General features: G+C 35.5%; 2 protein-coding genes and 1 pseudogene across 3 annotated transcripts; 1 reads left to right on the top strand and 2 right to left on the bottom strand.

The window, feature by feature from the left end:
- Window positions 1-10,852: 10,852 nt before the first annotated feature.
- LOC118857642 lies at window positions 10,853-30,206 on the bottom strand. The gene is made up of 7 exons (XM_036768245.1): window positions 30,110-30,206; window positions 27,817-27,983; window positions 23,520-23,609; window positions 18,805-18,851; window positions 13,223-13,386; window positions 11,728-11,838; window positions 10,853-11,086 (listed from the first exon to the last, which is right to left on the bottom strand). Exons 2-7 carry the CDS (start codon window positions 27,939-27,941, stop codon window positions 10,991-10,993), a joined length of 633 nt encoding a protein of 210 aa, XP_036624140.1. The 5' UTR covers window positions 27,942-27,983; window positions 30,110-30,206; the 3' UTR covers window positions 10,853-10,990.
- Window positions 30,207-60,168: 29,962 nt separating this feature from the next.
- LOC118855941 (pleckstrin homology domain interacting protein) lies at window positions 60,169-248,283 on the bottom strand. Of its 2 annotated transcripts, none has more exons than XM_036765983.1 (40): window positions 247,730-248,283; window positions 247,563-247,621; window positions 247,382-247,411; window positions 247,115-247,174; window positions 230,132-230,282; window positions 229,923-230,021; window positions 205,998-206,158; window positions 182,331-182,552; window positions 180,697-180,797; window positions 174,665-174,735; window positions 173,262-173,362; window positions 173,133-173,173; window positions 171,993-172,091; window positions 170,603-170,756; window positions 169,558-169,692; window positions 154,386-154,514; window positions 151,557-151,782; window positions 140,376-140,513; window positions 139,021-139,204; window positions 136,006-136,123; window positions 115,180-115,320; window positions 111,081-111,157; window positions 109,057-109,288; window positions 101,387-101,506; window positions 98,424-98,531; window positions 97,555-97,679; window positions 97,361-97,443; window positions 93,161-93,272; window positions 92,888-92,949; window positions 89,633-89,788; window positions 87,112-87,232; window positions 84,884-85,009; window positions 81,533-81,602; window positions 79,290-79,340; window positions 78,447-78,596; window positions 74,460-74,612; window positions 73,131-73,294; window positions 72,418-72,680; window positions 65,493-65,672; window positions 60,169-63,080 (listed from the first exon to the last, which is right to left on the bottom strand). In XM_036765983.1, exons 1-40 carry the CDS (start codon window positions 247,767-247,769, stop codon window positions 62,425-62,427), a joined length of 5,469 nt encoding a protein of 1,822 aa, XP_036621878.1. In that variant the 5' UTR covers window positions 247,770-248,283; the 3' UTR covers window positions 60,169-62,424. The 2 variants fall into 2 exon arrangements, with proteins under 2 accessions (XP_036621878.1, XP_036621879.1); XM_036765984.1 differs by having other exon boundaries at window positions 60,169-63,077.
- On the top strand, window positions 199,369-200,592 carry LOC118855942 (annotated as a pseudogene).
- Window positions 248,284-285,409: the final 37,126 nt, after the last annotated feature.

Below are 285,409 nucleotides of genomic sequence, written 5' to 3'. Positions count from 1 at the left end.
CATTAATTTTCAGTGCAATATCATAAATTAATCTACCTCACTTTATTACAACTGCAGTTTTACATTTAAATGTGGTTTCAGCTTCAGCACTACGGACCAAAACTGCCAAAACTATATACTTTATGAAATATTAAATGAACTTTAAAATAACTGGATATTAGTTAAAAACTAAGTAACTTCATTTTTAAAAGTAATTTATTGATAAAATTTTGTAAAACTGAAAATGTGGAACACCACTATGCACTATTGAGTGTAAATTTCATGTTCAAGTGATACCCAGTACTGCCTCAGGGAGCTTATAATTTTTTTAAAATGTCAACCAGAGTTGGGCTAATACAGCAACTACAAAAGTAAATAGAAGGTAAGGTTGGAGTCAGGCTTGAAGAATAGAGAAAATGAGCCTGGTCTTAAGAGGTACAACTTTAGCTTTAGTTATAGGAAGAAAGTGATGCAGTATGGTTAGCAAATGATCATTACAAAAATATGACACTAAGTTTTTTCAGTTTTGGGGGGATGATACTACATTTGGGAAACCTTAAAACAATCTTGACCAGACTGAAGGATGAGCTGGGATGGAATAAGAGAACAAAAAAAAGACCATTTGAAGTTTGTATTCTATATAAATGACTGATAAGTAGTGATTTTAGCTATAAAATGCAGTAAATAATTTGAAGGAGAAAGGAAAAAAGTTTATTGTAAGTTTTTTTAGAGTAAAGATAATGCCTTATTCTTGAATCTTACTCAGCATTTATGTCATGTTTTGAAGAACCATAACTACTAATAGGGTTTTGGCCTGTCATGGCATTAATAGCTGTGGGTCCAGACTTCATGAGGGATACAATACTCCATCCTCTTACCAGGATCTAAGAAAGTTAGAAACAAGGATCTCCTTCAGCCACTTTGGTTTTAACACTCTGGGAACTTCCCTTTCAAGCCAAAGTCACATATGTGAGCTATATGCCCACACACAGGGAAGGCCATGGAGGACTGGGAAATTGTATACCTGTCTCACTCCCTATCTACACATTCCAACTGGCTTAAGCAGACTATAAACCTCCCTACCTAGCAGTTCTTTTCTATGGGTATATCAAGATTTTTCATCTTCAAAGTGCACTAGGCACTCATGAACCATAAAAATTCAATTAAAATCATTTTAATATTTAAAGTTTTAAAAACATATAATACTAGAATAAAAAGAATATAAAACAAAAATTCCAAAATCTGTAATTGAAGAAAGCATTCTGCCAGCAGTTCAACCTCCAAGAAACATTTCTTAAACCTTTGTCCCACCAAGCCACAAGGCCTGCAAAGCACCAAGTAAAGGTAAACCAAGGCAGAGGATATACTATAGCTAACCAGTGACAAGGGCCCCAGAAGCCATCCCAAACTCCCACTAAATCCCACCTGCTTTAGTGACACAGTTCCAATAATTTTCTGGAAGACCTTTAATCACCATTAAAATAATCTCATAGCAACTCTAAAAACTAGAGACCAAACTTAAATTTTTTAAAATACCTAAAATGATATAAACAATCTTTTAAAAATAGAAAGATAATGTCAGGAACAATTCATTAAAGTCTTCCAGGATAAAGCGTGAGCTCCCCGCCGAGTCCCTCCAAAAACCTATAAAAAATGGCTCTGAACCAATTCTAGAACCGCAGAACCCACAAAACAGCAGAGGGAAGCAGGGCTCCAGCCCAGGACAGCCTGGATGGTCTCTGGGTGAGGGCAGAGCCCAGCGTGAGCGGCACAGACCAACCAGACCAGGAGCTGGGCAGAGCGTGCCCTAGCACCCTGAATCAGTGAGCTGCAGCAATTACCAGACTTCTCAACCCACAAACACCAAAGACTGCGGAGAAGGTTAGTGGGAAAAGCTGCGGGAGTGGAAGGAGTTCGCGGTTCGGGCAGCAGAGGTGGGGCAGCTACAGAAGTACAGCTGCAGTTGCTTCTGGCCCCAGGCCCACCTGGTAGGGGGAATTAAGTGGTGGATCAGAGCAGGAGTGAAGAGCCTGCTGAAAATCTAAGTCCAGTCCGAGTTGGGGGTTCTTGGGGAAGGAGGAGTGCTGGTGTGGCAGAGGTGGCGCATCCCCCCAAGCGTGGAACATAGTTCTCTTAACTCCACAAGCAGTCATACCCTGCTGAAAAACTCAAGGGTCAGGTTAGTTGGCTGGGAATATGGCCAGGCAGTGAAAACGCACCCAGATTCAGTCTCAGACTTTGGATTCTTTCTTTGGTGACAAAGAAGACCAAAACATACAGACAGAAGAGGTTAACAAAGTCAAAGAGCTTACAACAAAAGCCTCCAAGAAAAACATGAACTGGTCCCAGGCCATGGAAGAGCTCAAAAAGGATTTGGAGAAGCAGGTTAGAGAAGTAGAGGAAAAATTGGGAAGAGAAATGAGAAGGATGTGAGAAAACCATGAAAAACAAGTCAATGACTTGCTAAAGGGGACCCAAAAAAATACTGAAAAATACACTGAAGAAAACAACACCTTAAAAAACAGACTAACTCAAATGGCAAAAGAGCTCCAAAAAGGCAATGAGGAGAAGAATGCCTTGAAAGGCAGAATTAGTGAAATGGATAAAGAGGTCCAAAAGACCACTGAAGAAAATACTACCTTAAAAATGAGATTGGAGCAAGTGGAAGCTAGTGACTTGATGAGAAATCAAGATATTATAAAACAGAACCAAAAGAATGAAAAAATGGAAGACAATGTGAAATATCTCCTTGGAAAAACCACTGACCTAGAAAATAGATCCAGGAGAGATAATTTAAAAATTATTGGGCTACCTGAAAGCCATGATCAAAAAAAGAGCCTAGATATCATCTTTCAAGAAATTATCAAGGAGAACTGCCCTGATATTCTAGAGCCACAGGGCAAAATAGAAATTGAAAGAATCCATCGATCGCCTCCTCAAATAGATTCCAAAAAGAAATCTCCTAGGAATATTGTCACCAAATTCCAGAGCTCCCAGATCAAGGAGAAAATAGTGCAAGCAGCCAGAAAGAAACAATTTGAGTATTGTGGAAACACAATCAGAATAACCCAAGATCTGGCAGCTTCTACATTAAGAGATCGAAGGGCTTGGAATACGATATGCTGGAGGTCAGTGGAGCTAGGATTAAAACCAAGAATCACCTACCCAGCAAAACTAAGTATCATGCTCCAAGGCAAAATATGGACTTTCAATAAAATAGCAGACTTTCAAGCTTTCTCAGTGAAAAGACCAGACCTGAATAGAAAATTTGACTTTCAAACACAAGAATCAAGAGAAGCATGAAAAGGTAATCAAGAAAAAGAACAAGAAAAAGAAATTGCAAGGGACTTACTAAAGTTGAACTGTTTTGTTTACATTCCTACATGGAAAGATGATGTCTATGATTCATGACACCTCAATATCATAGTAGCTGAAAGGAATATGCATATATATATGTGTATATATATGTTTATGTGTATATATATATATATTTATAAGTGAGTGTGCATATATGTATATATGTATGTGTATATATATATATAGAGAGAGAGAGCGGACACAGGGTGAGTTGAAGATGAAGGGAAGATATCTGAAAGAAATAAAATCAAATTAAGGGATGAGAGAGGAATATATCGAGAGGGAGATAGGGAGAGATAGAATGGAATGGATTATCTCGCATAAAGGTAGCAAGAGGAAGCAGTTCTGTGGGAGGAGGGGAGAGGGCAGGTGAGGGGGGAATGAGTGAATCTTGCTCTCATCAGATTTGGCCTGAGGAGGAAATACCATACATACTCAATTGGGTATCTTACCCCACAGGAAAGAAGAGGGAAGAAGATAAAAAGGGGGGGGATGATGGAGTGGAGGACAGATGGGGGTGGAGGTAATCAAAAACAAACATTTTCAAAAGGGGACAGGGTCAAGGGAAAAAATTCAATAAAGGGGGATGGGTTGGGAAGGAGCAAAATATAGTTAGTCTTTCACAACATGAGAATTGTGGAAGGGTTATACATAATGATACACATGTGGCCTATGCTGAATTGCTTGACTTCTTAGGGAGGGTGGGTGGGAAGAGAACAGGGGAGAGAATTTGGAACTCAAAGTTTTAAAAACAGATGTTCAAAAACAAAAAAAAGTTTTTGCATGCAACTAGAAAATAAGATACACAGGCAATGGGGCATAGAAATTTATCTTGGCCTACAAGAAAGGAAGGGAAAAGGGGATGGGAGGGGAGTGGGGTGACAGAAGAGAGGGCTGACTGGGGAAAAGGGCAACCAGAATATACGCTATGTTGGAGTGGGGGGGAGGGTAGAAATGAGGAGAAAATTTGTAATTCAAACTCTTGTGAAAATCAATGCTGAAAACTAAATATATTAAATAAATAAATTCAAATCATAAAAAAATGCACAATAAAACATGCAGTTTAAAAAAAAAAGTCTTCCAGGATAAAGTAATCATGATGGCCAGCAATAGCACCGAGAACATCAGGTCCACCAAATAGATGATATGTCCATGAATCCACACCATTTCCCCAAGTTCCATCAGTGCTGAGGGAGCAAAAACCTTGAGACCTGGGTGAACGTGAACAGATGACGGAATAAGGAAGAGCTGGAGAGTGTCAGCTGGAACTATATCCAAGAGAAGTCCATTCCAATCGGTCAAATCTTGAAGGGTGGGTCTAAGAAACTTCTGGAGTAAAGAGTGCTTCCTCCTTACTGGACTTGCATTGATTTGTGAAAGACAAAAAGATTGAACACCCAACCCTAATAATCAGAGGTATGATGAAAAGTAGTTGCTTTAAGAGAGACTATTCCACCACTCCAAGGTGCCAGCTGCCTAAGGGTGGTATAGACAATAGAAAACCCAGCAATTATGACAACAAGCTTAATCCTAAACCTTTTTGGTAAAATGGACACCCTAGTTAGAAGCATAGTCACACTCATAGATACAAACCCAGGCCACTTGGGCATGTATTAGGCTCTGCCTGCATTAGTGGCTAAGCTCCTGTTTCTACTGCCTTCTCCCTTTTCTGAAGAATCCAAGCCCTGCGTTAGCGCTAGCCTGGGGCTGAGCCTTACCTACCATCAGCATGGAAAGATGGGTACTAAAGGCATGCCTGTATGCCAAGAATGGTGATGGTGGTAGTGGTAGTACAGAGGAAAAGCAAGTAGTGGAGAGGTATGTTGGACTTCTCAAACACACACCTGCCATCTTAGATGGGCTTTGTATGGCCTAAAAAACACCTAGTTAGCAAATGCAGTGTGCTCTCTCCTATATCTCTTCTTGTCACAGCCACACACCTAGCAGAAGCCTTTCATACTTTGAATCTGACCTTGCTGATGACTAAAACTCTAAGATTATTTAGGATCTCTTGCTAAATCCAAAATCCTTTTCTCAGGCTTCATTCTTAAACTCTGCAGTTTTTGATACTACTGACCATCCCCTCTTCCTGGGTATTCTTTCCTCCCTTGGTTTCTTTTAAGTCTCAGCTCATGTGCTACCTTTTATGGGAAGCTTTTCCTATTTCCCCCATCTGTCCCTCAGATTATCAGACGTATTATGAATATATGTATCTCTTTACATGTTATATCCTCTTCCCCCTCCTAACAGTGTACACACTTTGAGGCTGGGGCCTGTTCTGTCTTTGTGTAGCTAGTATAGTTGCCTTGAACATATAATTGTAACTAAATAAATGGTTGTTGAATTGGAAACTACCAGATGAGCTACAGGTGTGAGCTTTTTGCAAACTTCCTCCCACCGGTGTTGTAGGGTTTCTGTCTCTCCCTCTCTACTTTTCTGTTCCAAACTGAGAACATTTTTTCTGCCTTTTGCCCTAGTGTAAAAATGTCTAGTTATGATGCTTTGCACACAGTAAATGCTTAACAAGCACACACATTTCATCATTTTCTTTTCTTCTTTGGAAAACATAGAATTTAGAGCTAGAAAGGGATATAGACATCACAGAAGTCACAGAACTTGAGAGTTGGAAGCAGGGGTGTGCTCATGCCCCTGGAGTCAACTAGAAACTGGCTCATGAGAGCCAATTGTGAGATTTTCAGAGTGAGGATTTACACTTGGAAGTCAGCAAATGCTACAAATCAGGGCTTGATGTTTTGTTTAGACTCAAGAAAGTGATAGCGAAAATGTTAATAATGCATATTAAACTTAGAAGTGTGTCCTTCATACTTTTTTTCATATAGCCAGTTGTTAAACATTTATCAGCATATCCCTGGTTGGAAGACCCCTTTAGTCCAATTCATACCCAGAAAGAATACCTAACAAGCAGTCATTCAGCCACTACTTGAAGACTCCTAGAAAGGGATAAGCTAACACCTTTTGAAATAGTCTGTCACCCCTTTTGAACAGCTCTAATTATTAGGAAGTTTTTCCTAACATCAAATCTAAGTTTGTCACTGTGCAAATTCCATCCATTGCTCCTAGTTTTGCTCTCTGGGGACAAAAAACCAAATCCAATCTCCACGTGAAAGCCTGTCATGCCCTAGTACCATGTCTTTTTCTCTCACTAAACAGTCCCATTTCTTTCCAATGATTGTCATGTGACATGTATTCAAGGCCCTTCAGCCTTCTAAATGTCTTCCTCGAACACCATCCCCCATCCTTAATTCACCACTTCTTTATGCCTGTCCACCTCTACCCCAGCCTCACCCCCAAGTTCCCACTCCAATTCTACCAGTCCCTTCCCCTGTGCCCTCTGAAATACTTTCCCCATAATTAACACATTGCTATTCATCTTAAACCTTTCTTTCTCAATCTTCCACCTTAGCTCCCTCAAAGAGACATGGCTCCTCCTTGCTGCCTTTGATTACCCAGTACTGGCTACACTTTGTCTAATCCAACCTAACTTGTTCTTTTAGAGGATTCCAGATACTTTTTGCTTTCCTTTGCCACTTCAGATCCACTTCACACTCTCCTCTAAGGTTCACACTATCCAAATTTGTTACCCAATTCAGATCCCAATGGCTTTCATCCTATAGAACACCAAGATATTCATCTTTCTTTCTCAATAAGTTCAGTGCCTTAAGGGCACAGTATTTCCAACTCAACTCCTGCCCGTATGTTAGAAAATTTCATCATACATATGTAACAACAGTGTTACTAGCAGCTGCTGTGGAGGTGTAAGACCAACAACACCAGCACACAGGAGGGCTGCTAGCATAGGTTCTTTGATTTGCTTTTCTAAGGAAAGCAACTTTAAGGGGTTTACAATTTCACTTTAATTAAACATACATATCATTCACTTAGTTCAGGGGGGAAAGTCAGCATCCTGAACTTCAGAGAAAATACAAGCAGAAAAAAATAACACAAATCAACAGACAAGCTTCTAACCTTCTGACCATAGTAATACATACAGTTACCAGAGAGTGAAGCACCTTTTCAAAGCTGGGGGTGGGGCTCCTTAACGGCTACCCAGAATCATCTCCACATGATCCAATGAAGGAGCCCCAAACAAAATGCTAACCTCAGAATACACACACTCACACGCACATCCACTTCTTCAGGGTGAGGGTGCTTCACACCTTTTTAGGGTTTCACACCTCTCCTGACCTAACTAGCAAAAAGATTTGGGCCTTCCTACTAATAAAGGCAAGACTCAATGACTCAATCAAAGGCACTTGATTGCCTTAGTGCTGAGAAACACTCCAAAAGACAACAAAAGTCCCACTTTGTTTGCCCTTACAACATATTGAGACTTCCTCAAATCCCCTAACTTTCTGCCTCGATCTACTTAGTTGTCAAGATATCCTTCCATTCTACCTCAAGTACACACAGAGATGGGCATACCCTTGAGGTTACTACCACCCACAAGTATGCCATGCACTGGTTCATTAATTCTAATATTCCTTCATCTGATAAGTGATCTGAATTTTATCCCATCTTTCACTGCCTATCCCCTATTCATTGAATGTTCTGCTTCTCTCACCTCTGTCTCTTAGTTTCTCTGGCTTCAAGATTTATCTCAAGACCTTCCTGGTGTCTTTAGTTCCTAATTCCTTCCCCTTTCAAATTACTTACGACAGGTCTGAATGTATTTTGTATGTACTATTACTTAGATATTATCTGACCCATTCACATGTTTGGTCTTTGAGATTAAGGGGCAATTTTTTGCCTGCTCTTGTACCCCCAGTTAGCATAATGTCTGGCATATAGTAAGCACTTAGACTTATTGACTGACTCTTCAGCTTATTAATGTTCTTCTTAACAGTGGTAAAGGAGGACTGTCACCTTATTCTTGGAAACTGCATCTTTCTCTTAATGCATCCAGAGACTGAATTAGCATTTTAACTGCTTCATCACACTGCCGATTCATGTTAAGCTTACAGTCCACTTACATGCCCCAGACCTTTTTCACACCAGTTATTGTTGAATCATGATATTCCCATCCTCTTCTTATGAAGTTAAATTTTTGAAACCAAATGAAACTTTTTATATTTACCCCTACTGCGTTTCACACTATTAGATTCAACCCAGTACTTTAGACTGACAAGATCTTTTTGGATTTTGAGTCCACTGCCTAATATGTCTCCTGGCTTTGTGTCATCTGCAAATTTGGTGATTGTATTAAACAGTATAGGTCTAACATAGATCCTTAAGGTATCCCACTGATGGCTTTCTGCCAGGCTGACATTAAACTCTTTGAATTTGGTCATCCAACCAGTTCTAAATCAATCTATTGATACTATTTTCTAGTCTACATCTCTCTATCTTCTCAAAAATTGTATGAGACACACAATAGTTTTGCTTAGACCTAGGTACACAGTATCTACAGCATTCTCTGACCTGTTCTTGATGTTTAACCTTTTCTTTAATAAAATGTTTTAGGATTTTCTTGGGAATTTTTTATTGTTCCTTTTTTTTTTGAGGGGGAGAAGGCAGGGCAATTGGGGTTAAGTGACTTGCCCAAGGTCACACAGCTAGTACATGTGTCAAGTGTCTGAGCCTGGATTTGAACTCAGGTCATCCTGGCTCCAAGGCCGGTGCTCTACTCACTGCGCCATCTAGCTGCCCCCTTTTCTTGGGAATTTAAGTCTGGAAAAGGAAATGGCAAACCACTCCATTATCTTTGCCAAGAAGACCCCAAATGATATCACAAAAAGTCAGACATGATTGAAGTGACAACAAAAAGGAATTTAAGTCAAGTTTACTAACCTATAGTTTCCAGACTCTGTTGTCTTTGTTTTGAAAATCAGGACAACATTTGCCTTTCTCCAGTTCTGTGGTACTTCTTTTCTTCATGGAAGACCATCTAGGCCAACTCAGTCACTTTCTTTTGGAGGAAACTAAGGCCCCAAAAAGGTTATGTTTTGCCTGAGCCTCCAGAGTACAGATTAGAAGTCAGGTACCCTAATTCTTATTCCAGTGCTCTTTCTACAATACTATGGACATTTGTCGAATGAAGAAAGTAATTATCCCAAGAAATAAATATGTATGTGATTAGGGACTTGGTCACTAGAATAAAGATACAAATGGCTGCATTTTGTAACTAACTAAAAATCAAAAGTTAGGGAAGCCTGGAGGCAGAATAGTAGAAGTCTCCATAACAATGAGGAAGTTTTATTGAGAGGAAGGAAGAATATGGATCAAAGAGCTTTCAGATCATTTTCCCCACCCAGACATATACATGAAAGTTCCTCAACAGAATTAATATAATTAATGGTAATGCTACCTTAGAAGATGGTAGTGAAGAATGCTAGGAAACGCACAATATAACTTTTGCCAGAAATAAAAACATGGGTACTATAAACATGAATACCATTGGATGTGAAAGTATCCCAAGCAGAATACTTTGAAAATCACTGTTCTAAGAGCCATTTACTTTGGTTACCCTATCGTTTTGATCCATTATTTCAGAAAAACTTGATCCATTCTTCACTTTATGCCCTTGTCCTTAACCACATCATCTTGACAGTGTCACCAGCAGCCTTGACCCAGCATATAAATACACACATGTATATATGAGAAGTTATTAAATGACAATGATAAAAAAAGACTAAGCAAAGAAAGAAAAGATATTTCTCCACCTCCCCCAATTATGGAATTGTAATCCAATCAGTTCCTGCAAGTGGCACATTTCTTCTACTCCTTGGTTGCTTCATTTACTTCACCAGCCTTAACATTCTGGACCAGGGTCCCTCCCTAGCCACCAGTCCCTTGTGTGTGTTCCCTCCTCCACTGCATTTGAAGGTTAATTCCTTGAGGTCAAGAACTGTCTTGCTTTAGTACAGTACGTGGCAATACTGTAAGTACTTAATAAGTGAATGCTTTTTCAAATTCATTCATCCATGAGCTTGTTTTAGATTCAAACAAAATTGCATAGTATCCTTTCCACATCATCATTGATTATCTGAAGATATGAAGGGGGGCATTTTTGCCCATTTTTCTTAATCATTCCTTGCTACTCGGGTACCTCCTAGTGTCCTCTGCTAGAATACATCCTGGTCCAGGGTGACTACCATCCACTATTCCTTGGCACTGAAACAGCTTTAGCTAGGGGCAGCTATGTAATATAGTAGATAGGATACTAGACTTGAGAATCATGATGACTGGAATTCAGATCCTGCCTCAGACGCTCACTAGCTCTGTGGTCCCAAACAAGTCACTAACTTCTTGCAGCTTCAAGTTCCTCAGCTGTGAGATGGAAATAATAATAATAGCACCTACCTCACAAGGTTGTTATGAGGATCAATAGAGATGATACAGGTAAATGCTTTGAAAACCTTAAAACATTATATAAATGGTAGTTAGCTCTTTACCCTTATAGCTAGGGAAAAGAGCTATGCTTAATTATGCAGGAAACTGGTTTGCTTCATTAACATGAATAAAAATTGACCAATATAAAAGGATAACACTTAGGACGTCATGTTTAAAAAGTGTTCATTTATTTATTTCAGAAAAATAAGCTGTATCAGCTGTACCTTGGTTTCCAATTGTCACAATAAAGGAAAAATTTAGATGTGGGATTGTACAACAAATCCAGTTATTGATTAAAATAGATTTAATCATGAGGATAGATTTGTTTTAGCCATGGCTGCATAACGTATTTGGCCCCATCGTACTCGCTGAAGTAGACTTTCAAGTCAGGATGGAATACCTAAAAATCATTTTCCATATTAGTTCATAAACACAATTTTAGAGAACACTTTTTTTTCCAAACTTTTTTTTTTACAATAGATAAGATGACTAAAGGAAGAAATTAAAGAACAACAAAAATAGAAAATTCCATGTCATCCTCATTTGAGGATGTCAGGTGTGATATGATAACTGTGAATTCATGATCTGTGCCATTGATGGAGGCTCATTAGAGAGAGGTGCTAAGGGATTTCATGGCGCTAAGGAGAGTTATTGCTGAGCCAGCCTTATTGTGTTGCAAGATCAGCATTAATGTCTCTCGTTTCTCAAAATGGATGAAGCTCTGGAGGCATGAGCCTTCTAGGGTTTTGTTGTTCTTGTCACCTCTCAGAAAGCAGCATGCCATTGTCATTCTTTTCAGAAAAGTTCTTACAATGAGAGATTTAATACAGACCTAAAATGTAGCATAGACATGCCACATAAGGTTGTAGTTTACTATTATTAGAATTTAATGCTACATGCTGAAATTTGCACTATTTACACAGTTTGCCTTTTACATATATATATATATGTATGTATATATTTAATAGATCAATACATATTTTAACTTTATGATAAATAAACCCTGGAGAAAGAAACAGCTTGTAATTTAAGATACTTTACCTCATATCCCATAACAACTTTTAGGTTTTCCTCAGGAACATAGGCTGTAGATATACCAATCCTATTGGACTTACTGACTAGAATTCGATAATGGGGAGATTTTCTTAAATACTGTGAAAGAGAGAAATGGGAAAATAAGTTAATAAGGATATGTATGAAAATTAATATGTTGCTAATTTTAGAAAAGTAGTATCTAAAATGATTACTACAACATTGCTACTATACAATAACTGTAAATACTATAATAAACTATAAATATGTAATAAACTAAATATTATTATAAAAACTAAAAATACTGTAAATAACATTGCTTCTATAAAAATTATATGTTTGCTGTACCAGGTTACTTCTGACTTAGTAAGGCCTAATTTGTAGTGTCAAGATGTCAGTTAGATATACCTCTATAGCAAAACTAAATGACTTTAAGATTTCAAAGACATAGTATGTAACAAAAAGTTTATATTTCTTAATCTGAGCCACAGTTTCACTCAGATAGAGGTACTAAAAGCGAGACCATGATGAGGCACTGGGGAGTAAAAGCTACAACTGTGCTTTGAATAATTTAGAGCCTAGTTATCAAAACTAATTATTTATCATTGGACAACTAGGTGGTGAAGTGGATAAGAGTGCTGGGCCTGGAGTCAGGAAGACTCACCTTCCCAAGTTCAAATCTAGCCTCAGAAACTTACTGTTTGCCTCAGTTTCCTCATCTGTAAAATGAGCTGAAGAAGGAAATGGCAAACCACTCCAGTATTTTTGCCAAGAAAACCCCAAGTGGGGTCACAAAAGAGTTGGACACAACTGAAATAATTGAACCATAACAATTATTTATCATAATTTGTAGTCTAAAAGGGTACACCACAAAAAATCCATAAAACTGTTTATTCAAGTTTAATTCTTTGAATAGTTTCTCTAAGATATAAAAGTAATAAAAGCAATAACCCAGTTTTTGCATTCTTACAAATGTATAAATGACCCATCATTGCTTTGTATCCATTCATTGGCAAGAGAAACAATGTGAACATGTGGCTTTCTAGGATTTAGAAATAACTTGTTTCAATTGGTACTAAGGCAAATTTGTGGTGTTTGGTGGTAGTCTTTACAACATACTACATAGCCTCTCTGCTATATATTTTCATGAATAATTTTAACTCAAAAAATTTGCAAAGAATTATAATTAAATTGTAGTGGTAAGAGCATGGACTTGGAGTCAGAAAATCTGAATTCAAGGCTTAGCTCTTCCAATTCACTTATTAACCTCCTCTTGGCCTTTATCTTCTCTGTAAAATGTACAGGTTAGTTAAAATTATTTCTAAAAGTCTCTTCTAGCTCTTAATAATCCATGAGTCTTTAATAAGATATTCTTTCTAATTTAAATATTTAAAAGCTGAACTCATGTATGACAATTTCTACATGCCTGGATAAATGAAGATGCCTCTGAATCCAAGTGAATTATTTGTACTAATATTTTTATAAAAATTAAATGTTTTCTAACCTGTTTCTCAGGAGGATATTTCTGTTTTAGCCACTCTTCTGGAGCTCTGGCTTCTACATCCCAACCAGTAATTACTCCTGAATAGCCAAGTTGCTTGTGCATTATCACCATTCCCACTTTAAACTGAATAGATTCTGGCCTTGGACTTCGAATTCGAGTTGGTTCTATCATAGCAATGATAAAAATATTAAGCAACAAAACCATTTGAGTACAGCAGTTTCAAGATTTATCTGTGTATCAAGTATTTACCATCAGCAAAAAGCAGTCTTAACTAATGGACTCCAAACTAAAAAGAACAATTTAGCTACCCATGCTGAAAGAGAAAAGTAAAGCATGAGTGACAGACTAGCTTCAGCTACATACACCCCCAAGCCTTTATAAGGTTAATATTTGGCTCATTTGAAATGTCTTAATATCCCTCTTTAGTGGTACTAATATGTAGAAGAGTCTTAATAACAGAAGGTGCTAGTTTAAGCAACCCATAAATAATTAATCCCCAAGTTAAAAAAAAAAGGTGAAAGGATGAGTTACAATAGCATAAGAAATTCACATATGGAAGTAAATGCCCCCAAAAATATGTGGACTACATAACAAGTCATTTAAACCTGTCTGCCTCACTTTCCTTATCTGTAAAATAAGCTGCAGAAGGAAATGGCAAACCACTCCGGTATCTTTACCAAGAAAACCTCAAAGTGGGGTTATGGAAAGTTAGACACAACTGAAATGACTCAGCAACTAGGAATAAGAAAACTAGTTCCGGATACAGCTTACTATATTCCTCACCAGATCTCCCTGTTCTTTTTTTTTCTAATTTTAGAAAATACATTTAACATTTTATTTTGTCCCCAATTACATGAAAAACAACTTTAACATTCATTTAAAAATTTTTTGGTTCAAAATTCTCCTTTTCCCTTCCTTACCCTTTCCCCATCATTGAGAAGGCAAGCAATTTGGTATAGGTTATGCAAGTGCAGTCCTGGGAAACACTTCCATATTAGTCATGTTGTGAAAGAAAACAGACCAAAAAAAAACCCCAAGAAAAATAAAAAGTATGCTTCAATCTGCGTTCCGACTCCATCAGTCCTTTTTCTAGATACCTAGCATTTTTCATCAGAAGTCCTTTGGCATTGTCTTGGATCACTGAATTGCTGAGAATAGCTAAGTCATTCACAGTTGATCATTGTACAATATTGCTGTTACTGTGTACAGTGTTCTCCTGGTTCTGCTTATTTAAGTTTGCATCAATTCATGTAAATCTTTTCAGGTTTTTCTGACAGCATCCTGGTCATCATTTTTATAGCACAATAGTATTACATTACAATCATATACAACAACTTGTTCAGCCATTCCCCAATTGATGGACATCCTCTCCATTTCCAGTTTTTTGCAACCATTAAAGGAGCTACTATAAATATTTTTGTACATATAACTCCTTTTCCTTTTTGTTTTGTTTTTTTTAATCTCTTTTGTATACAGACATAGTATTGGTAATCTTTGGTCAAATGGTTTTATAGCCCTTCAGGCATAGTTCCAAATTGCCCTACAAAATGGTTGAATTAGTATACAACTTCACCAACAGTGCACTAGTGTCTCAATTTTCCCACATCCACTCCAACATTAGTTATTTCCTTTTCTGTTATATTAGCCAATTTGATACTGTGGGGCGGTGACTCAGAGTTGTTTTAATTTGCATTGCTTTAATCAATAGTGATTTAGAGCATCTTTTCATATAATTATAGATCGCTTTGATTACTTTGTCTGAAAATTGACTGTTCATATCCCTTGACTATTTGTCAATTGAGGAATGGCTCTTATTTTTATACATTTGACTCAGTTCTCTATATGGTTGAGAAATGAAGTCTTTATCAGTGAAACTTAGTTAAAATTTTTTCACAATTATGATTACTGTGTATTTCCCTCCATCCTATTTCATTCTCCCTCCTGTTTATCCTCCTCTCTCCTTTCACCCTATCCATCCTCAAAAGTGTTTTGCTTCTCTTTTATCTATCCAACCCACCCTCCTATCATCTTCCCCCTTCTCTTATTCCTTTTCCCACCTACTTTCCTGTAGGGTAAGACAGATGTCTATAGCCAACTGAGTGTGTATGTTACTCCCTCTTTGAGCCAATTCTGAAGAGAGTAAGGTTCACTCACACCCACCCACCTCCTCTATCTTCCCCTCCACTGTAGAAGCTCTTTTGTGCCTCTTTATGAGAGAAAATTTTTCCCATTCCATCACTCCCTTTCCCCTTCTCCCAATGCATTCATCTTTCTCATCTCTAATTTTTTTTAGATAATCATCCCATTATATTCAACTCATGCTCATGCCCTCTATGTATACTCCTCCTAACTGCCCTAGTCATAAAAATGTTTTTAGAGTTACAAATATCGTTTTCCCATATAGGAATGAAAACAGTTTAACTTTATTGAAACCCTTATGATTTCTCTTTCCTGTTTACCTTTTTGCGCTTCTCTTGAGTTTTGCATTAGAAAGTCAACATTTCTATTTAGCTCTGATCTTTTCATGAGGAATACTTGAAAATCTTCTGTTTCATTGAATTTCCACTATTCCCCCTGAAGAATTATACTCAGCTTTGCTGGATAAGTGATTCTTAGTTGTAATCCTAGCTCTTTTGCCCTCTGGAATATCATATTCCAAGCCCTCTAATCCTTTAAGGCTGCAAAATCTTGTGTTATCCTGATTGTGGCTCCATGATATTTTAATTGTTCTTTTTTGCTGCTTGCAGTATTTTCTCCTTGATCTGAAAGGTCTGAAATTTGGCTATAATTTTCCTGTGACTTTTCATTTTGGCTTCTCTTTCAGGAGATGATCAGTGGATTCTTTCATTTTCTATTTTTCCCTCTGACTCTTGAATATCAAGGCCGTTTTCCTTAATAATTTCTTGAAAGATGATATCTAGCCTCTTTTTTTGAACATGGCTTTCAGGTAGTCCAGTAATTTTTAAATTGTCTCTTTTATATCTGTTTTCCAGGTCAGTTGTTTTTCCAATGCGATATTTTACATTTTCGTCTATTTTTTCATTTTTAAATTTTTTATCCTTTCTTGATGTCTCATTAACTTCTGCTTTCCCAATTCTAATTTTTAAGTTCTTTTCTTCAGTGAATTTTTGTGCCTCTTTTACCATTTGGCCTGTTCTGTTTTTTAAGGTGTTATTTTCTTCCATATTTTTTGTGCCTCCTTTACCAAGCTGTTGACACTTTTTTCATGACTTTCTTGCATTACTCTCATTTCTCTTCTCAATTTTTCCTCTAAGTCTCTTACTTGATTTTTACAATCCTTTTTGAGCTCTTCCACAACCTGAGACCAATTCATGTTTTTATTTCTTTGGATGCAGCAGTTTTGACTTTGTTGTCTTCTTCTGGGTGTGTGTTTTGATCTTCCTTGTCACCATAGTAACTCTCTATACAGTTATCTCTTCCACATCATGACTTTTCCCACTGCAGTTTCAATATATCACAGGTAACCATAAGAAATTAAATGGGAATTTGGGGGGAGTTTTGCAGAAGCCACAGATGACTCATGAAGGCCAGCAGACAACACAGAGCCTGTGACCAAATACTTAACCCAAATTTTACAATAAAATACTGTAAACACCCCATAAAAGAAAACAAAAAATTCAGACTTCTTCTCTGGTACAAAGGGAGGGCAAAAAAAAATTTTTACATGGATTTTCCAGATCATGGGGGTACTAAGCCTGTAACCCCTGTGATACAGAAGGGATATCTGTAGTTAGAATTTTTCTGTTATTTGCTCATTTTTCCAGCCTATTTCTTGACTTTTACTCTTTTAAAGTGGGGCTCTGCTTTCTAGGGTAGAGGGCGCATTTTCCCAAGCTTCAGGGGTTTTGTGCAGCTATTTTCAGATCTAGGTCTGGGAGTCTGTAAGCTTTCACTTCTTCCAAAATGGTATGATTAAGGAGAGGTATGTTTACTACTCTGCTGGCGTGTGCTCTGGTCTGTGAGTGACCATAAACGTGCCGACCACAGTCCCCATTCCCCTGCAGCCACAAGCACTGGTGTGCTAGTGCTCCTCCTGACCCCGGGACTGTGACCAAGACCCAAGCTATGAGCAATGCAACAAAGGCATCCTCCCAGTGCTAGCAGACGGATCCCTGTGATCTCCTGACCAGCGATCCAACCCCCTTAACGTCTGTGGGCTGGGAGTTCTGGAAGCAGCTGCTGGTTTAGTCGCTCCCAAGACCTACTCTTAGTTTGCTAAGGCCTAATCTGTGCTGGCGCAGCTTGCACTGACTTGTGTTCCCCTCAAGACCTCTCCTGCCGACCTTCCAAATTGTCTTACCTTGTCCTTTTGTGGGTTCTGTTGCTCCAGAATTTGTTGGGAGGCATTATTTTAAATGTATTTGGAGGAAACTGGAGAGAGCTAGGGATTTTCTCTGCCATCTTGGCTCCACCCCCTTTTCCCTATTCCTAAAAAAAAATCCCTGATCCCCTCCCATAGGCATCCCATCCCAGGTCATATCCTTTCCAGTAAGGGTTTTGTTTGCCATTGTTACTGTTTTTTAAAGATTAGTCTCAAAAAAAACGAGCCTGTCCTTCCAATTTGGTTATTATCCTCACCATCTTCTCCCTCCGCCACAGCTCTTTGAGTTAGAAGAGAAACAAGAAGGGTTGTTAATGATGATAGGAAGAGGTGAAGTTTTCAAAGGTGGGTTTTATTTAGTATTAGAGGTCTGGTCTTATTTATCCAAGAAGGCAGGAGTGGAGTTTGTAGCCCTAGAAGGAGGTCATTTGCAGACTTCATAAGGACTTGTGGACCAAGGAGGGGAAACTATTCTTGTAGTATGGTGAAACATCATAACTTCAGGAGATAAATTATTGTAAGCTTTGCTACATCCCAGCTAAAGTGTCTCAAATTAAGGACAGTTCTGTTAAGGGACAATGTAAAGTAATTCAAGTAGTGCGCTCAAATGTCTTTAGTACATAAAGTCATTACTAGGCTATTACAACTTTAAATTATTCTATCCTAAATGTGAAATATTTCTAAAGATCTATGTACATTATCCTTCATATGTTCTATGTCACTATTGATGTTAGTTATTCTCTGTTCCACAGATAACTGAGCACAAACCATTCTACACTTTACATTCAAAGGCCATTCTTTAGTTTTTACTGTGGTCATTATATGCATCTGTATCCTGATAAATTTAACAACTTACGAGGCTGCTGTTTAGAAATTAGTGTTTTCATTACAGGTATTCCTTTTTAAAACCTGCTCTTAAAATGTGTACAGTAATGAGTTTTAGAGTTTTGCAAAGATGGCTTTTAGATATCTTTTGCTTTGATGATGAATCATATCTATTATAATCCCAATGAGAAAAATTGAGGCAACAATCCAAAATAAATAACCCCCGCCCAAGTAAATACAATGTAATCAAGAGGGGAAAAATGTTTCACTTCATGCTCAATTTAGCACCAACTGTACAAAACATTTTGTACTGCAGTAAGGATTGAAATATGTTTAATTTCCTGTTTTTCCTGTTGATCATGAAGAGAGAGGATATAGAATTTTTTTAATGCCAATTTTCTGACTGGCCCAATACCTGCAAAGTAAGCATGGATATATTCTTCATCTTCATTGTACCAGTTCCTGGAATGAAAAAGATGTAGACTCATTTATTATAAGGATAAAAACAAACCAGTACGAATATGCAATTGATTTAAAAGTAAGCTTATTTAAAAGAGACTATGGAAAGCAACATAAAATGCATTATGGATACTCAATGACTTATACTATTCCTAATGTAGAGTTTATCATTCCCAGCCCTAACTATTCTCAGTCTTCAAGATTAAGTTCAGATATTCAATTGCTGAATGTAGAATTTTAGGATGAAATTATCTATAGACCATCTCCATGGTCATTCTAATAAAAAAAAAGGTTGCTTGTAGCTTTTATGTCTATAAAAGGGAAAGATACTTCATGAACTATTTCTTGATGGTGATTCACATTATCCAGTTTCTGAATTAAACTCCAAAAATTTCAGAAACTGAGTAGCTCTGCAAGCATACCATTGATGAGATATGATGAATGGCAGAAGCTTACAGACTTCAAGAACTTCTCGTATCTCTTCTGGCAGAGAAAGCAGAAACATAGTAATAACCAGACACACAGAGATGGGAAGAGCTGCAATGAAGTTATATTAGCGATTGAAGTGTATGTGGGCACATAGGGTGCTTCCTGTTAGAGGGCAGAACTGTGGCATTCAGGGGGTATGCATGGAATCAGCAACCTTGAACCCATTCATAAAACCCATTTTCCACTGGAGAAAATGCCAGAGTATATATACTGTAGCTCCCATCACAACTCCTGTGGCAATTGTATTGTTTCTTTAGAAACCCCACTTAATAAGCGAAGGGCATGTGAACATAAGGGCAGCTAGGTGGCACAGTGGATAGAGTGCCAGTCCTGGAGTCAGGAAGATTCATTTTCCTGAGTTCAAATCTGGCCTCAAACATTTACCAGCTCTGTGATCCTGGGCAAGTCACTTAACCCTGTTTGCCTCAGTTTCTTCATCTGTAAAGTGAGCTAGAGAAGGAGATGGCAAACCACTCCAGTATCTTTGCCAAGAAAACCTCAAAGTGGAGTCACAAAGAGTTGGACACAAATGAAATGACTGAACAACATGAACATAGGAGGAAGCTTTTAAGATTCTGAAGATGAAGAGTCTTTTAAAAATTATAATTTTAACTGATACTGTCCCAGCTAGAATACCAAAACCATAACATTTCTAACCAGCAGAAAAATACTGTTAACTAAGAGATACCTGAAGGAAGGTAGAAACAAATTCTCATTTTTAACTTGAGCTATATGTATTTAGAAAACATGCCCTCTGCTTTACCCAGCTCCTTGACACACAAACCATGAGCAGCTGCTATTTCTCTGGCTGTTTTATAGAAATTAAATACTACTCTCTGGAAAATGGTATTGAGTAAGTCAATATTTACACAAATTCTGATTAGTTAAAATGGAACTTTTGGTATTAAAAAATAGACTGACATCTGAAAAAGAATTCACCATGAAAAGACTTAAATGAGTGGTGCATAGTGAACAAAGTGAGCCAAAAGTACAGTATCAACAATGATTAAACAATGTAGTAAATGAAGAAGACAAGAAAAGGTAAGAAAGCTCCAGTTAAACAGAATGGATTAAGGCAGTATGAAATTGTTTAAAAATACACATCCTTCCTTTTAACATACCAAACTACAAAAGGAGAAAGTGGTTGCAATTAAGTAATTTTAATTATTTTGGGGAAAATGTGCTTACCCAGGAAAGCATTTAGATATTTGTTGGGATGTGTGTATACCCACATGTAGCTACATACACACACACACATTTTCTTCTGACAAAACCAGGAAGGGATAGGTTTGAGATGTGTGTGTATATGTATGTGTGTGTATGTATATGTGTGTGTATACAGACACATTTTGTTTTGACACAGCAGACACATCCCAAGAAAGTAGATTTAAAGATATATATGTATGTATACACTAATATATACATTTTGTTTTTATATAGCATATACACATACATACACGTGTGTACGTATGTATGTGTAATTTTAAGCCACTACTAAAGGAACCCTATTCTGATAACAATATGATCGAGGCATGGAGGTGCTGACCCAGTGTCCTCAAAGGCTGTGTAACTGAGCTCAAGTTCTAGTTGGTCTTGTGAAACTAACAAGATTTCAAATACAAGTCAGGAAATGAAAAAGCCTGTTGTTGTTTGAGCACCCAGCTTGGCTAAATTCCTAGAGGTACGCTCCCAAATGGAGACAGAGTGAGGAGTTTTTCAGCCCCAGCAATAATCAAAGACCATCAACTGCTAAGTTGGGGAGATGTTATCTGTGTGGGTGAAAAGAATGTGAATGAAATGGAAGTATCGAAATATTCAAATTGATATAGTACAAATTATATAAATATAACCCAAAATCTGGCTTATATAATACCTGAATATAACCTACGATTACTTATATTACTTTAATGATGGCAGGGAAATGGCATACCATAGAGGGAAACTAAAACCAGAATAATGAAATTTAAAGAGGCCAGTTAAGTTTTTTTTTTAATCAACTTGAAATCATTAATTTTCATGGAACCATTTTGTATAACCATTTTTTAGTGTTATCCATATGTTTCCTTTTAACAGTAGTTGTTCAGCCTCTAAGATCTGGGGGCAACCTGTATTTAGAATACAAAATATAACACAGTGAACAGTTTAGCCATAGTGACTGATCTCAAGATGTCAGTTTATATTGTTATCCTATTGACACTTCATTCTCTTCTTTTTTGCCTTTCATGGCCCCAGAGAGCAGAATGATTATTACTGGGTGAAAGTTGCCAGAAGCAGATGTTAGCTTCCTAACAAGTAGAAAGATTTCATTACCATAAGAGGTCTTCAAAAGTAGAGTGGACTAATTGAAGAGGTTAATAGGTTCCCACTCGCGGGTGGTCTTCTACTAGAGACTTTACAGAGAGAATGTAGAAAGAATTCCTTTTCGGGTGTAGGTGGGACTATATAAACTTCAAGATTCTCTTCCATCTCTTGAAATTCTTTGACTCATTTTTACATTCCTTTCTCCAGGTAAGCCTCTAAACAGGTTTCAGAATAGCTTATGAGAAACTAAGTTTCAGAATAACTGATGAAAAAGGGTGTTTAAGGCCCCTGAATGGTTACTTGTTGAACTGTGTGACTCAGCTGATTGATTGGTTGACAAACCAATGTAAATCTATTTGTATTAATGCTAGCAAATATGATCTACAAATTTTGAAAAAAGTCAAATGCCTATTATTTCCAAAATTTTCTTTTCTCTTTACTTAGGTATTCAATTCAACAAATATTTACTAAATACCTGTTGTTGTGGTTGTTGTTGTTTGTACAAGGCTAAGCACTGGAGATACAAAGATGCCAAATGACAGTATGTACCCTCAAGAAGCTTACAATCTACATGGAAAACACAATGTATACATACATAAACCACAGAATCACCAAATCTCAGAACTGGAAGGAACTGCAGAGAGTTAACCTTCGAATAGGTTATTACTATTTTTTTTTTCAGTTTTAAATCCTATGACAGTGTCATGGGGTAAAGGAAAGATCTAGATCCAGGGGTGGGGATACTTCAAGTTTGGATTCAGTCAAAGGGCTGAACTTAAGGACCTAGAGGGCCACAGGTTCCCCACCCCTGAGTCTAGGAGAAGCTGAGAAAGAAAAAAAAAACACTTTCAGCCGGGGAGTAAGATGAAGAGAGACAAGAGAGGCCTTCAAGGAAGAAGTGGCGCCTGAACTGAGGCTTAAAGGAAAAAAGATTCATTCAGACTTAGAACCCAACTCTTCTCTTTTCTCTTTTTGTCAATTAGCAAACTCCTCTTTGCCCTCAATTATAAAATGGGGCAAGATCTACTTCCATGGGCGATACTTCTAACTACTGAGTGAGGAATTCAAAATTAGGCTTTCAAATTTCAAATTCTAATTAGTTGAATAGGCTGACTTCTTTGCCCTTACTTATACAAAACAAGTCTAGGGTCAGGCACAATCCTTATTCAACTTATAAAATTTGTGCTGTTACTTTCCTCAAAGGTCCCTATTCTATTCTACTATTTTCATTTGAGACCTATGGTATTGGGGCAGGGGTGTGAGGGGTACCGTACAATGATATCCGCTTTGCCCCAGTTGTAAAAAGAGGAGTTTATTATTTTTGCCATACCCTTTATCACTACCACTAACATAGCTGTCCTTAAACCAAATGGTGAAAATTCAATTTTTTTTAAAGAATTTGAGAATTTTCTGTGTTTAAAGCACTGTGCTGATGGAGCTATGATATGAACAAAGATGGTTGAGACATGATTCCTATTTTTATGGAACTTACAGCCTAGAAGAGAAGACTTGTAATCACTATGATATCAAGTACAATATGAAAATGCATTAACAGTTACAAAATGCTATGAAGATGACCTTATTTACTATCTTAATCAAGAATAAGTACCTCTATTTTTAATATGCTACATTATTTACTTTAGTCTGCATTAAGCCTATGCTACATAGTTGAATGTTCAAAGTTATGGAAAAGAGACAAGAAAAGAATTTTCCCAGCATTCTCATTTTTATACTAACTCTCTTAGGCAAAATAATTGTCTTTTGATCACAAGGTTCAAGAAAGTATATGTTTGAGGAAGGCAGTCATCAGTTTGAAATAGTATTCTGTAATTATTTTCATTTTTATCTCAGAACAAGCTTATTAGCATAATTATGCCCTACCTCTTCTTTACCATCTGGGGCTTTAAATATCTGGTCCGTGCATTCTGACCCAGGTATGACCATCTAAAATTGTTCCAGTAGCCAATTAACCTGAAACAAAAATATTGTTTTAAGTTAGCATATAGTTGCAAAAGTAGGCATAGTAAAGAAAAAAAACTTTTGCAGGTTTTATGGAGTTAATGATTTCTTAAGTTAATGAAGTTACACATAGGGAGTGGGAGCAGTCCATGAGTTGGAATAAAATGAATGCTATTTTGACTCAAAAATTTCTTTTTGCCTATTGAACAGAGGGAAGAAATTATTCAGGACAAGTGTCGTCCATAAGGGTAGGGACAGCCTTATCTAAACTTTCTATCTTTCCTACACACAGTAATTTCCTTCCTAAATGTTTAAATAAGCACATAATTTTTTTAAATCTATAAAACAAAAAATATATAGCCAACATGAAAAGAAAATTCAATAAACTGATTGTTTAAAAGGGGGGGGTTCCCAAAGATTAAATCCTAACATTCAAAATCTATGAGGAATTTGTGTCCATTTATAAGAGAAACATTCTGTCTACAATGGATATGAACAGTTTATGGAAGAGGGGGTACAAGCTGTAAATAATAACACAAAATATTCAATCACAAGTAGGAAAATATAAATTAAAACAACTTGGCAATATCACTGCCTAGTCATTATATTGGCAAAAGTAATTAAAAGTGCCAAAACAATCCTAGACAGACTATAGGGAAACAGGTACATTCATACTGCCATGAAAATCAAAAATTGGTATAGTTTTTTTGGATAGCAAATTGACAGTAAAGAATGAGAATTACTATATGAAACTGATCAGACCTTTTGACCTAGTTGTCCATTACTAGGAAATGTACTCTAAGGATGTCTAGTTTTAATTACCTATAAAAAACATTTTCAACTATTATCTATGTAGAAAACTGGAAGCACATGCCCAACAACTGAAGAATGGCTGAATAAATATATGTAAGAGAAAAGTACATGGAAAGACAAAATCCTAAAAAGTAAAGAGCAGAACTAAGAGAACAGTATACACAAAAAAGTATAACTATAGAAATGTGAATGGACTAACATTGAAAGGAGACATTCAGTTGAACAAAAAAATCTGTGTACATAGGATAAATACAAAATTTAGGTAATATACGTAGCATAAGACAAAAACACAAAGAAAAATTGATAAACTTTTCAAATTATTTGCGAGCTAAAACATGTTTATTATAGTTTTGAACATATATTCATAATGAGGTTTTGCTATGTTAATAATAAAATTAGTTTTCTTAAAACTTAAGCAGAGCTAAAACATGGTGAAGTATATGGTCAACATATGCAGGTATATGTAAAACCTGTGCAGGTTTTCTTCAAGGAACACCGTGCAGCTGGTACTTTCAGACAAACTATTAAAATTGAAACCTATTGCTACAATAGCCTGAAAAGGTGTGGTAGACTACTGGTTCCTTGGTTAGGTATATGCTCTGTATGCAAGTTTTTTTAAATAACATACAGAAATGATATGTGCAAAATAGGATTTAGTCAGGAAAAAAGCGGTGGTATCTGCAATGTTAAATTCTGCTGCATCATTTTGCCATAAATATTTGAATGCAATATTAGATATTCTTAATAAAAGATGATTTTTAGGAAAAAAAATCTAGGTTACATGCCTATAACTTTTGTCTCCAAAGAGAAAAGGCAGGGGCTATTTGAAAAATCTGAATTATGGCACAGCTCTAGTGTGTTCACATGTATAAGAGGGAATACAGCTTAAACTGTGCCCTGTCCTATCCAAGTAAGGTCTTGGGTACTTGTGGATATTTGTTTCATCAGAGAATTAAAACTTTTGTCCTTTTTAAAAGATTTCCTGCATTTCTCTGAGTTACATCTTAGAGACAATTTTTTTTTCTGTAAAGGAACCTATATCTAACATTATTATGCTAATGGAAAAAGAGGACTCATTGTAAAAGAATTATAACTTAAAAGATGACTTTTCTGAATGATTTTCCAAATAATTTCTAGGTAAAACACACATCTACTGGGCCAATAATGCACCTCTGAAATTCAGTGTTCACTGCTTTCCTGCTTTCTATGTGGATCAAAACAATTACATAATTCCAACTATGCCATTCCTGTCTTCCAACAGTATAGAAGAACCTAAAAGTCTTGTGTATCTGTGTTTGGATTTGAAATGTGTTTTTGTAGTTAGATTGCAACACAATTATATGAAGTTCTAGAATATGGCCACGATGTTTCAAAAAAAATGAATTCATGTCTTAAAGATCAAGATCAGGACAACCTAGAAAATGGCAAAGTTTCTTTTATCCTACTTCCCTGCCCAACTGTACTTGGTTCATAATTCCATGATGAGTATTCATGTTGTTTCTTAAATTGACATTAAGTATTGGCAACTAAGAGGAGTAGTTTTCATTGCAAATCCTCTAGAATCATGGTTAACCATTGTGTTAATTAGATTTCTTAAAAATTTCTTCAAAATTGTTTGCTTTTACAAAGATGACGTTACGTTAGAAATTGTTTTCCTGATTCTGCTCACGTCACTCTGAATCAGCTCATGTGTCTTCTCAATTTTCTCTGAAATAATTTCACATCATTTCTTATAGCACAGTAGTATCCTATTACATTCATATGTCATAATTTAGTTCAGTGTGACCTATGAAAAGTCCAAGAGAAATAATTTCTGGGTAGTTAGCAATCATTTTATTAATTATGGCTAGCAAATAACTGATAAAATGTGGTCAGTGGCACTTTCAGAAACCAAAGACAAGTCATGGGGCCCACTCAATGCTTATATACCCTTGGAGAGTTAAGTGTTCCTGGCAGAAGTCAGCTCTAATTGGTTAACAATTAATGAGAGAATGTTCATTATAATGACAGGTGGGCTTATTCTAATGAGGGGCTAGGAGACATGACTCTGATCCTGTCACTCTTGGATAAAGAAACTATCTCTGACCACCTGACTCCAGCAACCTAGGCAAAATCCACCTAGTCTTGTCAGAGTAGAACACAATGGAACAGAATTCACCTAAATTAGATTCTCCTTGTAAAGTGTTCTAGTTGCATGGGGAAGAAGTATGTACCCAGAGGATGTGGACAATCTCACCTATCAGTAATGTCCTTCACAGGGACTGGGCTTTGAATGAGGAAATAAAAAGGGAAAAACCCTGGATCTCCCCAATGTTAATTGGTTATTAATATAAGAGAAAAGTAATTTCTCTCATCGTTGATTCCCCAATTGATCAGTACCCCTTTAGTTTCTAGGTTTTGTAAAAAGGCCTATAATATTTTTGTACATATAGGACCTAATCTTTCTTTGATTTCTTTGGGGTATAGGCCTAGCAATGGTATCTCTGGGTCAAAGGACAATATCTTAAACTCTTCCCCCATGTGAGTTACTCTGGTTTTTTCTTAAAAGATATTAAGACTTTCTTCAAAACTTGGTTAGCTCAGAAGACTGAAGGTTCAAACCGTTGATATCACTTCCTCATAACCTCAGTATAAAGTAGCCATGAAAAACTCCAGGGACACTCCAAGGTTTGGTTGGTGGATCACAATGGGTAATTTAGAGGCAAGGGAGGTTTGCTAAGCTGAATGAACTTGATGTGTCCTCGGTTCCTATCCTTAATGAATATCTTTCCACTATGGCTAAGTAATTTTTTAATTAGCTGTTTAATGACATATGAATGTTTCACTTTGTTCCAATATTGAACCTAAATTACCCTCAGTCCATCCAGGGTTAGAGCAGGTATGCACAATAAAACTAGTACACTAACTATGCTTTGCTGAGGGCTATTTCTGGATGATTTTTTAGTTACAAAAAGATCTTGTTACCATCTGAATACTACTTTAGGTTAGATGTTTGGCTGTTAAATATAGTATGACGCTCCAAAGTAAATGTAACACTAAAAGTTAATTACATTCCTGGAACATACAAATTGTGTGTTATTTTCCCTTTCAGAAAGATAAAGTCTTCCTTTGGTAAGATAGTTACATTTTCTTTTGGGATATCTTGGGAAACCTCTCTACTACTGTGTAAAGTATACGCTTTCATTTTCAAAGTTAATGATATTTTACTGGGGAAATAAATGCCAGTGTACTGATCAAGAGGGAATAATGGCAGCCCATAAATATTTCTTGCCAAGTAAATTGCAAGACAACCTTTTTAAAGTCGATTTGAGAGTTGGCTACAAATAACATGTACAGAAAATGGGTGGGTATTTTTCTAAGTATTAAAGAAAAAGCCTAATGATAAAAAGATAATAAGGAATCCTACCTCTCTACTATTTGAAGGCTTTGAGTAGAATCAGCTCTACACCACTGAGAAAGCAAGTACTGAGCTGGAAATGCAGCTACAAGGACACAGAGTTGTATAATCATAATAGCATTAATGGTAGGCATCTCAACAGTGATACTTCCTCCAAGTTTCTCTTCTTTGCCAGCCTGTCAAAGAAAAAGATGAAAAGTTGTTTACCAGTCCATACTGTCCAACTTTCAATCCATTAGTATTCGTAGCTGAAATATTCAACATTTTCCCAGTCACTAGCTACACCTAAATACTCATTGTATTCCCTCAACCAAAACTAAATTCAAGGCATGTAATGGTTTTTTCTATGTTAGCATCTGAAAGATGTCTAATTAGAAAAGGGTACTCCCCAGACCATTAGTGAGATTGAGGGAATCTTACCCTTTCCCACCCAATCCACAGCTTCACCTTTTATGGTTTATGGCTGTGAACACCTAACTTGGCTCAAATGAAATCATATACCTCAGATTTATACATATGGTAGATGAGTTACATGCATATACCCTGAAATATTCATGAGGGCTATAGGGTGTACTGGAAAGAGCTCTGGATTTATGATCAGAAGACCAGGACTGAAATTCAGGCTCTATGATTTACTTTCTGTTCGACCTAGGGACAAGTCATTTAACCTCTCTCTAAGGTTTCATCATATGTAAAAAGAGGATAGATGATCTCTAAGATCCCATCCAATTCTAATTTCCACGATCCTACTTACAAAAAGTTATGTGTACTTTAAGAAAAATGTTTCAGTAGCAACAGTGTAAGTCCCTTTTACAGAGAAGAGATAAAGAGTGCTACAGAAACCACCACAAGAAGAGAAAGGTAACTTCTTCCAGGACCTGGAAAAGACTAAGTCCTGTAATCCCTAAGCCTACTAATGATGTTGAATATTATCTTGAATATATAATGGAATCCTAGAATTTCAGAACTGAAAAGGAACTCTAGTCCAGTTACACCTGGACAAGAATCCCCTTTACAGCACCTTCAACATGTCATCAGCTAGCATCCACTCAAAGATCCCCAGTAAGGAAAAACTCATTACCTCCCAAGGTGGTCAATTTGGGATAGCTCCAATTACTGGAAAACTTTTTCCTTACACCAAACCTAATTTTGTCTCTGCAACTTTCACCCATGTCAAAAGGTACATGCTAATGGGGAAGACAACATGTAAATAATTAGGTACATTATACAGAATAGAAGGTAATCTGAAAGGACAAGCATTAGCAGCCAAAGCAGTGAAGGAGACTGCGAAAGGCTTCTTGGAGAAGATGGGAGTTGAGCTTAAAGGAAACCAGAAAATAAACAGTGCAGATGAGGAAGAACATTCCAGTCATAGGGGATTTTACACACACACACACACACACACACACACACACACACTTCAGCTTCCTTTTAGGAACTATCTTCCCGACTGATTTGTGATTCACTCCAACCCCATCCTCCCAGCCCCTACTCCCTAGATTTGCTGACAGCCTTGTTTCTATCTCCCTTCCCCACTCTCCACCCTCGCCCCCCCAACTACCTGGTCCTTCCAGACAGTAGGTGCTCTTTGCAGAGCCCGTTCGGAAAAAGCCCGGGTCTCCAAGAGCAGGTGGGAAGAGAGGAGCCTATGGTAATTAGAGACCGCCTCCCCGCTTCTGGACCCCCAGGAACCTCCCTTCTGGCGCCTGACACCCAAGAAGATCTCTTAAGGGGCTCTCTTTCAGCCTCAAATGCGTGCCAGTCTTCTTTCGGGAAGAGAAGACGGGTCAACTGACTCCAGCCTAGGGGCTGACCTGGAGGTGCCGCGTACGCCCGGCAATCTGATTCTAGAGAGCTGGGGTCGGGTGGGGTGGGGATGATAATTCTATGCGTAGCCTCGCTTAGCTGCCCTCTCTCTCCCTCTCCATATCCACCCCTTCCCAAAGTTTGTCTGCCCCGAAGCAGAGGAGAACGTGTGGCTCCAGAGCGGCGCTCTAACCTCGAGTTCCCAACACTTAGGGGAACAGAGTACCCAATGTTACAAATGGAGCTAACATGTAAAGCGCTTTGCAAACCTTAAAGCGCTATGTAGATGCTAGCTGTAATTATTTTTACTGCTAATTACAAAATCAGAAAAGTTGAAGCTGAAAGGGAACCTCTGTAGAGGGGACACACACACACACACACACACACACACGCCCCACAAAACAAACTCCTCATTTTGGAGATGAGGAAACTGATTCCTAGGGAAGATATTTGCCCAAGATCACAGGACTGGTCAAGTGACAAAGTTCAAACTTACGTCTTTCGGCCCCAAATCCCTCACTCTTGCCTTAAAACCTCAGGCGGTTCCACTTATGACTGATTCTTTCCTCCCGGGGCTGAGACATGGCCCCTATAACGCCTCAACCTGGTTTTATGCTTCTAAAAAATCCGGGTGAAGTTCCCTGGGAGTTCCCGGGGCTGGATTTGCAAATGAAAAAGCCCCACAGTTTACTTCAGCTCTAAAATCGAAAAGCAAATCTATCTATAGGGTAGATAAGCGGGAGTGGGGGCTGAGGGCTGCTGTAATTAGAACCTTTAGATTCTCGTCCTGCCAACAGTTCCGGCAAACAGCGAGGACCCAGCTGCACCTGTAGTCATAGAGAAAAATGGAAGGGTTGGGTTGTGTGTTTTCAGCTGCAGAGTTGTGGTAGAAATATACAAATCATACCAACTTGTTTCTTCATTTTCTGCAGCTGGTTATTTAAAAGCCTGCTGTTTGAAAGACAGAAACTATTTACTCTTCTCCCTGAACTTGAAAATTTGAGCCGAGGAAGCCTTCCAGAAGGCCTCGGGTTCAAGTGCTGCTTCTGTCATACACTGGCCTCCTGAGTGTTCAATAAACTTTACTTCGAAGGGTCCCAGGCCACTCTATTAATACGTTAAGTTGCAGAGGAATTGCTGATATGGCTTTGTGGCTGGACGGATGTCCCACATCGGGAGTTCCCTACCCGACTGAAATCACGGGTCTAAGTTCCCTCCATCTCACCTCCTCCTAAGAACTTTGCCTGGTATTCGAGAGAGCAGTTTCCCTTGTCCTACCAATTGTGGGGTAGGAAGAAGTGATGTATGCCTCCTTCCCCTCCCCTAAAAGGAATGTACCAAAATGTTTAAGAGCATATATTTAGAGCTCAAAGGGACCTTTAAAGGTTAATTGCCCATTTTTAGCCTCAAATTAGGAGATGGATTTCTAAATACGTAATTTCCTTTGCAATAGAGTCTACAAAAACCAGGAATGAGGAAGGGTAGTCCAAAAACTGTCCCTCGGTCCCTTCAGGTTTTATAAGTAGCATTCCTATGTGTCAATTCCTCAAGGCCAAGAGAGAGATTTTCTTCATAAAGCAATCCAATTCATTCACAGCAATAGACACTGAAGACTTTCTATTATGATCTATTCTGTAACTGAACTGGACTACTCTCCTCTGAGGAAATGCCTTTACTTTGACCACTCTTTATCCCTGTACTTTAACTATTTAGCCTTTCTTCCAACAGGCTACTTGTCACAGGGCCTTGGCCTACCCTGCCCCCTTAACAGGCTTGCCTCTTAGATAAGCTTCCTCCAACTCAGTGTTCCAAACATCTTTCTAAAATTGAATCTCCACCTGGAGCATTCCTTCCATCAGCACTGGGCCTTCATACTTCTAAATTAGCATGCATTTATTAAATGCTTAATATATGCCCTGCAATGGGGATACAAAGGCAAAAAATGGTCTCTACTCTGAAGGAGTAAGGGAGTGAAGGGAAACATGTAAATAACTAGATACACAAAAACTATATACGGTGTAAATGGAAAGTAATCTCAGAAGAAACGGACGAGCAGTAGGGGAGACTGAGGAAGGCCTCTGTGGAAGGTAGAACTTGAGCTGAGTCTTTGGGGGCGTCAGGAGTCAGAACCTTCCAAGAATAGAAGACAGCCATTTGGAAAGCACAGAAAAGGGAGATGGAGAGTGTTGGGGTTTAGTTTCTGCCCACCCAGGGATGCCAAAAACTGTTTTGGTTTCATGATGTGTTGTGGTGGAACTGTCTCAAAGAATTCAGTGAGGCCACCTCTAATCTAAGTATAGGCATTGTTTGAGGCTGATACATCTCATGAAGTGGGGTAAGTTCCAAGAGGAACCAGCAATTTCAGTGAAAGCAAGCTGGATTTTTATAGGGTAAAGATGCAATTATATAACAGAAATTATGAATATTAAAAAGGCAAGAGGGGTTTGTTAAGGGATTGGGTAATAGGAGAGGAGTCCCAGCCTCAGTGGAACTGTGCATTCAATTACCCACAATGCACACAGAAAAACCCATTGTGGGGGGTACATATGTATGGTAATGATATTAAAATAAGCCTCTCTACATCATAAGTTTACTCTAGGTCAATTCTTTACTGTTACTGCACAGGTGGCCTACTTAGGGAAAGCCCCTTCTATTGTTTTGGGGTACACATCCTGCTTGGGCATCCTTGTGCTGCTGCTTTCTGATTGGCTGAGTATTGTGATTCTGTCTAAGGCTAGATGGATGTGGTTGTAATTGGGTGCTTGGACACACCTGCTGTTTCTGTGGAAAGTATAAGGAACAGGTGTGGGAGCAGTAGCTAGCTAGAGGCAGTGGCTGGGATCCTATCACATGGACATGCCTGTTGTTCTGTGAGAAATACGAGTTCATGGACACACCTCTTGTTCTAGTGAGCAGTGAGGCATATATGAAGAAGTTAGGATATTGACTTTGGTGGGGGAGTAGCTAGGTAGGTGCGGTGGGCCTGCTGTTCAGTGGGGCCTATAAAGAAGTTAAAATATTGGGACTGGGAGGAGCTTTATTAGGATTCCGTCAGAGAGTACTGTTCAAGGAATCATAAACAAGCCAGTGTGGCTGGATCACAGAGTGCAGGGATAGGAATAAAATATAATAAACCCAGAAAGGTGTGGTGGCATGGCTATCAAGGGCTTTAAATACTAATGAGAATTTGTATTTGATCCTGAAAGTAATAGGGACCCACTAAAGATTATTGAGCATGGAGTTGACATGGGCAGACTTATGATTTAGAAAATTTGTTATAGCAGGTTAGTGGAACACGGCTTGGACTGAAGAGAGAGACATGAAATAGGGTATGAGAAAGGAACATATATATATACATATATATATATATGATGTTGTAAAGGTAGAAATGACAAAATTTGGTAACAAAGTGGATGTGTGGGGTGAGTGGGAATGAGGAGTCAGAGATGACAGCAAGGTTTCTGGCCTGTGTGACTGGAAGCATAATGGTGTCCCTAAATGTAATAGAGAGGTTTGGAAGAGGAAGATTAAAGAGGGGGATGAGTAAGAGGGATGATTAGTTCTGTTTTGGACGTCATCATTCTAATTAGACCATTTCTCTTTGGTATTTGTATCTGCAATGCCTGACACATAGTAGATGCTTGATAAATTATTATTGATTGATTGTAGGCTAATTTAAGGGAGTTCTAATCAAACTTTGACCCCAGGTCTATAACTGGCAAATATGTATCTCCTATTCCCCTGAACCCTAGGACTTAGATTCAATACCTGCCTTAGCAAAACCCCTTTTCCTTGCTACTTCTTGAATTTTCAACATTCTCTTAAGACTCCTCCCTTCCAAGTTCCTATCTTCCTCTGCCCACCCCTGCTCTATTAGCTGATCCCTTCATCCTAGATCTCAGTCACTGTACTTTCATATTCTGGTTCTCCCTGATATCTAACTTTCTCCTTTCTCCAACATCACTTACTATCGTCTAGAATTCAGGGTGTTCCTTCTGTCTCCTTCCCTTCCCCCTTTAAATACCCCAACTTCCAAGGTCAACCAACTCAGTTCCCATGAACTCCATCTTCATTTTACCTCACCCAACCCCCAGGAGTAGTCATAACTTGTATCTCCATCACCATTTAAGCAGTTCAACCTGTCACTCAGAGCTCAGGGGACCCTTTCCCACAAAAGCTCTGATTTTACAGTGAGTGGGTTCAGTCCCAGGAGAGCCTGATTTCTAAAGAGAGAAGACCAAGCTTTGTTTGTATTCTATGGCTCATTAAATACCACCCCAGAGCAGAACTCAAGAGAAAATCTCTAAGACAAAATTTAGGTTTGGTTCCTGTCAATGGTCTCTCCAAAAGAACCTCTTCTAGAAAAGTTAATCAATGTACAAAGTAGCAAATATCAAGGTAAAAGACAGCTATTTATTGTTTTGGGGGAGGGGCAATTGGGGTTAAGTGATTTGCCCAGGGTCACACAGCTAGTGCGTGTCTGAGGGCTGATTTGAACTCAGGTCCTCCTGACTCCAGGGCCTGTGCTCTACTCACTGCGCCACCTAGCTGCCCCTGACTCAGTTTTCAAAGTGATCTTTCAGAATCCTAGGTCTAACCGTGTGTGTGTGTGTGTGTGTGTGTGTGTGTGTGTGTGTGTGTGTGTCTCACTTAATAAACTTCAATGGCTCTCTGATTCAGGATATAAAATATTGTTTGGATTTTAGCATCCTTCATAAACCGGTCCCTTCCTACATTTCCAGTCTTCTAAGAACCTTATTTGCCTCACTTTTTGATACAGTGGTGCTGGCCTCGTTGCTGTTCCTTCGCATATTACACTATATCTCCTAATGTCACACATTCACAAGGGCTGTCCCATTATGCCCAGAATGTTCTTCTTCTTTGTCTCAACCATCATTGGTTTCCATCAAGTCTCAATTAAAATCCTGCCTTCTGCAAGAAGTTTTTCCTTATACCTCCTTAGTGCTAGTGCCTTCCCCCTGAGCTTATCTCCAATTTATCTTGTATGTAGTTTGTTGGTACATGTTTTCCCATTGTCGCCCCCTTACCTTGTGAATTCCCTGAGGAAAGGGATTTTGTCTTTCTTTATATCCTCATTGCTTATCACAGTGGCTGGCACTTAGTAGGTGCTTAATATGTGCTTATTGCATTTAACAAAGCCTGACTTGACTACTCCCCCTTTTACATTTGAGCATTTTTGCTGATTGAAAAGGGCAAAGGCCCTTTATGCAAATTGTGGCTTACATAGGAAAAAATACCAAGAAAGGAGTCTGCAGAAACACTACATTTAGTCAGGGCAACAAGTGGCCAAGTTCCATGTTTTCTAGCTGTTCATTTGAATATTACTAACAAGAAAACTTTAGAGTTAATAAACCCCCAAACTGTTTTGCGATTACTGAACAAACATACATTGCCTGGTTATTGCTTAGCCACTAGAAATGAAGATTTGGTAAGTTATTGGTTGTTGTCAGTCAGAGTGATGTTTCTAAGAGATCACATCCCTGAACCAGGAAGGTTGGTTTAGGAAGGACCATAGAATCTAGTGAAAGAGAGAGCCTACTTTTTTGGACTGCTACCTAGAAGAATGAGTTGGTGGAACCTGTCTTCCCTGTTATCTGTTGCCCGGAATGTGAAAACCTCTAAAAGCAGAGTCAAGTTCTGCAAATCCCAGGCTAAGGGTATCTTGCCCTTTCTGAAAGAGTACAGCACTACCCCAGCAAGGAAAAAGTTTATCCCAGCTCAGAAGCAGAGGAAAAGCCCAGCCCAGATTAGCATTAAGGCAAGCAATTCCAGAGTTGTGAATTTCCTTGGTTGCTTGTGTTCCCTCACTATCTTAGTACCTTCAGTTTGAGCCCACTTGATCCAATGGCTACTATCTGCAATAATGGAAGAGTGTGCCCTAGCTTTATGGGGAAATGTTATATAATTAATTACTGTTCCTGCTTTGCCTTTTGAGTAAATTGCTTTATTAAGAGTTAATTGAATCAGCTGGTTGATTTGTTAATGAGATACACTAGTGGAAGCTCAAGAGCTACAGCACTAAGAAAGTATCTACTCATAACATTAGAATCTTGAGAGTATCTGTAGCAGCTGCCTCTCAGAGGATCCAACTTACTAGCATAAGTGCATGGTTTGGGGGAAGAACCCGCAAGAGAGAGAAAAGAAAAAGAGATATAAGGTACCACACACTACACATAGATTGTGAAACAATATCTCTTTACTCATACTGTCCTATGAGATAAAGGCTACCAGAGGACTTTGTGGGACTGCTAAACAAGCATTTTACTTCCACCTCAGATGTGTATCCATGATCCATATCTTCTGACCAGCCTTCTGGTCATTCCTTCTGACCAGGAATGCACAAATCAAATTCCTGTTGGTGGTTGTTGGTCATATTTTGCTCTGAGAAGGCTCACAGTTGCAGGAAGCACCCCCTGCAGTGAGACAGAAAGGTAAGTTGCTACTTATTGGAGACATGAGTAACCTTAGTAACCTTGCTTCTGGATGCGGGGTTTGCGTCAAGTGGGAAGCTCAAACTTGGCAGAAAGATGGCACCAGTAGGTTTCAGTGCTCATCCAGTTGCTTTGCTGAGAAGCCAGTATTCCCAAGACATTCCGAAGTTTCAGTGTTTGTGTAAGTATTAAATGAATGGGAGAAAAAAAAACATTAAGTGCTTATTATGTGTCTGGCCTTGGAGATGCAAAAATAAGCAAACAAGACAATCCCTGTCCTCGACAAAATTATATCATGATGAGAAGAGACAACATTTAATCAACCTCAAATTGGGAATGGGACAAGGGTATGCCCCTATTGGCGTGGTTTAGAAATGGCCATGAAGTGGCATAGGAGCCTGGTTCTGAGCAAAATGAGGTGAAATTTTACCCATCAGTGCTCAGGATCCCAGGCGTGGGAGTTCAAGTTCCAGTAGTGGAAGGAGGTAGAGGCCGGAGAGCAGGCAGCATGGATTAGAAGTGGCATGGTGGCTTGGATCCAAACAAACTAAAATGAAAATTCACGTCATAGCCCAGGGTCTCAGGTATTGTATGTACCAAGAGTTTAATATTCCACTGCTACGGTAAGATGGAAAGAGAAATAACTCATTAGCATTTGATATATGCATACTCAACCCTATTACCTCTCCATGAGTGAAATGGTGTATGTCTCTCCCATTGTGTTAAAGAGACCAGAGGGTTGTTGTTCAGTCATTTTCCAGTCATGTTGGACTCTTGGTGATCCCATTTAAGCTTTTCTTGGAAAGGATACTGGGGTGGTTTGCCATTTTCCTTCTCCAGCTCATATTATGGATGAGGAAACTGAGATAAACAGGGTTAAATGACTTGCCCAGGGCCACACAGCTAGTCAGTGTCTGAAGCTAAATCTGAACTCAAGAAGATGAGCCTTCCTGATTCCAGAACTATCTATCCACTGTGCCACCTAGCCACCCTCACCAGAGAGTTAGTTGGTAGTTAAGGGTAGCAATATCTGATGAGGTAGGAAAGGGGAGAGGTGGCATTTGTTTGAAAGTGCATGCTTATAAGTGTTTAATGCCTGGTTCATTTCCTGGTTATTTACTTTGCAAATCTGTTTTAATTAAATGTCTTTTGCCATGAATTCATGTGTAACCTGGGTTGCTCTGGTAAAAGAAGTTATGTCAGTTGAGGCTTAGAATTTGATTCTGTATAAACAATTGCTCCTAACAGAACCTAAATCTGGGTGTTACTGAGACAGGAGCCCATTGATGGTCTTCAGGCAGTGCACTCCACCTGAGTGACCTTGAATAAGTAATTTATCCTCCCTTATTCTCAGCTTCCTCATATAAAGGGAGGGGGATTGGAGTAGATGGTCTCTGAAGATTCATCTAGTTCTTACACATGATGATTCACTACCATGGAGTCTTAAAGTTGTTATTTTGTCTCATTGTTTGCACTGAAACTCAGGCTTATGCATCAGTCTCCACTGTTCAATTATCTCCATGGCTGATAACTCAACTTAAAACATTTATTAAGGACTCATTGAACCCAAGTGCTCCAGTAACAGTGTCTTCATTCTCCTGGGAAGATGCAATGTGTACATAGAGAGAGAAAAAAACATTTAAGCTCAGAGGAAGACCTCTTACACCTTGGTTGGGGGAGGGGATGAGGGTTAGAGGAGAAGGTGTCACCTGAGTTGTTTCTTGAATAAAAGTAGGGATTCCAAGGGGTGCTGGTACAGCTAGAGTGCAGGGAAAGGAGATAGCATGTCAGAAGGTGGGGAGGTATAAAGGGTTGTGTGCAGAAAGACTTGGAGATAAGGAGCTGGATGCTGTTTGGGGAACAGGTAGCAGGCCACTTTTGCCTAGGACACAATGCACAAAGAGAAGTAATATGAAATAAATAGGTATATTGGAGCCAGAATGTGGAGGGTACTAAATGCCAAACTCAGGAGCTGGAATTTTATCTTAGAAGCAATAGAAAGCTTTCAAAAGGCCATTGAATTTAGCAATTTGAAGATCATTGGTAACTTCAGAGCAGATTCAGGTTAATGAAAGAGTCAGAAGCCAGCTTTCAAGGAATTGAGAAATGAATGGAATGGGAAGACATAGTGACAAGGAGGTAGATGACTTTTTCTAGGAGTTCAGCTTTGACAAGTGGAGCATGGTGACTTGAGAATGTGCCTCAAGAAGGAAGGTTCTTAAGGATGGGAGGGAACTGGCCATATATTTAGACAGGGATGGACTCAATCAAGAAATATTGAAAATGAAAGAGTGAGAGAAAGTGGCCAAAAGCTTGTAACTTGGAGGAGACAGGAGAGGATAGAATCAAGATTGGAACAAAGGCAGAAAGGGAAATGATATAGAGGGGCACTGAAGTGTGGAATGGGGAAGAAGAGAGCTCACGAAAGATGGTCACTATTTTCTCAGTCCTCATTCTGGGCAGCTTTGACATTCTGAACCTCCTGCTGAATACTCTTCTCTTTTGGCTTTTGTGACACTTTTCTTCCTACTTGTTTAATGGCTCCTCAATTTCCTTATCTGTATCTGCTTCCAGTCCACTAAATGTGGATACTCCCCAGTTCTGGGTCCCTATTGTCTCCTCTTTCTAGACACTCTTTCCAAAAGTGAGCTCATCAGCTCCATGGATTCAATATCCCAAAGTAGATGACATTGAAATCTCTACATCTAGTACAAATATCTCTCCTGAGTTCCTGTCCCAAATCACCAAATGCTGACTAGATATCTCCAAGTAGATGTTACATAGGAACCTCAGATTCAATATACATAAAATATAACTCATATTTTCCCTTAAATCCATACCTTTTTTAAACTTCCCCAATATCTTGAAGATTGACCCATCCTTTCAGTCCTCCAGGTTTGAGGCCACAGCATCATCTTTGACTTATCCTCATCATCCTAATATTGAATTAGTTGTCAAGTCTTGTCATTTCTATCTCTACAACTTCTCTTATATCTGTGTCCTTACCTTTGCTCACTTAGCTCTCTGCTGTAGTTTTAAAAATATAGAAAATTAGTCATTAATGACTTGGAAGTAATTCCTGAACCAGCTGTAGTCAAACTTGTTCAAGCGAAGATCAAAATTAATACAAATCTATAAAAAGAATGAATTGAAAAAAGACATGGTAGAGAATTAAAAGAACTACAGAATGACTTATTTAAACAGATTATGGATGCTGAAAAATCCCAATTATAATAATTTCATATAGGAGTCTACATGATGTAAATTAATCACCATGATAAGGAGTACTAAAGACTTTAGTGGTTAACCATTTTAGAGGCAAATACATGATTTCCTTGATAAGTAGAAAGATAAGGCAGGAAAAGGTAACACCAACATCAGATCATAGATTTAGTGCCTTAGATTTCATCTCAACCAAACCACTTGTTTTAAAGATCACAAAATTGAGGTCTAAAGAATTTAAGCAATTTGTCTAAAGTCACATAGGTAGCAAGTGACAGAGGTTGGATATAAAGTCAGGTCCTTTGACTGCAAAGCCGGAAATTTTTTCACTGCAGTATTGTATCACAATATAGCAAGAAACAATGGAGGGGGAAAAATTAAAGCTTGGCAAGGGAGCCAGCTAAGGCAAAGCTTTCAAGGATGTTTAAGGATTTCCTCTAGACGATGAGGTCCCTGGATGCTCCTGTCTATGGATAACATTGTGCTGGTTGCATTAAGCTTCAGAACCTCACAGGGTCTCCTAAAGGAAATCCATAATCTGACAAAAGCATTTGGCCTAACTGCCCACACACACAAAAAAAATCCAAGTGAACGAAGGATGCCTACAGTCTAGAGCCAGGGGTGGAGAACCTGTGGCTTCAAGGCCACATGTGGCCCTTTAGGTCCTCAAGTGCTGCCCTTTGACTTAATCCAAACTTCACAGAACAAATCCCCTTAACAAAAAGATTTGTTCTGTAAAACTTGGACTCAGTGAAAAAGCCACTCCGGAGGACCTAAAAGGCCACATGTGGCCTTGAGGCCGCAGGTTCCTCACCCCTGGCTAGACTCTGATATGAAGTTAAATGGACTTGTAAAGCTCATCCATCAGTATATGAGAGGTGTTCCAAAAGTCTTAGTCCAATTTTAAGCTATTAAAAATTAAAGCTGTATATGATAAAACTATTAAATCTACATATATTTGTAGAAACACCATAAGTGTAAAATGAGCTGGGCCCAGATTAGAATGGAAAGAAGATAACAGGCTTGAATTGCCTTTGGAAAATTGCAATTTTTTAAAAATAGATTTTTGTTGGTATCTTTTATTTATATATCATGTAAATTTCCCCCATATCCCTCCCTTTATTAGAGAGCCATCCCTTAGAACAAACAAAAAATTTTAACGAAAAAGAGAAAATACTGTTGATTTTTATGGGTTTATTTTGTAGGCGGCAACTTTCCTGAAGCTATTAATTGCCCCAAGCAGTATCTTTCTATGCTCTCTTGGGAATTCAGAAGCTCTTTTGCCTCATCGAGTGCTAATTCAGTTTTTTTTCCGTTTACAATATTTATTCAAAAATGTTTGGATTCATTTAGATAGTCTGGAGATTATCTTACCTTCTGTTATCAATATCTTCCCTGTTGATTTATTTGCTAGTGCTCAAAGCTTTTAACTGAGTTCTCTTCACCTTGGGAGCTTTAGTAATTTTAGTTTTTTTAAAAAAGGCTTTTTTACTTATATTTCTCTATTAATCATTTTCTGACTCTTCTCCCTTTGATGCTGGATCCCTCAAAGCTCTCAGCCTCCACTTATCCTGAGGAATTTACTTTTCACTACCCTCAGTCTCTGCCCCAAGTGATTTGTTGTTGGGCAGAATCCTACAGCCCAGTGTACCTCCTCCCCACCCCCACTCCCACATGCTGGTACCCTGCCCCTGTTTCTTATGTTCTTTAATTCTCTAGCTGAGTGATGCTGTATTACAGCATGCTGCCACCCCCAGCAGAGCATACCTCTACTTTCCCATACCTATACATTCTTTGCAAAAGAGGCAGAGGGAGGAATAGTTTGAGGTCTGCTGTTTGTGGCCACACACTGGTGAGGGGAGAGCAGGGTCAGAGAGTCTTGGAAGAAACTACAGGAGCAGCAAGAAAATTGCCTAGTAACCATTTCACCATTCTGCCAGAACATGGAGACTGGTAGAGGAGGGAGTACTGAGTCAGCTCCTTAGGGATTATACTTCTTCATTATTAATTCATCAGGTTGTTATCTCGTTAGATTTCTTGGTATTTTGGCCGGTGGAGAAAGCCACAAGTCCTTCACCTCTTGTACTTAATTCCTATACTGAGAAATTTTTGAAAGTTTGTGAGAATTGGAGAAAATGCCTAATTCTCCATTTTGTTGGTTACATTATCCTCATCTATCAGGCCCTCACGTTCTCAAATAGTATATTTTTAATTTGCACACGGCTTTCCTTTCAAGGAACTCATGATTCATGTACTTGATATTTCATTTCTCAAAATTCTCATCAAAGAAGGGAATGAAGAGGTCAAAGAGGCTAAAACAGCTAGTTCCAGGTTCTATTTGACAGTGTCCACCATCACTGAGTGAGACTCTATAAATTTAGGTTCTGTACAGTACAGCAAGGTCATCTTCTTACTCAAAAGCTTGTCCATGATGCTGATTTCGGTATCTTGCTCTATAGTATTTTCATATGAAGTCCAAGACAAGTCATGCAAGCAGTTTGAAGGCATCAAGTTCTTCTATAAATATTTTAGAATATATAGGGACTTTCCCAGGGTAATAAGCCCAGTAAGGGAGTCTCTGGTTCAAAAGGTATAGACACTTTAGTCATTTTATTTGCGTAGTTCCTAATTGCTTTCCAAAATGGTTAAATTGCTTCACAGCTCCACCAATGATGTATTAATGTGCCTATTATTCCACAATCTCTCCAATATGAACTATTGTCATTTTTGGTCAGGTTTGCCAATTTACAGAGTGTAAGGTGAAACCTGAGGGGTTTTTTAATTTGTATTTCTCTTATAGCGGTTTAGAGCATTCTTTTATGGGGTTCTGAATACAAGTCTCCTTTTAAGAATTGTTTATTGATATCTTCTGACCACTTACCAATTGGCAAATGGCAATCAGCTTTAGATAGATGTACACACACCCACATATATGTATGAATGTGAGTACATATATATGTATATAAGTACATACACACACACACACACGTGTTTGTGTGTGTGTGTGTGTGTGTATTCTCCTGTGAATCCATCAGGACCGGGAGTTTTTTTCCTTTTTTAGTTCTTTAACGCCTAGACATAACTGTCTTTCTGAGTTGGATTATTTAAGATATCTGTCTGGTCTTCTGATAGTTTAGGTATTTTATGTTTTTAAAGATAATCTTCCATTTCTTTTGTGTTCTCAGTTTTGATAGCATATAAATGTGTTCTGTTCATTCTTTTTATTGCATCTGGTTTTGCTTTGATTTCACCTTATCATTTACTACTCCATTTTATTGATTTGCTTTCCTGCTTTCTTTTTTTTTAATTGAGTTAGCTAAGGATTTATCAATTCTATTAGTCTTTTTAAAAAAAACAGCTTTTAGTTTTACTTATCATTTCTATGGGGTTTTGTTTCCAGTTTTATTTCTTCTCTAATTTTTAATATCTCCATGCTAATTTTAGGTGTGCTTATTTGTTGGCTTTCTATTTTTTATGTATGTTTAATTCATTAATCCTTTTTTTCTGATTTGTTAATGTGTTTGTAAGAATATTATTTTCGGGGACAGCTAGGTGGTGCAGTGAGTAGAGCACCAGCCCTGGAGTTGGGAGGACCTGAGTTCGAATCTGGCCTCAGACACTTGTACACTTACTAGCTGTGTGACCTTGGGCAAGTCACTTAGCCAATCGCCCTGCCTTTCCCCCCTCAAAAAAAAAAAAAAAGATTGGGAACTCATTTTGGGGCAGCTAGGTGGCGCCGTGAGTAGAGCACCAGCCCTGGAGTCCTGAGGACCTGAGTTCAAATCTGGCCTCAGACACTTGACACATGTACTAGCTGTGTGACCTTGGGCAAGTCACTTAACCCCAATTGCCCTGCCAAAAACCAAAAAGAAAAAAAAAAAGAATATTATTTTCCCTGTAAGGATTTCGTTAGCTATGTCACAGAAATTTTGGTAAATTGTTTCATTATTATGATTTTCATAGTTAGTAATTGTTTCTATGATTTGTTCTTTGATCCACTCATCATTTAAGATTTCATCATTAAGTCTCCATTGGGGTCTGTAGTTTTTGTTTGTAGTCCCTGAATCAATTGCTATTTTAATTGTGTTGTGGTCTGTAAAGGATGTCTTAACTATTTATACCCTTTTACATTTATTTGCAATATCTCTGTGCCCTATTACATGGTCAACTTTTGTAAAAATTCCATGTGATAATGAGAAGTACATATGTTCTCTTGCTGTGACATTTAGAAGATGTTTTAAGTCTTATAATTCTGATTTCTCTAGCAATTTTTTGCACATTTTTCCTTTTGTTTATCTTTATGTTAAACTTGTCCAAAACTGAGAGATGGATATTGAAGTCTCCTGTCATTGTTATGTTACTGTCTATGTCTTCCTGTAGCTCAGATGTTTACTTTGTGAAATTGGATGCTAAGGCCTTTGGAACACGTAAGTTTATTACTGATATTGGTTTGTTGTCTATGGTGCCTTTCAAACTAATATCTATTTTTAGTTCATCCCTTTTAATTTTTAAAATTTTTTTTATCAGTTAGCATTACTACAACCCTTGTTTTTTTGGATTCACTTGGTGAGTAGTGAATTTTTTCCATCCCCTCAGTTTTACTTTATGTATATCTTTGGTTTTTTAAACATGTTTCTTGTAAGCAACAGATTGTAAGATTGTGTTTCCTTATCCAATCTGTCCTTCATTTTCACTTTAGTGGATCATTTAACCCATTCATATTTAAAGTTATGAAAGTTAAGTTTACATTTTCTTCCATCTGTATCCAATATTATATTTTTGAAGTCATGACAATTTTCCTCTTCTGCTGTAAACACAGTACTATGTTCCTTCAGTCGCTTTATCTTAATTGTTCTTGAAATAGCCTTGTCCGCACTGGAATATCCTCCTTCCACTTGTTGCCCCCTTTCCCTTTGAAGTTTCACTTATTAGTTCCTTTTTCTTTTCTGTTTTTATCTGGTTATATAATTCTTCACACACACACACACACACACACACATTTTTCCTATCTCAGTCAAGTAGATTCCCTCTTCCTCTCCTCCCCTTCAACTACTCCTATTCATTGGTTTTTGAAATTTCATTGTTTCGTCTCTTTTCAAAAAAATTTTCTCTCACTTTCTTCATCATCCGTCCCCTTTTTCTTTCTACTCTAGAGCCTCATTCTCTGATTCATGATCCCTAAAACTATCTGGACTCTCTCTTTTCTCCATATTCTTCATGCAATCAAAGGTTTCCAAGGTATCCATCTTAGACTCTCCCCAATAGGTGTTTTCTACTACTGCCTTGTAGACCTTGCCCCATGGATTACTCTTTTTCTTTGTACCTCAACCCTAGAAAAGCATCAATTACTACAGTTGTCAGAGAAAACACTGCTGCATTGTAGGACCCTTCCCCCACCACACCCCTGATTATGTAGCCCACCGCTGATCTATGCCCTCACCTGGTTACATTTCTACCCCAGTTTGCATCAAAAATCTCACCCCTATGTTCATGTTCTCCCACTTCCCCAGGTGTCAGTTGTCCCCAGGAGTTCCGACTATTCCTATACCCCAGGTAGGATGAGTAGATTTTTAAAACATCAAATCCCTCAGGCCACACCCAGAACAAGATTCCTATCTTTTTTCACAGGCTCTCACATTACTCATAGGGGCATTTAGCAGTGGAACCTCCTCCCACCACAGAAATAAGAGCCCTCCTCTTTTAAATCCTTCCCTTGTCCTCATCCACTCTCTAGTAGGCTCTCTCTTTCTCAGACCACAGATGTCACCTTCCCCTCATTGTTAGCTACTGGCACATCAAACTTTCTTTTCTCCTGCACCCCTTCTGCCTTTCATGTATCTTCCCATGTTGAAATGTAGTCTTGCCAAAACAAAACCAAAAAAAACCCATTGATTTTCTGTAGGCAGGATGTCACCAGGTTCTGTCTATAATACTTCCTATATGCCTCTTTACTGTTACCTCTACCAGATTTCACCTTTCACCCCTGTCTCCTTGTATGTATTTATAAAGAAGTTCCTTTCTGGTCTCTCTGCTGTCATCCTGTTGTTGCTTTGGCTGCTGAATGTATTCCGTCCACTAATATTTCTGTTGTTTGGGGTGTTTGAGAAGCAAATAATCCCTTCAGTTCTGGTTTTCTTTCTAAAAATGTTTAAACATCTCTTTATTATTCTCTTTTATATGTCTACACACACACATACATACATATATATATATATATAACATATATTATATACATATATGTTATATACACACACATATATATAGTTAAGCTCAGATTTGTAGGTATGTCATCATGAACTGTATCCTGAGCTCTACTGCTCTTCAGAATATATTATTCCATTTCCTCTTATATATTTTCTGGTGGGTATAGAATAGTCTTGTGTTCTTTGAATTTCTCTTCCTTTGTATTTGAAGGTTTTTCTCCTGCTTGCTTGTAGAACTTGTTTCTGAAATGAATTGTTAAATTTAACCACTGTGTTTCTTGGAGTTTGCAGCTTTGGGTTTTTTTTTTTTCGGGAAGTGATCTGTGGATTTTTTTCAATTGGCATTTCATTTTTTAGGTTCAGAAGATCTAGGCAGCTCTCTTCTATTTTTTGTTCTGTTATGTTCTTTTCAGAGATCTATGGTCCTTAGGTTTCTCTATATATCCTGTTTAAGAGACCAGTGTGTTTTGTTTGCATAGGGAGCATATTTTCCTTTAATATTATTGTTTTGGGGGGACAGAGCCAAGATGGCCCTTTGAAAGGAGGGAGCTTTCTCACAAATTCTGTCAGATACCTCTAAAAAAGTGAATCTGACCAGATTTGAGAGAGTTAGAAACCACTAGTAGACTGAGTGGGGCAGGAATGCTGGGCGCTCAAAACAGCAGCAGACCACACCAAATGAGAGCAGCAGTGGAACCCAGTCAGCGAGCCATGCTGGGAGAGCACTGTGCGTGAAAAATGCAGGAGCAGGAACAGGCCCAAGGCTAAAGTACGGGCTATGGTGGCAATCCCCAGGCCTCTCAGCCCAGGACCAAAGTCTGTTGGAGCTACGGGAGACACCAGCACAGAGCGTGCAGCCTGGACCCCAGCTACTCCTGAGGCCTCCAACCCACAGTCTAAGGGTTTGAAACTTGCCTTCTTGAGCTTCTAGGAGCAATGATGACCAGGTAAAGCAGTTCTCATACCTCCCTTCCTCACCCAGATAATACTCCCTCAGGAGAAACCCTGAAATAGAGGAGCCAGAAGTGAGGCTTCAGCAGCCTTTTAACTCAGGAAGTTGGGGAGAGGAACCTTCTTGTGGTGGTGGAAGGTAACTAGGGTAGGAAAAGAGGCATCCCAACAGGCCCCACCTCAGCAGAACAGCGGAAGTTCCTGAGCCCCAGGGGGGTGGAGTCAGCAAATGTCAGCACCAGGACCCCTGATGTGCCTTTGCACAGCCAGGGAAAGTGGGACACACCAGTACAGACAAAGGCTGACACCACTCATGCTGTAGCCAGCCCTAGAGGAAGAGGAGACTTCCAGCAGACCACCCTTCCCCCACACATCATGAAACCAGATGCCACAGCACACAAAGCCAGTGAGCAGGCCCACAGTTCCCAGCACAAGAAATGTGGGACAGAGCCCCCTGAGCCCCAGAAGCAGAGACCCACTTTAGAAGCCAGGGGAAAAAAAAAAACAAAAACAAACACCATGAAAAAATAGACCAGAAAACCAAAGATGATTTATTCCTATTATGGAGATAGAGAAGATCAAAATACCAATTCAGAAGAGGACAGCATTGACACTATACCCACATCTAAAACCTCAAATGGGAATGTGAACTGGTCTCCAGCCCAAAAAGCATTCCTGGAAGAACACAAGGAGGACTTTAAAAACCAAATTAGAAAGGTAAAAGAAAAAATGGAAAAAAAATTCACTGATGAGAACAAATCTTTAAAAAGTAAAATTGGCGAAATGGTTAAGGAGGTTCAGAATATAACTGGAGAGAATGTCTCATTGAAAAGTAAAATTAATCAAATGGAAAAGGATTTACAGAGGCTAAATTAAGACAACAAGTAGAAGCTAATGACTCTATGAGACATTAAGAACCAGTCAAACAAAATCTAAACAATGAAAAAATAGAAGAAAATGTGAAATATCTGATTGGAAAAAAAAACACCTGACCTGGAAAATAGATACAGGAGAGACAGTCTAAGAATTATTGATCTACCTGAAAGTCATGCTGAAAAAAAGAGCCTGGACAGTATCTTGCAAGAAACCCTTAATGAAAATTGCCTGGACATCCTAGAACCAGAGGGTAAAATAGTCATCCAAAGAATCCACCGATCACCCCCTGACAGAGATCCCAAATTGAAAACTCCAAGGAATATTGTAGCCAAATTCCAGAATTATCAGGTCAAGGAGAAAATACTGCAAGCAGCCAGAAAGAAACAGTTCAAATATTGTGGAACTACAGTCAGGCTCATGCAGGATCTTGCAGCTTCTACAACAAAAGAAAGGAGGAATTGGAATATGATATTCCAAAAGGCGAAAGAGCTTGGACTACAAACAAGGATCAACAACCAAGCAAAACTGGGCATGATTTTTTCTGGCAAGGAGATGGATATTCAATGAAATAAGGGAATTCCACACCTTCCTGATGAAAAGGCCAGAGGTCAATGGAAAATTTGATCTTTAAATACAAAACTCAAGAGACAAATAAAAAGGTAAACAGAGGGAAAAACTATTTAATTCAATAATGGAAAATTGTTTACATCCTTATATAGGATAACATTGATTTGTATATGTTACATATATGTCAATCTTGAGAATGGTACAGTTATTATGACAATAGAAAGGGATATACATAGATTGAAGGTGTCAATATAAAGTAACTGATGTGATGATAAAAGCATAATTAAGGGGTGCAAAGGACTTGTTCTGGGAGAGGTAAGGAGGAGGTAGAAAAGGGTAAATTATGCCACATGAAGAGGCACAAAAACAGAGGGAAACAAGGGAGGGAGAAAAGCAGTGTTTGAGTTTACTCTCATCTGATTTTGTTCAAGGAGGGAATAACATACTCTAATAAGTATAGAAATCAAATTTGTCCTACAGGCAGTAGGAGAGGAATGGGGAGAGAAAAGGGGGGCACGGATAGAAGGGAGGGAAGAAGAAGCAAGAGGAAAAGGGTAAGATAAGGGAGGGGTGTCATTAGGGAGGGAAAATTGAGGGAGACAGTGGTCAAAAGCAAAATTCTTTTGAGGAGTGAAAGGGAGAAGGGAGCAATAAAAGTATAAATGAGGGGGAAATAGGATGGAGAAAAAGATGCAAATAGTAATCATAACTGTGAATGTGAATGGGATGAACTCTCACATAAAACAGAGGCAGACAGCAGAATGGGTTAAAAACTATAATCCTACAATATGTTGTTTACAAGAAACACATTTGAAATAGAGGGATACACACAGGGTAAAGGTAAAAGGCTGGAATAGAATATATTATGCTTCAGCTAAAGTAAAAAAAAGTAGGGGTACCAATCCTAATCTCAGACAAAGCAAAAGCAAAGATAGATCTAATTAAAAGAGATAAGGAAGGGCACTATATTCTGCTAAAAGACACGATTGACAATGAAGCAATATCATTACTTAACATATATGCACCAAGTGGTATAGCATACAAATTCTTAGAGAAGTTACAAGAATTACAGGAAGAAATAGACAGCAAAACTATACTAGTAGGGGACCTTAACCTTCCCTTCTCTGAACTTGGTAAATCTAACCTCAAAATAAATAAGAAAGAAGTTAAGGAGGTGAACAGAATTTTAGAAAAGGCAGATATGATAGACCTTGGAGAAAACTGAATGGGGATAAAAAAGAATAAATCTTGTTCTCAGCAGTACATAGCACATATTCAAAAATTGACCACGTACTAGAGCATAAAAACCTCACAATCCAGTGTAGAAAGGCAGAAGTAGTCAGTGCATCCTTTTCAGATATGATGCAATTAAACTTATTTGTAATAAAGGACCGTGGAAAGATAAACAAAAAAAATTAATTGGAAACAAAATAATCTAATCCTAAAGAATGAGTGGGTCAAAGAACAAATCATAGACACAATAACTTCATTCAAGAGAAAGACAATAATGAGACAACATACCAAAACTTATGGCATGCAGCAAAAGCAGTTCTTAGGGGAAGTTTTATATCTCTAAATGCTTACATAAAAAAAATAGAGAAAAGGGAGATCAATGAATTGGGTATGCAACTTAAAAAGCTAGAAATAGAACAAACTGAAAATCCTCAATTAAATACCAAACTAGACACACTGAAAACCAAAGGGAGATTAATAAAATCGAAATCAAGAAAACTATTGAACTAATAAATAAAATTAAGAGTTGGTTTCATGAAAAACCCAATAAAATTGATAACATTTTGGTCTATTTGATTTTAAAAAAAGAAGAAAACCAAATTACCAGTACCAAAAATGAAAAGGGTGAATTCACCTCCAATGAAGAGGAAATTAAAACAATAATTAGGAATTACTTTGCCCAGTTATATGCCCATAAATGTGACAACCTGAGGGAAATGGATGAATATTTACAAAAATATAAATTGCCCAGGTTAACAGAAGAGGAAGTAAGATATCTAAATAAGCCCATCTCAGAAAAAGAAATTGAGCAAGCCATCAATGAGCTCCCTAGGAAAAAATTTCCAAGGCCAGATGGTTTTACATGTAAATTCTATCAAACATTTAAAGAACAATTAATTCCCATACTTTATAGACTATTTGGGAAAATAGGCAAAGAAGGAGTCATACCAAATTCTTTTTATGACACAAATATGGTGCTAATACCTAAACCAGGAAGAGTAAAAACAGAGAAAGAAAATTATAGACCTATTTCCCTAATGAATATTGATGCAAAAATTTTAAATAAAATATTAGCAAAGAGATTGTAGCAACTTATCACGAGAATAATATACTATGACCAGGAAGGATTTATTCCAGGAGTGCAAGGCTGGTTCAATATTAGGAAAACTATCAGCATAATTGATCATATCAACAACAAAACTAGCAGAAACCATGTGATTATCTCAATAGATGCAGAAAAAGCTAGAAAGCATAGGAATAAATGGAGTCTTCCTTAAAATTATAAGTAGCATCTACCTAAAACCTCCAACAAGCATTATATGTAATGGGGATAAGCTAGATTCATTCCCAATAAGATCAGGAGTGAAACAAGGATGTCCATTATCACCTCTATTATTCAATTTGGTACTAGAAGTGTTAGCTTTAGCATTAAGAGAAGAAAAAGAAATTGAAGGAATTAGAGTAGGCAAAGAAGAAACTAAGTTATCACTCTTTGCAGATGATAATTTACTTAGAGAATCCTAGAAAATCAAGTAAAAAACTACTTGAAATAATAAATAACTTTAGCAAAGTTGCTGGATATAAAATAAACCCACACAAATCCTCAGCATTCCCATATATTGCTAACAAAGCCCAACAGCAAGAGAAAGAAAGAGAAATTCCATTTAAAGTTACTGTAGACACTATAAAATATTTGGGAGTTTACCTGCCAAGACAAACCCAGGGCCTATATCAACATAATTATGAAACATTTTTCACACAAATAAAGTCAGATCTAAATAAATGGAAAAACATCAGTTGCTCATGGTTAGGCCGAGAAATGACAATTTTACCTAAATTAATTTACTTATTCAGTGCCATACCAATCAAACTACCAAAAATTATTTTACAGAGCTGGATAAAATAATAAAAAAATTCATCTGGAAGATCAAAAGGTCCAAAAGGTTTCTTAACTTAATTTGCCTCAGTTTCCTCAACTATAAAATGGGGATAAGAAAAAGTATTGCCTCCCAGGGATCGAATGAGATATTTGTAAAGTGCTTAGCATAGTGCCTGGCACAGTAGGTTCTATATAAATGCTTCCCCTCCAAAAATTGTTATTTACCTTTTTTGATAATTTTTGCCAATCTAATGGCTGGGACTCAGAGTTGATTTTATATGACTTTCTTTAATAACTAGTGACTTAAAGCATCGGAAAAATGTTTGATGTTAGATTCCTTTCTTTTAAAATTGCCTGTTCATAGTCTTTGATCATTTATCCAGTGGGGAATGAATTCTTATTGATTTGAACCCGTTTCTTATACATCTTAGACCTTTATCAGAAAAAAGCTTACTATTAAAGTTTTATTTCCCCAATTACCTGTTTTTCTTTTAATTGCAATTGCATTGATTTTATACAAAAACTTTAAAGTTTTATGTAATTAAAATTGTCCATTTTGTCTCCATTAACTTCTCTGTTTTGTTTAAGATGTCAACCCCTAAATCAGGCTGATTTCTAGTTTTCCTCCAAAGTTTTTGTTGAGTCTCTACCACATTAACAGGGGTCTTTGGGTTTGTTGAATGCAATTCTACAATGTTGATCTGCTTCTGTATGCTGTGTACCTGATTGGCCTCTCACCAGGACCAAATAATTTTGATAATTACTGCTTTGCTGTATAGTTTGAGCTCTGATACTAAGCCCCCTGTGCTCTCATCCTCTCCCACCCTTTTAAAAATTATTTCTCTTGGGATTCTTGACCTGTTAGTCCACCAGATGAGTTTGTTATACTTTCTTTTAGTTCTCTTTCCTGTTACGTTGCTAGCAGTTCTAGTGTTATGTTAATGGAGATCTTTGCTTCATCATCCCTGTTCTTTTTAGGAAGATATCCAAATTTTCTCCATCATATGAAGCATTTGCTCTGGGTTTTAGGTAGATACTATTTGCCATTTTAAAGAGAAGTCATTTACTCCTATGTTCTCTAAAGTTTTTAAGAGCAACAAGTTTTGAACTTTGTCAAAAGCTTTTTCAACATATAATCATGTACCTTTTATTATTTTTGTTAGCCAGATGGCCTATTATGTTTATTTTTCTTTATATTGAACCAACCATACATTCCCAGCATACATCCAACCTGGTTATAGTGTATTATCTTTTATGTTGCTCTTTTTTTTTGTGGTCTTAGGAGAAGAATGAAATGGGGTTAGACTGAGGAAATAAAGAGGAGGGGGGGAATTCACTATGTCACATGGGGAGGAAGATGCATGAGTTAAAAAGTTAAAGTGTATACAAACAAGGAAGATCTGGGCAGATGTAGCTTTCCATGAACTTCGCTTTTATCTAAACTGAAGAAGGCTGAACACATTCTCTGTGTGTGTGTGTCTCTCATACACAGTGTAGTGAAGAACTACATTAAACTCTAAGAGGAAAATAGTTGGGGACAAAGAGAGAGAAGAAAAATAGAGGGGTAAGTATGAAGGAGGAATTAAAGAAAAATAAAGAGTAAAAAACTGTGATTGGGGGTGAGACATGAGGAAAAGAAGAATGGAAATACCATTTGTGGACTGTGTTAGGCAAACTCTTATTTCATCACCTTCTTTGCAAAGAGAGTAGTGGGACAAAAGAGTGAAAAATAAGAGAGGTCAGGATGGAGAGGGAGATACAAAATTACAAATCATAACTGTGAATGGAACAAACTCATTCATAGCACAGAAAAGGATAGCAGATGGATTAGAAAGCAGAATGAAACAAGCTGACTTCAATAAATATACTTGAAACATAAAGACAGAGTTAAAATGAGGAGTTGAAGCATAACCTATATTGAACTAGAAAGTTTTTTGTTGACTCTAGGGTTAAGTACACCATCATATGATCTGAAAAAATAATTTTGCTTTTTCTTTACCTCTACTTATTCTCTTGATTTACTTTTCTTGTGTTACTGATTTGGGCAGCATTACTAGTAAGTAGTAATACGTCAAACAGAAGTGTGACAACGGACATACTTGCTTCACCCATAATTTTATTGGAAAGCATTCTGGTTTTCATTACATATAATGGGAACTCTTGGTTTCAGATATTTGCTATTATAATCATTTTAAGGAAAGGACCATTACTTGTGTAGGTTTTTTTTTTTAAGACATAAATGTTCTATCTTGTTAAAAAAAAAAAGTCCTGCATGTATTGGTAGACTCATGATTTTTAAAAATTAATATGGTTTAATTTTCCCAATATCAAAGCAACCCTGCATAACTGGTATAAATCAAACCTGGACCTAGTATTTAATCTTCGGTGTTATTTTACCTTTTACTAATATTGCATCGATGTTCATTAGGGATATTAATCTAATTTCATTTTTCTGTCTTAACTGTCCCTGAACAAGAACATATCTGTGTCATAAGATGAATTTGGTAGAATCGTTTTTCATTATCTCTGTAGTCTATGTAATATTGGAATTAGCAAAAATATTCTTTGAACTTGAATCTATTTGGTTCTGGAGTTTTCTTTTCAAGTTCATTTATGGTTCATTTAGTTTTTTCCTCTGAAATCAGGTTGTTTAAATTCTGTAATTTTTTGTTGGGAGTATATCTTTGTAAATTTTTTATTTAAGTTGCTGGATTTTTGGGATATAGTTGGGCAAAACTTCTAAAAAGCAGTTTAATAGAGTTAAAGAGGGAAATTATATTTTGCTTTAAGATAAAAATGAACTGATTTCAATACTTAACATATATGCATTGGATGACATACCTTCTAAATACTGAAAGGAAAAACTAAATTAATTACAAAGGGATAAAACTAATAATATAGGTCCCCAGTGCACCCCTATCATCCTTAGATAAATCTAACAAAAAAAGACCTAAATAAAATTTTAGAAAAATTAAATATGATAGACCTCTGCCAATTATGAAATGGAAATTGAAAGGAGTATACATATTTCACTACTATGCTGCTACTATTCTCTACCGTTCACTACTATAAAAATTGATCAACTCTTGGGGACATAAAAACCTAACAAACAAATGGAGAAAAGCAGAAATATTAGGTACATCCTTTACTGACCACAGTGCAACAAAAATTACATAAAGGACCACTGAAAACCAAATAAACTGGAGATTAAATGAGTAAAGAACTAATTAGTTAAAGAATAAATTTTAAAAAGATGATAATTTCATTTAAGACAATGAAAATAGTGAGACAGCATACATGCAGAGCAGTCCTTAGGAAAATTTATGTCTTCAAACTTTATTTTTAAACAAAAGGGAGAAAAAAACATCAATTCATTGGGAATGCAAACAAAATACTAGGGGGAAAAAAACTGAAGACCTAATTAAACACTAAAATAGAAATCCTGAAAATAAAGATTTGCAAAATTGAAAATAAAACATTGAATTAAGAAATAAGACTAGGAGCTCTTTAAAAAAAATAGAAAAACCATTAGTTGATTTGATTATGCTGTAAGTTCATGCACTCTTACATAACTACAATGGGTTAAATGATTTTAAAAATCTAAATACCAGGAATAAACAACACTTGGTCTGTACATATGTAAACACTGAAAGTATCTAGAACTGACCACATTCTAGGATGTGCAACTATAGAGAAAAGATATGTAGAAAAGCCATTACTGTGGGGGGAGGTGTGGTATATAATGAGGGCTGAACTTAAAGTCAGAAAAGACTTAAGTTCTTATCTCCCTTATGTACTTACTAGCTCAGTAACTTACCTCTTTGGGTCCTCACCTGTAAAATGAGGGGATTGGACTCTGTGGCTTCAAAAATGTCTTCCAGTTCTAAATCTATGATCCTAAGGTCTTCAGCAACCACAACAGTACCACAAACAGTACCAACAGTGCCATATGTAATTCAGTGATCTCTCTGTAAATGTATTAGATTTAGAACTCCAGTCTCTTTGCTATATGTAAATGACTGAGTGCCCAGCTCCGGATGATCCATCTCTACTTGCTGTAAATGAAATTTACTTAGTCATCTATATCATATCGGTAATAACAGCCAAATAAATAGTACTCTACACTGCAACTCACTATCAACCTTGATATATCGTGGGCTTGAAATCTGGTAAGAAGTTGAAGTACTAAAATATGTAGGATGACAAATATGTCAAATATAGTACATGTAGTGAAAATGTAGAACACAAACATTTAAGAAATTTAGTTGTGGTGATGGAAGGAAGTTTGTTACAAAACATTCTATTTTTTTTTTTTGGCTCATCTATCAGCAGCTATACAGAATGTCCTCTCTTAATCCTTTGAAATCAGTGAGCCCTTTCTAAAAGCACAGTTAATAGACTGGAAAGCGGTCAATCTGCTTGACTCTAGGCACCCAGTGAACGACCTGGACCAATAACCTCTCCGCCCATTTCTTTAAGTAAACTAGTGATAGGAACTGACCAAGAACTGACAAGGAAACTGTGAAAATGAGCAAGATCATAGTTGTGAAGTAATAACAACAGTTGACATTTAGATAGCTTTGTTTTTTCTCAGTTGAGTAGTATTTATCAAGCACTTTGCCAAACCCTAGGGGTGCAAAGAAAGGCAAGACAGTTGTCAAGGAGCTCACAGTCTAAGATACACACACATGATCTTACCTAATCATCACAACTCTTGTGACAGAGGCAGCCTATAATAAAGGGCCACGTAACTCTGCACGTCATTTAACCTGCTGGTGCCCTGGGAGGCTAAGATTATGTTGGCAATTTAATATTGTCCAGAATTCCTCACAAAGATGAAATCAAAGATTCAGACCCAAAACAACAAAAACATAAATCCTGTGATGTATTAATGATACAAACACAAAAACGCAATTAAAAACTTATGCTTAGACCTCACATGCTCATTATTTCTTTATATTAAACTTGTTATACATATGTAATTTTCTTTAAAATGGAGATGTGGATAATTTATGAAGGCTTTAACCACTTGTCAAAATGAATCTTTTCTAGGAAAATAGCAACAAAAACATCTTTAGACATCTCTGCTGTTTCATTATTTATATATAAATTTTATGATAGCATTTTCCATTATATAACTTTAAGGTCCACAAAGTACTTTTATCTTGATCCTCACGACAGTCCTTTGAAGTAGGTAGTATTTTTTCCATTTTACAAATGAGGAAACCAAGGCCCACAAAGGCACTAATACCCCAGGGTCACAGAGTTCACAAGTATATGAGATGGGATTCAAATCCTGAATCCAATACACTGTTACACAAATCCTACAAAAACAAAAAAAAGAACTTTTTTTCCCTCATATCCTTTATTTTATGCTTTTCCAGAATGTTCTTCCTAATGGATAGCTTTGACCATGTCAAAAAACTTTTAGGGACTGTTGCCCACAGGTTGTTGTCCACTGTGCAATAATCTTTTCAGCTTTATTTCACATTCTCATATTTCACAATTCATGTTGCATTCTAGTTTCAGCCAAATCGTATTACAGGCTACAACCCAATTTTGTTCTATAATCTCCTATCTCCATGCATTTGTACAGCCTGCTCCTATACACAGAACTTGCGCACTCAACATTTCAGCCTCTTGCCATTTTTCTTAAACCCAGTCATACCCAGTGCCACCTCTGGACGGAGCTTTCACTATTTCTGCCAGCTGAAAGCAATTTCTTGCTTGTTTACTTCCTTCCCCTCCCCCAAGTATCCCATTTATAACTAAGGAGAATATCGCAGAAGGACACTCCTTAATGCAACTTTCTTTCACCAATGAAATCACAGTTTGGGTTGAAAATACATATACCAAGAAAAAGCTTCCTGAAGGACACTCATTTTTCATCTTTGAATTTTTGGCAGTGCCTTACATAGTAAATTTTACACACACACACACACACACACACACACACACACACACACACACACGTACGTTCTTGAAGTCTGGATTCAGTTAAAGGGCCACACTCAAGGACCTAGACAGCCACATGTAGCTTCGAGGCTGCAGGTTCCCCACCCCTGGTTTTACAGTGTCGAAATTCAGGTCTCACTAGACAATTTAACGTATGCAGGAAATTCACTATTTAGTGACTAGTAGCAACACAGTGAATTGTGGACTTTAAATTCAGATTCCCATAAAAAGCATGACAATTTGTGATCTAAGTCTGACCATTAGATAGACAGATATCAAATGAAACCTAATGAGGATATCCACATTCTTGGGAATTTTCACATTAAACAAATACTTTAACACTCAATACATTGGACTTCTCCAGCAGAATTAAAATTAAGCCTAAAATGGACTTTTAATATTAATGTCAGAAAGGCAGTTAAATAGAAAGAAGAGGCACTACTAAATAACTTAGAAAAACAAGTTTTCTATTTATTTAAAAATAGGTTTGTAGTTACTACATTGCAGTGACAGGAATTCTTACACATACATTCTAGTTTGTATAAAAGGATTCAAAGAATTATGCATCAAAACTAACATAGAAAGTGTCCACATAACAGTAAAGAAAGGTCCAATCAGTATGTACAAAAAGAAAGGGCACTGTTATCCTGTTGTGATACTGCAGGTTATAACAACATGATGTTCCAGGTTTCTGGAAGAAAAAAACTGGATAAAGCTAAAGAATTATCTTGTTTTGAAACTGTATGGTATTTATTACATACAACAGATTTAACATTGTATTCTGTACAAAATAAGTGTATTTTAAATCTGAAAATGTGTCAGTTTTCAAAATTAACCCTCTAGGTCACTTTCTTAAAATTGAGCTACATTCTACACATGTCTAAATATCTTAAGTGACAGGATTTATATTTTTTCTAAAAGATCTTTAATAAGATCCCTGTCTTGGTTTTCAGTTTTAATATGGTCCAAAAATGTAACTTTTATTTGTCTCATACTCTACAGCATACCATACTGGTAAATCAACATGCACAACCTTACACAGAACATAGCATGTATGTGCACGTGCCTTATATGCATGTATACAAGGTGGACATTGATATACCATTCAAAACCTAATCTCTTAGTTCTTTAAATGTAGAAATTCATTGTACAATATCACCACCCACCATCATGTATTTGGTTTGTGCCATATAAGGTTAATTTCCTGATGTATTTATCTGCATCAAAAATAATTACAAAGAGCTATCAGCTATCAAAACCAAACCCTAAAACTATATAGCTCAGACCATTTTTAACTCTTGTATGTTTATTGCAGTGTGTACAAGTTTATCTCTGGAGCTCCAAAATTGGTACTTGTTGCTTTCAGACATTATTTTACCTGTTTTATGATAATAAGTAAAATTAACTTTCTTCACTGGGAGTGCTTAGAAGTTTTAGTATAGTTAATAGTTAACAATTCTTCTCAAAGCAAGTTAAAGATTATAGAATTTAAATGACCTGAAAATGAAACGAAAGCCAAAAAACCCCAAATTTTGAATGTTTATTTAAAAAACAAAACAAAAAAAGGTCAGATAAGGAATATGCAACCTTGGTAGAAATAATATTCAGATTTGGGGCCATTCCTAGAGCGTAAAGTCCTTTCCTTGCTACAATGTGCATAAACGTTAGAATATGTAGAGAAACTAAACAGAAAATGCATAGCCCTTTAATCAATTGAGTATCTCAGTCCCCCCAACTAATTATAAAAAAACTGCAAGGTAATATGAAAAATACAAAATATAAATTAAAAATTACTTAAACATTAAATTTCAATAGGTAGTAAACAGAAAATAAGACTGTTTCCAGCTGAAGTTTGAGCGGGTATGAGCAAAGTATATATATATATCATGGAATGTTGTTAGAATTGAAGTGACTGCAAAGCTTGGATGTACTAATTTAGTCTACATATGACAATCTTTAAAAAAAATGTTGACATCCAACAAGCTAAAATTGGTACTTGAATACATTTGTACAGTAACAGTGTATAGACTGGTCTACTGCACCATACAGACAAGTAACATTCTAAAACTTAACATACATGCGGCATGAGGGTCCTTTTGTCAGTCAGTAATATATCTTACATAATTCATTTCCTAGTAATACTAAATTCAGTCAATCCCATTTTTTAAAGTATGCCAAAACCCAATCCCAAATTGTACAAATAAAAATGTATACAAATATTTCATACAGCCACTCAAATCACATTTAAAGAGGAAGACAATTTGTAAAGATATAACTACGTCATAATATAATTGACAATCAAACATTATTCTTTTCAGTTGCAGTGTAACTGGATCCTTAAATCAGTGGAAATAATTCTAATAAAACTCTTGCCTCAGTTCATACTTACAGACAGAAAATAGTCTAAAACCACAATATCGGAGCTGAATGGATTTAGATTAATGAAGCTACAAATCTACTGCGCCAGGGTTATGAGGCCATAATTAGATTTAATGTTTAAACTGCATGTTTGCAACATTTATGTATTTTGTAAAAAAAAAAAAAAAACAAAAACAAAACCACTTTGGGACAAATTTTTGTGAGTTACATTTTAGGTAACTGAAAATACGGATGGCTTTTATACATTACATGCACGTAAAAAGTCATAGTTTATAAAAATTATTCCAACAAATGAGGTTGTTTTATTGCTCATGTAGAACAACTGTGTGTGTGTGTGTGTGTGTGTGTGTGTGTGTGTGTGTGTGAGACCACACAAAGAGTTGGTATCAGTGTCTCAGGACATTTTCCTAAACAGAAAACACACAAAAGAAGGTAAGGACTTAAAGCTTTTGAACTAAACCTTTGCAACACAGTGAAGCTAAATTATAAAAATATAAAATTTAAATATATCTTGTTTTACTAATAAAAATTTAAAAGTGTTTCAATTAAAAAGAACCTGACCCAAATAATTCATGATTCATTAAGAAACCAGTGTCTATTACTTACTAGTAAAACTGTAAGCTTAAGGTCATAAATATACAGTGTTTGCAGAACAGAAATTTGTGCTGCAGAGAAGACCTTAAATACTTCTTTGCTCAAGAGTTAGTCATCCCACACACTGTACTAGAAGAAGTGTTTTACTCTCCAAGATGGTATATGGGTCCTTCTCATGAATTCATAGCTTTATACTGTACACACCATAAAAATATATATGTATATCTGTATATATTTTTACAGAAGATGAATGCTATTGTTTTTAACACAATGCAGATAACATCAGGAAATTACATATCTGATATTGATTGCCTTCAAAAGCAATGAGATCTTTTAAATTAATCATTGTTAAAGGTCAAACACACACTTCATTATTTTTAATAGTATAACTGAAAGACTGCATTTTACTGTACAACCAAGCAAGCCTTCCACCTTCTGCATTATGAATGGTTTAGCCACTGAACTGTAACTGAATAGTTAAATAACCGTTAGAAAAAAATAAATATACAAAGAAACCTGCAAAGTTTTCAAATTAGTTTTTTCCCCAAAATGTAAAATCATAGCAACCCAGTCAAAATTTGGAAAATGGTTTACTTAATTTTACATGAGGATTTTTGCACAAATCTAAGCATAAACTTAACCTAAAAAGTACAAATGTATCAACTACCATTTTTCTTCAGAACAATTAAATGATAGCTAATATTTAACATTACCAGAATGTATAAAAATTACTATGCAATTTAATTTGGCAACATTCAATTTAAAGACCTTTATTCTTCTACAGCTGGGTTATGATAATACATTGTTTCCTAATCCCATTTCAAAAATGTAGTATCTGAAAATTTTGGTTACATTTTTGTACCATACCAGTCCTCAGAAAATACTACATCCTTTAAATTTTTCTTGTAATGGACAACATTTTTTTTGAACAGAAACGATATTTTAAGTTGGTTTTTAAGGTATAAAATAACTAAATGTACCATAAACAAATAAATAACTGCTTTCCTTTTCCATAGCAGTACATATAGCAATACATTCCCCTAAGTCATATAGTTATCATTTACAATAGACAACTTAATTTTACTAAAGATGCAAAAAAAAAAAAATAGAATACAAGGCACAATCATTAAATGGAATTTTTCTTTAGGGTGTATATTGACTTTATCAGCGTGATAAGGATGCCGTAAAAAGTGCAGAAAAAACACAATGTGCAATGAGACCACTGTATAAAACATGATTGCATAAAAAGTGATTTGGCCTATTTTAACCTTTATAATTGAAAATAACCAATCTTCCTCTTAAAATTAAACTATAAAGTATGACATTTTGAAATTATTTTTATTCTAGTGCTATTTAAAAAATCCTGAAAAGAATTTTACCTGGGTAATATTGTATACGCATGTGTTTGTATATATATTTTTATATGTCCATCTATCAATATATACACATACACACACACATTTCTTTGTAAGTCATTTTAGCCTAGTAAATGTCTAAAGTTGTAGAAATATTAATCCAGATCAAGTAAACAGCAAATCCCATACCTTTCCTGTAACTTCCTTGAATCCTTTAACCACTTATTTTGTCTAAAACATCTCTGTCAAAGGACTCCCACCAGTGCATTATTTTGAAGTACCAAAAGGATAAATCTTAGCACAATTTTAAGTAACTTGCTAATCAGAATGATATACAGCCTTTTTCATTGTTGAAAATTGTATGCTGTATGGAGAGTCAAAAATAGGCTTCCTGCTGCACTGATGCTCAGTCTTTGGCACAATAAACAGAGATTTAGTGATTGATACAAGAATCAAGGTCTGAAAAATTAGACACCAGTCAAAACTTTTTCCAATGTGGATATATATATATATATATTTTTTTTACAAGAACTTTTTTTTTCTAGGTTTGGCAGAAATGGGATGAAGCAAAAAGCCTGTTCTAAGCTTTTGTAGATGAATTTTCCATCATTACTTAAATTAAAAATAAGCAAAGTTTGGTAATTTTATATGTATCTTTACTGGAAACACAATTCTTAATTTACTGCCACTCTTTGCAACATTCTGTCTTCCTAGGAGACAAGACTTCTATAATCAATAGAAATGTACCTTGCTTGGTCAAAAATAAACATACATTGTAGCATGAAAAGTTATGTCACTAGGAATATGGTGCACCTCCACAGTGCAAGCAGATCTTTCTCTTTCATAAATAAACAAGGAATTGCTCCCCCTCTACCCTCTGAATTGTGAATAAAATGACTGTTGAAATGTATAACCTATTTGAGGGCAATAAATAGCAAACATTTAAAATATATATTTCTTTAAAGAAGTGTTCTTTAAGTTTCCTTTTTTTCCTTTTCCTTTTTCCTTTTTTTTTTTTTTTTGCAAATTCTTTCAAATTATAACATTCTCTAATCCATAATAGCAGCAAGGAAGAAGACTTGGTTCTACTTATTCCTTAACTGTACCTGCTTTATATCATTTAAAGTAAAATGTTTTGATACATGTTACCAACCAATTAAATTAGCTTTTGCTTTTTCAGTCAACTTTCGGACTCGTCCTCTGCTAGATGTTCCAAAAGTCAAAGAGGTGTCTTCAAATAATAGCTGCCTTTGTTCTTCTTCAGAGTCATCTTCATTGTAAAACGCTGTCCTTCGACCCTGGTTTCTAGTTCTCATGTGAGGCTCAGAGCCCTTCAGTTCCTCAGACCCTTCATCCTCATCCATAGGTTCATCTGTCTTTTTTCTACTACTTCTTCTTAGAATCTTAACACTTGAAGGAACCATAAGGTCTGACTCTGGCTTCTGTGCCTTTGTCTTTCTTTTGGGCTTTCTGCCCCCACGGCCCTTTTTTTGCAACAAATCTTCTTTTACAACATTAGTTTCAGAAAGAAAACTGCATGCTGAAGAAGCTGTAGTTACTTCATCATTAGTCACATCTCTGATGGTTTGTACTATGTTTTGCTCTGAATTTTCCTGTTTCATACACTGTAGTTTTTTCGGCTTTCTGCCTCTTTTCTTGTGCACAACTTCATTGCTGCTTATATTCACCTCTACCTTAGGTTTCCTTCCAGGGCCTCTCTTTACAACAAGTTTTGATGGCTGACCTCCATGCCCATTTACTTGGATGCTTCCTGATGCCAAAGCATTATTCTTGCAATCTGCTAAGACAGCACAAGGATAGAATATTATTACAGTATGCAGAGGAGATGAATATGTGTTTTTGTTAACTCTCATAATGCACAATAAACTCATTATTTTACTTCTTCCAAATATAAAAACATAACCCTGCCAAAGACCTTTTTATTATTACTGTTGCTATAGAAAAAAAAGTCATAGGATGCTAATATGATTTGCCTAAAATCACATAGCCAGTCAGCAATAGAGATGAGACTAAGAAATCAGATTTCATGACAGGCTAATTTTTTTTTTCATATCACTGTACCGGATTTTATTAACTCCTATACACTGGCTCCAATACTCTCATTGATAACAAATATCAAGTGGAGGTCTGGGATAAGATCATATGTAATATTGCGTCAATGTTTTCTTATACTGCGCCATAAATTACCACATACTGACAATGGACTTTCTCTCCAATACGCCTTTTATAAAGGAGCTACAAAAAACTACTGCTAGAATAGTAAAATAATTCAGTTAACAATTCTATAAGGATATGACAACAGTTTTAACACTCCTAATATAATAACAGAGTTGAATGCAAGAACAATGCTTTAGGATGACAACAACAAAGTTAAATGGTGATTTTGCATAGCACAGAGAAGTTCCTCTCTGTTAATAAAACTCTATAGTTCTTTTTCCTAATAGTTTAGTGATTTCAAGTAAATTCTTTCACTTATTTTGGTAATAAAGAATAGACTTTACAATCAAGGTAAAAATCTTATATTAAATTCCACATCTCAATTATCTTGGTGTAAAGAATACTCTCTTAACATGAACACAATGCTAGAATCCATATTTAGTTTGTAGGATCCGGACGTGAAACACAACACAGTGCCCAGGTTTCTCCAGTGTAGAAAGAAAAGAGAGATACATGACTCACAAACTATTCTTACCCATTTGTTCCCACCAGCTATTGATTTTTCTGTGTTTAATTTTGACAAGTGGTTAATGAAATTTTTATGGGCCATTTGCTAAGGTAGAAATTTCCTTGACACACAGAATACTTCTTTATAAATGAAGTGTGCACCTTCATTAAGCCTTTCTTTTTCCTTCTCATACACCCTCAATGAAAATTCCCTTAAATTTTTATAGCACTCTGTATTTCTCCTTTGTATCAATATGACTTTTCATGATGTAAAGTTGTTGGTATACCTGTATTTTTATGCCATAAGCTCCTTAAGAAAATGGCTTGTGTTGTATATGATGTATAGCATAGCATGTATCAGGCACTTAATAAATGTTTCTTGAAAGGAAATAGTGTTCAAAATAATATAATACCCATAGCTCTATTAAAAAGAGAAATAGACTAGTTAAGTGATTTTCTTCAAGGTCACACATAGTGTAAGACCTATAATTAATACCCTCATTTTCTGACTTTGAATGTAGGGGACTAACTATGGTTTGGAGTTGACAAAGAGAGGCTCTCCACATTCCTAGATGGAATTCTGAACACATTTCCCTCTAAAGCATTGTTATGCATAGGCGTAAATACTAGAAGTACAATGGAGATATATTATAGGTTAAACTGGCTTTTTGTGTGGGCTGACCTGGAAATCAAGCCACTACACCTAATTATATCTGGGGGAAAATGTATTCAGAATGCCAAACTACCCACTATAGAACATTTAGAATACAATTCATTTTTAAGTTGGAAGCAGCCTATAATATCAATGTTAAAGAACTAATTACTCACTAAATAATATGCTTCAGGCAACTGGCCAACTTTACTGTGGTCATTTTTTGACTGCACCATTTCCAAACTGAAAATTAAATGTGCTAGGCTATAGAGTTAGTTATGTTATAGTGGTACAGACATTAATATTTAAACATGCAGATATCATTCGGAGTTCGGAATTTTGAAAGTGAGAAGAAACACAGGTAAAACAAAGACATAGGTAAAACAAAGGATTTAACTATTAAAAAGGTGAAGATAGTTTAGACAAGGAATGAAAGAAGAAAGCAGGTAAAGGGCACATGAATAACTCAGGATATATTTGTTGATCTTCTGAAGTCAGTTTTAACATGTTCAGTATTGTTTTAACAACCAACCACTTTATTGAATCTCCTCTGCATAGTCTGTGCAAAAAAAAAAGCCTGTATCCCAACGAGCTTGGAAATACATCCTTTAAGTTCAGAAGAAACCTGCCAATTCTTTCAACAGAACAAGAAAATAAGAAGTTTCAAAAGCATTACATAATTGAATCAGTTTGTTACTACATAGATCCCTAGATTTGTTTTGGTTCAAACCATATCTTTAAACTTGTCAGCTTCCCACAGGAAAGATCTAACAAAACGGGCAGTCTAAAGGTTGGGTGTTAGTCTTAACAGCAGAACCAGGATTATTAATGAATTCTAGCACACCTTAAAATACACCTGAAAAGTTAACAACATACCTTGCTGAACTGGAGTGGGTGACTTGGTAAGAGTGGATGATTTCATTTTACGTTTGACTGGCTTTTCCTTTTCCATATTTTCCCTTGCAGAGTTATTCCTAGTGCTGTGACTAAAATTAGATTGAGTAGGGCTTGAAAGAGTATTTACATTTTTGGAATGTTTTGCAGAATTCTCCAGTACTAAAAAAAGAACAGAACAGGATCTTGTAAGCCAAAATTCACTGAAATTTATCATTGGAAGTACTTTAATTCCCATTCTCTCACCCATTAGGAAAAAGGGTGTGACTGCCTCGAACGGGTAGCTGGTTTAGTAAGGTTCAAAAAATTTGGGCTAATACAATTTTCAACTTTAAACGCTCAATTTTAAAAGAGGAGATGAGGACTCAGAAATGGAAATCATTTATAGTTCCTGCTTCCTTTCCTTTATGAGAAACTGTTCCAGCACATTTTGATTAATCTAGGTTGATAGAACACTATAGATAGAACACTGGGACACTATAATCATTATTTATACATGCTGTTGATGAACTTTATTAAAGTTGTGTTCTAATAGCACATTACAGTGTAGATACAATCCTGTGTTACTAAAGGCAATGCTAGCTACTGCAACTTATAGCAAGCGCTACAAACTGCTAAGGACTTTTGGTGTGTGGGTCCGGTGCCAATGTGCTATTTTCTTTTTTTTTTTTAATTTAGTATTTTATTTTTCTCTAGTTACATGTAAAAACAATTTTAACATTCATTTCTAAAACTCTGAGTTCCAAATTCTCTCCCTTCCTCCCTCATTGAGAAAGCAAGCAATTTGCTATATAGATTATACATGTAGTCATGCAAAACACTTCCATAACAGTCATGTTGTGAAAAACTAATTGTATTTCCGTCCTATTTCTCTCACTCCTGCCCCCTGCCCCCACACCTTATTTATTCTATTGTCTCTTCTTTCACCCTGTCCCTCCCAATGTGTTATTTTCAAGGCGGCTAGGTGGCTCAGTGGATAGAGCATTGGGCCTAGAGTTTACAGGACTTGATTTCAAATGCACCCTCAGACACTTATTAGCTGTGTGAACTTGGGCAAATCGCTTAACTCCTTTTTGTCTCAACTTCCTTACCTATAAAATGAGGATAATAATAGCACCTATCTTGCAGGCTTGTAAGGATCAAATGAAATAACTGTAAAGTGCTTAGCACAGTGCCTGGCTCCCAGTAAGCTCTATATACATTATAGCTATCATTATTATTACTTATTATTTTTGGTCTAAGAACTAGCCTCACTAATTTCTGGGAGGCTCATCAAGCAAGCAAAAAACATTTATTAAATGAATGTTGCTCAATTTCAAAGAAGCAGCAAGAGAAAATACTTTCCCTCCCTCCTCTGCAAAACTATGTGTTTTGAGGAGAAGATCCCAATTATAAAATGTATCGATTGGACTTGCTGCTTTTTTTCCTCTTCTTTTTAAAAAATCTTTGTTATGAGAGACAGAGCTCTGGAACACGGCGGGGGAACAGTACATATGGAAATTTAGGTGATGTAAAACAAAAGATGTCATATATGCCAGGGACAGATAGTGCCAGGGATAAAAAGACACAAGGCAAAGAATCTCCATCATCAAGAAACTTACACTGTATTTGGTAAAATAACATGTAAACATATAAATAAACACTAACAGTTGGAAAGGAATCATGTAGGAAGTGGCACTTTAGGTTGAGTTTTGAAGGAAGCTAGAGTATTCTAAGAAACAGAAATGAGGAGGGAATAATTCCAAGAATGGATGACATTGTGTAAAGCACAGAGATTTAGAAGATGCAATTTCATGTGTGAGGAACAGCAAGTAAACCAGTTTGGTGGGAGTACAGGACATGTTCAGGCCAGATTCCAAAAGGTAGAAAAAGTGAGAGATCTGATGCAATAGGATGGATTTCAAGTCAAGAAAGCCTTAGTTTAAATTCTTCCTCCAGATCTGTGTTAAAAAAGACACAACCTCTCTAAGCCTCAGTTTCCACATCTGTTAAACAAGGATAGTAAATTTGTTGCATCTGCTTCATATTTGTGAAATAAAAATCAGATTGAGTGGAATGCTGAAATAGTGAAGCCCCCTCAGTGTGGGACAAGACCTTACCTCTCCTACCATCCACCCTCACCCTGCACCCCATTCTATATTTTTAGAAACTGCTTTGCTGAGAAAGTAGAGATAAGAAATCACATCGGTAGACAGACACCTGCAAGGTCCGTTTATCTAGCTTTTACTCCCTTTTTGCTAAATACTAGTCCCTGGCCTCACGCCTGTCTTTTTGTTCTTTGCTATCTCTTGCTGGGAAAAGATCCCGCATTTGGAATGTGAGCTCCAAACCTAGTCAAGGGGAAGAGGAGCTGGTAGGGGGTGGGGGAACTCTGTGAAGGTCTATCTAACTTGCTTTGAGATGCATGCCACCACGCCCTGCCCCTCCCCGCCCCCCACTTGCTGAGGTGTGTGTCCTTTCTCATGAGAAAGTAATAAACTCCTTTTTGCCTTTTCTCAAGAACAATCTCTGTATATTTTTATTGTGAGTAGTGGTCTCTGACCCGCACAAGATAATGCATATAAAGTACTTTGCAAACTTTAAAGGGCGATATAAATGCCTGTTATTATTAACAAAAATGATAGCAATTTTTATAGTAATTTATGCAAAAAAGATATTGAGACAAGACTTGGTGAGAGGCAAAGAGAGAAAGAAAAGTCCAAGGTTACTTTAAACCTTAAATGATTGAATTATAGAATCAAAGTTCACCTCTGGTCAGGTTAAGGTCAAACTGTCCACTTCTTATGTATGATAAATATTATTAGTTCTATTATGACTGTCATTTTTATTTGCGTAGTCTGGAAGAAAGGCTTGGGCTGAAATGAATAAGATGGGGTGATTCTAATAAAACAAAATATACCTGTGTAAGGAGAAATAAAAAGGGGCAATTACCTCATACAAATGAGACAATAAAGAAAAAATTGATACAGAAGAAGCTAGTAGGGGGAGGATGGGTAGTGATAAATTTGGGAGTCATCAGGCTACTTGAAATTATGAAAAATGGTGTTTCATCTAGGAAGTAAATCTTAGGCTTTTTTGCCATAGGGAAACCCACAGGAAAATATTCCAATATTTTTACAATATAACGAATATTTTACCGTCCCAAACATTAATCAACAAATGCGAAAGAACACATTTTCTATTCCAGTTGAACTACTTTTAAAAAAAGCAGAGGATTCTGGGAAGATGGTAGAGTAGATCAGAAAATTTTCAGCTCTCCAAATTTCCTCTACGGTAAAAGAACACTGCTCTAGAAGGAATGTAGAGCAGTGGAAATAAACAAGTCAGGGTAAAGTAGCTGTGCTCATAAGACAATCTAAGAAGACCCCAGGAAAGACTGGACTTCCAGGGGGCAGAGAGGGGCGGAGGTTTGGCCTAAGTGAAATGAAAACACCTCCAGGCCAACTCTGTGGAATTAACCAACAACAAGCCCTGGTGGCAGCTTCAGCCTTAGAAACTTTGATCTCCTGGACTATGTGGGGCTGTGATGGCTGAGGAGAAGATTGAAGAACCTTCCACTGTAAAGGGATGCCAAACAGAGATGTGCTGTGGGGAGAAGGAGCTAGCACACACTTGGTGAGTGCAGTAGCACAGAGTTGGGGTCCCTGATTTCAGTTCCAGGGAAGAGAAGACAGATGTAGTTTACAGCCACTGCAGGGAGTAAGATCACTGTAATCCAGGGTTCTAGCTATGATTTAGGAGTAGAGAGGAAAGCCCAAGGTTGAGCCCTGGGACAGACCTCAGAAAACGACAGTAAGAAGAACCTGAGGGTTGGAGCATTACTCCCATATCTTAGGACTAGAACTTAATCACACTAATAGCTGCAAAAATAAATAAGACAAAAAAATAAAAATGACCAAGTAAAGGAGAAAGAACCCAAGCATAGATCTAGCTACTATGGAGACAGAGAAGATGTGGGTTCATATACCGAAGAAGATAATGGAGCTAAAAAAGCCACCCTGTTTTCAATGAGAAATGATGAATGGTCCCAAGCACAAAAAGATTTCTTAAAAGAATTTAAAAAGGACTTTAAAAATCAGATAGGCGAGATTGAGGAAAAATCAGGGAAAAACCATAAGAGCAATCCAAGGAAATCAAGAAAATTATGAAAATAAAGTCAGCCACTTGAAATAAGAGAACCAAAAACTTAAGGAATTCCCTGAAAACTAGAATTGGGCAAAGGGAAGCTAATGTCATTCTAAGACATAATAAAATCAAAAGAATGAAAAAACAGAAGTATGAAACATCTCATCAGCAAAACTGATCTGCAGAACAGATCAAGAAGAAATAATATAACAGTCGTACTGCCTGAAAATTATGATGAAGAAAAGAATCTTGATATAATATTACATGAAATTATCAAGGAAAACTGCCCTGAAGTTCTAGAACAAGAAGGCAGAGCAGAAGCAGAAAAAAAATCTACTGATACCTGAAAGAGATCCAGGAGGAAAACTTACAATATCCTAGCCAAATTAAGTGGAAAAATTGGAAGCAACAAGAAAAAAACAATTTAAATATTGTGGAGTACAATAAGGATTACACAAGACCTAGAAGCTACTATGTTGAAGAAATGTAGGTCTTAGAATACTATATTTTTGTAGAGCAAAAGAAGTGGGGTTTTGACCAACGGTAACTTACTCAGCAAAGTATAATCCTGAATAATAATTAAAAAAAGGACATTTAATGAACTGAAAGACTTTCAGGTATTTATGACAAAAGCAGAAGAACCTAAGGGAAAATTCGACATGTAACATCCAGGAGAAATATAAAGTAAATATTAAAGACCAATTATAAGGCAATCAATAAGGGCAAACTGTTTACTTCTTATATATGATAAATATTATCAGTTCTATTATGACTGTCATTTTTATTTCGGTAGTCTGAAAGAAAGGCTTGGGCTGATAGGTATTATGGGGTGATTCTAAAAACAAAATAAAACTGCGTAAGGGGAAATAAAAAAGGAGTAATTATATCATACAAATGAGACAATAAAGAAAAAGTAGATACAGAAGAAGCTAGTGGGGGAAGAGTAGGTAGTGCTAAAATCTTACTCTCATCAGGAATGGGTCAAAGAGATAACAATATATACGTATATGTATATATGTATACACACACACACAAAATCCAGAAGGATATAAAAGTCTTCTATATTCAGGAAGAAGAGGAAAAAGGATAGGATGGAGGAAAGGATAAGGGAGGAATTCTTGGAGGGGTGGACAGGTTAAGGAATTAGCAGGTAGAAGTAAAACAGAGGAGTAATAGGAATAAGGTGAGGACAGTGAGGAAAAATAGGAAAGAAGAAAATATACAAGTAATTATAGTTAAGAATATGAATGGGATGAATTTACCCATAAAATGGAAACTGATAAAAAAAATTAAAAAATAAAAAATGGAAATTGATAGCAGATTAAAAATTTGAATTCAACAATATGCTGCTTTCAGCATGAAATGAGAGATACAAACACAAAATAAAGGTCAGCAGTAGAATTTATTATATATAAAAGCAGGGGGAGTAATCATGATTTCAGAAAAAGTTAGAGCTAAAATAGATTTAATCGGAAGAGAAAAATATGGAACTATACTATGTGTCAGGCATATTGTTCAATATTATTTTAGACTACTTTAAAATAACTAGGCAGTATAAAACACCTGAAAGTGTACCTACCAAAAGCGACATAGGAACTATATGAATATAAACATAAAACACTTTTTATACAAATAAGGTTAGATCTAAATAACTGAAGTATTATTTACCATTTATGGGTAGGTAAAGCCAATATAAAGCCAAAACATAACAATTATACCTAACTAATCTATTTATGTAATGCCATCCCAATTAAATTACTAAAAATTTTCTTGCTGAATTAGAAGAAAAAATAAGAAATGTTAATTTGGAAGAACAAAAGGTCAGGAAATTAAAAAAAAAAAAAACTATGGAAAAAAAGATATAAAGCAGGTTCAATAGTATCAGACCTTAAACCATATTATAAGGTGAGAGCACTGTTGAAATGTGAAATAGACAATTTTGATTATTTTAAATTAAAATTTTCTTCTATCAATAAAACTCATGCAGCCAAGAAAGAAGGTAGGCAGAAAATTGGGGGAAAATTTTTATAGACAATCTCTCAGACTGAATTGGAATATTTCTGTGGTGTAGGAAATGATGAGCTGGTTGATTCAGAAAAATGTGGATAGGCTTGAACTTAGGAAAGAAGATACTCTCCACTTTCAAAGAAACAGATGACAAGTAGAAATAAGCACAGTATGGTCTTACATGTGTGTATGAGTGTACATGTATATATTAATAAGATATTTATGTATAATATGTATGTATCTCTTCAATTAATTTTAGCCTTTGAAGGGGAGGGATAAAGTAAAAAGTGCACAGAAGAGAACAAAAGAAACCTACAAAGAAGCAAAGAAAAGCTGGACAGTTTTGAAAACAATATGTAGTATTTCTTATATAGGTTTTCTTAAAATGGAAATCTATTGCTTTATATTGAATCTTCTCTTATGTTCTGCTATGTACATGACAATTTTTTTCCTTTTCTTATTTTGTACTTAAGTTTAAAATAAATTTAAAAACTTTAAAGAAAAAAAAAAAGGAATGACTTTAGGCTTCATAAAGTACAGGCTAGTTGTGTTTATGAACCTAAACCTTAAAGAAAAAAAAAGGTTTAGAAAAACCAGAAAACTCAAGCACAAAGTCCTCTGAAGAGGCTTATTGAAATCTATGTAAATGTAATATATTTTATTCTACAAGGTATCAAGAGTAAAGAAAGAACTTTGATAATTTAGACATAAGTTCACAGGGACATCATTTTACCAAAGAATATTAAACTAAGAAATTATGAATGACTTGACTCACTTGTTTTCCCAGGTATCACAGAAACATTAGGTTTTGAAATTGAAGGTTTGCTTCCTGAAGAAGTAGATGGTTGCTCAGTTATAGTCAGGTCAGTAAGTCCTCTGTTGCTTCTAGTTCGTACCACAGAATTGGACTCAATACTTTTTCCATTCATCTGAGCAGTATTGTGTCTTGGGGCTATTGTTCTTGAAGATGTAGAAAATGGAGAGGTAGAAATATCTGCCTTCAGGAGAGGTTTTAATAACCTTTTTTTCCTTTCAGGGCTGCAAATTAAAAAAATGAGGCTTGTAATACACATGGTCATTTGTAGTTACATGAGGATCCACACACAAGTTTTATAATACTGTGGGATTCAAAATTGTGTGTACTGTAAGGAAATGTTAAATGTGATATTTGTAGTGAATTTTAAGTAGTAGTGAGCCTCTGATAAGTGAATCTTCAGTGAAAGATCACTGTAAATGCTATAGTTACATGTGACAGAAAAAGCATGATGCCTTCACTATCCTAGAAATACTGTTTTATTGTATGTCTAGCAGTTATCTGAATCTAAGCACTTACACTAGTATAGCTTTAGCTAAAAGTTTAAAAATCCTCCACATCATAGAAAGTTGCATGTCAAATATACCATTCTGCAATATAGGGAATAGTAAAAGAAGCATTAAAAAAAAAAAACACATCCATCATTTCATGCTTTAAAAAAAAACAACTAGTACCTTGATGCAGTGCTACTGGAAATAGAGCTGCTCCTGTTTCTTTTCTTCCTCTTTTTGGTTATTGTATTTCTTTTATGGAAACGAAGAGCAGATTTATAATCTGATAAAACTGAACTAATGTGTTCCTCAAAGAAAGCAGACAGACGCAAACTCATACTATAAATCTATAAATAAAAGGAATTGTGTCAGTATTTTAAAAATTACTTACAATAGTAAATTTTCTTTTCAGTGAAATAATGATATAGAATCGCATATTTTTTTCATTAGCAAATTTTTAATAAAAAAACAAACACTTATTTACTCTAAGATATTTTCAATTAAATATGTATATTTGTTAGATTTATGTCCTAAATAAAAGGAGAAAAGCATTTATTAAGCATCCACTATGTGTCAGACACTCCGCTAAGTGTTTTACAAATATTATCTCATTTTATTTTCACAGCCATTCCAGGAGGTAGGCTGCTATTATCTCCATTTTATAGTTAAGGAAAATGAGGGAGACAGAGGTTAAATTATTTGTCCAGGGTCATACAACTAGTTAGTGCCCTGAGGATGGAATCAAACTAAGGTTTCCCAAACTCCAAGTCCTATACTCTAACCACTGCACCACATAGCTGTCTCCTAAATGTAAAGTCTTTAGTGAAGATTCTGTTTTTTATCTTTTGTTTTTTGTGCAGTACCTATAATCTTGAACTCTAGATCTAAGTCTCATTATTCAGAATATGTGTATTGCATATAATCCATAAGGGTCCCCACACTACCTTCTTCATTGCTGACTTTATTAGCCATAGCTTCACTTAGTATACAATAGGATGGTTTCCATGTACTGAGATCCACTGATCTTCTACCTCACTTCTAGAGTCCACCCCCCTTTTTTGGTATCACCAAAACCAGGTAAATATTTAGTATTTTACATTTACAAATTTACATTTACACATTACCCACATAAATACTCTTCCATTAAATAATACAGTTGATCATATGGTATTTTTTTAAAGAGACAAATTAGTTTAAGAAAATTATTTACTCCACTTGCAAATCAAGATTCAAACTACTACTAATCAACTGCACTAACTTTTTTTCCCAGAAAATGTCTTTCTTCAGATAAACATTTCATTTTCATAGATAGCACAAACTAAGGCATGAGAGTTCATATTCAATTTTATTTATGAACAAATATTTAAGTTACTTTTGCAGATTACAAAACGTTTCAATATTGTTTTAAAATTTACATAGCCTGCTATAAACACTTAGTTGTTTACATTTAAAGTAAAGATGGTAATACAAGCAGAAAAGTTACACATTTGGGAAAGAAATTTAATTGCATACCCTTGATCTCTTGCTTGGTGTGTAAGCTTTGGAATTGCTGAAAATAAGTCTTACATCTTTACACAATTCCATTGGTGACTCGTAATTCCCAGCTTCCAAAGTTTCCCTAACTGTAGCAAAATCCATTGGAGTATCAATAATGTCTCTGTAATCCTACAGGGAAAAAAAAATATTTTAAGGCTATAAATCAATGTTCCTCAAAGTTAGAAGGGCCCATGTAAGTTCTAAGAGAGCCATAGAGACTAGCCCTGTTAGTAGTCAGCCTCCCGAGTTCTCCAATGTCCACCCCCCCAAAAATATTTTCTTAGGTGGCATCTGCCTCTATATTTACCTCTCCCTATTCCCAGTAATCACAATTTAATCCAGTGCCTACATCTTCCCAGTATCATATATACTACTGTAGGCCTTTAGTCTTACTATAGCTCATCTGTTATAAAACAAAATAAAAAATGCCAACACCCACGATGGTTATTTCCTTTTTAACATTATAATGATCTAAAAGTTAACAAAAAGAGGGTACATGGTAAGAAAGTTTTGGGATCATCATGTATATACCATAGTTATGACAAGTAAAACAATATATCAAAATAAATGTCATTTGTAATTTGCAAAAGTTTTAAACTATATGATATAATTATAAGTTACACCATAAACACGAGGCAACATGTGAAATGCAGTTGCATTATACTTATTCAGGTCATATTTTTAGCAACCTTAACTTACTGTTATGATATACTGAAATAATGAAAATAAAAATACTGTTGGATTTAATACGAATAACTTTATTCTAAAACATTTTACATATTATGTTAATCTAATTTCAGTCACACAAAAACACTAAGAAATGGGTATTACTGACATTATTATCATGAATGAGTATACAAGTTCAAAAGTGAAAACCCATGGACCACACAACCACTGCAGGAAGAATTAAAATCCAAGTTGGGCAACACTCTATCCACTATGCCATGCTGCCCCTGAAAAAGGCATGTGATGGGCAGGACAAAAAACAAATTCTAAGTGTTTCTGAACTGATAAAATTGTTGTGGAAAATAATTCAGAATTATACTAAAAAAAATTCACTAAGCTGTACATACCTTTTGACTTTTGATAGTATTACTAGGCAAATAATCCAAGGAGGCCAACAATATAATGGGCAAAGTTCTACTTATACAAAAATACTTATTTCAGCACTTTCTGTATTATCAATGAACTGGAAAAGTGGGTGCCCACTGATTAGAGAACATCTGAGGAAACTGTGGCATATGAATATAATAGAATATTGCACTGAAAGAAACAGTGAATATGAAGAATCAGAGAAAGATGGGTACACTTGTATGAAATAGTGTGGAACAAAGTAGGAAGAACAATTTACACAGAGACCATGGTAACTATACTAGAAGACACATCAGAGGAGTGATAGTCAAGCATGCTTTCTGCCTCTTGGCAGACAGGTGTGGAATGAGGCGTACATTTTTAGACATGGCTAATGTGTTGATTCTGTTTTGCTTATTTATTACAAGAGACAGTTCTAATGATAGTAAAGTTGAAATACTGGGAAATGACAGCAACATTAAAACAAAACAAAATAAAGCCAAAGGATCAATTTTCAAAGGGACTTTGATGCCAGAATACTCCTAAATATCATTCTAGGAAAAACTAAGCCAGCCTCTAGGACTACTGAAAACTGTAAAAATCATGGCAATAGACACTTTCAACACCAAGTTGAAGGAGGACAGAAGGATAAGCTTAGCAAAGTGGGACCATTTAGACTAGGGATAAAGTCCTTGATACCTCATAGCCAATGTACAGCACATGAACTCTTATAACCATATAATAAAATTCTTTATGATTAAATACTAAATTACATTTTGTATTTTAAGACAGCAAAGAAAAATATAAAATGAAGTATAATTATAAAGTAATGAGATTAACTTTTTTTTTTAACAAATGAGCTAGACCTAAGTTAAAGATTTTGGAAAGCTATATACTTATTCCTGGCAAAATATTTTTTGAATTTCCTTCAGAGGCAGTATACCAACCACAAAAGAAAACCAGTCACCTATATAGCTATACTTTTGAACAGAAATTTGTCAGCTTGATAGTTCCCACTATTTATCAGACCTAGTTATAAATGACTTTTAGGGTCATTTCCAAATATCAAACTTATCCTCAAAAGATAACAATTTTCTGTAACTGAGAATTTTTTTTAAAAGAATATGAATAATAGAAAATTTTTCTCTGCCACCACCACTTCCCAATAACTCCCTTATGCCCCAAAAGAACTGTCCATTATAGCAAAACACAGGCCATTTTCAAAATAATAGCTTCACAAATGTGTTAGTAGAAATTTTAGAATATATCAATTTGAAGGCAGTAACACTCATTTGGATATATATGTTCTGTTAAGATTGATAAATTAATAATTTTATGGTTATAACGTAGATTTCAGAATTTTTTAAATAAAAAGTAAAAATTTAAGAAGATGACTTGGCAACAGTTTTTATTTGTAAAATTAATTTGCATTACTTAACGAGTGATGGATTAGTGGAATACTTACTGTTTTATCACCACATTAAATCTGGTAAATTTGTTTAATGCAATAGTTAAATAAAACATATCTGTTGATAGCCAATTAAATTTAAGGTGATAGAAACAAAGATTTAGAGCTTTTTGGAAGTTTAGAGATCTTCTATTCTAAGCAACCTCTTTATAGAGGAAGAAATTGAGGGATCAGAGTTAAATGACTTGCTCAAGGTCACACAAATACTACATAGCAGAACTGGGGTTTGAAACCAAAGACCTGTGTCTCCAAGTTTAGTGTTGTCCTTCCCTTTGACACCTCTGTTAACCTACTCTTAGAAAAATCTGCTAGGTTTCAAATATTCCTAAATCTACTCCCCAAATTAATGGCCAATATCAGAAGAGAGAAGTAAGCAGAACCAAGAGAAAAGTATGTAACAATGACAATAACAGTACAAATAAAAACACCTCAAAATGCAACTAAACTGATTTTAGTCCTAGAGAACAGAAGGTGAAACATCTTCCTCCCTCTTGTACTGCAGATATGGAATGTTATATAAATTAATCTGAACATCAGGTGGTTGTGTTGTTTTTGCTTAAATATTTTCTTATAAGAGAAGTCAGAATGTGTGAGTGGGGAAAGAATATAGGTATAAAAACAAAAATTGTTGATGTATTTGCTGTATAATCAATATTGTAGTCATAACTTATTAATTCTCACCTCTTAATGCTAGACTTTTGACCATTTTAGACTTTTAAGTACCTCCAGCAATAAGTTTCAGAGAAAAAGACAAAAATTGAAATTAAAACATATTAATTTCATTATTTAACAATTCTGACAAAAATTTTGTTGGAGAGTGGATGAAAGTATGTATGTTTTCATATTATCACAAATAAATGAGCTGAGTATATGCTTATGAGTTGAGTATATATTTACCACTTTATCTGCTTGGAAAAAAAAAAGCTGTTATAACAGTTCAATTGCTTGTCTGGGTATGATTTAATATAGATTTATAATTGACAAAAATACTATTTCATAAACTCTACTACTGTTAAAATGTTCCGTTTTCTATTATTTCTCATTTCACACCAAATATAGACCAGCACCTAACAGTGTTTGCTTCAACTAAAGGAATGAAATAAATTGCCTTAAGTTAAACTTGGCTTATCAAGTTATATTTCGTAGAGTCAAAAAGAAAGATGTGAAATGTGGGTTTCCTCAACTGCTTCACAATATATTCCATGGGTTTATCTAAATTTACAATGATATAAATGCTTTATTAAATACTAAATGGCCTTTCAATAATGACAGTTTATATTTCATACCAAAGAAGCCAAAATATCATTTATGAAATGGTTTAAGAATGAAACTCCATCTTCATAAAAACATGGCCTAACTATAGTTCTTGAATATAACTTCATCTTCAACAAACATTATATTGAAAAACAAAACACAGCACTCACTGGATATTCAAGGAGATCCACTGGCTGGCGGAATGGTTCAGAATCTTCACACTGAAATATGAGGTTTAATAATTCTTGGCACTGATTCCTCCAGGCCTGGGTATCATATGACTGAGCTCTATTGCGTAAACGTCTTCTGGGCTGGTGGTCCTAAAATCACAATTCAAATACATTCACTCAATACAATTTTATAGTTTTAAAAACTTGTCTAGAATAATAAAACTATACTTAAATCATGATACAAAATTTGGGCATTTCAAACTGAATGTTCCATAGGCACCTAAAAACTCAACTTATCCATACTAGAATACAAATTAAAAAAAAAACATTTTGATAATTACATTTCAATGTAATCAAGTTTTCTTATAATCGTAATGCATTTTTAAAAACACATTTACATATATTATTCTATGAATGGGTACATAGGCTTGACCAGACTGCCAAAGGGGCTCATGATACAAAAAAGTGTTAAGAACTACTGCTCTAAGGCTACATCTCATCTATCTGATGTATCTTTAACTATCTCTCCACCATTTAGAAAGGGAGCACTGTCAGGGTAGGAGCTATTTTGCTTTTCTTTTTTGTCCCCAAAGCTTGGTCGGGATTAAGTGCTCAAATAATATTTGTCAATTGATATTTACCCCCACCCTTTATAAAACATATTTTATAAGATAAATCTGACCTTATAGCAAAAATATATAATCTTTTCGAAGATTCATTAATGCTTTTTAAAAAAAAGATGGTTTTTAATGTTATTCATTTTATGTACAAGTATATTTCCTTCTCTGGGTAAGAGATTGATGATAAAAATCAGTGCAATAAAACAATAAAAAAATAAATTACCTTCCTTTTACGGGTAGAAGTTCCTGGCATATCAGCATCTTTCTCTTCTTCCTTTGAAGTAAGAATTTATGAGTTTCATAAAACACCGGGAAATAATGTTTCATATCTTACTCTGTACATTATATTTAACTATGTAGTTCCCTTCCCTCCCCCACTTACTTTGGAATGCCTTGAAAATACCAGCTTATCTGAAAATTATGAAACCAAGCTGACTAGGGCCACTACGAATTTGTTATATAATATCAACTGGATTCTCACTGTAGCAAGGGCAAGCCTTTTACACTTCTCTAATTTAAATGTTATCCCACATAATATAGCAGCTATTCCTAACCTTTTCATCCTCCCTTCAGCCTCCTATAGCTCCTCCTTTGTTCTATCCTCTAAACTGAGGACCTTGTCTCAGACCAAAAAAACTGGTGTTACTCAACAAGAGCTCCCTCTTCTCTCCCCTTCATTTTTATCTTATATCACCACATATCATCTCCTACTCTCTTATTTCCTTCACCTCTGTTTCACATGAAGAGGTAGGTCCGTTTTGCCAAGGTAAACCCCTCAACACGTACTCTTGATCTTAATTCATTCCCTGCTACCTACAAAAATGTTCAGGTCTCTCCCATTCTTAAACCTCACTTAATCCATCAAACTTGTGGCTCAACTCCCTGAGATGCTATCTGTATTAGGTGATTTCACCTCTTCTCCTTTTCACTCACTTTTAAATATTCTGCAGTACAGGCTCATCATTGAACTGAAACTGCTCTCTCCAAAGTTACTGAGCTTTATGTTACCAAATTTATGGCCTTCTCTCAATCCCCACTTCTCTTGACCTATCTAATACATTAGACACTACTACCCTCTTCTTCTTAATAATCTTTTGTTTAGGTTTTCATGACACTGCTCTCTGCTGGTTCACTTCTTCCCTGACTGCTAATTTTCTTCTTTCTGGTTTTTTGTTTGGGTTAACGCTCAGTGTATCCCAAGGCTCTATCCTGAGGGCCCTCTTCTCTCTTTTCCTCTATATTACTGTGCTTGTTAATCTCATCAGTTCCCATGGATTCAATTGTCATATCTATGTAAATGATACCCAGATCTGTATATCTAGCCATCTTTTCTTCTGAGCTTGTCTTACAACATTCAACTTCATTTAGACACCCTGAATTTACAAGTTCTATAGTCATCCAAAACTCAACATGTCCAAAACAATTCATTCATCCTCTCCTCACTTCTCAATTTCCCGTTACTACTGTGGGCACCATCATCTCTTAGTCATCTAGACTTGGAACTCGGTTTTATTCTTTAACTCATTCATTCATCCCATATCTCTAATCTGTTGTCAACTCTCGTCTTTACCTTGACAATATCTTCTCTCCACATCCACACCAATCTTACTCGTATAATTCTTCTTGCTTGGACTCTTTTAATAGCATTCTAATTGGTCTACCTCCTGCAAGTCACTTTTTATTCCAAATTCACCCTTCACTTAGCTGCTTTTCCTAAATTACAGGTCTGGGAATGTCACTCTCATATTCAATAAACTCCAGTGGTTCCCTATTATCTCTAGGATCAAATATAAAATACTGGTGTACTTTTTAAAAGGTCTTCTTAACTTAACCCCCTCCTAGCTCTCCAATATTCTTACATTTGACTCTTCTGGCACTCTACAGCAACCACACTGGCCCAGTTGCCAGTTTTTCACACAACACTTCTCTTCTTAACTCCATACATTTGCAATGGCCATCCCCCATGCCTGGAATGCTCTCCCTTCTTACCTTTGCTTTCTCTGGCTTCCTTTAGGACAATTCGAACAATACCTTCTGCAGGAAGCTTTTCTTGGTCTCTCCCACTGCTAGTTCCTGCCCCAAGATTACCTTCTATTTATTCTGTTCATATATTTTATGTACTGTTCTATAGATATATTTTATCCCACACTAGAATGATCACACTACTTTTATCTTTCTTAATCTTAATCTAATCTCCAGCACTTAGCACACTGCTATTAGGACCTAAAAAAAGTTAATAAATGCTTATTTACCACAATATTGACATTTCTGTTCATTAATAAGTTTGTATCTAGTTTAAGGGTTTTATACATAATTATTACCAACTCAAATGAACACAACATACTAATCAAATTCTTCTAAAAAATGAGGATACTAGATCAAAAATATTTTTATCCCAAATGATTAATAACTCACTAAAATATATGTGTCTATTACTCTAATAATAACGATAAAATCTTAAATTACCTCTGAATCAGACAGGACTTTCTTCTTCATTGTATTGTAGAGTGGAATTATGTTATAGCAAGTCTGATCTCTATATAATAAGAAATGTTAGTATAAAGGCTCGTAATATCAAATTAAAAAAAAAAGAAAATATAACTGAATGTTAAGACCTATAATAATTTTTTAAGATGCACTTACTATATTATTTAAACATATCAAAAATTTGGGAGATTACAGAACGCCAGAAATCATTTGAAAATTTGCCCACAACAGACAAACATATAAATAACTAAGCTCTTTTACCTTGACATTCAAGACCCCCCCAATTTCAACCAAATCTACCTTTCCAAATTTATTTCTTACTTAAATTCTCTCAACTCCAGTTAAGACTTACGTTCCCCTGAATATACTATAAGCATTGAAATCTGAGCCTTTAGCTCTTGTCATTCCTTCCTTCCCAGAATGCCCCCCTCCACCACACAAATCCCATCCACCTTTCAAGAATTAGTTCAGATCCTTAGAAACATTACCTGACCACTCTACAATTATCATTCCCTTAAATATTTAACTTTCTTATGTAGACTTTAAGCTTCCTGAGACTCAGAAACATGTTGTTTTCTTTGTATACTACCTACCACCTTAGTAAATAACTAGTTCTAAAACTTGAGAAGACTGATGTTGAGGTGAGCTCCCTCAACTATTCTCCTTGTCATTCTATTTTTATTATTATTATTATTTGCTTGGTAACTTCACCTCCTCCAGTAACTTAATCCATCACACTCTTATTCAGATATCTTTCTTTAGTAGCCATCACACATGTTTAACTTCTTTCTACCTAGATGTCTTGTGAATACTTTGAACTGAATACATTTAAGATATAATTCTTCATCTCTCCTGCCAATTCATTCTCTCCTGACTGCAATTTCTCTTAATGGAATCATCATTTTCCTAGTTAACCAGATTCAGAGTTTTAGAGTCCTCCCTGACTCTACCCTCTATCACATCCCCCAATATCTAGACATAAAGTCAAATAAATTCCACTTCTGAAATATCTCTTGTATGTATCTTGCAAAATAAATTTTAACTCTTCATTTGGAAACTGTAACCTTCATCTTCTAGTTTTATATTTCATTAATCACCTATTCAAACCCTAAATTCCAGTGCTGTGCTTTCTCTAGTTTTGCTCTTAATGGTCTCTCAAACGAGAATGCCATTGCTCTTTCATAATCCTTCCCACTGGACAAGACAGCTTAAATGTTTTCATTTCCACTGAATGTTCCTTAATACCTCCAGCTAGAGGATTTTTTCACCACAAAACTCCTGAGGTCTCTCACATGACATTTAGCACATGCTGTCTTGGAACATAGACATTATTTCTTTGTTAGCTCTTAAGTTCTTGGGATACTGATTTTATCTCTCAAATACTAATTTTTCTCTGCCAAGGCATTTAGCACAGTGCCCAGGTGCAATAAATACTTATTGAATAGAGTAATACTTGTTCAATAAGTGAAAAATGAACAAGTTTTTTAGATAAAGAAATTATCTAAAATCTTTAAAACTGTCTTCACAGAAGCTGAGTTGGAAGGGACCCCGCAGCAGTCATCCAGTTCAACTTAAACAAAATATAGTAAATGTAACAAGTGGTCATCTAGATTTTGAGTAAAGAACTTTGGTGAGGGGTGGAAGTGGGGGAATCTACTAGTTTCCAAGGCAGTCCATTCCATTCTTGAACGGTTTAAATTAACAAAAAGTTTTTCTGTATCTCAAACCTTATTTGCTATTTTCTCCCCACAGTTCCTAGGTTTGACCCTTCTGGAAAAGTGCAGGATAACATAAACCCTCTTCGACATGACAGCCCTTCAAAAAGACTTAACCCATGCCTCTTTCCCATTCTTTCCCTCTCCAAGCTATACATGTCCAGTTCCTTCAAATTTTGGAATACTCTTTGACTCTACCCTCTATCACATCCTCCAATATATAGACACAAAGTCCTGTTCATTCTACTTGTCATTCTATCCAATTCTGATCAGATCATACATTTGAAGTATTGTCCTCAGGACAAGGAAGGATATCGATAAACTTGGAACATTTCAGATTAGGACAATGAAGCTGGTGAAGGGCCTTGAGACAATACCATGAAGATCATTTGAAAAAAACTAGGAAAGTTTAGCCTGCAAAAAAAGAACACTTAAGTGATAGATTACAGTGGTCTTCAAGTATTTGAAAGACTGCCATGTGAAAGAGCAATCAGGTAAACTGGGCTAATGTTTTTTGGAAACTTTTCCAACCAATTATAGCTACCCCAAATTGACATGTGCTCCCCCCTCTAGAAGTCATAAATCCAAGAATAAGTGATTCTTACTCAGTTGTAGGTTGGCCAGCCTCTGAATCAGTATGTCAAGAACCTGTGATTCTGTCTATATGGATTAAATACAAACTCCTCTGTTTAGTTTTAAAGTCCTACAAAACCTGGCCCTACCCTTTCTTTCCAGTTTCACCGGATGTTATTGCCACCCCCCCCCCCCCGCCGACTCTATAATCTAGACAAATTGGCCTTCTCTCTGCTTCTCAGAAAACACTATTTCCTGTCTCTGTATCTTTGCATTGGCCACCCCATATACCTCAAACATTCTCCTTCCTTCCTTTTACCTTCTAAGTTCTCATTCTCCCTTCAAGATGCAATTCAAGCACCACTTTCTGCATACCTCTCCTATTTCCTCTAACTACTAGTCCCACCCCTCAACTACTTTATAATTAACTGCTTGTATATACCAATTTTACATTTATGCTGGTACTTGTCTCCCCCATTAAAATGTGAATTCCTTACAAACAGGGATAGCTTCATTCTTTCTAATTGTTTTCTCACAACCTAGCATCATGCACACAGTAAGCACTTAATACTTGTTGTATTATCTCATTTATATCCAAAAAGAGGACACTAGGGAAATTATGTTAAAATGGTAGGGAATGGAAAAGGTGTGGTCTGTGACAGCATTCTAGAATGCTTAATTTATAACTCTAAAAGGCTAATTTTCATCTGGTATATTAGGCCTATACTTGTATTTATTAACTAAATACATACTGCATGTACTATGTGTGGGGAATACAAATATTAATGTCATTGGTGATGATCCCTTATAATTAAGATTACATAATAACCCTGTATGTACTTTTCTTCATAAGAAGGTATTTTGAGTTGGACAGCATGTCTTTAAGGTTCACTCCAGGTCTAAATGTATGACTGATCCTGTGTGCTCCCTACCTTGAGTTATATAACAGTCTTTATATTAATAATGGCCCTACTTTATATTATTTAATATTGACAATTATTGGCACAATAGAATTAATAAAAAATCACATTAATGAACTTACTTTATAAAGTGTAGAAGAAGATCAGTGACAAATTTGGCAGATTTCACAATAGGGCTTCCAGGCTCATTAAAGGTACGTGTATTATGTTCTATATATCGAACTTCCCACATCAGTGATGAAACCCGCCTTTGGAAGAAAAATACAAGAAATAACTCATTTTTAAAATGTACATAGAAATTAAAATCATATCTTACCATGTTTGCCTCTAAACTTAAAACTATAAAAGATAAAATCATATAAATCCAATAACCATTACTTATTTTACTATTATGATATGCAGATGAAACTATTAAATAGCTGAACAATGATAGGTTGCCTGTCGGATATGAATGAAGTGAACCATGATTTTACTACGAAACCCAACTGAAGAAGAATTATGCTCTGAATACTAAAACAAATGTTAATGGAGAATTACTTCTAATGTCTCAAATTCTATGACTTAAATACAACTCTACATTGAGTCTCTAGAGATTTGTTCAGGGAATATTCCTTAACACATATCCAGTAGAAGGAACAGAAATAAATAAACCTTTACAAACCAAACACCCAGAAAGCTTTCCCCTCTCTTTCCCCCTCAAAAACAGACGTCTAGCAACCATAATCACATGGAACATAGTCACACACCAGAAGCAAAGAAAAAATGTTTATGGATGGCAAATAGTCATTGAAGAAAAAAACCTATACATTTTACCATTTATCAGAGATAAGGCCAAATACAGGCTCCTGAACCCCAACAAGTTTATATAAAAGTAAGAAGCTGGACATACTGACAAGAGGAATGAGGTGAAGACCTGAGGAAGTAGTTGGAAGATAAAAGAGGAACTACTTTTAAAAAATTATAAAAGTACAGTAGCCCTAGGGCCACTGAGCATAGAAGAAATGAATTCTAACACATCTTACTAACCCGATGGCATCACTATATTTGTTGCATAGTATAATACTAAGTATTTTATAATAAAGACCCTATACCTTTAAGAGAATGTTAAATTATAATTCTATACAATATGCATATCTTTCAAAATTTCATTTTAAAGTCACTTCTCGAACTCAGAATGCAGTGTTCCACAGAAACAATGTTATAAGTGGTGGATGGGTTTCCAACCTAGTACACAAAAACTTATTTTACCTTTTTGGGGGGAGTTTTTTAAAGCATCTCAAATTAGACCTCAGGAATGCACTTTTCATCATACAAAAATAATTCTAAATGATGCATTGCTTCTAAAATACTACTAGTATTCTACTTAGAATTCTTACAACTTTCACATGACACTGGGGCAAGATACGAAGTAATGATGGAGCTTTGGGAACAAGGACCAAAAACCAATGGTGAGAGTCCAGGATGACAGTGGAATATGCAACATAAAAGGGGAAGGGGAGTGAAATCTCCAGAGGAAATGAAAAAAGAAAGAGAAGTGAGAGGTTCAGCACTGTTGGTTTGTAAAGACACAAGTGCAAATAGCTCTTTATATTCTCTTTTCAAAAAGTAAAGAAATACACAAAAGTTGTTGAAATTTTTAAAAAAATTCCTAGGTTAAAAGAAAAACAAAGGAATTATAAGCATGTAAAAGTCTACCAAAACTATAAAAACCAAAGAGATTTAAGATGAAAATGGAAAATGAGGTTTCTTCATATTAAATATTTATTTTTCTGATCTGAATATACATCTATATCTACACATATACACCCACATATACAGTTATAAATAAATATTCCAGGCAATATATCTTTAGGAAAAACGTACAAATTATTTAAACTTAGAATGTTAGGGGTGGAGGGGTCTATGAATATTTGAAACAAAAACTGCTAGCTATAAAAGTTTTGCATGATTTTCTAAAACTTCTGAATATTTTTAAATGTTTGTAGTATCAAAAACATAAGGATACAGGAGAATTACTTTTTCATCAGTACTCAAGATTGTATGACTAAAGCAAACACATATTTTTGGAAATGCTGCTCCTTTTAAAAGTCAATTAAAAAACTTTTACTTTTAATGTGAAATTCTGCTCTCTCTCTTCCCCTAAGAAAACTCTGTATTGAGTTTTCTATTATACAATATGGGATAATTAAGAAAAGTGAGCATCAAATCAAATTAGGAAATAATAAAAGTATGGTACTCAAAAATTTTCCAAAGAACATGCCCAATTAAAAAGACCACTTAGTAATAATACTGCCCTCCCCTTTCCCCTGCTACACCTTCTGCAGTAAAAATTATATAACTTAGTTCTAACCTGTAAAACCTGCTTTCCAGTCTTTGTTTAATTGTACTGAGATCAGTAGGATATGCTACTACAGTGCAATACATGGGATATGCTTGTAGATCCACAGGGGCCACAAATGCAGAAGCAATATCTAAATCAAAGAAGGAAAAAAAATTTACGTATTATATTTTTTTAAAAAAAAACATGTTTAAACTAAGATCTTATGAGTTTTCAAAACCATCTTACCTCTAGTCCTACTATATACTAGTGACAAAAATCACACAGCTAAATTTATGTAAAGAGAAACTTTTTATTACTACTATATTAATATTTTTAAATTAACTCTTAAGGGCTACACTCTTTGATTCATTATGGTTAACAACCTAAGATTAAAGACCTCTCCGCCCCCTTTTGGGTGGTAGTAGGAGCCAGGATCCAGATCTGTAAATTCATCAATGTAGTGAACCAACAGTATGAAAACTTCTTCTACCAATGTGGTAGTTCAACGATTCATCTGCAACTTAAAGAGTCCCAGAGTTCTTGTGCACTAAGATGTTAAGTGACTTGCTCATGGTCAGACAGACAAAATGTGACTAAAGCAGAACTTGATCCCAAGTGTAATGGCAATCCAATTTTGCTTGCCATTACACCCAGTCTTCCTAACTCCAAAACCATTACTATCAGAACATTTCTACATTATAAGTGTCCATTGCCATACATTACCATAAATTTAACACATAGAGGCTGCTGAATTTGTACCTTCAACAATTTAAAAAAGTTTTGCGAAGCTCACTCCTACATGAAATTCTAAATGTTTTATCATCATTATCATCCTATAATGTCACTTTATTCTGACATTCCATACTTTACAGCAAGACGGAATCACTGGAACAACACTGATATTTAAAAAATGGGCTTGTTTTAGGGGAAGCTTGAAGCCATTAAAAGCATTGTTAAATTTTCCTGTTCTTCATTATCCACTTGCAGCATGGAAAACCATGGTCTACAAATAACTGAAGTTGCAGGTCACTCAAAAAGAGATGTAAAGACACAAAGTAGATATGAATAGGTTTGGAGCTGTTTCCTACCAAGAATTACACATGAGAAGCTGTGTAAGATATTATCCAACAAATAAAATCTGCAAAGTTATATAAGAAAAGTCTGTAACAAGAGAAAATAGCACAGAAAATCACCACTTTCTTTTGAACCTATTACAGATAATGAATGAAAACGATGAATCATTCAATAATAATGAAAAACTTTCCTAATACATGAAGGCAAATTTGCAGTCATCACAGGCACACAGGTTTGCAGTCAGAAGGGACCTTCAAGATCAAAATCTAACCCCATCATTTGATTTTTACCTCCAATGAATAAGATGGCCTTCTTTTAAACCTCAGAATAATTTCCCCAACATACTCCATCACTGAATTCTTTCTCATAACAATGAAAAAATACTTTTTTAGAGAACTTAAATAAGAAAAACCCACAAATAATAATAATAATATAAGCAGCATTCCACATTAATATAGTCTTCCAACTCTATATAGGAGGAAATAATCTTTCAGGACTAAGACTGATAAACAGCAATATATCTGAGTTTGGTCATTTTTTTTTTTTTGCTGTAAAAAAAAAAACAAAAAACCTAATCGGTTCCTACTCTTCAAGGGGAATGGTCAAGAAGGTGTTGAGTATAAGTAGACTGCCACATATTATCAATGAAATATCGTACAGAAGAAACTTACAGCAAGTTTTAAGGGAGCAGACACAAACCAACATGGGCTTTGTGTACTGAAGTTGTCTGGCGGCAAAACTGGCCCTCTGTAGAGTTATTATTACACAACTGTGAACCAATCCTGGTATGTCAGGTTCAGTCTTTTAACTCAATTCTAGATCTCTATTTTTGCATACACTGTCAAAAATCATTTTGAAGATTTTATACATACTCATATGGAAAAAAGGTAAGTTTCTGTTCATAAAATAAAAATATTTCAGAAAAATCAAATCCCACCAAATTTCCTTATGTTATCAATTCAATGTAATAAATTTTTTTTTTCCCTTAACAAACTGGATTACGTGCAAAGGAGACTGCTAACAGGCCTCAAAAATCACATCACATATGATTTGGTTAGGCAGTTATGAATAATTAGCCTGGGAAAAAGTGGATTGGAGGAATAAGGACACTTGATCAGTATTCCTGACCAAATGAAAGGTTTCTACATAAAAACAAATTACACTTTTTGTATTATTCTATTTGGAAGAACTAGGATTAATCAGTGGAAATTGTAGGAAGGCAGATACACTTCAATAGAAGGAAAAACTTTCTTAAGGACCAACGTTGCCAAATGAAGAAATGAGTCACCTCATCAGGTAGTGCATTCTATGTCACTGTGGGTGTTAAGTAGACATTGGATAGCTACCTGAAGGAGACATTATAGAGGTATAAAAGCATCTACCAAGGACCTAAGGTCCACTATGTCTAATTTTCAGTTTTATTTCTGTTCAAGTTTTTTATTTGTGCATTGTTTGTTTCCTCTTTTTTGAGTCTTACCTAGTGTCATGAGCTGGTTTATTCCTGTGATAATTCGTTCACATTCCTCATCCCTGGGATTAGAACCCCATTCTCCATCCAGAGGTTTATAGATCAATGTTCTACATTCAACATCGGTTAAAGGAACACTTGTTCCTAGCTCTTCAGGAAATACAGCTGAAATGTATCAAAAAGAAAGTTTAAGAAAAATAATCTTTAGGAAAATTAATGAAAATGCATACAAATTCCTTAACTTCACAGTTTTAGTTTAAAATTCCTTGAAAAGAAATTACAATATCAATGATAGTTTCATTAATACAAAATATCTTTTATACTCTAAAACATCCATAATTGAAAATAATGCTGTAATAGTTAAATGCAAGAGTATATTTTAAGAAAAATGATACTGCTTTTAGAAACATCACATTAGAATTTTAAAACTTGTCAGTTTAAAAATGTTAAAAGTCATCAGTTTTACATTATTTCCTGATTAAATTAAATTCCTCCTCAAAAGGAGGTTAGTGGGGAGTGGGCACTATTTCAACTTGCTATATGAAGGTCTTGAATAAGATGAGAGTCACCAATTCTACTTTAATGAAAAACCATCAGGCCTTACCACCTGCCCTGCACCTGCCTCCTAAAATCCGCCTACTCTTATTATAACTACAAAGCCTCAGTGCACCCCAGCATGATTATCTGGCATACTGACTTAACATAGGAACCCCCGAGCCTTGCTCTCTGCTTTTCCACTAAATCCTTAAGATTTATGTACCTTTATGTCTGCTGTGCACCTAAGCTTTTATATGTTGTCTCCTCCAATTAGAGTATGAGCTCCTTGGGAGTAGGGATTGTCCCTTTTTTTCCTATTTGTACCTCTAACACTTAGCCCAATGCTTGGCACATAGTGCTTAATAAATGCTTTTTCATTCATTCAATCATTCATATTATTGAACAAATTATTGTTCTGGTTCTATTCACTCTAAAATCAGTTCATACAAGTCATAGGATTTTCTGAAATCCTTATTTCTTATAGATGAATAATATTCTATCATATTCATGAATTATTCAGTCCTTCCCCAATTGATGACTACTTTTTTAGTTTCTATTTCTTTGCTGTAACAAAAAGTACTATAAATATTTCTCCACTTTGCCTCTGCTGCTCCACTTTTCAACTCCGCTGAACAAGATGTCCCTCCCAGGTTAAATGCATCACTTCTCATTTTACCACCTGATGCTAATTCAAACCTTGATTGACAGCACCTCCTTCAGCCTCCTATCCCCTATGACTGGACGACTGGACAGTGGAGTACTGAACTCCTTGATGCCTTCTTTTATAGAGGGTAGAAAATGTACTCAGATCACCCCACTTTGCATCTGCTACTCTGCCTGGTTTCAACTCTAAAGAACAAGATACCCCCATGCCGAGTACCCCCTTGGTTTTTTCTCCTCACCCCTACTTTCTTACCTCCTTTTATATGTTGATTCCTTTTGACTGTAAGCTCCATAAGGACAGGGGCTGTCTTTTTTATCAATTGTATCTCAGTGCCTGGCACATAGTAGATGCTTAGTATTAAATGTTTACTGATTGGATATTGGTTTTTTGCTCTGAGATATAAGCTGGGTCAAGGGATACATAGGTTTTGGTGACTTTTTGAACATAATTCCATACTGCTTTGCAGAATATTTGGCCCATTTCATAACTTCACCAATCATGCATTAATGTACCTGTTTTCTTACAAATCCTTTCATAATTACTATTTTTTGGGGGGGGGAGGGTGTCATCTTTGCCAGTCTGACGAACTTCAGAGTTTCTTTTATTTTCATTTTCCCTTATTAGTGATTTGGAGCATTTTTCCATACGGCTGTTGATAGCTCTCATCCTTTAGAGAACTGCCCCTTCTCGCCCCTACCCCCCTCCCTCTCCCTCCTCCCTACACATGGAGAATCATACACTTACATATGGGTGCTCTGCCCAAAGGAAAATAAATTTCTAGAAACAGGACTCTGTTAAACCAGGCTTTGATAAAACCCATTTGGAGCTACCTGACTGTGCCTTAAACCGAAATACTCTGGCTCTCACTGATTGTCCAGTAATGGTCCCCAATCCAACCCTCAGTTGATCACTGTTTGGGTTTTGTTGGTTCAAAGCGAGTGTAAATAGCAACTGTTTCTGTCCTGGCCAGAAACCCTGAGGATCCTTCCCCTCTCAGATTGATATTTTTTTTCTTTGAGTAGCTACAATAGGCCATTTTTTCCCTTATTTCTTACCAAGCCTTAATCACTTAATGGTTTTTGCCTCAGACAAAATGAGACCTGGGAAAAACCTTAGCTTAAAAAGGCCAAAGTCTCCCACTGCATCAGGGGCCATCTCCAGTCATCCTGATGTACGTCGTGCCACTGGACTCAGATGGTTCTGGAGGAGAGAGTGAGGCTGGTGACTTACAAGCTCTGCCTCACTCAAATCCAATTCACTTGCAAGTCAAGACATCACCTTCCTGATGTCATTGGTCTTCAAGAATGAAGGACAAAAAAAAAAACAAAAAACAAACAAACAAACAAAAAAAACAAAAACAAAAACAAAGAAGGCCTAGGAAAATTCTAAGTACTGTAGAAGAGCTCTGGAGAACAACTCTGCCTGCTATCACCTCAGGATGATGTGATGCTGGTAGTAAAATCTGTGGTCAGATAAGTCAAGAGTTCTCTCCCTCTCCACTCCACCCCTGCCTCCTTTTTTTGTTTTGCCTTATGCCTGCTTGAATCCTTAGGCATCTAGCTTTTGGCCGCAAGCAATTTTAGGCCAGTAGTGACATAAATTGTGCAAACTAGCTAAGTGGCTTCAGCTCAATTCCTGATATGTACATTACGAAAGAATATGTCTTGAATTTTTTTGGTAACAGAAGAAATGCTATTCTCTTTTTAATTATCTATTTTTTAAAATGACAATTAAATTGTTTTTATTGAATTCAGAATACTTCAAAATGGCTTAATTTTTAAAAAAAGTAGCATAACAGTGAAAATGAAAATTATTGATCAACAAATTTATGAATTAAAAACTTACATTTTCCTATTTCAATTTACATGAACATTTCATAATGGACACTGTGCTTTTTAAATATCTTTTTTTCAATTACTTTTTTGGATGAAACATTCACAATTTTTTCAAATAGTGCTTATTTAATAAAGATGATTACTATTAACTCAAAATCTCTTTTCTACTATTAAGTTAATTCATCCTACTTTACAGTTACACATAGCATAATCTACAGATACACATACCATTATTAGGAATAAGTTCCATATCCCAAGGACTCATCTTTTCCGTGTCTCCATTATCCCAGCTTAAAAAAAGATATAATACACATGTTAAAATTTAAAATAAAATAACAGCTGAATGAATAAAATATACAATTTGTCATAAAAAAGTTTAAAACAGCTTCACTATTTTAAGAGGTTGAATCATATACTCAATAGTTTGGTTATTAGAAAGGAAAATTTTGAAGGTTATTAGGTGAAACAAACAAAAAAACTCTGACCAGATAAGATATTTACCAGACATTGTAACACTGAAATAAACTGTCAGGATATTCGGGCTGAAGAGGCTCCTGGCTTTCAATAGTTCCAAACCACCAAGCATCATCTATGACTGACCTGAAACGGTCACCTGGATAAGAAACGAACAGGAAATACATTACTAAGAAATGGCATGTTATAATCCATTTTTAGTAAATACATTTTAAAGATTTAAATTATTAGTTGTTTGTCCAACTGTCTATTGTAAATATCAAATTGGATGTTCCCAGAGACTCACCATGTCAAAACCATAATTCATTATTTTCCTCCCCAAAACTCATTGCTTCTTTAAATGTTCTTATTTCCATCAAAGGTACAGCCCATTCTTCTAGTTTTCCCGGTTTGTAACTTTGGCACTGGGGCAACTAGATGGCACAGTGGAGAGAGCTCCAGACTTTTGAGTCAGGAAGACTCATCTTCCTGAGTTCAAATCTGATCTCAGACACTCACTAGTTGTGTGACCCTGGGCAAGTCACTTAACATTGCTTCAGTTTTCTCATCTGTAAAATGAGCTGGAGAAGGAAATAGCAAACCATGCCAGTATCTTTGTCAAAAAAAAAACAAACAAAAAAAAACCCAAATGGTGTCAAAAAGTCAGGTAATACTGAACAACAAAAAGGGGCAAAACTTTGGCATTATCTATATCCTCCACTCTTACACTCCATTATCCCACCTATCCAATGACATGCCAAATCTTACTGTTTCTAGTTCCCTATCTCTCACCATGATCTTAGTTCAGGCCCTCACCACCTTTCACCTAAATTACTGCAACTATCTCTCCTAATTAGTTTCTCTACCTCAAGTCTCTCTTCATTCCAGTCTACACATTGCTACCAAAGTAATTTTTGTTAAAAGGAGAACAGATCATACCACTGAATTAACAAATGGCTTCCAAAGTGGGGTATAGAAAGGTGTTAAGATTTATGGGAATGAGAGGAATCCTTGGAGGAGGGGGTGGGTGGGTTAAGTAATAGGAGGGCAAGATATGAGGTAGAAGTAAAGCAGAGGAGTCAGGAGGGATAGGAAATAAGACACATACAAACATAAAAACAAAGATCAGGAGTAGAATTTGTTAGGGAAAGTACGTATGTATGTATGTGTGTATATATTATCTATATATAAATATATTTGAGCTTAATTGTAGTCTTTGACCAGGGGGCAGGGGGGAATAACTACACAGCAGAGAACAAAAGAAAACTTACAAGGAAGAAAGATGGACAGCTCTCAACATAAGGCATAGTATTTATTATATAGGCTTTCTTGAAATGAAAATTTATTGAATCCTCTCATGTTCTGCTGTGCATATGACATGCTTTTTTTTTCCTTTTCTTATTTTGTATTTAAGTTTAGATATTTAAGTTTGTAATAGGTTTCTTTTTCTTTTCTTAAAGTTTTAGTATTTAGGTATAAAATTTTTTTAAAAATCTAAAAAAACAACAAAACAAAATCCAAACGGCTCATAAACTCCTTTTAAAACAGTTTTTAAAGCCCTTCACAACCTGGCCCCAATCAATGTATTCAAGACATTTTTATTCCCTCTCCTGTCATGCTACTGTATCTTTGCAATGGCCACCCTCAATGCCTGAAATATACTCTGTGCTCATCCCTGCCCCTTCCTATCTTTTTAGGCTATATTACTTCCTTCTGCTCCCCACCTAAACCTACTTAGGGTTCCCTGCACAAAACATTCCCTCATTTGCAACCATGGTTTGTATAGCCTGCCTCCCAAGACTGAAATGTTATTCCTCCTTACATTCACTTTTTGTAATCTTTAATTCCCTTCAATTCACTTCTGGAAGCCTTCCAATCAGTGAAGTCACTTTGTATTCATCTTGCATATGTTTTACATTATCTATGTTCACTGTATCCTCCAACAGAATGCAATTTCTTTACTTGCAGTACAAAGTACTGTCTTAACTTTGTCTTTATAGCCCCATTGTCTATCATGGTGCTTCACACACAGCAGGCATTAATATATATGCTTGTTAACTGATCATGTCTCCTAAATATTTTATCTAGGCAAAAATTTCCTAGTTCCTCAAATGATTTGGATATAGCATAGTCTTTAGACCTCTCACTATTTTATGTCCTTTTCTAAAGATGAGCTGTGGTCTACTAAGTAGGGTAATACAAGACAATCCACTAGGATTGGGGAGGAAATCCACTAAAACTTCTAAATCAGTAACATGCCAAAAAACACACTTCACCTATTCCCAAGTTCACATTTTTTGTCAGCAATACTATAAGACAGAAACAATGATAATTTAATCAGATCTTATATAAAAATAATCAAAAAAGTGTGAAATTATTAGAAATATCACCTGAAGTATGGTTTTACAGATTAACTGCTGTTAATGATGAACCTTATTTTAAGTGCATATTGTGATTTAATATATTATTAGTGAATGATAATATGGAGAAATTGTGCTCATATCTCTAAAAACTAAGCTTCTACTAGCAGAAGTAATGTATCACTTGCAAAGATGGAAACTGAGTTTCAACAAACACCTAGCATAACTGGTAACAGAAACTGAAAATTGTATATAATACTTAAGCCCAGCCAATGATGTATTTATTCAATTATATTTATATCTTTCAGATGTAGTAACCTTTTTATATCTCAAAGTCATTAAAACCAAGTATCAAAATAAACTGTATTTACAAAGCCAACTTTCAAACCACTCTATAAAAGTAGTAAACCAAGGGTTTGTTTGGGTTTTTTGGGGGGAGGTGGGGGGGTGAGGGGAAGGTATGTTCATTCGTGCTGCTCTCAGTAAAAAGTACTGCAAATAGTATTTACTTATATAGACCCAAATGTAGACTTCAGGCTTATTACTTATTAGGTCCAAAGGTAAAGCTTTATTCTGACTAAATTTCACCTACTAGATTTGGCCCTTTCACTCTGACCTGTTAAGAGCTTTTAGGCTGATGATCTTATCCTATTGTTGGCCACTTCTCAGTTTCAACCACAGATTTCATAAGAATAGCATCTATGATATCACCAACAAATCAACAAGCATTTATTAAGCCAGGTATCTCAGCATCTAAGTCACTGATAAAAATTCTGAGAAAAGAACAAGAATAAGGACAAATCTTTGGGCCAATACACTAGAGACCAACTTTCAGATATGAACATGTCAATCATGCAAGTCTGGATCCTGGAATTCAACTAATTATGAATCCTCCCCACCCCTTTAACTCTCAAATTTAAAAATAATTTAAAATTAGAACTACTAACAATGATGGATAACAGCACATATATATTGGCAAAGAATTTCCAATAACGTACCTTGAAATAAAATGATGGTGTTAAATTACATGACCATGCTACCATGATTGGAGATGCCTTCTCATTACTGGAACATCCCTCTGGGGCTATGGTAGAACTCTTTTTTAAAGAAGATTCCATGCCAGCCATCTTTCCTCTCCTGGCTCTATTTGTGATTCTCCAGATTTTGTCACCCTAGTCCCTGCTTTTCAATTCCCTTTTTCATGTGTTGTCTTCCCCCATTAGAATGGAACCCCACTGAAGGCAGGGGCTGCTTTTCCTTTTGTATTTGTATCTCTAATAGCTCAGCACAATGCCTAGCATGTAATAGCACCTAATAAATGCTTGCTGACTTTACTTATGAGGTCCTTTCCAGCTCTTAGATTTAGTTATGAAGTGAACTGTATAAATCCTCACTCAGCACAAGAAAATAATCAGCAGTACACAAAATACTTATTGGCTATATGTTAAGTCCTTAAAGAAAGGAAAAAAAAACTAAAACAACAACTGATTTTTAACAAATGTAAGCAGTATTTCTGATACAAAAAAGGACATCAAAGAAGAATTTTCTATTCAGCAAGTGATATTTTTATTTAATTTGTATACTGTTAGTGAATAAAGACTTCTCTTAAAAAATTACAGATATTTTATTTTTACATCAATCACTTCAAAATATACCATGCCTGCAAATGTAAAGATTTATGTAAAAAAGGTAAGCTAAGCAAAAAAAGAGTCAATAAAGATGCAATCTCTGGCAGAGATGCCAACATTATGGCAACATCAACTCTCTATCTGGGAAAAAGTAAACGTTTCATCATCTGTTCTCTGAGATCCAGGAAATAAGCTGACTTTTGAGGTCATTTTGTGTATGTGTAACAGTTCACATTTTCACAAACTAATTATGTACCTACCTATATTCCATCGTCTATATTTTGCATCATCAAATTGTTGCCGCAAGACTAGAAAATCTATAACATCTGGCATATCATGGTACCTAATATGAAAAATACAACAAAAACAAAACATGAATAAGTTGATTAAAGCCAATAATTTAAATATATTTCTTAAAGTTTTGAAAACTTTTGCCTCTCTGAATGTTTCTTACTTCATTGTAAAGGCTCCTCCAGTTAGTTTACCAGTATCAGGATCCAGAAAAGCAAGTTTAAGGCAGCACAGTGTAGGCAAACCCACTTCATATTTTATGCCAACTATTTTCATTAATTCTTGCTCCTAGGGGAGACAGAAAGAAATAAAAAAACACCATGCTTTTAATTTAAATGTTTTATTTAAAGTTTAGTATTTTGTAACTTTATTATAAAAAAATCTAGTGAAATAAGGATACAGTGAATTTCTTGAATTACTTCTTTTTTGGGGAGAGGAAGGGTTGGATTTGTGATTTCATTAGTCTAGGGAACTTCTGGTGAAGAGATTACCTCCACCAAATCAGATCAACAACTATTCTGCCTCTTTTAGTATTACAGAGTTCTTTGGGGGTACTTAAGATAGACTTGGTAGGGTCATATAGTCTCTGTCAGAGAAGGGTTTTTATCCTAGGACATCCAACCTTCAACTGTATCCAATATGCCATGCTGACTCTCAAAATGTGTTTTTCTAGTAAAAATTAAGATCAGAATGTCATATTTATTTCACATACAGTGTTAAAGTTGTTAGATATAAACTGTCCACAAATAATCCTAATACATTATATATCAGACATAAATTACACCAGTCAATAAATTAGATCAGTATTTTACTGCAACATCAAGATAATGTATTAACTTTTTTAATAACTCTTAAAAGAAAAAATTCTATTTACTCTTAAAGTTTCAAGACAAAAAACAGTGCTATTTATTTTTGAAGACAAGATCATAAGGTATTATAAAAAGGTTTCTTCTGACTAATAATCCTGAATTAAAAAAAAACTTTTAAAAACAATTAAATTAAAAAAAGATGTCATGATAAAAAATATAGTACCCTCAATTCCATTTTATGCCATGGCTGTTTTTTTGGATTAATGCTATATATTTTATTTTTTCGGGCCATTTCAACATATGCTTCATGTCCTTGTCGGAAATAGTAAACCTAAGAAAAAAAATAACAAAATGAATCACATCACAGTTGCAAAATACAAATGTACCACTTTTGACTCAAAATGCAAAACCCACTAGTGTCATGTTGCAGATCTTAAGCTACAAGAGTAAATTACTCCATGAGTGAACTGTTAAATTTCAATTGGTTATTATACTGATACTATTTAACTACAGCCACAGTAGTCAATCAGTCCAAAAATTTTAAGATGCACTAATTATGTGCTTGACATTGTGCTAAGTGTGCAGAACACAAAGGCCCTGGGGGAGGGTGTGTGTGTGGCAGGAGCAATTGACTAGATACATATAAGATAAACACAGAGTAGATATAAAGTAATCTCAGAAAGGAAGAAACTTGCAGCTGAGAGGACAGCAAAAGGGGTAGGAGCTGAATCTTGGAAAGATAAAGATAGAAATATTTATTATTACAAATTAGAAAGCCAAATAGAAAAAAAGAACTCTCAATACATGTTCTCACACATTAGGTAGGTCTCTTAAGAAGCTAAAAGTTGCTGATTACAGGAAATTTCCAATATATTTTATAAAAACCTACAAGTCAAATATGAAAAATCTGTCAAAATAATTTAAATACAACAAAACCATGTTATCCTGAAACTCATACATAAAAAACTGAAAGGTAGTGATGAATCATGGTTAGAGTCAGGTAGATCAGGTTCAAGTTCCAACTCTGACAAATACTGAGTGTATGACCCTGGGTAAGATTTAATGCCCAGACTCTCTATGATTCTAGCTAGAACAGAAAGTCTGATCTGTATTAGTAGAGAAGTTTCCACATTAGGAGTCTCTTATACAATAATGAAATCACAAAACTGGACCATAAGTAATGATTAACAACAAAAAAATTTGTTTGGTCCTGTGGTTTCTTCTATTTTCTCTTCTCCCTCTATACTATTTCACTTGGTTTCATCAGCTCCCAAGGATGTCACATGGATACCATAAACTCTACACCAAAACTGAACTCATCTTTCTCTTCAAACCCTCTTCCTAACTTTCCTGTTTCTATCAAGGGTACTACCCAGTCACCCAACCTAGGTGTCATCTTCAACTTTTCACTCTCTCTCACTCTCCATATCCAATTAGCTTCCAACTAGTGTTATTCCTACCTTCGCAACATCTCTCAAATAAGCCCTCTCCTCTGCTCTGACATTGCTGCCATGTAACATCCATATCGCCTCAAGCCTAAACTACTGTGATAATTTGCCTGTTGGTCTTCTTTCCTCTAGTCTCTCTTTTCCAGTCCATGCTTCACTTGGGTGTCAAACTGATTTGCCAAAAGATATTTATATCCCCCTTAGCCCTACTCAGTAACTCCAATGGCTCCTTATCACCAGTAGGATCAAATATAAAATCTTTTGTTTGGCTTTTAAAGACCATCATAACCTGGCCTCCTCCTATCTTTCCAGATTTCCTACATCTTACTCCCCAGTATATAATCTTGAGATCCAATGACATCCTTATGTTCCTCTCACAAGACATTCCATCTCCCAAATCCTTCCATTTTTACTGGCTGTACCCCAAGCCAGGAACTCTCTCCCATCTCATCTTTGTGCCTCCTGGCTTCCTTTAAGTCTCAGTTAAAGTCTCATCTGGAAAAAGCCCTTCTTAGTCTTCTTTAATCTTAGTTCTTGTCAACTGAGATTATCTCCAGTATATCCAGTATCTGTCTTATTTCTACATAGTTATTTGTATGTTGTCTCTCCATTAGACTATGAACTTCTGAGCACAGTACCTGACAAACAGTAAGTACTTAAAAATACTTGCTGACTTAATGATTCGTTTTTACTAAGTAAAAAAGATGAAGTAATTTTAAAATTCATTAATTTTTAGAGTATTACTAAAAAAATAATAAGAATTCAAAACAGTATGTTTCTCAAACCCAGAGTATTACCGAGAATAAAGTATTCCTTTAACTTTAGGATGTTGAAATGAATTCTTTAAAGAATTAGGTTCAAGATATTCTTACTATCTGTGAGGCTTAAAATGAATAACAGTTTATTTAAAAAAACTTTTTTTTTATCATCCATTAAATTAGCTTAAGACACATACTGAATTTGAAAATGATGTAATTTTTGGAGGAAACTATTATGGTAAGGTTTCTCATTTTAAGCTGGCCTCCACTCCCACCCCCACCCCCAAAAGGAAGTAGTATTATAACTGTAAATTTTTCCAAAATGTAGGTGGTTTCCCTTTTTCAGAGATTCATCCAATTTGATAGTGAATCAGGAATCTATTAATCAATTCCAAAACAATTAGAATGTTTTGCAGTCTAAAAATTGGGATATGACACTATTGCTGTTAAAATCAAAGTAGCCGAATTTTTACAAGATGGATTCATAGAACAATTTAACACATTTGATAAATATGCCTTGAAATATAGTACTGGACAATTATTAATAGTTTTAATTTGCAGTATATTGACTAAATTATAAAAAGTATGGGCACATAAACCTATTATCACCTCTACGAACTAAAATAATAAATTATATTTTAATATGCCAATCTACTTGAATCTACTGATTTAAGTTATAGAAAAAAAATAAAATTCTACCAAAAGCTTTCCACTTCTCTTGTGGAAAATTTCCTTTTAAATATGTAAACACTTTTAAGCAATGTTTCTAAACAAAGAATAATCAATGGAATATTCTACGTAATATAAATATATACATACATCTCTCTCTAAATATGTATATATATGTATACACACACACACTCTAAAAATACTGGCAGTACAAGATTTTTCTAATATAATTACGAGTTACTAGAACTTGGCATTAAAATCAACTGTAAAAAAGACAAAAAATGAAGGTCAATTTTTAAATTGAAAGATACCTCATCTCCCATTTGCGGTACAAATGGACATCTGCGAGGAACAGTATCTGTAATCCATACTGAAGGCAACCATTCTTCTAACGTTAAACCATTTTCAGTCAATTCTCCAACAGCCAATCTCTAGAGATTGTTCACAAAATTTGAAAGTGAGTAGGATCACCATAAACAGGTAATTATACACAAAATATGTAGTGAAACTTTATGAAAAAAGAAACATCAACTCCTTAATATAAAAGGCATGCCCCTGACACCAAAAAATACTCAAAAACAGGGATATTTAAAACGAAGCAAACTCTCCCCCTCAAGAATACATTTTATTTAAACTGCATAATTATTTACAAACTGGTTTCTTGGAAATTTAAAAAAAAAAGTTACTTAACCCCAATTGCCCTCCCTCAAAACAAACAAGCAAACACCTACACTACTCAAGGCATTATCTTAATTTTAAGAAAATTTTATGTATTTTTTAAAAAATTAGAATTTTTTTATTACTAAATGAATTTATTCCATCTATCCAAATGCTAATTTAAAAAAGGAAATACAATTAAGGTACTCTATCTGTAGTTTAGCATTTTAACAATGTTGGGATTGCATGGAAAAATACTAGAGAATCTTAGGAAGGAACCGTGGTATTCATACATTAGAACTTTCTACTCCATGCAACAATCCTTCCATAGTATACCTAACAATTAGTTATCTGTTTGAAAAGAAATCATCACCAATCAAGACCATTCAATTTTGTAACAGCTCTAGCCAAAACCTGTCTATCTGCACTGGTTTCGGTTCTGCTTTCTGAAGCAAGTAACAAATCTACTCAGTGTAGTAGCCATAGTATATCTCCATTTAATCTCTATTTCGCTAAGTTAAATATGGACATCTTCTCATATGATATGGTTTCTAGATCCTTAAATCACCCCTCTGAATGTATCTCATTTGTAGGCCAGAATTGTATAAAATATTGTACATGTAGCCTGAAGAGTAGAGAGAGAATAAAGGGACTATGAGATGTTTACAGAGATAAAAGAATCTAGCTCTAATCTAATTTTCCAGAATTTTTTTAACCACTGCAGTAATGAAGAAGACAGAGTTGATATTAAGGCCCCTTCTTGATCTAAATCTACAATACACAATGCTGAGAATACAATACTTATTCCCTAGAGAAATATTGAAGTTTTAAAATTGCATTAAAATACTACAAACCATTTTTTAAAAAATAGGATATGAGATGAATCAGTTGTCTTGATTAAACAAGCATTTAGGGGCAGTTAGGTGGTGCACTGAGCACAGTACCGGCCCTGGAGTCAGGTTCCTGAGTACAAATTCCACCTTAGACACTTGACACACAAATACCCTCCAACTACCCTAATATTAAGAAAGGTCTCATGAGTTATAAATATCAAAAGTCTCATGAATTTTCTTTTCTGTTTACCTTTTTGTGCTTCTCTTGAGTCTTGTATTTTGAAAGACAACTTTTCTATTTAGCTCTGGTCTTTTCATCAAGAATGCTTGAAAGTCCTCTGTTTCATTGAATATCCTTTTTTCCCCTAAAGGATTATACTCAGTTTTTCTGGGTAGGTAAGTCTTGGTTTTAATCCTAGCTCCTTTGTCCTCTAGAATATCATATCCCAAGCCCTCTAATACCTTAATGTAGAAGCTGCTAAATCTTGTGTTATCCTGGCTTTGTTTCCACAATACTCGAATTATTTCTTTCTGGCTGCCTGCATATTTTCTCCTTGACCTGGGTACTCTGGAATTTAGCTACAATATTCCTAGGAGTATTCCTTTTGGGATCTCCTTCAGGAGGTGATCACTGCATTCTTTCAATTTCTATTTTTCTCTCTGGTTCTAGAGTATAAAGGCAGTTTTCCCTTGACAATTTCTTGAAAGATGATGTCTAGGCTCTTTTTTTGATCATGGCTTTCAGGTAGTCCAATAATTTTTAAATTATCTCTCCTGGACCTATTTTCCAAGTGAGTTGTTTTACCAGAGATATTTCATATTGTCGTCTATTTTTTCATTCTTTTGGTTTTGTTTTATAATTTCTTGATTTCTCAAGTCATTAACTTCCATTTGCTCCACTGTAATTTTTAAGGAATTATTTTCTTCAGTGAGCTTTTGGACCTCCTTTTCCATTTGGCCAATTCTGCTTTTAAGGCATTCTTCTCCTCATTGGCTTTTTGGAGCTCTTTTGCCATTTGGGTTAGTCTATTTTTAAAGGTGTTATTTTCTTCAGCATTTTTTTTGAGTCTCCTTTAGCAAGCTGCTGACTCATTTTCAGGATTTTCTTGCATCACTCTCATTTCTCTTCAAAAATTTTCCTCTCCTTCTCTTACTTGATTTTCCAAATCCTTTTTGAGCTCTTCCATGGCCTGAGACCAATTCATATTTTTCTTGGAGACTTTGGATATAGAAGCTTTGACTTTGTTGTCTTCTTCTGGTTGTATGTTTTGATCTTCCTTGTCACCAAAGTAAGATTTTATAGTCTGATTTTTTTCTGCTGTTTGCTCATTTTCCCAAGCAATTACTTGGTTTTTTAGCTCTTTGTCAAGGTAGGACTCTGTTTCCAGGTGGGTTGAGGGAGTGTGTATTGTTCCAAGCTTCAGGGGTTTTGCACAGCTCTTTTCAGAGATACTTCTAGGGACCTGTAAATTTTCAGGTGTTCCTTGTGGTATGATCAAAGAAGAGGTGTTTACTCCTCTCCTGGCCTGTGAGTTACCTCAAGCGCTCGTTTCTGCCCTGGAACTGTGAGGCAGATTCCCTCCTCACCTTTGCCACAAAGCTAGCCATGCCAGAGCTCCTCCTCGCCCCAGGACCACCACCTAGGACTGTGACCCAGATCAAAGTACAGGCAAACCAAGAGAATCCTGCCTCAGTGCCAGCAAATAGATCCCTATAATCTTCCTCTGATCAGCTGCTTGATCCCCTCACCGTCTGTGGGCTGAAAGCTCTGGAAGCAGCCATTGCTGCTGTCACTGCCCCAGGGCTGGGGCCAGAGAACATTCCTCTGTTATCAAGGCCCTCAGACCTTTCCTACTGACCTTCTAAGTTGTCTTTGGCATTTTGGGGTTGAGAAGTCTAGAAACTGCCACAGTTGGCAATGATTCAGTCCCCTGAGGCCCGCTCCAGCCCTTCTGTGCCAGCATGGCCCACGCAGGACTGCACTCTTCTCTTAGACTGGTACAACAGACCTTTCCTGTTGACCTTCCAGGTTGTCTTGGCCTGGACATTTGTTTACTCTGTCATTTTGTGGGTTCTGCCGCTCTAAGAATTTATTTAGTGTCATTTTTACAGGTATTTGTAGGGGTTTGAGGGAGAGCTCAAGCAATCCCTGCTTTTACGCAATAGTTTGTTCATTTGATTCCGGTTTATGAAGACCATTCTTGCTGATAGAGAAGATGGTGACAAAATAGCAGCTGAATAGTTCTACTTTCATTTTGTGATGTCGTCTGGTAACATCTTTGCGGTCATTTTTGTGTTTTGCCTTCCTTTGTATACCCAGTTCTTAGCACAGTCCCTTGCTCATAGCGGGTGATTAATAAATCACATTGCTCAGTATCTAGAATGTAGTTCTTTGAACCTGCCATGTGTGGTTTTCACTGTCTCTCTTTTTATCGTGGTTTTCATCTTTTTATTTGCTATTTTTGTTCTGCCTTTTCTGGAGAGGCAATGAGCTAACCTTAAAACTAAGAAACCAAGGTTCAGGTCCCACCCTGACATATATACTCTCTATGTCACCTCTGGAATGTCATTTCAGTATTGAAGTCAATTCCTGAAGTACAATCCCAGGCCTAGTCTCTCTTTCCCAACCCCCTTACTAATTGAAAGAAATAAAGACATTTAACCACCAATGACAATCAAATGTCATGATTTGAAGTCTGCAAATGAAGATGAGGGGGGAAAAATAGAATACTTTTAAAGTTAGTTCAAAGGCCACATAGCAAGAATTAAAGTATGGACCCTCTTCTAATACTATAATGTTTAACACAACAACAAATATTTTCCAAATGATCTGTCACAACGTTGTTGGTCAGGTCTGGATCATGCCAATCTGTTCAAGTTTGAAACCTGTTCAAGTACAAAGCACGAACTCCTGTTTTGTTGATCAAAGCCCTTCATAATGTAGTACCCTCACCCCCTTTATCCCATTCACACCTTTCCAGTTTTTTTACACCTTACTACCCCCACATGTAATGTTCAATCCAGTGATACTGATGTCCTTGCTATTCCTCACACAAGACACTTATCTTTCAGTCTTAGTCAAACTGAGACCTGTTAAAGATCTCAGCTTGAAAAGGTCAAGGTCCCTATTGCATCCTGGGCCATCTCTGTTTGTCCTGATCCATATCTGGCCACTGGACCTAGATGGTTCTGGAGAAGAAGTGAGGCTGGTGACTTTGCACAGCTCTCCCTCACTTAAATCCAATTCACTTGCATGTCATGGCATCAATTCCCTGAGGTCATGGTTCTTTTGGGGAATGATGGACAAAGAACAGCAAGCAGCAAGCAGCAGCAGCAGCAGCATCTTTCAGCTCCAGGCATTTTCTCTGACTAGTGCCCATGTCTCAAATGCTTCCTGTCCTCATGCGGCTTCTATCAAGTCCCAAGTAAAACCCCATCTTCTACAGGAAGTTGTTCTCTACTCTTATTTATGGTGGCTACCCTTTTTAAATTATTTCCAATTTTTCCCATGTATAGTTTGTACATACTTGTTTCTTACATTAGATTATGAGTTTTTTTTAGGGTAGGGACTGTTTTTTGCCTCTTTTTATATCTCCAGTGCTTAGTACAGTATCTGGCACATAGCAGCCTCTTAATAAATGTTTACTGACTGACTTTCTGAAAGTGGAATGAAATCAGAACTTATTAAATGAATTTTGGCAAAAACACCTGCATTGGCGGTAGGAGTTGAGAAATGTGTATAATAATTTAGTATGCGCAGTCAATTGAATGTTTCTTCAATTTATAACTATGCATTTTTGAGATTGAACTTCTTTAGCTATGAAGGAAATATGGGCATGTTTGTAGGCAGAAGGGAAGCAGCCAGCAGAGACAGGGAGTGATCGAAGACTAATGAGAGTGTAAATGATAGATGAGCAATCAACTGGAGAATATGGGATGGAATGGGATCACTTTTACTTGGAGAAGGGTTTATTTGCCTTGGTAAGGAAAAGAGATATCTCTTCATGTGATCCAAAAATGAAGAAGATAGTGGCATGAAGTATCTGGGTGATGTGAGATGGAAAGTAGGGACCTCTGTGAATGGTCTCAAATTTTTCACAGAAATGAGGCAATATTCTCAGCTGAAAGGGTGGGAACTGTGGAAGGTATGACGAAAGGCTGGGAAAGAATTATGGGGTTATAGTAAGCCAATGAGAAAGGAAAAGGATCACCTGGCTAAAGTGAAGGCCCATTTTAGATTATGAAGCAAACCTGTAGTGGACTGGTCTCAGAAGAGTTTTGTGATTTTCTCTAGTTCTGTTCAATAGCACATTTGCAGGAACACAGGCAGCAAATGGTTGTAGTAATCTAAAGCTGAGGTTTGTCAGTTCAAGATCTCTGATACATTAGAGGGGCAAAGGACTTGAGGACAGGGTGGATTTGAATTGGTTAACCTAAGGGTCAATATGGGGACGAGAAGACAGTATAGTCAGTGTAGGAGTAATGGCTAACAAAACTTGGGTGTAGAAGAATTGGGAGATTTTGGTGAAGACGAAAATCAGGATTTGGAGTTGTGAGAAAGAGGGAGCGGTGGAATGACAATAGTTAATGATCAGAGAAAAGAATTTCAGAGATCATGAAATGGATGCAGAACACCTGTAGGTGATAGAGAGACCATCGAACATCAGAGATAATAGTGATGGTGGGATAGAACCCTTCTACAAGTAAAAGTGATCCCATTCCATCCTATAGTCTCCAGTTGATTGCCCAGCTATCACTGACACTCTCTCATTAATCTTCAATCGCTCCCTGTCTACTGGCTGCTTCCCTAGTGCTTACAAACATGCCCATGTCTCCTTCATAGCTGAAAACATTCAATCTCAAAAAGATGTTTCAAAAATTAGTAACATATACACTGAAATCCCCTAGTACAAAGGACAGAAGATGGGGAGGAGAGAAATACTGTATGCCAGGCACTGAACTTACTTACAGAATAAAGAAGAGGGAGAGGGGTCAATAAATACCTACTAGAATTCTGATATGGACTAAATTAATCTCAAAGGAGGAAATTACTGAGTGATGCTGGTAGAGGGAGAGCCTGGTAGTAGCAATGGGGAATAAACAGAAACCTACAATTGCAAAAGATGAAATGATCACATGACAAGAACTAGAAAAAAAAATAACAAGAAAATCAACATAGAGGCAAAAAAGGACAAGACTCTCAAGGGAAATGGTAAAAATAAGTGGGAATGAACATGGACTAGTAGTGGTAAGACTCAAAACTATTACTACAAAGCAATAAATCTCAAAATAAAAAAAAAAGGTTAAGAAATAGAAAAATTAATTAGCAAAACCGATTAGCTATGTAACATACACAAGTATATTTAGTATTCAGTAAGTAGAAGGATGCCAGCTACAGGTTTTTGACAAAAATTGCTGGGAAAATTGTACAGCAGTATGAAGAAATTAGATTTAGATTAATACTTTATACCAAGAAAAGCTCCAAATGGATGTAGCAACCAAGATATAAAAGGTTTTTACATATATATATATATATATCTCATAAAAAAATTAAAAATCACACAGAAAAAGGATGAAAGATAAAAATGGATAGTTTTTATTATATAAAACTAAAGTTATTTTACAAACAAAATCTAATAAATCTGTGATTAAAGGCAAATAATTAAATGGGGGAAAAATCTTTTTATCAAGTTTCTCTGATAAAGATTGCATTCCCCAAGTTATATAAGGAACAGATTCAAATTTATACGAAAAAGAGCCATTCCCAACTTCCTAAATGTCCTAAACATATGAAGAGGCAATTTTCAAGAGAATGATAATGTTAATAGCCAGCCTCTATACAGTGCTTTAAGGATTAAGAGGTTTACAAATATTCTAATTTTGGTGCTATCATTTCCCTCATTGTACAGATGAGGAAAGTGAAGCAGAGAGAGGTTAAGTTATTTGCAGAGTTAACAAAGCTGTTAAGTATCTACGGCTGGATTGGAACACTCAGATTTTCCTGACTCCAGGTCTAGGACTCTATTCACAGTGCCACCTAACTGCCTCAGGATATCCATAGACATGGAAAAAAAAATGCTTTAAACCACTACTAATTAGAGAAATGAAAATTAAACCAAATAGGAAAATACCATTAATATCATAAAAATGACAGCTAGATAGTGAAATTGATAGTGCTGGACCTGAAATCAGAAATGTCTTAATTCAAATTCTGTCTCAGACACTTAAAAGCAATGTGACCAATCAAGTCACTTACACTCTGCCTGCCTCAGTTTCCTCATTTATTAAAACGGGCATAAAAGCACCTATCTCTCAAGGTTGTTCTGAGGATCCAAAGAGAATATTTGTAAAGGGCTCTGCAAATCATAAAGCCACTTCATAAATATGAGCTATTAATTTTTTTTAAAAAAATAAGCCTTCTATAAAAATTATGTTTCTTTAGAAATATAATGAAAATATCACATCATTTTGATGCTTAATATGGTACCAACCTTTTGCTTCCTCTCTTTGGGCTTCTTTTTCTTTGGTGATGTTGGTCCATCTTTTTCTTCATTTCCTTTCTTCCTTTCTTTTTTAATTTGCTTTTGCTTCTGTTTTTCAGATTCTTCTTCATCCTCTGAACTGCTTTCTGCTTTCTTTAGTTTATGTTTAGGAACTTTCTTTGGTGGCTGCAGGTTAATTCCTGCATCAGCTGTCCAATCAGAATAATCACTAGAATAATCACTACAAATGTGGACAAAAAAAAAATTCTTAAGCCTGCTTCTTTGATACTAAAATAATGAATGAAAAGTAAAGTAATGAGAGAAAAACAAAACAGAATTACTGGAGTCACTAAAATATTGCTATTATTTCCAACACATCAACTTCTGAGCACTTTCTAAAATACTATGCTTACCTAAACATTGCTAATTACCATGCACAATGAGAAAAAACTGAAATTTCCCTTTCATAAAGGTTCATAAAGAAATGACCTAAGGGATAATTAATAGTACTTATAATCAACATTTTTTAAATTCTGAAAATATATAAGCCCCCTAAATGAGTTAAAAAGCATCACCATTTTGAAGTATTTTTTCTAACAGCGACAACTTTTTAAACATCTTTAATTTTTCTCTCTTTGATATTAAGGAATGGAATCAGTAGGCTTCTATGCAATGAATATGTCCTAATAGCATACTGGTGTCATACTGATGTCATCAAAGAAATGTATAAGGCAAAAAAGGTTGGTTGGTCACGCACAAGAGAGATAACTAATGGATAAACCTTGGGTATGTGTATTAATGCTATCCCTCCCAATACTAAGATATGGGCCCCTAATATGTGGGGGCACCCTTCTTAGTGGACTTCCAGGAGGATATGGACGACAGATAAATAGAATAGTCAAATTTACATAGTTTGTGACCTACACTGTTGGCAGGAATATACGCCAATGAGACCACAGATCCACTCTGAATATCTCCTACTTATGAGAAATAGAGTATTATGGAGCTTTACAATGTTTATTCAGGCAGTATGTAAACACACATATTGAATAAATGTAGAACATTACAGGAGTAAAAGAATATATTGCTCTCGAGTTATAGAAGCGTCTGCCTTTGGTCAATGATTTAGGAGTTAAATAGTTTCGTAACTATGAAGGTGCTACTACCCCCTAAGCCACAGGACATTCAAAAGCCCCTGCTACCATGGGAGGTACCACTGTGGAATATTCATGGTGTTAACATTAGCTGAAAGGCCAAGAACTAGTATATTAGCTGATCTTTTTGAAGTAGAGAGAGGACTATGATACAGTAGTACACTTGGGTAATTAAAGTCCTCATCATTCTCATATTACACCCTCTCTGCCAGGCTTACAATTGGCTTTCTTGAACATCTCATCTATTTTCTCTATCTAAGTGACGTAGCTATCAGGGACAATACTACTTTTGTTTTTAATGTCACTGAATCTCACCCATGTTCTACACTCTATTCTTCACACTCTAGTTCTTGCACAAATACATCTTAGTATACAGTCCTAAAAAGGTATAATGAATTTTTAAATTTTCTTTTGTTCTGAACTGAAACACCAAATAAAGTAAGCAATTCCACATACAAACTAGACCAGGATTGCGAATGAAACAGCAAATTTCTAAATAAAATATATTGAATTCACTATGTAACTTTGGGCTTTCTTTCTGTTCTCTTCTGTGCTTTTTTATGACCCTCTTTTTTCTTCCTTAAAAATTTTTTTTGACAACCCTATCCCTAACCCCCTTCTATCTCTCAGCTTACTTACAGCAAAGATGCTGATCTATAGTGGTGAAGGAAGTTTCCATCCCGACTTCCTCCTACCCAATAAAATTACAGGTTTGGACTAATCTATTGGCACTTGGCCTCTGGCCTCATCTTTTTTTTGTGTGTGTGAGTTTTACCTTTCCAGAGTCATGTTCCAGTCGTGAGTCCCATCCAATCAAAGTTCCATTAATACTTATAACTGACAGTAAAGCTTTATAAAAATAAGAGTCCAGTCATTTACCTTGAACTGCCATCACTGTGCCATGCTCTCTCTTCATCTTCTGATGTTCCACCACTGACAGCAACTATTTCACCTTCCTAATTAGGAGATATTTAATATATTTTTATTGCATATCTCTGCAAAAATTATCAGTAAAATCTAGAGATATTATTTTTATTAATATTTGACATAAATTATAGGTCTTATTCTCATAATAAGCATAACTTCTGAATCATCCTAAAGTTCAGAGAGTTATAAATATAAATACAAAATTCCTGGTACTATTATTTTCAAAGGACTAGAAAGATGTGTAGAGATGTTTTATTTTTGATTCTCATCAAACTTATTTTAGAAAAAAATCTTTCATAAATTAGTAATATTTTGTGGTCAATTATTAAATGTAACCGTCACTTTTCTTTACCTGGTGAGAGGGCCTGAAAAAAGGATTAAAACTCTGTTCTACTGATACTACTGAACTGATTCATTAAATAGAAGTATGAAAACCCATGTATTTATCTGTACTTATCTAATCTTAATAGTCTTAGAATTGGAGACGTATAGCTAAATCTTAAAACTGCTACACAAAAATACAGAGTTAAGAATCCTGGGAAATCTTGGTTTAACATTTAGAACTCAAAATAATGGATGCCTTTATAAGTGACAAATGCAAAAAACTAATAGTTCACTCTCAGAATTATGGTGGGCAAAGCCATTTCCTGATTTAGAATTATAATTCTTTTAATGCATTATTAAGCACTAAATTCTGTTATGGTTTTAAATCTTAAGGCATCATTTAAATTGCATCAATCAATAGGACTATTCGCTCTTCCATCTCAATTCTTCAAAAGATGTATGTCAGGTAAGCTAAAAGCAGCTCTGTCACAGCATGCTGTACAAGTGACATTAAACTGAAATGTACTCCTCGACCAATCACTAGAGTATATTTTAATAACTTATTCATTGATCTAATTTAGAGGGCACCATTGCTTTTTTCTTTTTCCTACATTAGAATCTAAAAGAAATTAATCCCTCAACCTTGCTACAGATTATCAGTAACATTTCAAAAGTTGTAATACTTAAATGCCCATAAATACTTTTAAAAATTGTTGCCCTCTTCTGATGACCTATAAGGGCACAAAAATGACAGCGCCAGAAATCATCTGGAAAGCACTATTTTCTGAATCACATTCACATCATGCTGTCAAATCTTTTTGTTTTTAATTCCATAAAATCTCTTGTATAAAACCTCTCTACTCACAAAGTCACCATACTGGTACAGACAGGCCCTTATCACTCTTGTACTATATTCATAGTTATTTGGATTCTTGCAGTAACTTTGTTAATTGGTCTCCCTGTCTCAAATCCCTCTCCACTCCAGTCCCGGTCCTTCACTCAGCTGCCAAAACGATTTCCTAAATCCCAGGTCTGACCATGTATCACAAGCCTCCTACTAAATAAATTTCAATGGCTCCCTCTTACTTCCAGAATAGAACGTAATATCCACTACTTAGTATTTAAAGCCTCAAAACCTGACCTCTTTTTCTCCTTCCAATCTTCTTACACTTGACTTCTCACCACATATTCTAAGATCCAGCTACAATCGTCTACCTGCTTCCCTCTCTACACATTCTGTTCCATCTATTGACTGTGCATTTGCAGTGGCTGTTTTCTATTCATAGGGAGGCACTCTATCCTTGCCCCCAACTGCTAACTTCCCTGGCTTCCTCTGAGACATTTTAAATCTCATCTTCTGAAGGAAACCCTCCCCACCTTTTCCCCCAGCTACTAGTCTACTTCCCTTTAAAATTTACTTTACATTTACACTGTATTTATCTTGTATATTCACAGTTATTGGCACACTGTCCTCCTTATCAGCATGAGAGCTCATAGAGAGCAGTGAAAATGTTTTTGATTTTCTTCGCATCCCTAGCATTTACCACTATGCCTGGTACATAGTAAGTACTTGACTCCCTGAACATGGCAGTAGTCTTCAAGCTTTTTTGGGGGGGGGGGAGGGGGTGGAAGGTGGGGAGACCGAGAACCTAACAAGTAGAAAGGGAATATTTGGGGTTTTTTTTGGCCCTAAGGGAACAAAACTAAAAGTTATAGATCAAACTTTCAGGGAGTGGAATTTATGCGTGATGTAAGCAGAAACTTCCTAAGAATTCCTTATCCAAATGTGGGAGGAAATAGATTTATCTTCATTGGACATCTCCAAGCCTAAGCTAGACTACTATTTACTTGCTGGCTAAGTTATAGAGGGAATTTTAAAACCTGTGTAGGCTATACTAGAAAGTCTCTGAGATAGCTATCAATGCCAAATATTTTTGATTTTTACTTAAAATGAAATAGAAAATTCTAAGGATTAATTTTTACAGCACACTTCTGTAATGCCTGTTGTTTTTTCCTCAAAATAAATAAAACTTAAAAGAATTTTAAAATTTGGTGCTGTAAAACTGACAAGGTATAATTTTAATGTTTCCCCATGTAGGAACTCATCGCATGTTTAGGAAGGAAAATTTATTATAAAAACTACCTTTATAAAAATATAGCCTTTCTATTACCAATCTAAATAGTGAGCTTTATTAAACCTTTTAGTTGGTTCAGTCATGTCTGATTCTTTGTGATCCCATTTGGGGTTTTCTTGGCAAAGACACTACAGTAGTTTGCCATTTATTTCTTTCTCCAGGTCATTTTACAGATGAGGAAACTGAAGCAAAATGAGAGTTAAGTGATTTTACCCATGGTCACACAGCTACTAAGTATCTGAGGCTGGATTTGAACTCAGATATTCCTGACTCCAAGTCTGAGCCACCTAGCTGCCCCATATTAAACTACCTGTCCTGGTAAATACATACTTTCTGTCTGATGAAATAAATTGTTGAAATGTTTTAGTTTATATTATTCAGAATAGGAAAAATCCACAAAAAATCCCATCCAAGTATATTAGGTTAGACAAATTATTAGATAGTGTTCGTCTTCCATCTTGAGGTCTTTTCAAATTAAATTAACCTCTCATTAAGTACGTAAGCCATCAAAAAGTTTTAAACACGTAGGAACAATAGTTTTTAAATCAATACAAATGTTTCTTTACATGTAATAGAAATGAAGAATGTGAGGTCTCAATTTATGGGTTCACTTTGGCTTTCTTATCTTGGGAATTACTTTGCATGCATTAGACTTCCCTAGCCATTTCTTCAGAGTGAACAGGCTATTTTTATAGGTAGAGATGGAGCACACAGACCCTCTTTGAACGATGAAGAATACATATGTACTGTTTGTATCTACTGATTAGAATTTCATGTTTAATTTTGTTGTTTCAGTTGTATTTGACTCTTTGTGACCCCATTTGTGGTTTTCATGGCAGTGATAATGGAGTGTTTTGCCATTTCCTTGCCCAGTTAATTTTACAGATAAGGAACTGAGGCAAATAGGGTTAAGGGACTTGCCCAAGAGAGAGTCCTGCAATAATTTGCTAATCAGTTTGTGAACAACGTGCCACATTTCTGTCTGGAATGGAGTGGGTAAGAGGAGAGGAAAAGTTTTCTCCAAACTTAAAGGGGGAACTTTTCTGGTTATTTGGTAGAACTTATAAAAAACGAATCTCAACTACTTGTTCCTATAAACAACATAATTATTATCGGCAATGTAATTCGGTCAACAAAGTTAACTTGTAAACAGAACACTAAGTAACAAGTGAATTTTAAATGCAGATTATAGTGTGTGTATGCAACTTTGATTAAAAATTTTTCCCTTGCAGACATTGTTGTTATTTTCATTTCAACTATAATTATAATTGATCAGAACCCACCAGCTGACTTGGTTGGTTGTCCAAGTTCAAATAATTTTCCAGAATTCCTACAAAAACCTGAAGACAAATCTCCTTATTAAACCTATGTGTTTCCTTTGAGATAGTAGCTATTAATATTTTTCTTTTTGATCTTATTCCTTTTTCTGCTTTCAATGAAATGCAACAAGTTACAGCAAGTCAAACAAAAATATTGCAAATCTATCTAAATTTAATGCTTTAAGCACTAAAAACACACCTTAATTCAACATAGAAACAATAAACTGTTATAAAGAAATCAATTCATATTAGTATATGGATCTGGGATCTTACATCTGAAGAACTATTGCCATTTTCTAACTCTTCTGAGGGTCTTGCAGTTTCTTCCAAGGCAGATCTCGTACGGTAGTTATGCTGATTAGTCTGTTGCTTTCTTGGGTCTCCAGGGTCGAGTAAATAATCATGAGCATGATTCTATTAAAAAAAAAAAGAAAGCTAGTTAAATTTATTCAGAACATTATCTGATTATATTTAATTTGACAACTTAAATTATAGATCAATAAATATTTATATTGCTTTAGTTACAGCAATTATAGGATTTCTATTGCAGCACTAGGTCAAAAAGAGCAATCATACCAGATAATAGCTATTAGCAGATGTTTGATTTCACACATATGTGATTTTGAAGGAGAGGATTTTGACAATGACTTAAGGAATAAGCTGTTTTCTTTATGTAAATGACTTCAACTGCTCAAAGTAGGACACTCCTCCTAGAGGTCATAAAATTCTACAGTCTTTAAAAGCAGAAAACGAGTAAGGTATGAAGCAAAAAGCTCCAAGGAAATGCACAAATTAAAGCCTAATTCTTCAAATTTTTAACTTCTTCAATTACTACTCCCTTGTAGTTGCAGAAAGGAAGATTTGAACTTCCTAAGACTCAGAGCTGTCCAAAAGTAGAATGGACTTTTGGAATAGGAATACTGGGTTCTTTATTACTATACACCTTCAAAGCAGAGACTTTCAATAAAGCAGTGCTCCTCAACCCGCGGTGGGTTATCTCTGAATTTGTTTTTTGTTTTACTATTTTAATATCTGCATTTCCACATAATTGCTATTCTTTGGAATACTGTGCATTCTATTTTACGGATTTAACACTGTTCTGAGAAAGATTCCATTGGCTTTACTAGATTGCCAAAGGGGGTCCACGGGAAAAAAAAAAGTTTAAATTGCAATAGACGGACACAAACGCTGTAAAAGAAATTCCTGTTCATAATCAAGTTGGACTTGACATGGCTTCTAAGGTCCCTTCTAACTTTTATTTTTTGTGATTTTGTCACATGATCACTATCTTAAAGAAAATTGGGAAAAAAATCATCATAACAAAATAACATCACATTTCTTTAGAATAGCTAACAATTTTTTTCTGAATTATGTATTCTTAGTTTATAACTAGATAAACTCTATCAATTGAGCCTAGCTTTATCAATCAAGCATAGCTATATTCTCTGGAGCCACACAGAATAAATTTTTATACTCTACATGTAGTCCTGGTGGCCTATAACACTTTACTTATCTTAAATTAATGTTCATTTCTTTTCTAATACTTTTGTTTCCCTGACTTAATATCCCTAGGTCTTTTGATTCTTAGTGACAAATAAAATACTAAATCTTCTTTAGTGTGTTTCAAGTACCAAATGGTAATAAAGACAACCACTAGCAAGACTATGTTATGTTCAACAAAGATTAAAAGTTTGTAAAACCCAATTTAAAAGGAAAATAAAATTAACCATAAGACCCAATTTCCTCTGAGCATTATAATCGACTGAATTGTAACAATGTTCTTGCAATGGTTTAGAGAAAATAGTATATATTCAGAGTCAATTGTTTTGCATCCATAACAACAATAACAACAAAATTAATATAAGTAATTTAATGCTTTTCCTTTTAAACACAAAATAAGTATCTGGGCAGAAAAAAATGAATAAGGAGTCAGACTTTTATTCCAAGAAGTTACAATTATAATTGAAACTGGCTGAAATTCAATTTGGAATTGAAGCCACTTCATGAAAATCAGCACAAGTGAATATCAACTAATCTTTTTCTATTCTTTACTATGTTAGTCACATTATCCATTTTTTACAACAGTTAACTTCAGATTCAGAGAGCAAAATAAGAAGTTGCTAATAATGATGCTAATATTGTCAATTATCATGAAATACAGCATTAATAACAAGAAAGCATTTGCTCTTACTAGCAGAAAATGGAGGATATTTCATGATAAAAGGTTCTATTTTTGCTTGTTAATGTCCTGAAAAGTAGTGTATACTCAGAAATTTAAGCATGTATTTAGTTTCATTACACACTTCGGTACTTTATTTCTTACTAAAATTTTTTTCTATATTTTACAACTAACTTTTTTTTATACTTTACTTTTTTTAGGGTGAAATACCAAAAGACTTAATTGGTTTTTCCAAAATATGTCATATTGTCTAGATAGTTTAATAGTAAAGATTATATGAAAAACATGTTTCATACAAAATTATAATGTAGCAAAAATTTCATTAATCTAGCACAAATCAATGTCTGAACCATTTTTCCCCCAAGAGAACTGCAATTCTGAAAAAAAGGAAGAATAATAGAACTGGTCACCAACTTTCAATGTTTTTCTTTCAAACAAGAAGGGTTCCATTTAAATTTGGGACATTAATTAGGCATCTCCCAACCCTTACCATCTAATTCTCCATATGACTGAAAGTAGTAGAAATCAACTGGGTAATTTCAAAGAAACACAGCTTAACAGTGCATGTGCCACAAAATAAATAAGGCTTTAAATGAGACTTAATACAATTGTAAAATTTGAAGGATAGGAAAAATGAGTATCTGCTATGTTTTGAAAGGGATCAAAGAATATAGTCAATTGCTTTTCCATTATTTGAACCAGCTTTATTTACTTCTTTTTTATATTAAACTAGATATGATCTTATATACTGGGGCTTGGGTATTAAAAAAAATTAGGTTTCTAAGGTTTACCTTCCCAGAGGTGAAACATAAGTATTTAAAGTTGTTTACAGATACCTGAGAAACCTTAAAGACTACCTAGTTAAAATACCCTGTTTTAGAAATGAGGAAATTGAGGCCCAGAAAGAGGTCGCATATTTAAAAAGTGACAAGGATAAGAGATGAACTATATAGTTTAGTTCCAATTTGTATCTAACTACCTCTAACTTAATAAGTTCTGCCATCTTCATTTATCTATCTGATCCACAGGATCAACTACCCATTCTTCTTGGCCCATGACAGAAAAGAAACTGCAACAGTCAAGCAAATGAGAAGAATACATTTCATTTTGTATGATTAAGCAACTTCATGTTTTCCAAAGGATGATATATCAAAGTCGCAGAAAATCTGGTTTGAGTCAGAGGGAAAAGAGCAGTGGCAGTTCTTGATGAGTTCCTGCTCAGGGTTACTGACAGAAGCAGCTATATGTCAACCTAATAACAAGAAGAGAGATAATGCTGACTTTCCTTGATGTGTATCTAAGACTTAACAGGGATTCTGCCAAGATTTATAAAAGTGGATGACAACTACTCAATTATAGTGACTTAGTAAAACACAGAAGGATACTATCAGAAGGAACCTAAAATATATTGACAAATATTATGAAATCTGGGTCAAGAAACTGAAGGCCAAAGGATATAGAGAGAAAAGAGTAATTTGAAAAGTAAACAGACTACTAAGAAGGTAGTTTCTAAGAATGGTATTTGGACTTTCAGGTGATGCCTTAAAATAGTAAAGTGATGACGGATTTCTGGCCTGATAGCATTTTTTTAAAAAAACTGCTAACAATGTATTTGCTAGGTGTCTCACAGATCTTATCAAAAGGGCTTTATTTAAAAATTATTGGAAAGGGAGAGGATTGCCTATGTATACCTACCAAACTATGTATCATACAGAGTAGCTAAAATAAAGGAAGAATAACAGGAGCAGAAACAATATTCAAGAAATAAGCCATTAATTAAACTGGCTTAAAATGTGTATGCACAAATGCCCAAAGGTTAAAGAACAAAATCAAGAGCAAAGAGAGGTACTAATACAAGAAAGCAAAGCAGACTATAGTTCATGGGGATACGGGAGAGAGGAATAAAAGTTCATTTAAATAGAGCCAGATTGGTAAAAGGGCTGGGATCAGGGAGTTAACACTGAGTATTTAAAAAAGGTACACTCAGGTGAGGAAATCAAGGTATCAGGAGCTTAACTTGAGGGATAGAATTTGGGTAAAGATAAACTGAGGGAGAAATAGAAGTTATTCTTGTCATCTGAGTATACTATAAACTAGGGGTTGTTAAAATATGTCAAGGGGTGTGTGGATCTATTTCAGGCGATTTGTGAACTTGGATGGGATAAAAAATCAGAACTTTATTTTCAGGTAACCTCTAACTGAAATGTAGCATTTCTTTCAGTACTTTAAAAAAGTATTGTGAGATGGGGTCTAGAGGTTTCACGAGACTACCCAAGAAGACCATGAGACCCAAAAAAGATTAAAAACCCTGTGACAGGCCACCTCGAAAGAAAAGAGGAAATAGATACAAAAAACAGCTTGGGAGAAAACATCATTAATTTGCTATAAAAGCATGACACAGTAGTTATGGGAAGACTTAAATTACCCAGAAATCTGCTAAAACTCTCTTTAACGAAAACAGATCAACTAATAACTTTTTGCCTTCTGTGATAGTTTTAGCCTTCAGAAGATGACAAAATGACTAGGGGAAATTCTATTCTAAATCTGATACTTATTAATAAAAAAATTTGGATGCTAGGGGTGGAAAAAGAACATTGGAAAGATGTCACCATTTCTTCCTCAAGATCTGATAGAGAAGGATAAAAAAGCTGGTTATAGTCTAACATGTATCTCAGATTTCGGGAAAGTAGATTTCAAAGAGAACAGTGGAAGGATAGATAGGATCCCACAGATTAAAGTTCTATGGGAGAAGTAAGTACATAAGGAATGGGAAATGCTCAAGAATGAAATTCTCAAGACACAAAGCTAAACAATTCCTAGGAGGAAAAACAGGAGTCGTTTGAAGAGACAATATCACAGGGATCTATGCTTGGAGTGCCTTGTATTACTTAATGTTTCTGTCAATGACTTAGATAATGACATAAATGGCATTCCATCAAATTTGTAGATGATACCAAACTGGCAAGGAAAAATAACAGATCAGAAGACAGGATTTAAGAGGATCTTAAAAGGCTACAGCAGTGGACTGAAACTACCTAGATGAAATTCAATAGAAATAAATGCGAATGTAATATAAGACAGGGAGACATATTGAAACTACATTTGTTCTGAAAATGATTAGGAAGCTGTAGTATACAAGTTCAATGAGTCAGCAGTGTATGTGGCAGCCAAAAAAAAAACCAAAAACCAACCATAATTATTAAGAGGAAATTAGAGTAAATATTTGAGAATAACAGGTATCATAGGTAGGGAAATATGATGGACAGCATTTAGGTAAAGTAGTGGAGGGAGAAAACAGAAGAATGACAGATGCTTGTCATTGGCAAATACTATAGGAACACTTGGCTAAAAAGCAAAAAGAGATGAGTTTTGGAAACAGATCATAAACCTGGCACAAAGGAGTGATATATTAGTAATTAGAGACTTAAATGCTCAGATATCTGTACATCTGCTGAAAGCACTCTCTCAAACAAAAGCAGAACAGCTAATAACGTATTAACTTCCTTAGTGATAACTGCATTCCCCACAAAATGCAAGAACCAATAAAAAGAAATTTTATTCTGGATCTGATACACGTCAAGCCTTAAGAACTAGGTTTTGGGATGTGAACATTGAGGGGAAATGACTACCTCTTCCAAGGTTTGTGAAAAAAAAACCAGAAAGTTGACCATACTCTGAAATAATCAACAGACTCTGGGAAAACAAATTTCAGAAGGTTCAGAGAAAAGACAGGTAGGATCCCATCCGCTAAAATTCTATAGGGGAAGTAAACCCAGGAGGAAAAGAAACCTTTTAAGAATGAAATTCTGAAGATACAAAGGGAAACAATTCAAAGGAGGAAGAAAAAGCAGTTATCTATCCAATGAGACAAGTCTGGATACACAGAAAACTTACCAGTTAACTTAAATTTTTAAAAAGACGTGTACAGACGATGAAAGCAAGGGCAGTTAATAAGAGAAGAATGAGTATGGCAGTCCTGTGCTCAGAATAAGCTCAGGCTGGCAATGGAAACTAAGAACAACGAAATTGTTGTAAGGATCAGATAAAATAATATCTATAAAATCAATTAACACAATGCCTAGCACATAGGCACTACATAAATAATTATTATCTTATCCTCCCCTTCTTTAAAAAAAAAAAACAACAGCCCATATGGGGGAAAACAAAGAGGATCAAAGAATGAATAGAACTGCTACATGAGATGGACAGGAAAAAGGCTAACTGATAACAGAAAAAAGAGAACCAGACCTGCTTAATCCACATTTCCATTTTCTCTGGCAAAAACAACTATAGCATTGGAAATTGCTAAACAAAAAACAACTAAGAGGAAGTTGATACCCCAAAAAAGTATAAAGAACCAGTAGGCTCCTAAATTCAAGTTACCTGCCTTAGATAAACTATATTTTTCAAGTTCTGAAAGAATTGGTGGGATATTACTGACCCCATGGTCAGTGATATTTGAGAAATTGTGAAACAGAGAGGTACCATAGGACAAATGCGCCAATTTTCAAAAAGGAGAAGAGAACAGAATCTGAAATCTATAGGGCAGTCAGCTTGACTTCAATTCCTGGGAATCCCCCAGAATGGAACATTAAAGAAATGACTAGAAAACATCTAGAAAGGGAAGTGGTGATTACAAAGAGTCACTGTGGCTCCATTAAGTCAGGTGAGACTAACTTTATTTCCTTTCTTGAGATGGTTAATAAGCTAATAGAACAGAAAAACACAAAGAGAGTTTATCTAGATTGTAACAAAACATTTGATAAAACCATTTCATAGCATTCTTGGAGAAGATGTAAAGATTTAGACTGGACAATAATACAATTTTATGAAATTGGAATCAGGTGAATGGCCAAACTTAAGAATAGTCATTAGTAGTTCAATATCAAATTGGTGAGCCATCTCAATTGACAGGCCGAAGTTGATTATACTTTTTATTAATAAACTACATAAAGGCATAAATGGTGTGATCACTGAATTTGCATAAAACACAGGCAGGAAGGATACATAACACATCTGTTCGGCAGAATCAAGATCCAAAAAGATGTTGAAATCCTGGGATGAAATCTAATGAGATGAAATCCAAAACAGATAAAATGTAAAGATTTACATTTGGACACTGCTTTAAAAAATCAACTCCATAAGTATGGAATGGAGGAGATATAATTAAATAGCAATTTGTCTAGAAAAGATGTGGGGGTCTAGTAAACTACACATTCAATAACAATCAGTAGTATGATATGGCAGCTAAAAATGGTAATGTAATCTTTGGCTACAAAATGAAAGGTGTAAGAAAAAAAGGGCAAGCGCTGCTCTGTACTCTACTGTGGAAAGACCAAGTGTGAAGTATTGTGTTCAATTCTAGTCATCACGGTTAAAAAAAGAGCTTGAAGTAACCAGACAAAGATGAGCAGGTCAGTGAAGGGCCTTTTGTCCATGTCACATGAAGCTCAGCTGAAGGAACAGGGGATGTGTAGACTCAAGAATGTAAGAAATTAGATGGGACACAATCACTATCCCTAAGTATATGAGAGGCCGTCATGTAGAAAAGAGACTGGATTTATTGTGTTTGATCTTAAAGGGTGGGAATCACAATTCGTGGAAGATAATTACAAAGAAGCATATTTAGTCTTGATGTTGAGAAAAACTTCCTAAAAATTGGAATTACCCAAAAGTAGAGTGGGCTCCCTTGGTAGGTAGTTAAAGGATCCTCCTTCAGTTTTAAGCCCTCAAACCCACCTGGGGGTATGCCATGGTATGCTATTTTGGGGATAACTGATCGGATTAGATGGATGCCGAGTTCTATCTCTGGAAAGGCTAACTCTCAAAATCTGCGACTCTATTACATGACTGAAGCAACATTTATATTTTAACCTGTTCCTTAAGAGTTCCAAATAAACAAGTGAGTAAAACCAAGGATAAATTATTCATTTGGAAAGACCTCCTCACAACCTAATCTTCTTATTCATATTCAAATACTGATTTCTACTGATAGGTTCTAATTGAATAAATAGATTAACTTTAATAATGATCCAAAGCAAACATAATTATATAGACTAAAATAAGAACAATGTATTCCAGGAAGTATAAATGATGGTTTTTCTATTACCTATCTGACTATTCTCCTCTATTTATGAAATTACAATTTCACTGAAATGTTAATCATACATTTGAAATTTATATCTTCTTGAAATTTATCTTCAAATTATTCACATGTATAGTGACATAAACTAATGTGTCCAAACTATAATTTCAAAGACATTGACTTCTCCAGTAGTAGAGTTCCCAGACCATTCATGCCTAAACTTTGTGATTCCTATCCACGTAGGTACTCCCATTGATAATGTACCCAAAGCCTTGCAGGCTTTTTTTCTGGATCTTTTAATATTTCATGGATAATAGGCCAACATCTAGATTATCTTTCACTACTGCAATATGACCAGCTCAATTCCTTTTCCAATGATACAGGTCCTTGATAATGTTATTTTGTGCTACTTCTATATATGGATCCAGATGGAACAATGGAAGTGCTGGGACTGGAGTCAGGAAGACCTGACTTCAAATATAGTCACCGTGGTGTAACCCTGGGCAAATCACTTCACCTCTCTCTGCCTCAGTTTCCTCATTGGTTAAATGGGGATGATAGTAACTACTTTCCAGGGTTGTTGTGAGGACCAAATGAGATAGTATTTCTGAGGTGCTTAGTACAGTGCCTGGCATATAGTCAGCACTACATAAATGTTAGCTATTATTATTTTTATCACACAAATTATATTGGTAATTTGCTTTAGCCTACTTAAACTTAACCACGAATCTCTCTATTGCTTTTGCTTCATATACAATTTTATTATAGTGTTCCATCATTCATAACCTATATTGTATCACCGGGAGTTGAAAAGGTGAGGAATTTTTAAATGGACTTGGGATCATTAAAAGTACTGTTCTCCAGTACAACTCTGGGTTCAGAATATTATGTCTACAATGACAAAGAAAGACAAACAGACACACAGACACAGACACACACTCACTCTCTCTTTCTCGATGCCCAGCGCAAATGGATAGCATAGTCTGGGCAATATGCACTATATATCTATTTGTTTTCCTTACATACAAACTTTGACCAAATCTCACCACACAGTCTCTGTAGTATTCTGGGGTCTTTATATAATCAGAACAATGTCATTCACAAATAGGAGATCTAGTGGGAGACTTGAATAAACCATTTGCTGGACATTTTTTCATGGTATCTGAAAAATACCTTTGGGTATCATATGTCTCTCTCCCTCATGCCTCAATTAATACAGACAAAAATGAGTTACTAAAAAAAGTCACTGTGGTTTTACGAGAAATATTGTAATGATCTGGATTTTTGCAAAAATGTTGATGGAAGAAAGTTTTTAAAACCAAAGTTTATTCTAATTCAAACAGTATCTTGTGAACAAACAATAAATATAATAGGACTTTGTATTCTCTAAAGTTCAATTAGTCATGTGACTATGAAGACCTCTGCTATGGAATAATTGTTTGCAGTAGTCTACTCGTTTCTTTCTCACATACTCATTTATATATGTCATACTCATATTTTAGAGAGGAAGAGGCTGTACCAGTCTTTCTATTGGAACAACAAACTCCCTCCACCAATGCAACTCAGACATCTCTCTGCAATTTACTCTTAGAGGTTAAATGTCTTACCCAGGGTCACACAGAGAATGTGTCAGAGGACAGACTGAACCCAGGTTTTCCTGGCTTAAAGGACAGCCCTTTTTCTTTCCACTACACCACACTACTTTCTCTATCAATATTATATAAGAGATGAAAAAAGAGTAAGGGTCTGTAGTGTTTCTAATCTTCTTGGTCCCCTTTCTGTGGGTATTAATACTTTTCTATACATAGAGTGTTGCCCTCTTTGAAATAACTTAAATTAATCCCTGAATAATTGCATATCATACTGATTCCACGACAAATTGCATCTTTATTTTAGTGAGGTCCAGTTATCCTTCCCAATTTCATCTTCTTGACATTTCTATGTCCTTAAGCAAAATATAGAGAGGCTTACTTGTTACTAATAATCTATCAGTACAGAAATTGTGGCAAAGCTGTACTACTTTCCAACTTTCTGTCATCATCCAAGTCTCACCTATGAATGCTCTGGGGACAATCTGGTTTACTTCTTCAATGACTCTTGTACTTACTGCTAACACTAAGTAATAGATAACAATTACCACGTGCCAAGTACTATACTAAACACTTCACAATTATTATATCATTAGATACCAACAACTCAGAGAGGTAGGTGCTATCATTATCTCTATTGTATAGATGAGAAATTTAGAAAAGAGAAGTTAAATGATTTGCCCAGAGTCACAGGGCTAGTTGGTGTCTGAAACTGGATTTAAACTTAAGTCTTCCTGATTCCAGGCCCATCCCTCAATCCACTGTGTTGCTTAGGAGTTTTTCCCTTTTTTGGTGAGGCAACAATGCTTATAATTTACAATCTTTTTTTGTGTACTGCAAATGAACATGAACTTTAAACCAACAATAGCCCCTAGCTACCAGGAACCTATGTTTGGATAACCAAGGGTCTATAACTGAAGCAGTTCTTAGGATCTTTTGATCTCTTCATTGTGGCAATTTTTTTGTTGTTCAACTGTTTTTCAGTTGTGTCTGACTCTTCACGACCTCACTTGGGATTTTCTTGGCAAAGATGAAGTACTTTGCTATCTCCTTCTCTAGCTCATTTTACAGATGAGGAAACTGAGGCAGAGAGTTACGTGACTTGTCCAGGGTCACATAGCTAGTATGTGTCTGAAGCCAGATTTGCACTGAGTCTTCGTGACTCCAGGCTGGGTACCACCTACCTGCGCAGCATATGTTTTACATTATTTAAATTTCTCTAAGTGTTATAGTCAGAGCCTATTATCTTTTATTTTTGTCTATTTCCCATCATTCAAAGTTAACAGTTCTTCAAATAAGCTGGGTAGGAGAATGGTACAATTTTATGCAGTGTCAGTCAGCTCAGCTCTATCCTGTTTTCATTAGATACTTATTTTGACAAAACATGGTTGATTCTGACACAACTCAGACAATAATAGTCATTTTCTTGTATGTTTTGTGATGTTGTCTTGTGACTTCTACATTTGAAAACTTTTCAATTCTTCTGCTGAAGACAATATGAAACTCAACTTGCCAACTCTTGGCCTTTAATTTATTAACCCTAAACCACTTTTCATCAACATATTTTTCTGAGTTCACCCTTACTGACAGGAGAGGAGGACAAGAAGCAGAGTGGTACAGCACAAAGAGACTGAATTTGGAATTAAAGGACCTAAGTTCAAATACAGGCTCTACTACTTTGTGGGTACTTGTATAAATCATTTAATTCCTTTAGGTCTCAGCTGAAAAATAAAAGGGTTGGGCCTGGAAAGTCTCTTCTACCTCTACGATTGGGAATATATGAACTTTCTCCAGGATTTCTGCAGCCCTCTCTGAATTATAGTGATACTAGTGTAAGCTTCAGATACTCGGGAGAGGAGGAAACCTAAACAGGGTTATGAAGTCGTCCTAACTTTCATTTTGAATTTCTCCGGTTCCTAAACTATGTACTTCAAATTATAGGAGTTTATCTTTTCTTTCCTTATCTTTTTTTTTTTTGATACCATAGGGATTTCCCATTTCCCAACAAAGCAAATTTGTTTGTTTTAGAGGCAACTCAGCCTAATACATGATGGTAAGAAAAGTAAAGAATCTTTATACAGATGACTCATTTTCACAGAAATAAGTAGTAACTAGGGTTTCACAAAAGTTAAGAATTAAATGTAGATAACTAGCATAGTGGGTGACTATGTAGCAAGAACACCCAGAAATGGGGAGAAAAAAAGCCAAACTGAGAAGAGTAGATGTAAAAATACATGATTGAGATTTTCAGTAGTAAAGCTTTTTTATACTTTTTTATCCCTGTATATTACACCTTTATACCTTACTAAGTTTTCTTTCCCCATATCTCATTCAATGCTCTTAAAACATCTTGAAGCAGGTGGCATATTTTTATCTATATTTTATATACTAAGAAATTAATTTTGATCTCTCTTATGCCATACAACTAGTAAAAAGCAAAACCAGGACTAGTAAGCATGTCTTCTCACTCCAATGACTCTTTGTGAGTGTGGCAAAACAGCTAACTCTGAGTCGAAACAGGATAGCCTTAAAAATCCAAGTTATAATCATATTGTCACTGAAGGTGCTTTAATTATAAAAAGTAGAAGTGTAGCTTCCACCTGCAGAACAAATATAGCCTGCCAACTAGTATCTGAAATAAATGGATAATAAAAACTTCATTAGAGTCCTAAAAAGAAGAGAGGCTAACCAACTCTCAGCAGCTTTGATCCTTCTACAGCCAGGCAGTAGACTTCTGCCCTGATTCCTGCCTATCTTTTAAGCTCCTGTAGCCACCTATGTCACAGAGCAGAAATTCAGGGACAAAAGTAAATTTAAGGCAACTATATATAAATACAATATAAAAAGTACATAATGAGAGGTCCCTGGGGGGACCTTTCAGAGTAGGAAAAAGCTGGGACAAAAACAGAGGTGGGAGTAAAGGGGATGGAAACTAGCTTTGTGCCTTCTAGTGAGAAGAAAGCTGATGTGTAAAATTGATCCTAAAATCTACAAAAAGATTGAGAACAGGATTTCACATGGTATCTAGCTATAGAAGATACTATAAGAAGAAACAAGTCTTATGTACATAAAACGAGAGATCTGTTTGCCTGAAATGATTAACATAACTCAATTTCAGAAGAATTCAGAAACCCTCTGTGACTCACTCTTGGACCACTCTTCTATCTTATTGCTGTTTAAAACCTTAATACTTTTCCTGAGGTTTTTCATGTTTTCTTTTCACAGGTCCAGTGCATGGGAAGCTATTAAATATGATGCTGGTGTGATACTCAAATCAGGATGTTTCCAATGTGATCTGTGAATCCAGGACCATGAAAACTCCAGCCTGCTTAGTAACAATTCAGGAACTGTATTGGAAGTAGCATTAATCTGGGAGGCAGACAACCCAATCTCAAGTTAAAGTCTGCAATTACCACTGGCTTGGAAAACTTTGGGTAACCTTGGGAAAATTATTTCACATCTCTGGACTTTAACTTCTTCATGGTTTCAAAGACCTTGGAACTCTTAAAATTTAATGATCCCAAAAGTATGGATAAAGTAAAACAATATTTCCTGTCAGAAATCTATGTGCTTTAAGCTACTAAGGGCTAATGATAGCTAACTATCAGGAGTAGCTAACTTGCTACTGTGGTAAGATCATCTGCTGTGGGTTTGCAGCAGAGTGCAGAAACACTACTATGAAAACTGTTTAAAAGGATCCATGATCACATTAACAAGGCTGCTCCTTTTCAATGATGCACATCAGACTCATTTATACTATCTCATGCTATATAATGCCTGTTAAAGTTCTCTCATAGATTTTCTACTGTAAAATCTACAATGTACTGAAAACTTTGTAAGTGCTGTAATAATCTTTAGAAACCATGACAACACATAAGCTATTCCTGTTATTTCCTGCTTTTCCTGCTCTTTTTCCAATCATACATCTTCTGGATGATATCTTTCTTTTTAACACTTCTTGCATGAAGATTACCCACTGCAACTTGTCTTTTCATATTTAAAGAAAACTGGCAATGTCAACCAAGGGGGAGTCATAGCTACTGCATATCAACAGGGGGGAGGAGAGACAGCATAACCGGGAAAATCAAATAAGTGGCTATGTCTCAAATTTCTACAATACTACAACGATCTTCCCTCAAAGGCTTAAATGTTTTGATGTGTAAAAAATTGTGAAATCACTGATGGGGGAGGAGGATGGGGGGTAGGGAGGTAGGATGGTGTATTATGAAGGCAGAATTTATGATTTCAAAGAAAATCATATATATGCCTGAAAGGTTCGGAACCGCAGGATATAAGGAATTCTCTAGGTAGAAGGCAGAAGAATTAAAGCATGTATTTAAACTCCACAGTAACAGACCCACAAACCAGCATCCCCATTTTGATATTTTGATCAAAAGCTTCCAGGCCCAATAAGTCTGCCTCACAAGAGTAACCAGGCCACAGAGAAGCATGATAGTATAAAGCAAAATCGTATACATGCTTCCCCTCTACGGTAAGATTACCCACTGGCCTCAAGTCCTTGCTCAGCACTCCTCGCTCCACACGTGGGTCACCTCTGCTACCAGCAGCTCCTGCATCAGCTTCGGCTGAAGGGTCTCTGGCTCCAATGGAAAGGAAAAAAGGGATCTTCAAGCCGTCTTCTCCCCTCTTATAGAGTTTTTGACATCATCAAGCGCCGCCTGAATGACCAGGGCCGATTGGTTCTTGAGTTGGTCCCTTCCCCTAGGTTAACACCCAATAGGGTGTGGCTCTGGAGTCAACACCTCCCCTCAGCAAGCCACATGAATCATCACACAGGAAGTTCTCTGCTCCCAGGCATGGTCTCTGGGCGTCCTGCCCCGGAAGAGAAGCCGCGGACCCAGCAAGGCTCAATGAGATAAACTGAGTCACTCAAAGAAAACGAAGGCCACTCTGGCCACAGATGGGGACCGTCAACTGAGACTGAATTTTAAAGGGGAAATGTTTTACACAAAGGCTACTATAAATTCTTTGCACGTGTAAAGGTTAGCAGCCAAAAATTTGTGGAGGCAAAGGAAATTTTTCTCAAACTCACTCAGGTAGATTGCAAGTGAACCTTAATTTCAACTTTTGCAGTTCGAACCCTAAACACTTAAGTGGTGGGACGGAGCCAAGATGGTGGCTGGAAAGCAGGGACTGACCTAGGGCTCTTCCCCAAGACCCTGCAAACACCGATAACTCTAAATGCGGCTCTGAACAAATTCTCGAACTGCAGAAACCACGAATAGCAGAGGGAAGCAGGGTTCCAGCCCACGACAGCCTGGATGGTCACTGGGCAAAGTCTATCCCGCATGGAGCTTGGAGCAGAAAGGAGCAGTGCCCAGCATGCATTTTAGAAGCAACCAGACCGGGAGCCAGGTGGAACAGGCCCTAGCGCCTTGAATCAGTGAGCTCTGGCAGTTACCAGACTTCTCAACCCACAAACACCAAAGACAACAGAGAAGGTTAGTGGGAAAAGCTGTGGGGACAGAGTGAAGGAGATGAGGGTTTGGCCACTGCCACGAGGATAGTGGGGGTGGTGCAGCTACAGAACTACAGCTGCAGTTGTTTCCAGCCCCAGGCCCACTTGGTGGGAGGAATTAAGTGGCAGATCACAGCAGGAGTGCAGAGTCTGCTTAAGATCTGAGTCCAGTCCGGGTTGGCGGTTCTTTGGGAAGGAGGAGTGCTGGTGTGGCAGAGTCTGCTGTATGGAAGTAGCTCTGAAAACAACAGCGCAGCCCCTCAAGCTTGGAACAAAGTACTCTCTACTCTACAAGCAGTCATACCCCGATGAAAAACTCAAGGGTCAAGTAGTTGGCTGGGAACATGACCAGGTAGCAAAAATGCTCTCAGATTCAGACTCACACTCTGGAATCTTTTTTGATGACAAAGAAGACCAAAACATACAGCCAGAAGAAGTCAACAAAGTCAAAAAGTCTACATCAAAAGCGTCCAAGAAAAACATAAACTGGTCTCAGGCCATGGAAGAGCTCAAAAAGGATTTGGAAAAGCAAGTGAGAGAAGTACAGGAAAAATTGGGAAGAGAATGAAAATGATGCAAGCAAACCATGAAAAACAAATCAATGACTTGCTAAAGGAGACACAAAAAAATATGAAGAAAGCAACACCTTAAAAAATAGACTGTGTCAAATGGCAAAAGAGCTCCAAAAAAACAATGAGGAGAAGAATACCCTGAAAAGCAGAACTAGACAAATGGAAAAGGAGGTCCAAAAGACCACTGAAGAAAATACTACCTAAAAAATGAGACTGGAGCAAGTGCAAGCTAGTGACTTTATGAGAAATCAAGATATTACAAAACAGAACCAAAGGAATAAAAAAAATGGAAGACAATGTCAAATATCTCATTGGAAAAACCACTGACCTGGAAAATACATCAAGGAGAGATAATTTTAAAATTATTGGATTACCTGAAAGCCATGATCAAAAAAAGGGCCTAGATACCATCTTTCAAGAAATTATCAAGGAGAACTGTCCTGATATTCTAGAACCAGAGGGTAAAATAGAAATTGAAAGAATCCACACATCACCTCCTCAAAAAGATCCCAAAAAGAAAACTCCTAGGAACATTGTTGCCAAATTCCAGAACTTCCACATCAAGGAGAAAATACCGCAAGCAGCCAGAAAGAAACAATTTGAGTATTGTGGAAACACAATCACGATAACACAAGATCTAGCAGCTTCTACACTAAGGGATCGAAGGGCTCGGAATATGATATTCCAGCAGTCAATGGACCTAAGATTAAAACCAAGAATCACCTACCCAGAAAAACTGAGTATCATGCTCCAAGGCAAAATAAAATAGAGGACTTTTAAGCTTTCTCAGTGAAAAGACCAGAGCTGAATAGAAAATTTGACTTTCAAACACAAAATCAAGAGAAGCATGAAAAGGTAAACAAGAAAGAGAAATCATAAGGGACTTACTAAAGTTGAAGTGTTTTGTTTACATTCCTACATGGAAAGATGATGTGTATAATTCATGAGACCTCAGTATTACGGTAGCTTAAGGGAACATACATACACACACACACACACACACACACATATGTATGTACATATATATATGTGTGTGTGTGTGTGTGTGTGTGTGTGTGTGTGTGTGTGTGTGTGTGTATATATATATACAGAGAGAGAGAGAGAGAGAGACAGACAGACACAGAGGGCACAGGGTGAGTTGAATATGAAGGGATGATACCTAAAAAAAGTAAAATCGAATTAAGGGATAAGAGGGAGGGATGAGAGAGGGAGAAAGGGAGAGACAGAATAGGGTAAATTATCCCGCATAAAAGTGGCAAGAAAAAGCAGTTCTGTTGGGAGGGAAGAGGGGGCAGGTGAGGGGGAATGAGTGAATCTTGCTCTCATCAGATTTGACCTGAGGAGGAAATAACATACACACTCAATTGAGTATCTTACCCCACAGGAAAGGAGATAAAAAAGGGGGGGATGATAGAAGGGAGGGCAGATAGGGGGAGGAGGTAATCAAAAGCAAACACTTTTGAAAAGGGACAGAGTCAAGGGAGAAAATTGGATAAAGGGGGATGGGATAGGATAGGAAGGAGCAAAATATAGTTAGTCTTTCACAACATGAGTATTATGAAAGGGTTTTGCATAATGATACACATGTGGCCTATGTTGAATTGCTTGCCTTCTGAGGGAGGGTGGGTGGGGAGGGAAGAGGGGAGAGAATTTGGAACTCAAAGTTTTAAAAGAAGATGTTCAAAAAAAAAGTTTTTGCATGCAACTAGGAAATAAGATATACACGCAATGGGGCATAAACATCTATCTTGCCCTACAAGAAAGTAAGGGAAAAGGGGATGGGGGGAGTGGGGCGACAGAAGGGAGGGCTGACTGGGGAATGAGGCAATCAGAATACATGCCATCTTGGAGTGGGGGGGGAGGGTAGAAATGGGGAGAAATTTTGTAATTCAAACTCTTGTGAAAATTAATGCTGAAAGCTAAAAATATTAAATAAATAAATGATGAAAAAACAAAAAAACACTTAAGTAACTCCTTCCTTAGAGCATCTGATATTTAGCCTGACAGACTGAACACTGGTTACTACAATGATGGTTAGAGACTATATAGAAAAGAAGATGTTAATGTACTCATATGGCTTGATTAAGACTAGATAATGCCAGACTAGCCTCAATTCCTTTTTAATAAACAGAGAGAGCATGGCATAGTGGATAGAGAGCTAGTCTTGGAACCAGGAAGACTGAATTTCAAGTTCTACCTCTGTCACACACTTGCTGTGTGACCCTGGGACAATGGCTTAACCTCTCAGGGCTCTAGGCGACTTTCAAAAACCATAAATTAAGGAGAAGGTACAAATCTGCAATGGTCAAAGAATTTTCCTAATTTAGGAGGAATTCCGATACTAATGAAAAATCACAGGTTCAATTCCTATCCCTTTTAGAGTTACAGATCAGGAAAAGTTTATATATATGGTTTATCTAGATTTCATCAAAGTACTTGATAAAGTCTCAACCAATTTTGTTAAAAAAAAAATCACTGGTAGAAGAAACTGGTCTAGGATCACTGAGAAGCCCAAATTTTAAAAAGGTAATGGACACTTTATTTTACCCAGAATGAAACATTACCCTGAATTTTTGCTTCAAGGGTAACGAGTCTTGGGCTGAAGTAAATGTTTCCTATAGGGCTCTGCCTTTCTCCCTCTCAGTACTAACAGGTCAGCTTCATATGGGTTAGACTTTAGAAGTTTGTAGATGAAATAACAGGAGGAGAAGAATGAAATATTGAATGAAAGAACTAGAAAATTACCAAGACTCCCTAAGCCCTTGAATGTGCTGGAATTTCAGCATACTTAAAAAGATAAAAGCATACTGAAATCTAGTAAGATTAAAATATTTCTCCCAGAGCTATGAAATAGAAAACGATGGTAGTAGCCAGCAGAGGAAATTCAACTGTATTTTTAATGGAAAAGTACAAATATACTTCTTATGAATTTGCTAACTCTTGAATATTTGCATTAATAGAGAGTTGCTTGGATATTACAAAAGAATAGATCACGCAAAATTTATTTATATTTATTTTATGTTTATGACCATTAACAGTACGATGCAATTTCTAAAATGTTGTCCAGCCCAATCTCTTTCTACTATATTCAATTCTATATTCAAGTGGACCCAACTCATTAATTCATCCCAGAAATACATACTAACGTACTAACTCAATGGATTGGCCTTGAAAGTGACATCAGTCTAGATAACAAGCATGTTACATCCATTCAGTTTACCCTGATTGTACTGTTAGGCTAGCCTAAGATATTGCATTCTCTGTTCTTCATTAACTGTGACTTTAAAATCATCAGAATGAACATGCTTGTTTTTCTCTTCTCATTTAAAAAAATAAATAAAGGATACCTTTGGTATGTTTGTAAAAATGTCACATAAATATTAAAGAGGAGTAAGGAGGCATACTAATTCATAATTAACTGACAGCTTCTTCATGGTCTTCTTTCAGTAGTAAGAAGAGTTCCTGATGTCTTCCTGTTCTTTTGACATCATCCTTCCCTGAGATATTCCACAAAACGATCCCCTAATGCTTTTAAGATTTTGTTACCTCCAATATGTAGCACTTCTACGTGTCTGGTCCAGCCACTTTTCCTGACTTCTACATTTTCATCTTAGTTTCATCATATAGCACACTAAAGACAGCATACTGAAGGAGACTTAAAGGCAGGAAGAACTTGGGTCAAAAGCTGCAGCTCTGACAAATACTGTGTGGCCCTGGGCAAGTCACTTAACTGGTCAAGTGTTCTAGGCAACTCTCCAAGATTCGAAGTTGCAGTGAAGATGCCAGCCTACATTACTGAGAGGGAGTTTGGTCACGTGGGAATTCTTTATAATAATAAAATCACAGAGCCAATCCTTATTTCCTATCCTATATTTGATATATATTGAGCAAGGTATTCCCCTGCCAGCCACGATGAAAACAATAATTATAAAAATGTCAACAAATCCCATGCCATTCCTTGGTATAAAAGTCCATTAAAAAACCCTCACAAATCTCTCAATGACATCATATGGAATCTTGAAACATGGCAATTAATGAAAACTTTCATGAGGGCAATGGAGAGGTGCAAGGTAAGCACAAGTAGGCTGCAAAGCTTTCATTCAGAAAGCACATGACTGAAAAAGAAAATGAGGCCAACTGAGTATTGCGCTGGTATCCACAAAATATAAATAGTTCTAAAGGAAGGCCTGAAGCATATTAGATAAATCCTATGTTGAAAGTCTATGGGAAAACACATTAAAAATCACACAGGACGATTTGGTGTAGACAGTCTGTGCTCTGTAAGCATAAAGAAAATATCCACATTGATATGTTCAAATACTTGAAATGTATAATGTAATTTTGCAGTAGTAGACATTTTCTTTAAGTAAGTTTTGTTTAAGCTAATTTAAACATCTTTATTAAGGACACAAGATGATAGTGCAGTTAGCCAGGCTTGGGCTGGAAGAAAGAGGGAAGCCAGCATGAGATTAAAAATTTGTTATAATGAATAACTGCAACATGGGATCATAGGCTTACAAGCTGAGTGACTTTAAAGGCCATCTAGTTCAACACTCTCATTTTACAAAGAAAATGAGAACCAACATGACTAAGTGACTTTTTTATAGAGAGTAAAGGTTGAAGGCTGTGATTTTATAGAAGTGGTAAAATCCTTTCACCAATATTGATAGACAACTGTTCTGAAATTCCTAGTCTTAGAAAACTTCCAGTGGGCACTGAGAGGTTCAATGAAGTCAGCATGTAAGATTATTCCCAATAAATACAAATGAGGGGCAGCTAGGTGGCACAGTGAGTAGAGCACCAGCTCTGCAGTCAGGAGGACCTGAGTTCAAATCCGACCTCAGATACTTGACACACTAGCTGTAAGTCACTCAACCCCAACTGCCCTGCCTTCCCCCCTCAAAAAAAAAAAACAACACTAAGTACAAATGAGAGGTTCTGTTCTTTTGTCTAAGAACCAGACAAACTATGTTCAGAAAATCTAGTGACCAGAAGCCTGCCCGCTAAGTGAAAAACTGTTTTGTCATACAGTTCCTGAAGGCCATCCACTAAGGAAAGAAGGGGATGCAATTTGCTTTAGCAGAAGGAATATTCATAACACTAATGTAATCACAGCTTTTCTGAAGTACAGAAAAATTAATCTTAATTAGCATAGCATGTTAGGTGCAGCTATTGCATAAATAATTATGATTTACCTTTGACAGAGTGGGTATTTTATTCTCTCTTGGAATTGTAAAGTGTTTTCTTTTCTCTTCTGACCTGTATATTTTTATTTCTTCTTCTCCTTTTGCAGTTCTCCATTCTTCTTGCCTACTAAAAGTGAAGTAAGCCACATGCATGTTAGGTGAGTGCTCAACAAATGACTTCAGAACAAAAATTAATTTGGGGGAAAACGCATAAGGAAATCCTCCTTCCTTTATTTCTGCATTGCTGTTAATCTGTCTATAAGAAAGAAAACAATTAAAATACATATTAAAAATATTATTAATGGACCTGGATATAGCATCTCTAAATTTGAAAAATATGCAAAATACATTTTTGCACTTTAATTCCAAAGCCATTTGTTCACTCAAACATTTATGAAGAACCTACTACAAGCATGCTAATGATATAAAAGTATATATAATAATTACCTTATTGTTTAACTACCTTTTATTCATTCTGTAAAAATTTTTATATGAACATGCCAACCTCTACCATGGAAAGTAAATTATCTGAGTAAAGAATATTTCTTGTTGGGTTTTGTTCGTTTTTTTGGTGTCTGTATCTCCAGCACCTAGCAAACTGCCTGGCAAATAGTACACACTTAATAAATGTGTACTGATAGACTAATTCAAAGATCTAACAATGTTCTACTCTTAAAAAACGAACATAGTTACTTCAATGGGAAATAAATTATGATAGAAGGGAAAGAGATAATTTTAAAGGAGAATTGCACACAAACTGATATGATAAATTTGAGAATGAAAATATCACCTTCACCCCAGGAGGACTGGAGGGAAGGAATGTCACTTAAGACTTCACCGAGAAAGTGGAATCGGAGTTAAGACCTTCAAAGAGAAAGGAATTGAGAAATAAAGGTTAGGAGATTAGAAATAATTCAGTTCATCTGGAAAATGAATGAAAAAGACTGTATTAAATGAGGCTGTAGAGGTAAACCAAAAACACCTTATATTAAGATTAAGCAATGCAATAGAAAGATTACTAAGTTAGTGATGTGAAGGAAGGGATTAGAACAGGCTGGAAAAAGGAAAACTAGTTACAAAGTTTTCATAATAGCCCAGGCCAAAACAAACAAACACACACAAAAAAAACAAGGACTTAAACTAGGGTCATTAGATAGGAAGTCAAGAGGAAGGAAGTGATGTGAATAATATTGCAGAATTAGAAATATCAGAATTTTAAATGTGGCTGGATATATAGGGAGAAAAAAGAATAAAAACTGATTCCTACATTATGAATCTCACTGACTACAAAGATGGTGGAACCACTAAGAGAAACAAAGCAGTTGGTGGAAAGGAAGATTGTGAAGGGGAATTTGAGTTATTTTATTTTATACATGTTGAATTTAAGGTTCTAATGGGACATTTAAGTGGAGATATCAAGCAGGAAGTTGTAAATATAGCCCTTCAGCTCTGGAGAGAGATTCAGGGAATCCACAGAGAAACAATAATTGAATCCATATTAAAGTACCAAGAAAGATAAAACAAAAAGAACCTAGGATAGAACACAAAGATTTACCTGAGTTTAAGGGGCACAGAACAAAAATGAAGAGCAAAGAAAATAAAAAGGAGGAAGACTGGTCAAAGAGGGAGAAACTTGAAAATACAGCATCACAGAAATTATGGAAGGAAGGGCATCAAAAAGCGGACATAGTCCATTCTGTCAAATTTTAGAGTAATCAAGGAAGACTGGAGTGGAAAAAAATGTTATTCGTTTTATTATTAATGATGTTATTAGTGACCTTAGAGAAAGTTGTTTTAGTACAGAACAAAAGATTTAGCACAAGTGATAGAGTAGGTGGTGAGAAAGAGGAGGTAATGCCTTCTTTATTGGGCCATTCTATGGCAGGTGGTAAAAAAAAAGGAGATGAGGGTTTAATATCTTAAGGCAGGGCTGTCCAAAATGCAGCCCACAGTTTGATTTATGTGGCCTGCCTACAAGCACAGAAATTCACATAAATGCTTTAGTAAACAAAGTCAACCTACTGCAGAGCTCTCACTAAAATGGCAAACCAAAATATATTGTCTATTGTTTCAATAAAAATCTAAGGTTGGACAGCCCTGTCTTAAGGTGATAATTGAAGGTCAATAAAAGTACTCATCAAAAGCATTGTTTTCATGGAGGGATATTTATATCATTATAGGTTACAAAAATAACAATTCCCATTTTACTATAATAGGAATATCTTGGATGCACGTTCTATCTTTTGACATTGATACCAGAAACAATGAACACTTTTAGTACTCATTTAGACTTCACTATAAGATGGTCCCAAGAGATCATGAGGAGAGCATCATAATTAAACACTAATATAGTGTGACCATGGAACAATATGTGATCATAGTTTATTCTGTTTGCCAGATAACTGAACACATTTTAATGAAAAATTAAAAAGGTGAAGTAAATGGGTTAAGTATTTTGAAATTTTATTAATGTTTAACAAAAATAAAGCAACTCTGTGATATAAGTCCAACACTCATATCCTACAATTTAATCAAACCATACTTTGTAATTGCAGAATATAAAAGCTATATATATATATATATATAAATATATATATATAGATAGATATATAGATATAGATATAGATATAGCTATATGTATATATCTATATCTATATATACACATATGTATATACACACACACACACAAATAAATTTGAAGTAAAACCCAAGAAAATCAGCAGTTGTGATTCAACTCAATGTATCTCATACTGCTCAAAAGACAGGAATATAAAGCTATGACAAAATAATGTAATGTTTACTCTCGTGTTGAAGATTTTGATTCCTTCCCTCAAGAATTGTGATTCTAAGAACTCACTCTTTCTTTAGAGTAGGAGTAGACAAACTACTGCCTCTGGGCCAACTCCAAATGAAAAAAAAAAAAAAAAACAACATTCTTAGCTTACTGACCCCTGCTTTAGAGGGAAAAGAGTCCCACAAGATATCCAAGTACCCTAATTCTATATGGACATTTGCTAGCCTTACCTGGCAACCCCAACTGACAGTTCAGGTACTACAACCCTTCGACTCCAGGCCACAAGATCCCGTTCTGTAGCTATCTCGCTTCTTGGTGCGTTGCTATGCATTTGCCTTACACCTTCAATTTGTCCACTTCGCCTCAGGCCTATATTTGGTGGTGAATGAACTTCTGAGGTAGAGCTTACAGAGGCTGAATAAAAAGTTAAAACAGTTTATTGTAAGCCATTGGCAAAGTGTGTGTGTATAAACATGGATAAAGCGCTCTCTCACACACACACACACATACAAACACGCGCACACACACACAAATGAATTGGGAGCTATAATCTGAATTTAACTTCACATTACTGCAGCCATTCAAATGATCAATTATGAATTGAGAATAACTATAGAAATAACTGAATCAGAAACAAAAGTTTAAAATCAAAATATTGATGGAAACTCTGAGTTCAACTGTGTACATAAATTAATTGAGTGTATCAGTGAAGTGCCAGACACCAAAGTTATATCAAATTATTACTTTTGGAAAAAGTTGTTTAAAAAAGTTTAAAAATGAAAACCACTATGCTATATACTGAAGGAGATAAGAAAAATGAATAGACTAAATAAGATGGACAAATACCGAAAAATATATAGCATGTAACATAATTCCTACATAACAAGGTCCTGAATACTCCAAAAATGCTAAGAGAATAGAGAGAGAAGATCATGGAACAAAGTTGGAACTCTGGCTAGACCTTCAAAGATGGATAAAAATTTGAACATGCAGAGATCATCAAGGAAGGCAAAGGCAAAGAGGGCACAAAATCAGGTAGACAATAGTAGTGTGAGAAAAAGGGAGGGTAAGGGTAATGCCAGATTATGGAAAAATAGGAATGTCAGAGTGACTTTAGATTTTAATTGATAGTTTACAGCAAGTTTTTTGACCTATGCAGTGTTAGTAACAGAACCATGGATCAGGAAGCGTAATCTAAGACAGACTGGGCAAGTGAAAGATAGACTTGGAGGTTGTTATAGTAGCCTTAACACTAGAAGGCCCAGAATTTTAAGAATGCCTTAAAGGACCAACCAAACTGCATCGCTGGACAGAGAACTTTTTTTTAAGCACATAGGGCAAAGAAAATAGAGATAGTAGAATAAAAAATTTTATTTCAAAGTAAAATTTTAATATTTGTTATCAATTCACGTGCTTTGTCCTTCCAGCGTTAAAAATAATATAAGACAACTAGAATGATGGCAGTGGAAAGGGGGAAGAGAAACTTTGCAGACATAATAAAGACTTCCACTGATAGCAAATGATTATTTGAAAAATACATTTTTGATAACATGCCAATATAAAAATAAAACACATCACTGCTAACCTCTGCCTAAACGGCTATTGTTACTGGTACCAGCTTCACTAGAGCGTCTTAGATCTTGCTCTTGCTGAAGCCTCTGAATCATGCTGTCCAAAGGACTGACTTCCTGGTTTGCTTGCTGACTCAAAACTTGATTTAGTCCTATATTGAAGACAAACAAAAATAATAAAATTAATAGATATATTAAGGTATTTACAGCCATTCAAACAACCAAAATAAGAGTATGAACACGTTATAATTGAAGTATTTTTCATTATTGTTGTTCAGTTGTTTTTCATTCTTGTCCAACTCTTCATGACCCATTTGGGGTTTTCTTGGCAAAGAACTGGAGTGGTATGCCATTTCTTTCTCCAGCTGATTTTACAGATGAGGAAATTAAGACAAACAGGGTTAAGTGACTTGCCTAGGGTCACATGTTTGAGGCCAGATTTGAACTCAGGGAGATGAGTCTTCCTGACTCTAGGCTTAGCATTCTCTCCACTATGCCACCTGGCTGCCCTTTTAAAAAATTATTATTTACTTATTCTAAATACTGACATCACATGATATAAAAGCAATGACCCACCTGCAATTTAATTCAACATACATTTAATAAATATCCACTATGTGACTACTATGAGTATCTACTATTCAAGGTTCTAGAGATAAGACAAAAATGAAATAGTACTTACCCTCACAGACTATACATTCTGCTGGGTGCAAAAAAATACTGTCTCATTCATATAAAAAAAATCCATAATAATGCTATTCAATTTGTATAAGAAACTCTAAAAATGGCATAAGCAAAATTTGTAGATGGTAATACACTATTTTAAACAGTGGGTAGTTCCTCAAAACAAAATACATTTTGGTAAATGCAAAAAAAAAAAAAAAAAAAAAAGGGAGTTTCAGAAGAACCATAGAAATATTTATTCTGCTATAGCCGACATTTTAAAAATTCTGCTTAATAATCACAAAGATTTAGTTTTTTTAAATACCACCCCCAAGATAATGATTCAGTTCATTAAAATAAACTTATTGTAGGCAGTTATAGGTCTAAGTACTGCAGACCTCTGAAATCTGAACATATGGGGGAAGGGTTCTCAAAATACTTCAGCTGCTGCTCTATCATGCAGTAATACTGCACTTTTCCCTTAATATCACAAGCCTGATCCTCAAGAGGTTTGAGCCAATAGGAAAAGTGGGAAGAAGAGAATACAGTTTGAAGGATGGCAGGACAGGGCATCTTCATATAAATAAATTCTATTTGATTTTTTTTCAAAGAGACAATAATTATTATTAATTAATAAATTAATATTAAGACAATTTATTTTAAATTGCACCAAATTTATGAAAAATAAATACCAAAAATGGATAAAAATTCCCTTTTAGCTTCCTAAATTGACAAAAGCCTGCTGTTAACAAGGAATGACTCAGCCTCAGAAATATGGAGGGCAGGAATTAAAGTAAATCACACAGCTTAGGGAAATGACTACCGATCAAGAGACACTACATTTAGAGCTATGGTGGATGGTTAGACCAGATCTTTGCCTCAGGAAGCCTAATTTGAAAGGAACCTAACGTAAATTCTTTAGCAATATAAAACAAAGCTCAGCACACTTCCCTCTCCACCATTATGAGAGAAAGGACAAGCAGAAATAACCATCTGCCTGTAGGCATACTATGTATAGTATTGATCCTCTGATGTTCAAGGGTTGAAACAAGAGCTTGGTGCAGAGGCATCACTGTGTCACATGACAATGTTTCTGGGGGTTTGAGTTAGTAAGAATTGGAGCATAGTCTCCCTTGTTTGCCCGGGCTCCACACTCAAGATTTCTATATGCGTGGAACCACAGGCAACCATTTCTTCCCTTTCATGTTGATGTTGGATAAGACTTACTCCTAGTCACACCTGAGAGAATTAAGACCCTCCAACAAAGTGCAATGCTTTTGGTACTTCTAACACAAAGATATTCAAAAAGGTAGGCACAAGTAGATCCTGTATGAAAGAATTAAAGAAAGATTACAAGAATGACACTGGTTGAGATCTGCATCAGTGGAGGGATATTAGCTGCTAAGAGATCAAAAATTAATTTAAGTATCCTAATAAAAGCTTCTTAAGACACAAAAATTATAGAATTGCTATTTTGTTACTATTCTCCCCCACACTCTGAAAACCCACAATCTATGGTACATTTGGTATTAACCATTAGCTAATTCCCCATATTCTGACAAAGTATTATAAAGTACTTATATAATCCCATTTAACCAAGTTTTTGGTTGTGGTTTTTTTTTGTACATGGATTATTAGGCAAACCCATGTAGGTGGGAGTGCTATATCCATACTACAGACAGTATTTATATTCCTCAATTTGTCTAAGAACGAAATAGAAGGTTAGGGTGAACCATAGGATCACAGATTTGAAACTAGAAAGAGCAACGAGAACCTCCTTATTTTACAGATGTGGAGATGGAGGCAAAGAGAGATGAAATGACTTGCCTACAGTTATTGAGTTAAGAAGCATTTGACTGGCTAGAGATTCAAATACAAGTGGATTGATTCCAAGTCCACTACTCTGTCCTCTACACTAGGATGGGAAGGAAACTGTTCACCTTGCTTTAACCCTGTATTTCTAACTCTGCTTTGCCCGCCCAGTAATATTTCTCCAGTTTCCATGGATTTCCTATGTTTAGCCACTTCCAGGGGGACTCTGCCATCCATCCCTAAATGCATATTATTCTTTCCTCCTGCATTCTAGAATGCTCATGGAAGAACAAGTAGTCTGCTGTGGAGTAATCAGATATTAAACTCTGCAGGGCTGCTAGACACATAAATTCTAATCTTGAAAAATCCAGTAAGGACATCATTAAAAAGAGAAAAGAGCTAGTGCACGAAACTTCCTTCTTCTACTTATTACCCCACTACAGCCTGACCTAATGACCACTAGATACAAACTGTGAAGGGAGCAGAGTGCTTTGTGGCATAATTCTATAGTTCTGAACTTCCCAAGTCATTTTTCACACATATATAACATTGTTAGGTAGTAACTGAATTTTATTTCAATAATTTTCACTATTATTTTTCCAACCATTGCTAACAGCCTCTGTGAAGTGATCAGGGAAGGCTTCATGGAAGAAATGATACCTGAAATGGCCCTTTCCCTTAAAAAGTATTCCATTAAGCTGAAATGTGAAATGTTTCCATAAGAATGTAAGACCACATTCAGGGAACTCCTAGTAATCCAGTTGGACTTGAACAATGAGTATGTACGGAACAAATATAGGAAGAAAAAAAACAAACAACGGGCAGGCTATAGCCAATTAACAAGCATTTGCTAGATACCTATAATGTGCCCAAGTAAAGTTTCAATAATTTAAACTTACTGGTAGAAGAGGAACTCTAAATTAATAAACACTACAAATTCATAAACCAGTCTTACTATTTTTTAGTATATTTAGTATTTTTTAGTATAACTAAAAGAAGGCTAGTATGGTTCCAGCAAGGAAAGGTTCTTCGTGATTTGATTTTAAAAATAAATAAGAATAGTTATGATTAAACCACGCAAATTTTTACATCTTAAAAAAAAAGATTTGATATGCAATGACTTCCTTTTACTGTAGACTACTTCTTTTACCTACTTTAACACTGAGTTCACAAGATTTCGACCCATTCTTTAATTCTTCTTCATCATGAAACTACACTTGTATCATATTTGATGATTCAGAATATAGTCTCCCCACCCCACCCCAAAACTAACCTTGACTTTCGGGCCTAAGTTGTTTTTTTTTTTTTAAAAAAAGTCTTAAATCAGGTGAGGTCCCAGGCCACCAAGACTTGTTTATCTCCGTCTCTTAGGTAAATTTCTTAAGCTTTCAAGGCATATGGCTTGGTACAAGGCTGTGCAGAAGAATTTTTTTTTAAATGCCAGCTTCTTGATGTAACAAGATATATATATCAAAGTTCAATATTCTCTGTATGTTGGCAAGACTTCAAGGCCTACTAGAGGTTTAAAAAATTTTTTTTTAAATTCTCAAAACATTTTTTGGGTAGATGTTTTACAAATCTGATGAAAAACTACAAATCTTGGAGGAACACCTGGACTTCTTTGGATGATGGTTTTAAAACAGCCTTGAATGAAAAAAAGGAATTAACACTAAAAAGTCTATTTTTCCAATCTTTGGTACTCCAGTTTTTATACATGGAAGCAGTTTTCTTCATACTTAATAGTTAGCAGCTATTTATTTCTTTTATTTGTTTTAAACCGTTCTCACTATTCTCAGAATTTCAAAAGCCAATGTTCCAAAGAGAAGAAATCAACCCTTCTAGCTAATAAGTACCTGTGAGGTTTTTGCTTGTTGTCCAACGATTAGTTAAAATGTTTTGTAGCAATCACTGATCAGTTCTTGGCATTATCTTTCACTTTCAAACAAATGTACCACTATATTGCAATACTTAACTGATGCTTTTTCATGTTGCATTTGAATGACCCTTGAATGACCCATCCATACCAACTTCTGGAATATCTCATATGAGTCACTGAAATTAGCTCTTTAATAACTATTTGCACATTTTCCTAGGGTAATATTCATTCTTAAAAATCATGTTATTAAAAAAGACAACACAAAAAAAGCAATTATATAGAAGTACGGTATAAAAGCCAACATTTAATTGACAGAGAACTAAAAACAAAGAAAACAAGCTCAACCTAGTTTCATCTGGACAAGCTCTGAAATTCTGAGACAGCACAATGTCAACAGAAGCACACGTACCAAGACTGCTGTCAATATAAAACCATATCTAAATTATTTTGTCCTAAGTTAATTAGCACACCATTAGTAGCAAAATCCAAGCAAAGGAAATTTGAAAAGTCTGACAATAAATGGTCCTGAGTAAGCAATAATGCAAAATGAGTCTCAATTCTGTAACTTAAGGCTCACCAAAATTTTTTATTAAAAGTTTATTGATTTGCTTTTTTACGTTAAAACGATTACAAACAGATGACCTCCCATTTAGTAAGAGGGCTCTTGTAATAAATTAAAACAATTAAGTAATATTGTATCTATAGTTAAAAAATGTTTTAAGTAACAACCCTCATAATTAATTTGTTACAACAAATATCACAGTGAAACAAAATATTTTCTCATCAGTTGTATACAAAAACATGTGTCTTACTGTGTTTCCTAAATCCATCATCACAGATGGTCATTGTATTGATCATAATTCTTACAACTTTCTTTATTTTTATTTTTTTCCAGGGGGAAAGCAGGGCAATTGGGGTTAAATGACTTGCCCAAGGTCACACAGCTAGTAAGTGTGTCAAGTATCTGAGGCCGCATTTGAACTCAGGTCCTCCTGACTCCAGGGCTGGTGCTCTACTCTCTGCGCCACCTAGCTGCCCCTAATAGCTAATTATTTCTTTTTTTGGAGGGGGAAAGGCAGGGCATTTGGGGTTAAGTGACTTGCCCAAGGTCACACAGCCAGCAAGTGTGTCAAGCATCTGAGCCCACATTTGAACTCACGTCCTCCTGACTCCAAGGCTGGTGCTTTATTCACTGCGCCACCTAGCTGCCCCTTCTTACAACTTTCTATCAAAGTTCTTTCCCTTTACAATGGTGCAAGTCTTTATGATATTGTTTTGGCCTCTTGGCTAGTATTTTATTTAAAATTTTTGCATCAATGTTCATGAGAGATATTGATCTACAGTTTTTCGCTTTGTTTTAGAAACTATCCCTGGTTTATGTATGAAGACCACATCTATCTCAAATAAATAATTTGGTAGGATCCCTTGGTTTGAATTTTTTGTAATCAGTTTATAGAATACTGGAATTAATTGCTCTTTAAATATTTGAGAGAATCTGTGAAGCCATTTAGTCCGAGTGTTTTCCTTTGTAAGTTCATTTACTTCCTCTAAAATCTGGTTATTTCAATTCTCTCTCATTCGGTTTGTGTATTTTTGTAAATATTCATTTGTCGATTTTATCGTCATATACTTGAAAATCTTTAATAAATTTCAATTTTTTGCTGTGAATTTTTTGGTTTTTAGACTTGTAATTTGATTTTCCTCTTTTTAAAAATAAAGTAGCTAAATGTTTATTAATTTTAAATAGAAAACAATTCCTAGCTTTATTTCAAACATTTCAATCTTTTTTTGGTCTACTTTCACTTTTGTTAATTGATCTGATTTTCAGGATTTCTATTTTGGTGTTTAATTGGGGTTAATTTCTTAGTTTTTATGTTTTTTGAGGTTGCATTCCCAATCCATTAATGTGGAGGGTTGTTTTTTTCATATTTGTTAATAAAAGTGTTTAGACAGACATTTTCTTCTATGTGACTACATTCACCTCATTCTTATAGTTTCATGATTGATATCTTTAATGAAACTATCATTTCTATAACTTGTTCTTTGATGTACCAATTTATTAGGATTAAATTGTTTCATCTCTAATTGATTTTCAATACATTTTTTCCTGTGACTTTTTAATATTTTTTATTGCACTATGGTTAGTAAAACAATATTTCCACTCTTCTACATTTGTGAGGTTCTTACATGATTAATTTCTGAAAAGTCATACACAACTGAGATATATGTATACTTCTTTCTATTTCTTTCCAACAATAATACCCAGAGGCTGATCTGTGTGACCCTGGGCAAGTCATTTAATCTCTCAGTGCCTCCACTTCCTCATTTGAAAAATGGGAATAGCAGCTATTGCCCAGGGTTGTTGTGAGGATAAAATAAGTTAATATTTGTAAAGTGCTGTGCAAACCCTTACAATGATATATGAATGCTAGTTATCATCATCATCATCATCATCATCTTCACCATCACCATCTATGAATAGGAGAAGAGTTCATGACCAACCATGAGACAAAGTAACAAAGTAGATCACAGAAAACAAATGGACAATTTTCATTTAAAAGTTTTTGTACAAACAAAGGAAATAGTTAAAATCAGCATGGAAATAGGTAACTAGAAACCAAAATCTTTGCACTAAGTTTCTGTGATAAGGATCTTAAATCAAAGAGATAAAAGGAATGAATTCAAATTTATAAGAACTCCCCAAATGATACATGATCAAAGTAGATGAACAAGTAGTTTTCAGAGAAATATAATATGAAAAAAAATTTACCCCCCCTCAAATCAATAACAACTAGAGAAATGTAAAATAAAGCAACTCTGAATTTCTACCCAATACCCAACAGGGTGGCAAAGATGACAAAAATAAAATGACAGTGGGGCTACTGGAAAACAGGTTAATGAACTGTTGGCAGAATTTTCAATTAGTACAGTCAAAACGAAAAGCTTCTACCCTCCACACCACCGCCCACCATTCCCACTCAAGACACTAAACCGTGTATGTCATATCACTACTATAGCTACAGTATCACTACTAGGTCTATACCTCAAAGAAAACAAGGAAGAAAAGTGTCAGTATATAAAAAAATATTTACAGTAGCTCTTTTTGTATTAGTAAAGAACTATAAACTAAGGAGGTGATAATCTACTGGGAAATGCCTTAACAAATAAAGATACACAAATGTAATGGAATATATATATATATATATATTGCAGTTTAAGAAAAACAACCAGGAGAGTTGCAGACAAACCTGAAAAAAGGGAATGTGCAGAACCAAAACATTTATACAATAATATCATTAAAAAACTTTTTTAAGAAGAAAAAGAAAAACTCTGGAAGACTTGAGAATTCTCATCGCAATATAATCCACAATTCACAGTACCAAAGATAACTAATTGTCAGTATGCTACTGAAAACTGGAAAGATGATAGATTCCACATTTAGACTAAGAAATACATTTTTAGACATGGCCTATATGAGTATGTTTGTTTGGCTATGTACATTTTTTTTTACTAGAATTTTATTTTAAAATTTGTTAAACTGGGGGAAGGGAATGGAAGAAAAAATAAAAACTTGTTAATTTAAGAATTTTTTCAAGACTGTTTTTAAAAAGTTCAATATTTTAAAAGCCTCAGTCATCTTCCTCATCACATAATCTTCCGCATTCATAGAACTCTTCTAAATTCAACTCAAAAAATACATATTAATCAATTACAATATTCAAAGCACTATAGACATAAAGTTAGATAATAATAAACAGCCCCTACCCTCAAGATACTTTTATTTAATTAGATAAGACAAATGCTGAGAGATAAGCAGCATACACAAGTAACCATGCTAATCCAAATTAAAATATGAATATTATTATTCGTATAAGAAGTAAAAGTGAAAAGGGAAATTACAGGAAGGAGAGATGAAATAAAGCTCTCATGAAAGAGGTGATGACACCTAAATTTAACTCTGAATCATTTCAATAGTTGAAACATGGAAGGAATCTATTCTAGAAATGGAGAAAATGATATAGAGGCAAGAGAGAACAGGATATGATTAGACAATGATAAGTAGTTTGTATTAGCTGGGTCAGTAAAATACTGTGCAAGTTTCCCCCATTTCTATCCATAATACCATCATTTCTCTATTTGCCCCAGTTAAAAGGTACTTCTCACTCACTGTTCTATGTCATTCCTCCATAGTTGCCCCTGCCTCTTTACTCTTAAAAATTTGTCATTTTCCTCTTTTATTTTTGCTGCCACCACACAAGCTGAGGCCTTCAACTTCAGTTAGCTTTACAACTACTTTACCTCCCTCCTTTAAGCTATCTTTAGCCTATGAATTATTCTCCATACTGCTTTCAGACTATTATTCTTACAATACTATTTTTACAATTACATAATTAGTTTAAAAATCTTCAATAGCTTACAATGAAATTCAAATTGTTCATCCTAGGATTCAAAGACCCTAAAAATCTAATTGCTGTTTGGCTATACAAACCTTATTTCTCATTCATCCTCTCTATAGTTATATTACATTTGTGGACTAAGTCAGAGTCCTCACTGTCTCCAAACACTCAAGCTTCTTATTCCTAAAGAAAAAAATTCCTTAACAGGTTGCAGAAGAACTACAAAGTATATTATACACTTACTTAAGCCCAGTATGAAAAACAACTCAAAATCCACCAGAAAAACTAGTTCCCATGGATCACTGCTACATGTAAAAATTTGTAAGGAGTGTCAACACAATAGTTTCTTTTCACGTGTAAAAATAGATCTGTTGCTTGTAAAGGTTTCATGCAACATATATACATATGTATATGAAAATGTTTTCCAAAATGAGACTAGTCTAGTGAATAAAAACATTCAATACTGTCCAAATATAATATTAAAAAGTACTAAAATCCTAACTGAACTTCGAGTTACCAATCAAAGAATCTTAAGAGTTCTAAAGGACCTCCCCAGTCATCCACTCCAAACCACACAAGAAAGGAATCTCTGATAAACTATAACATATCTGACTGGTGGTCATCTAAACTCTTCCTGACTTCTAAGAAAGGGATCCTGATTCTTTCCTAAGCAGACCATGCCACTTTTGGCAACTCTAGTTACTATGAAGTTTTCCCTAAAAATTAATCTAAATTTGTCCCTTAGAAACTTCCAACCATTGCTCCCAGTTCTGATCTGTGGAGCCCGAGAAATACTTCAAGATAGCTATCAGACCTTGCCCCAACTATTCACTTCTTAAGACCACACAGTAGCCAATCTTCATGCCATAGACTCAGGGCCCTTTATCATTCTGGCAGTTCTCCAGACTTTCTCCAACTTGTCAGTGTTCTTATTAAACTCATTTCCCAACCTTTCAATGTCCTCTTTAAATCACGGAGCCCAGAAATGAACCCAATACTCTAAAACAAGTTTGTGAAACTCTTAATGGAGTTCAAGATCACATTAGTTTTGTTGGCTGCCATATCATACTGTTGACTTATATTGAGCTTGCGGTCCCTTTCAACCTGCAGATATTTTTCAGAATTGTTTTCTAACCATGTCTTCCCCATGTTATGCTTGTAAAACGATTTTTGTACCCAACTGTTAGACACAACTTTAATCCATTTCATCTCATTAGATTAAACCTAATACTCTAGATTGTCAAGATCTTTTTGGATTCTGACAAGTGTTAGCTATCCCTCCCAAATTTGTGTCATCTGCAAATTCTATGAGCACACTATCTTACGACTTTATCCCAAGTTATTGATAAAAATGTTCAACAGCATAGGACAGAATAAATTCCTGGGATAGAACTCAGGAGACCCCCTGTTATGCATGGATACTGAACCATTAACAACTATTTTGGCCAACCAACCAGTTTTGAATTTTATTACTGTCTAAATCTATGTCTATCTTCTCCACAAGAATAGTAAGAAATACTTTACTAAAAGCTTTTCTATAATCTACATAAACTATATCTACACATATTCTTGCCCTGCATTACTTTAGTAATCCTATCAAAGAAAATCATGTTAAGTCTGGCATAACCAGTGCAAAAATCAACCACAAGTAGTACTAGTAGAACTTGTGACGCATCACTAGGGATGCAGTGGTGTGTGAGCCTGAGTGTGTGTGTGTTTTCAGACAGCCACACTCTCTCCTATTTTAGAGAGGTTCAAAACAGCTCAAGAGTTATTATTAAAAGGGTAGGGAGTGGGAGAATCCTCAATCTGTGACTCATTGCAGCTAGAAAGTTTATCTATCAATGTACTTCAGCATTTCATCTATAAATTATGGTCTCAGAGTAGTGTAGAGGCACTATGGAGTAAGTGAGCAACCCATTTCAAATAGCCAGTATGGGAGGTGGAATGGAAGAATGGTAGGATAGCCTTAGCTTCAAGTATTGCTTCTGAAACACATTAGCAGAAGTAATTATGTGAAGAAAAATAGGGAAATTGGGAAAAGATTTCTATACATATGACTATATGAATAAATGATTAAAGAAGAAAAATATTTTTAAACAACATTTTTGAATTTGAGAAATTTCATTGTTTTAAAATTTTCTGTTTGTGTCAAATGTATTGGTTATTAAAAATCATTTTTAAGAATTTATCCAAATTATAAAAGTTTTATCTACCATGACTGGACAAAAACCAAAATGACTAAATTAAAACTCTCAAAACTGCTCTTAATCAAATCATATGTCTTTGAATAAACAATGGCCTTAAAAATGGGTATTTTAAAATATGTCCTTTGAATTTACCATTTGATAGATTTTAAAAATACAATTCTGAATTAATCTGGGTGACTCTGAAAATATAATACCCAATAAAAACTATTCTAGTTTACAAATCAAGCATTTACCTACCTGAGGATGTTACTCCCATCTGAGGAATAAGCTGTTCATCCCTGCAGTTTTCACGACCAGGCACTAATCTCTGATATCTTGATGGATGGGGGTTACCATCAACATCAACTAAAAATGGGGGAGGCATGAGATGGGGTGCTTGCTGAGTTTGCTCATCTAACACGAAGTTGTTGGCATCACGGATTAGAGGCCGATAATCACTATGAAAGAACATCTGATCGGCTATCTGCAAAAAGATAAACCCAACAGATGTGACAAGCAAAGATTAGTAATGCAGAAAAAAAGACCTCTACTTCATTTCTTTATAAATTAAAGACATTTTTTAAAATAACAAAAGACAGCAGAAGTCTTCTTGAATCTAGCATGACAATCATTCAAACATTTATAAAGAATCTACAATATGCAGAATTAGCTAACTTCATAAAATTATACATAATTATCTGATATTCCAACTTTCAATTACATTTTACATTATCTATTTGCTGTCAATAAATTTGTTGGAAACATAATTTATATGTAGGTCTCCAAGAAACGTAAAAGTATATCCAAATCCTACAACCTATACCATACCAAAAGCTAACCTTTGTATGTGAAATAACTAACTGAATCAGCCTTTAGGACAGGCATTCTATACCTTTCATTTCTAGGGGCAATTATGAATCCAGGTTAATGCTAGACAAAGGTAAAATAAAAGTATTTTAGATGCTTCATCATCTTACTGTATCATAATGAACTGTCGTCAAACCTAATTATAAATATTTTATCCTTATTTTAGCTTACTTTGCTTATTAAGCCCATGCTAACACGCAACATTTTGTTAACATTTTATGCTAATAATACACTTAATTACTGTTAAGAAAAGAATAAATGAAGTGTTGGTAGCCAAAGCAAGTGGTAATAGTGGAAATATCAAAAAGAAAAAAATCAAAAGGAATTAAAATGTATAATAATTAACAATTTAAGAAGACCCCAGGAATTCATAAGATCACAGATTTAGAGCTGAAATGGCCATTACAGACACCTATCCCAATACTTTCATTTTAGAAATGAAGAAACAAAGGCCCATCTAAGTTAGGTGACTTGCCTACAGTCACACATACTAAGTGGCAATGGCAAGATTCAAATCCAGTCGTTAACCAGATCCAGCATTCATTTCACTACTATACGGCTTCCAATCTATAAGCAATGATAATTCAAACCCAATCAATTTAAATCCAAACCGGATTGACTTCCCTAACAATATATACAATTCACTCCATAATGCTGACAGATAATTTAAAATTGAAGAATAAATTTACCCTCTACATTCCTGTGACTCCAAGAAATGCTATTTTAACTTTGAATATATCAAGACCATACAGTTTTCCTCTAATGTGCAAATATACTACTTTAACAATAACAAATAATTTTGACCAGTCAATCAAGGAACAATTACAAAGACAGCTAGATAATAACAATGGCATGATTAGTGTGTGCGTGTGTGTGTGTGTGTGTGTGTGCGTGTGTGCGCACGTGTGTGTATATGGATGGATCTCTTCTTGCCTAGATAGATGGTCTCCTAACTGGTCTTCTTGACTCTTATCTACCCCTTCCTTCAACCCATCTTCCACACTGATTCCTGAATAAATATTCCAAATGTGTAACATGAAGATATCACCCCTTTATTCCAAAAACTGCAATATTTCCTTATTTCCTCACTATCTGCCAAACTAGACTATTCCCCATGTCCTGTTCCTCCCATCTTTATGCCTCTGCTCAGATCCACGTCCTGTTAAAGGTTAAAAGTTTTCCCTTCTTTCAAGGCCCAATTCAGATAGCACTTCCTTTTCCTGACATTTTCTTCCCTACAAAGCTTGTCCTGGTACCTTTGTTTGTTTTTTTTTAAATGTACTAATTCCTCACTCCATTTGATTAAGAGCAAGGCCTATGTCATAACCAGAACCTTATTTATAAATAGAAGACAATATAATAAATGTTCATTGATTTGTTAAACTTAACTGACTAAATGGGAAAAGTGATTAAGTACCCCTGGGAAAAATAAAGATATGCAGCATCTATTCTCAAGTCTGAAATGCAGTCAGAGTTCAAAAACCCTTTCTAAGAACTAATATGCAATTGTTAACATTTCAAGGAAAATGTAATCCCAGTTACTTTTTTTAAGTTGCCCAAGTTTCTAAATAGTAATAAAAAGTTTACATTCATAAAGCATTTTAAGGTTTGCAAAGTACAATACATTATTTTATTTGATATTTACAACAATAAAGTACATACTTTTCTTATCCCCCAGGCAGATACGTGGCAAAATGGATAGGCCTGGAGTCAGGAAGACTCATCTTCCTGAGTTCAAATCTGGCCTCAGACACTTACTAGCTCTGTGACCCTGGATAAGTCACTTAAGGCCATTTGCCTTAGTTTTCTCTTCTGTACAATGAGCTGTAGAAGGAATTGGTAAATCAGCCCAGTATCTTTGCCAAGAAAACCCCAAATGGGATCACGAAGAGTCAAGACACAACTAAGAAACAACAAATTATTATCACCAATTTACAGATGAGGAAAAAGATTGCAAGAATCTAAGTGACTTGCCAGGGTCAGTTTGATGACTTGAGGCTCTACTAAATTTCAACATAGTGACATTGCTCAGCATCTTTTGCCAGCAATTAACATTTAACTAAAAGAAAAACAAACCTCATGACTATTTCAAATAAATGCTCTAAGTTCTGTCACATTTCTATACATCTAAATTTGCCTATAAAACATTTACACTTCTAAACATTCAGGGAGTACACGAAAGAAAAAAATGTATTTTTGTCATTACATATCATACTTTACCTTGTCATACTTGCTACTGGAGCCAAAGCCAAAAATTAAAAGATGCCCATGGGAGTCTGTACATGCAAAATGCTGACCATCAGGAGAGCATTTGCAGTCAAATACTGCTCCATGTCCTTGGCCTTCAATCTGAAATATATTCATTTGAGAATCAATACATGTTCTTTAATAAACAAACTGCTATTTTATGACTAAAGCTTTATGATAAAGATTTATAAACGTACATACTAAATGAACTGATAATCAAGCAAGTAACTTTGTTATTAAACAATACATTTAAAAATACATGAATATTCATGAGAAGTGCTAGATTGATAGCCCTGGAAAACAAAGAGTTCTATTTAGCCATAGAACTGAACAAATTCAGTAAATAAAAGAACACTCTCCCTCCCCCCCACAGAATTCTGCTAATCACCTTTAACACAGATCTGAAAATACTGCTTCTGGGATTTAATCTGTCTCCTTTTTAATCACTGGCTTTTCTGCCATGGCTGAAAACTTCTAGCAACTGTAGTGATTTGGACAATTCTAGGAAGTAGAGAGAAGTAAATGTTCACCAGACACTGTGGTTCACACTTGTAAAAAAAATTTACTCACAATGTTTTGGTAATAAAATTCACTGAGTGATCTGATATCTTTTAAAAGGTGAATTTCAAAGGTTTAAAAAAAAAAAAGACGTTTACCTGATAATTGTTTTCTGTTTTCCAGTTCCATTAATCCAGAAGGAATGGGTTTCTCCCTGCAACCTGTCAATCAAACAGAGGTGGCCAATCACCACTCTGAATTTTTTTGCTCTCAGTGCTTCTTCAGACTACATTCCCCGTCGAAAACTTCTTTAGCAGTGTTCTGAAAAAGGTAAAAATTCTACTCTCTCTGGCATATCTAAGGGCTGAACTGCAGAAAACAACTAAAACAGGGAGGTCACTCCCTAACCAGTATCAACTAAGGATCATTTCCAACAAATTGGGAGGGGGTGGGGGTTGGGGGGGAGTGTTGCAGAGATTTCTGGATTAGCAGAATCGGAACACAAACACATTATCAGGTAAGAATTACCTTCTTTTTGTTCCGGTATCCACTGATCCAGAACAAATAGGTTTTTAATAATAGTATCCTACTGAGATCTTGGGAAACTAAAAACTTGTAATAGTTAAATTTTTAGAATAACAAATGTTGCTTAGATTGCTTCAGTGTAGGAATAAAGATAGACTTTATGTGACTATAACTGTAAAGAACAAGTCTGATTTTTCAAGAAGAACTGTCTAACATTTAGATCTATGGCTCTAGTAAGGAATCAAATAGGTAACAATAAATAAAGACTATGCAGGTCACCTCAAAAAAAAAGTAAAAGAAAAAGGAAAAAAAATAGAAAAGAAAAGCTATTCTTTACTGTTTTAAATAGAAATGTCCATGTATGAATAGCTTTAAAAAAGTGGTGATGAGAACAAAACACAGTATTGAGATTTCCTCTAAGATGCAAATATATTTGAAAGAAAATCAAGCATCTTCCTGAAGTCTCTTATCTTGTATCAAGCTTTACCACAAGAAAACGGCACAAGCGAAAGAAGATCCTGGTTATACTGGAAGCAAGAAGATGAAGAAATATAGGCTAGACAAGTTTCACATCTCTTTCAAGAATTGTCCCAGGTAAAGTGCAAAGTGCATATCAGGGCTTTTAAAGATTGTTAATTCAAACAAACGCAAAAGATTACAAAGGATATAATTTACTAGATAGTAAAGACTACAAAGAGAAATGAGGATTTTGAAAGCCTTTTTTAAAAATATTGTTGAAATTTCAAGCTTAATAAAAATTGTTAACTGTGAAATGTTAAACGTAAACAAATGTTTGCTTACACGGACAAATGTTCTGTAAGAAGTAGAAGCCTATTCTACAACTCTACAAACTAAAAAAAGAAATCAATGAACTGAGAATACTCTCAGTCATATTACCATCAAACATTATTTGTCTTACTCTATTCTCAGTCTCATCACCATCCTTGCTTACATCCTTGGATCACAGAAATTTTAAAAAATAAATTAAGCTTATTCACATCAATGTTTTCATGGTTTTTTAATTGTTAGTAAATCTTAGAAAATTTACGTTTCTCTTGGTCTAAATTATCAGACATTAGAAAAAAGAAATGCTGTATCAAATATGAAAAAGGTATTTTAATGTCAAAATGTTTAAGAACAATTATAGGGGGAAAACATCTAATAAAAACAACAATTAAAAACTCAGCAATGCACATGGAAAGACAGAAAATATTTAAGTACCACTCTCTTTTAGCATAATGGTATAAATGTAGCATAATATACTTATAGAATGGTTTTTTTCATATTGTTTAAATAAAGCGTCAATGCTAATCTGTTGAAACATACAACTAATTAAAAACTTCTTCAAGTTTAATGGAAGTTGAATGTGACAGAATGTTAGAAGACTGTGACAAAAATGAACTTATTCCTGGTCTTGGGATCAATGCCAAAACATTCTAATGTGATTCATCCCAGTGTCTTAGTGTTCTTATGCCTAACACAAAAGTGACCTCCTCATGATAAGAAAGGACAGCACAAAATAAGTTCTTGGGGGGATGGGGGAGTAGTACTAAAGTGAAAGTATACCATAGGTTTGGATGGAATATGCATTACTTGAAACTGCTTCTAAGAATCTGCTTAAGACTTTATCTAATTACCAAAGTCACATTTAATATTTATGTAATTATTTAAATACTTGTGTAATCATCAATTTCTCTGTGAAGCATAGATGATGCACTACAGAGAGCTGATTTAAAGGTATTAAGATTTATTTACTACCACAGTAAGCTTTTTTCCTTCTTGTAAGATTAACTACATACAGCCACTTTGGCTCTTTCAGTGATGCTACCATTTAAAAAAAAATCAGTCAAAGGAGGATACATTTCTGTCTGAAAAAGAAGTTTTCCTTATAGTTCTCATAACCTTTCATGATCAAAATATTATGAAAATAAATTTACTACAAAAATATAGAGTAATGTATATGACTCCCACAAGTCATAAAATTAATTCCATTACTTTATATAACATAAATTGATTAAAAAATCATTGTTACATTAAAGTATATTTACTCAACATATGGCTGAATCATTTATATAATGGGTACAGTTAGCTCTCAAAAAAGAAGTATTGAAAAATTCACAAATTACTCTAGTGGTACAAGTTTATTATTATAGAATAGTTACAAAGCAGAAAGTCAGAAGCTTATATGATGCTATACAACTTTCTCAAAGCAAATTTTAGTTGTTTATCTATGTTCACCATTTAAAACTTTAAAATTTTTTTCTGTTATTTTATAAATTTCAGAATAAGGATTGCATGCAAAAAGATACTCCCCTCCTCACCCTTCCATGATAAAAAGCTGAGCATAAAGGGAACTCAGCTAAATTAAGATATGAATACATCTCAAAGAGCAAGAGAATCCTTTAAAAGTATGAATTACCCAGATGAAAGAAAAGGAATATACAGTGATAAAAATGATGAGGAAGATAATTTTTAAATAGATGAGAAAAGAGATGTTGCAAAATAATAGATAAGCTGGTAAACAAAGATGTTAATTTTTAATAGAAATTCAAACTAAAGAATTCTAAAGATAATGCAAAAAATTAGAAGTAGCTTTAATGAAGAGAATAGAGATCCAAATTCTTAAAAATTAAAATAAAGATGACCCCCAAGATGGAGCTTACAGACAGTATTTGGAAACATACAGTCAGGTAAAAACATTTTATGCTTATGAAGCCTAAATAAAATGTAAGATAATTTTCAGAGAAGCAAATGAAAAAAACAGACAGATTTAAAAGAAAGATAAAACATAAGCATAAAATTGACCATCTAAAGCCAGAGATCAAACTGTATAATCTGTAAGAAGCTATTCATCTAAAGACTATGAACTAGGGGATTCTGAAAAAAAAGGAGGTAAAATCTGGAATAGTTTAAATGATTTTCTTATAAAAGACCATTTCAGATAAGGGAAATTGCTGTTTTTTTCTTTAAACTGTTTTATCTTAATGAATCTCACAAAGAAATGGTGCTATCTTGCTATTTTGGCTTGGGGTGGGGGGGGAGATCTAAAAATTCTCAAATAAAATCACAATTTTATTAAGAAAAAGAAAAGCACATTATGAAGGAATGATAGAAAACTGAACTAAGAATATAACTACTCTTTAAAAGTCTTTTCTTATACAAAAAGATACCTTAGGTTTATTATGATTGAGTTTAGATTTCAGTAAGAAAATGCTATACAAAGATTGATTCCTTAGGAAAATACAACTGATAAGATAAAAACAATATTTTGCCATCATCTTACTTCCTTAAAACTAATATTCTATAATGCCATATAAATATATCTTTCCAACCAAAAACTAAAGCATAAGGAACAACCAACATTTCTGTGTTCTTTGTAGCATCTTTTCAAAATAAAGCACAAAATTAACCAACTGCAGAATACTCTGAACAAAGTAAAAAGAACTCTACTACCTACTAATAAAAATAACTAGTCCTGACTACCAGGCTTCCTCTGCTAAATGAAACATTTCTAATTAGATACTTTGCTGTTGCCTCAAACTGAATATGTATCTAAAATTTCCAAATTACCTCTTTTTCTTGACTTTCCTATTTGGTTAATAAAACAGTAACTGTTCCAGTTCCACTGAGGCTTGAATTATGGAAGTGATTTTTCTCTTTCTCTGCCCAACACATCCAGTCAGTTACCAACTTTAATCAATTTTTTCTTCTCAGTTTCTTTTGTATCCTCCCTTTCCTTTGCATTGCTACTTTAATTGCCAAAAAAGTCATTATGTCTAGATTATTATTTACATTCCCTGCTCCAATTTATGTAATTCTGATCCATGTTAAAAACCATCACATTCACTTTCCTAAAACATTACTGTTATCAGACCACTCTGCTGCTCAAAATCCTTTAAAGATTCCTCTGATATTAAATCAAACTCCTTAATTTGACTTTCAAAGCCTTCCAAAAACTGTCCGCAATCAATCACTCAATCAATAACCATTTATTAAATACACAGTCAATTGAACCTACATAATTTCCATTCCAGTCCATCTACTGACTTCAATTTCACACATAACCATTTTTATGCCTACAATGCCTACCTCTTCCTACTTTCACATTTATGTAATCCTACACTCCCCTGAAAGACCAGCACATAGCCATTCCTAACACTCTCACCCTAAAATGATTTTTCCTTCATCGAAACTCTTCTAGTACTTACTTTTCCAGTTGACATTTTGATAATGCCTTTCATTGTTAACTATTTTTTTCATTTCTTACCTCCTTAGCTAGCATCTTAAGCTCCCTAAGGGCATTAATTTATTTCACACATCTTTATTATTCTCCCCAGTACTTAGCACAGTGCCCAACACAGTGCCGCCATTTAATAAATATCTTAAAAGTAACTAAAATAATTGATATATTATGATTCATAAGGCTTTCTTCATCAAATGATTTACCATGTAATCTATTCTGGATATCTGTTAAGAATTTATATATCTAAGAATTGTTGAGTACTAAATATTTAATAAAGACAACTGCTGTCAAATACAACATGGAAAAGAAAGATGGCAGTATCAAATAACTTTGCTAGCCTGAAAGACTTATGTGTATAGAACCTAGATTATCGTGGAAACCAAGCATGTCATTAGAAGCCTAAAATTTGGGTTCAGAAGAAACTTTTCTTTTCCTGAGAAGAAATGAGATGAAGGACCTGAAACCATCAGAGGGGCCTCTCTTAATCTGAGACTAGCATGTATATAACTAGACTACTACCTAAGTACAGAGAAGAAAGAATAACCTTGCACCAGTGATATTAAAAGTTGTTTTTTAAAAATGTTTTCTTTATCTAGTTAAGTATAGTAGCCAACACTTGAAATTAAAGTAGAGGACACACTGGAGAACATGGCAATTTCAGAAGTGTGCAGGTGCAAAAATTCTGAGTGGTGATTGGCAGCCTCTGCTTGATCGACACGTTGCAAGGAGAAACTCATTGTTCTGGATTAGTGGATACTGGAACATTTATAAAATAATCTCAAGTAAAAGAAAGGTTAAGTGAACAATTATAAAAATAATTAAAAATATTTTTAAAGAAATAAAAACGTTATTTGGAATTCACCCATGAGACAAAGAAAACGAAGCAGTACCATCTTTGAGTAAACACCCTTAGCATATCAGGTATATTTAAAAATTCATAATTAAAAAAAAACAAAATTAGACATGCAAGTAATAAACTTCTGCCCTGAATAATAGTACACATGAAAAAGAATCAATAAAAGAATTGAGAGACATCTATAGACCATATTTTAATTATGCATATTAGTACTAACTAAAATGGCCTACTATCAAGAAATTTGAACGTTTCCCAAAGAATCCTTTTGACTTTTCTTTTCCCATCTACACCAACGGAATCATGGATCTTTTGAAGTATTAAAGTAAATTTTACCACTGCTTCAGCTTAATAAGAAATGATACGGCACTCTTCAATTATGGTTTAGTTTTCTTTTAGAACTTATTCACAAAGCAAATAGCCATCATTAAAAGCAATAAAAGGACTAAACTAAGCATTATCTATATGTTAAAATTCTACTGGGTGACCTTTCCCTTTGTCAGGCACTTAAGATGTTACCTTTGAGGAATAGTACTTAAATGCTTTCAATTTTAACTCGATAAACAGTGACACATTTTAAAACCAATTACTACTAGAAAAAACTTTTTTGTCCTCTCTCTTAGCTACTAGCCTGTATTATCATTCTAGTCATATTTCCATCCTCTATCTCTTAATAATGCAATAGATCTGCAACCTGATCTTAGTGCAAGACATTCATTTTCACATTTACAAAACTTACACCTGCCCTACTTCCAATTATATTAGAATACATATGAGGATAAATATCAACATATGAAATATTACAGTTCACCAAGTAAAGGTATTATGCACATGTATGTAGTAGCAACTTAATAAAATACCTGACTTCAAATTCATATATAGATACACATTTGTGTGCGTGTGTATTTATGTATGCATGTCTGTCTGTCTGTATGTAGCTATCTCTCTACACATAACTATGTAAAATAGTACAGTGGATTGAGCGCCAGTCTTGGAGGTGAGAAGACTCATCATGAGCTCAAATTAGCTTAAGACGCTAACTCTGTGATCCTGATCCTTCACCCTATTTACCCCAGTTTCCTTATCTGTAAAATGAGATGGAGAAGGAAATGGCAAACCAATCTTTGCCATGAAAACTCCAAATGGGGTCACAAAGAGTCAGACACAACTGAAACGACTGAACATACCACATGTAAAAATTCATTGGAGAGTTATTTTATCACACAAGTCTCTCAAATGGCCTAACAGACTTCTTTTTTTAATTCATTTGTCTTACAAACTAATTGGTATTGGGAAGGAGGGAATTTTGACTCTTAAAAAATGACAATTTAAAAAATCTCTACATAAAAACCATATTTACGGGAAAGGGTTCGGTTTTCAAAGTCCTTCATGATGACCTAATACCCTCCAGTTTTCTTAAACCTTACTCCCCTCCACCCATGTACTCTGTAATTCAGTGACAGTGGCCTCCTTGCTGTTTCCTGCACAAGACAGTCCATCTCCCAACTCCCAGCATTTTCACTCTGTTCCTCATACCTGGAATTTTCTCCCTCTTCTCTGACCTTCTTGGTTTCCTGAATTCCTTCAAGTCCCAGCTAAAATCACACTTCTACAAGGGTTTTCCTTTTCCCACTTAATACTAAGGCTTTCCTACTTGGGTCATCTCCAATTTATCTTGTATACATGTGTATCTTGTTTATACATACTTGTTTGCATGTTTCCTTTTCTATTAGACTATGAGCTCCTTGAAAGCAAGGACTCTTTTTTTACCTTGATTTGTATAGAAAAGAATGTTTGTTTGGCTTAAAATAATTTTCTTCTCCTCCTCCTCCTCCCCTCACATTTCTGCCTTCTATGCCATGGGTCCGTAAGTATATACTGGGGGCACATAATTTAATAAGCTAAATACTAAGATTAATGTTATTTTTTATACCATAAAACCTACTCTGTCTGATGACTCAGAATACATTCTTATTCCTACGTTACTTTTCTCCAATAGCTCTGACAAAGAGGTACGTGACTAGAGTGCCTTCTGTTTCTAGTACAAAGCCATGCAGCTTGATTCCTATGTAAATACCTGTACACCACTTTTTAAATGTACTTATATTTTGTGGACTATCAGTAAGAGCATAACTCTTCTACCTATATCCCAAACTTATACTTTCCCGTTTTCTTAAAACAAAACAAAAAAGTACCAAAGTGCTGCTGAAACCAAGTAACTGCATTTTTCTTATTAAAAAGTCCACAGAACTCAATACCAAATAATAAAGGCAAAGAGTCAATAGGAATGACTAAGATGCACTACATCCAGAAACACTTAGACAAAATAATAAAAGATATCTTAATACAGCAAAAATACTTTACAAATTTGCTCAGTTGAACAGGTACTGTGGAACTGAGAATCATAGGACGTTTAGGACTTTAGAAATAATATAGGACAACCTCATTTTATAGATGAGCAAACTAATCACTGAGAGAACCAAGTCAATGAGTCACTATCATGGTTTTCAGAAGAAAGTATCTAGGATAGAAGAAAAATTTCATGTTTTCCTCCACACGTAGGCTAACTAAAAAGTTACAAAATTAGCAAATACAGGAACATAAAGGTTCCACAAAAGGGACTCAAAATCTCATAAAACTAGTTTTAACCAATCGTTTTAATGAAATTGAAATATAATCAAAATTTGGGGTTAGAATAGTGTATTGGGAAATAGGATTGGAATGTAAAGTTACATATTCATATCAAAAAGTGGGACCAGAATATTTGAATGGTTTAATTAATTACTCTCATTAATAATAACTACATTAACTCATTTTTGTAATTTATAACAGAAAATATTACACAGGGGATGAACCTCTAAAAGTAGGAAGTAAGTATGTTTCCTCTGTAAGCTTTTTAAAGTAAATTCAGATATCAAAATGATAATATTAAGCCATCTATATAGAAGTTTAAGGTTTGCAAAAACACTTCACATAGTTCTTTCTTCTGTTATTCACAAAGAAAGTAAAGTAACTTGGGTCAGCATCACACAATGTCAGAGCCAAGAATCAAATACAGGACTTCTTAGTATTTTGAAGCCACATCTAGAAGATATTTTTAAAACTAATTTGATTAAAATTTTGTTTCAAAAGAAACTTTATTAAATATTCTAAACTATTTGCTGATAGCTATTAAATGGCATAATAACTTTCAGACTAAAACTAAAGAATACTTTTCAATATTAAATATTCTTGGTAATAGACAAAGAACAAAAAAGTCCTTCGACCAACAAAAGAATTCATGAAACTTTTAAATATTTTAAGTGATTGTTTTAGTATCTTACTTGCCATTTATAAAAAGTGGTGAAGTAAGTTGGGAAAGGAGGAGAAGGTAGCAAAAGGGTAAAAGAAAGGACTTCTAGGGCCCACATTTGGGAAAACAAAGTATTTTCAGTCTAGAAACAAAAATCTCTAAAAATGTTCCTAGCCAAAGTAGGATGCTGTCCTAACTAAAATCACTCTCACAGAAAGTAAACGACATTTAACATGATTGAGTTATTAGACTTGAAATGAACTGAGTGTTCAGGTCTCAATTTTGTTTAGTAAGTGGCCGTGAGTACTAAAAACCACTACATCAAAAGCTTCAATAGTTCATAAATCCGTAATTTTGATATGGAAATCTTCCTCCCTCTATTGACATGGACATCCTATGGTGATAACTTTCTTTGAACTTAGGACTGGTTACAGACAAATGTTTGCTTTTTGTTTACTGAACAGGATCACATAATCAGAACTGGAAGGAGCTTTACGAGTTCATCTAGTTCAACCTCTTCATTTTATAAAACACCTGGTGATTTTCCCCCAGCCCTTTTGATTCTTTAAAAAATCTTCAAAGATTTAAAGAAATCTTTAACAAAGAAATGGAAATCTTTAAGGATAAAGAATGCAAAAAGAGTTCATCTCATTTAAAAATAAGTCCAATACATTTCTTATACCAACATCGCTGGTCAAATGTACATGTTTACATACATACATACATGTTTATTCATACATATATGTTTACTTATGTATTCAGGTTCTATCCTTGGTTACATCTTTGCAACAGGCTCACAAATAAACAAATGGATAAATACACAAATTTGTGTGACATGCGTGTATATGTACACATGTGCACAATATTATTTTAATATATTGTGGAAATTTTATAGGGTAGGTAGGATATTAGTGTCTTTCTTACCTCACAGGAGAAAAATTATGAGCCTTTATTCTCTTTACCACACAGAGGGTCAATCAACAGAGGTAAGCGTGATTATATACCCTCAATACAGGATCTCTCTCTCTCTCTCTCTAGACTTTTTAGCTGTGCAACTGGCTAGAAACAGTAGCAGGAAAATTCAAGTTCAAATCCAGCTTCATCTACTTATTGGGTATGTGACCTCAGGCAAATCAATTAATCTATTCTTGCTTTAGTTTCATCATCTATAAAATGGGTATAATAATAGCATCTACCTCACAAGAGGTCGTGAGGATAAAACAATATTTAAGTCCTATATAAATGCTGACTACTTATTTATTGTATTTTCATAAGGTTTTCCTCTACCATTTCATTAAAATAAGCAAAAGGAAAACTCTGCTTGTGTATACAATGAGTGTAGAAGACAAAGAAAAAGAAGATAGTAGACCCTACATTTAGCCCATTGCCTTCCAGGGAGACATAGCCACATATCTGCATCAGAAAAGAGGGGCCCCCTGTGTATACTATGCTAGAGTAATATTAATTATTTTGCTGTAAAAACCCAAAGAGGTCTTGGGTTTATCCCTAAAATAGGGACGGAGTTGTCCTGAGAAAGAATCAACTAATGCATCTTGTAAATTTTACAGTGCTAAATAATCATGGTAAAAACAAAACAGACCACAAATCTCCATCTGTTTAAGTAAACCAAAGATAAGTACAACTACTTCCTTCTTTAATACAGTAATACTGAAATCACTAAAACAAGAAGACAAAGAACAGAATAAAGAAAAAAAAGTAAATGTCTACCTGAATACTTACATTAGGTTTACAAATATATTTCTATGCATTTGTCTTCCTAACACTTGGGACAAGGGTGGGCAAACTTTTATTGGCCAAGAGCCACTTTTAGCTAGTATTCTTAAGACTATAAATTTTTTAGGATTATAATACATGTGTACAAACAAACATCTCACATATAATGCATATATTTTGTTTTGGAAAGTGATACTTCAAAGATTTTATATCCATCTATTGTTTGGTTTAACGCATTGGTATTATTTTATTTATATGAGTTAATGAGATATAATGGAAAGACTAAAGAATAATTTACCTCTAGAAAACCCTTCTGCACATGTGTGGTACAGAAAATAGATTAAAGGTTTATAGGAAATTATATATCTCTCCCACTACCACATTACTACAATGAGGTTGCCAGATATGCTCTCTCTCACCTGCGAGTAAGAAGTGACATTTTCATTTTATCTTTACAACTACACCAAAACGGAGGTACTATTACTATTATTATTATCACTCTGATTCTGCCTGGTCCAGAGATGAGATGAAGATTAGGATAGGAATGAAGTGTATGTAGGAAGGTAAGCAATAGCAGCAGCAAGAAAGGCACCCAGGGCTGGGTGGGGGGGTGGGTGGGGGGTGAGGGGAGGGACACAGGACGACAACACTGTTTTGATATGGACATGAGAGCTCCAAGATTAAAACTCTATTCAAAGTCAAGGCTAGGCTACAGATACATAAACCTTATTCAATTTAACAAACATTTAAGTGCTTACTATGTGCTAGGCAGAAAGAAGAATAGAACAGTCCCAGCCCTTGAAGAGATAGAACAGGATAATCTAGTGCTCAAAGCAATCTCAGAGGCCTTCTAGTTCAAAAACTGCATTATATAGATAAGAAAATTGAGGACCTGGGACGGCCAAACAGGTTGTAAGAATCAGGAGCAAGATTTCAATTCAGCTCCTCTAATTCTAATTTCAAGAGAGAAAAGGCTGAACTAAAGGTCTCATGAAAAGTTTCATAAAGCAGGTGACACCTGTATTTTGAAAGAAGGTTGGGATTCTACAAGGAATTGCTAAAAATGGAGCGTGTTCCATAATATGTATAGGGGGTCACTTGGGCAAAGGCAGATGCTGGAGATTTACTCTCATGTATGAGGAAGAGATTTCAGGCCAGACTGACTAGAAACAAGTATACAGAAGTAAAGGGAATAAAGCAGGTCTGGAAAGGTGAGAAGCAGATTGTAAAGAGTTTTTGCCAGGCCAATAAGTTTATATTTTATCCTAGAGGTAACAATAGGGAGCTGTGAAAGATTTTTGAGTAGGGGAATAACAGGATCAGATATTTTAGGAATATCAATTTAGTGGCTGTTGGAGGGTGAATTGAAGAAGGGAGTATCTGGATGTAGGGAGAAAAATCAGGAAGATAATAGTAATGGTCTAGTTGAGGTGATGAAGAAAAAGAGGGTAGAGACTTTCTTAGTAGAGAAGAGGGTAAAAGCCCTAAGTATGTTTCTAGAGAGCCTACTGTAACCTGAGGGTCACCTTGGTTCCCAACTCTTAACCCACTTTTGCATTCCATTAACAGACCTTTAAAAAAGCTTGTAATATTAGTTTGAAAATGGATCTCTGACTCAAACCTTATCACTTATCATATGAATATCAAAGGCATAACCATGCTGTCATTTTAAAATGAATTAACCTCTACATCTTAGAACTTTTTTCATCCCCTACTATCTCACTAGCAGGAAATAACTTCATTGTGTTTAATGATTAAAAACAAGAATCCGTTGGTGGGCAGTTGTTTTTCAAGGCCATTATACTACCCAAATATCCAATCGAAGCTTTCTTTTTATGAAATTATTTTGCCAATTATATTTGGCCACTGTATCTTACAATACATTCTTTATACTATGTTGTTTTAATGGATTAAAAATTCCTTTGTCATGAAGCTAAGAGTTGAAATAGAATACTTTCCTTCACCTTCAATGAAGGAAAAGATTTCTTAAAATTGAAGTAGACTAAAGAGTACTAAGTTTAAAAAAAGTGATTAAACTTTACAACTACTCCTAAATGTAGGTATTATTACTATTATTATTACTCCGATTCTGCCTGGTCCAGAAAGATGAGATGAAGATTAGGATAGCAGCAGCAAGAAAAGCATCCTGGGGGAAAAGACCTTGCTTAATCCCAATGGAGGCATGCTTTCTACATTGTATAGAGAAGGGTAGAGATTTATTGTATAAAGATAGGAATAAATGGCACCCCAGATCCACAATGAACCAAGAATATTTAAATCAGAAATTAACCTGTAATCTAGGGGGAAAGCTCCCAACTTGAAGAAGTACAAAACATGCCTAAATGTAGTTTAAAAGTACATATCTACTACATTGAAGTTTAACATATTTAAGAAATAACCAGCCCTTCACCAAGTCAGAAGTTGATTTTATAATGATTATATTCAGAAAATTTTAAAAATATTTTTAATATAAATTTTTAATTATTCTATTATTGTTCAGTCACTTTTTAGTCATGTCCTATTCTTCATGACCCCATTTGGTGTTTTCTTGGCAAAGATAATGGAGTGGTTTGTCATTTCTTCTCCACTGGATTAAGGAAAACACAGTTCAGTGACTTGTCCAGGGTCAGACAGCTAGTACCTCAGGTCAGATTGCAACTTGGGAATGTAAGTCTTCCTGACTTGGCACTCTATCACTGCGCCAACTAGCTGCCCTATTACATTTCTAACAAACACTGACTACAATTATAACTTCCCTCCCTTTCTCTCTCTCTCACAGATACATTCCATTTTTATGGCCTGAAATTCTCCAAACTTATTTTCTTACTCACATTCAAGAAACCCCCACCCCAACCCCAAATTATGGCACTATGGATAATGCAGTTGTATACTTTAATACTTCTATGATCCATGATTTTTTAAGTGTGAGTACCACCCACTGATGTAGACTGCAAACCCTATGAAACTCAGAAAACAGTCATGGAGAGTTGCAACAACCAAAAAATTGTCACCCTGCAAGTCAACCTGATGAAAAGTTTCTCTAAAGTTAGCTAAGCTGATCTTTTAATATTAGACATAAGCACAAAGCCACTAAAAAAAAGCTCTTCCCTCTTGCTAAGACATTCCAGAGCTTGCATTCTAACGACATGACTTAAGTGCACACAGGTATTTTAGACTCCTAGTAAGACTAGGAGCCAAGAGCATAACACAGACTGGATTTGTTGTTGGATTTGGAAGCATAGAAGACCTGGAAGATTCAACTTCCACAGCTGAAATTCACTAGATGTTTAATTGTAGGCAAGTCACTTAACTTCTTATTGCCTCAGTTTCCTCATCTACAGTGTGGAAGTAACAAGAGTACTAGATACCTAACAGAGTTGTTATGAGGCTCAAATGAGAAAAATAAAATACTGTGCACTGAGCAAACCTTCAAACAATACATACATTGCAATTATTGTCACTCAGTAGAATGCAAGCTCTTGAGGGCGAAATTGGTTTCATTTTTGCAGTTCTGGCAGCCCCAGCACCTAATGTCTTACACCATTACGTATTTATTTATATTTGTTGAGTGAACACTGAAAACTAAACTACTAACCACAACATATAGGCATAGTACAAAATGCTTTTGGGTAAATAAATTTGAGACACAAAACTTTTAATTTAAATTTTCTACAACAAAGTTTTCAGTATCAAGATGAAAATGAACACCTTTATTTACTGAAGTGGAAAATGTTAAAGATTAGGGAATCAAAACACTTCAGGAAAAAATGTTCACTAACTAGTATTGGACATGTATATTTCTTCTATAAAAGTTATTTGAAATACCTCAAAAATATTGGGGCCTAAAAGTTTATCTATTTTTATGGGCCAATTTTAAATGAAATTCTTTTGCACTATGTAGAATGCCAGTAGTTAGAAAACACTGAACTCTTAAATATGATATATGCATATATATACATATATACATAAATATAGAATACTATAAGGCATAGATAATTACCATGTTGAAATAAGAACGAATTTTGACTCCTCTAGCAAGGTCCCACACTATCACATTTCCATCATGGCCAGCAGAAAAAAGAACTCTGGGATCGAATGGGTGTGGTTCAAGAACAAATACTTCATCTTCATGGCCCTGAAAAATGTATTTTTCAAGTTAAAACCACTGACAATAAAGCAAAATTAACAATACAACACTAACACAAAAAATATTTTAAAATTCTTCCAGAAATTACTTTACCTTGATAAATTTCTTCAATTTACTTGGTAAAGTAAATACCTCAAATACTAAGCTATCAATCAATCAATCAAGATTTATTAAGTACCCACTATGTGCCAGACACCATGCTAAGTCCTAGGGATACAAAAAGAAAAAAAAAAGACAATCTCTGCCCTCAAAGAAATTACAGTCTAGAGGAGACAACATGCAAACACATACACAGAGCAATTCTACATGCAAGTTGAAAAGGAAATAATTAACAGAGGGAAGGCACCAGAATTAGAATTAAAACTAGGCTAAGACAATATAAATGTCCAAAGTCAGGTATCATATAGTGATGTAGGGCAGTAGTGTCAAATTCAAATAGAAACAGCAGCCACTAAATCATACATAAGATCCCTGCGGTCACGTGTATATTGACTTAGAAAACTATATATTAACAATATCTGTTTTATTTTGTAAAATTATTTCCCAATTACATTTTAATCTGGTTTAGCCACATTTGGGAGTGGTATACATATTATGTTTGACACTTCTCATTTAGGGGGTTATTTGTCTACTGTTCTTCCAAATCAACAAACAGCTGGACTTGACAGCAGCACATCAGAAAAGGATTATTTCTTTACTCTCTTCAAAGTTTCAATTCCCAATTATGTCTTCAGAAGTTCAGAGTAAATGACATGTGTTTATTACTACGATTCCTTTGTTTCCCTGTTACATGTGTTCCAGGGAAGTATCATTTTGAAGTTAATTCAATATAAGCTAACTTTAACAGTTATCTATTGATATTAAGTCTACCAAATTAAAATTGGAAGATTTTTCTTACCATGAGTACATGAATAAGTTGACCAGTATAAGAATTCCAGACTTTCAAGGTCATATTATTAACAGCAGTTATAACAGTATTGTCATGACGGTCCCATGCTACCATAGTTACTTTCAGTTTTGTGATTTTGTCTTCTACCCCTTGCAGGTTTTGTCTGAAATAAAAACACTATTTTAACCAAATATTTTATACTAGGTAAAATGCTGGTACCACAGAAATCTGAATAAATTTAATTATTATTTGTTATTAACAAAAACGACGCTATTATTTAGTAGTAATAATGTTGAAGAAAAATAGCTACTTGGATTTAAATTCTGAAAACTATAATCATAGTTCAGCTCTACCACTGACTTCATGACCTTTATGACCCAGAGGCAAATTTCTTGTCTGCCTCACCTGCCACCCCTATCCCCCAAAGAAAAATTATAAGTATATGCTAAATATAATCAAGAACCTTTACGTTAAAGACATTTAAGAATGGGATAGAAAAAAACCTATTGCCTTATAACTATCCCAGTATTTTAGATGGATCAGTTTTAAAGGATTCCCATAAAACAAAGAAAAAATAGTGAAATTTTCACTTAAGAGGTTATTCTAATGACTTTTTTGAGAGGTGAGATGGGCCTGAATCATAGTGGTAGTTGTGTGAATGAAAAGGTCCAGATAGAACAGATGTGAAGGTAGAAATGCAAGATGTGAAATTTTGTTGAATATGTGGGGTAAAGTCACTAGTTCTAAGTTTTAAAACTAGAAGAGGCCTTAAACAGCACTGAATCAAATGTTCCAATTTTAAGAATGAGAAAGTCAAAGACAAAGGAAATTTAAGTGACTTAGTCACCTAAGTAGTAAGTTGCAAAGCTGAGATTCAAACCCCTCCCCAAGTCCAGATGCAGCTTTCTCTCCACTTCATCACTGGATAATATTGTTCAGTCACATCTGACTCTGTGACCCCATGGACCATACTGTCCATGGGGCTTTCTTGGCAAAGATACTGGATTTTGCCATTTCCTTTTTCAGTGGATTAAAGCAAACAGAGGTTAAGTGACTTACCCAAGTTCACACAGGTATTAAGTGCCTGGGGCTAGATTTGAAGTCAAGTCTTCGGGACTCCAGGCCCAGTGTTCCATTCACTAGGCCACCTAGCTAACTCTCCATCATACATACACCTGGATCAAGAATATCTACTACACTGCTAACAAGTTGCTATCTAGTTTCTGAGTGAAAATTTCCATTATACTCTATTGCATACTGATGTATCCCATACCACTTTTTGACAACTTTAACTTGTCACAAAGGTTTTTCTTGCATCAATCCCAGCATTACATATGAATTCTACTGTAACCAGTAATATATCTGAATGACCTATACCTAAGCAATTTTTCAATCTTACCCAGCTGGACGAGTAGCCATATCTAACAAAATACTCTTCCATTCTTTCCTCTTAAACTGCCAAATTCGGGCTGTTCCATCACGACTCCCGCTTACAAACCTAGAAAGGGGAAAAATACAAATAGCTTTAAGCATTTATTTTCCTGACCCCTATTCTATAAAATACTCTACGCACCTGTCTCTTCATATACCTACATTGATAACACTAAATTAAAACATACGCTTAAAAATAATCCCCTAAACTTTTGACGACTACTGATACTCAACATTTGCCGTCCTAACTTTTAATGTGAATTTCTTGGTACCAGTAATTGGCACTGAAAAATCAAGCTTCAAAGGTAGTTTGGGAGCATTTTCCAGTATCCCAGAACACTGGATGTAGCAAGCAACTTAGTTCTGCACCAAATCCTCTGTAGTTACTGGGGTCTGAAATAAATGTGCAATACTATTATCCCTCCATCCCTTCCTTCCAATAAAGAATATAGGAGTACATGTCACATTGCAACTATGGGTTTTCAAATAATATGAAAAGTGCTTCTATAACTTTATGTAATACACCATTTACTGGCACTCAAATCCCTGTAAAATAATGTTTAAAATGAGTACTTTTTCCCCTGACACAATCTAAACATAGACACATTTATAAGCACATATATATGTATACATAGACATATACATACACACACACACACACACACACACACACACACATATATATAATATATACGCACAACATATAATTGTTGTTTTATATTATAAATCAACAGGGTCTATTGACATTATTTCTTATACAAAGAAATATAATTTGTTTTGCTACTTGTTAACAATAAAAAAATTCAACTATTTTTTTTCTTTTTCTATTATAGACCTGTGGTGTCATCAAGGTAAGGAATATCTGGGGTGGAAATTTTGTTCACTAATGCAGATCCCTAACTCCCAAGCAATTTAGTCTTTATAATCTTTCTAGTACTGCAAAGAGCTGCCTTCATTTGTTAATGCCACTCACTCTGATCTACCCAAGCATCAAATAACTAATTTCAAGGGAGCTTTAAAGTTACTGGGGGTTTTTGTTTATACAGTTTCATAGTTCAAAAAGCTAAGAACCTATTCTTTGAAAAAATATAAATAATAATTTTCTTACCTGCTACTGGTGTTTGAAAACTGGATGCTATCAACCTTGTCCTATAAATAAATGAAAGGAAAAAAGAGCTCAATGTAATTGCCAAAGACATTTTAATTGGACAAAGTAATTCTCCTAAGTAATACTTACAGTATGAAACTCCAGTTCTGATATTTTCTCTGGCTGACCTGATCCAAAAAAATAAACTCTAATAATATGATCGGTACTTCCTGTGGCCAGAAACATTCCACCTATGAAAGGATCCAGCAAACACTTTAATGTAGTTTCATAACCTTTAATAGTTAAGATTCTAAAATACTACAAACATCATCGTGATCTCAATCATGAGACTAAATTTAAAATTTATACATACTCATTTTCTTTCTGAACACTTAATAGTGAACTTTTCAAAATTTAATATATTATTTATAGAGTAAATGGTAAAAAGATTAAAAATCTTTTAATCTCCCTATATAAGTGAAATTCAAATTGCAGTTAAAATGCACACTATATCATTTTGAAGTTAAAAGTCAAATAATTTTAAATAGTATTGTGAAATTGTCACAGTAACTTGAAAATACCTACAACTTTTTATTAGCTAAAAATCAAAATACCTAAGAAAAGCAGCATCAGTACCACCATCATCTTTCTTCTAGTTATGCATAAATCATAAATTTCTAACTCTAAAAGGGTGATTTCAGGCCATCTAATCTAAATCCCCTTATTTCATGGATCAGGAAACTTAAGGCTCAGAGAGGTTAAATGACTTCCTCAAGATCACACAGGTGGTAAATAGCAGAGCCATGAACTGAGGTCCTCTGCCTCCATATCCACCAACTCTACTACACAATGCCAGTGATGATGGACTTAACTCTGCCATCAGTAATAAAAGAATCTTGCTCATTCTAGGCTAATTATAACATCCGTTAACAATTTCATCTCTAAAGCCTATCTCTAAAATCCCTAAATTCTGACTTCTCTTAAGCATAGCTAGAAACTATTTAAACTGAAGTGTGAACTTCACAACACAGACTATATCTTGTACTACACAAAATGCCTAAGTCTAAAAGGGTATGCAAAAAGTTAGTGCATGGCAACTGCAATACCTTCCAATGAATTATAAATGTCTATGTTATTTAGCTACAAGGCACCTCCAACATTCAAACGAAAGAATTCAGTCTCTATGTTCTATGTTTTTTTCTAATGTAAATGGCATTACAGATATCTTAATTCATGGTTCTAAGTCTTTTCTTTTCATATCTAATCAAAGTTAAACTTTGTGAATGCCTTTCCTCTATAATAGTCTTCTTAGCTAAAAATCACAATAATCTAATTATCTAACTTGTATTAGGAAAAAATCCAAAAACATTCTGAATTCTTTTGCATTCATCTCAGTTGTCTTCTAATCCTTTTCCTCCACCCCAAAGGGGAAAATTAATTAAATGTTTTAGCAATATAATATAATGTATTTCACTACAAATTCTGTTTAAACACAACGAAAAATTTTAAATAGAAAAGAGTGGGAGGGAAAGCTAAAAACAAGAAGATCCTACCAGCACTAAAAGAAGAACAGATCATTTGGACTCCAGGTCGAGGACGTTCTGTAAATTTTGTGGGTCTTTGACTACAATGTAAAAAAATAAACAATTAAAATTATCATCCTAAAGGGATCACTACTACTAGAAGTAGTCTTAGGTTTCAAAATGAATATAGGACAGATATTAAACAAGAAGTAACAGATGGCTGCCTGTCTATAAAGAATTTAGAATCATTATGTTTCATTATTGGATTTTGTGGAAATCCTACCATTGATGCTTTTAGGAATTCCTGATAATGCAGTAAATTTTGCCATAATCACTCACCAAGAATGACTCCAAGGTCATTGGCACAGTAGACACATAATTATTGGTTACATTCACTTTTAATCAAATTTGACAGGTTCCGAGTATGCCGTATGGCACAACAGTGTAACACACTAATGCAACAGGAAAACTACCATTTATAAAATGGAAAAGGCCATTTAAAAAGACTTCCTTTTTGATTTTCTTTTTTTTGTCTGAGAGAGAATATAGGGTAAAGAAGAGAATGCTAATGATAGGGTTACCTCCTCTCAAAAAAATTTAGAATAAAAGGGTCCTTGAAGCTTTCCTTTTTTTAAATGCACAGAATACAAACAAGGAAATCCAGAAGGAAATAGACAAGCAGGACAGTTCTGAAAGTAACAAGCAGAATTTACTATATACTTTAAAAAAAAAATAAAAGCTATATATAAGAAATGTGTTTTTCGCATAGGTGGGTATGCATATGTATGTGTGTGTACACATATACACACACCTAGCTCCATATTCTTTTTCAGTTCTATTTTCTAGATGAAAGTAACAACTACTACTAATAATATTTATTAACTTATTTTATCCTTATAACAACCTTAGGAGGTAGGTGCTATTATTATCCCTATTTTACTGATGAGAAAACTGATGCTAAATAACTTGCCAGGAGTCACACAGCTAGTAAAAGCTCTAAGGTGATATTTGAATGTAGGTCTTTCTGAGTCCATTAAATGGCACTCTATCCACTGTTACTGCCTAGCTGCACTTTTTGGAATTGGTTAAACTGGGAATGAAAAAAAAATTTAAAGACTATCTTTTGTTAAAAGCTTTGTCTTCTGGACATCATAAGATCACAGATTTAAGTCTAGAAGGAACTGTAAGCCATGTTCTCCAAATCCCTTGTTTTACTGAGGATTAGGGAGGTTAAGTAACTCGCTGAAGGTCACACAGGTTTCGCAGGTTTTGAGTAGAAGGGCCACATTAGGTAACAAATTTTACATTAACTACTACAAAATGTTTTGTTTTTTAACACTAGAAATAAATTTAAGTATCAAAAAGTAGAGACTAAAACTACTTATGTCACCAATACACCAAAACATATCCACTGAATAGCAAAATACAAGGAGATTCAGTTTAAACTTACTACATCACAATTGTCCTACTCAAAGTCTAAAAACCCACCGTCGATGCAGCGGTTCTTAGACCCATGGAAAGTCTAAGGAGTTCTTTTAATGATTCACAAATCATAAAGCAAATATGAGGCAATGAGGTGGAACAGTAGATAGAGCACCAAGCCTAAAGGAAGACTTGTCTTTGTGAGTTCAAATCCAGCCTCAACCACTAGCTGCGTGGCCCTAGGCAAGTCACTTAATCATGTCTACCTCAGTTTCTTCATCTGTAAAATAAGCTGGCAAAGGAAATGGCAAACCACTCTAGTGACTTTGCCAAGAAAACCCCAAATTGGGTCAAAAAGAGTTGGACACTGAAAAATTATTAGACTAAAACATTAACAAAGCAAATATACTTCTGTAAGTGGATAACATTCTATGTTTTATAATATGTGACTATTTTTTAATTTTATTTTTATTCAGAAATTAACCAATACCAAAAAATTTTCCGCATTTACTGCAGATAAGAAAAAGAGGACCGGGGGGGGGGACAGAGGGATGACCTCTATTACATACAACTTATTTTATTTTTGAAATACAACATATATTCAGCATGTTACTTTCAAAACTCTACCATTTTCCCCTCTCAACTTCCTTTAGTTTTCTTCCGTGATAGAAAAAAATACTTCAGACGACCCTCTTTTCTTCCTTTTATATATTGCAACTCTCTTTGGCCTCCCCCTCCTTCACCAAATCCTATTCCTAAATATGAAAACACAATCATTGTGACAAATTAAGCGTAAACAACATGTTACTGTTGCAAATGAAGTAGATCCTATTTTGAATACTAAAATATGAATTCATTTAAAATATTACTAACTTCAAACTAGTGCCACTGTATAATTTTTATTAAACAACAAATTAATCATACTACAGCTATATATGAATCACGTGGTAGGTCCATGAAATTTTTTTCAAATCTAAAAATGCATGGGAATCATTAGTCTATTGCATAAACTGTGAAACCTAGTCAACAATTATCCGTCTTCAAATGTAATTTGTTATAATGATATAATCATATCCTATTGCACAATGCATTTTATTATAAGTGATAAAAATTTTTATTTCTCATACCAAAATAAAAGTTAAAGAATTTAAACTGTCTTGCTGAAATTTACATTTTAATAATGGTACGTAGTCCAACATATACACTACATTAATTGTTAAAAGGATTTTGAAACTCTACTTACAGCTTTTCTTATAAATACATGAAATGAAAAATGTTCTTTTAAAGGATACAATTAGATCATCAAATTTGATCATTTCAAGCTGCTTCTTCAATCAGAAATTATCCATTATATACCTATGCCAATCAAATATAAGTTTTATTCACCACACTATCTGAAAATATCACTGGAGAGACAAAAGTTTTCTAAAAATTTTTATGTACTCTGAACACTGAATGGAATAGGCCTGTCTATATGTCCAAAATAAAATGTTCTACAATGATAATTTTTTTTTAGTATGAATCAGATTGGGGATACTCTTATAAGACATTAGCAATAATGAATGCTCTAAAAAGAAAATGAAAGAAAACAAATATTTCAGAAAATTTAAACAAATTTCATTTACTTAATATTTACTGACTTTCTTACTATAATGTGACCTAAAATATACAAGTTAAAGAATCAGAAATTGCTAAGATTCTTCAAAAATTAGTTTGCTCATGACAAAAACTAATCTACTTTGATGGTACTGGGGATACATTAACTCTCAAGTTACATACTATAAATTCAGACTCTCAGAGTCAAAAAGACAAATCCTTATCACCTATCTTTTGATTGAAATCTGGTAAGAATGAATGTGAAGGCATTTATGAGATGCTTTCTTTGTGTTAAGCACTATGGTCACAGGTTTGGGCAACAAGCATCACATAGCTGTTTATTCAAGTTAGGTATAAACAATTCTAGTTTATTCAATTTAGTAGAGATTAATAAGGGATTTTGTGTTTTTTCCATCTAGCTGTGCCTGGGTCTGCTTCCTTCAACTCAGTGTACTCTTGAACCAGCTTCCAAACCAATGAGCTAGTTTAGCGGATAACTCCCTAAATTCCATTGTTAAGGTAGGAGATGTTAACTAGTAAATCAAGTAGTTTAGTGTATTTTTTTTAAATCACCTGTTTAACCAATTATGTTTTACTGTTTCCTTCAATTAGTGTAGATGGCAGTTGACCTAGTCACTTTCCAAAAAGATAAAACATTATATTTATCCTGATTTCTTCCATACCCACAAAACAAAAAAGGTTAGCTTCTATTTAATAAGCAGATGCAGCACTTATCTGGGAAATCTCTGGAAATCAAAACTATAAAAATGAGAAGGAAAAACAGCTATCACAAAGTCCATATTCTTTACTCCACAGGAGAAAAATGACACCCTCAGGCCAGAATCTATCGACTTGTTATTGTGTGGAAATTTAATAGCTTATTTAGCAAGCTTGATTAGCTGGTTTCCTGGGACAACTTTCTGTTTTTTCCCAAGTTACAGACCACATATGTATTGCTGGAGTAAATAACTGTTGGTAGAATAAATAAAAATACATGATAGATTAAAGAGGAATAAGATAGCAGAAAATACCAATCAGAAAAATAAAGTTATTTAGTGTGTAGGGACAAGGAGCCTTAAACACCTCAATTATCCCTGAGAACGTTACAATATGCTATTAAAAATGAGGCTCTGAGTCAATTAGAAAAGGTGAAAAATACAATTAGTATCATTATATTCTGCTTTAAAAAAAAAAGACAAGGAAGACTATATGTGAGAAAAAAGTCATTTAAAACTGGTTAAAATTCTTTTTAGTGCTTCAAAGGAAAACCTGGAAAATTCTCTTATGTGGGTCACCTCATTCCCCAATGATACCATATAAAGGAGAATACTGGACCTAAGTTATGAGAACCTTCATGTACCCGAAGAAACAAAATTTAGGAAAAGAGAAAGTTATTTAGAGAAATAATTGTGATAAGGAAAATCAAAAAGGGGAAAAACCTAATGTTCCAACTTTTATTTTTATTTTTTAAGATCATATTTTCTATTGACTTTTGGACACTAGCCATTACCCTTGCACTCACTCATTAGTCTCATTTTCTATTTCAACTTTTAATGGAAGTCTCCATAAACAAAAAAAGACTTGAGGATCAGAATGCAACAAGCTCCCTGAAGACACTGTGTCTTTATCCCTCTCCCCCCTCCCACACACACACCTAGTACAATGAGTTACAAAGGGCACAACTGCAAATTTTTGAAATTATGGATTTCTACCATAGCCATTAAAATTAAATTCTTTTCTCCCACTAAAATTGAGATTCACGTTTAATTTATCATGATTCTGAACATAACACATTACTCAAGCTGATATGTTCAACAAGTACAGTTAACCCTTCCACATAAAGACTTTCCCCATCATGGTTTTGATATATCATGGGTCAGCATAAAAAATTAAAAAGGATTCGTTTTGGAGTTTTGCAGAAGCCGCAGATGACAGAAAAACTTTAGAAACTCAGAAATACATAAAATATATGTGTATTATATTGTATAGTATGAACATATTTTATCTTTTACTACCATAACAATTCAGATTTCTCTGGTATAAAGGCAGGGCCAAAAAACTTTACATGGATTTTCTATTTTCTAGATCAAGGGGGTGCCATGCCCCTAGCCCCCAGATGTGGAAGGGATAACTATAGTATATCTTGGTCTTCTAAATAGTCTCCAAGCCATCTATTGGGTTTAATATGGAAGTGACTTAATGTGTTGGGATGGTCAGCTTTTATGCTCTAATTCCATAAATTTCATTAAGGCTACTTATGATAGCTATTGCATGTCTCACAGGTGTTTCACTCTGTACTACTTTTAAATCGTCACAAACTGCTCTGTCATTAATTTACCTTGGAATTTTGTGTGTTATTTATTTGTTTGAGAGGCAGGGCATATTTAGGGAAGTATTTATTTAGATATGACAGTTAATCTCCATATGGACCCATAACTTGTTCCACGGTGGCAAAATGGCCACCTCTAACACTGAATCTACTCCACAATCCTATTCTAACCAAAGGAAAGATTCAACAAAGAGGCACTCTATTTATAATAGGAACAAAGGGTAAAAAAAATAATATTTTCACCCCTGGTTTAATGAAATCAGGCATTTTAGGAAATACTGCCTTAACAGTTTCTCTAAATCCACACTAAATATTAGAATGACCATATTTGATAACAGAATCATCTACTTTGATTTTTCCTAAAGTGCAGTTAAGAGAACTATTTTATGCTAAAAGAGTTCTAAAAAAGAAAGAGATAATATGAAAGGGAAAGACTAGAAAATAACTGGAAAAAGAATAAAAGCATGAAATAATATAAAAATGATGAAACTCTGGTTGTGAACCATGAAATAAAAACTGAGACATATTTAAGAAAAAAAGAAAAAGGAACAAAGGTCCATATCATTACTTGGACAAAATTTTAATTTACTCAAAATGCCTGTTTTTGGAAGAGGAAAAAGAATTGTTTTTATAGTTCACTTTTTAAATACTTAAAAAAAATGCAACCAATAAACAAAATAAGTCATTTCTACTGTACATTAAAAAAAAAACTGACTTTATTTTAAGGGTTCCAGCATCCCATAGCCAAAAACATATTGTGCCATCTGCCCCTGTAGAAGAGAGATATCTCTTTGAGCCACTGCATAATGGAGAAAACTGAAAAACAAGAACAGAAAGAAAAAAAATCTTTATACAAACATAACACTTTCTTCAAATAATAAAATTTATAATGGCTGTTTGTTACCTTAAAAAAGATAATAAAATAAGTTACATAGTACCAAAAATTAGCAAAAAACACACTGAAGTAAAGTCTACCCAGTAACACAGGATTATTCATACACCTAAAGCTAGAAAGGGCCTCAAAGATTCTAGAAATGAAGAAGCTAAAGCAGCATAGGGACACTGTTACTCAATAAACATTTATTAAGCATTTACCATATGCTAGGCACCTCACTAAGTGCTAGGGATACAAAGAAAAGCAAAAGTATGGTCTTTGGCCTTCAGGAGCTCACATTCTAGTGAATAAAAATAACATGCAAACAACTACATAGCACTATTATACATACAGAGTACACAGAAAAGTAATCCCAGAATAAAGACACTGTAAGTGGTGGGGTCTGGGAAAAAGCTTCCTGGAAAAGGCAGAATTTGAGCTGGGTCTTAAAAGAAGCCAAGGAGGTCAAGAGGTAGGTAGAGGCAAAGAAGGAGAGCATGCAAAGTATGGGAGGACAGCCAATAAAAAGACAGAGAACTGGGAGATGGAGTGTCGTGTATAGAGAAAATCAAGAAGGCAGGTGGGTATTCCTGAAGTGTGAAGTACATGAAAGGAATAAAAATGTAAGACAACTGGAAAAATAGGAAGGGTCAAACTTGTAAAGAGCTGTAAATGCTGAATGTAGCATTTTATATATGGTCCTTGAGGCAACAGGGACGCACCAAAATTTATGGAATCAAGGAGGATAAAGAAGGATGAAGAATCAACATGGTGAGATATTTGTTTTAGGGAAAATCACTTTGATGGCTGAGTGAATAGTAGGGAGAGACGAGGCAGAGAGATCAATTAGAAGGTTACTGCAATAGTCCAGGTACAAGGTGGTAAGAGCTTGTACCAGGGTTATGGCTGTGAGTGGAGAGAAGAGGATGAATGTGAGAGATGTTTTAAAGGTAGAAACTAGAAATGACAAGACTTGGCAAAAATTGAAAATGTGAAGGGAACGTGAGAGAGCAGTTGAAGATAATTCTAAAGTTGCAAGCCAAGGTGACTTTGGAGGGTGGTACCATCAACAATAAAGAATCTGAAGTGTGTGAGAGAAAAGATGTGTTTTGCTTTAGACATGCTGAATTCGAGATGCCTATCAGACATTCAGTTCCTCACATCCAAAAAGCAACATGTAATACCACAGTAAGTCAAGAGAGGGATAAAAGCTACATATGAAGATCTGAGAATCATCTACATAGAAATGATAAAGTCATGTTTGGCAGAGCTAAGAAATAATCACAGTATTTTAAAAATATTGACTTTTAAAATAAGGGACAAAAACACCTCTGTTTCTCAGTTCTTACTGATCTTCACAATTAGATAAGAAAAATTAAAAGAACATAAACTAGATTTCTTTCTGAGGTATTAGAGTTTTAATGAAGTGACCTCCTTTGAGGACTTTTCTAGTGACCGAATAAATTAATAATTACCTGTAGTGATGTTATGGATGCACTGTGACCCTGAAGAACTGCCAAAGGAGCACATGTTCGTAGACACCACACTCGAATCATTTTATCACAACTTCCAGCAGCTATCATGGTGTTTTCATAGTTCACAGCCATATCTGATATCTCAGCTGCATGGCCTCTTAAAGTAGCCAACAATCTTCCATCATCTGTTGCCCAGATTTTTACAAGGCAATCATCAGAACCCTTAAGAAAATAAGTAATACAAATGAGTTTTTTTCATCTAATTGTAAAACAGTATTTACTCTGATCCACTTCTCAACAAGTACATTTTCAGGTACGATAGAAGATAAAATTTTTGGAAAATTGTCATATCATCTGAATACGTGACATAACAAAACCTAAAAATGTAATGATGAAATGAGTAAGTAACTTGTGGTTAAAAAAACTTACAGGTTTTCTATTATTCTAAGAAGCCAGAAACCAAGGAGTTTTACTTCATAATCGTCCACATACATCTTGTTACACATCATTTGTGGCTGGGGTTTAAGTTTCGTTATAAAAAAATTAGCAAAGTTTAATAACGTTTAATTTAATGTTTAATAATCAAGCTCAGAAAAGGCTTTTTAAACAACACATACACACACACAAACACACAGACACAAAAAGAAAGATACACAGACACAGGCTGACAAAAAACTTTGAAATATTTTTATCTTAATGATACATGTTAAAAGTTCTCCCCAAAAATATTTTAGGCATTCTCATCAACAAAGATATTTACAAACATATCTGGATTAGAGAGAACAATGAATCTCATGAAGTGGTCAAAGTATTCGAATTTAAACTATTAAAATGGAAAACATTGTATGACATTCTGTATGTTTTAAGCCATATTCCAAATCTTGCTCCTCTGGTGCTGAAAAAGTGGTCTTTTCTTGGACCAAATCCAGAACAAGCAATAGGCTTACACCAAATTTCACTTCTAAGTCACATATTGACCCCAAGAAAATAGTCATAAACATTCTGATACCCTTCTATAATTTCTTTTCAGTATTTCTTCAACTGTCACAGACCTCAACATCCACAGATCTTATCCTGTAAAATGCTTGCCTGTTATTTTCCCATAATTAGTCCATAAGGGATCTACTCAAAACCAGGAGGCTTCTAAGAGGAACTAATGTACCATTTGGACTAGTCATCTCTCATATCCCCCCATTCTTGATGCAAAACAAACCCACCTAATTTTTCATTCATACAAGCCCTCAACAATGTGTTTTAGATCTGTCCTCACAAGCAAATGATCTTTGATAACGTGGTGTGGGCAGCTTATGTCTACTATGCATCATCACCCTTTGAGCTCTATTTTTATTGCTCTAAGAGAATGGCATTCAATAATACGCAGCAATATATTATCATTCATAGAACACTAATCTTAAAGAGAAGTGTTTTTGCATTACTAAACAGTTTAGCCAGATTATGACACGTATCCAGACAGGCAGCTTATTGAATCAGGTCATCACTATGCAAGCCTTGAACAATAACTACAATAGTCAAACTGGGTCCAGAACTGAGTAGAAACACATTGGATTGCCTTTGGCCAACTATACAAAATAGTTGAAAGATGCAGAGACAATGGAGGGAAAAAAATCTGTTAGACTTGTTGATAGTGAAAATGAGTGATAAGGGAGATAAATTTAAGCACAGATATACTGAAGGCAGAAGAATAAAGGAACCATTGGATATACGAAGAAAGCCAGGCAAGTATCAAAGCATTAGGGGGCAAGCATTTTTAAGAAATCAGCTGATTTCATGACTTTCTCCAGCTATCATTAGCAAAGACACTGGATATAGTAGGAACCAGGCATAACATAGGTCAGAGAGTTAAAAAAAAAACAAAACAATAATCGGGACAAGTGATTCTAAGGCAGCAGCCTTAGCCTACACATTAAAGTAGCAAACCAGATACAAAGGTGAATGTGTAAATAAGAAGCTAGAGTTGGGGAAATGAACTAAGAAAAGAGGAACATGTAATGGGACCATTTATTTGTCAAGGTAAGAGCTGATTTGGGTGAAAGAGTAGAAGAGGTAATATATTAGGGAAAAAAATGAAAGAAAAGAGAAATCTTTGATTCCATTACAATAAATGCAACAGAACTCAATGACATACTGTTTGATAAGCCAGAAACAAATTACTTAAGAACTCCATATAAATACTGCTGGGAAAATTAAAAAGCACTCTAGCAGAAATCAGGCTGAGAATAATACCTTACATCGTATCTCACAACTAATTCAAAATGAATGTGACCTGAATATTATATCATTAAATAAAAAAAAGATGCATATCATACCTTTCATAGCTGTGGGTAGGAGATGCATCCTTAACCAAACAAAAGACAGAAGGAGTTAAAAGAGGTAAAAATAATTTTGATTACATGAAATTGAAAAACTTCTGCACAAAAAGGAAAGTGGCCAAACTGGGGCGGGGGAAATTATATCAAATTTCTCAGAAAAGAATTTGGTATCTATGATATATAGAGAACAGACAACCAAAAACCATTCTCCAATAGATAAGTGGCCACAGGATATAAACAATTCTCAAAAATATAATTGCAAACTATTAATAACCACAAGAAAGTCTCTAATAAGAGAAATGCAGAACAAAACAATTCTGAAGTTTCTCCTTACACCCAGCATACTGGCAAAGATGACGAGACAAGTCATTGTTGGAAGAGGCTGTAGGAAGATGAACACTAATAGATCAGTGATGAACCTCTAAATCTGTCTAATGATAATATGTACAACAACAATGTAAATGGAAAGAACAACCCAAGACAATAAAAAATGAAAACTGTAAAATTACAAAGACGACATGCTGACCCTAGGCCTTTGCAGAGGTAGGAGGAAGGTTCAAGGTTACAGAATATTTCATGTATTTTTAGACATCTTCCAAAATATTAGTTGGTTATGTTATTCTCTCTCTGTCTCAACATCTGCATGGAGCAATATGATGATGTACCATTAACATTCTAATAGGGTAAAGAAGAAAGATGTTGTCCTTCAGAACTTTAATGTCTTCAAAGGGTATTAAAGGAATTAAATAAGAAAATGAGAGAACATGAGGGTAGAATGGTTCTCTTCTGAGGAAAAGAAAAGAGAAGTTAAAAGAAATACACCATTATAGAAAGGAGGAAGAAGGTGGAGCTTGCAATTCCTTATAGTTGGGATGAATGGGAACAGTATACATACATAGTAGAATGGGAGGGAATAGGCATAAGATGAACCATTGTCTGATATACGAAGAATTGAAAACAAACAAACAAACACACACACACACATTAAATTCAATACAGCCAGTTCTCCGAATTTCTCACCATATGCACTGCTTTTGGATCTCTTTGAGAATATTTTTCCATCATGCTCCATCACTGCATACATAACATTCATCTGCCACTTCCCCCTATAATCTTCCTTTGGTGTGTGGCCTTCACCCAATGGAGTATAAGCTCCTTCAAAGAAAGGATTTTTTTTTAACTTGTATTTTCATCCCCAACATTTAGCACAGTGCCTAGCAGGGTAGATGCCCATTATATGTTGACTGACTGACAGAACAACAAATGGAAATAAAGAGATAGAGGTCAAGGAATAATACAAGGAGGAAATAGCTGCAAGGAAAAAAAAAAACTTCCTGCTGAACCTAACAGGAATGTTAAAGAGAAAAGTAAAGCAAGAGTGCCTTTGATCGCTTCTTGGACCATTGGGGAATCACTGAACATATTTTGCTGAGAAGAAATTATGTGTAAGAAACTGACAGGACAATTTCAGAAGAGGGGGGAAAGGAAGAATGGGGAAAATTATCACACTTAAAATAGGTGCAAAAGAGGGGGGCTTTTACAAGGAAGTGGAAATACGGGGTGGGAGGAAGGATGCTTGAATTTTATTCTCATTGGAATTGGTTCAAAGAGGAAAACTATATATACATACTGAACTGGTAACAGAAATCTATCTTACCCAAAAGGGAAGTAGGAAGGGAAGGGAAAGCAAAAGGGGGAAGAAGGGGCAGTAGTCAGAAGCAAAAAAGATTTTAGATGAAGGACAGGATAAAGAGAAAGATAAACAGAAGAAAATAGGATGGAGTAAAATGCAGTTAGTAATCATAATTGTGAATGTGAAAGAGATAAACTCACAACAGAACAGGATGCAGAACGGATTAAAAACCAGAATCCAACAACATGTCCTTTACAAAAAACACCTGAAGCAGAGAGAAAAAGAGCAGAGGTAAGTGGCTGGAGCAGAATCTATTATGCTTCAGCTGAAGTAAAAAAAGCAGGGGTAGCAATTATGATCTCAGACAAAGGAAAAACAAAAATAGATTAATTAAAAGAGATAAGCAGGAAAACTACATCTTGCTAAAAGGCACCACAGACAATGAAGTGATTATGGAAGGACAGAGATTGCAAAGCTATGCTAGTAGGAGATCTCAACTTTCACTTGAGAGCTAGATAAATCTAACCAGAAAATAAATGAGAAGTCAAGGAGCCGAATACAATGCTAGGAAAGCTACACATGAGAGATCTCTGGAGAAAAGGAGTATACCAACTGACAAATGGTCAAAGGATATGAACAAGCAGTTTTCAGATGAAGAAATCAAAGCTATAACAGGCATATGAAGAAATGTTCTAAATCACTTTTGATTAGAGAAATGCAGACTAAAGCAACTCTGGGATAGTACCTCACATCTATCAGGTTGGCTAATGTGACAAAATAGGAAAATGATAAATGTTGGAGGATGTAGGAAAATTGAGACAATAATGCACTATTGGTAGAGTTGTGAACTGATCCAACCAATCTAGAGAGCAATTTGGAACTATGCCCAAAGAACTATAAAATTGTGCATACCCTTTGATCCAGCAATACCACTACTAGATCTGTATCCAATGACATCATAAAAAAGGGAAAAGAACCTACATGTACAGCAGTCCTTTTCATGGTGGCAGAATATTGGAAATTGAAGTGATATCCATCAATTGGGGAAGGGCTAAACAAGCTATGGTATATAAATGTGATGGAATGCTACTGTGCAAAAGAACAGGCAGATTTCAGGAAAACCTGTAAAGCCTTGTAGGAATTGATGAAAAGTGAAATGCACAGAACCTGGAAAAGATTGTACACGGTACCAGCAACAGTGTGTGTTGATCAACTATGAATGACTCAACTCTTCTCGCAACACAATGATCCAAGACAAGAATAAAGGACTCAAGAAGGAAAGTGCTATCTGTATCCAGATAAAGAACTGATGGATTCTGAAAGCAGATCGAAGCATATTTCTTTCCACTTTATTCTTTCTCATGGTTTTATTTTTTCCTTTTTGTCTGTTTCTTCTTTCACAACTGCGACTAATATGGAAAAGTTTTTACATGAGAGCACATGTATAAACTATATCAAACTGCCTACCATTTTCAGAAGAGGGGAGGGAGTGAGAAAAATTTGTTACTCAAAATCTTGTAAAAATGAATGCTAAAAATTTTCTTGACATGAAACTAGGGAAAAAATAGAATTTATACATGATATCTTCACAAAAACTGACCATCTAGTACAACAGAAAAACTTCAAAAGCAAATGCAGAAAGGTAAAAATACTAAATACACCTTTTCCAGACAATAATACAGTAAAAATTACTTTTAAGAAAGGGCAGTGAAAGCATAAAAAAAATTGACAACTAAATAATTTAATCCTAAAGAATGAGTAGGTCAAAGAATAAATCATATAAACAATCCATAATTTCATCAGAGTATGAGAACAATGAGACAGCATCCAAAACTTGCGGGATGCAACAAAAGCTGTATTTAGGAGAAAATTTATTTTCCTAAATACATACATACATCAGTAAAAAGAGAGAAAGAGCAGATCAATGAACTGGACATGCAACTAGAAAAAATTAAAAATCCAATTAAACCTCAAAAAGCATATCTTTAAAAAAAAAAAAAAAAGGAAAAATTACTAAAATTGAAACTAAAACCACTGAGCTAGTAAATAAAACTGGGAGCTGGTTGTATGAAAAAAATAAAAGACAAACCACTGGTTAATGTAATTTTTTTAGGAAGAAAATCAAATTACCAGTATCAAAAATGAAAAAGGTGAATGTACCATCGATGATACTGAAATGAAAGGAATTATTAGAAGTTATTTTGTCTAATTATATCTCAGCAAAACTGACAATTTAAATGAAATGGATGAATATTTACAAAAATATTTTAAACTGCCCATATTAACGGAAGAGACAATTCTTTATTTTTCCACTTATTAGTATTTTATTTTTTCCAATTACATGTGAAAACGGTCTTCAACATTAACTTTCATAAGATTTTGAGTTCCAAATTTTTTTCTCCCACCTTCCATCCACCCTGCCCCAAGATAGCAAGATCTGATGTAGGCCATGTATGGACAATCATGTTAAACACATTTCCACACTAGTCATGTTGTGAAAGTAGAATCAGAACAAAAAGGAAAAACCATGAGAAAGAAAAAACAAAACACAAAAAGTGAAAATAGTATGCTTCGATCTACATTCAACTCCATAGTTCTTTCTCTGGAAGGGAATAGCATTTTCCATCATGAGTCTTTAGGGATCGTCTATTGCTGAGAAGAATTAAATCTATCAAAGTTGATCAACTGACAATGTTGCTGTTACTGTATATACAATGTTCTCCTGGTTCTGCTCACTTCACTAAACATCAGTGCATATATGCCTTTCCAGGTTTTTCTGAGATCCACCTGCTCATCATTTCTTGTAGCACAATAGTATTCCATTACATTCATATACCACAACTTGTCCAGCAACACCCCAATTTATGGGTCTTTCCTTGATTTCCAATTCTTTACCACAAAAAGAGCTGCTATAAATATTTTTGTGCGTGTGGGTCTTTCCCGCTTTTTTATGATCTCTTTGGGATATAGACCTAGTAGTGGTATTACTGGATCAAAGAGTATGTACAGTTTTACAGCCCTTTGGGCATAGTTCCAAATTGCTTTCCAGAATGCTGGATTAGTTTTCAGCTCCACCAATAGTGCACTAGTGTCTCAATTTTTCCACATCCCCTCCAACACTTACTATTTTCCTTTTCTGCCATATTAGCCAATCTGATAGGTGTGAAGTGGTACCTCAAAGTTGTTGTAATTTGCATTTCTCTAAACAATAGTGATTTAGAGCATTTTAAAATATGGATATAGATAGCTTAAAAGAAATAGAATTCTTAACCAAATCATAGAAAAAGAAATCGAATAAGCCCTAGGATACCTACGGCACCTAGGTATCACTTTGGATAGAGTGCCTGACCTGGAAGTAGGAAGACCTGAGTCCAAATCCAGCCTCAGACATCTACTAGCTGTGTGACCCCGAGCAAGGCACTTAAACCAGTTTTCTGCAGTTTCCTCACCTATAACATAAGCTGGAGAAGGAAATGGCAAATACAGGGGTGGGAAACCCACGCCTCAAGGGCACATGTGGTTCTCTAGGTCCTTAAGTGCAGCCTTTTGGCTGAACCCAAAATTCACAGAACAAATCTTTTTATTAGGCCTTGAGGCTACAGGTTCTACCCCTGGGCAAATCACTCTGATATCTTTGCCTAGAAAACCCCAAATGGGCTCAGGAAGAGTCAGAAATGACTGAAATAAGTGAAGCCATAAATGAGCTCCCTTAAAAAAAAATCCCTGTACCATACGGATTTAAGTTAATGCTACTAAATTTTTAAGGAACAAAATCGCAATACTATATAGACTTTTTGAAAAAATTGGTAAAGGAGGTATCCTACCAAATTCCTTCTATGACACAAATATGGTTTTGACATTTAGACCAAGAAGAGCAAAAACAGAGAAATCAAATTACAGACCAATTTCCCTAATGAATATTGATGCAAAAATTTTAAATAAAATACTAGCAAGGAGATTACAGCAATATATCACAAAGATCATACACTAGGATCAGGTGAGATTTACATCAGGAATGCAGGTCTGGTTCAATATATTAGAAAAACCATCAGCATAACTGATCATTTCAATAACAAAAACAACAACAATCATATGATTATCTTAATAGATGGAGAATAAGCCTTTGACAAATTACAACACTTTTCCTATTAAAAATAACAGAAAGCATAGGAATCAATGGAGTCTTTCTTAAAATAAATATTATCTACCTAAAACCATCAGGGAATAAGCTAGAAACCTACCAAGAAGATCAGGGATGAAGTAAGAGTGTGCATTATCACCACTATTATTCAATATTGTACTAGAAAAGCTAGCTATAGTATTAAGACAAGAAAAAGAAACCAAAGGAATAAAAATAGGTAACAAGTAAACAAAACTATCACTCTTCGGTATACTCAGAGAACCTTCAAAAATCAACTAAAAAACTAGTTGAAACAATGAACAATTTCGGCAAAGTTATAGGATATAAAATAAATGCACATAAATCATTAGTGCTTCTATATATACTACCAACAAAGTCCAGCAGGAAGAGATAGAACAATAAATTCTACTTAAAATAAATGCAAACAATATAAAATACTTGGGAAATCTATCTGTCAAGACAAACCCAGGGACTTTAGAAATATAATTACAAAACCCTTTTTATGCGAGTAAAGATAGATCTAAACAACTAGAGAAATATCAATTGCTCCTAAGTCAGTTGAGCCAACACAATACAAATGGCAATTTTAACCAAACTAATTTACTTATTCAATGCCATACCAAGCAAAACACCAAAGAAGTATTTTACAGAGCTAAATAATAATAATAACAAAATTCACCTGGAAGAACAAAAGATCAAGAATATCATGGGAATTATTGAAAAAGAAAATGTGAAGCTTCAGATTTCCAACTATATTAGAAAGTGATAATCATCAAAACAAAGTGGCACGGGCTAAGTAATAGAGTGGTAAATCAGTGGATGGATAAGATTAGGTACACAATAACAAATGACCATAATCATCTAATGTTTTATCAACCTAAAGGCATAAGCTTTTGGGAGAAAGATTCACCATCTGACAAAAGCTGCCAGGAAAACTAGAAAGCAGTTTGGCAGAAACTAGACATAGACTAACATCTCACACTGTGTATCAAGATATGGTCAAAATGGGTAAGTGATTTAGACATAAAGAGGGATACCATAAGTAAATCAGAGGAGCACGGAAAAATATACCTATGGATAAAGAAAAAGAGTTTATGACCAAAAAGAGGTTGAAAAGATCAGTGGAAATAAAACGCATAATTACAACTACATAAAATTGGAAAGTTTTTGCACAAAGAAAACCAATCCAGTCAAAATTAAAAGGAAAACAGAAAATGGGGGGGATTTACAGCAAACTTCTCTGATAAAGGTCTCATTTCTCAAATATATATGGAACTGAGCCAAATTCATAAAAATTAAGAGCTACTCTTCAGTTGATAAACAGTCAAAGGATATGAACAGGAAGTTTTCAAAAGGAATCAAAGCTGGTAATAATCACATGAAAAAATGCTCTAAATCATTACTGATTACAGAAAATCAAATTACAGCAACTCTTAGGTACTACTTCACACCTAGCAGATCGGCTAACAAGTCTGAAAAGGAAAATGACAAATGCTGGAGGGGATGTGGAAAAATTGGGACACTAATGCACTACTAGTGGAGCTGTAAACTATTTCAACTATTTTGTAAATCAATTTGGAACTATGCCCAAAAGGATATAAAGCTTTTCCCTTTGACCCAGTAATACTACTACTGGGTCTGTATCCCAAAGAGATCAAAGAAAAGGGAAAAAGACTTATTTGTAGAAAAATATTTATGGCAGCTTTTTTTTGTGGTGACAAAGAATTGGAAATCAAGGAGAGGCCCCATCAATTGAGGAACTGCTGAATAAGTTGTGGTATATAATTTTAATAGAATACTATAGTGCTATAAGAAATGATGAGCAGGGTAGTTTCAGAAAAACTTGAGAAGGCTTATATGAATTGGTGCAAAGTGAAATGAGCAGAATTAGGAGCACATAGGACAAAGTAATAGCAATACTGTCAGGATAGTTCATCTGTGAAGGAGCTATGATCCAAGTCAAATTCCAAAAGACCCATGATGGAAAATGCTATCTAACTCTAGAGAGAATTGATTAAGAATACTGAATGCAGATTAAAGCATTCCTTTCTTTTTTTTTACTTTATTTTTATTTTATTTTTTGTCTGTATTTTAAAAATATGACTAATATGGAAATGCTTTGCATGACTTTAAATGTATAATCAATATCAAGTTGCTTGCCTTTCTCCTCAAGGTGAAGGGAGGCAATTTTGAACTCAACTTTTTTTTAAATTGCTAAAAAATTATCTTATACGTAATTGGGAAATATTTTTGTTCTGTCATTTTTCAGTCATGTCCAACTCTCTCTGACCACTATGCCAAGTTTTCTTGGCAAAGATACTGGATTGGTTTGCCATTTCCTTCTCCAGCTCATTTTATAGATGGGGAAATTGAGGCAAACAGGATCACACAGCTAGTAAAATGTCTGAGGCTGGATTTGAAACCAGGTCTTCCTGACTCTAGGCCTAGCACTCTATCCACTGTACCACCTAGCTGCTTCAGGAAGTATTTTTTTTCAAATAAATAAAAATATATTGAGGAGGAGAGGGGGAAGAAGAGGAATACTAATTGATATTAAGTATTTAATTCAATTGAGGCTAGTTACTGGTCGCTAACAGGGAGGAATACAGCCAACTGGGAATCAATTGATGGCAATAGTGAAATGACACCTTGATCCTTCAGGGTTATGCCCTTGGTAACCCAGAGAGGCTTATGTAGCAACCTGAGTCTGGGAAACAGTTAACATATAATCTACACTTTTATAATCATGTCAATTGGTTTCTTTTATAATTCAATGTATGTCACTGTGTGCATGTAAAAACGAAGTCAAATTAATTGCGGAAGGAAAACTGTAAAATTGTACTAGTAGATCTCAAACTTTCCCGACAGCTAGACAAATTTAACCATAAAACAAATAAATCAAGGAGATGAATACAATCTTAGAAAAGTTATATCTGAGAGACCTCTGGAGAAAAGCAGTATACCAAAACAAGCAATTCCCCAATTGTCTACAACACAAGTGGTTGAGAACCCCTGTTTTACAAAAAACCTTTCTGATTCTTCCAGTTTGTGGTATCCTCCTTCCCAAACTGTTTTACAGTTAACTACTTTGTATTTATTGTCATTATATTTATTCTGTCTTCACTTACATACTTATCTCCCCATGGAGTAAGGACTGTTTCTACATTGTATCTTTAACTCTTAGCACCTGGAATACAGCTTGGCACATAATAGCTACTTAATATTTATTGTTTGATATGACTATTCATAACTTCAGCACTGCAATAGAGGCAGATAGATGATCAGAACATGGCTTAAAGTTGCCATTAAATCTTTTTATTTCAAAGTTTCATCAAGTAACTCTACAATTCTGAAACTGTTGGGAAAATTGGTTCATATCTTCCATATCCACAAAGCTGAACTGCAATAGAAAACCAACAGAGTCTAAGGAAAACCATGCCCCACCCAGGATAAGATGGTCGCCTGAAATCTTACCACATGCAGAGACTGACTCAGATTTTGACATTCAACACCTCAACTCACCCACAGTTGCCTCTCCCTTGACTGGAGGTCTGTAAAGTGGAGCATTAAACACACTTTCTAAAGGCTTCCTTTATAGAAGGGCTCACAAAGTTCCAGGCTTTAATTCTATGGAACACCATATCCCCTGGTACCCCAACTCTCCTTTCATTTTCCTCCCCCCCCCCATCAGACTATAAGTTCCTTGAGGGAAGGGGCTTTATCTTTTTCTTATTTGTATCTTCCAGCACATAGCAAAATGTCTGGCACATAGTAGGTGTTTAAGAAAAATCTTGATTGAATTTAACTTAATTTACACTTAACTCTCTCTCCAACAGGGAAGTCTACTTGGGAAACCAAATTAAGATCAAAAGGTTGTTTACCAGATACAATGAATGAAAACAAGGAAGATGCCTACAGGACTACGTCTGCCCAATCGGAAAAGGCTGGATTGTCCCCTGAACCCCAATTTTCTCCCATACCCTCTACCCAAACAATTAAACAACTTAAGATTCCCCCACTCACTGATGTTCAGGTTGCCTTTTCAGCTCTTAGGATTTATAGCAAAAGCTCATTGATTATTTTGGAGGAAGAACCTTTACACAAGGTACTGATCTCTTTGTGGCTTTTTTCACTAAGAACTCATGCACAGCCACAACACTACAAGTGTTCTCTTTGCAATACAAGGTTTTTAGGAATCTTAATTTTTACAGAAATGAGGAAAAACAGAGCTAAAATTCAGTTTCTACTACAATGTCCTCAAACCATCTAAAATGAATAAAAAACAACAACAAAAATATTATCCTTTGAACTCCTGGCGTGCAGAGGTTGTTTTTGCCCTTCTTTGGAACCTGGTGCTACCACAATCCCTGGTGCAAAGTAGGCCTTAATAAATGTTTGTTGACTTGACGACTTGCTTACTATACATGCCAAGCACTAAGCTACCAGTCCCTGTCCTCAAGAAGGTTACTTTCTAAGAGGAAAGGCACACCCACTGGGAGTTGGTGAGGGGTACTCGGGTCTGAAAAGTTCAAGTATGGTAAGAGGTTAGAGTTAAAGAGATTGAACACGCCCCTCTCTAGGAGAAAAGGAAGAAGTAATTTGATTTGATTTTATCTATACTTATTATACTTATTATACAACTAGAAAGGAAAAGAGGTGAAATATGGCTGGGGTTTTCCAGAAAGATAGAAAAGAGGCAGTCACTAATTACGAAAGCAAACCCCCAGGGCACAAATTCTTTCAGGGCATTATTTCTTATTCTACCCTCAAGGACGTTAGCCAAGAGGCTGCCTTGCTACAGAACCTCCAGACAGCTGGAGACCCCCACTCAGTTTTAGAACTCCTGCCTTAGGGCCAAACTGGTCAGCAACTGAGCAAAATATTCACAAAGTCCACTTATCTAGCCAGCTCCAAACCAATCAGAACATACTTCACATGCCATTAGGAAACTTACCCCAGCTCTCTTCTTACTTTTCAGGAATGCTACCAGCTTCCCTTCTTTTGCTCTAAGAACAGTAAGCACATCAATATTGCCCTCTACAAAGGACAAGTCAACCCATACCTTATAGCTCCATTCATCATCCCAGTAACTTACCAGACCAAAACATTCTGCCATGGCCACTAGTCCCCTCTCTGTATTGTTTCTTCCTATTAGTAATAAAAGTTCCAGAAGGGCAAGGACTATCACTTTTGTAGTTGTATCTCCAGCTAATTTAGCACAGTGTCTGGCACTGATTCCTTGACACACGTAGGAAGCAAACTTAATAAAAACTTTTAATGCACATATTGCTCCTTTTTCACTTCCCACTGAGAGACATAATTAAATTCTTAGCTTATTCCTATAGTCTATTCTTAAGTGATATGCACATAATTACAGCTAATTTAGGTTAGATATTGTAAAACACTCCTTCAAAATACCACTATATGAACTTACCCAAGTTTAAATGTACAACACACTGAAAACATTACAAAGGCATAGCTTATTACCTAATAAATCATCTGGCTAGCTGACCAAATATTATAAAGTAGATAAAAACAAAATAAACACAGGTTCATTTAATTACTTCTATGTGGGCCTATAAATTTAAACAATTTTATTAAGAGTTAGTCTCAAAACAAGAAGCCTTATGTTTGCCACTGTTTTCTGGCCAAACAGGCTTCCAGAAAAGCAAAAGTAAAGGTGTTAGGTTTTAAAACAATAAACTTGGTCTTTCCTGAACAATAATTTTTTTTTCTAATTCTCACTGCTAATTTATTTTAAGAATACCGCTAGCTAGCTAGCATTATTCTTCAAACATCCATAAAAGGTTGACAAAGACAATCCTCTTTTTCCTCTGGTATTCAGAAACAAACACAGTTTTAATGAACTAAGTTTTTTCTTTAATATAGGTTCAAGATTTTCTCATTCTTTTAATAAAGGTTTGCTGCCACCTACAGGTATGCTAGTAATTATGATTTTAAAATAGAAACTTCCACGTTTGTCTTTGTTTCTCTTCAATCAATAACAAATTCAAGCCTGTCAATTTTTTTATAGCCTGCCATCATTAAGTCAGTACAATAATATTTATTATGTTCCTACTATGGTGCAAGCAAGGAACGAGGAGAAAAAAACATACTATCTAATGAAAAATTAGAAGTTAATTAATCTACTATTACCTGAAAAAATACTTTTCATATGATTCTTCAGTATTTTTCAAAGTAGAGAATTTTTGCTCCACTTTCCACCAACCCTGAATTCAGCATTCCATCTCCTGTTTCCCTATCTTTTCACAGGTAGTTCCCCACACCCATCAATGGAATGCGTTCTCTCCTTATACCTCAAACTCTTGGAATCTTTTGCTTTCTTCAAGGCTGATCTGAAATACTACTTTCTCCATCAAGTCTTTCTTGAACTTCCTATGTTGTAGTTCAGTAGAAAAAACGCTGGCTATGGAGACAGAAGACCTGGGTTCTAATTCTATCTACGATGCTTGCTTACTACCTTTGTGACCCAGGGCAAGTCATTTAACCATCTGGGTCTCATTTTTCTCATCCACAAAATAGGGGAATTTAACTAGATGACCGCTGAGGTTTCTTCTACCCCTAGACATGTGATACGATAGTGACATCAAACTGATTTGTATTTATCTGTTACCGTGTTTTATTTTTAAGTGGGACATAAGCTCCTTGAGAGTGAGGTTTTTCTCATTTTTGTCTTCACATTCCTAGCACTTTGCATAGCACCTTGTGAATAGTAAATGCTTAACAAAGATTTTCAAATAAATATTAAATTGTTGAATTGAAATTGCAAAGACTAAATAAGTCACAGTCCCTCTGTCCTTATAGAGTTTCAAAATACACTAGTAGCTCATTAAGCATGCAAATTACTTAATAATTCAATCACTTTGTGATATCTCTGAAGAGGGTACTATCACTCTTGGTAAAAATTACAAACTATCTATGCTTTCTAACTGTATGCTATCCATAAATCCTCCAGAGGATCCATTCAAAATGTTAAAGACAAGTCATTTAACCTGCCTGCCTCAGTTTACTCATCTGTAAATTGGGGATAATAGCTTTACCTCTCAGACTTGTGCAGATACAATGAGAAACCTGTAAAGCGCCTCAAAAACTTTAAAAGCACTATATAAAATGTTAGCTACTGCTATTCTTTTCTACTCCACAGGTACTAGTAGAGGACTCAAGTGTCTCTTATGTGAATAACCCACCTCCTTTTCCAATCATACATTTTCTCCCTAATATCTCTACCTCTGCAGAGGTCACTGGAAATAAACCGCAGATAACCTGTGCTTAATGTGTTTCTCCACTGCTCCCTGGGTCACTCACAACTTTGATTTCACAGAATAAACATAGCACTTACTAGGAGAGATGCTGTGCTAAGGCTGGAAATGCAAACACACCGGTGCTTGCCCTCATGGAGCCTACCACAAGCTAGTAGGGAGAAACGATAAATACAGGCAAGGAGAAGCCGAGGAAGGCAGTTTTGGTCTGGGGAATCTCAGGAATGGTGAATGAAGCTATTTAGTAGCCAAATGTCACATCTCTTTCCGTAAGCAATGGGGGTATTGATTTGAAATCGAACTCTTGTGTTAAAGAATTAAGTTCATAACAAATATCTGTGATATTCAAAGTGGACAAGAATCATTACTGACTGGGGGATAAGAGAAGGTTGTTTATAGAGAAGATGGTACTTAATTTATGTGAATAAGGTATGAACTAGTATAGAGAGAAGGTTAGTAATTGAGGGTGAATAAATAAGAGAACATTCTAGGTTCCAGGAACAGCAGAAGGAAAGGTGGAAAAGTAGGACAGGAAGGCAAGTGTATCAAGGACAGAAAAAAGGCATTTAATTAGAACAGAGCCTCATGAATCCATCCTTTGTGAATTCTCAAAAATGACAGCCAGGGAACCCAAATTGAAAGTGGCTATTTCCCTAAACTTCCTAGAATAGAAATTATGGAATCCATGAGTTGAAAGTATCCTCATAGGTTCATTTATTCCAACATACACATTAAAAAAAAAATCCCCTCAACCAACCAAAACAGAGTTACTTTTTTTCTTCACATAAAGCCTAAATTTGATTTTTTTTTTTTTTTACAACTTTCACCCCAAGTCTTCTTCCTGAGGGCAAGCAAAACAAATCTAATCCCTCTTCCAATCTTACTTGCCCTAGATTAAGCTTCCCCAATTATTTCATTCAGTCTTCTTACGGCAGGATCTTGAGACTTGTCAATCTAGCCATTACTTCATTACTTTCAATGAGGGCAGAAACTCAGTACTACTTTCCAAGGTGGCCCATTCCATTTTTAGATAGCTATAATTATTTTTAAAAATTTATTGTCTCTACAACAACATTTATTTGGAAATTCCACCAGCTGGTTCATAATTCTGTCCTCTGGGATCAAGCACAACAAATCTAAACCTCTTTCCATATCATAGTCCTTCAAATACTTGAAAAAGAGCTCTTATGTCCCTATTGTCTTCTCTAAATGTCCCCATTCCGTAAGTTGATCATCACATGACATGATGACCTTGAGGTTCTTACCATCCACATTTTCCTCCTTTGAACACTCACCTACTTATGAAATTCCTTCCTGAAACTGAGTATAGTACTCCAGATATAATCTAACCATGGTAAAAAGTACATTGAGACTATCACCTATTTCCTTTTGTGTGAAGATCAATTCAACTTATCAAACAATGACATATATTTTATACTTATATGGTATACAAAAGGCAATTTGACAACAGGTAGTTATAGAGCCAGCCTCAGTTATATATTCTTATATAAAATATAAGAATGTGTATAGAGATTGGATTGCAGCGTCTGGGCTGGCTGCTGGGGATCTTGGCGCACCAGGGTTATAGGCTCAAGAGACCAAGATCTTGGGTTCCTTTGTAGGGGAAGGGAGCAAGGCATCCAGGACTACTACTATGCCTGGCCAAGACCACCACCAGCTCTCAGAGGGGGAGCATTCGGCTGTGACACAGTTTCGCCAGTACCTCCAAATCCGGACTGTGCCGCCAGAGTCCAATTATGATGAAGCTGTGCTTTTTCTGGAGAAGATAGCCAAGGACTTGGGTCTTGAGTGTCAGAAGGTAGAGGTGGCCCCAGGCCGAATAGTGACTATATTGACCTGGCAAGGCACGGATCCCAGGCTCTGATCCCTTGTGCTTAACTCCCACACTGATGTGGTGCCTGTCTTCAAGGAACACTGGAATCACGATCCCTTTGAAGCCTTCAAGGACAGCCAAGGGAACATTTATGCTCGGGGTACCCAGGACATGAAATGTGTTAGCATTCAGTACCTGGAGGCTGTTTGGAGGCTAAAGGCAGAAGGGAAGTGTTTTCCCTGAAGAGGAGACTGGAGGACACGAGGGCATGGAGCTGTTCGTGAAACGGCCAGAGTTTCAGGCTCTAAGAGCTGGCTTTGCCCTAGATGAGGGCTTGGCTAGTCCTACAGAAACCTTCAACGTCTTCTACAGTCAACGGAGCCCTTGGTGGCTCAATGTCACAAGCTCTGGGAACCCAGGCCATGGCTCACATTTCATTGAGAACACGGCAGCAGAGAAGTTGTGCAAGGTGATCAACTCAATCCTGGAGTTCTGAGAGCAAGAGAAGCATCGGCTTCAGTCAGACCCCAACCTGTGGGTTGTGACCCACAGGGGGCTGTGACCTCTGTGAACCTGACCATACTGGAGCGAGGAGTTGCCTTCAATGTAGTACCGGCCACCATGAGAGCCAGCTTTGACTTTTGAGTTGCTCCGGATGTGGACCCCAAGGCCTTTGAGGAACAGATTCAGGGCTGGTGCCAGGAGGCCGGGGAAGGTGTCACCTACCAGTTTCACCAGAAATGGACAGAGCACCAAATTACAGCCATCGATGACTCTAAGCCATGGTGAGTTGAGTTCAGCAGAGTCTGTAGAGAGATGAATCTCAGCTTGAAGCCTGAAATCTTCCCAGCTGCCACTTACAGCCACTATCTATGGGCCACAGGGGTCCCAGCGGTGGGCTTCTCTCCGATGAACCGAACTCCAGTCCTGCTGCATGACCACAGTGAGTTCCTGAATGAAGCCATATTCCTTCAGGGCACTGATATCTATGCCCGACTTCTGCCCGCCCTGGCCAGTATACCAGCCTTGCACAATGAGTGCTAACAGCCGCACCTAACACTAGCTTCTGGCTTCTCCTAGTGCCTTCCCCTCCCCAACTTGCTTAGGCCTGGGACTTCCCCCTTAGGAACGTAATGCCAAAGACCCTGACCTCCAATAAAACCTTGTTTCGGTGCTGAAAAAAAAAAAAAAGAATGTGTATAAAGGACTTTAAAAACTTAAAGTACTATATAAAATTAGCTGTAAACTCCTATCTTTCCTACCCATATCCTACTCACTTTTTCCCTCTATATATGCTCTATGTATTTGTTTCTGTATTTCTATGGCTTTTCATATCTCTTTATCTGCCTTTCTGATTTTCTCATGTCTTTCCTACCTCTCTCTGCTTTTAAATGACTATAACATATAGCTATATTTTTAAAATTACTGTTACTTGTTTTTACTATTACTGTCATTACTTTTTAAAAACTATTTGTTTTATTTACTGAAGGTGTTAAGGACCCTAATCTTAATTTTAAAAGAGAATAAATGGACTGTTTTATATTTCTCTTAGGAAAAGCATTAAATTGCTACTTTACTTCTGTGGCCCGCAAAAGGAAAAAAAAAAAAAGTCAACCACTTCAAAGTGAGTTATTAATCAACTACCTTCACATGCTAAATATTGTTAAATGTCATAAAGAAATTAAAGAACTAAGATATGAAGAAAATAAAGAACAAGGAAATAGGGGTGAAGGGAAAGAGAGAGAAATTCTAACCAGGTAGGTGTTTCCTTCTGTTCTCACACCAACACTCCACTAGGAAGACAGCCTATATGTTCTAGTCCCTAAGTGGTAATGAACACCCCACCCCCAACCCCGGCATCTTATCAGTTCACTTATATTCATGTGTTATTTGAACTGTACCAGTTTCTCAGCACAGTTTTAAATAACTAGAGAACTAAAAATTAATCTATTATAGAATGGTAACTACAAAAAATTTCCAATCTAGCAACAAGTTAAACAGGCATATATGACCAATCACCTGTTAAAAGGAGTGAAACACTATCATGCAGTCAGTTAGATCAATAGAGATAATGTTCAAAAGGTTATATAAGCCAAGTGACTTTGGAGCAGCATTTCACGATATATACAAGTGAGTTCTGCTTATATTTAAATATTATAGTAAAACTGTATGAATATGTATTAATATAGTCAAGTAATATAGGTCTGTAATGTTAATATAATTTGAAGACTGTCCCCACCCCTTAATAGGCCTAAATGACCTGCTCTGAACCTGAGTCACGTAAGCCTGGGTCATGAGGGTTGTAACACCCTCTGGCCCTAAAAAAGGGTACATATACTCTGAGTTTAGCATTTTGTTTTGGGGCTCACTCAATGGAAGTGTTTGTGTGATTTAGTCAGATGAGACTCTGGGTAGCCGTTAAGGACTCCCCCGGCGTGCCGCCTCCCCCGCCTCACCCCCTTCACCCCCCGGCTTTGAAAAACCCAAATGTTGGTGCTTGTTTCTCTGGTAACTGTGTATGTATTGCTTTTGGTCAGACAGTTGGAAGCCCTGTTTGTTGGTCTTTGCTGTTTCTATTTGCTCTGTTTATAAATTTCTGCTTCTAATTTCTGTTTGTATTTTCCCGGAAGTTCACCCTTGAAGAAAGTTCAAAAACCTTGAAGTTTTCCCTTGAACTAAGTGAATAATATATAAATGTTTGATTAAAATAAGTTTTTTGACCCCTTTAAAGTCGCTTTCCTTTAAAAAAGCAGATCAAAGAACCTGTGCTAGCAGCCTTCCCGTGTACTGGTATTATTGGTCTTTTTTCCCCACAGCAGCTGCAAGTAGCATTGTTTTTACAAGGTCAAAATGTCAGATTGTAAAATAATGCTTATAGCCTGAATGAGTTTTTAATTCTAGAGCAAAAATGGAGAATTTGATAAAACTTCTTTACATTTGTAACCTGCCTCTTTAACACAATTTGAATCAGTGCCTAGCTATAGTCATGGCATATAATTGACTAATATTTGTTGAATTGGTACAAATAAATAAGAATTACTCGAATAGATATAACTTTCAAAAAGTTTTTAAATTTACCTGAAATAGATGCATAGAATATCATTTATGGCTTTAAAATTAGCAATCCTATATATAAAGGAAGTAAGCATGGTACCACTATCTCACAAATGAAGGGATAGAGAGATTTATAATCTCTAAGCCTTACTTAATCTCCATTCCAGATATTACACAGCTTGTGGGGATTTCCAACTAACAATGACAGTATCAACACATGACAGTATCAACAACCAACCCAGGCAATTATAAAACTTCAAGAAAATCAAAAGTGGCTCTTCATAAGTAAAAGAAAAGGATCTTTAACTAGAATTAGCACTTAACATGTCATTAAATTTAACCCCATAACAGTGGAAAATGAATGTTTATAATATCTTTTTATAAATGTTTGTAATATATTTTATATGCTTACCTGAGAATAACCAATAAAAAATTACATTAATATTTTGAGTTTGGTGGAGGAAAGTAGATGGTAACACTAAAGAATCAGATTATATTCTTAGGCTATTAATACACAGGCTTCTCTTCCCATCATTCTTTTACCTTCTTAATAAAAAAGTGAACTAGGCTCATGCCCCAAAAAGATAAAAGAAATAAAGACGCAGAAATATGAAAATATTCATAGCAGCTCTTTTTATGGTGGCAAAGAACTAGAAACTAAAGGCAATACATCAATTGGGAAAAGGACAAACAACATACAGTATGTGAATGTAATAAAATACTATAGTGATGTATATAATTGTTTCAAAAACACTTGGGAAGATACGTATGAACTGATGCAGACTGAAATAAGCAGAACCAGAAGAACAATTTACATAGAGTGTCATAAAAATGAACTATGAAAGACCTGAAAACTCTGATCTGCCCAGCCACATAATTCCAAAGAACAAAGGATGAAGACTGACACTCATCTGCATGAGAAATGATGAACTCAAAAAGCATGAGACATACATTTTTTGACATGGCCAATTGTGGAAACTTGTTTTGCTTGACTCTGCATATTTGTTACCCCATCCCCAAGAGCAGCCATAATATAAGGGTTCCCTTGCCCATCATTCCAGTATCCCCAAAAAGTGGAAGCTGAGTGTTAGAGGATTACCCCAATTCAGCATTGGCTTTTTTTATGTATCTATGGAACATTAACTGAATTACTTCTACTCTTTCCCACTTCCAAATAAGACATACCTATTTAAAGTCACACTTTTATTAAAAATAGGACTAATTAAAGTATACATAGAATAAGTGTGTATTTATATGTGTACAAACATACACACACACACACACACACACACACACACACAAGTACACAATACAATACTTCTAAACTAAATTAGATTGGGAAACAAGAGCTTACATTTTAAAAGACATGATATTGTCTACAAAGTACTAAATCTATTTCAGGAACACACAATAAATAATGAGCACTCTAACGGGCTGTCAATTCTTCTTAATTTTGATGGTTATCTTTGTCTTATGTTAACCAAAGTGAGAGTATCTTTGTCAAGAAAACTCCAAAAGGGGTCTACCAAGAGCCTGACATGACTAAAATGACTGAACAACAAAACAAAGTGAATTCCAAATATATACTATGTTAACCAAAGTGAAGCCCAAATACGTAATTGCATAATCATGAAATTCTCTTCATTTCAGTTTATTACTATTCTGAGATGATTTCAGATGCAAATGACATGCATCAGAATACGCCATTTTAAATTTTGGTTGTCTTAGCTGGATCTGAGTCACACAACATCTTTAATTAAGCCCATTTATTATGCCCCCTCTATGGGCATGGCACTGTGCTTTAACTTGAAACAAGTAAAATTACTTTCTTGGATTATATTAAAGTATGATAGAGAACATGCAGAGATTGATTTCTACTTTGAAATTTGACACACTGTTTGAAAGTTTAGTAAATATCATTATTATTCTATTTCACAGTGAAGTGGTAAAAGTTAGGTAAGAAAGTGTAGATTTGTAATATTAAAAGTGACTACTGTCAATTTTATTTGGGTGCCAGAATTTTTTTTTTTAAATCTGGGAATAGGTTAAATTTCCTATATCCTGCTATTTAGCTGTTTTACAGATGAATGGGTAAGGTAGAAAAAGAAAAGTAGGTTTCAGTTTACAATCAGATTTACATAACTGAAGAAAGAGATTTATTATAATTTGCATAGATATACCAACCCATTGCTAGCTACCATCTGCAAAAGGAGAAAAAGGGATTTCCATTTAAAAATTCATTTTAATATTTCCTCTTTCAATAAATCCACATACCAAGGAACAAGCCAAGACTTTAGGGCCATAAAGTAATATTTAATAACCTGCTGCCCTAATTTATTTCACCCTAATAAACTTAAGAAACACCTCTGAAAGTAAATTATTCACAGTAAAGAACTCTCTTACATAAGATGATACTGTTGAATAAACCTTCCTTTTCTTCACTTCCAGAGGTTAAAAAATAAACCAATCAGAAACATACCCAAGGAGAGAACATTCAAATACCACAGTTGTAATGTACTTTGGAGAATTTCTATGCAGAATAAGAACTAAAAGATATGGACAAAGGATGAAATTTCCTTTAACTTTAGAGAGAAGAAATATCCATGTGATGTTCCTCTTAAGGTTTAAAACAAAACCAAGACATCTTCATTTTCTGTTCATTTACATGGTTTAAAAAAATAAATCCTTGAGATACTTATCAGTTGTAATTAAAATTCTGCTATAAAATTTCAAACTACAAACCAATTTAAATTATTTTTGGATATACACTAGAGTTTAATGAGAGGCAGTCTAGAATAATAATGGATAGCCAGCTGGCCTCAGAGCCAGAAAGACTTGGGTTCAAGCAATGCTTCTGGTATATTCTGACTTAGGGACTGTGAGCAAGTTACTTAAACTTCAGTGTTCTAAGCAGTTCAACAAAACCATAAATTACAAAGAAGATACCAATCTCTTCATTGGCAGAGGGAGTTTCCTCATACAGGAAGCTCCCTATACTCATAAAATCAGATTTACTTCATATCCCTATCTTACTGTGTGTGTGTGTGTGCACGCGCATGTGTGAGTATATGAAGTAGGACTATATTATATAGCATAAATATACCTAGGACATATTTCCAACACTGGGTGAGGATGGACGTGCTTTATACTAAACCTTAAACTATGGCAAACCAATTTACAACAAAGACCCAAATGTTTCATGTCCTTTTTTTTTTTAAGTTTAAAAAAAGACTATCTGAAAAGCTTTAGAGTTATAATTGCAGTATATTTATCAATATAGCTATAAAAATCTCAAGTAATTTTAAGTTACATCTTAGCTATATGGAAACTGTAAGATGTAAACTCTGGCCTATCATTTGAATTTTTTAAAAATGATAAATAAAATAAGCACTTACAGTAAATATTCTCCTCCCGGTTCGATCAAAAGTTACACAGTATACAGAAGATAAATGTCCAAGAATTCTTTTGTGCATTTTCATGTGCTGATACACTGCAGTGGGTACAAGTCGCTCAAGTCTGTACTTCCCATTCAGTCTCCTTGAAAACAAAGTATCCGCTAACAAGAAAGAGGGGGGGAAAAGATTTCTAAGTAACATCAGGATTTAGTTTTAAGACTACATTTTGATTAAACTTACTTAAAAGGAAGTTTTGTATTCATTACTACTTGATACAGATATTTATAGAGTAAGTCTTATCATTTGTATAGACCCTAACTAAAAGTCACGCTAACCATTACATACTGTAAGACACTTTTACATGTTACTTCATTTCATCTTCATGCAATTCAGATGGCTAAGGCAGTCATTAATCCTATTTATTCCAAAGATAAAGAAAAAGAATTAAGTGACTCTCTTAAGGTTAACACAGGTGCTCAAAAGATTAAAAACCCTGATCTCTAGACTCATATTGTTAGAAACTATAAGGGATCCTTAGAGATCACCTTGTTATATACTTGCCCCAAGCTGTGTAACAAATTAGTGGCAGAGTAGGACCAGATCCCAAGTCCAGTCCAAAGGGGAATGATAATTTAGCCGTTTTGTCTCAAATAAAGTCATGTGACTTTAAAAATACTTTATCAAAATAGTAAAATGATTCTAATTTTCACATTTCATTAAGTAGCAGTTCATATAATTTCAAAACAATGAAAATTGCAAAGTACAAAAGTGATTTCATTCAAATTCTCTACAGAAATTATACTTTATTGTCAAGTTACTGATCCTGGTGTGTTCGCTACTGTTATTTTCATGGTGTATTGTCTTTTTGCAAAAAACTTTTCATTAATACTGCAATGTGATGGACAATGGCCCATGAAATATTTCTTGCTTTGGGGCATACAAAAAACCCCGCTTTGCCAACTTCTTTCTTTGCCACTCTAAGGCCAACCTGTGTGCAATTCTCCTTTAATTACAACTTCCTTCTTTCTTCTAAATATTTTTATCAAGAATATCAAGATTGGTACGATTCAGCTCCCTCAATATATTCACTCACTGGTCACTGAACAAGGATTTCGCATTCAGCATAGCAACAGTCAACTGAAATTTGTTAATGGTCTAACATCTGTGTGATTCTGAAAACCCTCTGCCCCGCTTCCTACAAGCCTGCCACCAGCAATGCAGAAGCACAAGTAGCCTACACAGCACTGTGGATTCATTTTTTAAATCTTTCCCTATTTCATGGCTAAAAATAGTTTCATCACCATGAGCCTAGCCCACCATGTGTCTGTCTGTGATTAGTTAGAACGCTCCTCAGAAAACAGACTTGGTCTATCCCCAGGACCACATTTGAAGCCTTTTCAGCATGGAAGAACCCGCCAGATCTTGCACTCCACTGGCATTAACCTTCTAGAACCCAAGGTCACATAGCATCACAAAGAATCAGGTTAGGAGTTCTGTGGAAGACATTTAAAGCACAATATTTATATTTAAGACTTATAAAATCTCAAGACTCTTCAGAAGGAAGCCTACAGTTTTGTATAACATCTTAACAACCCTAAAAAACGTCTACCCTGGTTGTGTTTAAAAACTTCCTATCAGAAACCTATCTCACAAACTATTCCATTTCACTGCTAGTCAGATCCAGTTATTAAAGTTATTTCCTATGTTCAGTCAAATCCACTTTCCTATGACTTCTACTCACTGATATTATCTCTGCCTTTTGAGATAAGTATGTAACTTCTTCCACCTTCCACAATCATTCAAATATTCTTATGGTCTCTCTATCCCTAAAATCTTGTTCCTTCAGGTCTCAAATCTGAATTCACACAATAGTGGTAAGACCTGCTTCTTCAAACAACAGGCCTTATCAGAAAATTCAGCTCTGGCAAGGTCAAATGCAATGTAGTCCTTGGCAGAAAAAAAAATCCTGCAGACGAACTGTGCTGTGGCTTCCACAATTCCACATGCACTGATTAAGTACTAATTTACTGATGTGTAGGTATCAATAAATCAACTGTATGGCTATGGGCTTTGATCAATTTAGTACAAATTTATTACATAATCCCTACCCTGAAGAAGCTTATAATCTTGTTGAGAAAGGAAGAATTACCCATGACACAAACACGTAATATTTCCTCAGTATTTCAATGATTTGTGATATCAACGTGGGTACTTTCACACATAGAGACTGTAACCTCTCCAATTTGGTAGACAGCTACAGAATAGAGGATGAAAAATAAAAATGAATGAGGTATTAAAGTAGTGGTCAAGGCTGTAAGTGCCATAATTTTGCTAAGGCAGGGTTAACATAGGCTAAATATCTGAAGAAGGTTAAATGGAGACTGGTGGGGGTGGGGATAAAAAAAAGGAGATAATAAAAGAAACAATCTGACAGGAAAAGAGGATTCACGATTAGGAAGTAAAAGGTAAAAAGGCTGTACAGTTAATACATAGACTTAAAATAATCAACTAATGAATGTGGACTATAGGCAATGGTTTTAAGATCTTGATAAAAGTGACACCATGAAAATCACATTCCACCTGGATTGGCCTGGAAGAAAAGCACAAAGGTTAAGAATTATACAAAAGCCTAAATCAAACTAAAGAAGATTGATTTCCTCTTCTCTTACTAATTTTTTACCTCTCATATTTTTTTTTTAACATTTTTTATCTTCCTTTTCCTCAGCAATTAATATGTTTATTAAACCCCCAGTTCTCCTTGATAGATTATCCATTATTATTATTGCTATTATTCCAGTCTTAGCTAATCTCCAATTCCTTCAACACACAAAAAGTTCTCTTTGTTGAAAACTCATTTAATATTTTGTAATAACTACCTCTATAAAAACAACGAAATTGCTTTGTGATTGGCCGTGACAGAAAAAAAAGGACAAAGGCCTGTCTGCTAGATAAGATGCCTTTTTTTATCTATAAAAAGGACGGAATTTATCAAGCTAAGGGAATAATTAGCTAAATGAAGGAAAGCACTGGTATCCTGGGGTACATGTTTACAAAGACACTCTAAATCAGAATGAACCTATCAGATGTACTCTTATTATGAAATTTCCTTTAAAACAAAAACAAAACTAATCTACATTTGCAATACACTACATGGCCAATATGATAATTTAAAAATAACTTCTTTTCCCAAACAAATCTATTATTACCAATTTAAATTCCTTACACGGAAATTAAAATGCAGCTCCTAATCCCAGCAAACAACACAGACCAATAATGTTATGCAAAATTCCACTAAAATAAAATCAACTCAGTAATGTGAGCAATTAAATTATATTTTTCCCACTAAATTAGGAATCTTTAACCTTGAGTCTAGGGGGCTGTGAATAGAATTCAGGGAGTCCATGAATGTGGATGCAAAAAAAAAAAATCCATTTTTATTTTCACTATCACTGAACTGAAATTTAGCACTTCCTTCAATTATGAATGGGGAAAACACACATTATTCTGAGGAGGGGATTATAAGCTTCACTAGGCTGGCAAAGGGTCCATGACACAGAAAAAGACTAAGATTCCCTACAGGAAATGGTCTTGCATTCTTTGAGGGTAGATACACTTATTATCTTCTGTCTTGGAAATGGGTGGATTTTTTTTCTTCATATCTGTGATTTCATTAGAGGTCACAACATAGAAACTCATTTCACAATGCACAACATATCTACAGACTGGAGTTTTAGAAACTTACCAGAAACAATGACAGAGTAACTTGTCCAAAGTTAAATAGCTACGATATTAGAGGTAGACCTTGAGTCTAGTTATTCTATATTCCAAATACAGCTTACAACAGAAAGAGTATTCACTTAACCTCTGTGGGTCTCAGTTTTCTCATATGAAAATGAGGAGCCTGGACTAGAGGACCTTTAATGATCCAATCCAGTTCTAACCTAAGGTCCTATGATGATGGCATTTTAATCGAAATCCACTACATCATGCTGGCTATAACATTATTATTCTAATTTAAGAAAATAAAGACATGACTAGAGGCAAGAAAAAATAGAAATGTAGGATATTAGTGGAGACACATTCAAGTGATTCTCGGATTATTCAAGTAATATACTGCTCAGACCCTTTAACCCACTCATCTCATTACTACATATATACACATAGGTACAGATTATATATGTGTATATCCATCCATTGATCCATCTATCTATATTCACACACATATACAAAGATTATACATATACACACTCCCTAAGTTTAAAAAAAAATTCCATACACAGTTAAATATTCAAAATAGCATTTGAAGAGGGAAATTAGAAACAGTGACTTCCCAAAATTTGGGAAGGGGCTGAACCAATTGTAGTTTCCAATGCAAAGGAATACAACTGCACTGTAAGAAATACAAAATGTAAGGAATTCAGAGAAAAATGGGGAGACTAGTATGAACTAATATAGCATCTACTGTGTGCCAGATAGTGTACCAAATTATTTACAAATATTATGTAGAACCAGAAGGGAAAATAGATGTTACTATAATAATGTGAACTAAAAAAATACTAAAGGACAACTGTAATGAGATAATGGCAATGATAAATTTTGATTACAAAGAAGAAAGGATAAAAACAAGCTTTCTTCCTCTTAGTAGACGTAGCATTCTTAACTCGCTTGAAAGATCCACTCAAAGAAGCCCATTCTGATCCCTCCAGTTGTTATTGATTTCTACTAGGAAATATATTTTGTATTTTATTTTCTAAGTAAGCTCATTTAGGGCCAGAATTGTTTTGCACAGTGCTTGGCACACAGAAAGTACATAATAAATGTTTCAATGAATGCATCTACAATTTTCAAAGACTTCAGATATCCATTTCTAGGGCTCATTTTACAGGTGAAGAAACACAAAGTCCCAAAAGGCTAAATGCTTCACAATTTCTGTCTCTTACATAAGAATTCTTAAGGAATTGAAACTCTTCTGCAAGGATTCTTCTCTTCAACTTCCATATCTGACTGCCTACTGTTTATCTTCCTTAGTGCAACCAGACAGTAATCTTCTCTAATACTAGAAGAAACCATTTGGACTCCCCTCTTTTCCCCCTTGACAATGCCAAGAAGTCATGGAATTAACTTTTTTCACCACAGAAATATATGTAACTAAAAGTCATTTTGATTTAGGGCAATGCAGGACTCCAATAAGAATGGGGGTTCTCTCAGTCTGAAATAGTACTCAAGTTGACCTGGGTTAGTCGCTCTTGTCTCTAAGGTCTTAAATTTTTTTTGCTGAATAAGGCTATTTCTCAGTTTAAAGTAAATAAATCACCTGGTTGTTCTAGGATACAATTCAACATTTAACTAAGAGGAACAGTTTCTCCAAAAAAAAATTTATTCTAAAAACATTTTCAAATCACTTTGCTTATAGAAAGAATGCTTTCTGAAGAAATTCTGGTAAAAAGAAATGTAGACTTGGTTCAAAACCACAATATAGTAGAAATACATAATGTAATTAACAGCCACTTTTAAACTAATTTAAAATGCTCTTTTAGTAGTCTTAAAGCACTTAGTTTAAAAAAAAAAAAGTTCTTTTGCCTTTTGTTTTATCACCATTTCTGATTAAACATTTTCCCCTCTGCCTCTTCAGGAAGCCTCCCCCTTGTAATTAGGCTAAAAACAGTTCAACCAATCAAGACACTGACTTTGTCTCAAATTAAATGTAACTTTCCATACCCGTAAGTCCCTACCTCTTCAATAAAAGTAGGCAGATCATGCTCACTTGGGCAGGGGGGTGGGGGGTCAAGTTTTAATAGAATTTGAAATGTTTCCAACTTCCAAATGACATCTCTTTCACATGAAAATCCAATTGTTCTTTTATCACCTTCTTGAGTACTGGAACAAACAATATATTGCTCACTCCTCACTGCTTGTTCATATAAAGCTCTGTGGCTCCCAGAAATTTAAATAGAGAAACAAAAAAATGGAGAGTGAAGCTAAATAATGGGAATAGTAAATACCTAAGTTATCTTTTGTTCTTTTCCTTCTAGCATTTTCCCTTTTGGTCCATCTATAAAAAAAATAAGGAGGGAAAATATAAGCATCTTAAGAACCTGAGGAGGCTAGAGATTTTAAAATGACCAAATTTTAAAGGATCATGTTCATGCCACATAGTTTTATTTTGATATCATAACACATTTTCACCTAAGTTCTTAATGGTAGGTCGATGCTGTTAAAAAGCGAGAGGTAATTTCTTTTATACTCCAGAACTACCAGTTATTGGACTAGAATTTGAGATTTTTTTTTTAGCCCAAGAATATTTTGCCCACTCACCTTCAAAAAATATTACTTATTAGGGCAATTAAGTTACCTACTAAACGCAAGCAATATTCACTTTCTTAGCTCTTGGACAGAATATTTTCCCACTGTAGAAACAGCCAAGTCAACTTCTCTCCATTAATCTAGAACTATCAGAAAAATTCTAATTATACAAAATTATTTAAAAGTGTTAGGGGTATTATGATTGGATATATGGCTTTTTAAATAAGTGTTATTCAGCAAAAGGAAAAGTTATCTTAGATAATTATAGGAGGTACCTAGGTGGAAGACATAAGTTCAAATCTGGCCTCAGACACTAGCTATGTGACCCTGGACAAGTCACTTAACTTCTGTTTTCTCATTTGTAAAATGAAGATAATGACAGTATCACCTACATCTCAGGGTTCTTGTGAGGATCCAATTTATAAACACATTTGCTATATAAAATGCTACTTCTCTTGGCAACGTATATGGGGAAATAAGCATTAATTAACTGGTTGTTCCCATGTTGAACATGAACAAAGGTAGAGAGAATTCCTGAACAAGAAAAATAACTGGAAAGTAAAAGAGAAAAGAGCACACTTATTTATACCAGCACACAGAACCCTGGAAATCTCTGAGGTCAAAACTATTTTCAGTTTTAATTATAATTCTCTAACGAATGTCCAGTGGATTATACAGAGACTACAGACCAGTGAATTAAAGATTTAGCTACAAACATGCAGTCTGAGTTATTATCTCATTTGTAGAATTATAATTCTGCCTCACAAATGGACAAATCTATGGATGCTGCTAGACTTGCTGTTTTGCTTTATTTGTGTACATCATCACCAATTAATTATCAAAGATCTTTTATGTGATTGCTTGGTAACAAACACAAGTGGTGATGAAATACTCAAAATGTTGAGTAACTTTTTTGAATCTTATGGTTTATATAGGAACAACTATTAACATTTGCACTGATGGTACAAAAGCAATGGTGAGTAAAATTGCTAACACCTTAGAACAAATCGAGGCAACAGTACTAAACCGTACAAGTAATGATTTTATTCTTCAGTGACCTGTGCTCAGTTTAAAAAAAAAAAAAACTCGTAACATTTAAGAATATCCTTAATGAAGCAATAGTTATTAATTTTATTAAATATAAACCCTTGAGTACATGTCTTTTTAATTGTCTGCTCGAATGGGAAGTATGCATAAAGCACTTCTACTCTGTGGAAGTACAATGGATGTCTCAAATAAAAGTACCTATACAATTGTTCCTGTTGTAAGCTAAACTACATGCTGTTTTCACAGAACACAACTTTTACTTCTAAGAACAAGTGACAACCAAACTATGGTTATTCAGACTTGGTTATCTGGCAGACTTTTTCTTGAAAATGAATGAAATGAGGCTGTCACTTCAAGGAAAACCATGTACAATGTTTCTTGCCAATGACTTAAAAAAAATTGACCTTTCAACTGAGAATTAGAATTTTGGAAAACTTCTGTCTTCTACCATGAGCTATATACATAACATGCAATCTTTTGTTATCACATAATGAAGTGTATCAACATTACTGGAAGATCTGTGTATCTCAGCAAACTGTTAAAAAAAAAAAATCAGGCATGGGCAAAAGATCCATTCAATGTGTAGAACAGACCAACAGATTTTAAGGTAAAAGTACATAAAGTTTTGTGATATGGTTTCAAATGCCATAATGCAACCAACCTTTAAGTGACTACCTCTTTTCAAGTTCTGGTGTAATATAAAAGAATATCCACAACTATCTGAAAAGACCATTAAAATATTACTCCTCTTTTCTAACTACTTATCTCTGCGAGGCCAGATTTTCTTCTAATACACCAAACATAACACATCACAACAGTGTGAATGCTAAAGCAGATATAAGGATCCAGCTGTCATGCCATTCTTCTCACTTTTTTTTGAAACCAGTTATTTTTCAATAAAAATGTTATTTAACATGTAATGGGGTTTACTATTGTTATTTTAAAATGAATTAAGGTTTTTTAAATTGATCAGTTTTTATTTCTAATATGGTAAATAAATATGGACAGAAAAGAATCTATGTAAACAAAAGCTCTTTGGGGCTTCAGTAATTTCTTAGAGTGAAAAAGGAGTCCTGAGACCAAAAAGTTAGAGACCTCTTGCATTCAAGAAAATGAAGAATTGAATGAAATACTTGTAGGTGTTTATGCCAGGAGAAAAAAGAAAGCCTTCAGTCTGTCACCTGGCAAACAGGTACCCAAATTATTGTTGCAAAGAAAATGTATTTATTACCCTCACTTCTCAAGATAAAAGAGCTGAAACAACAGGAATCTATGCTTTTGCATAGTCAGACCTATTTCTATCCTTCTTTGCTTCCTTCTCAGGTGTCAGGGATCCTTGTGGCTCTTAACAAAAGTACTAAACTGCTCCTACCAATAACAGTTCGTTTTGCTAATGTTACTAAATTTATCTATTTGTCATTAGTCATTTGAAGTTAATTAAGGTTTCACTCTACAAGGTAAATTATATTCGTAGGATTCAACTATACAAGCAACCAGAGTATATTGGGGATAGAGAAGTAGAGGGAAGAAGGGTTGTGTAAGACTGACCCAGAGAGTAGATGTCATAAAGAGTAGACTAATAGCTAGGATCTAATCTGTCTAGTCAACAGAACCTATTTGCTATGAAGTTGTATGATTATAATTTTAAGAAGTTAGGTACTAAAAAAAAAATACAGGTTAATTTTTAAAATAATATATTCTCTTAGCCTACTCCAGGGAGACATCATATATACTTCTTATTATAGAAGCAGCTTAATAGTTAAGATTTGTCATTATACTAAAGATATCAGATACTCAATGTTAATAGACAGCTGATCAAGCCTGCAAATTAGCTAAGTTCCAAGACAAGCAGAGAACCTTTAAGAAAAATCATCTACCAAGCCTAAAAGTAACACCTGTAATTTCTTTTAAAATTTAGGATAACTCATATTCAGAAATCTCAGCATAAATGGATGTTAACAAAAGTTTAAAATTTTTATTTCATTAATAACAGCTAATTATAAAGATGAAATACAAAATAGTATTTTCTATAGTATTGTCATAAATTCCAAACAACATTAATATTCTCCATTTTAATAGCCACATCAAAAGTTTTAACTTGATTCAAAATGCTCCATCATGCCAAGTGTAAAAATAAATTAAGACAGATTGAAATTATGATGCATTAAAAATACTCTGTTCATGATTAAAGAATCTAACTTACATAATTCAGTGCTAATAGTCTGTATTATCAGAAACAGCAGAACAACAGCTCAAGTAGTTGGAGAGGTATTCACAACATAATGACCCTACGACACTGTTAGGTAAAGATCTCACTATTACACTAAAGGTCTTCAATATTTCTTAGGATGACTGCCATCTATGTAAGGTACCTCCAACCTTCATATTCCACTGTCTAATCTTTGCTTCTTTTGATATGAAACCTTAGCCCACGGAGATTATACATCAAGTTATCCCACTAGCCAGTATTTTCCAATTCACACAATTCTTCTGGTACTCAGGTTTATGATACTTTAGAAAGCAACAATCAATAAGCATTTATTAAGCACCTATTATGTACCAGGCACATTTTTAGATATATACTGAATCAAACAAATAGTACTTTGAAGAAGCTTCCATTCCAATAACAAGAAAGAGGCATACCAACTAAACCAGTAAAAAATCAGATTGACTTGTCCTTTCTATACAGGTCTATTTTTTTAACTAAGTTCATTAAAAAAAAGTATTAGTTGTATAACACATGATAACCTGGAATTAACTACAGCTAGGTCCCCATCAAAGTAAACAATGAACCCTGCCTGTGAAGTAGTCACATGCACTTGAATTGGCACCATTTGAAGTTATAAGTACATAATATATGTTTACTGGTTCTAGCCAAAGGAAACACACAATGTGAATTCAAATAATGCAACCACTTCATGAGATTCCTTACTTGCATTAATTGTAACCAAGGTGTATTTATAATTTACACAGGTGCATAATAAACCACAGTCTAATTTCAGGAAAGACTATCTGTAAGCAAAAAAATAAAATTACTTATTAAAGTATACCCTCTTGAAATGTTAAAGACGTACCTCATCCCACAAGCATTTTTATTAAAAATGTATTGGAAGAATTTATTTACCAATTTTCAAAAAATCTATTTGGTTCCAAAAATGGTTAACATTATGTACAATTACTAATGCCATTCTCTATAATCCTCAAAGAAACAACATCATGTTTTAACTCCTCTAATTTGCTTGGAATATGCTCTTTGCTCTTTCTAAAAATGTTTATTTTTGTGGCTTTTTAAATTTCACAATATAGTTCAATGACCATGTCTCTTTTCCATTCAATCCACTTGAAAAGTTTGTATTAAATCTGGGCTGTCCAACCTTAGGTTTTTATTGAAACAATAGACAAAAACATATTTTGATTTGCCATTTTAGTGAGAGCTCTGTGGTAGCTCAGCTTCTTTTACTAAAGCTTTTATGTAAATTTCTGTGCTTGTAGGCAGCCAGCAGCAGTACCATTTATAGTAGGGGGTAAGTACCGTTTATAGCAGTGGTACCATTAGATGAACAAAATTTTTCTAGCAGGCTGACCACATTCATTTGATTCATTCCTAGAATGAAATGCTTCATCAGTATACCGCATTAGAGATATCTAGCAAGTAGAGAATTTAGTACTCAGAAAAATGTGATCAAGGCCAAACCAAATTTTCTAGGTCAAAGGAATACGTATGTGAAAAGTATCTACAAGGGTATATACTGACAGAATGAAGTCTCAATATAATTAAAACTACTAGGAACAGAGCAAACAAATTAAACTTAACATGAGATTTTGTTGCAGTTACAAGTACAAGATAGGAGAGACCTAGCTAGACAATAGTTCACATAAAAAAAGATCTAGGAATTTTTACTGCAAGATTCAAGATTCAAACAATGTGATATGACAACTAACAACATCTTTGCAGAACTACACAGTCTGAAATGGAGACTATCATTGGCAATTCATTTTCTGTTCAAATATACTGGAACACAAGTGTCAAGTTAAACATGATTACAAAAGTTCGCCATATTTCTAAATATGTTCTTGTTTTCAGGTCATTATTTTATTTTACAATAAAAACTCAGGGACAAATAGGACATAACACAGAAAACCCTCACTTGCTGGCAAACCTTTCAAAAATACAATTCTATATTATCAAGGAATGCTTGTTTTCTTTAGGTACTAGGAATTTTCTTAAGAGAATATCAATACTTTCTTAGCTAAAAAGTAAACATTTTGAAGAGCAGGCTGTGATTCACTACAAATCTTAATTCCTCTAAATTCCAGAGCCTACACATGATTTCACTGGTAGAGAAGTTCCTGGTGAGGAAAACTTCCTCTACACAGATCAAAACTCTTCAGAAACTTAAGTCTTAGAGATTTGCCTAGAGTACTGAGCTATCACAGGATCATAAATACAGAGCTAGATAAGGAAAATGAAGTCCAAGGAAGCTAGGACACTTACTCAGGTCACATGGTTAAAATAAATACATAAATATATACTACATATGTACGTATGTATGTGTATGTGTGTATATATTATATATGTGTGTGTGTGTATATTTATATGTATATATGTCAAAAGCAAAAACTGAAACCAGGTTTTCCTGAGGCCAAGGTAATTCATTACTCCGTTACATTCTAAAAGAATTTAATTTTATTTTTTACTTTCTAAAAGAGGAGTAAAAAAAAATCTTAAATAAGTACAAATATGGGTAAGTAAAGATGACAATATTTAAGCATGATGTGGGATTTCTGTTTTGTTTTGTTGTGGGGTTTTTTTGGAGGGGGGAAGGAAAGGGGAATTAAGTGAGGAAGACTTCATGCAAGTTGGTCAATACCTGTGACTTCACTGGTAGAGCAAACGTCCCATGATGAAACTTTATCGATGCTGATTAACAACTACTCTGCAATTTGAGTGTCATTTGAATGCTTCCAAGAGTATTTAAGATGTTAAATTATTTGCCTGCAGTCCCATAGTTAGCATGTGCCAAATGCTGGGCTCGAATCCTGATTTTCTTGACTTTAAGGCTGATTATCTTCTAATGCTACACTGCCTTTCAATATTTAATGTAAAAGAGGGACTATCAGGTTTTGGTACTTTGACAGAGTCCTACGGTAAAAATGAACACTTAACAGAACTTTTAAAGGCTTCCAAATTTGAAATATAATATAGCTTTCCAACATTAAAAAAAAAACACAACCAACTGGTTAATGTTGGGAACCATCATTTTTCCTTGCCATCTCCCCTAAAATTCTCAGCAAAGAATACTACTCTCCTTAAACAAGTAGCTTCCTTCCTCTTTTCTTTGCAGAGGTGGGGGTACTAAGGATATAAAACACTATAGATGTCATATTTGCAATATGTTTATTAATTTCGTTGAATTGGTTTTTCTTTTTTATTCTTTGTTATGAGGGATAGCTCTGTGGGAGGAGGCATAGGATGATGCACTGGGAAATGTAGGTGATATAAAAACAATTTATCAACAAAAATATATTAAAAGAAAACTATACCCCTGATATTTGTATTCCTGGTCTCAAGAAAGAACTACTTGAGGAAGTATTCAAAGCTCTAATTCCAAATGAAAATTTTTAAATATCCTAGAAGAAATCCAAAGTAGAAACAAACAAACAAAAACTAAAGACCTAAAGAAAATACTTTATATTTTGTTTCACTATGAAATTTATATAAAATCAGCATTCACTCTCAAAAAAGATATGGATGCCAGAGAAACTAAGCTCTTAAAAGCTAAACTGCTCCTGGAATTTGACTGCCAGACACCATTCTAATGGGGGAAATAATCTTTTCAAGGCTATAATACAGAAACATAACTTTGCATTATTTTTTTAATTAGGAATATTATTTGGCATCGATATGAAGAAGTGATGAGGGCCTGAACTAGAATAGTAATAGGAAGTCAAAAGTATATGCAGATGAAATCAATCATGGGAAGACTACTCGTCACTTGATTGGATATGACAGCATGAAGGAGGGAGGAAATCAAAATTATTCTAGGTTTTTTAAGCCCAGGTGAAGTGGGAAAATGGTGATACCATTAAAACAAACAGGGAAGTTGGGAGAAGGAGCCAATTTTGAGAGGTTTATAAATTCTTTTCTAAATTTACTTCATGATAAGTTGACTGGTGGTAACAGTAGTTAGTTGGGATCCAAACATTTTGGAAAGCAATTTGGAACTATGCCCAAAGGGCTATAAAACTATGCACATCCTTTGATCCAGTAATACCACTACTAGGTCCGTATCTCAAAGAGATTATAAAAAAGGGAAAAAGACTCACATGTACAAAAACATTTATAGCAGCTCTTTCTGTGGTGGCAAAGAGTTGGAAATTGTGGGGATGCTCATTAATTGGGGAATGGCTGAACAAGTTGTGGTGTTTGAATGTAATGGAATACTACTGTTCTATAAGAAATGATGAGCAGGCAGATTTCAGAAAAACCTGGAAAGCCTTACATGAACTGATGCTGACTGAAGTAAGCAGAACCAAAAGAACATTGTACATAGTAATAGCAACACTGTTTGATGATCAACTATGATAGATTTAGCTCTTCTGAGCTATGCAGTGATCTAAGACAATTCGGAAAGACTCATGACTGGAAGTGCTATCCACATCCAGAGAAAGAACTATGGAGCCTGAAATGCAGATTGAAGCATATTATTTTCACTTTTTTGTTGTTTTTTCTTTCTCGTAGTTTTTCCCTTTTGTTCTGATTCTCCTTTTACAACATTACTAATGTGGAAATACGTTTAACAAAAAAGAATGTTGAAAACTATCTTTACACGTAATTGGAAAAAAAATACTATTAAGTGAAAAAAAAAAAGGTATTCAGTTGAGTCCAGCAGCCACCTGAATATAAAGGTCCAGGCCTCATGAATGAGTTCTATATAGGGAACCATCTCCATAACAGAGAAAATGAAAGACATGACAGTGGATGAGATCACCAAAAGAAAAGCAGTTCAAGAATAGCATCTTAACAGATACACATACATAGAGCAAGAAAAGAGGGTAAGAAGCCAAAAACGGAGACCGAGAAACATAGGAAGGGAGAAAAACAAAAGAGAACAGCGTCATGAAAATGAAAAGAGTGGAGTGTCAAAAAGGAAGAGATGATCAGCGTTACCACTTGCTACAGGAAAAAAAAGGAATGAAAAGGCACCATTGGACCTGACAATTAAGCCATCATTAGGGACACAGGAGAGACCAGTTTCAGCACTGCTGTTCATTTTTTCAGTCATGTCTGACTCTTTATAAAAAGAGCCCATTTGGGACTTTCTTGGCCAAGATACTGGAGTGGTTTGCCTTTTCCCTCTCCAGTTTATCTTACAGATGAAGAAACTATGGCAAAGAGGGTAAAGTGACTTGCCCAGGGTTACACAGATAGTAAGTTTCTGAGGCTAGATTTGAACTCAGGTCTTTGTGACTCCAGGCCTGATGCCACCTAGCTTCCCTAGTTTCAGCATAGTGAGGACAAAAGAAAGTTTTCAGAAGACTGAGAAATGATGAATTCCCTTTGGTGGAAGGAAATAAGAAGATAGCAAGACTGAAGGATTAGAAGACAGCAAGACTAAAGATGAGTATTAAAAAGAAGGTACCAAAAAAAAAGGAGCAGTACTGCAGAAGAAAAAGAATACCAGGCATGTTACTGAGAGAAAAGTAACAACAATACTAGTGGGAGAGGTACCAGGTGGGGTAAAGGGGGTGGGGGGCAGGGTAACAGGAGAGATTTTAGGGAGATAGAAAGGAGGCCAAGGGGAAGACATGTTAGTGGGTATCAGTGGCCACAATCCCGGTTCCCTGTATATGAAATCCAGTGCATTTTCAACTATTGTTGTTTATTGGTAAGTAAGAGTAACTAAAAGATCAGGTTACTAAGAAACGTGGAGAGAAAGGGAAAAGGCACCATTATGTGCCTAAGCAGATGACTGAGGGTAGATACATATTTGAGAGGGGAACATAGAGATTGGGTGGGCTAATGAAGAGGTAAGCAGACAAAATGGGGAAGGTACAATGTGTCAGGCAAAAAAAAATTGGATGGTATCTCAAAATTCATTAAAATATGTAGGTGGTAAGATTTATGAGGTTTGATCTTTGATGAAATAGTATAGGTACGATATCCACCAATGCAGATTATTCCTTAGTAAGTGGTCTTCTTGAGTTGTTATGGACAAATCTTCTGAAAAGCCTCACTAAATTTAACAAGGCTAGGTCTTTGACAGACCTGAATTTATCATAATGATACTTGAAACCATCCCAGGTTTGTAGAACCTCCAAGAATCTATGTTCAGTGGGCACTACCTTCAAGCAATCAGAAAGAGGCAACCAGAAGAGTGAGTTGTTCTCTCTCTCTCTCTCTCTCTCACACACACACACACACACACACACACACACACACACACACACAAAGTAAGAAATTGAAACAGTGCTTACTAGAGTGCACTATAAGGCTGGAACTTACTGTATAAATGTCAGTATTATCTTATCTTGCTTATGTAAGAGATGTTAGTGAAATGTTTATATACTATGGAATTTTTCCATTGATAATTATTCCTACAATAAGTTCCCAAGACATACTCAAATGAACCTGTCATCTCACCAACATGGAAATTCCCTAAAACAATGCAGATCATGCCCTAACACACCTAACTATCCCGTGCTGCTTGTCCACATGCCTTTGAAAGTGTCTTTTTTTCTTCTATTGACACCATAATGATCCAATGAAACAGGCTACCTATCTGTCATCCCTCATTCTTGCCACATGACCAATTCTTTTTTGCTTTTACATTTCTTTGATAACATCTTTTACATGACTTCAAAATTCTTTGTTCCTAATATTTAAGCTTTCCCATACCCTCCTCCTACTTAGGGTATTAAAAAGATAAAATAGTTTCAGAGAGACATTGAGGTCATTAAAAGAACTTGACAACTTCCCAAAGACTATCCACTTCGCTCTCTTCCTGTTCAATCCTAGGCCCAATTCATTATCCATTTGCAGTCTGCAAATGTATCATAACAGATAGGTTTCAGCCACTTGATTTTTCCTATATGGATAGTTAGGCCAAACTCACAAGTAATTACAGATCTCATTTAGAAGGCTCCACAATATTCCAGAAATCAATGCGATAAACGCAATGTCATTTTGCAAAGAGGAGCATGTGAAAGACCACAACATCTACAAAAAATCCCCCTTCAACTTGCAGGCTGCAGGGGACTTCATCCATATCTGGTTTTATGTTTCATTTGTTATTAATCATTACCGGGCCAAATAAGGCTTGTATGTATGTATATATATTCATATATCTTTGAAGAATTCTTGAATAATTATCATATACAAAATGTCCCCAAAAGTCATACTGCAGTATTAAGCTACTAAAGCTATTTTTTCAGAGAGCCCACAGTGGCATTTTACTCTCCTGAATCAAATCCTCTTTTTACAAAATAAGCACAGTGAGATGGCATTTTTTCCATAGTTCAAAATCAACTGAGAAATTAGAAAGATATAGTCTACTTTGGAATATTACTTGCAAAAGCCTACCTGTACCTATACTCATCCAGTATGCCACTAATACACATGCACATTATTTTCATACACATTTTATACACACAGGAAAGTGGGTACACAGGTTGGTAGTTAATGATCTGTGTTATTGACCTTTTTCATTCATGATTTTGGTACCTTCCTCTCCTTCAAACATCTTGTGAATCACACCCACAACACCATTTAAATTGTGTCATCTCCAGAATGGGTCTCCTCTTTATGTATTTGGTCTAGCTACTTTCCCTATCCTTTATTTTCTTCAATGTATTTTCCACTTTCTCCTTAAGCTCATCTGAGACAATAAGAAAGCCCAAATGTGGTGGCTCCACTGTCCTTGATGGTAATGTTCAAAAATTTTTTTCAGATATTTGCCATTTTTCAGTCATTTGTTGTCTGAGTTCATTCTTAAATGCTCTTAGAATGACTTTGCTTAGCTGGGTTGCATGCCATCATATCTTAGTTTTCCTCCATACTGTTTCTCATTATTTAAAAAGAAAATACTGCTCATATTCTTACACTCTCCTCCATAATATTTTATAAACAAGTTTGTATTCTAAACCAGTATTGCTTCTAGTTTTCATTTAGCTGTATAAGCCAGTCAAATGTTTTCTAAGGGAAGTAAGGATTTTTTAGGCTCTTTTGACCTCATTATGATAGCTAACATATATCAACTTAAACATCTATTTACAACTATTATAATCTGTGTCTATGTCTCACATCCTTTCCTCTCACACAATTCCAGTTTTTCTTTACCAATAACTTGTTCAAACTGGTAAAGATAGAGCTATTAACTGCAGGGCATATGTAAGCATGTATGTGTCTATACGTGCATATATATATATATATATATATATATATATATATATATATATATATATATATATGCATGTGTGAACACACACACGTTTATATTTTTGCATTTTTATTTTCTTCTCTTGATTTCTATTCATTTGTATCTTTGATTTCATGAGTAGTGTGAATGCACTCACAGCTGATCTACAAATAGATCTTATATCCATAAGTCATCTCCTGACAGCTAACATATAATTGATTTCATTTTTGTGATGTTATTTGTCCCTCACCATATCCAAAGTCTTTCTTCAAAGTCGTCATCATGATATATAAGCTCAAGGCTGCTGTGTAATCTACACGTCTCTGGCCTCTCTTTTCTTACTCCTTACTCATTACTACCTTATTTTTTTGTCATCCTCATCTATTCCTATTTTTACTTTGAAGTCACCATGTATCAAAGTATATGAAGCTTTAATTTGGAGAGTCTAATTGGGTACTTCACAGAATTTCACTACCTTTTAAAAGCATCTGAAATAGATGAACTATATAAACAATCATTTTCATGGTAGTCTGAAATACAAAATAACCAAATGTCTCATAAAATGATGTTTCTTTTTGTCTCAGATACATGATAAAACCAATTCTTTTATTTACCTCTTCAATGAGGGCCTGTGTGCCATTTATGTTTGGTTCTAACTTAACTTTTGTCTTCTTGTTTCATTTATAAAGAGAATGTAAAGACTGATATTTTTTCAACTGGATGGGTATCTCATGCCTATGGTACCAACAACTAGGTAATATTTTACTGTCTAAAAATGCTGTGATTCTTAGTATTTTCTGCTCCTTTTCCCACTCAGTCAAAAATTTCTATAGAACCAGAGGTAGCCATATGAGACTGAGGACTTTATTTTTATTTCATAGGTTACCAGAGTAAAGGAATTCACAACCAAATGTAGGGCTAATGCTGACATGCCTCTATTAACCTAGGCTGATCTTGGCCCCTTCTCTATTACACAACACGGCCTCTTCTAATAAAGTTACCCTCTATCCCAGATTTCTTTCTTTCTTAGCGTATGGAGTGGGTAACTAGAAGCAAAAAAGGACAAGCAGAACAAGAAAGTCTACACTGAAAGTTCCTACCAAGACCAGCTTCAACTGAAATTTTTAAGATACCAGGGTATCAAAGAAAAGTACAAGTTTGCAAAGTATATGAGTGAGGAGCAAAATGAGCCATGCTACTCCATTCAGAAGCAGTAACAGGTGTATTGCCAACAACAGCCCCCATCTTGAAAACAATGATGCTCTGACATCAAGTTTCTTTCCTTAGAACAAACAGTTCATCTGTACTACACCAACTGATAAGGCAACCAGCTCTTAGCAGACAGATAAGTAACCTTATCTTTTTTTCACGAGCATGCTTGCCAACAAACAAGGAAGTTCCAGCACCAAGAACTCTTTTCAACAATAAAATTAACACCCCAAAATGTCAAGACAGCCTGAAATATAAGTAAAAAAGTAATAACATTTAATATCAACTCAAACACTATCTCTAAGTATTAGGCTAAAAAAAAATCTTCCATCAAATACAATGACTGCTAAACAGAAAGGAATTTCTGCTATATGCAATTTTAATATAATTTGTCATGTCACATCAATAAAACACTGTAGGAGTCTCTTCTAAAAGATGGAAATTGTTTCTTATACTAAACATATTATAATGGTATATTTTAAACAAATTAATAATTTTTTATCCATAGCAATTTTCAGGGAAGTATTAAGAACATTTGAATAAAAGAGATATCTAGATCACAATATAGTTGATACAAAAAGGATAAAATACAAATATGTTAATAAATCTCTAACTTTGTATCATTACTGGCTTACATTCATTACTGGCTTACATTCTTAATGCATTATTTTGCTAAAAGCTGGCTCTCTAAACTGAGGTGATCTTTTTAAAGAGAAAACTGAAAAATAGAAGACAATCCCACCACACAAGACACAGCTCTATCAGTCTCAATAAGTCCATGGAGAAATCTAATCTAAATAATAAAGTAAAAGAGTTCTTTGTATTCTTTTCTTTCCCTACCTTCTCCTGACACTTGGTGATACTATCTATATTAGTCTGATTCTGCTGAGGAAGTAAAGAACAAAAAAAGTTTCCAGGTATTGCCAGAAAAAAACCCTCAACATGGGATTAAAATATATATTTATTTAGCACCATTAATGCTCAAATTAAAAGTTCTTGAACACACTGCCTCGCCATCAATATCCTGAAAAAACATGTAGGCAGAACACACTACCAAAATCCTAAATGCTTATTTTTTTTCTTACTACTAAACTATCTAGTGACAGCTGTTTAAAATTTTCTTCAAATCCCAAAACAGCGAAACCAAGTTGAAACTCCATAATGAAGAGTGACAAACAAAACTGAAAATTATGCAGTAGTAGAATTAATCATTCTAATTAATGCCCTCAAAAGTGTATCTCACATGAGTACATACAAAAGAACAGAAGGTGGACTGGCATTTTGTATCAAATATTTCTAAAATATACAAAACAGCGATGTTTCTAAAGAATTGTACAGAGTAAGCAAAACGTTGACCCTTATTTTTCTATTAGTTTTTATTACATGATGAGAAATGCAGTATACTGTGCTTGATCCCACCAACTTTGTAAAACTCAATTCCCCATCACATTTTTCTGCTCTGCCATTTAATCTAGATGTATTTTTTTATGTTTCTAATCTCTTCTCTATGACCATACTGCTATCTGTTATCTAACCTATCAATTTTGTTCTTGGTTAACTCTAAACAATACTCTGTTGGTATTTCTAAAAATAAATTGATTTTCACTAAAGTTTTGAAAATAGTTTTTTAAACTCTTTAAAAGTTCATCTTGTAAATGGCATTCCTCTATTTTTTTTAAATTCTTTTTTTTGTATTTTTTTTTGTTTTTGGCAGGGTAATTGGGGTTAAGTGACTTGCCCAAGGACACACAGCTTATACATGTGTCAAGTGTCTGAGGCCGGATTTGAACTCAGGTCCTCCTGACTCCATGGCTGGTGCTCTACTCACTGCGCCACCTAGCTGCCCCAGCATTTCTGGAGAGTTATAAGATAAAATTTGTCTAAAGGCTATAGATGAATTATTTCCTCATTACTATCTAGGTTTCTAGTTTCTTTTTTTTAAATCAAAGGTTATCTGTGTGCTCAAAAAGAGCAACATCTTACTCAGAGAGCAGACAGACCACAAAGACTAATAAATCAGGGGTACTATTGCCCCTCTCAGATCACCTAATGCATGCCAAAAAAAAAAAAAATTTTCTAAAAGTGAAACTGTACCTTATCTAATGTTATCTTTAAGTCATAGTTGAACAATTGTATCAAGTTGTCATATAATTATAGATTAACCAAAATAAAACAGAAGAGACTAAAAAACAAATACACGCAAAATGTTAGTACTGTTTAAATTTTTTGGATGAAATCCTCACATTTCAGACATCTTTGCCTTCCAATTGTGTACAAACAGAATTTATATAAAAGTTATCAGAGTCCTACTTTGATTCCTCATTATGCCATGGAAGTGACCCTATTTTCTCAAATGTCAGCAAAACTCAAATTCTGCAGGTCCTGCATCAAACTGAAAAGCCTTCAAGTAACAGATTGTCTTTCACCCAAAGACCAATGTCACTAAGGTCAGAGAGATGAGTTCATCAACATGTAGGCCAGTCCCAGCAATTCAGGAAGCTCACCTAAGTAAAACACAGCTGACTTAATGGTCCTTGCCTTCACAAAATTTACAATTTAAATGGAAACACAAAACAGATAGATGTACATATGAACTAGAGAGGAATGAGATGCTAAACTATGCTGACATAGTGAGACTTATGAAAGAGGGAAAGATACAAGCAGAAGTTAGCTTTAGTGAATATATAATAGGGAGTAGTTTTATACACACTGTCCCCAGTGTTTCACATGTACTCCCTTCTCCTTTCTAGCTCTAAAAACCCTTACTTCCTTGAAGACTCAGTTCAAACTCCACCTTATTCATCAAATTTTTCTTGATTCCTCCCAAGCTGCTCGTGTTCTCCCTCTCAAAACAACCTTGTATCTATTTTGTATGTATATGTGTTCACTCATCTGATAGACTATAAGTTACTTGAAGGCAGGGACTACTGTATTTTGTCTGAGTATTCCCAGTGCCTAGACTGTGGTAACCACTTAATAAATGCTTCTTTACTAACTGAAGCAAAGGCTAAGTATTTAGACTCTAGGGAATCTTCAAAGACAACAGCTATGAGTCCACACTTAATTGGGCCTGCTCTCATAACTAATGAATCCCTACCTGGAACCAATCCCTGGAACTAATTTAGAAGGAACCAGGGACATCCTTCACCTTACCCATACCTATACTGACTTCCTTGTTCGCTTCCTCACCACCTGAACCATACCTTTTTCTTCCCCTTGTTTGTAATTGTATTTAGAACAGTGCCTAGCATGTATATTAAGAACTTAATAAATGTTTTATCTAACTTTTAACTATCTTAGGCAGGGTGATGGCATTAAATCAATCTGACTGTGTTTGGGTAGGGCTGAAGCAAACTTGGGAAGCAAAGTGGAGACTGACAAGATGTTTGTCATATTAACCTAGGTGTGACATGAACAAGGCCTTGATCAGGGTAAGATCAGGAAGAATGGAAAGAAAGATGAATCCAAGAGATACTTTAAAAGGAAGTGAAACTGAAAGGAAGGATACTAAAAGACCCCAAGTTTTCTACCTGAAAAATGGTGATAATGCTGACAGAAAAAACAGAGCTGAAATGGGGAACCTGTTAGGAACAAGGAAGATCATTAGTTTAGCTTGGACATGGTGCATTTGAGAAGATACCACATCCAGAAGATGTCTTCTTTTATTGTTCAGTTGTTTCAGTCATGTCTCTGTGTAATGAATGCCATTTTGGATTTTCACAGGCAAAGATACTGGAGTGGTTTGCCATTCCCTTCTCCCGCTCATTTTACAGATGAGGAACAAAGGCGAACAGGATTAAGTAACTTGTTCAAGATCACATCGCTAGTAAGTGTCTGAGGCTGGATCTGAACTCATGAAGATGAGTTTTCCTAACTCCAAGCCCATTGCTCTACCCACTGTGCCATCTAGCAGCTCCAAGATATCTTTAAGGCAGTTGGAAATATGGATTTGAGAAAACAGCAACATGCAACAACTATCTTAGAAAAATCTTTAATAGATCTAGATACAAGTAAAAAGTGAAAAACTTAAGTTTAATAAAATGTTATGCAGTGTTGGCTAGTTTGTCCTGTTTGACATTTTAAAGGAAAACGAAGGATAGTTATATTCCCTAACAGATGTTTCAACTATTTCATTTTCCTAGACCCAATATGAAAGGCAATGTGGAGCAGTGGAGAAAGAATTGGCCTCAAAGTCAGGAAGATTTGAGTTCAAGTCTCATCTCTGATACATACTTTACTATGTGACCCTACTGTACTTCCAAGCAACTCTATGAAAACGTACAAAACAGTTGCTAATCTGAATAGGCAGGAGTATTCTCACCAAGAGTTTACTATACTGACTGAATCAGGGTTTCTTTTAAACAAGATACAACAAATAAACAAGAACCAAAAAAAGTTTGCCTTTATTCAGTCCCTAAATAAGTGTATTTCATTAATTCCCAATGTTCCCCAATTTGGGGGAAAAGGGAAAGAGAGGAAACTATTCTTGTTTTAAGAAGGAAATGTAAGGGATAAATGTAAAATTTCAGAATTGGATGGGACCTTGGGGATCACTTAGTCCAACCTAAAAAAGAATCCCCTCTTCAACATACCTTTGACTGAAGACTTAATTTTTCAATAAAATGTATTTAATATGAATATAAAACTAGTATGGAATATACAACCTGAATTTTCTCAGAGACTTTAGCCTTGATTAAATTTTGCCCTAGAGTACAGCAAATATTTTTAAAGTGCACATGGTATACAACATAAAATTACGTATGACAAAAACAGCCTTATAGCAATCTACCTTAAAAATAATCTGAGCTTTCTGAATAGTACTGCTCTTATCTGAAATTCTGATAAAGCAATGTACAGCATGCAAAGTGATCTACTTCTGCTATATCTGAAAATACTTTTCTTCTAAACAATTGTGCTCCACATGATTAAAATCAATAAATTTACTCACCTATACTGGGAGGACTGCCATAGTTGACTGGAGACTCAGGAGGTCTTCCACAATGTAAAGCAGCAAGAGCAGATCCTTTCCACACAACATGCTTGCAGCCTATTGGACATATACGTATATTTATATACATATGAATATAGGCACATTTACACAAAAACTTTAAATGATGATTTAAAATCTCTTTAAGCCTTCTTTTGAAGCTTCCATACTTTTATTTGTGCGAAGCAATGACTGTCTTCCAGCTCCTAATAGTGTTTGCACTCCAGGGACACTTTGAGGAATTTCTTGCTCTAGAAGTGGTCCTAGTCGATGGCATATTTGCAGCAAGTGATCAGGTGCCAAATGTCTGTAATACTTCACCTATTGTGTGAAACAGAAAAATATAAAAATATTTGCTAAATGGAACACAAAAATTTTCATGGTATAAAGCTCATGTTACGTCTGTTACCTAAAATTCTAAAGAAAAAATTGTCATGGAACTGAATTTTTCATTTAATTGTAAATAAAGACAATTGATTTTAAAAGCAGAGATTTGTCCTAGCTATTCTTTTAGTTGCTTCTTTGTATAGAAAAAATAAAACAAGAGGCTTGGATTTATATTATACCTAGTCTTTAAATCCTAAGTGTTACTTATTACCTAAACTTGACCAAAGTCACAGATTCTAGGCCTTATTTTCCTTTCTCTAAAATGAAAGGGTTATACTAGATGATCTCTATCTAAATCTCATTACCCTACAATTTTACATTCTTTAAAAACTTTGTCCCCGTTCTGTGAAGCAGCTTGATTCCTAGTAAGCTTTGCCCCACAAAATACATTGTAAGTAACATGGGGGGAAGGTTAAAAAAGGAATACAAACTGAATCTAACAAGTTAAAAAAAATCATGTTGCTATAATTAACAAAGCAATTGTAAAGTCTTAAGTTATAGCATATTTTAAAGTACCATTGTACTTTAAAATTTTAATGTAACTTTTACAAATAAAAATTATGTTGTGAATTATCAAAAGGAATACACTAATGTTACATGCTTCATTTCAAATAAACCTTTGACTTTTGTGTAATAAAAGTTATGATCTGTAGTACTTGGAGATTTAACTACTGAAACCAGTCTTGATAATATTCTGTTTATATGTTTTAAAAGAGTTACATTTAATCTTATTTTAATCTTTCAGAGCCTCAGTTTCCTTATTTGTGAAACAGGAGTAGTAATACCTAGAGCACTTATCTTACAGGGTTGCTATGAAGATCAAAAGTGACAATGCATATAAAGCACTTGATAAATGTCATCTACAATTATTATGCAGAAAAGCAAAATTCTACTCTCTACTTAGGCCTAGGTTAGTTTACAAAATATATACATGTATTTAAAATTTGATGGGAGGTGAGGGGGAGCTGGAAGGGACAATCCCTTCAAATTCATGTGTGTGTTAAAAAATTTTAAAAAAATCCCAACAGAATTAAATATCAAAAAAATTAAATCAAGAAAGTAAGTTATACTATGCTACTTACTCAAATCATGTAAATTTCCTCACTATACTTATAGTACCTAAAGACTAGTATCCACTGCCATTTCAATATGAATGCCTTATGATACTCAGGAATTTTTGTCAAATTATTCTATACTAGTTTGCAATAGCTTGCTATAAGATAACTGAAGGCCATGACTGACATTTTAAAGAGGTTGGATATTACTCGTATTTCTACACTGTTCCTACCTTACTCTTCATCAGAATTTGATTCTGTCCTGCATATGCTATTATTACACTTTGTGTTGCAGTAATTTAACGTTAAGGAATGTTGAACCAAACAACTGAGAATCTAGAAAATCTTATTTAGAGTGAAATGTTTTTCTCATTATATTAATCTTCTGATGACAGGAGATAAAAAATGGAGGATTTTTTCCCCATGTTTTCATCATTTCTTTCACACATTTATCCCTGTCAATGACTTAACAGTTGTTTTGTGATGAGATGAGGTGAGGTGAGAAACAAATTCCATAACTCACACTTTTAAGTTATCATATTAAAAATTCCACAGCTAGCTATAAAGTATTTTATTTTTAACCCTAAATTTATCAATAACCTGAAATTAGTATTTCAAAGAAACATTAACACAGAAGGATAAATAATCACAAACCCACATAGATCTTGACAATCTCATTTGTAGTAATATTTTCAGCACACTTTTATAAAATACCAGAAATGCATATAAATACACATATACCTAACATTCATGTTTACTTATGAAGCATATTCTAGCTAGCAAAACTACCTAGCATATATTTTTCTGCAGAATATTGACTGTGCACATGTGACCACAAATTAAATATTTAACAGGTATGATTTCTACCAATGAACCTAAGTCTTTAAAAAAATATATGCACATTGCTTCACTGTAAAATGAGTAAAGAGGCTAGATTCAAGTTCTTACTATGCAACTTACTATCTATCTCTATGACCTTGGGCAGTCAAAACCTCTCTTGGTTAAAGTTCTGTCATGTCTATGAGAGGGTTAGATAAAGTAATTTCTAAACAATAAATCCTATGAACCTATTCCTGGATGACCAAAGTCTCTTCTAATTTAAATTCCATTATTCACAAACTCATCAAAAATGTATACTTAAAATTATTAATTTAATACAAGCTAAAACTCAGCACAGTCTTAAAAGCCTTGCTCAATTAGAAAGAATGCTCAAGTTATTGGTGGGGGGGGGGGAGGCACCTTCTGATTAAATGAATTTTTCTGGTTAATTAGGATATCCTTTTAAATATTGACTCTTGCTGAAATTCTTGACAAATTTCAAAAGTATTAATAATCTCTAGAAAAGTAACATTAATCTAGTTTCCTAAGTAACATATATTGAACACAACTATTTCTTTATATATATGTATATATGTGTGTATGTATATATACATATATACATAGACACACACAAACACACACACACACACACACACACACACACACACACACACACACACAGGTTACCAGGTTGAAAACATACCACGATATATCCAAGAGTCAAGTATTTTGGAATTGGGACATTTCCTACTTCCCTTCCCCCACCAAAAAAAAATTCCTGATACAACTTGATTTTGTTCAGTCTTTCCAGTTATGTCTGACTCTTCATAACCCTATTTGAGGTTTTCTTCCCATTCAGTCTCTAATAAAAGTAGACTGCATCACATTGTAACCCAAGTAAATCAATTAATATCAAGGTTTTCCTGTATATTTTTTACTTATTAAGTTTTTTATTTTCTATACATTATTTTGTTCTCAATATCAAACCTGATCTCTCTCTTTTCCAAGACATTTAACCTTTTTGAATTGTAAGGACTATTTTACAACGCTTTTTAAACCAACCACTATCCTCTGCTATCTAAATCAAAACTGAACAATGGCCACGAGAACAAAAACATAAACCCATGGCACTCTGCAAAGCACATATTTATACTCCCCCCTTTGGAAAAAAAAACAGAAAACAGCTCATTATATATAAATGTGTATTTTTGCTATTCAGTTGTATCCAACTCTTGGTGACCCTATGTGGGTTTTTCTTGGTAAAGACAGTAGGGTGCTTTGCCATTTCTTCTCCAGTTCATTTTACAAATGAAGAACTGAGGCAAACAGAGCTAAGTGACTTACCCAAGGTCATACAGCTAGTAAGTCTCTGAGACTAGATTCGAACTCATACAGATGGATTTGACTTCTGGCCTTAAGTTCTATCCATTGTGCCACCTGGCTGCTGTAGACACACATTTTAGTTAACCATATTACCTAGGATCCTAAAGTTTTTATGTAACAATCAATTTTACACTTTTAATTCACCTAGAGTCCAACCATAATTTAGGAATTCAAAACAAATATTAAAAACAAAAAATAGGCTTAGGAAAATTACCAGTCCCTCCAAAGTATTTATCTTTAAGAGTATAGGTCTATATTACACTACTGAACAGAATAAAAAATAAATCCCTGATAGTTTCTACTAGTGATCTGATCAAAGTTTTCCTCAACCTAGTTCATTACAAAACACACAACAAACAAGTACAAACACTAGTATCTGGCACCCCTTTCCAGTGTGTTATTTAGGGTAATAAAATTAGCAGCACATATATACTAATATTTTCTGAGGCATGGGTTTCCAGTTCCCCACCTAGTTTTTCAAGTTCTTTTCAAAGTTGCTTAGGACACTCTAAAGTTGCCGGCTACAAAAACAGGTAATCCTTTTCCATCTGTAACACAAGTGAACTAACAGAACTGGTGAGATGTCAGGAACAGGATTTTTTCACCATCAATTAGCAGGACATATTGTTACACCCAACAAATCCAGCAAGAAAGAACTACAATCAGAAACAGTATAAAGTTGTCCTCAAAAACTATGTATAAAACTGGAAAACTGTATTACGATATGTAATTGAGAATTGGGCCAAATCTTCATAAAAAGAAATTAAGCCAGAATAAATGTCTAAATCTTACTGAAGTTCAAAAAAATCAAACTAACAAGTGCACAATAGGAGGCAAGGCAAGGCTAGACAGCAATATGTCTAAAAAAGATCTGGAGATTTTAGTGCACTGGAAGTTCAATATGACTTAATATGACATGGAAGCCAAAATCAAGCTAATGAGATCTTAAGTTTCATCAAGGGGCATAAAGTTCAGAACTAAGGAGTTAAAGAATCCTACTGTACACTGCCTCAGCCAAGTTGCATCTTGGGCATTGTGCATAGGCACATTTTAGTTAGAACACTGATAAGCTAGACAGCACCCAGAGGTGCATAAGCAGCATATTAGAGAAAGGGCACTGTGATCATAAAATACAAAGATCACTGAAGGGCATGGTTAGCCTAAGGAAAAGACAATTTAGGAGGTGACAGGATCATCTTCAAGTAGCTCAAAGTCAGTCACATGAAAGAGGAATGAGTAGAAGGTGCAAAGAAGTAAATTAGGTTTGATGTTAAGGAATAACTTATTTATTATTTATTTGTGTGATTATCAGAACTGTCTACAAGTTGAGTGAGATGTTTGAGGAGGGTGTGGTCCTTACTAATGATCTTCAAACAAAGACTGCATTGGTACTTGTTAGGAATGTTCTAAAAACTGAAGTTCTTAATCTTTTTTCTTTTTATCATGGATCTCCCACACCAACCTTCAGCAATCTGGTGAACCCAACAAACTCCTTCTCAGAATGGGTTTTTTTTTTAAATTCACAACTCAAAAAAAAATTAAATATTAGCAAGATTACTTTTCCCATGTAAATTAATGGGTCCTCCTACACTAGAAGCAATTTTTGTTCACATAGGAATTTTATTTGATGATTTCTGAGTCCTCTTCCAACTCAAATTCTAAGACACAATATCTAAGAACCAAAATCTCTCATTTAATTCAGAATAACATATAAATCCCTCTCTTTCAATCAACCCCTCTATCCCATATGTCATAACCCAGACAAAAGGTAGGCTATGTGTGTCCCCATCTTTAGTAGTTTGAATAGTTAACTAAGGCTAAATTTGACAGCCTTAACAGGTTATAGTAGGTCAGTAACAACTTAGCAGTGTTAATTCTACCTCTTGTTAAAGTCAAGTTCAAAAAAGACAGAAAATGTAAGCAAAAAGTATTCATGACAAAAGCCAAAAACATGGATTTATTCACATTTCACAGGATAATGGTCTAATTACATGGAAATGGCCAGAAATTAGTTATCAAAATTTACCTTTAAAAGCAGAAATATGTGGGTCCTAGGTATAAAATGTTACCTTCTCCTAGAGAGATTTCAATCTCCTTTGATATATTTTCAAAAGAGGGTTAATATTTTATACCATTTAATGCAAATATTAAAATTTCCATATCTTATCACCTCAGATTTACAAATATTTTTCTATTTCTACACTTACTTCAAATATAAAACAAATCTTTGCTATCATTTTTAAGATTTTCATTACCTTCTCCCAACTAATCTGTCTACTTATTCCCAAAATATGAGCAAACCTATATATAGTGAGTCTACTCAAAATAATCAAATGTAGGAACTGAAAATGTCAGTCCTGCTTTTTACAGAATATTAAGATAGCTTCAACACCAACTGACCGTAGTTCGGATTTGAGATACCAATTTAATTAAGCATCACATTCAAGTCAAATCTGATAAAGCAAGCTTATTAACAAGTTCAGATTTGTAAATGATGTACACAAAAGATAGGGCATGTAACTGAGGCCAAGCATATAAGTATCGAAGTCCCATAAAAACATTAAGTCAAAAAGACTAAAGGCTAAAACAAGTGGAAACTTAAAATAACAAACTACCCAGATACCAAAAGAAAAAAAAAAGCTTTTTGAGTTACTTTGGAAGTTGGCAGTAAAAAACAGATGGCATAGGATCATTGATGAGGGTTAATGGAGGACTGAGGAACTCAAATCTTTTCATCTATATTCACTTGTATTTTTCAATCAATCAGAATGATCTTCAGTTAAAGAACATCTCTCATATATATCTCCCTTTTCTCTTCTGACACTGCAACCACTCCGATGCAGGCCCACATCACTTCACATGTGAACTACTGTGTTGGCCTGCTGGTTGGTCTCCCTGCCTCAAGTTTCTCCCTACTCCAATTCATTCTCCACTCAGCTATCAAATCAATCTTCCTAAAAAGCTGGTCTGACCACCATTCTTATCATTTCCCAATTCCATGAATTCCAGTAGCTCTCTACTACCCTCAACGATCAACTATAAAATCCTCTATTTGGCTTTTGAAGCCATTAATATCCTGGCCCCTTCCTTTCCAGTATTCCTACACATTACTCCCCTCCTCCAAGAATTCTCACTCATGGTGCCCCCATTCCTCTGACATCTCCGTCATTTTTGCCTCCTAGCTTCTCTGGACTCCTTTCAAGTCTCTGCAAAAAAAAAATCATTTCCTAGTCCTCCTTTATCTCAGTGCTTTTGCTGAGATTATCCCTAATTTATTCTGTATATATTCTGTTCGTACATGGTTGTTTGCATGTTATTTCCCCTATTAGACTGTGAGTTCCTTGAGAGCAGGTACTATTACTTGCCTTTCTTTGTACGCTCCAGCTCTTGGCACAGTTTCTGGCACTTAATAGACAATAATAAATGCTAACTGACTGAAACAAAAGGAAAAACAAAGATAAATTGCAGAAAACTGATCTAAATGCAAAGATGATAAAGGAGTAGCTAGTTTCTTTCACTGAATTCAAATCATTTGGCACATCCTCACACAGTGAAATTACTTACAGATGCAACTGCTAAACCACCAGTAATCTTCACAGAACTATCAAGAACTGGAAAGGTGCTGCAGATACTGGTTCTGATTTTCAAAAATAGAAAGTAGATTTTTTGTTGGGTCAATGAGTTTGACACTGATTCAAGCCAAAGTCCTACAATGAATTTTTAAGGAATTACTCACTTAAGGAAGTGATGATTAGCATAAGCTAGCTTGACTTCACTAACATCATGCCAACCTAACTTCATCTCCTTTTCCAGGTAAGATTATTAGGCTGGATTTCTTTAAGACATTTGTCAATCTCTTACAATATCTCTGTAGACAAAATGTGGGGCTAAGAACTGAAGCACCAAGGATTGAATGGCAGTACTACCAGAAGATTTGGAAGTGGTTGAACTGAACCCAAAAAGTGTTTGTTTATGAAGATTGATGCCAACCTGTAGGAAGCTCTCTGGTGGCAAACTTCAGCACTTCTAAACTTAGTCCTTCCCAATTTTCCATTTTTATTGATAACCTGAATGAAGATTAATGTACCTTGTTCACAAAATTTTCAGACGACATGAAGCTGAGAGATGGCTAATACACGGAATGACAGAATCAAGATCCAAAAGGATCTCAAAAAGCTAGAAAAAATTAAGATGAAATCTAAAGAAGAAATAAAGCATTGCCCTTAAAAATAGCAGTGAGATGTAATTACTTCGCAAATGCTTATCATAAGCATTGCATTATAAAATAACCAAATATCCAATAAAATGCTGTTTCTTGTTGCTTTCAGACACCTCTCAATAAACTCTCAACCCTCTATAATCTGGCTTACAACCCCACAAGTGAAACTTTCATCACCAAAATTATCAAAGCTCTACTAGCCATTAACTCTAGAGGCTTTTCTCAAGTCGTCCTGCTTCTTTCCCTCCCCTACAGCTTGACCTTGTTGACTGCTCCTTCCTCCTTGTGTTCTGTCTTCCTTGGGTTTTCCTGACTGTGTTCTCGCCTCGATTTCCGTTCTCAGTTTCCTTTGCAAGATCTCCCGTAAGTTTGATTTCTAAATAGATCACTCCAACATCTATATTCTTAATCTTAATTTCTTTCCAGAGCTCCCATCCCACAACACCAGGTGTTTGCTGGCCATCAATAACTAGTCTCATAGGTATCTCAAACTCGACATGTCCAAAAACAGAACTCAGCATTTTTTTCCCAAATCCATCTATTTCCCCAAATTCTCCATGTGTCAAGGGTACCACAACCCTTTTACTCATCCAGTTCACAACCTCAGAAGCATTCTTTCATCTTCCTCATCCCCAAATATATAATCACTTGCAAAGTCCTACTGATTCTACTTCCACATCACTCCTATACACCTCCCTTTTCTTCATTCAGATACAATGCTATTTCAAGCCCTCAATCACCTCTTGCCTAGTCTATTGAAATAGCCTAATTAATCTCCCTACAACCAGTCTCAAATCCACTCACTTTTCTGCCAAACTGATATTCCTAAATCACAGATCTGACCATGATATTACCCTACTTAAAAAGGAGAAAATATAAACTCTTCTTGACATCTAAAGCACTCCATAATCTGGTCCTCCCCATTCTGCCATGCTACATTCCAACCAAATTGTTCTAATGCAGTTACCAAATCACGACTTTCTATCTCTGGCCTTTGCCTCCCACTCTTTAACTTCTGCAAAAGTATAACTCTAGTGCTACCTCCCAAAGGAGACCTTGCCTGACCACCCCTACTATCACGAAAGTTGTTGCTAGCATCCTCTCTGTATTTACTTATGTGGATTACATCTTACTCTTCTCCCTCCCTCCCTCCACCTTCCAGCAGAATCTGAGATCCTCTAAGGCAGGATATATTTTGCTTTTTATCTTTGATTCTCCAGCAACTATAACAGTGTGTGGCACATAGCAGGTGATCAATAAAGGCTTCTGATCTGAGAGACATTTCTAATGTTTTGAACTGTAGCATATACTTAAAAAGTTGAACTTTATTATTTTAGGCAGCTCTGATATATAACTTTTAAATGTTTTTTTTAATTTACAAAGTGCTTTATATATTACATCATATAGGATTTACAACTCTATAAAGTAGATATTACAAGTCTTATCCTCATTCTTACAGATAAAGAAACTGAGGCTAGAAGGTCAAGTAATTTTATGTTAGATACAGGAGTCTTCCTGGCTCCCAAGTCTGGAACCTTTATCCTCCCATCCAGGAATAATGTTGGAAAGAAATGATTTTCAACTTTTACATGATAACATTTTCTCGCTATTCTCCCAGCATTTCAAACAAGCACTTGTCAAATTACTTCTCATGTATCAGGCACTATGCTAAATACAGGTCACAAAAATACTAAAGAGAGACAGTTCTTGCCAACAAAAAACTTACATTCTACTAAAATGGTAAAGAATGTTTTTTTTAGAATCTTTAGAATACACATTACATAGGAGAACTATGAACAGAATCTTGAAACTCAAGCTTGTAAGATCTTAGGAAAGTTCCTAAGGAGTCACCTAGCTAGCTCCCTATTTGAAACATGAATCTCTCCTCTATAGTATTCTTAAGAATACAGTATAATATATACTATATAATATGCAAAAATACAGTCTCAATTTAAAAATCTCAAGTAACAAGAAAACTGCTCAGGAAATGCAATCAACCTTTAGATAGTTCTAATTTGTGATAAAGTTCTATCATATTTCTCTGTAATTTTTAGCTTTATAATTTCAACTATAGCTGCTAATTTGGATCTGTGGGATGAAGCAGAACAAGTCTAGTATTTCTTCTGCATGATAACCTTAAAGACAACTACAATGACATTCCATGGTCTTCTTTTCCCCAGCAGATAGACCTAGTTCTTTCAACTGGTCCTTGTTATCATATGCTTTCAAGTCCTCTTATCATCGAGCTTGTCAATATCTCTCAATAAAACAGTAAGTCCATAACTTGGCACAATACTCCAGATGTAGGCTAGACAGGAAAAGTACTATAGAACTGTCACCTCTTGTTAAAATAAATTGTGCGACGAATGTTTGCCTGAAATTGTTAGAAGATGTACTGAGGTTTACTTTTTAAATTGTCAGATATTTGAAAATCTAAAAAAAAAAAAAATATATATATCAAGGGAAAATATCTGCCTAAGTAACACCCAAATGCCAATCTGACAAGGAAATTATTTGAAAACTTGATTCATGATATTCTGTTTTGAATTTTCTAATTACATCTATTCTCAAAGTTTCATTTGCTTAATATTACTTTTAGTTTAAAATCGAAAAGCCTAAAAATGTTTAGCATCTCAAAAATTAAATAGACCAGTTTTATTTTCAATAGTTTCAAATGCAAAGCACATACTAGAAATAATATCTCACATACAATGGTAGAAAACCTGTTTCGGAATAGCATTACTACGTACATTTAAGGACCAAATTTATCTAGAATTTGTTATTTCCACAGACAAGAACTAAGTAAACCAAAACTGAATGAAAATAGGAAGTGATAAACATCCCCCCAGTCAAGCTCTACCAAAACCACACATAGTATACAGATATATGATACAAGTGATGATCTAGCTAGGACACCCACACCGAGTCATTTCTGTGACAGTAAAACTTTGCAGGAATAGATGAGTAGTTGCTGGACCATTCCCGAGTATTATTAAAACATCGAACTTCTCCCTCTTTTTCCCTTCTCTTATACCCTCTAACAAAATATATCTGCCATCTATCTTGCTATAGCTCAGTGGAGGGAATGATCGAATGGGTTTTAAAATACTTGATACATTAGTATTTGAAAAACAAAGAAATTATAAAGGAAAATATACTCAATTACAGTATTTTCTTCAATTCCTAAAATTCTACATGTAAAATCCTAAAGTTGTACAGTGCCTAAAATACTCCATATTCCACAAATACTCATTAAGTGCTAAATGTATTTTAAATAATGAATTAAGTGTATAAAAGCAATACAATTATTTACTATTTTGTCAGCAGCACCTCCTCTGAAAGCAATGTAAAACTACAATCTAGCTAGAAACTTCCAAAGGTACTAACATCATTCTGATTTCCAAAACTTTAAAGTGTAAAAATTTCTAACATTTCTAAGGATCAGTATATCAATTTTAAAAATACAATATAATGAAAAGTACTCACTCAATAGATTCAATAATGTACAGTATTAGAGAAAGAGCCCTGCTTAGTATCAGATAAGAACAGGCAGTACACCTGTGATTAACAGTAACTTATATATAGTCTGGGAGAAAGCATTGAGATAATAATTTAATAATTATAATTAAAATATAATAATTTACCCTGGGTCACACAACTAGCATATACAAAAGGTGAGTTTGAAGCCAGGTCTCTTGATTTTGAGGCTGGCTCTCTAGCCACTATGCTAAGTGCCAGGTTTCCAGTTTTGGTACAGAAAATCTACGTGCAAACTCCACCTCAAACCATTACTATACAAGTCCCTTTACCTCTAAGAGAATGTTTCCTCTTCTATAAAACGGGATATTAATACCTCAAGTTATCTGTCTCAGAGTTACCATGAGAAAGAAAAGTATTCTGTAAAGATTAAAGTATTATGCAAAAACAAGTTATATAAAAATCCATTTTAAAACATACTTAATTAGTAGTCTTATGTATCTTAAAAGATCACAACATACATGATTCTTTATAACATAGGATTCATTTAACAAAGCTCACAATAACTTCTCTAAAATGTTAGCCAATTTAGATACAAACATCAGTAAAAGATAATCACTTTCCAAGAACATCATGAATTCAATTTAACTTCATTTTTTCCAGAAACAAAATTCATTCCTTTATTCCTAAATTCTGTGTTTACATTTACATAAGCCACAAATGCCAATTAAAAAATTGGGGGAAGGCTAAAAAAAAGGAGGTGGGGGAATATTTGTGCTTTGTACTGTAAGGAATTCTAAATGATCGATGTTTGATGTTCATAATACTCACATAACTTTACAGCCCCAAAACAGGAATGACAAATTTAAAAATTCTCATCACCAGAAAATTTTACAAGAAATTCATTCTAATTTTGATATACAAAACAAAATGACAAAACCAAAGACACAACACTCGTCCATCAAGAAAGTCCTAAAGAATACAAACTTTTATGGTTTTAAAATTCCCAAATCTCTGGCCAAAAGGAAACAGATTGCAAGAGCAAGATCCTTTTATATAATCCAAACTACTATCTTATGACAACAGCTTCTGACTTATCAAAAGCAAAAAGCTTTAATATCCACTAATCCAAAATGCTCATAACTAAATATTTCATGACATCAATTTGCTCAGAAAAGTTATAGTCAGTATCTCAGTAGCGAGACTAATATATTTACGATTCTGCCCGTATCTTCAACTGAATGCTTACTTTCTTCAAGGTTCTTAAACTTTTTGTACATTATTTTGCACCACCATACCTATGATTTTGGGAAATAGATTCACTATAAACATGATTTTGAAAAGTCTAAATTAGCCATTCTTTATTCTTCAGTCAACGTAGTAATCTGAATATGTAATAATGATGTCCAAAACATAAAAACTAATTGATCTAAATGTAATATCTCAAAGTGGAATACCTTTGAAACACAAACTTGTAAAACTGGATTCAATATAACACAGTATTTTTAAACTTAAGTAAAAACACATGTGAAGATAACATTATTGGCCTGGGGGCAGGGGCCTGGGGGGGGGGGGGGGGAGGGAACACAGACTACAGGGACAGGGGACACAACACATGAGTAGACAGAACCTCCCCTGTAAGGTAAAATCAATTTTCACTCATTTAGGAGAGTACTGGGAATCACAGAATGTGCTTGAATTGTTTAATGGTGGGGAAGAGCCTAGTTTCTAATAGTGAAATCACCTAGATTAGGATTCTTCATGCATAAAATGACAAGTCACAACTCCTCTCCTCCAACAAAATAGATATTTTCTTCTCTATACTCAAAATACTTTAGTTCTCACAAATAGAATAGATTAACGTGAAGTTATGACAGAAAAAATTCTTTCAGTAAGCTGCCCTACAATAAGGCCTATCTTTTTACTGGGGCTGTATTAAAGGAAAAAATAAAGCCTACTAGCCTAGAGATGATCAGTCTCATCATCTCCTTTGGTAAACTCAAGGGAAACCAGTTTTTAAGCCAATTCTGACTGTGAAAAAAAAAATAGCTCTTACAAATACTGTTAAATATGTAATTTCAAAAACTGACAATCTGGAATGGCAGATTTCCTATCTGAACTTCTTGAACCTCTATGTAATTTATCAATGCTATATTAAAATTGCTTACAAGCCTATACTTAACTTTAAAAAAAACCACAAAATCATTTTAAAAACTATAAAGTTTCATAGTAAGTTAAATACAAATGGTAAAAACTTAAATTGACTACTCACTTCTATTACTGTTTGAAAGTCATCAATAACTTACAGAAATTAAACATTTTAATCACAGCAAATCTATACCAAACGTAAAGGCATTTGCTGTGTTTTGTGTACAATTCTAAGTTAACTTTCTTTTCATAACCTGGCATGATACACACATACACACACAAAACTTTTTTTTTTAGCTTTAAGGTTAGTACTTTAAAAGTTTTAAGACTCAACACCAAATTAGGTCCTAGGTACCTAGCAAGAGTTCTCCTCAAAGGGAAACTTACTGTGGCAAGAAATTAAGAGTAAAGGCCTCCATGAGAAGAGTAGGAATCATTTTTGTAATAATTTTAGCGAAACATAAATAGCTCAAAAAAATCGTTTTGCTAGCTAAAAATGCAATTATAATAAAAAGTAAAGGCAATGTGGTCTACTGTATAAAAAGCTAGCTCTGGAGTCAGGAAGACCTGGGTTCAAGGCAAGGTCTCTGAAGAACATTGAGTGTGGGACTCCAAGGAAATCACTTAACCTCTCAGTGACCCCAGGCCACTCTAAAACTACATCTTGCAGAGAAGGTGCTGATGATGTACATTAGTAGAGGAGTTCCTCACTGGGATTTACCTCCTTTTATGAAATTGCAGGATCAGTCCAAAAAAATTCAAGAGTACAAAACTCTACTCCAAGAAACTTAATCTAGCCTCAACTACACAACTGCATAAGCTGAAAACTCGAAAATAATGGTAAACCAACCAGTTTCACTATCCAAACTAACTGAACTAAATAAACAGGAAAGATTGTTTCCCTTGTTCTATGCTCAGATCAGGAATTTCTTCCTTTTGCTACATTTGCCCTGAGTTAGCCTTGTTTGAGGATGTGGGGAACACCACTGTTTCTGAAGGATCAAAATTACAAGCAACCCAAAGGGCAATATAAAAAACATATGGAGCACATCTTACCAACAACATCTTGCCTGTCTGAAGTAGTGTAAAGGACATAACTGATAGCATGTATTAATGAAAAATAAAGCAGACTGGTCAAGCAGCAAGAACATACTTGTACACCTCTTAGATACTTAAAAAAAGAAAAGAAAAAAAAAAAGAAAAAAAAATCCATGTACCTTTAAGAATATGAGAGAGATCTTTTGATATATGTCACTGGAGGGAAAACACCCAGTGCTGAAATCAATAAGTTATGTCATGCATTAAAATGTTCATCATAAACTAAAAATGTTTTAAGTAACTTGGGCTCTAATCAACTCTTCCTAATCCACATTTGAAACATTTAAAAAACAAAAAGTTTCATTTAAAGTTTTGAAATTGAAGATATGTATTTATATCCAAACTTTAGGGTCTGAAAACCATAAAAAAATCCTTCAAATCAAATATGCTTTCTTTTTCATGGATGTTCACATTAAACTTAAGAGGAAAAAAAAACCCTGGTTTTTAAAAATTATGTATAAAAAATTTTGGAAGTCTCCTAAACCACTGCTTACTCTTTTGGTCATAATTATTGTGATCCAAACAATTATAAAGATTTTTTAACCTTAGCATTATATTCAATGTGTATACTATATACCTAATTTATAATCTGGGATAATCCTACATATTTAAATTCAATACTACAACTTCTCTAAGAAAATCACTTTACCTGATAGCACAACTATCACTCTCATCTAAAAAATACATTGGAAACAATTCTCCTCACCAAAACATACAAAGTCCACATGACAAAGTTAAATAAGCTATATTAGGTAGGAAAATTACGCTTTTCATTTTGAGTATATAAAAGTAATCAGGCACGTGAACGTAACTTTCAATACAACAAGAATTCAGACAAACATCATCCCCAGAAACATCAGAAAAACAATAAAAATGAAAATAACCAAATAACATTACACCAAACACAGTATACCTATATATTCAAAAGAGAACAAGTCAAAATCATGACCTCCTAAGTCAAATCAGCAGCCCTTTCACTATCTCAATAAGATTTCTCTGGGTAGTTAAGTAAGAACATTACAGGCAAAAAGACCATTCATGGGAAGTGGACTAAATCTTGAAGAGAACTTCACTCATTTGTTGTTTTAAAGACCTTACCGGGTATATATCCAAACTCAGGTGTAAGGAATATAAACGGTTCCATATTTGGTTTCATACATTAAAGTTTTAACATTGTTCTTCAAAATCAAGAAGGGTACCTATGTCTACCATGTTTTGCCTGGGATTAGGGGATTGGTTATTACTGAATTTTCAAAATCTAACACTGCATCTTTAATTGCTTCAAAGTTTAAATTTATGACTGTTGTTTTTAACAATTTTGAAAGGCTCAAAGAGAACCTAGATTAATTTAGTAGTGTTAAATTAATGCCTACACCACAACCAAAAAGAAATAGTAGCTACCAAAAATAGTGGTTATGAAGACAACTCAAGGATAATCCAAATTACTTGAAATTTTGAGTCTCCTAAAAGCAAATACCAGGTAAATGACGAAGGAAAAGGGCAAAGGGATAGGATACTTTCATCCTTCCCCTAAAATTATAGTTGTACAGACTATGGAATGTTCTTTGTAGAGAATATTGAGAAGCAGATATTTAAAAAAAAAAAACTTTTAAAAGTCAGAACCACACAATATAAAAGGATGGGAAATTTTACTTAAGTTTCATCCCAGAATGAAGACTGAGAATCTTAACATTTTGGTGACAGTGATGTATCAAGATAAACATAGATATGCATTTTCACTATATATGTGCTATAAAAAACCCACAAATCACGTTTATAAATGTATATTGCAACTCTGTCACGGACGAGTAAAACTCTAACAGCAAATAAATGTACGGCTAGACGGCTGTACTCATACATTTTAATTTTAATTTCCCCCAAAATTTCCAGATTTGAATTTAAGCAAAGGAAAAAAACATTAGTGGAGCTGCGGGGGGAGTAATTTCTTGCTATGATTGCATTTAAGATGAACAGCCTTTTTTTGTGTGAAATGCTAAAGCCACTTTGGAATAGTTAGTCACCAGCTACCGTGTGAAGGAAAAGAAGGGAGAGACGGAGGAGAGAGTGAATCAAGAGCTGGGGAGAAAAAGAGGGGGAAAAGAGGAGAGAGAAGGTAAAAGGCAGGGGGAGAGAGAAAGAGGAGAGAAGCTGAGCTATGCGTGCCTGCAGCAGCAGCAGCAACAGCGCATGGAGAAATGAGAGCGCGCCCTCCTGGCCGCCTGACTCTCTGGTGCGCGCCCCCGCGTCCGCGCTCTGTCGCGGAAGCGCGCTCTAGTCCCTCCTCCTCCAGCCCTTTCACTGCACAACATTCATGACGTATCTTTATTTCTAGCACATTAACAAAATATCACAAATAAATTGTCCGCAGCCCCTATGGTCTTGGGGTGCGGGTACCCCTCACCCCAACCCAGCGCCTGTCCCGCGTGGAGCTCCCAACCCTTCCCGTTGCCTTTGAAGCTTTCGCGATTTTTTTAGCCAAGTTTTTGTCCCTGTAAAAAATTGCGGGAAATTCAATTTTTATTTGACTCGGGGAAAAGTTTTTTCGCATCGCGATGGGAATCTCTCACCAGATTCTGGTAGGTCCTGGGATGCTCTTTCCCCGTCCAGTCAGTTCGTCGGGGTAACAGCTGTGAGGGGGAAAACACCCCAACATCAGCCTCTGCTCGACCCCTGCCTCCCGGCTGACCCCCACCCCCCCGAAACCCCCCCCCCCTCCGCCGACCCCGGCCCGCCCGGGCCCGCCGCGCCGCCCTCCTCCCCCCGGCGGCGGCAGGGAGCGGCAGCAGCCCGGGCCGGGTGAGCCGCCGCAGAGCGCCGCCGCCGCCTTCTCTTACCTCCTTCTCGGCCACTTCTCGAATCAGCACCTGCAACAACAAAAGCGGGGTGGGGGGACGCTGCTTGGCCGCCCTCCTCGCCCCCCGCCGCCCGCGGCCTCCCTCCCTCCCCCACCCCGGCCCGGCCCCAGCCCCGCGGCGGCGCGCCGCCGCCGCCTCTCGCTCGCCCGCAGCCCCATACCTGAGCCGCCTGCTGACAGGGTCCATCTTCCAGGAACCGGGCGATAAGGAAGTAGAGCTCTGTGCGGGGACAAGGGGAGAGGGGAGAGACACAGGCTCAGCGCCGGGCTGGGGGCGCTGGGGACGGACGCGCCCCGTGCCAGCGGCGCCCGCAGCCTCCCCACTTACCCGATCGCAGCTCCGAGAGGCCTTTGCTCTCACAAGACATGTTTATTGGTCACTTAGGGGCCACTGGCGGGGTTCCCCCGCCGAGGACGGGAAGCGGGGACGGCGCCGCCGCCTGCCTGCCTGCCCTGTAGCTGTCACTGTGTGTTCCCCAGCCAGAGCCTCGGCTCCACCATTCAACCAACAGCGGCGGAGGAGGAGGCGGCGGCGGAGGAGGAGGAGGAGGAAACAACAACTCACAGGCAGCGGCGGCGGCGGCGGCAGCGGCAGCAACCCGCCCGCCACCTCCGCCACAGAGATCCCTCCGCCTAAGAAAGGAGTCCCTGCCGCCGAACCCAGGCTAGGGTTAGGTTTTGGGGTTTCTTCCCACCCTGTCCGTCGCAGCACGGCTCCCTCCACTCAATTTCAAAAGGGGGTTAAAAAATTGGAGAAAGTATCTTTCCTCCACCGCAACCTCCCTAGCTTGCGCGCTCACACACACACTCCATTGCCAGGCAGCAGCAGCAGCCTCGCTCGGCCTGATTCCCCGCCTCCCCGCTCTCACACCGCTCCCCCCCCCCCCCCCCAGTAGATCGATTTATTTATTTATTTCCAGTTAGGAGAAGATGTCGGAGCATCGGCCGTTGGTTGGCTGGAAAGCGCTTTCTCTGTGGAGGGATTGATTCGGGGGAGGGACGGCTCCGCGGAGGGATATGACGCACACGGAGCCGCAGCACAGGTTCTATTCAGCGCCTCTGACTGGGGCTGAGATGGAAGTTAGTTTCAATGTAGCAGAAATAGGAAACAAATGAAGCAAAACTGCCCAGAGAGGGGGGAAAATGCCCCGAGGAATGGGTCTCACTCTCACGCGCGCACACTCGGCGTCCACACACTCACAGAAATAACACACACACACACACACATTGAACAAACTCGAGATTGCGCTGCCCTCCCTGAGTTGAATGATAGTGTTTGGTTTCTGTCTCTTACCCATGTGCATGTGTATAAATGCTGCGGATTGGCATCTGTGTAAGTCTTGTCCTGCGTTATTTCTGCAGCCTGTGCAAGTGTTGTGTAATTTATTGGGAATGCTGTATATTGCAATAGAGGCTCAGGCTGCTTTTTGTTAAGCAGTAACATTTTTTTTTTTTGCAAGCCCGTTACTTGCTGGAGCTTATCTCTGCATATTTCTTGTATTACTGCCAGTGCCTTAAGTACAAATTGTAAAATGGTTGTTTTTGGTGGGTTGGTTTTTTTTTTGCTTTGGTTCTAAGGACGTTGCTTTCTAACTCCTTATTTGCACTTAAAATGCTATTTTCATTATAATAGGGCTGGGGGACAGTTAATCAGAGATTTGGTATTTAGAAATCGTAAGGCTTTTCCGAATATTCGCAAGAAGAAAATAATGTTAATCTACGGTAAAGCAAAGAGACGTTAATCTGTGCCTACAGCTGAACTGGTGGTAATTTAGTGATAAACCGATAACCTAACGAAGGCTCTTAAAAGAGTATAATACGGTTTGGCCAATGTATTTAGTGATTAAATGATTTAAATTATGTATATATTGTATAGTTGACTTCAAGTTATGCTAACAAATGACTCCTAATTTAAGGTCGAAACCATTCCTGTTTACTGTTGGGCAAGCAAAGACTTCCTGAAAAAACAGCCCAAAAAGTATTTTTTAAATCTTTTGTAAATTAGTATGTAATTACTGGGTTTTATATGCTAAATCATTCATCTGAATTTTGCTGATGAGGATATGGGCCTTGTTTAAAAAAAAAAAGAAAACGAACATGGATGAAATTTATGGAAACAATGGAAAATGTCATTTGTTAGAAAAGAGCAATAAGTAATATTTTATCTCCAAATGATTTAAGCACTTTCCAAAAGAGACTGGAGTTAAACATTTGAAAATGAAAGGGGCAGATGTTTAAAGGGGAACTAGAATAAGCATTCTTTTGTTAACATTTAACAAAAGATTCTCCATTAACATTCTAGGTAATAAACAGTATTTTTTTATGAGACTGGTTTCAAAGAGTGAAGGTGCTTATTTGTGGGACTAGGACCCTAGAAGCTGAACTGTGGTTTTCTGGATTCTTACCTCAAGCCTTGTACCCAGCCTGGCTCCTAACATTCCTGGTGGGAAACACTTGGTGCTGCAACCGCCCCTCAGCTTCCCTGAAGACAGCAGCTGTGTAAGATACTATTAAAACATCCAGGGCTGAATATGTGTTTGGTGGGGGGCCCGAAAATGAAGCCCAGTGGATACTTGAGTGTAATGATTGCCTTTTATAATTCATTCTGATTATAATAAAAAATGGTTATAATGACTTGTTATTTTAAAGCCTAAATTATCAGAGTAATAATCATTTTTTGATATGCAATGTCCGTTCTTTTAAATACTGACAATATTTGCATTGTATTATTGTGTAATCCATTAATTCCTTTTAAACTATTATAATTACTAGCAACCTGATTCCAGAAAGGATGTTTAAGCTTGAAGAGATGGACATTTTGTGTGTTCTATTGCCATATTGCTACTTCAGTGATTAACTGCCATGTATGTTATCCTCTTATTTTTAGGAACTACATACTTCAACTAATCTCAACAATTGATGTAGTTCTAATTTCTTTAAAATAAATTCTTCTTTGTAACCATAGATTATTTTGGGTTTTCATTTTTTATTAATTGTTTTGCATTGGTCTGGTGTTTATTGATGTTTGATTCCACAAGGGAATAGAAAAGAAATGGTGAAAGCAAATATAAAAATACAGAGATTAAAGTTTTCCATATGTACCTTCTTGGTGGTATGTAAATTTAGGAAGGCACTCTAGTAATTTCAGGTATGTCTTTCCATTTAGGAGCTGCAGTAGCTTTTTTAAGGTGTTTTGATACTTGCATTCTAAGACCATTTTAGGAAAATTAACCTTTAGAGTTTTCTGTTGTTTTGATTACCTTCTAAATAACTTTGACACAATTTTTGTCATTCTTTTTTTTGAAAATACCTATTTCAAGACATTTTATAGTCTGTTATTGAAATGTTTGTTAAACCATGTGGTAAAGCAATATAAAATACATTAAGATCCAGTTGTGTTGGAAAAGTTATTTTAAAATTAATCTACTCTAAGGTAGCTTAGTTTCTAGGTTAACAATTATATTTTTTATAACAAAAAGATGTGAAATTATTTCTGCTTGGAAATGAACATTAGAATTTTATCAATTCCTATAGTAATAAAAATAATTTATTAACTTCTTTTGAATTTCTTCAAAATACAAACTTATTTCTGAATGTTGACCTTAAATACAAGACTCATTTCTATTTTTAAAGTATTACAAATTATACACATGCTACAAATATACTCTACTTTTTCATTTGATGATATTTAATTTAGGGAAATAGCTTATCCTAAAGCATAACTGTTCATTCTCCTGTCATAAAGACTTAACTATTACTTTCTCAGCTGTTTCTTTTGTCAAAAGGTTTTAAGGATAAAATTCAAATTATGACTAAAAAGATTTTATCCTATGTTGCTTGTTTAAGGAGGTTATTGATTTTCCCTTCAAACTAATCAAAATTAAAATAACAGTTGTTAAGCATTCAAGGCTTTTAAAACAAAAGTAGAAATCCACTGAATACCTGAGTAAAGTTACATAATATAACAACTAGCAAAAGCTATCCTTCCTATTGACATGTCCTCTATAAGAAAACTTAAAGCCTTATTTAATGAACTGTCTTCTCAGAATTGAAAAATTTGCATATAACTCAGTATTGGAGGTGTTATGGTGATAGGCTCTGAAAGATTTAAATTCTTAATTTTATTTCAGATTTGCTAGAATTATATTTTGTGGAAGTTGATTTCTGGCCTACTTGAATACTTTGGCAAATGTAATTATTTTCGAATTTTTTTAAACAAATGCAAGCCATAAACTTTTAAAGATATTCTAATTTGAAGGAATCAAGAGTTTCAAAATTCTGTTTTGATTTTTGAAATAAAAGTATAGAGCCAGAAGTGTAAGATAAAAGCACTGTCTCTACAGAAGGGTATGTCTTCCAACAAGGATCTGTTCAACAAAGTAAATATTCAAAACTCCCATATCTCTTCACTCACTGCAATCTCTAGGTATGAAAAAAACCACAAGATCCATTAGTTCATTCTTTTACTTCCACAAAAGGATTACACCCAAGTCAAACTAGCTACATCGCTGAGAAATACCCCATTTTTAATGAATTTCAAGGAAGGCATGTGCCACCTTCAGTAAGCCATTCCATCCTTTAATAATTCACTGTCTGAGAAATTTTTATGTATAACTAATAATCATCTCATTAAAGTTCAAAGTCATTCCTCTTGTTCTATTCTCTCTAATAGTAACTGACATTGTAGTGCTTTAAGGTTTGCAAAGCACTTTAAATATATGACTTTATTTTTGGCACACAATAACTCTGGGATAAAAGTGCTAGAAATAAGGTTATTCCCATTTGACAGATGAGAAAACTGAGCCTGAGAAAGGTTATGACTTTCCCAAAGAACTTTTGCTAGTGAGGATCTGAGGAAGGAATTGAACACATCTTCCTGATTCCAGGTCCCATCCTCTTTACTAAATAGTACTGCCTAATCAATGAAAAATACCAACTTGTCAACTTTCACATAACTCCTCATTTCCTATTTAAAGATGTTTTATTAATTCACTTTTTAGTTTCTCCAGGATCAATAACCCCAATGCTTTTGATCTTTTTTCATAGGTTTTACTTTCCACAAGAAGTCCATATCTTCATGAAATGTTTCATATAATGGTTTGCATTCTCTCCTTCACATAAACAGTATACCCAAACACTTTGTTGTTTCAGATCATATAATTACAAAGATTAAAGGACAGAAAACAATTTTAAGACACAGTCCCCTAAGATTTGAAGTGACACAATGGATGATGTAGAAAAAGTTGTTCCAGATGGCAGGAAAAGCAAAGGAGAAATCTGTAAGCATGGAATACCATAAAGAGATGCTTGACAGAACCTGAACAGATTAACCTTAATAGGAGGTACAGGAAAATAACTGGAGGTAGACTCTAATAAGTTTTTTCTTTAAATTAAAGCATCAAAATGATTTTAAAATGGAATTTGAATATTGGAGAAATGTATCTACATGACTTTATGCATGCGATGCTGTAGTAACAGTTGGAAACATGAGAAAAAATGAAAGAAGAGGAAGATTTCGATGGAGATTTTAATAAAAGACTTAACATAATAAGCATCTAAGAAGAGACCCAGATCAAATGTTTTTATTTGAGGAAAGAATTCAAAGAGCAAGATCACAACCTGTACATATTTTTATTTCAGTTCAGACTCTTAAATACCTTGAATTTGAACAATTTGGGAAAATAATAACTAGAATTTATAGAGCACTTTAAGATTTACTAAGCACTTTACGCATGTTATCTCACTTAATCCTCACAACAACCCTAGGAGATAGGTACTTTCCCCATTTGACAGATAAGGGAACTAAGGCCAAGAGAGGTTAAGTTGCTTGCCCAGGGTTACACAGCTACTCGGAGTCAAAGGTAGGATTCAGACTGATGCTTCCTTACTCTAGCTCCAGCACCTGATACATCAAACCACCTATCCACAAAAATAAATTAATTTGGGGAGTATTTTTATTATATTGGCACTCTATAAACTGAGTTGAAGTAAGTTTCACTCATAATTATCCATGATAATGGATTTTGAGTGGAACAAGCATAGATCAAATCTGGATTTTTAGCCTGTAATGGTCATTTCTTCCTTTGCATTTCTATGTGTTTTGATCACACAACCTTTATTTGTATAGTCTTGGTTTTTTTCTTTCCTGTTTATTCTCAGTATTATGGCCTCAATTATTTCCATGTTCTCTACCACTTGTTTCTCTCAATACTCTTGGTATTTTTAAATACATCTATGGTGACTTAACAACTAATCGGCCCTGAAATAATAGCAATTTATATTTATAGATTACAGAATAGTTACAAACCCTTTACTATACATTATCTCATTTGATTCTCATAAGAACTGTGATATGGATAGGCGAAAGCATAAAATCATAGGTTCCTTGATTCAGAACTGGAAGTTACCTTTGAGGTCATTTAATCCAACCTCCCCATTTTACAGAAGACAAAACAAGGACCAGAGATGATAAGCATCTTGTTCAAGGTCATACAGCTAGCAAGGAACAGAGTTGGGATTCTAACAGGTCCTCCAACTCCAAACTCAACTCTCTGGAAACTGAGGACCAGAGTCATTAAATGACTTACCTGGGTTTGCACATACCTAACACTATTTGTGGGGCTTCTGACCCAAATATCACTGTTTCTTACACCAAGTGGGCATTTAATAAATATTTGTTGAATCTAATTGACTTTACACATATACATACACATTTAATGTTTTCATTCTTAGGTTTAAGTGTTTAAAATGGCAAGGGAAGTGAAATGGTTGTAAAGGCCCTTTACAAAAGCTTACCAAATTTTGCCATTTGCCACGCAGTTTACAATAAAACAAAGGTAGATTTAGAATCTCAGAAGCTGGAGAGAAAGCACATTACAAGACATCTGGTCAATCTGAACACCGATCTGAACAATCTCCTCTACAGCACATCCAACAGGTTGTCATCAAGCCCTGGCTTAAAGTGCCAAAGACTGCCTCCCAAGGAATCCCATTTCACTTTTGGGTAGTCTAATTGTGAGGAAGTTTTTCTTTACCACAAACTTTTTTTTAAACTGTTACCCATTATTCCTAGTTTTTCCCCCTGGTTCCAAACACAGCAGCTCTAATTCTTTATCCATGTGACAGTCCTTCCAATACTTGAAGAAAGTGTCATGTGCCCACCTAAGTATTCTCCAAACTACAAATCTTTGGTTACTTTCATTGGTCTCATTATACCATGATCACAAGACCCTTTAGTATTCCACTTGCCTTCCCCCGGATACTGTACAGCCTATTAAAGTTCTTCCTAAAATGTGGTATCCAAAACTGAACACAATACTTTAGATGTGATCTGACCAAGGCAGAATACGCTTCCTTAGTCCTGGCTGTCAACGGGATATACTAGTAGAAAGCATAATAAAATATAATATTCTGTTCATCTCCACAATATTTGAACAGAGTCATAGAATCATAGATATAGAGCTGGAAAGGACCTCAAAGATTCTTTAAATAACCTAATGAGGAATTGAGGTCTAAGGAAGTTAAGTAGCTTGCCCAAGATCACATAGAGCTAAGATTAGTAGCCAGTCAATTCTCTGATTCTAAATTTGATACCTTTCCCAAGTGTCCCAAAGGAATTGATTATCTCCTTTGCTGGATCTTCCTTTTTCTGTTGGTGACACCATCATCCTTATAAATACTCAAGTTTGAAACCTAAAAATAATCCTCAACTTTCTCTCACTAATCTCTCACGTCCAATCAGTTAAGTCCTACCTCCACATCTCTTGTATATGTCTACTTCTCTCCATTCACATCTACCATACACTGTTCCCCTTCAGGTACTCTACATTTCAATAAAACTGGTCTACTTGCTGCCCCCCAAAGTCAGTATTCCATTTCCTACTTCTCTGCTTTTCCAAAGATGCTATCCCACACATGGAATGTACTCCTCATCTTTGCCTCTTAGAATCTTTGATAACTTCCTTCAAGTCTCGACTCAGGTACCACAAGCCTTACCCAATCCCTCTGCTTTCTTCCTCCTAAAATTATCTTGTATTTACTTACCTGTTCATGTTTTGTATGTGTTAATGGAATGTAAGCTCCTCAAGGTCTGGAACTAGTTTTTAGAAGTTTTGTATTCCTATCATAGTACTTTGCATATAGTATTCTGATGTTACAATGAGTCTGTGATCTCATCTATGAGAGTCCTCCCTCCAAAAATGGAGATTATATCTGGCCCTGACAATCCCACACAATTCTAGCCATGTGTTCCCCTATGGGGATCCATTAATCTGCCTAGGGGCTTTCTCACATTATCTCGACATTGTGTGGATACCAGTGAGACACAATGATTGGCCATTTGTTATCCCTTGCTGTCACTATGTAACTAGTCCATTTTTTCACCTATCATACATTTATTTTTAAAATAAGCTTTTGTTCATGTTTTTTACTCTTTACATCTTCATAAATGTCTCTTACTTCTCTAGGGACATCCCATATATTGAATAGTATGTTTTTAAAAAAAGAAAAAGGAAAAAATCAGTACGATCAATCAATGCATTGAAAACTCCCCCCAAAATGTGCACTGTACAACACATGTGGACCTCCCAATTCCACAAAGTGGTGGATTTGGAGTGTTCTCTCGTATCTCTTCATTCAAGTCATGATTGATCTTTATAATTTTGCCACATTCACTTTTGATTTTTTTGGATATGATTACTCTTCCTGTGTCCATTGCTCCAGTATATTGTTTTCTTGGTTCTGCTTACTTCACTATATATCTGTTAAAATAGATCTTTCCATGCTTCTCTTTATTCATCACATTCATCGTTTATAGCATACAAATGCTCTGTTACATTCAGATACCACAATTTGTTTAGCATTTCCCAATCAATGGACATCTACTTTGTTTGCAGTTCTTTGCTATTGTAAAAAAAAACTTGCTATAAATATTTTGGTGTATGTGAGGACTTTCTTCTTATTAATGGCTTCCTTGGGATATATGCCCAATAATGTACAGTAGTCTCTGGTTCAAAGAACATACATTAGTCACTTTTACTTGCGTAACTCCAAATCGCTTTCCAAAATAATTGTACCATTTCACAGTTCTACAACAATTTACTAGTCTGCTTCTCATCCTACAACCCCTCCAACACCAGTTCTTGCTATTTTTTGTCATCTTTGCCAATTTGCAGGGTGTGAGATAAAACTTCAAGGTTGTTTTGATTTGCATTTCTCTTATTATTGTTGAACTAGAAAACTCTTTCATTTGGCTGTGAATACTTTGCAATTTTTCTTTTGAGAACTATTTGTTCACATCCTTTGACCAGTTATCTATTAGAGAATGTCTATTAGACACACACACAGGCATATATATATATACATACATATATATACGCATGTGTGGATTATATATATTGGATATCAACACTTTGATATCCAAGGATATCCATTCCCCTTGTATCAGTAAATTTGCTCCAAAGATTCATTTTTCCCCATCAGACCTCTTTCCTTCTTATCCTAGGTACATTAATTTTGTCTGTGCAGAAGCTTGTGAGTTTCATGTAATTAAAGTTTTCTACTTTATCTTTTGTAATCGCCTCTATCCCTTGTTTAGTTAAGAACACATCTACTCATAGCTGTGAGAGGTATATGATCTACTTCTCTTCTAATTTTTTTTTTATCATATGATTTTTAGTATTAAGGTCATCTATTCATTTGGAATATGTTACAAGGTGTTTATCTAAGCCAAATTTCTGCCAGACTACTTTCCAATTTTCTTACCAGTTCTTATCAAATAAGGTGTTTTTCCCTAGGTAACTTATGTTGTCCACTTCGTCAAACACTGGGTTACTGAGTTCAGTTGTTTCTGATTTTCCTTCATCTAACAGATTTCTTCAATTTATCTGTTTTTTAACCAATCCAGATGGTTTTGATGACTGATTCTTTATAATATAATTTGCAATCTAGAAGTGTTATTCCCTCTTCATCCCTACATCTTTTCATCATTTGCAAAGCCAATCAGTAAGTGAAAGATCTTTCCCCCCATTGAATAGACTTCAAGTGAGGCCAACAAAGGGAGGCCTAATTAGAGACAGGCCCACACCCTTTTACTAACTAGCTGTGAGGCCTCAGGCTAGTTAGCAAACTAGTTTACTAGTTTTTGAGAGGCATGAAGCCCTCAGGGCCCTCAGTGGAGTTTCTAAGACCAGAGCCAATGGTATGTGTGCTGAGTTCTAGTCAATCAGATGACACTAGGACTGTATAAAAAAAGAGCCCAGAACTGGGAGCAGCAAAGTGAAGGGCTGCAGGATTCAGAGGCAGAGAGCCAGCATCAAGAGAGAGAGTGTAGAGAGGAGAGTGCTGAACAAGAGAGAGTTGCAGAAATCAAGCAACTCGAGTTGCAAGAGAGGCAGGAGAGAGTGCTGAGAAGAGTGTTAAGATTCATAAGTAATCTTTTTATAGGAAGGCCCTAGCATCGACAGGAAGCTACAGTATGGCTTGGTTTTGCTATAATATTTTGTTATAATTTCCTTGTTCCTACAGTGAGATAGGCTTATTGGTTTTGGAATGTTATTGCTATGATATCAAATTGGGGAAATTGGTCTTTGTATTTGATCCTCTGGAGTCTAAATAAATGTTATACTTCCTCTGCCTTCTACCTACAGAATTCCTTATACTTCACAATTCCAGACCACTCAGGCATGTCCATGGCCCTCTCTGAGGTCATGAATTTTGCCTTACTACTATATCATTTCCCTTAATATTCTAGATCTTTTGTTTTTCCAAATTAATTTGGTTATTATTTTGTCAAGTTCTATAAAGTATTTCCTGGGTAATTTGATTGATATAGCATTAAAAGTGTTAATTAATTTTGGTAGTATTGTCATTTTTATTATGTTGACAAGGCCCAATCGTGAAGACTTAACATCCCTCTGGCTATTTAAGTTGCTCTTAATCTCTTTAAGAATACTTTGTAATTGAATCTATACAAACTTTTTGTGTGCCTTCATAGATGGATCCTCAGATATATTATACATTTTGTAGTTATTTAGAATGGGATTTTCCTTTCTAGTATTGCTTCTGGGATTTTGTTACTGTTATGCATAAATGTATTTAATTTTTGAGGGTTTATTTTGTAGCCTGCAACTTTGCCGAAACTATTAATTGATTCAATCACTATCTTTGCTGATTCCCTAGGATTTTCTAAGTTAATCAGCAAATAGGGATAGTTTTAATTTATTTTAACCTATCTTTTTGTTTATAATTTTTCTCTTATTACTGTTGCTTGCATTTCCAGAACCATATCAGATAATTGGGGGAGAGAGTGGACATCCTTACTTTACTCCCATATTTACTGGAAAAGGTTCTAGTATATTGCTATTGCACATGATGCTTGCCTTTGGTTTTAAATATATGTTTTTATGAAATTTTTTAAAAGGTCCCTTGTGCCTATATTTTTTAGAGTTTTGAGATAAATAAATGTTTTACTTTGCCAAAGGCCTTTTTTGAATTTGTTAAGATAATCATGTGGTGGGAGTGAAGATGGCGGAGTAAAAGCAGGGACTTGCTTGAGCTCCCCCCCAAACCCCTACAAATACCTATAAAAAATGACTCTAAACAAATTCTAGAGCCATGGAACCCACGCAATGACAGAATGAAACAAATTTCCAGCCCAAGAAAACCTATGAGGTTAACAGGAAATGTCTCTTGCACCAGTCTGAGAGAGGAGCACAGTCCAGGGTGGGCTAAGCTGGCAGTTTCCAGACTTCTCAACCCACAAACACCAAAGATAACTTAGAAGGTCAGTAGGAAAGGGCTGTTGGACCTTGGTGAGAGAGGAGAATGGTCTGGCCCCAGCCCTAGGGCAGGGCAGTGGTGGCAGTAGAGGCCGCAGAAGCAGCAGCAGTGGCTGCTTCTGGAGCTCTCAGCCCACAGACAGTGGAGGGATCAAGCAGCTGATCAGAGGGGGATTGCAAGGATCTCTTTGCTGGCACTGAAGCAGGATTTTCTTGCTTTGCCTGTGCCTGGATCTGAGTTGCAGTCCTGGGTGGTAGTCCTGGGCTGCAGAGGAGCTTGTGGCGGCAGTGGAGAGGGAATCCTCCTCATAGTTCCAAGGCAGAAAAGAGTGCTTGTGGTCACTCACAGACCAGAGCACAGACCAAGAAAGGGGTAAACACCCCTCCTTTGATCATACAACCTAAGAAGCATTGAAAATTTACAGGTCCCAAAAGTGTCTCTAAAAACAGCTGCACAAAACCCCTGAAGCTTGGGACAGTACACCTTTTACAATGGAAGCAGAATCCTACCTTAACAAAGAGTTAAAAAGTCAAGTAATTGACTGGGAAAGTGAGCAAACAGCATAAAAAGCCTCAGACTATAGAATCTTACTTTGGGGACAAGGAAGATCAAAATGTACAACTAGAAGAAGACAAGAAAATCAAAACTCCTACATCCAAAGCCTCCAAGAAAATATGAATTGGTCTCAGGCCATGGAAGAGCTCAAAAAGGATTTTGAAAATCAAGTAAGAGAAGGAGAGAGAAAATTGGGAAGAGAAATGAGAGTGATGCAAGAAAATCACGAAAAAATGAGTCAATCAATAGCTTGCTAAAGGAGACTCCAAAAAATGCTGAAGAAAATAACACCTTTAAAAATAGACTAACCCAAATGATGAAAGACGTCCAAAAAGTAAATGAGGAGAAGAATGCCTTAAAAAGCAGAATTGGCTGAATGGAAAAGGAGGTCCAAAAGCTCATTGAAGAAAATAATTCCTTAAAAATTAGAATACAGAAAATGGAAGCTAATGACTCTATGAGAAATCAAGAAAGTGTAACACAAAACCAAAAGAATGAAAAATTAGAAGACAATGTGAAATATCTCATTGGACAAAAAACTGACCTAGAAAGTAGGTCCAGGAGAGATAATTTAAATATTATTGGACTATCTGAGAGCTATGATCAAAAAAAAGAGCCTAGACATTATCTTTCAAGAAATTATCAAGGAAAACTGCCCTGATATTCTAGCACCAGAGGGTAAAATAGAAATTGAAAGAATCCACCTATCACCTCCTGAAAGAGATTCCTAAAGGAAAACCTCTAGGAATATTGTAGCCAAATTCCAGAGTTCCAGGTCAAGAAGAAAATATTGCAGGCAGCCAGAAAGAAACAATTTAAATATTGTGGAAACACAATCAGGATAACACAAGATTTAGCAGCTTCTACATTAAACGATTACAGGGCTTGGAATATGATATTCCAGAGGGCAAAGGAGCTAGGATTAAAACCAAGAATCACCTACCCAGCAAAACCTGAGTGTAATCCTTCAAGGGAAAAAATGGATATTGAATGAAATAGAAGACTTTCAAGCATTCTTGATGAAAAGACCAGAGCTGAATAGAAAGTTTTGCTTTCAAATACAATACTCAAGAAAAGCATGAAAAGGTAAACAGGAAAGAGAAATCATAGGGGACTTATTAAAGTTGAACTGTTTACATTCCTACATGGAAAGATGGTATTTGTAACTCATGAGACCTTTCTCAGTATTAGGGTAGTTGGAGGGAATATATATGTGTATGTATGTATGTATGTATACATATATATATACGCATATATGTATACATACATACATACATATGTATATAGAGAGAAAGGGCACAAAGTGAGTTGAATATGAAGGGATGATATCTAAAAAATAAAATTAAGGGGTGAGAGAGGAATGTACTGGGAGAAGGAGAAAGGGAGAGGTAGAATGGGGTAAAGTATCTTACATAAAAAAGGCAAGAAAAAGCATTCACAATGGAGGAGAAGAGGGGGAGGTGAGAGGGAATGAGTGAACCTTACTCTCATCAGATTTGACTTAAGGAGGGAATAACATACACACTCAGTTGGGTATGGAAACCTATCTTACCCTACAGGAAAGTAGGGGAAAGGGGATAAGAAAAGGGGGATGATAGAAGGGAGGGCAAATGGAGGGAGGGGCTAATAGGAAGCAAATGCTTTTAAGGAGGGGCAGGGTCAAAGGAGAGAATAGAATAAATAGGGGGGTGGGATAGGATGGAGGGAAATACAGTCTTTTACAACATGACTATTATGGAAGTGTTTTGCATGGCTACACATGTATAACCTATATCAAATCGCTTGCCTTCTCAATGAGAGTGGGTGGGGAGTGAGAAGGGAAGAGAATGTGGAACTCCAAGTTTTAAAAGTTTTAAAACTCAAAGTTTTAAAAACAAATGTTACAAATTATATTTACATGCAACTGGGAAATAAGATATACAGGCAATGGGGTATAGAAATCTATCTTGCCCTACAGGAAAATAGAAGGGAAAGGGATGGGCGGGGGGTGGTGATAGAAGGGAGGGCAGATTGGAGAAAGGGGTAATCAGAATGCATGCAGTCTTGGGGTAGGGGTGGGGGAGAAATGGGGAGAAAATTGGGAACTCAATCTTGTAGAAGTGAATGTTGAAAACTAAAAATAATAAAAAAGAAAAACCCAAACAAAACAAAAGATAATCATGTAGTTTTAGATGTTTTGGTCTTTAATATGACTAATTTTGTTGATCATTTTCCTAATGTTAACCATTCTTGTATGCCTGCATTATTTCATTATGACTAAATCCAATTTGGTCATAATGAATGATTTCCTGGAGACATCACTGTAATATGATGGGATTTTGTTTAAAAAATTTTAATCAGTATTCATTAGTGATATTGGCCTATAGTTTTCTTTCTGTGTTTTGTCCTTCCCTGGTTTAGGTATTAGGCCTACATTTGTCTTGTAAAAGAATTTTGGTAAGTTTTTTTTTTCCTCAAGTTTTGAGAATAAGATATAAAATATGGGTATTAACTGTGTCCTTTAAAAGTTTGATAGCATTCTCCTGCATATCCATCAGGACCAGGAATTTTTTCTTTGGAAGTTCCATTACAGCTGGTACTATTTCATTTTCTGAAATTGAATTATTGAAGATTTCTTAAATAATTCCTTCTATTTCTTGTATTGTCTCAGTTTTGTTAGCATATAACTATGCATAATAGATTTAGATTATTCTTTTTATTTCTTCCACTTTGTTGTGATTTCATCTTGTGGATTTGTTATTTTATTTTATTGATTTTTTGCACTGTTCTTTTTAATCAGGTTAGCTAAATGTTGGTCAATTTTATTAGTTTTCCCAAAGAACCAGCTTTTAGTTTTACTTATCATTTCTATAGGGTTTTTTTCTCTAGATTATCCATTTCTCTTTGTATTTTTAATATCTTATCTTTTGTGCATATTTGGGGTTTGTTTATTTGTTGGTTCTCTAATTTTTAAAAATGCATATTGAGTTCATTAATCTTTTCTTTTCCTATTTTTCTTTTTCTTAACATTTGTATGGATATGATTTTCCACCTAAAGACTGCTTTAGGTGCATCCCAGAAGTTTTGGTATGTTGCATCATAATAAGCATTTTCTTTTACATAATTCTTCATTGTTTCAAAGATTTTTTTTTGGACTCATTATTTAGTACAGTCTCCATTTGAGTCTGTGTCTTTTGTTTGTGGTCTCTGATTCAATGACAGTTTTTATTGTTTTAAGTCTTTTATTGCATTATAGAAAGGATGCCTTTCTGCCTTTTTACATTTGTTAGCAAAGTCTCTGTGCTCTGATATATCGTTAATTTTTGTAAAAGTTCCATGTGGTGCTGAGAAATACATATATTCTTTTGCATTCCCATTTAGAAGCCTTCTAGCTCAAGTTTTTCAAGCAATTTGTTCGATTCTATGTTATTCCTTTGTTTACCTTTCTGTTTCTATGTATTCTTGTAGCTTAGTTAATGCTTTCTTTATGAATTTGGATGCCAAGGTATTTGGAGCATATAAATTTATTACCGATATTGATTTGTTGCCTGTGGTTCGTTTCAGAATACTGTAGTTTTCTTGTTTATCCCTTTTAATTTTTTGAATGTTTTTGCTTTGTCAGATAGTATATTTGCAACTCCTATTTTTTTGGATTCACTTGATACATAGTAAATTCTTTCCATCTTTTTAGTTTTATTCTTTGTATATTTTTTTTGTTGTTAATGTGTTTCTTATAAGCAACAGATTGTAAGGTTTTGTCACACTTTTTGTTTTATTGAATTGTTTAATATGCTCACATTTAGTTAGGCTTATATTTTCCTTTATTTTTCTATAATCTTGGGATTTTTTTTTGGAGGGGGGAAGGCAGGGCAATTTGGGTTAAGTGACTTGCCCAAGGTCACACAGCTAGTGAATGTGTCAAGGTCTGAGACCAGATTTGAACTCAGGTCCTTCTGACTCCAGAGTCAGTGTTCTACTCACTGTGCCACCTAGCTGCCCCTAATCTTGGAATTTTTAAATTATGATTTTTCTCTTCCTCTGTAAACACAGTATTATGTCTCTTTAGTTACTTTAGCTTAACCTTTTTTTAGGTGGTCTTATTTTCACTGGCTCTCTTCTCATCTCTAATCTTCTCCCATTTGTTATCCCTTTCCCTTTGGAGTTTTGCTTATTAGTTGCTTTTGTTTTATTTTATTGTATATTTAAACTTAATCTGGTTATTTGATTCTTCCCAATTTTTGCTCTCAGTTAAGTTGATTCTTCTCTCATCTCCTCCCCTTCAATTAGTAGTGTTCATTAGGGTTTTATTGTTTGTTTGTTTCATTTTTTGTGCTTGGTTTCATGTTTTGTTTCCTTCTTTCCAGAGAGGATTTCTCTCCTTCACGCTCTTCAGCATACATCCTCCCTTTCTGTCTTCTCTAGTTTATGACACCTATATTTATCAAATCCCTCTCTATTCTATGCATTCCTGATGGAATCAAAACTTCTGACATATCCATTCTGAGCTTTCTCCTCTAAGTGGTTTCTGTTCTGTTTTGTAGAGTTTACCCTGCCATCCCCATAATTCTTCATTCCCAGAAAGATATCAGTCCCTATAGGTGACCAAGACGACACTGCCCCATGGCACAATCTTCCCCCAATCCTCAATTGTGCAGCCATATGCCTCAAAATCCCCTTCCTCAGTAGTCTATGTTCTCTTACTCCCCCAGGCACCAGTATCTTCTAAGAGTGAACTTCAGCTCTCCCCTTTCTTCCTCCCCTCCAGGCAGGACAAATGACCTTATCAAGCACTAAATCCCCATAGATAACACCCTGCAAGGTTCTCATCTTTCCTCATAGAACAATTAACTTCATCCATAGGAAAAGTCAACATTGCCCTCCCTCCCCACCCTTTCCACCACTAAAGCAGCTTCTGCCTTACTCCTCCCTTTTCAATCTCTCCCTCCACCTTCTCACTCATTCACCTGCAGGCTCTTTTCTCCCTGAGAGATCTCAGGAGTCACCTTTGCCTCACTCCTAGCTCTAAACTTAAACACTCCCTTCTATTTTCCTCCTCCTCTCTTGTCTTCTATGAGCCTTCTCATTTTGTAATTTTGTCCCACAAAAGACATTGATTCACCTGTAAGCAGGGAGCTGGAAGCTTCTATCCATAATGCCCCAGGTCTGCTTTTCCACCATCACCTCTGCCTAATTTCTGCCTTCATTCCCATGTTCTTGTGTACATTTAGAAAAAAGTCTCATACTGGAGTCTTTGCTGTCTCTCTCTTGCTGTTGCTGGCCTTGATTGTTTAATTCATTCACCCTTATTACATTTTTGTTGTCTGAGGTGTTCAAAAAGCAAATAGTCTCTTCAGGTATAGTTTTCTTTCTAAGCATACTTTGAATTTTTATTATTAATGTCTTTTTTTTTCATTTGTCATTAACTTAAGAGTTTCAGGGTAGGAGACCCTAGGCTGCTTCCTGAGTTCCATTTCTCTTCAGCACACATTAGTCCATTCTCTCTTGAGTTTTCCAGTGGGTCTATAATAGTCTGTGTAATTTGAATTTCTTTTCCTTTGTATTTGAAGGTTTTTCACTTGGTTATGTCCAAAATGTTTTTTCTAAATGGAATTTTTCAATTTGACCACTATATGTCTTGGAATTTGCAGCCTTGGATTTTTTTTCTGGAGGCAATCTATAGATTCTTTCAATTGGTATTTTGTTTTCTATGTTCAGAAGTTCTGGGTAGTTTTCTTGTATTATTTCTTGCCTTATAGTATTCAGGGTTTTTGACTTGCTATGTTCCTCTGAGACCTATAGGTTGCCTCTATACATCCTTTCTTTGAGATCAATGTGTCACTTGAATAGAGAACATATTTTTAAAAATGTTATTAATTTCTGCTTTTCTTCTTCTAGATTATCCTTCATTTGCATACGCAATCAATTGTCCTTTCTTTTGTTTCTTCGGTGAGACTAGCCATCACAGATTCAAGTTTTCTATTGTGTACAGGTTAAAAATTTTGCTTCCATAATTCTCATTTCTCTTTTAAATCTCTCAGGAACAAAGAGTGTGTTGTGGTTCCAGGTTCTCCTCAAATTCCAAAGGATCCTCAGTCTCATCAAGTTTTCCTTTGTTTTGCAAGATTTATTCATAGATGTCTGAACTTGTTTACTAGATCTGGAGGCCACATTTCCTTATGCTATTAATGTTTTCCCTGTTAATTTATCTGCTTATGCTCATGGTCTTTGAGTTTTCTTCCTCTTGAGATGTTTGGCAATTCCAGTCTTTTTTTCCCTTTGTTTTTCCCTATTGCTCACTTTCTGATTCCCTCACCTCTGATTGTGGTCTCCCTGGGTACTGGATCTCAAAGCTTTTTAGCCTCCTCTCATCTTGGACAATTCATGGTTTACCAGCCTAGGTCTCTGCCCCAAGTAACTTTTGAGGGAACAGAATTGGCCCATCTTGATGCTTGGTTCTTTTCCTCCAGGCTTAGTATAGTGTTTTACAGTTTCCATCTCCTCCCAACTCCCCCCTCCCTCTCCCTTCCCCTGCCCCCGCCCCCCCCTCCCCACCACTGCCACCATATATACACATTCACACACATTGAATCCTGTCCTGTTGGCTCTGTTGCTCAGTTCTCTGGCCAGGCAGTACAGAGCACTACCATGCTGGTGCTATCGTAGCCTGGGCTGATTTTTGTTGTTTAATATTTGTATCTCCCAGAGCTGGAAGGTGGGGAAGGGGAGGGAGCAGGAGAGTCAGGGTGTGGGGTTGAGCTCTATTTCAAGGCCAAACACATCTTTCCCCTTTTCCTCGGTTCCTCAGCTCTCCTGAAGAGATCTGCAACATAGAATGATGTTGTGCTGGCTATTGAGGCCTCAACAAATTTCTGCATTTTGGAGTTTGGATCTCCACAGCACTAGAAAGAGGGAGGGAGGATCAGGATGTAGGACTGAATGTTGTTTTGAGCCCATGGGTTGAGTGGCTTGTATAGACTTGCTGTAAGTAGCATGATAGATAGTGGGGGAGGGGTTGCCGAGCAAGTTTAAGTTAGGCATTAGTTCAGAGATTTTTTTAAACCTTTTTTTGGGTTCCTGGTGTCCTAGATTTTAAAAAACAGCTGAAGTTGCTTCATTTTGGGCACATAATTTCTGTTTTGGAGAGGTTTGAGAGGTCATGAGGATCAAAGAAAATACCTAGACCTCCATCTTGTTAGTCATGTCTATACATTTATTATTGTTAACAGTACTATTAATGATTTTTGACATTGCTGTCACTTCTCAATGCACACTTCTCACCCCACCCTCACCACCAATACCCTCACTTGAAACAGTCTAGTTAAGCAAAACGAATCAACATATTTGAAATCTCTGATGGTGTTTACCTCATTTTGTAACACAAGTCCACCATCTCTCTGAAGAGAGTAAGGAGGTGTGTTTCATTGTCAGTTCTCTAATATCAACTTATCACATGGATCAGTATTCTAGCATCTTCAACTTTGTTCTCCTTTGTGGTTACTATATAAATTATTCTCTTGATTCTGTTTACTCTGCATCACTTTGAATCTATTCCAAAGTTTCCTAGAATTCTTTATATTTTTTTCTTATGATATAATATATTATATTATATTCATATACCAAAATTGTTAAGCTATTCCCCAATTCATGGGCACCAACTTTTTCCCATTTTTTTGGTACCACAAAAAGTGCTATTTTTTTAAAAAAGAGTGCTATCTTCAACCTCCTTTGTGTGTACCATTCGTACTATTTTTCATTATTTCCCTGAAATTTTTGACCTTCTGTTACTCCAGATGAATTTTGTTATTATTTTCTCTGCTTCTGTAAAATAACCCCTTGGTAGTTTGGTTTGGCACTAAATTTGTAAATGAATTGGATAGTCTCATCATTTTTATTATAGTGGCATGTCCCAGCCATGAACAAAGAATATCTCATCACTTATTTAAGTATTCTTTTGTTTCTACCAAGAGTGGTTTGCATTTTTTGTAAGAAAACTCCCAAATACTGTATGCTTTTTGTAGTTACTTTGAATTAATTTTTTAATATTTTATCCTCATTTTTAATTAATAACAAAGTAGATGTTTTCTGTAACTTGCTACTTTTATTGTTTCATTCAATTTTAACTGATTCTTTGAGATTCTTTAAGTAAACCGTCATATTGTTTGCAAATAAAGATAATTTTGCTTCTACTTTGCCAATGTTTATTTCTTTAATTCTTATTGCCTTATTGCTACATCTAGCATTTCTAGAACTATGTCAAATAACAGCAATGACAAAAAACATTCTTTTTTTTACCATTAATTTTATTAGAAGGGCTTCTGTTGTCATACCATTACAAATAATGCTAGCTCTCAGTTTTATGTAAATAATCCCTAAGGAAAGATATATTTATCCCTATATATTGGGTGTTTTTATCGTAAATTAGTGTTATATTTTTCCCAAAGGCTTTTTCTGCATCTATTGATTTAATTATGTGATTTTAATTGTTTTGTTATTTAAAATGGTCTATTATGTTTATAGTTTTCTTTAATGATGCATCCTGCATTCTTCCAACTGGGTAATAATGAATAATTCTTTGAATATTTTTAAAATTCACTACTCCCCAGCCATATTTTTTTTTTCTGAGACTTGGTCTACCTATCTCACCCATACTAGAAGTGCAATAGCAATTCACAGACCCCATCCTAATCTCAACTGACCAATTGGTCTAATTAGGACCAATTAACTGTACTTTAACTTGCTCTGTTTATCCATCCTGGGCCAGTTTACACCTCCTTAGAAAGCTTGGTGACCCATGGATCCTGGCTGCTGACCATATTGGTGCCTGATTTAGTGCAGAGACTGGATCAGCTTTAGCTCTCCTACAATTCAGAATTTCTGGACTCAAGTAATCCACCAGGTTCAACCTCTCCAGGAGCCTGAACTACAGACATGAGCCACTACACCCGCTCTCCCTAGCTGTATTCTCACCAGCAACTTCACTTTCAAGACCAGGGCCTTCTCTATCTTCTGTAAAGAACCAGTCACCTCCAGGGCCCTGTCCAATGGCTTAGTACAGCCAGCTTGACCAAGACAAGATCCTGCCAATCCCCTCTGGCTACCATAGTTCACTATGCTCCAAGGTCTTCTCTAACTCCAGGCCCATCAGAACAAGACCCAATTATCTGCCTCCTACCTTTTGAGGCCTCTGGGACATTCTCCAGTGCCATCCTGCCCCAGAATTTGAATCACTCCACCTCCTCTCCCTACTGCACCAAGGCCTTCTATAATAGAGTTCTTTTCAAACTGCCTCCACACTGGGCTCCCACATCTCCTCTGGTTCCTGACTGCCATGAGGCAGCTCTTCTAGTATCATTTAGAATACAACATCCCCACCTAGCACAAGGTACTCGAAGGAGGACCTTTAACAATCCACTAACATCTCTTGCTCAAAAAACCTCTCTCCAACCATTAATATGGCACGTGGACTCACTCTTAAATGGTATGTATACTTCTACCACTTATCTAGTCTCTAGCTCGGTGATTCTGAACCCATAGATACCAACATACATACCCTGATATCCATCTCTGACTATCTGTTCCCTATACTCATGCACCTCAATCCAAGCCTCACAAAATCTCATTCTAGATCTGTGTACCCCTTCCATGTGCCCTCCATAATACTGTTCCATAATTAACATATTTCCTTTCATCTTAAACATCTTCCTTTCTCAGACCTTCTACCTTCTGGAACTCACTGAGACTTGACTCCCTCCTGATGACAAATTTTTTTAGTCATTGTTAAATTTTTGCTCATACCCTAATTCTCAATTGTTGTGGTGAGGGAATTGGAATACTCCTTCTACCACTTTCAGAAATCTTTTCTTTGAAGTTCATGCTGTCCAGATTTGTTACTCAATACACATGGTGATAGCTATTTACCACTACCACCCTGCCCTGGATGGTTTCCTTCTTTCCTCAAAAAATTCAGCACCTAGCTTACAGTCTTTCTTTCCATTCTAAATCCTATCCTTCTGTTAGGAGTCTTCAACATATATATATATATATATATATATATATATATATATATATATATATATATATATATGATTCTTCAAATATACTAACTTCCCATTTGTTCAATCTATTTGTTTCCCATGACCTATTCTTCTACTCCTCAGGTACAAATAGAGATGGCCATACCAACTTTCTGCTCCCCAAGTCAATGTAGCAGTTCTACATTCATGAACTCTGAAATTCCTTTATCTGCTCAGAATATTTTATTATTACATCTTTCCCTGTGCCTTATTATCTTTAATCTTATTTTTCTTCCTCATCATGCCCTTCAAGCCCTCTAGTCAGTCAAATAATAAGTATTTATTAAGCACTTCCTATATTCCAAGCACTGTGCTAGGCACTGGAAATACAAATACAAGCAAAAAAAGTCCCCATCCTCAAGGAACTTACATTCTAATTGGGGAAAACAACATGCAAAAGGAAGCTAAAGTGTAGGGGTGGGGAGCTGAAGGGAAGGTACCTGGGCAGGGCATGATGGAAGAATCCAAATTGTGGCCTGGTAAGAAATAAAGAGAAGGCTGGCCTGAGTGCCCTCTTTACTCGAAGGTTCTAGGAGGAGCCATCTAATTAGAGGAAGGACCCCTTCTCCCAAAGGCTAAGGGCACTTCTGAGGTATCAGTTCCAGGGTAAAGTTATGCTATTTAACCCTGTAGTGAAGAGTTTATGCAGGCATAATGGAATAGTCTAGATTTCACTCCTCTTTTGGCAGGCCCCTCAGCCTGGCACTGGTTATGCTCTCTTCCCTTAACTATCTCTACCCTTGGTGAACCAACTCAACTCTACACTATCTTCTACTTCTGAATTCTTTATCCCCTTGTCCTCTTGCAGATAACTTGCAGAACTCCAACCTACAATGAAGCCTACTATACACTTCTGCTCCCATTCATGTGCTTCTAAATAGAGTTAGAGGAAGTCATAAAACTGTACCTACCAGTCCACTAAAAATTTAGGCTGTCTAATTTCAATTAGGCTTTAATGGCAGCAAGGTAATTATTTTATTCCTCACTAATCAATTCACTATCCCACCATCCATAATGGCTGTTCCAAATCGTCCTGTCTCTCCTCAAACCTTGCCTAATACTTTCTCTACAACTCTTTCTGCTGAAGTCTCACTTCATACTTTGTCTCCTGTCCCCCAAAATAGTCCATTTTCCAAGAGCTTCCTCTTTTCCTCCTTTCTTTCTCATCTAATGACACTTAGATATCTTCCTGCATTTTCTCCTTCAGTTTGGTCTATAATGAAAAGGTGGTTGTGTTTCTTGCCAAAGTCTACTATCTTCTCCAACAGAATCCCCCTTTCCCCCCGCCACCTTTCATCCCCATCTCTCTCAGTCCTTATTCTTCTTGACTTTTCTGCAGAATTTGACTCTATTAATTACTGTCTTATCCCAGATACCTTGTACTATCTAGGTTTTTTCTGACATTGCTGTCTCCTTGGGACATTGATACTGAGTTAGCTATACACCCACTAGGACACTGGGATGCCAGAATGCTGGAACACCTGGATACCCAGACACTTTTCTTTCCTGGCTTTTCAAAACTCATACAGTTAGAGTCTCCAATTCCTTCACAGAAAATGGAAAGAGCAAATGCCAGGGCCAAAGACTTGGATCGATTTCATGGGGCCGCATACTGGCTTAATAAGGAAGGCCCAGGACCTTTTCCCTTCTCTTACATCATTGCTCCTCATTGGACCCTTTCAGAGGAATAAAACCAGAGTAGAGCAGCTAAAGAGAAACACAGCCAGAGCTCTGGTCGCTAGTCCTTTTGGAATGCCTCCAAATCCAGTTAAAAAACCTTATATTCTCTGCTTAGTCAACCAGAACCTGTTATAGGATATTTACATGTGCACCAACATCTTCCGTGACAGGTCATCATGACTCTCCTGGAAGCAGGTTCCTCAGCCTGTCTATATGGGGAGAAACTTTCAGAGGTGTTTGGTGCATATATCCATACTTATTACAAAGATTCTAAAAATGCCTTCTAAAAATGGATATCTTGTTCTTATAGCACCTAAATTTCTTCCTATGTTTCTCACTCCCTCCTCATAATAGCCTTTTGAATTAATTAGGGAAAAATGCTGTGTCTTAAGGTGCTTATTCAGTACTCTTTCCCCACCAGCCTCCATACTTAAACAGGGCTCACAAACTGGACCATGGACTTCTGCTTTGAGATCCAGTTGGTAATTTCCCTGCTCTTGCAGTTTCTGTTGACTCACTCTGCTTCTACATTTCCCTCATATTCCTATTGCAACAAATATAAGGCATCAACTCCAAGTAGGCACATGAGGTTGAGGAGAAGGTATGGGGAAGAACTGGGTTTCCAACTTCCTGGGGGCAGCCCCTAGATTAGGGAACTCCAAAGTGGCTAAAAATCTGATGGTTCAGCCATGTCATCTTCCCTCAAAGCCATGAAGAGTAGAAAATACTGATCCAGCATGTGTGACTGCACCACGCTGGAAGGAGAAGGGATTAAAATCCAGCTAAGGCCAATTTTGTTCCCCCCAGAAGTTACTTGGGTCAGAACCTGAGGCCAGGTAAAAATAAATTTCCTGATGTGGCAGGAGGCTGAGATAGCTTTGAGCTCTAGCCCCTGAGGTAAACCCACTACCAGAAAAGGAAAAGTCAAAAACTGAGCTAAAGGGAAATTTAAGGGGGAAAGACTGAAACCACCAAGGGTGCAAAAGAAAGAAAAGTAAGTTTAAAAACTTAGAGCACAAGCAGATAAATCAACAGAGAAGATACAAAAATTAAAAGAGAAGTATCAAAACATCCAAGACATTACAAATCTCTCAAAATAAATATTGCAAAACAAAGGAAATTGAATCAATACCTAATGAGACAGAACACTGTGGATTCCCAAGGGAACATAAAATTATAACTGCATGTTCCAGAATTGTGTAAGACAGAAATAAGAATTTTGAAAGAAGTTAAGAGGGGACACATTTATTATCTGCATAGCATAAATAAATAACAGAATAGAAAAATGTGAATTTGTGATGATGTCTGAGAGAACAAATTGAGAGTACAAATATGTGAGGGACATTCTGGAAAAGAAGCAAAAAGCAATAATATTTTTTAAAACATGATCTTTCTACAAGTAAAATACACTGATCTCAAAGGCAGGATGTGTAGAGACAACTTAAGGTTGGTCTTCTAGAAGAATATGACAAATCAAAAAAAAAACCCTGAATACCATAATAAAAGAAATAAAAGAAAATTATCTAGTGCTTCTGAATATAGAAAATGAAACACCAATTGAAAGTATACACAGATCGCCTCCAGAAAAAAAAAAAAACTCTTTACTTCAAACACATAGCAGTGAAATTAAACAATTTCAATGACAAATTCTTTAAGAAACCAGGAAAGAAAAACCCTGAAAAAAAGACCTTCATTATAAAGGAAAGGAAATTTGAATAACAGAAGACTTCTCTGATATTGTTTCATTATCTATGGTGCCTTTAAATGTAATATAGAAAGGGAAAAAAGTCCATTTAACAAAGAGTCAAACAAAACAAATCCCCACAATGATCATGTCCAAAAATGTATGTCTCCTTCACCATAAGTTCATCAGCTTTCTGTCAAGAGGTAGATAATATTCTTCATAATAGGTCCTCTGTCATATAAAAAAAAACAGGTTTCGGGGGAGGGTGGACTGGATTAAGTTGGTTTGAATTAAAACCCTATTCTGAGGATTTTAAGAGAAGAAAGAAAAGGGATGGTAAAAAGGAATACACTAGTTTAGAAAGGAAAAAGAAGGTAATAGAATTTACTTTTTCTCATAGTTGGAATACATGAGAAGAAAAGTATATAAAATATAGAGGAAGGGGTGGGAAAAGCAGGCATCATTCTTATCTCATTCTCAAGAATCTCGTTCTTATCTGAAAGGAGAAAAGGGTTGAATGTGCCCCCACACACAGCATATGTACATACACACACACCTACACAAGAAATATATCAAACTCAATAGGGAACCAAGGAAGGATTGGGAAGTGGGGTTTTACAAGGAGGATAGTATCGGGGAGAGAATAGTCATAAGCAAAACAAATTTCCTGAAGAGGGAATTAAAAGACAAAAAAAGAGAAGAACTAGAATGTAAGTGGGTGCTGATCAATTGGGGAATGACTGAACAAATTGTGATATATGAATGTAATAGAATATTATTGCTCTGGAAGAAATTATGACATAGATGATTTTATAGAATGTTGGATTGTTGTTTGTCCTTTGATCTCAAAGAGGACCGTGACATCAGGAAGGTGATGGCATGATTTGCAAGTGAATTGGATTTAAGTGAGGGAGGGCTGTGCAAAGTCACCTGCTTCACTTTCTCCTCTGGAGCCATCTGTGTCCAGTGGCAAGATAGAGATCAGGATGACTGGAGATGGCCCTGATGCAGTGGAAGACATTGGCCTTTTTAAGCCAAGATCTTTCCCAGATCTGTTTGACTGAGGCAATGCCCATTCAGCGATTAAGGCTGGGCAAGAAATGAGGCTTTCACTGCCTGAAGGCCAGGAATGTTCCATTCTCTTACACAGACTAGGGTTATCTGGTACCCTTAACAGGTGTGTGGCAGGGGGAGGGATGGAGGAAATGTCTAGGCTCTCTGTCATTGGCTGCAGCTCCCTCTCATGGTGTTTCCCCTGGTTGTGGGAGATGGGTTCCCTTCTCTCCAGTTCCATTAACTACCAATAGATTGATTTTTACAAAAATATTTATTTCAAAAGGTATAACAACATATAAAATTGCTCCCCAACACATGGTACTTAATCCTCTTTCCACCTTGCACCCCCTCAGTCTCTGAGGAATAGAATGGGATTAAGTTCATACTTTAGCTCAGTTCCTATAGAGCATACAGTACCAGTTCCGAGTCCAAAACCCACCTTGGGCTCAAGTCCCAGGTACCCTAGCTTTTGGTGCTTTCTTTCCAAACTGGCTGCCTGCAGTCCTGGCTCCAAGGGGAGCCTGCTCCAGTGAGGATTGCCTCCAGTTCATGAAAGCGAGGACAAATTAAACAGAACTCAAACAAGTATCCCCATGCCCATTTCTTGAAGCCAAGGTAAAATCAAGAAAGGGATGAGGAGGTATCCCTCCTTCTGGACCAGGTCATGGTACCTGATCTGTGAGGGAATTGTGCATGGTATTCACTTTCTGAACTAACACAAGAAAGTGAGCAACTGTCTCAGTCTGGCTGGTTTAAAAGACATGGGCTGTTGCCACTAAGCAACCAAACAAAGGAGGCTACTCCCACCCAGGTGGTAATGGAATTCAGAGAAGCACAATACCTCCATGTTAGGCAATTTAGGCATGTACAGGTAAGCCTCTTTACATATGTGTATACAGAATGGATAGATATAGATATATGTGTGTATAATATATAATATTTTACTATATATTATATTATGTACATAATATTATATATGATATTGTGTTGTGTTTGTCCGTGTTCTCGAAGAGTCCCATGATATCAGGGAAATGATGACATGACTTGCAGTGGACTTTGATTTGAGTGAGAGAGGGCTGTGCAAGGTCACCAGCCTCACTTTCTCCTCCAGAGCCATCTGGGTCCAGTGGCCTGATATTCACCAGGAGGACTGGAGATGGCCCAGGATGCATTAGGAGACCTTGGCTCTTTCAGGCTAAGGTCTTTTCAGGTACTCAATTTGAGTGGGGTAACGCCCATTCAGTGAATAGGCCTCTTTAAAAAGTTAATTAAGGGACAGCCCCTTTAATCAAAACTCAAAAAAAAAAAAATCAAACTGGGAGGGGAAGACCCTCAGGGTTCCTGGCCAAAAGAGAAACAGTAACTATTTAGTATTTACATTCACTCTGTGCGGGGAGGGCAGGGACTTGTCCAATCTATCAGCTCTAGAGTGAATCGAGTTTAAGGCTTGGTTTTTGTGAAAAAAATCTAGCCAGTAAATCTAGAGTTAAGGAGGAAGCCTTCAGCCATCGAAATGTACCTTCTTTTGGGCAGAGCACGGAGGGGGAGAGGGAGAGGGAAATGGAGAAAGAGAGGAAGATATATATGATATATAATGTGATGTTCAATATATCTTATATAAAGATACCTATGAAGTAGTTAAACAACAAGTAGTTTGGGAGGAGGAGGACACTAGTGGTTGTGGAGTTCAGGAAAAGCTTCAAGTCTTGAAGGAAGAGAGGGATTCTATGAGAGAGGCAGAAGTAAAGGAGGATGGGGGATAAGCCAGTGAAGAGGCATGGAGATGAAAGAAGAAATATGGTATGGGAGGAGCACAGAAAAAGCCATTTTGGCTATATCATAAAGTATGGGAGAGTGATGTAATACCCATGAGAATTGAAAAGATAGGTTGGGGCCAGATTGGGAAGGTTTTAGAAGCTAAACTGAGGAGTTTATTTGATCCTGGAGCAATAAAAAGCCAGTAGAGAAGGGGGGGGCAGGGCATCGCATGGTCAGATCAGCACTTAAAGAAAATCACTTTGGCAGCAGTGTGTAGGGTAGAGTGGAGTGAGGAAAGACGAGGCAGGAGGACCAATTAGGAAGCTATTGCAGTAGCCTAAGGCAGAGTTGATGGGCACCTGAACTAAGGCAGTAGCTGTGTAAATAGGGAAATGGGGTAAGATGCAAGAGATGTTGTGGAAACTGAAGTATTTTTAGAAACAGAAGTATTGTTAGAAACAAATATTTGGAAACTGGCAGGATATGGGGATTAAGGGAGAATGAGGAGTCTAAGATGATGCTGAGATTATGAATGAGGTAATGAGGTTATGAACCTCAGAGACTCTAAGGATGGTGGTACCTTTGACAAAAATGAAGTTTGGAAGAGGAAAGTGGGGGTGGGGGAAGCAACAATGAATTCATTTTTGAACATGTTGAGTTTATGTCGTCTTTGAGGCATCAAATTTGAAATGTCCTGTAGGCAATTGATAATGCGAGACTGAAGATCAGGAGAGAGAATGGGGCTTAGATATGTTAATCTTACCCATGGGAGCTGATGAGGTTATCAAGAGAGGAAAGAGAAGAGGGCCTAGGGACATTGAGAAGCACCCACGGTTAGGATGCATGACATAGATCATGACCAGGAAAGTAGACTGAGAGAATTGTCCCACAGGTGGAAGAGGAACCAGGTGAGAGTTGTGCCATGAAAACTGAAAGGAGAGAGTATCCCAGGAAGGGGGATGGAGTGTGGGGATGGTGTTCAACCATAAGCAGTGTCAAATGCAGCACCAGATTGATAAAGATGTGCACTGACCAAAGACCATCAGATTTGGCAATTAATATGTCACTGGTAACTTTGGAAAGAGGACTTTCAGTTAAATGATGAAGTCAGGAACCAGATTGCAAAAGTTGTGGGAGTAGAAGTGGAGTGCAGACAGCTTTGGAAGGACTTGTGATATTAGAATCCAAATGTGGTGCCTCCACTGTCCTTGATGGTGAAAGGGTTTTTGTGACAAAAGTCTTTGTAGCTCTCTCTCTCTCTCTCTCTCTCTCTCTCTCTCTCTCTGTCTCTCTCTCTCCCTCTCTTCTTCTTCTTCTTCTTTCTAGTTTCATCCTAAAATGGCCTAAGAATCATGTTGCTTTCTTTAAACTTATTTTTTCCCTGTCCTGTTTTTCACTGTTTCATGAGGTAACACCATTATCTTCTGCCATCCTCTGTAAGATTTACAAATGAGTTTATATTCTAAACTGCTGTTGTCCTTGGCTGCCATTTCTCTTTATTTGGCAAGGAAACCAAGTGTTACTGGCTCAGGTAGTTTCTAGGCTCTTTTGTTCTTTTTGCCATCACACATGATATACATTTGTAAAACTTCCATACAGAATTGTTAGAGTTGGTGTCCTTTTTTCTATCCATTTCCCATTTTCAGCATCAATAACTTGTTTAAATAGGTGATTTTTGAGTTGTTTAAATTGCGTTGTTTATCTTTTACTTATTTTTAGTGGTTTTCTTTGTTTTATATTAATTTGGAACTCTGCTCTTACAAGTTAGTGAATTGACAGCCAATCCAGGAATGATTCCTATATCAGTAATGAGTTGTTTCCTGTTTGTTTACATATAATAGGTTTGATTTCTTTGTGGTACTATTTGGCATTCACTACATGCAGTGTTTCCCAATCAAAGTATTTGAGATGCAGGCATGAAGTTTCCATGTAGTCTCCAAGTCTTTCTCTTCTCTTAACTTTCTCTTCTTCTGAACACTATTTTCCAACATTTTCATTGTTCTCCCCTCAAACGGCTTTTTTACTGAAGTCACCAAGTACCAAATTATGTTGATTTGATTTGGAGGACCACACCAAGCCCTTCATAAAATTTCTCTACTCCTCAACTTTTGTAACAGCTCCTGAAACATAGGTTACAATTATTTTCGTGGTGGTCTTCTTGCGAATATTTATCATGAGTATTGCAATATGAAATCAACAAAGGTTTCATGAAATGACATTTCTTGTTTCTTTTGTACATACAGATAAAACCAACTGCTTCATTTGCTTCTCCAAGGAGAAAGTCTCTTTTTGCAGTTAGCTGTGACTTGCCTTTGTCTTCTGTTTTCACTTATAGCAAAAATGTCAAGATATGATTCCATTCCTTAAATATCATTTCCATCCATTAGTCATTGGATAAGGATCCTACATTTATAGTACCAATAGCTAAATCAATAATTATAGTTAGCCTAAAAACTATGTGATTCTTAATACTCCGTACCACTTTTTTTTCTGCCAGTCTGACATGACCACTCTAGAAGTGGTAGCAGACCAACAGAACTGAGAACTTTTTTGCATTTCCTTGGTTTCATGTATTTCCATGGACAAAGACTGATTACCAAGTGACTGGCCCACTGGTGATGAGCCTCTCCTCCCATAAATAGGGTGAGCCTTATAAAAAAGATATATTTCAGCCTTTGGGACCAGATTGAAACCCATGGTAACATCTGCCAGATCTTATGTTTTGTTGGAATAAACTTCAGAAGCCCAGGGTCATCTTCACACTAAAATGTAACACTGAGTAGGTCTCAGTACACAGTAAGTACTTAATAAATGCTTGAATTGAATTAAGGGTGATTTCCCCGGACATCATTTGCAAACATCTTTATTAATAACTTTAAGTACTATTTCAGTGTAAACCTTGTTTCTAATACCATCCTTACCATGTAACTTTGAATTTAACTCTATCTTGTATGTTATTATACATTGGCTCCTATTGAGCCAATGTTTTATTTTGAAGCTTTCTCTCTTCTTTTCAATTCCCCTGAATTTTCCTTTCTGTAATTTTTTTTTGTAATATTTTTCAATCATTTATAGACCAAGATCTCCATTGTTAAACCAAATCTAGATACATAAGGAACAAATCTAGAAACCTAGTTCTGTATTTCACATTGCCAGTGTAGACCTAGGCCACAGAGAACTGAAACAACCTTTTTTTAAAAATTACAATTAGAACTGTGACATAGAAATAATCAAAATCTTTCTTTTTTTAAAAATTCTCCTTTCTATTGTTATTAAATTCAAAATAAAATAAACTAATATAAGAAATTCAATTGCAAGATTAGCACCAGAAGGATAGCTTTCTGTTCAATCATTACTGAATGTTGCCTACCAAAGTATTATTTTAGTAAAAATCAGAACCAGAGTTGAGACCTCTTCAGATCTTGCTTGGCTATAGAAATTTCCTAATTTACAATGAGCTTACACCCACACAAGCTCAGTGTGAGCACATACAGGCATACACAATACTCATTGGGTGGTAATTGATGTATCTTTCTCAAAATCTACATATGAAAATTTTCTATCCAATTTCGGTTAAAAGAACTTGTGGACACTAGTACTACCCATGTTTAATATTTCTAAATTATACACTTAACTTTATGAGACAGATAGTTTGAGAAACTAGATTCTGACTGGGTAGAGATAGACTCACTATTGAAGACCCCAAAACAAATTTGCTTACCATGATTTTGAGAATTATTTTTCTTAATTACTAGTTGCTAGGTCTTATTTCTTTTTGACTAATAGTTACATAAATCAGATCATTTCTTTTTTCAGTCATCCAGCTTCTCATAAGGTCTCCTTTCTCTGTCTCCCTAGGAGAAAACATTCACCTTTTTCATGGAAGCAAAGTAAAGAAAAACAAAATTAAAACTGCCACTATGGTGATTAACTCTACTCCTGAATAGTCATTTTTCTGTTCCCCAAGAGCATTTCTGTTTGAGGTATCAGGAGGAACCAGAGCCAGGCTTCACCTGTCACTCCCATGGAACTACAGAATGTTAGAAGAACTGGAAGAGACCTTGAAGATTGTCCAGTTCAGTGATCCAAGGCTGAAGGTGAGATATGCCAATCCCAGGAGATGCACGAGGGGAGATGCATCCCACATGGGGCTGTGGGATGAAAATAGTGGAACTTACTTTCATGCTTATTTTTTTCTAAAAAGAGGACAAAATTAAGTTTTACTATTTACTATTTAAAATTTTACTATTTAAAAAATTTATTTATTATTTACTATTATATACATATATGTTAGACATATATATGTATGTATATATGTGTATGGAAAGATTCACAGAGATAGACAGAAACACTGATACTCTCTCTGTATATCAGACAGCCACATGTCACACCCTCTGTTGCGAAAACCTGGGAGTAGTATATTGTTGTGGGGTTCATTCCATCCTGTTTTGGTATTGCAGTTCAGTCATGTTCAACTCTTTATGACCCCATTTGGTGTTTTCTTGGCAAAGATACTGGAGTGGTTTACCATTTCCTTTTCCAGCTCATTTTACAGATGAGGAAACTGAGGTGAACAGAGTTGAGTGACTTGTCCAAGATCACACCGCTAATAAGTGTCTGAGGTCATGTTTTAACTCACAAAGATGAGTCTTCTTCACTCCAGGCCTGGAACTCTATCCACTGCACCACTTAGCTGCCCTTTTTGTAATTCTTATATAATTGACATCAAGACTGAGCATGCTCAGAAACCAGAGTAGATTTGTGTGGCAAGTAGGAAGTCTTATATGCTACCTGGATGCCCTACCTACCTGTGCAGCCAGGCACTCAGAATAGTTCAGATAAGTTGATACCATTATCCCAGTTCTTTAATAAGCAAAAGAAGACTATTCTTCTCACCCTCAGTTTTGTCCTCCCTTGGAATATATACTCATTCTGGTTCCCATGCCTACCTTCCTAGCTTAGGACCAAGGAGTAAGGAACTAGGTCCTCTGGGGTAGTCCCACAGAAACTAGAACTGGGTTGGGCTTGACCCACATATAAATCCATGTATAATAGGGTTGAGGGGTGAGGGGGTGGGTGTTGAGGCTGGGTGCAATCCCCATGTGGAAGAAATTAGTGGCTCTGCTTCTGGAAAGGCTTGATGATGTGTAATGGAAGTGTCCTGTTCCCAAATTTGGAGCTGGTATAGAAATTCTATAGCTGGTTTTGATCTGCCAACGACATGATGAAAAGAAAAGCTGCCTAGTTAAAACTGGGGTGCATTCAAAAGGCACTAGTCAGCCAGAGTATTCTGATTCTTTTTCTGCCTACTATTATTCAAGTAAGAGAGACTATGATGTAAGTGGAGGAATCTTGAACTCTCTCCATCTGAGACCAACATGTAGAATTGGAATATGGACTTCCGTTCTTTGCCTCTTCGTTTTGTCCTGCTTTTAAGTGATAGAATAGTGGAGACAGTTATAACTTTGTGAGCTTCAAAAGGTCAAAATGGTGAGCCATGAGTGATTTGGGAGCTGAAGTCCCAGGTTTTGTAGTCAAGTAGTGATTCATCTATTAACAAGACTGCATTCAGAAGTGAACTTGGAGATGGGAATGCTTTGTTGAAGCTACTAAGTTTGAACCTACTCAACTCACCCAGGTGGTATGGTACCTCTTGTTTTGGAAAGTATCTGTAAAGTGAATATCGCTTTTGTAAAAGCTAATTGATGTTAATTGACTTAATTCCAACTGGAATGCTAATTACCAGTGACTAACAATGGAGAGAACACACACACACACACCCCAGAATGGGGACTTAAGCAACAGAATTACAGAAGATGTCACTAACCCATCAGTGGTACTCTAGAACCAAGCATGGGAAATAGAACTAGCCTCCATCTGGGAAAATAAGACCACAATATTGCTACACTTCAATTAGGTCTGGGCAGCCTATACAAAGGAAGCACAGTAAGAGCTTTGTCTAAGAAGCATAGACACGAGTTTGATCTGCAATAGCAAAGTACTAAGGAGTTGTGTCTCACATGTAGGGAAAAAGAAGGGCTAGTAAAAAGTTCTAAATGTAAACCGAAGTGTGACACCCTTGTTTTTCTTAGTACCAAGATCCTCTTGGACAATAAGGACCCTCTCCTTATCCTCTTCCCACTTCTTTCTCTGTCCTCTACCTTTGCATACTTAAATGAATTTTATCTGCTTAGAAAGTTAGGGCTTATAGTTTTTGTAACAGGAAAAAAATTCTATAGTGGCTGCAAAATGTAGTTGTTTTCTATTCCCTGTAGGAATGGGAGAGTTATGTTCAAGGAATGGAGAATGGTAGCAAAATAGTCATTAACCTGGTGATTTGAAAGTTGTAAACCATGGGCAGTGGAAGTTGTATGAAGCAGATGTTAAGGTGGGCAAAACTCTGGAAAGCCCATACATCAGTGAGAGGGGGAGTTGGGATACTTGCCTCAGTGTATGTGCTACACAAAATTTAGGGTAAGATAGATCTTTGCTTCTTTGGCCCAATTTGCATGATCTATTACATTACTGTCCTTTACAAATAGAATGAACAATGGAACAATGATTATTACTTGGTGTTCATAGTCACTTGCTTCCCATTACATGAATCCTGGCTGCATATATTTGCAAAATAGAAAAGAAGATGTGCAAAGATACACACTTTAGTTCAATTTAACAAACCTAAGAACCTGTATGGCAGCACAAAACAGCAGAAAGAGCCCTGGTGGCACATACCTGTATTCTCTCCTGGTGAGGGAGGCTGAATCTGGTAGATCACTTGAACTGGGGAATTCTGAGTTATAGGGGGGCTAAAGCCACCAGTCTTCCCCAGGAGAATATTGAGAGATGGACAGGCTAAAGTAAAAAAAAAAGACCCAACAGATTAAAACTTTCTAGTTGATCAGTATTGAGATCTGGCCTGAGAGTAGCCACTGCATTTCCAGCTGGAGCAAAATAGGGATCCCCAATCTCAAAAACAAAAACAAAAAATTAAGAAAGATAACTCAATGGTTTTGGAATCAGAGAGAACCTGGGTTCAAATCTAAACTCTGACGTTAATACCCTTGTTTCCTCATCTGTAAAATGAGAGGGCTGGACTAAAGGGCCTCTGAGGCACTTTCCAAATCTATTTTTATGAGCCTGTGACTTATGATACAATACAATGTGCCGGGCACTATGGATTCAAAGACAAACACAGAAGTGCCTGACCTCAAGGTGCTTACATTCTACTTGCACACTGACAAGTAACTATGAAATACATAAAAAATAAATACAAAATAATCTTTCACACAAGGCTAGAGGTGGAGTACTAACAAATGGGGCAATTTGGACAGATTCTTATAGGAAGTGACACTTTGAAGAACTAAAAACTTTTTTTTTCATTTTCAAGTGTTTTCAGGGCTCGGGGAAAAAAAACTACTGATTACAATGAAATAAGAGTGAAATAACATTATATTTTTCCACTTTAAAATCATTCTATTGCCTTTAGACAAAGGTATTTTGTGGGTTCTGATCATCATAGTATTCCTGTTTCAAGTATGAATATCACAAAAACAAAATAGCAAAAAAAAAACCTAAACTTAGAACTACACCTTCAAATTGCTGTATTATATAATGCTAACCCGAGGTTTGAAAAAAAAATAAAGCATATTCAATCACAGTGCTCTCTAAAATGTTATCAATAACAATTTCAGTGAGGATAGGAAAGTTTTTTGTACTGTACATCAATAAAAACTAAAATTGTTATTTTAAATTATTTCTTATTTCATACTTATTTCATTCTTTTTTATTTCTATTTCATCTCATTTTTTCATTTCTATTTTTATATGTTTTGTAATGTACATGCTATAGTAATACTTTAGCAAATAGATATGATTTACAAATAAATGTGCATACATGGGGAGGCTCAGAAATGTTTTCCTAAGGGTGTACATGATCAAAAAACTAACCCCTTATGTTACAGTTGAGAAATAGGCCAGTGTGCTTTACTCTTATTCCTGACCAAATTCTACTACATATCGTTAAAGAGATGATTAGTGAACATCTAAAAAAGGAAGAGGTGATCACAAAAATATACTGTAGCTTCATTAAGAAGGTCATACTGTTCTCTGTAACTTTATTTCCTTTTTTTTTTTTTTGCAGGGTCACTAAACTGATCAGTTGGGGGATTCTATAGATCTGTTGTTCTCAAACTTTTTGCTCAGGTCTCTTTATATTTTTAAAAATTATTGGGTATCCCAAGGAGTATTGGTTTTGTGGCTTATATCTATCAGTGTTTATCATATTAGAAATTAAACATCTTTGTATTATTATAAAAATAGTTTTGACTTTGTGGGCCCCCTGAAAAGGTTTGAGAACCCTTTAAAACTACTTTGAGAACCGCTATCATAGATATTATTTGCCTAAATTTCACGTACATCTATGACAAGGTCTCTCATATTGTTCTTGTGAAAAAATTGGAGATAACTCCAAGGGAAAATAAAGCAAAGAATAATAAATACAGATCAATCTCACTAATGAAGATGGATGTAAAAATACTGAATAAAGATTAGCATAATAGCTATAGTGTATATTTTAAAATATTCATTATGACAAAATTTAATTTATTTTAAGAATTCAGGAATAGTTAAATATTAGTAAAATTATGAACATAATTCATTTTAACAACAAAAACAATAGAATGTATGTGATACTATCAATAGATGCCCCCAAAAATCTTCAACAAAATATAATATTGAGACATATTTATAATGTGTAATAAATATATAATAATATGTAATATAATATATAATAATAATGGGTAATATTTATATGTGTAATATATGTGTAATATTTATGTATATATAAAATGTATAATATTCAATATATATAGAACACTAAAGAGCACTGGAATTAATGGACCTTTCCTTAATGTTATGAATGGAGAATTCCAGAAAGTTGATGATAAAATTAATCAAAGCAATGAATAATTTCAGTAAAGTAGAAGGTATAAGATAAACCCATAAAATCATCATCCTTTCTGTTGCTCATATGACTTAAAAACCAGCAAGAAGAGAGCAAGAAAATTCTTACAAAACAGCTATAAAACATATTTAAAAATCCGAGATCAAACTTGCCAACACACACTTAGGACTTCCATGAATACAATTGTAAAATTCTCTTTACAGAAATAAGGGAAGATTTAAATCATTGGACTAATATTTATTGTTCATAGTTGAGTCATGTCACTGTAATGAAGATGACAAGATTACATAAATGAGTTTGCAGATTTAGTGCCATACCAGTCAAACTGTCCCTTAACTGTGGGAGTTCCCCAATACAGTTCTATCTTCACTTCTCTCTTAGTAACCTCATCAGTTCCCATGGGTTTCATTATCATCTCCATAAAGGTGACTCACATATCTATATATCCTACTCTCTCCCCTGAGCTTTAGTCACGTGTTACTAA

The sequence above is a fragment of the Trichosurus vulpecula genome, chromosome 7 (genome assembly GCF_011100635.1).
Source record: "Trichosurus vulpecula isolate mTriVul1 chromosome 7, mTriVul1.pri, whole genome shotgun sequence".
NCBI lineage: Eukaryota > Metazoa > Chordata > Mammalia > Diprotodontia > Phalangeridae > Trichosurus > Trichosurus vulpecula.
Note: the sequence above shows the minus strand (reverse complement) of the source record. Positions and strands in the feature narration are given on the sequence as shown.

What these genes read in the sequence shown, in the direction of transcription:
- LOC118857642 (XM_036768245.1), bottom strand. Translation starts at nt 27,941, where the DNA reads ATGCCTACCATTAATGCTATTATGATTATACAACTCTGTGTCCTTGTA. An exon ending in AGCCTTCAAATAGTAGAGAG is followed by an intron (nt 23,610 to 27,816) that starts GTAGGATTCCTT and finishes TTTTTGTTTCAG; the next exon opens with GTTAATTGGCTACTGGAACA. An exon ending in TATCCATGCTTACTTTGCAG is followed by an intron (nt 13,387 to 18,804) that starts GTATTGGGCCAG and finishes TTGCTATGATAG; the next exon opens with AACCAACTCGAATTCGAAGT.
- LOC118855941 (XM_036765983.1), bottom strand. Translation starts at nt 247,769, where the DNA reads ATGTCTTGTGAGAGCAAAGGCCTCTCGGAGCTGCGATCGG. An exon ending in ATGGCAATAGTTCTTCAGAT is followed by an intron (nt 111,158 to 115,179) that starts GTAAGATCCCAG and finishes TCTCCTAATTAG; the next exon opens with GAAGGTGAAATAGTTGCTGT. An exon ending in CCAAAGAGAGGAAGCAAAAG is followed by an intron (nt 101,507 to 109,056) that starts GTTGGTACCATA and finishes AACAATCTCTAG; the next exon opens with AGATTGGCTGTTGGAGAATT.